At 40.5% G+C, this 288,358-nt stretch overlaps 1 protein-coding gene across 1 annotated transcript; it reads left to right on the top strand.

Annotated features, from left to right (window-relative positions):
* Positions 1-71,567: 71,567 nt before the first annotated feature.
* On the top strand, positions 71,568-272,431 carry xkr7b (XK, Kell blood group complex subunit-related family, member 7b). The gene is made up of 3 exons (XM_043710492.2): positions 71,568-72,223; positions 235,306-235,505; positions 263,451-272,431. The coding sequence occupies exons 1-3, from the start codon at positions 71,568-71,570 to the stop codon at positions 264,395-264,397; spliced, it is 1,803 nt and encodes a 600-aa protein (XP_043566427.2). The 3' UTR covers positions 264,398-272,431.
* The last annotated feature ends 15,927 nt before the right edge of the window (positions 272,432-288,358 follow it).

Genomic DNA, 288,358 nt, shown 5'->3' with positions numbered 1-288,358 from the left:
GCAATAGCAATGAAGTGATTTGTAATCTATACAGTCAATATTATAACATAATAATTGTGACAGCCGACTTGCAAACAGCAATCAGACCACAAAATTGTTTTTTCATGATTATTGTTGCAGAGGTAAATATTGAGCATGGCATTAGGAGAACTCCCTTAAGTTCACCTAAGAGAATAGACTTTGCCAAGGTATAATGCACCATCTGAAACTGATATTATCAACAGTCTGAAACATGTACTGCAAAGTCTGAAGTGGAACTTGTACACACGGCCTTCCAACTCAGAGGTGCTACTATACAGGTGCTACTACACCTGCTGTAGTATAGTCTGACATAAATGCAGAGTTATAACTGTAAAAATTTAACAAACCAATCGTCTAAAAGCTTTTTGTTGATCTTATATCTTAATGAACGATCTTATTCAGAAACTGTGAAATAGAGAATTCTCAAACTTTTACAGTAAATGAAATGCTGTGAAGAAATAGGTGCTTGCTGTATAATTTCAGTGCTGCTTTTTATTTTCTTTCTGTTCTCAGTGAATTGGCCCACTGTTGTGATGTGGACTGAGGTCCAGTGTATTGATTCATCTATGTAATTCTTCACATTATCCACCAGACAAATTCCTACAGAGGGTTGCACCATAATTTAGTGAGTAATGTGACTCTTTTTGATATATGTCAGAAACCTGAGTTTGTATATTGAAAGCATCAGTTCAAAGTTTGATGTTAGTATGAGGCTCAGAAATCATTTGGAGGATAAAAGAGACTCCAGGAGGACACAAGCACAACTAGTGAAATAGGGAGAGAATGGCAAAGAGGTTTATTAGAATGGTACAAGGGATGCGGGTCTTCAGATACGTGGACCTAAAAACAGAGAATATAAAAAAGAGACTTGATAAAAATGAACAAAATCAAGAACAATTTTCTTAGCATGAATAATTAAGGAATGTTTTCTATAACAGAAGGGTCAGTAAGTAGAAGTCACAGATTTAAATTGATTTAAACAAAAGCAAGTTATATGAGGAACCATTGGAAACAAATTCAGTGGTAACATTCATAGATCTGCAGAGGAGGATGTACAGCACTGCAACAGATATGCAACGCAGCAGAGGACAAAGTGTTACAGCACAGCAGAGGATATACAGCATAGGAAAAGCACAGTAGAAGGTAGACACCAGTGAAATAGCTTAGGGAAGAGCATACAGTGGTGTGACAGCACAGCAGAGGATATACAGTGCACAACCATGTGGCACAAACTGTCCATGCCAATGTTTATACTCCATTCAAACCTCCTTCCATCTTTCCTTATCTATACCTAGCATTGCAACATTTTCTGTCATATGATAATCTAATGTTCCCTTAAATATATTTATACTATTCAATTCAATTATGCTCTGTGATGGTGAGTTCTACCTTCTCACCACTCTTTAGATAAAGAAATTTCTTCTGAATTCCCGACTGGATTTTTGGCAATGATCTTTCATTGATGGTCTCTTGTTGCGGTCTTCCCCATAGGAGGAAATATTCTCTTTGTTTTCACTCTATGAAAACCTTTCATTGCTTGAAAATAAGTTATGCCTCTGCCCTATTTTAGGAACATAGGATCAGGAGTCGGTCATTCAGCTCCTCAAGCCTGTTCCACCATTCAATGAGATCATGGCTGATTATATATTGCCTTTGGCCCATGTGCCTTAATATTTTTGCTTAACAAAAAAAGCCTCAGATTTAAAATTAACAACTGATTTCCTCAAGCGTAAAGAGACCCAGACTGTCATTTCTTTCCTGATATGCTTACCTGCACATTTCTGATACAATTAGCACTGTATACTTTCCAGTGTTTCAATATCCTGTCTTATGATATGGTCACCAGAAAAATATCTAGTAAACTGAGTGTGGTCTAACCAATGTTTCAATAAGTGGCGTAATATAACTTCTTTTCAATTCTATCCCTCTAGAAATATAGCCGAGTGGGGCTTTGTTTGTTTTCTTTTAATGGCCGTGCTAACCTATGGTAAAACCATTAGTGTGTGATGTATTCGTACTTTGAGATTCCTTTGTACTAAATTCCCACCCAGATTTGCACCTTCCAAGTAATAAGTGACCTCCATGTTCTCTGTATTAACATGTGCTTCAACATATTTAGCTGTGTTGAACTTCATTTGCCAATTATTTGCCAATTCTGTAAACTTATTAATGCAAAAGAAATATGGATAAATACTAGAAATAAAATAACTTAAGGAGCTGGGAGGGGATGGCAAAAATTTAAATAGCTCAACTGAAGAGCCAGCAACACCACAATGGAGTGAATGGTCTCTTCCTATGTTGTATTTTTCTGTGAGTTAAATGACAGAACACAAATAAAGATATTGGTTTTTGTGAGTTTTTAAATTCTGAAAAGCTAAATTACCAGAAACTGGAAACTTCTAAAATGTTTGCTGTTAGTTTTCCTAAATTGTTTAAAAAATGCTTTGGCTAGAGTGATGTTCTTAAAAAAAACTGGTGCATCAACGTGAAAAATAACCTCCCACCTGTTTGTCAGGAAGAAGCAGAAATACAGGGAGACAAGCACAAATATAGTGCTTCCTAGCCTTGGGTCAAATCATTTCCATAACATTATCATTGCGTGAGGAAATGGTAATTGAGGTCTGTGGAGACTAGTCTCCAAGCCACACTTTTTTCCTTTCTAGGACGACATCATTTGCATTTCAATATTAGTTCAGCATTGACAGGTTTCCTCAAACAGAGTAAAAAACATTTGCCTGTACATTTTGCCTGTGCTTTGCACATTTGTAAATTTGAAAGGACCAAAGTTGCTCACTGAGCAGTAATGAGGGAAAGAATGGTTGCTACAGGAAAAGTAGGATACATTTAAACTGCTGTGAATATCTGCCATTCAGTGATTTCCTTCGGTTAAAACTGAACATTAAAGTAAATAAGGCTTCTTTTATTGAAAATAAATTTGGAGTGTGGAGTAAGAGTGGGAGGGATTTCTGTTCAGGGGTTGGACTGGTGTGCCACATGATTATACATCTCACCTCATTGCAGATGTGTGGATATAATGCCAAATTTTATGAGCAACAAATTCTGAAACTTTGTGGTTCCAATAATAGGGTAAAATATTTAAATAGGACTAAATACCACATCATTCTCTGCAGCACAGGAGCAACTCCGCTCATCACCCCACCTACTGCAGAGATATCAGAGCTCAGGCAAAATAAAATGTATCATGCTTCAGGAATATCTCCCCAGAGGTTTTCCTGAGGTTGTCCAGGAGAGAAGGAATGTTCTTTTTTCTGATGGAAGGCAACAACAGGCCATCCCAGCTGACAAAGATAGCCTGGACAGAAATGGATGCAGAGGTCAGTGTTCATTACAGTTCAGAAAAACCTGATTGCAGTGCTGCAAGAGGATGAAAGGTCTGCTGCACCCTGCTAGGATGTGGGCCACAACTTGTACAATGCTTCATGCCCCTATGAGTGTGAGGTAGCATTGTAATGTTGCTGGTGCAAAGGATTGTCATATAGGAAGTTGGGTGCCAGGAATCTCCATCAGACACCTCCTGTGCAAGTGATGCCTATCACTTCATTGCAACTACCATTGTTACATTACTTGCAAATAGGTACTGTCTCTCACACATTTGCCAGGGTTCACAATTAAAAGATAAAAGGAGCCACAACGCTAAGCAGCTTATACACCATCAGGTCACTGACCTTTCATTACAAGTAGGAGAACATGCATACCTGATAGTTTTTCACCAAAGGCTTGCACGGTACAAGGACAAAAGATGGCGCTTTAAGTTACACCTCACTTGACTGTCTTGGTCAGGTATGTTGGTGAGAGCCAGGGTGCCTTGCTTGGGACGGCTTTTTAAGCGCAAAGAAATTAATGATTTTATGAAGGAGCCAAGTAACCAAAGAAGTTTGTACTTGCTGAACCTTAGAGAAAGAAGTCTATCCCACCAGGTACATGCCTCATATAAACAGTCAGGTTGTGAAATTGTGTTTCCAATTTCTGACTAGCAAGTAGGAATCATGTCCATAATTTGAGGAGGCTAGGGTGCTCATAACTATTTGGGACATTCTAATGAATGCAAAACAGGAGGAAATAGGAAAGACGATACATCTGAAAGGTTTTGAGAACTTAATATCAAAATCTTAACTTGCCGTCAGAAACCGAGTTTTTCGTTTCCTGCCCAATTAGCACTCCCTCCATCCTCAGCCTTCGAAAAGCTCCAGGTAGGTACAGAAAATTCCCATGGGTTGGCATTCCCTGATACTCTGACAAGATTTACTATTTAGTGGAAACTTGCTGCTAACATGGCAAAGCCTCATTGTTGTGAAAAATGCCCCTTAAAACAATGGGAAACTGAAAACCTTAACCATTAAGTACAAAAGTTCATACAGTTTAGGTGAAAATAGGATTGTGAATTTACAATTGTAAAAAGAAACAGTTCTTTTTTGAAACTGGATTCTATGATTTAAGTACAGCAACTGATTGTCAGTATTACCATTTATGCATTTGGAGGCACAATTGTGATATTTAACTGGCAGTGTCACTTGCCCCTTCATAATCACTGCTCAAGTACTACCTGTGGAGAAGTGTTCTAAATCGACCCAATGGCCAATTATGTGCTAATTATTGTTGTTGGAAGTTTCCATGTATTGGCAGCTGCTTGCCTCTTGCAGTCATCTCAATGACCTTTCCAACCTATTTCAAAGCCAAAACAAAATTGTAGCAGGTAATCATATTTCATTCACAGTATTGTGCTGAAAATAATTCCTCACATTTGTATAATATTCATCTCATCGACAGATGGTTATTTCTCTGCTTCACAGGACTAGGAACAATGACTGGAGACTAAACCGAGTGAAGAAAGAGAAAGAATGTGTTAGTATGTCAAAGCGTCAGTAAAACAGAAATGGTTTTAGGAGGCTTTGGAAAACAGAGGGAGGCAACAAGCTAGAGAGTGGGGTTCCAGAGGCTAGGGTAATGAGTGCTCAGAGGTACTAGAATACAAACAAATAGAAAGGCATATAAGAGACATATGGCTAGACCCGAATGGAAGAAACAATGGAGTTTGACAAGACTATAAGGCCATAAGACCATAAAAGCAGAAATTAGGCCATTTGGCCCATCGAAGCTGCTCTGCCATTTGATCATAGCTGATAGGTTTTTCAACCCCATTTTCCTGCTTTCTCCCTAAAACACCAGAAAATATGCCATTGAGGACACCAGATCATCTCATTCTAGATTAGTTACAGTTCAGAATGTGTTGCTGGAAAAGTGCAGTAGGTCAGGCAGCATCCAAGGAGCAGGAGAATCAACGTTTCGGGAGTGAGCCCTTCTTCAGGATTGAGGAAAGAATGCCAAGCAGGCTAAGATAAAAGGTAGGGAGGAGGGACTTGGGGAGGGGCATTGGAAATGCGATAGGTGGAAGGAGGTTAAGGTGAGGGTGATAGGCCGGAATGGGGGTGAGGGCGGAGAGGTCAAGAAGAAGATTGCAGGTTAGGAAGGTGGTGCTGAGTTCGAGGGTTGGGACTGAGACAAGGTGGGGGGAGGGGAAATGAGGAACCAGTTTCCTCATTTACCCTCCCCCACCTTGTCTCAGTCCCAACCCTCGAACTCAGCACCACCTTCCTAACCTGCAATCTTCTTCCTCACCTCTCCACCCCCACCCCCACTCCGGCCTATCACCCTCACCTTAACCTCCTTCCACATATCGCATTTCCAACGCCCCTCCCCAAGTCCCTCCTCCCTACCTTTTATCTTAGCCTGCTTGGCACACTTGCCTCATTCCTGAAGAAGGGCTCATGCCCGAAACATCGATTCTCCTGCTTCTTGGATGCTGCCTGACCTGCTGCACTTTTCCAGCAACACAATTTCAGCTCTGATCTCCAGTATCTGCAGTCCTCACTTTCTCCTAGTTACAGTTCATACAGGGTGAACCATAGATTCATCAAAGAGTAGATTGTATTCATGGCAGGAAATCAGCAGAGCTTCATATCCTTTTTATTTAAGTCAAGTAAAACATCACAGTGAAACCATCTCCACTGTCTCAATCTCAGATCAAAGCTCCATAACGATCATTCTTTTGAAAAGTATGCTCTTGAGATTTTGGTTCTTTCGCTCATCTGTGAAGAATAAAAATCTCCCAATGTGGCGGTGCATGCTAATATTTCCTCAATGTTGACAGAATTATGTTTTTTTTTGTAAGATACTAATCTAAGAGACTACCCATTTGTACACAGAGCAGGCATAATTTAAAAACATACATTATAGGTTTGCCGTAATATTAAAAATTCATATTCTTTCTAGGTGCACATGAAAATTAATGTAATTCTTTGTTTCTAACTTAAATTCTGTTGCTAATTAATTATTCATTAAATAATTTCAGACATGATCAAATGTTTCTTTAATGGTAATAATTAATTTCTTGTGTCAGTGAGACATTGCAAGCATCTAATAGGCCTACAATCAAAACAATCATATGAATCAATGTTGAATAAAGAGAAAATACATGACAATTTTTAAGCACTAAGATATGGACTTCTATGTGTACTTTTTTTCAAAAGCCCATTCAAAACAGTATAAAATTTTATCTCATAGAGATTTTGTTTAACAATTCAGACACAGGTGATGATTTGAAAAAGATAAAGGATGTGTATAAACTTTGGCTTTAAGTATCACACTTCAGCCATTTCACCAAGCTGACACACATAATGATCAAGCAATGACCTGGATTAAGACCCACAGATGGTGTGCATATTGACCACAGATGGGAAAGCATTGATGCAAACAGAGGTGACATCTCAGCAGGCTGCATGATATCATACACATAATCTCTTTAATTAGCCTCTGACCTGATTTTGTCCAGTTGGTGACATAAATATTGAAAACTAGAGGTGCAAATGGTTTGTAAATGGCTCATACTCTATGTTTACATATAGGTTAATGCCATGTTCCTGTTCACCTAAATGGTGAGCAGAGCTTGAAGAAAACACAAATCAGTGAAAAGGAATGGGAATGACCCAGTGGTAGCTGACTAAGTAGCTATTATTCATGAATCATCCCTGACACTGAGTGTTGGCATGTTACAGTTAATTTTAGTCCAGCACTTGCTCAATATCTAACACAATTTTGGTTGAGCTAGGTTTAGTGATCATTGTCAGAAAACATGCCATTGTTATTTTTCCCACTTTTCTAATCTAGGAGCATTGATGTCCAACAAAACAGTTTTGTTTTAGTCCATCAACTCCCCTTTTCTCAGCAGTGCGATAGGATAGACTGTAGCTACAAAATTCAGCACTGTCATGCCACTAGTCTCAATAATAGAGAAAACTGTGGCTCACAAAACGGTAGCTAGGTAGTTTTCAGCCAAATCCAGTGTAGCCTGCATTTGCTGTGCTAGGATACTCAAGTTGGTGCATCATACCTACTTTTGAAGCATGCAGAATGGGGAAATTGAATTGTCAAACAGCGTTACATGGGCATTTATCCTCTGATTTTGTACCATGCAGGAGGATAGATTGAGGAAGTTGGTCTCTTCTATTTGGGGAGAAGAAGGCTAAGAGGAGATCTGATAAAGGTTTTCCCACTTGTGAAAGCAAGAGGACATAGTTTTAAAATGATCTGCAAAAGAAAAAAAAGAATGATGTGAGGAAAAACCTTTTCATAAGTGAGTAGTTAGGGAGTGCAGGTGTGGTGAAGGCAAGATCAATTGAGGAATTCAAGAAAGCATTGGATGATTATTTGAATGGAAATGGTATGAGGAAAAAGCAGAATTTTAGTACGGAGTGGTGCTAATTGGTGCTCATTTAATGACCCTATGCAGACATGATGGGCTGTGCACTGTAACATTTCTGTGATTCTGTGAGTTGGACCTTTCTTAAACACATCCAATAAAATTGCATTCAATTGCACAAGGGACTGTGTTCCTATCCTCAATCACCTACTATTCCAATTTAATCCAAATGATTGGATTTGTTCTCGCTGGAGTTCTGAAAAATGGCTGGGGGTGGTGTTGGAATCTGACTGAGTTACACTAAATGCTAAAGGGGATTGTTTGAGATGGAAATTGAACAGATGCTCCCCCTTGTGGGACAGTAACAAACAAGAGGTGATGGATATAGTGAGAGGAGGTAGGTTCAAAACTGAGAAATGGAGAAACAACTTCTATTAGAGGGTTGTGCAATGGAGGCAGAATCAATCAATACATTCAAAAAAGAAATAGACATGTTTCAGATGAAAAGCAGGGTAAAAGGCTATGGGCAGCAGGCAGGAAAGTGGACCAGGGTAAGATCTGCCATGCTGAAAATGTTATGCCCGAAACCTCGATTCTCCTGTTCCCTGGATGCTGCCTGACCTGCTGCGCTTTTCCAGCAACACATTTTCAGCTCTGATCTCAAGCATCTGCAGACCTCACTTTCCCCTCTAAGATCTGCCATGATCATGTTAAATGGCAGAGTGAGCTGAAAGGGCTGAATTGCCTAGTCCCACTCTTAATTACTATCTTCCTAATTTAATCAATAATGAACTTTTAGGTGAGGTGTATTTGACTTACTTTTGTTCCTGCAGAGTGAGTGAAAGTAGCATCTTGGAACTATGGAGGAGGTTGGAAATGTTTGTGTAATTTGTAAATGATTTCAGAGGTGTTAAAGACTTATCAGAAAGGCTGTTTCCTTTAATGACAGCTATGGTTCCAGTTTTCCTGGATCCTGCATGACAGTGAGATTGAGCAGAAGCAGCTGACAGGGAAAATGGTGTGCATTGGGGAGAGGAGGAAGAGTGCTTTGACTCTCAATCTGTATCCACGAAGAATCCGCAGGGATCACGTCTCCTGACTCCACTCCAACTAGCAGCTTTAGGCAGCTACATTCCAAGGAAGGGACCATTGAACTGCCACCTCTTCCATCTAGATCCAGAACCTCACAATAGGATGAAAACAGTGCTTTCAATGTACCTCAGATAGAAGAAGGGAATGAGGAAAGACAGGAGGAGGAAGGCTAGTGATAACAGGAAGCTCTTTCTTTCAGACAGACTGCCCTTAACTGGCTACCCAGACTTCAGTTCTCATAAAATCTCCTTCTCACATCATACTGCTCCATAATTTCACACAATTCACTCGCTCTCCAATGGGCCATTATTGTCTTTTATTTTAAATAAAAGAAGCAACGACAAGCCATTCCACAGTAACTTAATCCATCAAACATTTGAGAATGCATACAAAACTGATATATTCATCTTTCTGCAAATGGGTAGTGCCTGTCTTGCTGGTTCTTTTGCCTGGCTTTATACCTCTGAATCATGTTACACCAGTAGCTGCAGCATTACTGCTGGAAAGCTGCTTACTTTCACTGGGGAGAGGTGGCAGATGGCTCTGTAGGATAAACTCAAGTAGCTGTGGGTCTTGAGGGCCAGCTTTGGACTGCATCATCTTGAAAAAGGCTGCAGCATTCTGGGCTGACTGGCAGAGAGGAAATAGTTGGGGTACTGGTGGATTACCATGCAGGCTAACACTCAGAGAGATGACACCAGGGCCGTGCATACTGTGGAGCCACCACCCCTCTGTCAGGGTCACAACAATTCTAGTAATGAGCCGCAACACACATTGCTGCACTGCTGTGACAACCTGCAATCCCATTTAGTATCTGAAGGCAGTCTGAGTCTTATGGAATCAAACTGGTCTTGGATGGCATGGCCAACTCAGACTAGTCGTATTATTGGATTCATCAGCAGAAGTGACGTCACAGAAAGCTGGCAGTGTGGCACTTCTAAGGAAGTGAGAGACAAATGGTCCACCCAGAATTTAAGGACTGGAAGGAAACAGGAAAGCAAATTAAAAAGTACTGCAAAAACATGCAGGTGCAGTTAAAATAAGTACCTGGACATAGCCCACATCATTCTTAACTACAAGCTTGTCTGTTTCATGATAAAAATAAACATATGTTTTTCAGGTTATTCCTTTGTTTTGCATACAGATGTGGCCAGGGATTAAGGAGCTTTGTACAAAACCGAATTACAAACTAGATTGCAGCAACAATGAAAGACATCATTGAACCACATTAAAAGCATCCACAACCATTAAACATTCCAAAAGCCTGATCAATAATGGTTACAGCAATGCAAACTACCTTATAATCACCATTTCTTTCATCCTTATTACTCATTATTGCATTCAGCCATGTTCACTCACTGGTTATGTGTCCCTGATCAATTCCTATCAGAAAAGCTTAGGAACACTGCGTGTACATCTACAGACACTCGACACTTGTTTATTGCTGGTAAAAGATTCTGAAGTTAAATAGGCTGATAAACCACATTTGGACTTCGATGTTTTACAGCCTGTTAAGAGGTGAAATCTATTCTTTTTAGAGGGACTGTTGAACAGTGGTGTCAAGTGTGACCCAAGAAACTGGAGCTGAAAGCTGCATGTCAGCCTCCAGTGAAATTGAAACTCCACCAATCCCCTCAGTGCCCACCAAAGTCAAGGTCAAAGTCCTGGCTTTTTCTTTCAGTCTAATATTAAAATTTGGATGTCATTGTGCCAGATCAATCTTTGTCTCCAAAGTATGGATTATTGCAATTGGTTTGCAAAAAATATTGTCTTAAATTTTACCGGATTGCTTTCTTTGGCCACCAGGAGATTAACACCAATTGTAGTCAACTCCCAGACATCCAGGGAGGGTTGAAAACACTAACCATATCAACTAATTTTTAATTTGCACAGCAAATTGGATGGTTTCTACCTGTGTTTAGTCAAAGCTGAGACATGGGTCTTCAAACTATACTGGGGTCATACCTGCCACCATGGCATTTCCATGGTAGAAAATATGAGCACCAAGGTTTTAACCTGGATCACGTTGGATTCACAATCCTCCAATCTCCTTGACAGTGAGAATAAGCCATTGAATATGACTGACATCCATGTATGATAACCATCAGTATTTATTCGCCTAAAATCATTTTCTGAGTCCTCTGCAGTGGAACTTGTCTGCAGTCTCATTCTCAAATACGTTTGCACATATGCCATCCTTTCCCCTATGCCTGGCTGCAGAGAACTCATGCCCAGTGACTCACTAAATGTTGCTCATGACTCTAAGTCTGGAGTGTTACAATTCACTAGAGGAAGTCATGTTGCTGTAGTAAAATGTACCTGAATATTTAAGCTGTAGTTTGGAGCTTTGCATGGTGATTGCGAAGGCTCCAATTATCTTTCCATCACACTTCTGAGCAGAAATGCCTCCAGTTCTTATCATCTGCCATTGGAGTATTTGAAAAGATTTACAAGTAGATACTAAATCTTTTTGGTTGCACAATGAAGTCAATTTCCTTGGCTATTATGTCCTGGGGTACAACTTGAACCCCAAGCTTATTATTCAAAGGCAGGGACACTACCCACTACACCATAAGACCTCAATAACTCTGTCCTACATCTAAAATATAGGCTGTGCTCACATATAAGTGGATGTCAGATAATGTGATAATGTCTCTTCACCAAACATCTGCTCCTCTTGGCACTCTTCACTGTGAGGCAGTACCAGCTAGTGAAGTAGCAGATCTTAAGAATCAGATATCATAAATGGGCGGCACGGTGGCACAGTGGTTAGCACTGCTGCCTCACAGCGCCAGAGATCCGGGTTCAATTCCCGACTCAGGCGACTGACTGTGTGGAGTTTGCACATTCTCCCCGTGTCTGCGTGGGTTTCCTCCGGGTGCTCCGGTTTCCTCCCACAGTCCAAAGATGTGCAGGTCAGGTGAATTGGCCCTGCCAAATTGCCCGTAGTGTTAGGTAAGGGGTAAATGTAGGGGTATGGGTGGGTTGCGCTTCGGCGGGGCGGTGTGGACTTGTTGGGCCGAAGGGCCTGTTTCCACACTGTAACTAATCTAATCAAAAAAAATATAGAAGGTGAGGACTAGGATGATGGGAGGGAATTAGGGAAGAAATAAAAATGTCCGTTGTCATAGCACCTACAGCTTCCTCTTCATACTCAATAACAGGATGAGGATGAAGTGGGTATTGAAAAGGTGCATAAGCCAGGAAGGTACAATCGTTCCTGAATGTTCTCAGCAAGACCAGCAGCAACTGTTGGTTACTGCTGGTCTTACAATGTGGAGGTCTGTTTCAGGGACCAAGAAATGCAGGCTTGCAGTGGTTGTTCTTCAACTGTGCTCTCTTATATAGTGTAGAATCTTGTTGTTTAAAAGACAGACAAGAATGTTTGAATTGTAGGATATTTTTGCATGATGCATATTCATTAGTGAAATAGCTGGAAGTATGTGGAAGTTCGAAGATGAACTGTGAGTCAGCCAATATTGGCTATGTGTTTGAGAGTGAGTTGGAGTGCTCGAGCGTCAGGAGTGAATTCTGATTAGTTATTGACAGGACTTTGGTACATTGAGCAGGATGAGAAGTTGGTGATATTCCGGGAAGGCAATATCCTTTGAAGATGTATTGTCTGAACTTGAGCTCTTTTGTAGGCCAGTGAGCTATTTTCAGCACTGTAGCTCTGTCCTTGAGGCCAGACTCCACGGACTTACCTCTGTGGTCCCTACAGTCATTCCTTTTGCATGGAGGGCCCCTCTGCTCCCTATGGGATCATAATATCTTTCTTCCCGTCAGTGCCTGGATGAAGACCTGAGATCCTTTCCTCTGGTATACTTCTCTATCATTTGAAGATGCTGAGAAACAGTTCTAGCATCCACTGCAATCTGAATATGTTTTGCCCTTCTCTCTCTAACTTTAAGGTGAGAAACAGGCTGCCTTTCATAATTGCAGCCTATCTTAGCTGTATGTCACGTCACCCAAGTATGCAGCTCAGCTCTTGCTGAATGTGCCATCAGTCAGAAACACATTTCATGCTGGGCTGCATGATACAATCATTGAGTTGAACAGGCAGCATGAAATTTGACTGGCTGTGGGGTAATCTGCCAATATGATCCCCAGGCCCAATAATAGAATAATTATTATTTAGCCCTGTCCTGTATATTCTTCTGGTTCTGAAATGCACAGAACTTTCAGCAGCTACGAGTGCCCAAAGCATTCTAAATTGATTTAGTTGTTATTTCCTTCTCTTAATATCTGAGGAACCAGTTCAATATGGTTTTATCTTCACTAAAAACCAAGAAGATAAAAAGATTTGTGCTTGTAACTCAACATTCAGCTAGATCATAATAAAATACATTGGATGAGAAGCACATTATGCCGACTAATCCTTAATAGTGGTTATTTAAGTCCAGTCACTTGACCGTTACAAGTCATTCTTCAAGAAAATAGTATTCTCAAGCCCATTAAAAAAATCAGAAATGGCTTTGGCATCCCATTGGAAAAAACAAAAATGCTGGAAATGCTTCCCTTAGCTGAAGGAATGTGGTGATACAGTGATAATTTACCAAACTAGTAATCCAGAGACTCAAGCTAATGATCCGGAGACATGGGTTCAACCCCACCACGGCAAAGTTTGAAATTTTAATTCAATAAAAATCTGGAATTACAAATATAAAGCTGGCTTAATGGCAACCATGTAAGTACGGTTGATTGTCATCAACTGGTTCAATGATGTCCTTGACAGAAGGAAGTCGACCATCCTTATTTGGTCTGGCCTACACGTGAATCCAGACTCACAGCAATGCAGTTGACTCTTAGGGATAAACAATGAATGCTCACTGAGCCTGCGAAGCCCATGGCAAATGTATCGATTAAGAAAAAAACATGAGTCAGCAACTGTGGAAAGAAAAACAGTTTTTGGCCAGGAATTTACTCAAAGGCAACAAAAACAGAAATTGCTGGAAAAGCTCAGCAGGTCTGGCAGCATTTGTGGAGAGAAACCCAAGTTATCATTTCAGATCAAGTGACCCTTCATTAGAATCTTACTTGAAGGCTATGATTTCACTCCAAGGCTGAAAGGTTGGGGGACAATATTTTCTTTTGAGTAAAGGCTGCCCATAAAGGGAGCCCACCCATCATTCAAGCTCATAACGAAAATCTGGGTTTTATCTGGCAGTCTTGCCATATAACATGGATAGCCCCTGGCTGCTGTTAAATATCAGATGTGATGCGCCTAGGTATTGACTTCAGGGTTTCAGTTGGACCAAGGATGGGCAGCCTGTCATGCCACCTGATTTCACGTTGCATCCCACCACCTCCCCTCCTTTGGACAAAGGGACGTAATATTCCAGCTTATGTTTCAAGTCAATAACCTTCATCAGAACTGGGAAAGATGAGAAATGTCATAGTTTTATTTCGATGGAAGACAGAAGACATTCAAGGACAAAATATTTAATGGTGTAGAACCAAGAAGAGTGTTAACGGGTCAGATTAATAAACTAAATATGTCTACAGGAGTGAATAGCAGAATGATCAATTATGTCCAAAATCAAAACAAGAATAAAGACAGAGTAAAACAAGAGTAAAACTGAAATATGCAACAAAAAGAAAATAAAATAGAGCAGAGATTATGCTCTTCAATTGTTGAGTTCAATTTTGAGTCCTAAGGGATGAAAACACCTGTTTCTTCGGTGTATGTTGAGCTTTGTTGGAACACTACAGAGGCTAAGGAAGGAAAGCTGATGGCCTAGCAGTATTATCACTGTTAATACATGTAATGTTCTGAGACTTGGGCTCGAATCCCATTAGGGCAGGTAATGGAATTTGAATTAAATAAAAATCACTAGAAATAAGTCTATCGGTGACCATGTGTTGATTGTCACCGGGGAAAGAAACAAACTCCATCTGATTCACTAATGCACTTTATGGAAGGAAACTGCCAGCCTTACATGGTCTGGTCTGCATATGAGTGCAGCCCCATGGCAATATGGTTGATTCTTAACTCCCTCCATGGGCAATAACTGCTGGCTTAGCCAGTGACACCCTCATCCTGGAAATACATTTTAAAAGAGATATCAGTTTTAGAGCAAGTTGAAGAAAATTGAAGAAAATGGCAAGCTTCTGGAAGTTCATGGTTATGCTTTTGATTTGAACAGTGGTATTCCACAAGGTGTTCTTAGCTAATCTGTGTCTGATCTCTCCAGTGTAGAACAGGCTGTTTGTGAGCAATGCATACAGTACACTAAATTGAAAGCAGTGCAAAAAAAATCACTGTTTCAGCTATAAGATATGTTTGGAGCTGGTGAGAAGGCAGGAGGTAAAAGAGAATTATTGCATTTTCTGCAGTTGTATGGATATGTGGCATGGCAACTGGACAAGTTATTGGCAAGGCTAGGGAGAGGGGATTGCAAAAGATGCATTACACTGGAACTGATGATCTCAGGGGCTATTGGATTCACTGTCAGAAAGACAGGAATAACTGGCTGAGTAGCCTGTCAACTTGATGATCTATGTGCTATGTTTACTGGTTCGGACACTGCCAGAACAACAGCAATCATTGGCTGAAGAGGATGCATCAGATTCCCTCCCTTATCCCTCATGTGAGGGAAGTTATGTTTGTGAGGTCTTGGCTGTTAGTGGCAGTGTGTGCTTTCTTCATACCTGGAACACAATGTTGTCAAAATAAAGTGCCTGCCTCTGCATTACATGAATGGATTCTTAATCTCTCAACCTGCCTCACAGTTTCCTGAGGCAATTTGCAGCTCCACAGTGACAATACCCCAGTACCACATTATTACCAAAGTCTCTGTGCAAAGGATTCGGGAGTGGGATGTTGAGCAGACAAATATTGTAAAGCTCAACAGTCATTGAGCAAGAAGATATTGGGAAGGCACACTATCAAGTGGGATAGTCAGGAAGGACTGCCCTCCAGAGAGTGAAGGTTGACAAATGGCAGTGCTGAGAAGAAGGAGGTTGGGCAAAAAGTGCAATTGAATGGAAGGTGGTTGGGTAGGCTAAGATTTCAGTTCTGGAATCCATCCAGGTGATTAATGCATCCATGTGTTTCTTTGTCTCTCCGCAAGAAACTAGAATGGAGCATCGATTTTCTTTCTCCTACTTCCTGAATTCCAGAATTCCTGATGAAGGGCTCTTGCCCTAAACGTTGATTCTCCTGCTCCTTGGATGTTGCCTGACCTGCTGTGCTTTTCCAGCATCCCACTCTCGACTCTGATCTCCAGGATCTACAATCCTCACTTTCTCCATAGATTTTCTTTAACAGGCCAGTTAGTCATAAATTACCCCAGATCACTGACTGAAAAACTGTGCTGTAAATATTCCAGAGGATTCTACATGCTAAATATTACCAGTCATAATAGAAGATTCACATCTGAGGCAAAAGTCTGTGGATACCGTGAGCCTCACTTTGTACTGTCATAGATTAATGTAATCTATGGCAACAGTGGGCAATAATTTAAGCTGCTCAAGTCAGGCACTCTGTTTTGATTTAAATCAAAGTCAACTGGTCCAGTTTGTAGTTGAAATAATTGTTGATGCAACCATATGTCAACTGGCTCCACTTAATTGAGGGGAAGATGAAAGTGAGGGCAGTAGATAAGGGACTTAGAAATCAGAGAAGCACCAGGTACCTGATTTCCTTGCTTGGCTTTTAGTGTTGGTGGGTAATTAGGGACTGATCCAGGATGTCACAAAGGAACAATTCCTTCAGATTGCTGAAAGTAAAGGGGAAAGGAAAGGAGATGTGTATGATAATGGCATCATCCTCAAGGAGGCATCTCTAGATGAGATGTGAATGACAAAGTGATGAACAACTACCATCCAAAAGAAAAGAAGAGAGAAATCCCATAGTTTACATCCTGACTCTTGATTTATCAAATTATTCATTGAAGAACTAATTATCTATTTTTTGAATTATATGTAATTGCTGCAACATAGAATAGTAATTAGTGGTTCATGTTGTCAAAACAATGCCAAGGAATGGAGACAACACTTGCCTTTGAACATAGACAATTAACATTTCAAAAAAGCTCTGTTTGTGTTATTTACCAGACTTCTATAGTTAACTTGTCTGAATATTGCATTTTTGACTTTTGTCAGCATGATTTGTAGTCCCTTGTCAAAGGAAATGGGAAAGAAACAAAATAGAGACTCTGAAAAAATGTGTTTATTCCGTCAGTTCTGTTACAGGCAAAAATACATTTCCAGAAATATTGAACCCTTCAGTTGACTGTCAGTCAACATCCTGTGATCTCCAATAACATTATTTTGTAAATGAAATAAATGGCAAAAATTTCAGCTTTGCTATTGTTAACTCGATTATCAAATTCAACAATATTATCAGATATATGAGTCTGAAAATTATTGTCAGAAATTACACTTCAAATTTGATTGAATTAGGGTATGTAGAGGTCTGGGGATTATAATTGGCCACACATTAGGCTGTGTTGGGATTCTTAGGTTCCTGCAGCATCTCACAGAGATAGCTAATTCCTGCTCTGGTAAAGTACAGTTCACACTTGCACAGAGCCTCCAAGAACCGCACCTATGATATACCTTCTTTGTTTATTGTTAGGTAAGGAATGGTAGTGAATTCATTGCAGTCTCCGTCAATGGCATCTTAAAAAAAAATGTTGGAGAAACTCAGCAGGTCTGGCAGCAATTGTGGAGAGAAAGCAGAGTTAATGTTCAGGTACAGTGACCCTTCTTCAAAACCTGTCTTACATGTAGTACCGGTTGTCTCTCTCTCTTGTCTACTTCATCCATGGTGAAGCAGAAATGTTGTTTCGATTCTTTAAATATACTTAGTTGAGTAGGGTCCTAAACATTTTGCCTTCTGACATCTGCAACTCTGATTGGCAACATGCAAAGAACTAGCAAGTTAACAGCAACAGAAAAGCAGTGAAAATATTCCAAGAGATCAATTCCAGATGACAATATTACAGCTTCACATGTCTAATGGTGCTCCAAGCTGAAAAATCTTGTTAGAGGCATAATCACACCTATCACACCTATACTTGATGTCAAAAAGTTTCACGCACATCATTATTTCTGAATCTATGTGGTTGCAGTAAGAAAACTAGTCTAAATGCAGTAAAGTCATCATTGTAATTTAATTGAATGGGGATTGGAACTTTAATAATCAACTTTCCTATTTTTTGTAAATGCATCAGTACAGTGTGATTAATGGCATAAGTCATTCTTACTAGAATTGCTCTGTCTTTTAAGGTTCTAATGGAACCCAAAACTGAGGACCACTTTTATAATGGTGTACATCATGATACAAATCTTGGCCAACCATATAATGTAAGCACGAGTATTGCCATTAATCTATATCCACCCATATTCTGTATGCCATAATGCTTGACATTTATTCAAGCAATATACCAACAGTATGTACTAGCTTGCTTTTTAACAGTTCTGTTATTATCAATAAGCAGACAAGAAATGTCTCCATCACCTTCCAGCTACAATTTACTAACACCTTCAAAACAGACAATATTGCCCAACAGACTGCAAAGAATTGGCCTTCTTCTCTCCCACACTGTAACAAAGAAAAAAAAAATTATTAAGCACATTCATTGTCACTAGATCATTAAGATAAACCTTAACTTTTAATACAATGGGCCCAGCCATAAGCTGCAAGTATGATGGTGGGAGAATGGTCAGTTTGGCATTAACCATGCATGCATGAAAAGTTGTTTTGGCTAAGAAAGTTGATGACGCAGTGCCTGTCTTATATTGGGTACCAATGCATTCAACATGATGGACAACAGATACGTATACATTCTGATCTGAGCCATAAGTGCAAAGATCCCATATTGGTAAAAGCATCAACAGAGACAATTACAGCCCAGTTCAGACATTAAACTATTCACAACAGGCATACTTTATGTTTAGTAGTGCCTTTTTCATGCCGTGAACATATTGAGCATCAGCCTTATTGTTTTCAGAAAAAACCCCCAGCTATAAGGGACCTCTAGAGACAACAGCTATCATGGTAAATTCAGAAAATAACCTATCCCATTGTGGAGGCAGAGGTACAGAAGTCTTCCTGCCAACTTCACTTTGCTTGTCCTCCTCCAAATCACTGCCATAATCCAACCCTCCTTCCCAAATCATTGCCTCAATCTGCCTCCCACTTAGCCCATTCCCTCTCTCAATTGCTCTTTCATTCTTGCAAGACCAACATAAAAACTATTTCAGGTGTTGTAGTGGCCTATGGGCTGTGCAGAATTGCTCATGGTTCTGATGTATATGAACCCACAGACCCAATATCAGACCTACTCATTCCGATACAGAGATTGCTCCCTGAGTCCAGTTTACAGTCACAAACTAGCGCTAACATGAATTAACTTCTCTCTGGCAATTTTGGACATATGGAAAAGCAATCACATATTCAGATAATACATCATACTCCTTTAGACTAAATTAACCAAACTGTGTCATTTGTATCACTTTCAGTCTGTGGCAATATGAATGACTTGTGTTGTGTTTATTAAAGCAGGAAATGAATTTAGAGCAACCTTTAAAAACTGAACCAATAAAGAGTTCCATTTTGGTTTTTCAGCGGCAGCTGCAGCTCAAAGGGCGGGAGCTTGGACCAGGGCCCTGCTGGGAGTGGCGAGTCACTGATTTGAGCTTTTATATTTGAAATCCGAGAGCAGAGGTTTCTGTGAAAGGAGGGACTTCTTTTTATTTCCGTCCAGCAATATAAGTCAGTGTTTTCTAAACCCAAGACCCTATCTTTGTAGGGCCTCCCACCAAACCACCTCTTCTAACCTTAAAGACCAGGGACACATCAGGTAAGCGTCTCTTCTTTTTTACTTTGTGGTAACGGGACTAGCAGGGATGGCAGTGCAGGGAGAGCAATATTTCTCCTGCATGATGTTTGAGGTGAGGGACGACATTGGTGTCCCATCCAAATGCATCTGCAGGAAGTGCACTCAACTCTAACTCCTCCAAGACCGTGTTAGAGAACCGGAGCGGGAGCTGAAAGAACTTCGGATCATTCAGGAGGCAGAGGCTGTGATAAGAGTAACAGAGAAGTAGTTACTCCTAGGCACGAAGAGAGCTAGGTGACTGTTCGAAGGGGGAGAAAACAGTCAGTGGCGGGATCCCCTGTGGCCATTTCCCTGAAAAACATGTATACCGTTTTGGATACTTTTGAGAGGGATGACTTATCAGGGGTATGCAGTGGGGTCCAGGTCTCTGGCACAGAACCTGTCCCTATTGCACAGAAGGGAAGGAGGGAAAGGAGGAGAGTGTTAGTCATTGGGGACTCAATAGTTAGAAGGTCAGATAGATAGTTTGTTGGGAACAAATGAGACTCATGGTTGGTGTGTTGTCTCCCAGGTGCCAGGGTCCATGATGTCTCGGATTGTATCTTTGGGGTCCTGAAGGGAGAGGGTGACCAGCCTCAGGTCATGTTCCATGTCAGTACCAATGACATAGGTAGAAAGAGGGATTGGGATGTAAGGCAGGGTTTCAGGGAGCTAGGGTGGAAACTGAGAGCTGGAACAAACAGAGTTGTTATCTCTGGTTTGTTACCCGTGCCACGTGATAGTGAGGCAAGAAATAGGGAGAGATACCAGCTAAACACGTGGCTGTAAGGATGGTGTAGGAGGGAGGGTTTCACGTCCTTGGATAATTGGGGCTCATTCTGGGGAAGGTGGGACCTCTACAAACAGGACAGTCTTCACTTGAACCAGAGGGGTACTAAAATCCTGGGTGGTTAATTGGTTGGTGCTATTTGGGTGGGTTTAAATCTACTCAGCAGAGGGATGGGAACCTGTGGTGTAGTTGCAGTGCAGAGGAGGATGAAAGTAGGGAGGACAGTGACAGGATTTCAGGGTCACAGGAATGTGTTGGCAGACAGCAAGCTGGTTTGAAGTGTATCTACCTCAATGCCAGAAGTATCTGAAATGAGCATGGATAGGTACCTGGAACTTCGATGTTGTGGCCATTTTGGAGACATGGATAGAGCAGGGTGAGGAATAGATGTTGCAGGTTCTAGGGTTTAGATCTTTCATTAAGAACAGGCAAGACAGTAAAAGAGGGGAGATGTGGCCTTATTACTCAAGGTTAGTATAACGGTGGCTGAAAGAACTTTTGACGAGGACTCATCTACTGAGGTAGTGTGGGCTGAGATTAGAAACAGGAGAGGAGAGGTCACACTGCTTGGAGTTTTTTGTAGGCCTCCGCAGAGTTCCAGGGAGGTGGAAGAGAGGATTGGCAAAATTATTCTGGGTAGGACTGAAAGGAACAGGGTGGTCATTAAGGGGGACTTTAACTTCCCCAACATTGACTGGAAATGCTGTAACTCTAATACGTCGGATAGATCAGTTTTTGTCCAATGTGTACAGGAAGGTTTCCTGACACAGTATGTCGAAGGGCCGAGAAGAAGGGAGGCCACACTGGATCTGGTGCTTGGTAATGAACCAGGCCAGGCGTTCGATTTAGTTGTAGGTGAGTACTTTTGAGAGAGTGGCCATAATTCAGTTACGTTTAGTTTAGCGATGGAAAGGGATAGGTACAAGCCACTGGTCAAGAGTTATCGGTGGGACAAGGACAATTATAAACCGATTAGGCAAGAATCAGGATGCAGAGAATGGGGTAACAAATGCGGGGGATGCAGACAATAGAAATGTGGAGCTGGTTTAAGGAACAGATATTGCGTGTCCTTGATAGGTATGCCCCTGTCAGGCAGAGAGAAAGCGATATGTAAGGGAACCGTGGTTTACTACAGAAATTGCATCTCTTGTTAAGCAGAAGAAGGAGGCTGAAAGCAAATTACTGCGGATGCTGGAATCTGAAACCAAAAGAGAAAATGCTGGAAAATCTCAGCAGGTCTGGCAGCATCTGTAAGGAGAGAAAAGAGCTGACATTTCAAGTCTAACTGACCCTTTGTCAAAGCTTTTCTCTTTTGGTTTCAGAAGAAGGAGGCTTATGTGTTGATGAGGCAAGATGGTTCAGATGAGGCGTTGGAGAGTTACAGATCAGCTAGGAAGGCTTTAAAGAGAGAGTTAAGAAGAGCAAAGAGAGGACACAAGCAGTCTTTAGCAAATAGAATAAAGGAGAACCCTAAAGCTTTCTATAGGTATGTGAGGAATAAAAGGATGACTAGGGTAGGAAATGGGCCAGTCAAAGACAGAAGTGAGAAGTTGAAGGTGGACCCTGTGGAGATCGGAGAGGTACTAAACAAACATTTCTCATCGGTTTTCATTCAGAAAAAGGAGAATATTGTTGAGGAGAAGAATGAGGTACGAGATATTAGACTAGAAAGGATCGAGGTTAGTTACAAACAGGTGTTATCAATTCCAGAAGGAATGAAAGTAGACAGGTCCTCTGGGCGGGGTGTATCTATCTGAGGATTCTCTGGGAAGCGAGGGAGGAGATAGCAGAGCTTTTGGCTTTGATATTTGAGTCGTCATTGTCTACAGGTTTAGTACCAGAGGACTGGAGGATTGCAAATGTCATCTCTACTGCCCTTGTTCAAAAAGGGCAGTAGAGATGAACCAGGTAATTAAAGACCAGTGAGCCTTACTTCTGTTGTAGGAAAGATTTTTGAAAGGATTATAAGAGATGAGATTTATAATCATCTAGCAAGCAAGAATTTGATTTCAGATAGCCAACATGGTTTCGTCAAGGGCAGATTGTGTCTCACAAACCTCATTGAGATTTTGAGAAGGTGACCGAGCATGTAGATGAGGGTAGGGCAGTTGACATGGTATACATGGTAAAGCCTTTGATAAGGTTCCACATGATAGGCTTTGGAGAAAATGCAGAGGCATGGGATTGAGGGTAATTTAGCAGTTTGGATTAGAAACAGCTTTCTGAAAGAAAGCAGTGAGTGGTGGTTGATGGAAAATATTTAGCCTGGAGTCCAGTTACTAGTGGTGTGCCACAAGGATCTGTTTTGGGACCACTACTGTTTGTCAATTTTATAAATGACGTAGACGCAGGCATTGGTGGATGGATTCGTAAATTTGCAGATGACACTAAAGTCGGTGGAGTAGTGGACAATTTGGAAGAATGTTACAGATTGCAGGGGGACTTAGATAAACTGCAGAATTGGGCTGAGAGGTGGCAGATGGAATACAATGCAGCTAAATGTGAGGTACTGTACTTTGGGAAGAATAACAGGAAGGCAAAGTACTGGGTCAATGGAAAGATTCTTGGTAGTGTGGATGTGCAGAGGGATCTTGGAGTCCATGTACGTAGATCCCTGAAAGTTGCCACCAGGTTGATAGTGCTGTTAAGAAGGCATACAGTGTGTTTGCTTTCATTTGTAGAGGGATTGAGTTCCGGAGCCGAAATATTATGCCGTAACTATACAAAACGCTACTGCAGCCACACCTGGAATATTGTGTACAGTTCTGGTCACCATATTTCGGGAAGGACATGTAAGCATTGGAAAAGGTGCAGAAGAGATTTACCAGGATGGTTACTGGTCTGGAGGGAAGGTCTTGTGAGGAAAGGCTGAGATTCTTGGGTCTGTTCTCATTGCAAAGAAGAAGGCTAAGAGGGGATTTGAATTAGACATACAAGATGATCAGAGGATTAGATAGAGTCATAGAGTCATAGAGATGTACAGCATGGAAACAGACTCTTCGGTCCAATCCGTCCATGCCGATGAGATATCCCAACCCAAACTGCCAGCACCCGGCCCATAACCCTCCAAACCCTTCCTATTCATATACCCATCCAAATGCTTCTTAAATGTTGCAATTGTACCAGCCTCCACCACATCCTCTGGCAGCTCATTTCATACATGTACCACCCTCTGCGTGAAAACGGTATCCCTTAGGTCTCTTTTATATCTTTCCCTTCTCACCCTAAACCTATGCCCTCTAGTTCTGGACTCCCCGACCCCAGGAAAAAGACTTTGCCTATTTACCCTATCCGTGCCCCTCATAATTTTGTAAACCTCTATAAGGTCACCCCTCAGCCTCCGACGCTCCAGGGAAAACAGCCCCAGCTGTTCAGCCTCTCCCTATCGCTCAAATCCTCCAACCCTGGCAACATCCTTATAAATCTTTTCTGAACCCTTTCAAGTTTCACAACATCTTTCTGATAGGAAGGAGACCAGAATTGCACGCAATATTCCAATCGTGGCCTAACCAATGTTCTGTACAGCCGCAACATGACCTCCCAACTCCTGTACTCAGTACTCTGACCAATAAAGGAGAGCATACCAAACACCTCCTTCACTATCCTATCAACCTGTGACTCCACTTTCAAAGAGTTATGAACCTGCACTCCAAGGTCACTTTGTTCACCTTACCATTAAGTGTATAAGTCCTGCTAAGATTTGCTTTCCCAAAATGTAACACCTCACATTTATCTGAATTAAACTCCATCTGCCGCTTCTCAGCCCAGTGGCCCATTTGGTTCAGATCCTGTTATAATCTGAGGTAACCCTCTTCGCTGTCCACTACACCTCCAATTTTGGTGCCATCTGCAAACTTACTAACTGTACCTCTTATGCTCGCATCCAAATCATTTATGTAAATGACAAAAAAGTACAGGACCCAGCACCGATCCTTGTGGCACTCCACTGGTCACAGGCCTCCAGTCTGAAAAACAACCCCCTACCACCACCCTCTGTCTTCTACCTTTGAGCCAGTTCTGTATCCAAATGGCTAGTTCCCCCTGTACCCTGTGAGATCTAGCCTTGCTAATCAGTCTCTCATGGGGAACCATGTCGAATGCCTTACTGAAGTCCATATGAATCACATCTACTGCTCTGCCCTCATCAATCCTCTTTGTTACTTCTTTAAAAACCTCAATCAAGTTTGTGAAACATGATTTCCCACGCACAAAGCCATGTTGACTATCCCTAATCAGTGCTTGCCTTTCCAAATACATGTACATCCTGTCCCTCAGGATTCCCTCCAACAACATACCCACCACCAACGTCAGGCTCACTGGTCTATAGTTCCATGGCTTGTCCTTACTGCCCTTCTTAAACAGTGGTACCACGTTTGCCAATCTCCCGTCTTCCGGTACCTCACCTGTGACTATCGATGATAAAAGTATCTCAGCAAGAGGCCCAGCAATCACTTCTCTACCTTCCCACAGAGTTCTTGGGTACACCTGATCAGGTCCTGGGGATTTATCCACCTTTTCCTGTTTCAATACATCCAGCACTTTCTCCTCTGTAATCTGGACATTTTGCAAGGTGTCACCATCTATTTCCCTCCAGTCTATATCTTCCCATATCCTTTTCCACAGTAAATACTGATGCAAAATATTCATTTAGTATCTCCCCAATTTTCTGCGGCTCCACACAAAGGCCGCCTTGCAGATCTTTGAAAGACCCTATTCTCTCCCTAGTTACCTTTTTGTCCTTAATATATTTGTAAAAACCATTTGGATTCTCCTTAATTCTATTTGCCAAAGCTATCTCATGTTCCCGTTTTGCCCTCCTGATTTCCCTCTTAAGTATATCCTACTTCCTTTATACTCTTCTAAGGATTCACTCGATCTATCCTGTCTATACCTGAGATATGCTTCCTTCTTTTTCTTAACCAAACCCTCAATTTCTTTAGTCATCCAGCATTCCCTATACCTACCAGCCTTTTCTTTCACCCTGACAGGGATATACTTTCTCTGGATTCTTGTTATCTCATTTCTGAAGTCTGCCCATTTTCCAGCCATCCCTTTACCTGCGAACATCTGCCTCCAATCCTCTTTCGAATGTTCTTGCCTAATACCGTCAAAATTGGCCTTTCTCCAATTTAGAACTTCAACTTTTAGATTTGGTCTATCCTTTTCCAGCACTATTTTCAAACACATAGAACTATGGTTGCTGGCCCCAAAGTGTTCCCCCACTGACACCTCAGTCACCTGCCCTGCCTTATTTCCCAAAAGTAGGTCAAGTTTTGCACTTTCTCTAGTAGGTACATCCACATACTGAATCAGAAAATTGTCTTGTACACACTTGAGAAATTCCTCTCCATTAAAACCTTTAACACTATGGCAGTCCCAGTCGATGTTTGGAAAGATAAAGTCTCCTACCATAACTACCCTATTATTCTTACAGATAGCTGAGATCTCCTTACCAGTTTGTTTCTCAATTTCCCTCTGACTATTAGGAGGTCTATAATACAATCCCAATAAGGTGATCATCTCTTTCTTATTTCTCAGTTCCACCCAAATAACACCCCTGGATGTATTTCTGGGAATATCCTCCCTCAGCACAGCTCTAATGCTATCCCTTCTCAAAAATGCCACTCCCCCTCCTCTCCTACCTCCCTTTCTATCCTCCCTGTAGCATTTGTATCCTGGAACATTAAGCTGCCAGTCCTGCCCATCCCTGAGCCATGTTTCTGTAATTGCTATGATATCCCAATCCCATGTTCCTAACCATGCCCTAAGTTCATCTGCCTTCCCTGTTCGGCCCCTTGCATTGAAATAAATGCAGTTTAATTTATTAGTCCTACCTTGTCCCTGCCTGCCCTGACTGTTTGACTCACTTCTGTTCTCATTTGTACCCGTCTCAGATCGATCTCTTTCCTCACTATCTCCCTGGGTCCCATCCCCCCACCTTACTAGTTTAAATCCTCCCAAGCAGTTCTAGCAAATTTCCCTGCCAGTATATTAGTCCCCTTCCAATTTATGTGCAATCAGTCCTTCTTGTATAGGTCACTTCTACCCCAAAAGAGATTCTAATGATCCAAAAATGTGAATCCTTCTCCCATACACCAGCTCCTCAGCCATGCATTCATCTGCTCTATCCTTCTATTCCTGCCCTCACTAGCTCGTAGCAGCGGGAGTAATCCAGCTATTACTACTCTTGAGGACCTCCTTTTTAGATTCCTGCCTAACTCTCTGTAATCTCCCTTCAGAACCTCAACCTTTTCCCTTCCTATATCGTTGGTTCCAATGTGGACAATGAATTCTTGCTGGCCCCTCTCGCCAGTGAGAACATTCTGCACCCTCTGAGACATCCTTGATCCTGGCACCAGGGAAACAACACACCATTCTGCTTTTTCCTCTGCTGGCTACAGAAACGTCTGTCTGTATCTCGGACTACAGAATCCCCGAACACAATTGATCTCTTGGAAACCGACTTACCCCTCGTTGCATTAGAGCCAGTCTCAATACCAGAAACTTGGCTGTTTGTGCTACGTTCCCCTGAGAATCCATCACCCCCTACATTTTCCAAAGCAGCATACCTGTTTGAAATGGGTATATCCACAAAAGACTCCTGCCCTAGGTGCCGACCTCTCTTACCCTGCCTGGAGTTAACCCATCTATATGACTGTAACTGAGACTTTCCCCCCTTCCTATAACTGCCATCCATCACATACTGTTGCTGTTGCAAATTCCTCATCACTTCTAACTGTCTCTCCAACCGATCCATTCGATCTGATAAGCTTCACATCCAACAGCATTTATGGCAGATATAATCCACAGTAACCCTTAAACACTCTTTAAAATCCCACATCTGACAAGAAGTACATATCATTGCAAAGGCCATTTTTGTTCCTTCACAATCTACAGACCCAGAAAATAACACCGTCTTATTCCTCTACAAAACACTGCACCAGATTAAATTAATAGTTATGGCTTATATTTTAAGTTTAATCAAGAGATTTATCTCCAAAAACATATAATCAAGAAAGAACCCACTGTACTCACTACTGCAGCCTTTCTATTGGACAGACTTAAAACAATTAACTTATCTGATTCTGTGTTGTGAACTTCGCCCAAACAGGTTCCTCCAAGATTAGTTGTGAAATTCACTGTTTGTTAATTTTCCCAGATGCACTCTGATGTCCAGCGATACATGAATTCAAAACAGCAAAGGCAGTAACTGTGCAGGTTCTCTCTTTAAGTCTTTTTCCTCAGATGATGACATCAGCTTGTACGAGGGGGCATAACTACAAATTGAGGGGTGATAGATTTAAGACAAATGTCAAAGGCAGGTTCTTTACTCAGAGAGTGGTAAGAGCATGGAATGCCCTACCTGCAAATGTAGTTAACTCAGACACATTAGGGAGATTTAAACAATCCTTAGATAAGCACGTGGATGATGGTGGAATAGCGTAGGGGGACGAGCTGAGAATAGCTCACGGGTCGGTGCAACATCGAGGGCCGAAGGGCCTGTTCTGCGCTGTATTATTCTATGTTCTATGTTCTATGACTTGAATTTGCTAAAACTACATTCGTCTGACCTTCTTCCTTTTCAGCTTTGCCCATATTACATGGCATCACCACAATGCTTTGGTGAACATCGTTCACATCAACCAAAATCTTTGTTTTGGACTTCGCAAATTGTTTCACACTTCCACATACTGTTTCCCATGTATCCAGGCTAGGGCCTTGGCTGATGTACATTGTCCTGTCTGCACCACTGTCAGGGATCTTTTATGGAAACCAAGTTCTGGAATATGGGAGTTGAGCCCTGGCCCTCTTGCTCAGAACACTACCCATTGAGCAACTCCAACTCCCTATTATTTTGGCTGAATAGCGGTAAATAATTACATTAATAATTGAAAAGTTGGCACAACTAGGAGGTTTACATTCTGTCAACTTCTGTAAAGTTGCCGAATGTAAAGTGAATTAGCTTCAGCCAATCAACCATTTTCAATCTTCAGCATTAATGCCATCATCAATTTGCTTCCATGGGTTTGACCTCAACCATTTGTAATATACTGTCTAACTTAATTAAATGCGTTGGGCATTTGTTCCAAATAGTGACACTTCTTGCTATAAAATGCAATAAATAAAGCTGTTGTATAGTGCTAGTAATTACTGATTTGATTATTTGATTTCTTACTCAAATCCAAAGCAGGATCCCACCCTTGAATCTCAGTGTAGCACCCACGCTAGTATTGGAAATCTTGAAAGAACATTAGCAGGAAAAATATCATCAGTGTAAAGTGCATAGGATGCTCACCTTGTGTCAAAGTGGTGAGTTTCAACAAGATTCTTAAAGGACAGAGGGTGGTAAAAAAAATCAGGGCAATTTATGAGGAAATTCTGACTATGGGACCTAGATAACCAAAAGCGTGGCTGCTGATGTGTTTGTTAGTGTTGTGGCATTGGGGAGCTCAAAAGGTGTGGGAAATGCACAGAAATGTTATAGAATATTATTCAAGAATTGAAGGAACTCAGGATTTTCAGAGGCTTGCACACTCAAAGGGTTTTTTTTTAACAGCAATAAGCTGGGGTGATGGTGTAAAATTACTTCAACATAAGGATGAGAATATTATATGTGAGGCTTTGCAAGATGAGGTTAGGTTTAGATCAACAAACAGGATAGTGCAGGACAGATACAGGTTGCAGATGTTTTGGAGATATGTGTTGGAATACTGTGTACAGTTCTGGCTGCCCTGCTATGGGAAGGATATTATTACTTTGGACAGGATTCAGAAAAGATTTACCAGGATATTGCTGGGACTGGAGCGTTTGAGTTAGAAGGAGGGACTGGATAGTCTGGGACCATTTTCACTGGAGCTTAGGACATTGAGGGGTGACCTTATGGAGGTTTAAAAAGTCATGAGGGGCATAGATCAGGTAAATAGCAAAGGTCTTTTCCCTAAGGTGGGGGAGTTCATGGGTCGGTCACATTTTTAAGGTCAGAGGAAAAAGATTTAAAAGCAACATGAGGGGCAAAATTTTCACACAGAGGGTGGTTTGTTTGTGGAATGCACTGCCAGAAGAAGTGGTAGTTGTAGGTACAGGTACAACATGTAAAAGATATTTGGACAGATACAGGAATAGGAAAGGTTTAGAGGAATATGGATCAAATGCAGGCAAAAGGGACTAATTCAGTTTGGGAAACTTGGTCAGCATGGACGAGTTGGGCTGAAGGGTCTGTTTCCATGCTGTATGACCCTATGACTCTATGTGAATGATAATGGCCAGTTAGAATTGGAATAATTGATTTTAGGGTGTAACAATGGTAGGGATGAGGCTTTTAACAATAATGGGCTCAGATAAGGCCAGAGATTTTTTTTAAAATTAAATTAGGCACTTTCTATGATGGAGAGGGTTAGGCAAGGAACTGCACCTGCTGGGAACATAAAGAAATCATATCTTCCTGGAAATTAATGGCTAAATCACAGGCTAGGGATGTATAATTCTCCAATTTTTATCCATGAAAGATCAGTTACATATCCTGAGGATTTATCTGTTAACATCACCAAGTAATTTCCAGCCTTATGAAAACACCTAAATTAGTTCAATAAATCTCAGATGCTATAGGAAGCTGATACTTTGAATAATTAAGTTTAATTCTAAGTTTTATTTTGTGAGCCAGCAGTTATAGAAATTCAAAGATATGATGTCCATTTATAGAGGGCTGCTGAGCTCAACTGGCCAGAGTGTGGTTCAAATAATGTCAGCAGCGTGGGATTTATTCCTATGTCAAACGCAAAAGACCCAGGACCTGCTTCCTCATCCTGCCTTTGAGCATGGGAGCTAATGGCAAACCACCACTGAGAAAAACTCCCAAGAGAAAGAACTCAATGTGAAACATTGCAGACAAAAAGCCATGGATCTGCCTTTGGGCACATTGGCTCATGTTGCGAGCAACGGAATAATCTTGTACTTTTATCATCTTTTCCCTTTTTGACAGCTGAGATAACAAGCCCATTTACAGCATATTGCTGCATAAATTGTAGCAGCAAAAGGGTATTTTAAATCACATCAATGGAAAAGAAAATAGATCCAATAAATATAGCATTGAACCCAACTGAAGGATGAGAAAAAAAATTCTGAAAGGAATTTGGCATCTATCAAAATATTCTGTATTTGCACCTCATATAAAACAGCATGCAAAAAAAACAAGTTTTGCCATTTTTCTCTTTTTGCATTTTTACAATTCTAATAGGACTGACAAAATATTTCACATTGAAAGTCTTGATTGTGAAGAAAGAAATAAGTCATTTAATTTTACAGCATATAAAACAGCTTTTCAGTTGATTGAGCTTGGGTTAGCTCTTTGAAACATTGATTTTCATTTAGTCTCATTTCCCTGCACTTTGTTCATAACTTTTTGTTGTTTTCTTTTCAAGTATATATCCGTTTTCTATTTAAAAAGCACTATTGGCACAATTTCTCCAATTGTTCCTGATAGGGGATTTTATGTCCCAACAGCTGTCTGCATTTGAAATAAAATTTCCCTAATCTCACTCATCACTCTTTCAATATGATCTTAAAGTTATCAATAATAGTCAGTGGGAATGCATTTTCTTGATTTATCATATAAAAACCGACCAGAATTTTGTACATCTCAGGATGATTCCTGACAGCACAAACAGTTTATTTGCAATGAACTGGGCACAATCGAATAATATTTATGCTGCTCTTGCAGTTTTTAAAATTCTACATTATTTTAAACAGCAAACAATCACAGAAGGCAGACCAGCCATGCTGAAACATCTGTTAATATGAGGAGTTGCCATTTTTTGGCATTTATTCTGTGTAGAGTGTTAGCAAGGCTAACTTTGGAAGTGTGATGCCACCACCCAGCAAGTATGCCAATTAATTATTATCCTTCACACATTGACTCACACATTAATCATCACAGCAGCAGCTGATTTTACTCAGCAGATGCTTAATGCATAATTTTGTTTTATCTTACCTCTCTTTGAACTTACCATCTTAAGATATATTGTAGTTTTACCTTTTCTCTTCCTTTTTCTTTTTTTCAATGTGATGTAGACTACATGACTGGCATGATGGATCTTGCAGTTTACACCAAGCATTCTACCTGACTGAAGCACAGTAATTAGCACCTCGGAATTTTGAGAAGAAAAAACTGAACGATGCATAATAGAACCTGGAGATGATATGAGAAGAAAAGTAGGATACCGTGGCCATTTCTTGGCCATCCACAGAGATCCTCCAACTAGTATGGAAACCAACAAAAAACAGTCATGATTCGGAGATGCCAGTGTTGGGGTGTACAAAGTTAAAAATCAAACAACACCAGGTTATAGTCCATCAGGATTAATTGGAAGCACAGTAGCTTTCGGAGTGCTGCTCCTTCACAACCACCTGATGAAGGAACGGCGCTCCGAAGGTTAGTGTGCTTCCAATTAAACCTGTTGGACTATAACCTGGTGTTGTGATTTTTAACAAAAAACAGTATTCTCTAACAGGCGCTCTAATTGACACCAAATTTGAGTGATTAGAAAATAGGCAGCCAAGAAAGATTTATGATGCAGAAAGAAGCCATTCAGCATTGTGTCCATGCTGACTGTAAAAGGATTATCCAGCCTGAACTCACCTTCCAGTTCTTGGTCTACAGCTCCAGGGATTGCAAGCACATCAAGTACATATCCAAATGCTTTTTAAAATGTAATGTGAGTTTTATTTTCTTTCTCTCACCCTTTCAGGCAGAAAGTTTCAGATGCCACCACGTTTGAGGTGGAATTAGTCCTCAACTTCCCTCTAAACCTTCCATCAATTGCTTAAAATCTATCTCCTTCAGTATTTAACCAAATCCTTTTTGAAAGTTAATATTGAATCTGCTTCTGTGACCCTATCAGGCAGGGAATTCCAGATAACAACTCAATGGGTTGAATTTTCTCAGCCCCTGAATGATATGGGCAGTGATAGATCTGTTGAGAAAATATAACGGGATCAGAAAAATTAGTTTCTGAAGAGAAAATAGTCTGATTTTGCATCCAAAGTTTGAATGGTAAGTTGTGAGTCTTATAGTGAGTGGAGACAGTCCAATTTGAATACATTTCATAACCTTAATCTAATCCCATTTATATGCAATTTCTTATTCTCACATGCACTGAAGAGAAACTAGATGGCGTCCATTCCCAGCATGAAAGACTGAGATGGTACCAGCTCACCACTTGATTGCCTGGGCCTCCATCCCTGGTCAGCCATCCTCCAAAATTAGGGGCATTCTTCATGAGTAGCGACGGCTTGCACCTTCACCCAAGGAGATGGGAAACAGACGCATACCCTCCTCGCTGCATCATCCTGGCACATCTCCCTCTCACATAGAGCACAGTTCTTCATTTCAATGCAGTAGTTTGGAGCACACCAACACCGTTTATGGTAAAAATACTTCGGCAAGCCACAACAGTCAAGAAAAGGTCCCGAACTGAATCCTTGGTTGTACTGTTGGGATATTCTCACTCCTCATGGTTACTCACATCATACCTAGGGCGGCACGGTGGCACAGTGGTTAGCACTGCTGCCTCACAGCGCCAGAGACCTGAGTTCAATTCCTGCCTCAGGCGACAGCGACTGTGTGGAATTTGCACGTTCTCCCCGTGTCTGCGTGGGTTTCCTCCGGGTGCTCTGGTTTCCTCCCACAGTCCAAAAATGTGCAGGTTAGGTGAATTGGCCATGCTAAATTGCCCGTAGTGTTAGGTGAAGGGATAAACGTAGGGGAATGGGTCTGGGTGGGTTGCGCTTCGGCGGTTTGGTGTGGACTTGTTGGGCCGAAGTGCCTGTTTCCACACTGTAAGTAATCTAATCTACTTTGATGTTCACAGTATCTCTACCCAGCATCACCTTTTTGCATTTTCCTATCTCATTTAGAAATTAAAAGCTCACAGTGTTTCTGTCTTGCCTTACCATTTAGTGTAGACACAAAGCCAGGAGGCTTGTCGTGGTTATCAGCAGTGATCAGTGTCCAGCACTATATTACATCAGTGTCACACCTACGGCATGTACCAGCAGTTTACACAACAATTACACTGCATGTGATTTAACCAAATGGTCATGTCACAAACTCTAAGGGAAATAGTCTTCAAGCAAGGCAGGGTAGAGTGCTGCCTTCAGTCGGAAGGTCCCACCACAGTCAAGGTAGTGACTGATCTCCAGAAACTTGAAAACAGTCAGTCACTGCTTGGGATGGTCTGAGACAAGAGTTCCACTTCATTACAGTCTTGGGAATAGACCACAGTCAGTCCAGCAGCAATCTTCAGCAGCTGTCAAATACCCTCCAGAGCTGAAAGTCTCCTCAGGATGCCAAGACTGTTGCAGGAGGCCCAGAGTCTATCATCCTTGATGACATTTTATTCAGGTGAGAAAGCTGCTTTGCTGTCGCAGAGAGCGGATATGTAGACAACACTGTTACTGATCTCTGCCATTGACTGGAGTGGAACTGTAACCTGAAGGGGTGAGCAGTCAACCTGGCTTGTCATCAAGGTGACAGCCCTAATGAAATTTTATGCAACTGGCTGCTACAAAGGATCCACTGGGATCCTATGTGGGATCTCTCAATCCTCAACCCATAAACGTATCAAGGCTAGTAACAACACAATTTGTGCCAGATCCCATTGATTCATCTCCATTCCCTGTGACAACATCAGTGCTATAGCCCAGGTATTGGCTTTGCCAATATTGGTGGAATCCTTTCACAATGGAATGCAATAGACTGTACACATTGAGCTAAGAACAGCAAACTTCAACAATAGAAAAGTGTTCCATTCCATTCATGTATAAAACATTTATTACCATCAGTACAACATCTTGGAACCTTCCTTATCAGCTCTAACCTTGAAAACTCAGATGTTCTTGCCTCATTTCAAAGGCTGGATGCCTCACAAGTGATGGTTGCTGGAGGATCAGGGCTACCCTCTGTAGTTACAACTGTTACACAACTGTCCTGACTTAGCCCGAGCATAGATACAATGAAGAGTATTCTTCAAACAGACCATGTTGGAGCAGATGATTAGCCTCCTGAAGACAACATTCTAATGCTTGAATCAGCCTGGATAGGGCCGCACACTACATTCCAGACAGAGTGTGATGCCTAATGTTAGCATGCTGTGCTCTGTAGGCAAAGGCAGGAGGTGTGATGAACGCTGATGAGCTAGGACAATGGCAGTAATGTTCTGTTGAGGAAGACAAGGACTTTGAGCAGGAGAAATGTCACCTTCAGCATGACCGTGCAATACAGTGTCAGGCATAGCAAGGCAGACAGGACTTAATTGACATCCAGCTCCAACAGATGTGAGCTCAGTGCAGTGATCACTCATTAACTGACTGTACATTTATTGTTGCTCAAAAGTGAAGCAGTCATTGACTGTTCGCAGAAGCAAAGTTTTTTTTAAACTTTTGGTGTAGTTTATAAAAGCTAAAGTTTTCAACTCAGGCTCTCTAACATGTGACATTCTAGCATTAAACAATGAGAAGATGTTATGCTGTGTTCAGCATTTAAAAAATTCCCTCAGACAGGATTCTAATGTGGCATGGTGCTGAGGATGGGTAGAGTGTGTGGTTTGCCTCTTGACACTGCAGTTACAATGACTTACTTTTGATCAGACATGTATTAATGTAGAATGTTATGTCATGGGGTAAACCCTCCTGCTTAATTTAAACTAACAACATAGAAAAGACTTATCCTGTGCAGTAATCTGTGAAAATTCAAGAGGTCAAGAACTATTTAAAGTAAAAATTAACAACTCTATTTCTTAAAGTATAACAGAGAGTAATTAACTAAAACTATTTACAACTCCTTCCTCTAACCTATCTTTTACTTTCCCCTCTATAATACTGGTCCAATAAAAATCCCGATTAAGATTTACAAAACAAATCTTCTTATCTCAAAACCAGGCAGCTTTCGGTTCTTCTCTGTCTTCCTGTCTTCTTCTTCTTGGGGATTCTTCTTCACAGGTTACTCATCAATCAAGGTACCTTTAAGAGAGCTTTTTTTAGGCAGTCTTTACATGCTGCCGGCTTGGCAGTTCTCCTCCGAACTGTTCGATTTTTCCCAGTCCTATACCCCACAAAGCATTGGATTGCGCTATTGGCTTTTAAGATTGTCAATATACTAAATTCAAACTTGATTGGAATTTGGTATGTTTTTGAGTATAATTTAAACTGATTGGCCTAATTCAAATCTGTTTTTGTCTCCAGACAACTCAGCTAAACCAGCTTTCGACAATGTGTTACATTGTTACTTTATTGAGAACATTTGGTCCTGCAAATCGGTTTGCTAGCTTTTACCTCTCTTGAACGTACACTACAGCCACATCTTCATAACAAGAAGAACAATATATTTATGAGTATGAGCTTCTACTTGCATTAAAGAGGCACCCATGTGCCTTCAAAATTGTTTCTTTTTTTCCGCTGCTTATCCTTCCCTTATTCTGGATACTGTGGAGGGTAGTTCCTGGTTGCCAGCACTTGAGCTGGGGCACAACTGGTTTCTAAATATGGTGCTGGTGCCAGAAATCCATGAAGGTCCCAGCAATAGTGAATATTTCCACTGCTGGTAGGTACACAATAGCATGAGTGCAGTGCTAAAGTGTCCTGATAGATACATCATGAGTGGAGCAGTATAAAATTGCATAAGAAAAGTTGCTTGAGCTCTTGGAGAGCAACACTCCATGAGACTCCCCAAAATTGACATATTGCCAAATTTTGGTCAAATTCAGCTCATCATATTAAAAAGCTGTTCTTGTTGTCTTCTTTTGTTTATTAAGCATCTTGTATATGTGTCATCTAGTTACAAAGTTGTCTGGCACCAAAAAATAATTTCTCTTTATTTAGTCAATGTTGCTTTTAGCAATGTTGCTAATGATATTGAACATCCATTACATTTGTTGGTAACCTTCTCTGTTATCAGTTGTTCCATTCCTCTGTTGAAATATCTTCCAATGTGTTTTCCGTTTTTCATCTTTCTTTTGGCTTCCCTCCTCTTCCCTCTCCCAACGGATTTTTCCCCTCCCTTTCTCTCTTGATACTATCTCTCCGTGTACCTCATCCCTTTGCTACACATAATCTTTCCTTCGCCTTTAATTCTTTCTTCCTCACTCTCCACTAGCCACCACCCCTCTTTTTTTCCACCTCCTTGCTTGCTCTGGTGCAATGGGCCAGAACTTGAGGTGTGAGTCAATTGTGAAGGGCTTCAGGGGTCCAATATGGTGGAGAAGAAGCATTTGTTGAGTGTGAGTCAAGTGTATCAGTGTTAAATATGTTCTAAATTCTGGAAAGATTCATTGCTGGCAGAAGATGTGACAGGCCCTAAGTAAGACATCAGTGTAAAGACAAGAGATATATATATATATATATACATATATATATATAAAGGCTTTCTTATTGTAGGATGTCTAATGGTTCCAAAAAGCCAATTAAAGTTTTTTTTGGTGCAGTCACTGTCATAATGTGAGGAAATGTGGCTGACAATTTGCAATCAGTAAGGTCTCCAAAGCAACAATGCAATCATTGACTAGATAATTTGTTCTTCAGTGATGGTTGAGGAAAAAAAATTAGTCAGGACACTAGGCAAAGTGTTCTACTTATTTTAATGTTAATTCAAGGGATGTAGGTATCGATGGTAGGCCAAATTTATTGCCCATTATCATTAAGGAGATAGAGATCTGTTGCACTTCAAGTGATATAAGTACATCCACAGTGCTCATAGGATGGGAGTTGACCCAACGATAGTGAAGGAACAGCAATACACTTCCAAGTAGGATGACATGGCTTAGAGGCAAACTTGCAGTGGTGATGGTCTCATGTATCTGCTGCCTTTGTCCTTCATGATGATAAAGGTTGCAAGTTCGGAAGGTGCTGTCGAAGAAGTGTTGGTGAGATGTTACAGTGCGTCTTGTAGATGGTAAACATTGCCATCACTGTATATTGCTGTTGAGAGAGTGACTGTTGAAAATATGAGATGGAGTGCCAATGAAGTAGGCTGCTTTATCCTGGATGGTGTCAAGTTTCTCAAGTGTTGGTGGAGCTGCACTCAGCCAAGCAAATGGAGAGTGTTCCTTCACGTCCTGAATTGTGTCCTATAGATGGTGGACAGGTTTGGGGCAATCAGGAGCTGAGTGGCCCACTGCAAGATTCCTAGCTTCTAATCTACTCTTGTAGCCACAGTACTTATATGACCAGTTCAGTTCAGTTTCTGGTCATTGGTAACCACTAGGAGGTGGATTGTAGAATATGCAATGATAGCGATGCCAGCGATCAAGGGCAATTGCCTGACACTTTTGTGGCACAAATGATAATTGGCACTTGTCAGCACAAACTTGGATATTGTTCAGGTTTTACTGCATTTGAACATGGGCTGTCTCAGTGTCCCACCACCACAGATATATTTCTCTCCCCACACCTATCAGCGTTCTGAGAAGACCATTCCCTCTGTGACTTCCTCGTCAGGTCCGCACCCCCCACCAGCCTACACCCCACTCCTGGCATCTTACCCTGTCACCGCAGGAAGTTCAAATCCTGCGCGCACACCACTCCCCTCACCTCTGTCCAAGGGATCCTTCCACATCCATCAGAAATTCACTTGTACCTCTATCAATGTCATCTACTGCATCCGTTGTACCCCGTATGGTCTCCTCTACATTGGAGAGACAGGACGCCTTCTTGCGGATCATTTCAGAGAACATCTCTGGGACGCCCTCACTCACCAACCCCATCGTCCCATGGCTGAACACCAACTTCCCCTCCCACTATGTCATGGACATGCAGGTTTTCGGCCTCCTCCACTGCCAAACCATTACCACCGACGCCTGGAGGAGGAACGCCTCATATTCCGCCTTGGGACCCTGCAACCACATGGGATAAGGGTGGATTTCAACAGCTTCCTCATTTCCCCCCCCTCACATTATCTCAGTCTCAAACCTCGAACTTGGCACCGCCATCCAGACCTGTCCATCACTGCCCTCTCTGACCTATCACCTTCTCCCTCACCGTCACCAATGTATTATTTTCCCAGCTACTTCACCCCAAACCCAAGCCATCCCATTTATCTCTCAGCCCCAATCCACAAGCCTCATTCCTGATGAAGGACTTATGCCTGAAACGTCGATTCTCATGCTTCTCGGATGCTGCCTGACCTGCTGTGTTTTTCCAGCGCCACACTCTCGACTCTGTCTCAGTATCTGAGGAGTTGCAAATGGTGATGAACATTATGCAGTCATCAGTGAACATCCCCACTTCTGTCTTTATGATGGAGGGAGGATCTTTGAAGCAGCTGAAGACAGTTGTGCAAAGGACAATATCCTGAGGAACCCCAGCAGACATGTTCTGGAGCTGATTATGACTGACCTAGTGGCTTGGACCAGAAGTGTGAAACAACATCATTTTGGCCATCGCTGGAACCTGGGTTAGTATTATCACTAAGAAATGTGTGTCATAGGACCTGATTTCCCTCACAAAGACCTGCCATGAGAAAGCAAATCTTAGCAGGATTTATACACTTAATGGTAAGGTCCTAGGGAGTGTTGCTGAACAAAGAAACCTTGAAGTGCAGGTTCATAAGCTCCTTGAAAGTGGAGTCACAGGTAGATAGGATAGTGAAGAAGGTGTTTGGTATGCTTTCCTTTATTAGTCAGAGTATTGAGTACAGGAGTTGGGAGGTCATGTTGCGGATGTACAGGATATTGGTTAGGCCACTATTGGAATATTGCATGCAATTCTAGTTTCCTTTCTATCGGAAAGATATTGTGAAATTTGAAAGCGTTCAGAAAAGATTTACGAGGATTTTGCCAGGGTTGGGGGATTTGAGCTGTAGTGAGAGGTTGAATAGCTAGGGCTGTTTTCCCTGGAGTGTTGGAGGCTGAGGGGTGACCTTATAGAGGTTTACAAAATTATGAGGAGCATGGATAGGGTAAATAGACAAGGCCTTTTCCCTGGGGTGAGGGAGTCCAGAACTAGAGAGAGTAGGTTTAGGGTGAGAGGAAAAAGGTATAAAAGAGACCTAAGGGGCAACCTTTTCACGCAGAGGGTGGTGCGTGTGTGGAATGGGCTGCCAGAGGAAGTGGTGGAGGCTAGTACAATTGCAATATTTAACAGGCATCTGGATGGGTATATGAATAGGAAGGGTTTGGAGTGGTATGGGCCGGGTGCTGGAAGGTGGGACTAGATTGGGTTGGGATATCTGGTCGGCATGGATGGGTTGGACTGAAGGGTCTGTTTCCATGCTGTACATCTCTGTGACTCTATGACTCTATGTTCAACTGAATATCTTGGGATGAATTAAAAACCCACCACCAGAGCTGATATCCATTTAAGCACATTGATTTGCCCTCAAGGACTGGTAGCTCCGCAACCTCCTTAGCACTACCATGGCTAGCCATGATCATTGAGGCTAAAACAGTAGTCAAAGGGGGCCTCAAAAACCAGGAACATCTAAAGAAAGGTAAGTGGGGCTGAGGAACATTGGGGCCAGTTCGGCAGGCCTCAATGAAAGTTGTGCAGTGTTGTTGCCATGAAGGTTGCCATTATCAATTTGGAGCCCCTCTGTGAACCATGAGGAGGACACTCTAACCTCTACCAATGCCTTCCCTCCCCAGAACTTGCTAGGAAGCTACCATATTTCATCCTGGTATCTCCACCTAACCTGAACAATATGCCATGGCATGGGAATTTACCTTTAATTAGCCACTTAAGGGACTCTATTGATGTCCCAGCTAGCATCTGAGCGACCAGGATTCCTGCCAAAACATCCATGCTGACAAGATTTCAGACAACCACCTGATGCCTTCCTGTGCCAAGTTGCCAAACATCCTATCTTCCAAACCATGCCTAATGGACCCAGAAAGTTCTGACTTTAGTGTGTTGGCCAGGTGAAAAGTAACAGTTATGAATGAAGAAATAACGTAACAAAGAAAGGTCAAGGTGAGCAGATAATTACGCTGTTCTGATGAGATGGTCATTCCTTTCCTTGTACAGTAAAGAAGTCCTAGGGATGAAGAGAAAATTCATTAGTCTGCCATATCTCTCAACTATGTTGTAAATATCTTGGAATATTTTTCTGCACAGAAAATGCTGCATAAATGGACATTGTTACTCCTGTTTGCTTCTTTCATCAGACATTACCAATTTAATAGTTAACTTGTTGAAATTTTAGTTTGGTTGGTATTGGGCTATTTATCCCTCAGTATTGTATACATTAGCTGTACGATAAGTTTAGATTTACAATTGAATTAAAGTAAAATTTGATAGTTTTGTCTTTCACATTTAATTCAGATTAATTCACATTCATCAGAAATCCACAAGTTAGAGATTGAAATGAAGAATTCTCTCAGAGGTTAGAGAAACATTTGAAGGTTTATGGGAAAGAGAACTGATATGGGAATAATTGGATCATCTATTCAAAATTTCACCACAGACATAACTGCCCTGTCTACAGTAAAGTTGTATCTTTTTATTTTTCTTTGTTTTTGATAATGGACTGAAATGGGAAAAGTTGGAGAAAGTGAGAACTGCAAATGCTGGAGATCAGAGTCGAGAGTGTATTGCTGGAAAAGCAATTTGGTGTGGACTTCATGGGCCAAAGAGCCTGTTTCCACACTGTAGGGATTCTATAAAATACGGAAAACAGACAACTTCTGCTTCACCCTTTCCAGATCTGATTTAGCAGAATAAACCTAGTTTTTTAAATGTTCTCAATGCTTACGGGTATTGCGGGCAAGGAAAGATTGCACTGGAGAAGGTAGTTGTGAACTGCCTTAATGAACTGGTGTAGTTCATCTGGTCCAGGTACACCTCTAATGCTGTTAGGAAGGACATTTAGAACTTCTTGCATTTTCTCTTCCTTTGACACCTTACTATTTCATAATCTAATGATATCTCTTCCGATTCTTTCTATTCCATTTCTCCCCCTCGAACTTTACCTGCTGGATTCCTCTCTTTCCAAATCAGTTTAACCCCTCCCCAGTATGACTAGTAAATAGTTCCAATTCTGTATAGGTGTAATCTTCCTGACCTGTCCATAGTTCATTTCACATCTACCCTCCTTCTCAGCTGATCCCAATGTCACAGGGGCTTATAGCCCTCCCTCCACATCTTCAGCCACATTTGAGCTTAGTCTTTAATGTTACAGCATGTTTTACAAAAAAAGATTTCCTGTAGCTGAATAGGAATGATTGCTTCTTCTAATTGCACCTTTTTTAAGCAATCAATGCTCTCACAGAAATAAAGTGCTTGATGACTGGAGGCCCTAGTCTATTTCATTGATTCATGGCATTTGTTGTACTTCTGATCATGGGCTGCACAATTGCAATTATCACTTAAACTTTCAATATAACTGGGCTGTAATTTCAGATCCATTAAGTGTGTGCTTACAATACTTCAGAGTTGCTGCACAGCAGATTCTAACTTTTACTGAAACTAGACTGTAATGTAAATCTAGAGTCAATATATGACCTATGCAAGGTTAAATCGAAGGAACAATCCACACATTTCTGGTTTCAAATGGAATGTACATGTAAGCTAGGTGACAATCTGTATACAAGATGTCAAGAGATCTCGTAGAACTGTGGCTAAATTTTCAACCTACTCAGAATTAGTTTTTTTTAAACACAATGGACCATTGCACTATACAAACATTTAACTTCTGTAAGATACACAAACAGAAATTGCTGGAAAAAAGCAGTAGGTCTGGCAGCAACTGATAACAAGCTCTGGTGTGTGGGGTTGAGGTAAGGACATGAGCGAAGTTACTCAGGCCCTAAGATTATTGAAAGTGATATTAAATCCTGAAGGGAAAATGAGATGCTGTTCTTCCAGCTTGTGTTGAGCTTTACAGATACACAAGAGCAAGCCTGAGGCGGTGATGTTGTCCAGGGAACACAGTGGTGTGTTGAAGGGGCAGGCAAGAGGAAGCTCAGAGTCATTTTTGCAGACAGAATGTAGGCATTCTGTAAAGTGGTCGTCCAGTGTGAATTTCATCTCCCAAATATAGAGTAGACCACAATGTGAGCGAATACAATAGACTCGATTGTGTGAAGAGCAGGTAAATTGCTGTTTCACCTGGAAGGTGTGGCTGAGGCCTTGGATAGTGAGGAAGGAGGAAGTAAATGGGCAAGTGCATGGAAGGTAATTCTGTAATTGCATGGAAGGTGCCATGAGGACGTGTGGAGGTGTTGGAGTGGAGGAGGAGTGAACCAAAGTGTCTCAGAGGGAACGGTCCCTCTAAGCTTCTGTAAGCATGCACATGGAACTCTCTCGTGTCCTAGTAAGTTGTAGTTTCGGTCAAACAGGCCAGGGCCTGGCTGAAGCCAAACCTAAATGAAGTTTTAAGTGTGTGCTAAATGAATAGCATATCAGAGTTAATTTTTTTCACCACAAATAGTTTCACTCTGCTTAAGTCCAGCTAACTTGACACTGTTACTGAAGGGAAGCTTGCATGTCAGGAAGATGTGTTGGCATGATTTAGGAATGAGGGAGAAAAAAGCCAAAACTGGGACATAAGCTATACTGCTAATAAAGGAACAATAGGAAGAAAACTATATATTTGAAACCGTTTATGAAAGGGTATAGGACTTGAGAAAGTTGCAGAAACAATGTGAATCAAGGCAATACATAGATTAAGATGAGAACTGAAGATTTTGAAATTAATATATGAGATAATTGTATAGATCTGTGCTGGTGACTAGGATTTATTATGTTACATTGTATGTGTGGCAGAGTGTTGGACAAATCAACGTTTATGGATAGAGGAATATTAGAGACCAGCAAAAAGAAAATTACTCTATTCTGGTGGGAATAAAGGCATGTGTATTTTTCAGTGGTGAAGGAGCTGAAGTGGAACAGAGGCAGACAGTATTGCAGAGGTGGAAGTAATCAGTCTAGATGATGGATATCATGTGAGGTGTAGAGCGGAGTTAAGAGTCGAAGCTTGATAAAGTGAGTGTCAACTAGTGGTTTAACGTGTTGAAGAAGCAAACCTTTTTCTGCGTTGGGATCTACAATGTCCTTTTCAAATGTGTTATAAATGACTGTCTGCAAATGCAAGTGGCACTACCTAATGCTGGAAAACTGTGAAATGCTGCAAAGTGGTTTGAGAATTCCTGAGAGCCTGCAGGTGCTATATGAATGGAAGTTCTTTTATTTCTCTCTTCTAGCTGCAAAAGGATGAAGTATTCACTGAAGATAAAAAATAGAAATTTTTGGAAAAACTCAGCAGGTCTGGTGGCATTTGTGAAGAGAAAACTGTAAAGTTAATGTTTCGAGTTCATTACTGGCTCCGTATAATAGTCTAACTATTTTTAAAAGCAAATAGAAAGTTAGGCGATCAAACTAGTATTAATCCTATCACACTGGCTTTTTTTGGCGCAACGTGATGGTCAATAATTGACATCACTATGAACTTCCATCGAATGCTCCTTTCCTGTAAAGCTACACTGTCCATGAATAGCAATGCATAAAATGTGTGCATACTTTAATTTAATATAGCATTGGCCAATTACAAAGAAATAAGCCCTCTTACACTTTGCTAATATAAAGCTTCCTCTTTATATCTGCCCATGCCTGTCTAACATTCTAACACCAATTCTGGTGTTCCTTTCAAATGATTCCTGAGGATCAGAAGTATGGGAGATATTTGGCTTGTCTTGTTATACAGAAAGGTAATGAGAATATAATAGTCATTATTTCAAGGCAGCTGGCACCTGGAACAGTTAATAACTACATCTCTGGATGGTATTCCTGAGCAAACTGTTCCAACCTTACATGTTCCGCTGGCATGGCAGCAACAGGAACATAGCTAGAGGCCTGGCATAACTTGCTTTCTTGGGAGATGCCCAAATGACTTATTCCCCATGAATCTCTTCAACAGCATAATTATCATCTTCCTTCATCCTATGTCATATGCGGTTATGGTCACTTTGCAGAAAAGGATAGTAGCCAAGAATGAATAAGCCTCACACCTTTCGGATTAAGGAGATAGAGAAGGGGGTGAAAGTTTGGAGCTGTCTAATGCTTCACACTGATGTCTGGGACCCTGCAGTTGCTGTGTCAATGAACCAGATATGTTCTCCTTAATAATGCCTAGTGAAAATCTGAACACCTCCCACCAGTTCTTTGACTTTGCCCTTCAAAGAGCTGAAAGACTGAAACTTACATTTTTTTGGCTAAGTGTCAGTTTTGTCAAATTCCATGGAAGGTTTCTTGTCACAAGATCTAATAAGGTCTTTCAACAGACCTTACCAGATGTGCCTCATTAACTATTTATTCCACTCCTATGGCACCCTTCTTGTCCAGTTCTAGCCCCCATTCTATTTGGAACAACTCGCCACTGCTCGGATTTCCAAGAATGGATCAGCATGCAAGGCCTTGGTACCATCTTAAAAAAGTTGTTCATCAATTAGACAGTGCAGAGCTGCCCTGTACAGCTCCTAACATTTGGCTTGATGTGGCAGAATAGGGAAGATTGGTGTCTCACTTTCCACTTGCAGGTACTGGTGAACAGGATAGTGCAGAGACAGGACATCCTCTCTCTTCAGGACCAGCAGAGGAAGCCATGGCACCAGACCCAGTCAAAGTTGCTATCTTGGCAGGTGTAATCTCAGCTATTTGGAAGAATGCATAGAAATGTAGAGAAAAGGTTAATGATCTTCTCTACTACACAGCTTAAGTGCCACCATTTTCTCTCTGATACTTTGCACTCACTCCCTCTCTGCCAATGTACCCATCTTCCATCGGGGCTCATATTCTACCACTTTCACCATTGCCTGCAAACTCTTCTCACACTCACATTCACCCACCTCAACCCCTGACCCACTAACTTTGCATGCCCATGCACTGCCTAGTCACTCACTCAGGACACCTGCCCATCTGCACTCAGAATAATAGCTCTGCCACCAACTTTCATCCCCTTTGATACTGGTCTGTCTTTCATTTGAGAAGGAAAAGAGTACCCAGACAGGCACAAAGAGGTAAAGTGGGTGGCTGGTTGCCTCGCATTTGGCTCCTCACCACTTATGAATGAAGGATCCTTGTTTTGACCATTGGCAATGTATGAGGCCCTGGATTGGTAAAGGAAGCTGCCCGTAATTTACTGTGCCAGGATCCCCTGACCAAATGCTATCTCGGTTGACTTGACTGAGGACTGCTGACAACAATGACAAGCTTCCTGGTTATGTGTCTGCACCAAAAGGCAGGACAATACATCAGTATTATGAGTCTGGTATTTCTAGATCAGGGAAAAAGGGCAAATCTAGGCAAGGCAAGGATTTTGTGAGTGAGAATGAAGAGAGAAAGTGAACAGCCTAGGGATGCAGCCAGGTCTGTCCATGAGCTGGGTGGGCATGTTGCTGAGCGCAGTGTCCTTGCTAAAAACATTACAATCATCATCGCTGTTGCCTCCTGACATACAGCATTAAAGTGCAGAAGTGGACTGGAGATGTGCCATGAAGGTTCTTAGAGGCTGGCATATGTTGGGTGGCAATGTCTGTGGACATTAGTGCATTTTGCCTATTTCCATGGAGCTGCCTTGATCTGCTGTTGAGTGGTAGCCAACATGGATGCTCTTCACAGCCAGCAACAAGCTGAAGTTGCCAGGTACCCGCCCTGACTTCTATGCTCATGGCAGATGGTGAGTTAGAAAGCTGCATTTAATGAAGTGAGATCTGTGTTAATAACGTTGTTAATAAGAAACAATCTCCCTTAATAGATAACTTGCTGCTGCCTGGCAGGAATGCCACCAGGATACCGGGAGCTTCATTAAAAGACAGATAAGTTAAGGGTTTGGATTGACACATGGAATTGTTATGTCATTGCCTTCACAGAGATATGGTTGAGGGAAGGATGAGACCAACACCTGAAAATTCCAGGATATAGGATCTTCAGGCAGCACGGGGAAGGGTGAAAAGGTGGAGATGGTGTCACATTATTAGTTAGCAAATCAGTTACTGCAGGGATGGTATCTCAGGATGGTCATCAAATGAGGCTTTGTGGTTAGAATTTAGGAATAAAAATGGGGCAATCACACTGTTAGGAGTGTATTATAAGTCCCCAAACAGTCAGTGGACAATTGACAAGCAGATATAGTTAATTCAAGGCATGTAAAAATAATAATAGAGTAACTATCCAAAGGGATTTCAACTACCCCAATGCTATTTGAGATAATTATAGTATAACAGGTTTAGATGGGGCAGAACTCTTGAAACATATACTTAATATGTCAACATGTAGGTGGTCCTACAAGAGACTGTAAAATGTGGACCTAGGTCTGGGGAATGAAGCCAAATAGGTACCTGAGGTGAAAATGGAGAACATTTTAGTGATAGCGACCACAAAACCATACTTTTTAAGTTTGTTTTGGAAAAGGAGAAAGATGGTCTGCAAAAAAGGGTTTTGGATTGGGGTAAGACAAATGTTATTAAAAATAGGGCAGAATCTGGCTAAAATAGACTGGGAACAGCTCCTTAACTCTATAGCAGCATACGCGGAGTCATTCAAAAAGCACTTGAGGAAGTACAGGCCCGACATGTTCCAATCAGGGTGAAATGGAGCAACAAGCCCAGAGAACCTGCCATGTCTCAAAATATTCAGGACTGGATAAAAAGGAAAAGAGAGACATAAACAGGTACAAAGGGAGCAAAACAACAGGGGCCTAGAGGAGTATAGAAAGGGCAGGGAGCAACTCAAAAGCAATTTGGAAGGCAAAGAGGTGGTATGAGACAATGCTGGTGGGAGAATCCTAAAATAATCTACAAGTATATCAAGGGTGAAAATGTGTTGCTGTCAAAGCGCAGCAGGTCAGGCAGCATCCAAGGAGCAGGAGAATCGACGTTTTGGGCATGAACCCTTTTTCAGGAAGAAGGGCTCATGCCCGAAACATCGATTCTCCTCCTCCTTGGATGCTGCCTGACTTGCTGCGCTTTTCCAGCAACATATTTTCAGCTCTGATCTCCAGCATCTGCAGTCCTCACTTTCTCCAAGTGTATCAAGGGGAAAAGAATAACAGGGAAAGAGTAGGGTCTGTTAGGGACCAAAGAGGGCAATGTATTTGTGAAGCTGGATGACATTGATGGAGTTTTAAATGAGGATGTCACATCTGTCTTTACTTGGGAGAGGAGGATGCAAGTATAGAATTTGAGAGGATGGTCTTAAGCAAATTGATAGTTCATAAGTTCATAAGATATAGGAGCAAATTGAGGTATTCAAGATGATAAAAGGCATGGATAAAATAGACATGGAGCAGATGTTTCCTCTTGTTGGGCATTCTAGGATGAGAGGTCATAAAGGGTAGCAAATTTAAAACAGAGTTGAGGAGAAACTGCTTCACCTCAGGTACCTATTTGGCTTCATTCCCCAGACCTAGGTCCACATTTTACTGTCTCTTGTAGGACCACCTACATGTTGACATATTAAGTATATGTTTCAAGAGTTTGCCCCATCTAAACCTGTTATACTATAATTATCTCAAATAGCATTGGGGTAGTTGAAATCCCTTTGGATAGTTACTCTATTATTATTTTTACAGGCCTTGAATTAACTATATCTGCTTGTCAATTGTCCACTGACTGTTTGGGGACTTATAATTAGGCCATTCGGCCCATCGAGTCTGCTCCACCATTCAATCATGGCTGATATACTCCTCAGCTCCATTTTCCTGCCTTCTCTCCATATCCCTTCAACACCTTAGCAATTAAAAATCTGTCTAACCCCTCTTTAAATTTACTGACTATCCCAGCATCCACCCCACCTTGGAGTAGCGAATTCCACAGATTCACAACTCTATGGGAGAAGCAGTTTCTCCTCAACTCTATTTTAAATTTGCTACCCTTTATGACCTCTCATCCTAGAATGCCCAACAAGAGGAAATATCTGCTCCATGTCTATTTTATCCATGCCTTTTATCATCTTAAATACCTCAATTTGATCTTCTCTGTTCTTTTAAATTCCAGAGAGTATCAGCCCAAACTATTCAATCCCTCTTCATATGACAAACCCCTCATCTCTGGGATCAATCTAGTGAACCTCCTTTGATCTGCCTCCAATGCCACTGCACCTTTTCTCAAATAAGGGGACCAAAACTGTGCACAATTCTCCAGGTGCAGTCTTACCAATGCCTTGTATTGTTGCAACAATACTTCATTATCTTCGTATTCTATTCCTTTAGCTATAAAAGCCAACATTCCATTCACTTTCTTTATTATCTGCTGTACCTGCATGCTAATTTTCTGTGTCTCCTGAACGAGGATACCCAGATCTCTCTGCACCATAGCATCCTGAAGTCTCACCCCATTTAGATAAGTCGCCTTCCCATTTTTTCGACCAAAGCGCATGATCCCACACTTTTCAAAGTTTGGCATGGACAAATCCTTGGGTTTGGATGAATTGGATCCCAGCTGCTATGGAGGAAATTATTGGAGCCCTGACCCACATTTCTAAATCATCTCTAGCCACTGGGGAGGTGCCAGAGGACAGGAGGATAGGTAAAGTGGCTCCACTTTTTAAGATGGGTGGTAAAGATAGACCAGGAAACCTTAGGCCGGTGAATCCAAAATCTTGATAAACAAACAGTTGAAGAAAATAGTGAAGGACAAAATTAATCTCCACTTATAGAAGCAACATTTGATTAGGGGTAATTAGTATGGCTTTGTCAGAGAGACTTCATGCCTAACAAATCTGGTCGGATTTTACAAGCAGGTGACCAAGTTGGATGAGGTTAGGGCAGTTGATGTAGTTTATATGGATTTCAGCCAACCTTTAACAAGGTTCCATATATGAAACTGACAAAGAATGTAAAAGCTCATGGAATTAAGGCTACCTTGGCAAGTTGAACCCAAAATGTGCATAGTGACAGAAAACAGAGGATGGTGGAAAGCTGTTTGGCTAATTGGAGCCTGGTGTGCAGTGACCTAACACAGGGATCTTGCTTTTGCTTTTGCCCAAAACATCAATTTTCCTGCTCCTCGGATGCTGCCTGAACTGCTGTGCTTTTCCAGCACCACTCTAATCTAGAAGGACATGATTACCCTGGAAGGAGTGCAAAGAAGATTCACCAGGATGATGCCTGAGATGGAGCATTTTAGCAATGCTGAGAAACTATTTGAGCTTGGGTTATTTTCTTTGGAGCAGAAGAGAATGAGGGAGACCTGATAGAGATGTATAAGATTATGAGAGCATGGACAGAGAGTTGCCATTCCTCTTAGCCGAGAGCTCAATTACTAGGGGCATTATTTTAAAAGTGAAAGGCAGGAGGTTTAGAGAGGACTTGTGGAAAATCTTTTACATCCAGAGGGTGGTGGGGATCCATGAAGATTGAACAAGTTTAGAAGTAAATGTGTTGTGAATGCCAAGGTGAGCAAGGCATAAAATAGAGAAGTGTTGCATTGCCTGTTCTGTGGGTGTGACAAATTTATTTCAACACTAGACTAGTTCTAGGGATGATGGCAGTCCATGTGAGTATCAACTACAATAGAGAGTGCAATTCATTGATTTTCTTTTTTCACTTGGTGAGACCCACGGCCAGGAATCTGTTTACTGTGCCTTCAATGCTCTCCAGGTCAGTTTAAAGGTCTGAATGTTTTTTGTGTTTTTCTGCTCTGGCATCATGCCATACCTTGCTGCCTTCTAGGCGGAGATGCCAGTTGAGTATTTATAATCCTGCTCAACTGTAATAAAAATATTGGCAAGGTACGCAATGAAGTAATTTGAGAGAGAAATGAAAGAGCCAAGCCTGTCCTAATTGTTAAACTTCCTTCAAATGTGTAACAGCAAGGTAAATGTCATTAGAGAAATTCAGAGCCTGTGGTCTTACAATTTTTTTAATGCTGAGGATAAGGAAAGAATAATATATTTTCTTCAGTAAAACTTAATAACCTGATTTTTAAACTCGTGTTAATGCTTTTGGCAAAAAAAAATTCACGTGAACATATTCTTAATCAGTATTAAAGACTACATTTGTGCTAGTAATTTTCTGTATTTATTTATGCAAGCAATGAGACCATAAAATATAATTTATTGGCAGAAGTGTAAATAAAAATCTTTATTTCATAATTTAAACTTATTTATATTCAGTTATATTTTTTGGCAATTTATGACTTTGCATTTAAAGATGTTGCAATTAGGGTGAAATCATACTTTCTCTTTTCTAGAGTAGTTGTTTACTGAAGTACTCTTATTACTAGGAGTCAGGTCTATCATTCTATATTTGATCTAAACAAGGTAAATACATAAATGCTACTATGGAAAGACATACTTACCTACTACTCCATTCTTTCTCCTTCATGTTAAACAGATTCCATTTTCACCTTTTCTATATCAGACCCTCAGAGTTTGAGAGTTTTCTTTAACAACCATACATTTCTGTTAATAATGAACTGCAATTTCCTGTGAGACATTTAATACATGACAGGTTACTTTATCAAACACTTAACATTGCAACTGTATGTTGACAGTACCTATTCCATATGGCATTTGTCAGCAAGCATTAGCTTAAACTCTAAAAGTTGTTCAAAATAAACCAATGAAACAAAAACAGAGTTTAACTATCTAAATGTTTTAACCAAGAAGGCTAATTGTTCCTAATGAACACTAAATCTCAGAAATAAAAGCAAAGTGCTGGAGAAACTCAGTAGATCTGGCAGCATCAGTGGAGAGAGAAAGTGGATTTTTTATTATTACTATTTATTTGTGGGATATGAGCATCACTGGCTGACCAGCATTTATTGCCCATCCTAATTGCTCTGAGAAGGTGGGGGAGCCTTCTTGAACCGCTCCAGTCCACCTGCTGTGAGTTGACTCACAATGCCATAAGGAGAGAATTGCAGGATTTTGATCCAACGACAGTGAAGGAATGGCAATGTATTTCCAAGTCAGGATGGTGAGAAACTCCAGGCTTGGAGAGAACTTGAAGGTAGTGGTGTTCCCATGTATTTCCTGCCTTTGTCCTTCTAGATGGAAGTGGTCATGGGTTTGGAAGCAGTTGTCTGAGAATCTTTGGTGAATTTCTGCAGTGCATTTAGTAGATAGTACACACTGCTGCTCCTCTAAGTCCCGTAGGTATTGGGGAGAAAGTTGGGGAAAACTCACAAGCTAACCAAAGATGAGCTCTTGACATTGAAAGCAAAAAGTCATATTTTCCAACCAAGTATTGAATGGTGAGGCAAGATTCTTGCTACAGAGTGGCAAAAGGCCTATTTGCATACATTTCTTCATCTCACCTTATTACTATGCAGATTTCCATTCACTAACCTTCTGGTTAGAAACTAGATGATGACCTTTCTCAATATGAATGAACGGCTACCTAGTAACTCAAGGATATTACTATCTGAAGCATATCAGGCTCACTGCATCATCACAGCACATCTCCAGTCCTCTGACACTATGGTTCTACACTTCAAAGCAGCACCTTAGAGTGTCTGGCACTTTTCATGATAATGTTCTGCAAAGACATTTAGTGCACAGATTAGGGCACCCAGCACATGGATTGGACCAGGGCTCATTTCTCACTTTCTTAGCACTCATTCATTTTGTGAGTTTGTCAAGGTTCACAGCATCCCTTCTTTGGTTTTTTTGCAATTTGCCTCCTCAGCCAGAGCTTAACGGTTCACAATACTTTTGTCTTCCCTTGATACCTGGTGCAGACAACAAACCCAGGAAGCTTATCATGGTTGTCAGCAGTAATCCATCAAGGGAGTGGACATATTGCCAAACAGCACCTCTGCACATGCTATATCAATCTCAACCATGTATATTATGTGCTACCAGCCTACGCTGGAAACACACTGAATGTGCTTCTGCCAACTGGCTATTTCTCAAAGTCTAAGGGAAGTAGTCCTCAGTCAATCAAGGGGGTCTGGATCAAATCAGGGAGTCACAGTATAGTCAATCAAGGTTATCATCTAACCTCAGTCCAGGAGCATGGATACAATGAGTTGCCCATTTGTGGTGGTTATGGTCAAGGAGTCCTTATCACTGCATTTTAGGGAATGGGTCATGGTCAATGCTGAAGATCCAGTGTAAACAGCCAAGGCATTAACAATAAGTAATTTGGGGAGTTGCACAGAGATAAGTCAGGAATTTGGCAAGTCATCAGTTGGGGCTGTACATCGGAGTTGGTCAGGGTACTGGGTCATGGTCCATCCTGGGAATTGGCATAATGAAAGTCAAAGAGGTTTATCAGCAGAGATTGCTGTGTTAGGGAAACTGAGAAACCCTTAATTCCGGGATTGAAGGCAGCAAACTGGGACTCAGAGGGGTTAACAACTGTGAGTCGGATATTCAACATATAAGAGGGAATGATAGTGCATTGGAAGACATGAGATACTTTGGATGTAAAATGATAAAGCACTAGCCTCCTAAGGCAGGGATTGTAGGTTTGTGTCCCCATTTAGGGGGAAACGTTCAGTCGAGACCATGGGATTGGAACTGAGGAACTGTAAACAATCTAAAACTCTTATAGATGTTGTGTACAGACCCCTGGTAGTGATTCTGAAGTGCTAATTATATATACGTACAAAATAGGCATATGTGTAGCAAAACCAGTGTAGCACTAATGGGGAATTTTAACTTTAACATAGATTGAGAGAGGCAGACCTACAGCTGTTAGAAAGATTGGATTTCTGGACTGTGTCGGGGATGCAACCAGAGGACAAGCAACAATGGATTTAGTAAGGAGCTGCTAGCCAGATTTAGTCCACATTTGCTGTAGACACAAAGTTATGTGAAATCGTAGACAGTGTAGATGATAGCATAAATTTATGAATAGATATTGATTGACTAAATAAATGGGCAAAACTGTGACAGACGCAGTTCAATGTTAACAGGTGTAAGGTTATCTGTTTTGGATCGGAAAAGAATCTATCCTTTTGTGGTAACAAGTAGGAAAGGAAAAGGGGAATCAGTGGATGTGATATATTTGGAATTTTCAGAAGACATTTGATAAGGTAACAACTATTAGACTACTTATTAATTTAAGACCCCATGATGTTGAAGATAATATATTAGCATAGATAGAGCATTGGATAACTCATAGAAGATTGGGGCATTTTCAGGATAACAACCCGAAACTAATGGGGTACCATGGGTTTCTGTACTGGGGCCACAATTATTTATTAATGACTTGGGTGAGGAAAATGAATGTACTATTGCTAAGTTTGCAGGTGTGAAGTTGGGAAAGCAATTGCTGAGGATGACACAAAGAAATTGCAGAGGGATATAAACAGGTTAAGCAAATTTGCAAAAAACCTGTCAGATGGAATATAATATGGAAAAATGTAAGGTCTTGCACTTTGACAGGATTAGAGAAGCTGAATATTATTTCAGTTGGGAATGACTGTAGAGAGCTACTGAAGAGAATGATTTGGGAGTCCTCATCAATGAATTGCAAATGCTATCATCTAAGTTCAGCAGATAATAGGGAAGGCAAATGGAATGCTGAGTTTTATTGTAAAGGAAGGTTTTACACCCTAGTCAGACCACAGCTGGAATACTGTGAAACGTTTTAGGCCCCCTCATCTAAGGAAAGATATATATGCATTAGAGGCAGACAGCGAAGGTTCACTAGATTGATAGCAGGTTTGAAGGGATGTCTTATAAGGAGAGGTTAAGGAGATTGGGCATATATTTATTGGAATATAAAAGAATGAGAGGTGATCTGATTGAAACATACAACATTCCTTGAAGACTTGACAAAGGAGGTGCAGAACAGTTGTTTCCCCTTATGGAGCAGTCTAGGATCAGAGGATGTAATCTCAGAACAAGGAGTCACCTATGTAAGACAGAGGAGTTCTTCCCTGAGGGCAGTAAACTGTGGACTCTAGTAAATAGTCAACTCTGTTGCTGAAGGTTGTTGATGCTGGGTCATTAAGAATATTCACAGCTGAAATAGGATTTTCATCTTTGAGGGAATCTAGGCTTTTGAGGAAAATGCAGGAAAGTAGAGTGAGGATTATCAGATCAGCCATGATCTCATTGAATGGCAGAGCAGACTTGTTGGGATGAGTAGCCTACTTCTGCTCCTATGTTTTATGGTCTTAAGTCATCTGTGATCATCAGCAGTGCACTTTAGAAATTTGCACCAGGTAAGCTGGGATTTGTCATGATGCCTACATTCTTCAAAACTCTGATATTTCAAAGATCTTACAAGGGTGAATTACTGGGAGTCAAGGTCTCCCTCTGTGACAATGGCTAATCATTCCATTATGCAACTCCCCATAGATACAGTGCTGCCTCTTCTTTCACCAGGGCAGTCATGGAGCAGATGATAGTTCTGCTGAAGCTGAAGTTCCAATGCTTGGATTGGTCTGGTGGGGAGTGGGAGGGTCTTGTAGTACACTCCAGGCAAAGCTTGCCACATAATTCTGACGTGCTGTGCTCTGCACAACTGGAGCAAGCAAAGAGAAGATATGGTTTACTTAACAGCTTGGAGGGCTGTAGAAATCTTCTGTGGAGTTAGATGAGGACATTGAGCAGGACAAACGTCACCTTCTGCATAAGAGATCAAGCAGCATCAAGCACAGTGAACCAGACAGGAATTCATTGTCATTCAGTTCCAGTAGATGCCAGTTGAATGTTGTGATCACCCATTGACTCTAAACTTGTACAAGCAGTCCATTTCTGCTCCAAGAAGTGAATGCAGCTACTTTTTGTTTGTTGGCCTCCCCTTTGGCTGAATGAAAGTGGATATTTTGAATCATTTGAAGGCTTTCCTCCACATGATTGTTCCACATTGTACAATGAGAAAAAAATTGGGCTGGACTGGGTTTTGAAGGAAGGAGGGGGATACATAAATGGTGTAGTAAGATGGCAGTAAGATGGAATGAGGCTAAGGGTGAATAAGCTGTGTGGTTTGGTTCATAAACAGTAATAGATGTAGGGATGTGTACTTGAATATGTAATGAAGTGTCAGCTGCGCCACCTATATGCCTTGAGAAGCATTAGCTTGTGGTTGCACTCCCATCATGTGCACAGAGAAGGGCAACTCCAGAATGCTCATGCTTGACCAGGCTCACAGCTGAGCTTTAAAGATGGCAATACCACCAGGCATCCTGGGATATCCTGGCAGTGGCAAGTACTTCACCGAGAGTGAGTGGGAGAATAGCATGAGTGGAGTGCTGTTGGGGCATGGGGCACAGATAATGAAGCAAGTTTGACAAGATCGTCTGAGCAAACCTGTTAAACCTTCCAGAGAAAACCCTGTATGGATCTCACTGAGATTGATGCTTATCCAATTTCTGATCAAATTCATCCCAGAGTTACCATTTCACATCACTATCAGTCTTCTTCAAAACACATTCTCAGACCTCATAATTGCACATCACCCGTGCCTTCGTTACTTTGAGATTCGAATGTACTCCAGGTCATCCTTTCATATTCTACCCTCAGTAAATATAAAAGTAACTCTAAATTCTGAGCAACCTGTATATCCTCTGTACCTTATTCCCATTAAATTCAGTTCACCCCACAAACCTCTATCTTTACAGATATCCATTGGATGCCATTCAAGCAATGCCTTGATTTAAAAATTCTCATCCATGTTTTCAAATCTATTCTTGGCTTATTCCTCCATATCGCTGTCACCTTCCCCAATCAGGCACAACCTTCTGAGATATCTGCCCTCATCTAACTAGACACTTTGAGCACCATCAACTTTATGTATTCCACAAATGATCTAGAGCCCTAAGTCCTGGAATTACCTCTGTAAACCTCTCTGTGTCTTTTTCTCTCCTTGATGCTCATTAAATGCAAATTCTTTTACTAAGAATTTGACCATCTGCCCCAATATTGTCTTATGTGGCATGTTGTCAAGTTCTGTGTTACAACACTCCAAGAAATGTATTGTGATATAAAGTCAGCATAGTCCCGGAGGACCACAGGGCTGCTATCTCATTAGACAGGGATATCACTGATATATTATTACATTAATGGTGCAAAATAAAACCGTCTATAGTTGTTGTTGTCTAACAAGCACTGAAGGCTCCTATGTACTTATAGAAGTCAAAATGGTCATGAATGAAAGATCTAGAAGTATCAAATGTATTTCACTTGCTAACGCTGAACCATTCTATCAGTTAGTTGCCTGGAATGCTGATGTTCACAGAATCACAGAAATGTTATGGTACAGAAGGAGGCCGTTCAGCCCATCATGCCTACACTGACTTAGAACAGAGAACATAGAACAATACAGTGCAGAACAGGCCCTTCAGCCCTCAATGTTGCGCTGACCTGTGAACTTATCTAAGCTCATCCCCCTACACTATCCCATCATCATCCATGCGCTTATCCAAGGATTATTTAAATCTCCCTAATGTGGCTGAGTTAACTACATTGGCAGGTAGGGCATTCCACGGCATTACCACCCTCTGAATAAAAAACCTGCCTCTCACATCTATCTGAAATTTATCACCCGTCAATTTGTAGTTATGCCCCTTCGTATGAGCTGACGACATCATCCTAGGAAAAATACTTTCACTGTGTACCCTATCTAATCCTTTGATCACCTTGTATGTCTCTAGCAAATCCCCTCTTAGCCTTCTTCTTTCCAATGAGAACAGACCCAAATTTCTCAGCCTTTCCTCATAAGACCTTCCCTCCAGATCAGGCAACATCCTGGTAAATCTCCTCTGTACCTTTTCCAATGCTTCCACATCCTTCCTGTAATGGGGCGACCAGAACTGTACATGAGCGCTCCAAGTGTGGCCAAACTAATGTTTTGTGTAGTTGCACCTTGATGTTACGGCTCCAGAACTCAATCCCTTGACCAATAAAACCTAACACATCACATGCCTTCTTAACAGCACTATCAACCCGGTGGCAACTTTCAGGGATCTACATACATGGACTCCAAAATCCCTCTGCACATCCACACTACCAAGAATCTTTCCATTGACCCAGTACTCTGCCTTCCTGTTATTCTTCCCAAAGTGCATCACCACACATTTAGCTGCATTAAACTCCATTTGCCACCTCTCAGCCCAATTCTGCAGTTTATCCAAGTCCCCCTGCAACCTGCAACATTCTTCCACACTGTCCACTTCTCCACCGACTTTAGTGTCATCTGCAAATTTACCAACCCATCCACCAATGCCTGCGTCTAAGTCATTTATAAAATTGACAAACAGCAGTGGTCCCAAAACAGATCCTTGTGGCACACCACTAGTAACCGGATTTCAGGCTGAATATTTTCCATCAACCACCACTTGCTGCCTGCTTTCAGTTTCTAATCCAAATTGCTAAATCACCCTCAATCCCATGCCTCTGCATTTTCTCCAGCAGCCTACCATGTGGAACCTTATCAAAGGCTTTACTGAAGTCCATGTACACCACATCAACTGCCCTACCCTCATCTACGTGCTTGGTCACTTTCTCAAAACACTCAATGAGGTTTGTGAGATATGACCTACCCTTGACAAAACCATGTTGACTATCTGAAATCAAATTGTTGCCTGCTAGATGATTATAAATCCTGTCTCTTATAATTCTTTCCAAAACATTTCCTACAACAGATGTAAGGCTAACTGGTCAATAATTACCTGGGTCATCTCTGCTGCCCTTCTTGAACAAGGGCACATTTGCAATCCTCCAGTCCTCTGGTACTAAACCTGTCGACAATGAGGACTCAAAGATCAAGGCCAAAGGCTCTGTCATCTCCTCCCCAGCTTTCCAGAGAATCTTCTGATAAATCTCATCCGTCTAAGGGGACTTGTCTACTTTCACTCCTTCTAGAATTGATAACACCTCTTCCTTATTAACCTCGATCCTTTCTAGTCTCATATCGCATATCTCATTTGTCTCCTCTTCAATATTATCCTTTTCCTGAGTGAAAACCGTTGGGAAATATTTGTTTAGCACCTCTTCGATCTCTGCAGGGTTCACACACAACTTCCCACTTCTGTCTTTGACTGGCCCTATTGCTATCCTAATTATTCTCGTATTCCTCACACACCTATAGAAAGCTTTAGGGTTCTCCTTTATTCTACCTGCTAAAGACTGCTCATGTCCTGTCTTTGCTCTTCTTAACTCTCTCTTTAAATCCTTCCTAGCTAATCAGTAACTCTCCATCACCTCATCTGAATGATCTCATCTCATTGTCACATAAGCCTCCTTCTTCCACTTAATAGGAGATGCAATTTCTGTAGTAAACCACGGTTCCCTAACCTTATCGCTTCCTCCCTGCCTGACAGGGACATACCTATCAAGGACACGCAATATCTGTTCCATAAACCAGCTCCACATTTCAACTGTCCCCATCCCCTGCATTTTGCTACCCCATTCTATGCATCCAAAGTCTTGCCTAATCATATTATAATTACCCTTTCACCATTGATAACTCTTGCCCTGTGGAATGTACCTATCCCTTTCCATTGCTAAACTAAACGTAACTGAATTATGGTCACTGTCTCCAAAGTGCTCACCTACCACTAAATCAAACACCTGCCCTGGTTCATTAGCAAGCACCAGATCCAGTGTGGCCTCCCCTCTTGTCGGCCCTTCAACATATTGTGTCAGAAAATCCTCCTGCACACATTGGACAAAAGCCGATCCATCTGACATACTAGAGTTATAGCATTTCAAGTCATTGTTGGGGAAGTTAAAGTCCCCCATAGTGACCCTGTTCCTTTCACTCCTACCCAGAATCGTTTGCCAATCCTCTCCCCCACCTCCCTGGAACTCTGTGGAGGCCTATAAAAAATTCCCAGCAGTGTGACTTCTCCTCTCCTGTTTCTAACCTCAGCCCGTACTACCTCAGTAGACAAGTCCTCGTCAAAAGTTCTTTCAACCACCGTTATACTATCCTTGACTAACAAAGCCACACCTCCCCCTCTTTTACTGCCTTACCTATTCTTAATGAAAGATCTAAACGCTGGAACTTGCGACATCCATTCCTGACCTTGCTATATCCATGTCTCTGAAAGGCTACAACATCGAAGTCCTAGGCACCTACTAGCACTGGATCCACTTGCCCCATCTCTTTCCCAAGGACCAAGTCTAATACTACATACTCTCTTAGGCTGGACACATACTCCTGCAGTAACCTCTCCTCCATGTAATCCAGGAACACTCGCCCCTCATGACCCTCCATCACCAGTAACCCAGTTGACATATGGATAAATTAAGTTTCTCTATATAATTACTCTGCAGTATTGTCATCGCTCTCAATTACCCCTGCATATTTATTCTCTCCATCCTTTCCAATGGCTGTTGGCCTACAGACTCTACCTCACAGTTCAATTGTACGCTTTTTGTTCTGTAGCTCCAGCCAAATTCATTCTGTCCTTGGACAGATCCTCTTTCTCTTGGGCTCCTTAACTAACACTAATCTAAACCAATATTTCTACCCTTCATCCTTTTCCTTCCCTTCTATCATTTTGAAAGACATTGTACCCAGTAATATTCAACACTCAGTCCTGCCATTCCTTGAGCCAGCTCTCGGTGATCAGTACATTAGATTTCCACACACCAATCTGTATCTGTAACTTCCCAGACTCTGAGTATTCATGTCCATGCAGAATACCTCTGATTTCGACTTCCTCTCTTATTCCATCTTTCACTGTTTGACTTGTTGCTGTAAATTAGTAACAGCTGCATCTCCCAGTATTTTGTGAATCCTGGTAGTCTCCTCTACTATTCCTTTTTGGATCCCATACACATGCGAAGTTATTTTCAATCTGCCCCACACACCTCACAAGGAGTTCTGTCCCAACTCTGTCACTTGTTACACTAACTAGATTGTGCTGTTGCTGCCTTCCCCAGAACTGTCCCAATATCCCAGGAATCTGAAGCCTTTCTGCTGCACCATCATTCCAGTCACACTCTCATCTACCTAAAACTCCAAGTTCTGTTCTCACTTGTACACGGCGCTAGGAACATTCCAGGGATTCCTACATTTGGATCACTTCACCCTTCCTACCTATGTCATTCCTACCAACATGGACATGACCTTTGACTACTCACTGGGCCCCAGACGAATGTCCTATAGACACAAAGACAGTCTAGATGCCAATATCCTGGAATTACATTGACAGTCACAGAAACACTGACATCTTCTTCAATTGACTGAATCCCCTGTGACTATTGCGCCTCCTTCCTTCTTCCTCCCCTCCTGTACAGTCAGGCTACTTGTTGTGCCAAAGACATGGCTCTGACTGCTCTCCCCTGAGCAGCCAGCATCTTCATCAGCTTTCAAACTGGAACACTGAATTGGGTGGGAGACATCAGGCTATTCCCTGACTGTTTCTCTTCGATTGAGTGGTCGCCCATTACCTTCCTTCTTCCAGGCCGCCACGTCTGCAGGGTGATCCTCTCTCAAATGAGCATCATTACCTGGTGCAATTGCCTCAGTTTTCCTCATACCCTTGCACATTATTTTTATCTAAATAATCGTTCAATGCTCTTTTGAATGTCTCAGTTGAACCTGCCTCCACCACATTTCCAGGCAGTACATTCCATCCTCTAACCATTGGCTGACTGTTAAAGTTTTTCCTTACTTCGCTCTTGCTTCTTTTGCAGATTACTTTAACTCTATGCCCTCTTGTTCTTGTTCCTTGGAGATTTTACAAGTGGGAACACTTTTTCCCTATCTACTTTATTCAGACTGCTCATGATTTTGAAAATCTCCACTACTGTGCCTTTTAGCCTTTTTCTCTCCAATGAGAACAATCCCAACTTCTTCAATCTGTTCACGTAACTGAAGTTCCTCATCCCTGGAACCATTTTTGTAGATTGTTTCTGCATTCTCTCCAGTGCATTCACATCTTTCCTATAATGTGATGCCTGGAACGGTGCACAATATTCCAGCTGAGGTGTAACAAGTATTCTATACAAGCTCACTATCACCTCTTGAGCTCTTTGGGCCTAGGCGATCCCATTTGCTTTATTTACTGCTTGCACTACCTGTCCTGTCACTTGCATTGACCTGTGCATACTTACATGCAAATTCCCTTGTTTCCATGCCTCCTGAGAATTGTACTTCCTAATTTAGTTTGTCTTTCGATGTTCTTTAATGGGGCTTTGTAGGCTTACAAAAATTGCACTTCTCTTTCCCTCACTGCTCTCTGACTTGTGTTTTGCTACAATTTTCCAGACAGAGTAAAATGCCAATGCGTCACTTTAACTGGTGTGTTCACAGACAGATTGATTCAGCTATGACCTAATGTCAATAAAATCAAAAACAGAGATTGCTTGAGAAACACAGCAAGTCACAGAAGTTTCTAATGAAGGGTCACTGGAGTCAAAACTTTGCTTTTCTTCTCAACCAATGCTGTCAGACCTATAATGTTTCTCCAGCACACTATTTTTGTTTCAGATTTCCCTCAACCGCACTGTGTTTATCAATAAAGTCAGCTTTGACTCTTATTGACTGATGAATTACATAGGTTAGCTGTCCATTCTGATGGTAAAGAAGCCCCTATAATTTTGCCTGTGCGCTATTAGCGGTCCAACAAATGTCCCAGTGCAGATTGAGCCCTTCAGATCTGAAATGGGCAGTTATCAGCAATGCCATTTCTGGGATTGAGAGTTTGTGATTGCTGAGTATGATCCTCTCAGGGGATCAGTGATTTATGATTTTTTTGTAGGGGACTTAAGGAACACGTCTGCTTCTCTGGGTCCACAAAAGAAAATCTAGCAGTTAATTTTGCTGGGCCTCTTCTGTCCCATTGTCTATTGAATTGATTGGAGTCTGCATTTCACTTAAGATCGTATTTATGTCGGAAGATGCAAATTTTCAAATCAAAAAGTTTGTATCATCTCAAAAAAGTGGATCTTGTAGAAATCCAGTGATAGACCTCTTCAATAATTGTTTGATTACTGGGAAGGGTGGGAAAGGAGGTTTTAAGCCTCCTGACCCATTTTGAGGGCATTATCTCTCCTTTTACATTATATAAGGACAGTGAAAATTAATATGAACTTTCTAGTAGCCTCACTTCATAGCAGTTAAAACCAAAAACTCTGAATTTTTGAAAACTCTTGTGAAGTGCTGAAATGAATTACAGTTCCCCCTAGTTTTCCATTACTGAAATTAATTAAAACCTACACTATTTAGTGATCAAAATGGGGTGTTTCCCTGGATAATGCCACTCCTGCCTTACTGGATGGTATAAATATTTGTTATTATTATGAGAGTAATTAACCATTGTGTAATCATATAATCATGATACTCATATCTAAAAAAAGCATTATTTTTCATCATTTACATCAAAATAATATCACAGGATACTGCAATCAATTCAGATCAGTTGATATCTTTGGACATAAGATATTAGACTTGTAGACAGAAGAAACTATGGGAAGAATTCTTCCAGCAACTTAGAGCCATCAGTTCAATGTTGATGAAATGGATAATAGCAGTGTGGATTACAGATAAATAATAATAGGGAAATGTAAATTATACAAAATACTCCCATATGAGAATGTAAATGCAGTGGACAGTACATTTTGAACAAACGTCAACAATCTCAATATTTGAGGCCAATTTGCATGTGTTCACATTTTGATTTACATTATCACTCCAAGTTGTAAACTCAGCTTTCATTTATTTATTTATAGTTCAAAACACTGATATTTTCTGTGCAACCTCGGAACCAAAATATGTCAGAACAGAGACAAATATTGAGTATGTGCAAAACATTTTAATGGAGAGGTTTACATTATGGGCGCACCTGGAAACAAAATAAATGAGGTGAAATTTTAACCTTGAGATAGAAAAAAACAGAAGGCAGAAGTTGAATTGTAACTTGCTGTATTCTTGACAGCCCCATCTTGTCATTCAGTGTCAGTAGTGAGAATGTTGATTAATTTAAATTTTAATAAAACTCCAATACTTTTCACTCTGCATTTCAAACTCACAATTGACTTTTAGGCAGGTTCAACAATCCTAAACAGAAATATGTTCCTAACTCTAGGCCTCCAAATTGTGTAAGGCAATCTCTTGACTCTGCTGTGCCACAGACACCATTTTAAGACATGCATAATTAATTATCCAGGTTGTTTGTCTGAAACTAATATGCACCTAATAATTATATGGAAATAAGAGTCTGACACCTTCCATAGTCTATTCAACTGATTCTGAAACCAATCCACAAATTCTGTTTGGGATCAACCTGGAAGGAAGTTGAAGTTGAATATTTAAAAGAAGCCTCAGCTGAGGTTACACAAGCATACAAATAACTGTTTTGTACTGATAATTCATATTTATGGCTATTTTGGCTGCTCCAGAAATTGTGACATTCAATTTTGGAAGCCAATCTCTGTCCAGAAGGTTGGGTTTCAAATTCTTCCAGCAACATGTGCAAAGCAGTAGAATGCGACAGAGAAGGAGGTACAACTATCTTCCTTCCAAAGGATTTAAAAGATTAGAATATTATACACAAATTTAAGGGTGTAGCGGTATAACTGTTATCTCTGCTTAACTGGGAAGTTGTTACAGAACTATGTCACCTTTACAACACCAAATACAGCCCAGCTCCAGGTCCTTCACACTTCACCGCCTGTGGTTCAGATTGTATCCATGATCCTGAATGTTTATGCTTCAGGATCATTCCTGGCTACAGCAGATGACATTCCTCCCCAAATCATATGACTTAATTTGTTTTTCCCATGAAGGCAGCAAAGACAGTGATCTGCACTTTGCCAGGATCAATGGCTGTCAATAGTTATTGAGCATAATTGCCTGCATCCACATGGCCCTGTGCACTCCAAATCAAGACCTCTAATTATATGTGAACAGGAAAGGCATTTTAGTGTGTATCTGTTAAAAAAAAAACATTTGTTAGTTATTTTGTATAAGAAATGTAGAAGTGATCTCTGTTGAGATAATACTAAAAATCCTGTGTGGCCTATGGCTATTTTCATTTTAAAAATGAATGCAATATGAACTGAAGGAAAAGAGTCTAGTAACATTCATAGACACCATAGAATTAAAGAAGAGTTGCAGGACAGAAGTAGCCCATTGAGCCCATCATGCTCATGTCAGCACTCTGCAAGAGCAACTCACCTAATCTCATTCCTTTGTACCTTGTCCTATTTTCTGCTTTTTTTTCTCTTTCTAGATGATCCAGTTCTCTCTAGACAGGCTTGATCGAGCAATCACAGGGAGTGTATTTCAGGTCCTAATGCAATAACAATTTTCCTCATGTTGTTGTTGCTTCTTTTGCTGATCACTTTAATTATTTATCTTATGGTTCTTGATTATTCCACAAACCAAAACAGTTTTTTTCTTATTCACTTTGTCCAGATCTCTCAAACGTTTGAGTACTTCTATCACTTTTCCTGTTGATCCCTCCTCCATGGAGAACAACTTCATGTCACTGAAGCTCTTCATTCCCTTTAACCATTCTTGTGATTTTTTTTGTGTCCACTCTCATACTAATACATCCTTTTTAATGTTTTGTGCCAAGATCTGGACACAATACTGCAGCTGAAGCTGAATCACTATTTTTAAACAGGTTGCTCATAAATTCCTTAACCAGCCAACAAATATTAATTTTAATATCATAACTTATGGGATTAGGGATCACAATCATTTTTAATTGTCAATGAAACATTTCCAGTCCTATCATTTTCTGTTTCTTTACTGTTAATCTTTCTTCAATGAGATGAGAAACATGAACAAAAGACACAAAGTCTGCCTGTTGCCTTAGTCTTGCTTCCAGCAGCAAATCTATGGTAAAATAATTAAATGTAGTAATGGTCCATTACCTTTTCTCTCCATCCTTCTGCGAAACTTACATTGCTTGATAAAGCTCACTTGTTACTTCAATGATGCATGGTATATTTCCTTTGCAAAACAAAACATATTCATTTAGAATATCATTACCGACTTCATGCTTCTGCGTGTAAGCTTTTCTTTGTCCAATTGGTTTCATGGGATAGACACTTCTTTTCACCAGTAGAAAATGGTGGAAGAGCAAATGAAATTTGCTTTTAAACTACATCTTTACTTTTCACACTTATACATGTCTTTGAGAAAATATGATTCTCCGACTAGCTTTTTCTAGTTGATACATTAACCTGAATTTATTTGAGCCCTTGTTCCATTAGTATAATTTGTGATAACTAGTTTCATTACTAGGTAATAATTTAGCATATGAAAGATAACAAATATTTATTTAAGTTTAGCAGTGCCTACTTATCAGTAATAGATAGTTCTCCAGAAAAATTAGAATGCTACATAATTATCTCATTAGTCAGTGATTGTTACATTAGCACCACAGTGGGAAACAACTGAAATTCTCAAAACTAGTGATGGTGTCTACAAGAAATGGATGCCCATGTGGAGTTAAGTGCCTCAATTAGTCAGTGGTGTTCACTTGAAACCGATATGTTTTAGAAAGAAATAATCATTGATGAACAGATGTCTGAAAAAACCAGCATTTATAGAGCATCCCTAGTTGTCCTGATAAGGATGAGTGACATGCTGGACCACTTTCAGAGGGCAGTTCAGATTAAATCACATTGGTGTAGGACTAGAAACAATCATAAATCAGGCAGCTTATCAGACCACAGATCTTTCTTCCCTCAAGCATGTTAATAAACAAGTGGTATTTCCACTTCAACCTGACAAATACATACAGGTGCTCTGAGAAAGGGTTACTGGACCTGAAACATTAACTCTGATTTCTCTCCACAGATGCTGCTGGACCTGCTGAACGTTTCCAGCAATTTCTGTTTTTGTTTCTGACAGATACATGTTTTCAAATAGAATACAAATAATGGCCACAGGCAATCTTGTCATTGGTCATTACAAGTTGATCATTACTTCTGCTTAATAGAAATCACAGACATTCTTAGAACTGCTACCCGTGGGCCACAATTCACAAAGACAATTCAGAGGCTGCACAAGGCTATGGTGCAACAAAGACACATGGAATAAAGGAGGAACAGATGCATCAACAAGCGTAGAACTCGCAGCAACCTCCAATGGCTGCCAAACAGCCTTCTCATGAAAGAGTCACAACTAAAGGTTTCCTCGTGATATGGATAAGGCAGAGGAGGCCCAGAACCTATTGTTCTTGATTCCATTTCTTCCAAGCAAGTTAAGGAGCAGAGCCTAAGAACATCCCAGGACACCGTCCCATCCACTGGAGCAGAACTTGAAAACTGAAGTGTGGGAGTGGTCATCACATCCCAGTGGCTGTCAAGGTGGCAGGTGTACTAGTTTGTTTATGTGCCTGGCTGTTTCCAAGGATCCACTGGGGTCTTATGTGGTATCTCTCATTCCTCAAACCACAGAAGGCTGTTACCAATACTATTTGTGCAGATGAGACTGCTTTATGTTGTTTCAATGTGAAAAAGTCAGTGCTGCAATCTAGGCAGTAGCTTTGGCATCTTTACTGGCTTCTCCAAGTGCAGGATACTGAACACCGTATTGACAGGCACATTGACAGCACAATATCAAAGAGTAGCAGACTTCGTCAATAGAACAAGCTTCTAGTTCGTAAATGTTATGTGATCGTCGCTACTAAATCTTTGAGGTCTATACCAGATAATCTTGAAGCTAGCATGTTGCCTATATATTAAATTAACTACAGTGTGGAAGCAGGCCCTTCAGCCCAACCAGTCCACACCGACCCTCTGAAGAGTAACCCACCCAGACCCGTTATTTCCATCTGACTAATGCACCTAAAACTATGGGCAATTCACTGGACTGTGGGAGGAAACCAGAGCATCTGGAGAAAACCCACACAGACATGGGGAGAATGTATAAGCTCCACACAGACAGTCGCCCGAGGCAGGAATTGAACCTGGGACCCTGGTGCTGTGAGGCAACAGTGTAAGGATAACATCTAGGTGACAAGGCCTTCATGCTGCAACTACAGCATCTGATTCATTTGCGTAACATCTGATTGAGTTCGAGTGTACATACAACACAGCCCATTCTTTATCGGAGCCATTATGGAGCAGATTTCAGGTATCTCGAAGATGATATTCTCTTGTGTGGATTGGCTTGGGGGTGCCTTGCTGTACAGTCAGAACAACGTGTGCCACATAATCTTAGCATCTTGTGCTCTGCAAAGCTGGAGCCAGCAAAGAGGAGATGTGATGCCAAAGAACTGAGAGAGTGGCAGCAGTTTTTTGAGGATGAATACAGAGGCACTGAGCAGCAGGAACACCACTTCAGCATGTTAGAGCAGTGCAGCATCAGGTGAATAAAGATAGTCAGGCTTTAATTGACATCAAGTTCAATAAATGTGGTCTGGGTGAGGTAATTATTCATTGATTGCAAATTTGTTGTTATTCAAATAGCAAGCAACCTCTATTTATTTCCAGAAGCAAATGCAATACTTTTTGGGTTTTTTTTTTTGTTTTTCTTAGTGTCCAATAAAAGCTAACGTTATCAATTGCTTGAAGGCTTTCAAACAATTGATGCTCTTTGATTGAATAATGACAAGCTGTGATGCCAAGCTGGGTATTGGGAATTGACTGGCACTTCTTCAGACAGGGTTCTAACATAAAATAGTGCTTACAACAGGTAGCCTCATTGTTGCAGCTGCAGTTACTATAACAGTCTGCCAGACAGATTATTATGTGAAGAGGCAATACATTGATATTTTGACATTCTGTTTCACAAGACTTGTCACCCATGCCACCACAGATGATTTTCTTCTTAATTTCCCACCCACTTCGTGTGCTGTCAAAGACTATTCCTGGATTGCAGTGTTTGATCTTGTGCACAGTTGAACTTTAAATTTGGCACCAGTGGTACAAATCCCAGAAGATCCCAGCAGCGAGTACTTGCATTGCTGGTAAGCACAGGTTAGTGTGAGTACAAAGTCATAAGAGCATTGTACACACATAATGAGGTGAGCAGTGGAGAATTGCACAAGAGCTTACTATAGCACATTGAGACAAAGCCTCAGCAAAGCTCCCTGAAAATTACTCCTAGCCTATTTTGGTACAATTCAGCCCAATGATTTTACTGCATGGGCCATTTTAGAAGAGCCCTGAAGTGTAAGCAAAGTGAGTGTTCAAATCCATGCTGGCCTGATGTATGCTGTTCAGACTCACTACAATGAAGTGACATTCCTTCGTACCAACTCTCTGATGAGCAAATAATGAGTCAGGAAAGCAGGAGGAGGAGGAAGAAGAGGACGAGGAAGTGACAAGCGAACAAACTTCTTTCTGCATGAACACCCTGAAGAAGCATGGTGAAGAACTTCATCCAAGTGCAGTACACCAAAATGTAATCCCAATTTGACACTGACCAACAGTCTTGCAGATTATGTTCCATCCATCACTGAACATTAAAATGTTTTGATTGGTCACAATGAAACGAAAAGGTCAATGAAAAATAAACATTCCAAACCAAATTCTTAAATAAAATTATGCCAAATTGCAAACAAAGGCCAGCTAATCATAATTGTGCATTCTGTTAGTGCTTGCCTTTCATTTGCCTTTGCCTTTCTTAGTTTTCACATAATGTGTTACCCTCAGAGCTGCAGCATGGCAGGTAGGATAACCATCAGTGGTGCAGACTGAAGATGGCTTTGGGGAATGACCTCAAATTGCTCTGAGAGTGGGGTTTGACCAGCTGATAGGCAACAGAAAGAGCATGTTGGTTTGACAGGGAAGGACAATGACTTTTGTTTTCCTTAGACAGAACATCAGAATCATGTTCGGTGGAGTCATTGTCCCATTGCCAAGACAGTGCATTGACAAAGCTACACATGTGTTTGAGGACAGATTTCTAGGTGACTGTGATTCCTTGCAAGTTTAATTGCAAACTGTAATCCACAGCATGATGACAGAGGTCTGAGTTGGTATGGCAACAAGCTGATGTTTACATGCCTTCAGTCTGAGCTTCGGGCTGCAGAACTTAGATTTCAGGTGGTTGCTGCTTGTGCTGCAGTGAAAATTCCAGCATTGGTGACCAAAGACTGTAAGATGGATGGATCCACAGGTATGTTCATAGAGTTGGCTATTACTTCCATTCTGGAAAGAATGAGGTTTAAGCTTTGCACAATGCATTGTCAAGTGTGGTACCACTTGATATTTACTGCAGACATTCTGGCCAGCATCTCAACACACCATGCTTTTTTTTGTTGCACATACCTATCAGTACTCTTCTGTAGGTCATCCCATTAAAATCGCCATCTGTAGAATCCATGTACTCCTCATTCCTCAGCTAACTGGCATATGTGGTTTTCTTGTTCCCAGCTCTAGCAACATTCCATTCATGCCTGTTGTAATATCACATGGAAAATTCAGCTTTAATCTACCCTTTGAGATGCACTTTGTCAGTGTCTGAACTGGTAGCTTTGAGTATGATGTATGAGGGTACATTGCCTTTCCATCTTTGACTTTTTGGCATTCTTCCCACTGCCTGGACTGGTTTCAATTCTTAAGTGTCTAAAAGGAAAACTGGCACAAGGATAAGGATGTCATGCAGAAAAGGTAAGGACTGGGTGGAATTGGTGGGTGCAAGTAGCATGAGCATTCTTGCACCATCTGCAGATTACAAATCAGAAGGAAGTTGAGAAGGGGGGAAATGGGAGTTGAAAAAAACAATGAGGTATAAAATTATGAGTGAAACAGGTGAACAGAATAGAGATTGGAAGAACACTGCCTCAGTGGTTTTAATGGTCATCAGAGGAATGGCCATTCCCAATCATGGCTAGCACTCTCTCCTCTGGGAGTGCATCAAGATCATTGGGGCTTGACTCCTTGTATTAATCTCCACAGTTAGTTGCACCCTCTACCTCTTGCCCATATATCTAGAGCACCTTTGTATTTGCTGTATTTATAGAAAAACCTCTAATTTTCCATTACGTCAACTAAGACCTCTGGTGTAACTTCCAATGCACCACTCCTCATTCTTACCCAGGACAAATTCTCTTGAACTCCCCCAGGCTAGCGTCAGACACTGGTAAAGGAGATTTTGTTTTGCAGTGACAGCATCCCTACCTCAGGGCAAGAAGCTCTGAGTTCAAGTCTCATGCCAGGGCTTGTTGGCGATGGAAGGTTGATTGTCAGCCCAATCTTTCCATTACACCTGATGGCTGGTGGGAAGCATGGGAGTTTCTGAGTTGGCCGCCCTTCAGAAAGCAATTGCAGCCACTGCAACGCTTTTCTCACGAGCATTGACCAATCCAATGGAGGTCCATGATCCATACCTGGAAACGAGAACAGGAGAATACGGGAACGCATCTGGATATTCGTCCAAATGCTTATGAACCAAAGCCATGAATAGTTGAGTTAGCATTAGAGTAGTGGAATGGACAGGGATATTATACAAATGAGATTCAGCTTAGAGTCTCCCGGAATCATTATCGCCACACCCATTTTCATGGGTTACACATTAGGCTGCCCATACGAATATTTATTGAAATCGTGATCCCACCTCGAAATAAATAACTTCCCTTAACTAACAGGCTTTGATATTGAGCCATGTCCAGGACCACGAAGCTAACTGCGAGAGACAGTGAAAACGATGAACTCCAACCCCAAGCAACGTTTGAGTGTTGGAGCGATAGAATTAAACTCAAGATATTTTAGTAGTTTTACGGCCACTGTAATAAATATCGGAGTTAACGTCTCCCGAAATCCTGGTTAAGATTATCCCAGTGCGAGCAAAGTGTTTTATTGAAAAGAGAAACATGCTGTCATGGTTATATCGGACGTGCAGGTGTGAGAAGGCGAAAACGTGTGTGGGGCTGGAGTCAGCCCGGGCTCTGATGGTGTTCAGTTCACAGCGCACAGTCAGCAGGGCTCGGTTTGGGGGAAGGGGGTGCGGGGGCTGCCTGTTGAATCCCTGCCTTGGGTCTCTCTGTGAAACAAAAGGGTGAAGCGCCTGTGCAGACTCGGTGATGTAGCCACGTTAATCGAGCTGGGCTCCAGTGGGAGGGTCAGATCCAGTGGCTGTGCAGCCAGAGCAGGGGGAGGAGCGGGACTGGCAGCTTGATTCTCTCTCTCTCTCTCTCTCTGCACAGCTCAGCCCCACCCGCAGTCGCCGGAAGTTTTATTTTCCCCTCCCTCTAGCAGGAGGGTTTTTTTTACTCTTAAAAAAAGGCTCGGCATCTGCGGAAGTGAGTGCTAGTCTTTTTGTGTGTGTGTGTGTGTGTGAGTGAGAGAGAGGGGGGTGGGGGGAGGGTGCTTGTTCAACATGGCTGCAAAGTCGGACGGCATGGGAGGGACAGCGTCCGTCTCGTTGCAGAATTTAGGTCAACGCCCAGCGGAGAGTGAGTGCGGGGAGAGGGGCTTGTCATCCTCGTCCGCCGGGGCCCTCGCCCTCGCCCCCGCCGCCGCCGCCGGCGCCTCGTCCTCCTCCTCCCATTGTTGTGAGCCGGGCTCCGGCTGCTGTCACAGCTCCTGTGTCAACTCGGTGCCTCGCCAGCGGGAAGAGTACTCCTTGGCGGACTGCTGCTGGATCCTGGGCGCCTTGCTGGTCTTCTTCTCGGATGGAGCGACCGACGTGTGGCTGGCCGTGGACTATTACTTCCAAGGCGACTACTGGTGGTTCGGGCTGACGCTCATGTTCGTGGTGGTGCCGTCCCTGGTGGTGCAGGTACTGAGTTTCAGGTGGTTCGTCTACGACTACACCAACAGTAGCGGTGGGAGCAGCGCCCGAGCCCGGGCTGCAGCGGCGGCGGCGGCGGCGGCAGGAGGAGGAACTGGCCCTGATGAAGCAGCCGATCATTTCAGCACCAAGGAGAGCGAAGCGGGGCAGCGCCGGGCTACCCGCACTTCGACCTGCTGCCGCTTGTGCATGTGGTTCCTGCAGTCTCTCATCCACATCCTGCAGCTCGGGCAGGTCTGGAGGTAAATCTGCAACATTCAACTGTATGTTCGTTGCTTACAATCTCAAACAGTTAAGCACCCCATCCCCTCCTGTTTTATTAAAAAAAACTGGGTTCCTTCTGCTGTGTATGTGAATCTAAATACTGTGAGGGTATTTTATGTAATCAGAGACAATTGAAGAGTAACATAAAGCTATCCATTGCAACGCCCCTTTTTAGAAGTAAAATTGGACCTCCAATCTGTGGGACATGAACTTGTTCAGTTTGCTGTTTTGAATCCAAATTTGATGGCTTTTTAAATCCACAAAACAGATTAATAATCGGAATAAAGCCTTTAAGTAAATCGTAATTACAGTAAACCAGCTTCAGTAGGAGGAATAAGAATTGTAAATCAGTTTGATTTTACAAGCAAAATAGACCAGTACTAAGGAGGAAGCTTTGTTCTGGCCAATTATAGTCTTGAATTCATTTTGACTGTCTTCAAAATTGATAGTATTTGCCCTTTTGACGAGTGTTCGCTCTCCCCATCCAGCGCAAGCAATTTCCAAAGTTTGACTGAACATCGGGAACAATGCAAACTTGTCCTTTTATTAACCTACGTCTGGGATGGCCAATAGAGAAACGGAATGATAGACTTAAGAAATAGTTTTAATTTTCCAGTATGATTGCTGGTTCAACACATTGTTAGTTATTGTTGACTTTGAACATGCATTTCTGCTTTAAACATGGCACAAGGAGCATTTTATAAACACAAAATTGAGAGCAGGAAAGGACCAGTAGGCTGAAGACCAGAAGATCCATTACGTTTCCTCCACTTGATTTTTGTTTTAAAAAACTTGTGCGCCACATGTGACTGACTTTTCTTTGTGTAATTTAAAAAAAATCTAACTTCCCTCCCCATAGCCAAAAACTGGGGGTTTACATGACTGCAGTAAATCAGGAACTCGTGGAGAACTGTGATACATTATAACTTAGACTTTTCCTTCGTTGACTACTCTTTTATGGATAAAAGTTAACAGGAAGCTGTATGATAGAGATGCTTACTCATAACCAGAATGGATACTATGCTTGGAAGTTAATGTAAAAGTGATACTATTCACATATATGCTGTAATCAAAGTAATATAACTTGATTTCATTAGCCAGTTTCCAGTAATATTTGTTGGAAGCCACTTAGTTTACAGCTGAGGTAACCAAGTGACAAAACTTGACAGGAACCAATTATACCATTTACATGAACTTTTACCTTATTCTCATTCTGGACTCTAAAATAATGGATTCGGTAATTATGGATCTCATTAATTCTTTATAGTTTGAGACCTCGATAAATAATTCTGTGGCAGATACTTAACTTCTTTGACTAGCTGGGGACAACAAAACTTCGACTAATACTGGCTGTTACTAACACCATCAAAAGTAATACATGGAACAAAAAAGTACAATGTAATTTTCCTTCACATTGAAAATAAGGAAACTCCACCCCACCCCAACTCCATTATGATTCACAGCCACTGTTCATTCTTAATATCTTGCTCAAAAACAATTGGATTCCTCATTAACAAGTGTAAAAGAGGCAACTTCTTTATATTTATGTTTGTGAAACAAAATCACCTTGTAAATTCTGTGCATGATAATGACAATAAAGAAGTTGGCAACGGTTGAAAATTACATGACTGAACTGTTTACACTGATCCATTCTGCTTTTCTGAGCAAAAGGCCGATGTCAGCAGCAGTGAAAATCGGAGACCTGGCTTTGTTTCCCCTCTCCTCACCCATATAGTTGTCATTTTTTTCGCTGTTAATGTCAGATGCAGGACAGTAATGAACAGCAAGAGAACTACCAGGACCCCGAAAACTAAATCCCCAATAATAATCACCGCCCACGACAAACTTATTATGGCATTTAAATTTTAAATATTATAAATAATGAAAAATAACTTTTTTAAAAAAAAAAGTACCATTACAACAGCAGCGTGCTGCCCCTTTAGGAGGCGTTACATAAGCTGATAACAGCAGAAGTGCCGTGGCCTCGCCGCACCTTATGGTTGCTGGTCTTTGTGTGGATCTCGAGTCAATATATACCCTGCTGCAGAAGTCTGACTCGAAGGGCGAATAAAGCTTTTATTCGCCTTCATTGGCGATGCCCTGACTGGAAGATCCGAGTATATGTTTCCTTGAGCTATTAATTTGCTTAGTTTTAGAATAGATAGAACGGTTTTGTGTAATTTGATACTTAAGGCAGTATCAGGTTGGTACAAGGATGTGATTATAATCTTTCACGCGCGTACTAACCATCTCAATCATTTTAAATATTGAACTGATTGATAAAATCAGTTTTCGTTACAATAATAACAAGAGGCACTTTTCTGGTGATGAGCTGAGCACCATATACAAATAAAAAAAAACAAGTCGTTCAGGAACGTGCTGTACCTAACCAGTCAATGATACCTCAGTCTTAAAATTCAAGTTTTATTGTGGCTGAATATGCAGGCCAGTTGTATGTTTAGGAAACTTTAGTGTATCCACATGACCCTATTGTGTTTGGAATTTAATAAATGCCTCAAAGCGCAATGTGCCCATTTGACAGTTGAATGGTATGCTGAAGCATGATTTAAGACTGGTGCATTGTGTTATTATACTTTTCTCCCCCAATTAATATGTGGTGTAGATTGACTGACTGAAGGATAAAAGGAATTTGGATAGTCTGTCTCAGATGCTAGTGAGTGTGGATTCATAGTGGTAGTGGGCAGCCTCACTGAGGGAGTTTGTAGAACTGCATGATGAGGGAATGGGCGATTCACACCAATATTACGCAATGTTCAGCTAAAGCTGATATAATGACAGGGCGTAAAGCAGAGATCAAGCCATCCTTAGAATCAAGTTATGCTATACAGTACACAGGGTTGAAATGTGCTAAATTACCAACATTAAAGTTGAAAAATCTACTTAATTTAGAGGATATCCCGATGGCAGAATGTTGATTAAATTGGAAAGTGTTATAGTCTTTAAGGAACCCTAATTTGTAACTAAAATCTCCTTCAATTTGCCAGCAGTGTTGGGGAATTAATTTCCTACCAAGAAATCCTTTTGGAAGATTTAAAGTCCAAACAATGGTGTATTTGTTCTTTTAATAGATGAACCGGATTGAATAGGAATTTGATAACATGCTGATTAAAGATTCTGACTTAGGATTTTGGTGGTCTTAAAATTCATCTTGCCTATCATTAATTCCCTTGATAGAACATTTTAGCTTAATTCAGTTGCAGTTTTACCAAGTTAGAAGTCCTGCGTGGGCATTAGATTATGATAGCTACAACTTGCAATTACTTAGTATAATAGGTATCTCAATTTGTTTCAGAGGTGAAGATGGAAGCTGAGTACAATTGCCATGTCCCATTTGAAACAATGCACTGGTACTGAAGTCCAGTTACTTCCAGGGTTGTCAGAAAAGTTGAAGATTTCATCAAATTAATAAAAGTCTCCAATGTACCTGTCTGATGAACGCAGGTTAACAGAACACTGGATTTCTGTACTTAACATGAACTACTTTAACAAATCAATTCTCAACTAGCTGATATTCTAATCCCTTAAACACTTCTACACATATGCAACAGACAACAGTCAGACAAACATAGGTGTTATAGGTGGAAAGAAAACTATTGGGGAAACATGGTTCAAGGGCAGCAGTTCGCAGATTTTGATGAGGTGACTCCTGCTTCTTCTGAGTCCTTCTGATCTTCTTTCCAATCTGTTCAGTTCTTTACAGAATCCCTAGATTTGTTGACACATTAATTCAACCTTTCAGTCACTAGTTTGAGGCAATGGTTTCTGGCAAATGGTGGGGGAAGTTAATTGTCTTTAAGTTCTTGGTTACTTCACTGCAGAAAAAGAAGAGAGAGAGAGATGCTGTCTCCTGCAGCTTTGAGACCTTCTGCCTCAGTCATGTTCACATAAATACTGCCCATCAACCAGAGAGTTGTTATGCTGATGACTCCTGGCCTCAACAATTGGTCTTAATTGGAAAAGCAAGTCAGTGGTTTGACTCTGTGCAAAGTTTGCTTTGAATACCCACCCACCCACAGTGCCATTGAATCTTAAACATCTTCCCTGCTTCTTGAACAGTGTGAACTCAAGTCATAATGTGCTCCAGTAACTTGTTTTTAAAAGTGCACTTACTCCTTTCACAATCCTTGGTTTAAAGCAGCCATTTCCACATTTTTGTTTGCAATTCAAAACAAAGAAAAATAAAAATTGTGTGCTGTTTACACAGGAAAAGACTCTGAGGAGATATCTAAAAAAGTAATTTTTTTTTTTCAAAAGTGCTTCAAGATCATCTTGTAGCTAATGTTATCTATTAACAGCATTATCCATAGTAAGTGCTTTTAAAAAGTGGTTCACACTATGATTAAGTTTTCAAAAGGAAAAAGATTTAACCACTTCTGAAATTGTTGTTGTCACTGTTAATTGGGCTAAAATATCAAATAGCTTTTAGAAAGTCAGTCAATGAGCTACAGCATTTAAAATGTATTTCTGTTAATCTGTTTTATAGATAATGGAACACTTATAAGGAAATCCTTGTGCTTCAGTCTAACCTGTGTTACGGAATGTGTTTCATCTTAGTGTGTGATTATGCAATTAAGGAACCAAGAGGGTAGCAAATATGGGACTTTAGCACCTGTAGTAAGGGAACATCTGGAAAGGAGCTTCCACTGAGGAAGACTTCAAGTTGAAGGAGGAACTGGCTATTGATTTGTGTTTTTCAAGTAAGATTTTGATTAAATATCATTTTAATACTACATTCTATTTCATCATTCTAATTTCAGAGGTACAGGGAGATGGTAGTTTGACTGTCACCTACCAAATGTGTGGGTGACTTAAACTAGGGCTACTCAAAAATAGTTCTGTTAGATGTTATTATTAGCTTGAATTACCATACTTGGGTTGTAATTATTCTACACAATCAACACAAAATGCAACTGTACTTTTAAAGAAAACATTAATTTGCAATGCACATGCAATCTAAACTAACTGAGTTAATAGGAATGGAAAATGGACAATTATCCAACCCTACAATAAGGCACTGTTTTTAAAAAAAACAAAAGCCGTGTTTCAATTAAAAACAAAAACAGTGTTATTTAAGAATTTGTAGAACACTGGGAATGAGGAAGAAGTGAAGATTTCAACTCATCCTGTATACTTAAAGGAGATAAAGTTGAACCTTAATGAATGGCAGTGGCAGATAATGACACATTGCGATGTATGTTCCACCACTATTTCCAATTGCTCCAGGATACTGATATTTTTTCCAGGACTGTTGCATGACTTTTTATTTTGACAAGAGCAAGATAATTGCTTTCCATTCTTTGAAAGTAATGTTTTTTTATCTTGTGAATGGCTCGGCTAAGGATTTGCTTTTGACAATGTCAATTCTATCACTGGAAGAGCAATCACTAGTCACTTCCCAACAAGGAAGCTATTTCTTGCTCCCCTTAGAGGTAACTTATTGTTGGAAAGTAATAGTTTGTGCATCTCTGTGACAGGAATTAGGTCAGGTAGCAATAGGGCAAAGACTTTTAGTAAGACCTGAAAAAAACAACTGAAGTGTTGTCATTGCAAATATATTGCAAATTCTGCTGAATCAGTTTTGAGAGATGAAAATTACTTTGAATTTTTTTTTATTAATTCTTCCATGGAATGTAGATACAGCTGGCTATTTATGGGTGAAGAGGCAATGGGCACATTTGCCTATTCCTAATTTCTCTTGAGTGTACTTTTAATGCAATAGTTTTCCAACTAATAACATGCAGTCCAAAATAAAGGAGCATCAAATGAGTATATATTCCCTTAAACCCATGGCTGATAAAATATTTTTTATCCAGTGTTGGAGCTGTATTAAGTCAACAAGAAAGGGAAAAAAAAATTACCAACTGCTGTATCTGCAATCTTTGACTGTAAGTGAAGAAGTTGCCTTCTAAATTTTTATTTGGCTGATTATGGATATACCACAGGACTATATTAATTACAGATCTGGAGCACTGAAAGAATTTTACTTACAACTCAATTAAATTGAGCAACCTTTTCCTATCAGGATTCAGAATGTGTAGTTGAAGCTTTGGATTTGTACTCAGATTTATAATGACAGTTTTCATTTCCATTCTCCTTTTTTGCAGACACTGCATGTCATTTTCAATCACAAATGGAAAAAGTGGAATAGTTGACATTCAACTCCAACAAATGAACTCAAAACGCAGTTCAATAAATTGGCATGTTATTTAAAATGCAGAATGTTGATTCTGGCTATTTATTTTGCAGATGAATGTAATATCAGCATCTGCTTGTTTTGAAGTGATACATATCGTATTTGGTTGATTTTAAAAGCATACAGAATCTTTGCATGCTCCCATTTTTGGCCTGGTATTTGTGATTAGCAGTGGACAAATGGTACCACCTTTCTGTACACTTCCAGTTGTCTATAGATAAATATAGGCTTATAGACTGGGATTTAGAGTTATTAAAAATCCAAACATACAGGTCAACACTCGCATATTATTTATGTTACAAGATAGTTGGTGTATTAATGTTTTGACTTATAACAATCATAAATTAAATTGTTCTAATAAAAGTTGTTCAGTAACTGCAGATGAAATGCTCACTCCATAAATTACAAATGCTTATTTTTTCAATCAGGACGCATCTTACCTTTTCCACATTTTTTTTTCATCCACCTCGTAAAATATTGGAGTTTCACATTTGAAAGAATAGCATGTGTCCAGTTCAATTCATTGTGTCCTCTTGGTTAATCCCAGAGTTACATTGCTGAATATTTAGATAATTGAACTGAATTGAATTTATTGTCACATGTACCAAGCACCGTGTAAAGTTCTATCTTGTGAGCAATGCAGGCAGATTACAGAGTTAAGTAGCATAGATAAGTAAATAATAGGTAAACAGCGGCAAAAACAAAAACACATGTACAGGCGAATGTTAGGAGTTTTAATCCATTCAGTAGGATAAAAACTCTTTCAAAACTGGCAGGTGCATGTGTTCAGGCTTCTTTACCTTCTCCCCGATGGTAGAGGTTGTAGAAGAACATTGCCAGTTTGGGGTGGATCATTGAGAATGCTGGCAGACTTTCCTTGACAGCAGGCCTCAAAGATTTATTCCATAGATGGGAGGTTGACCTTTGTGATTTCTTCATTGTGATAGCAATGTGATATTTCATTGTTAGGCCACATCCCTGAAAGTAAATTGATCTGCAAGTCTGCTTGACCCGAGAGAATATCTAAGATATTAACCAATCTTGTAAAAGTGAGACTTCATTGTTGTATTTGTCCAGAATAACTTAGAGTCATAGAGATGTACAGCACGGAAACAGACCCTTCAGTCCAACTTGTCCATGCTGACCTGATATCCCAACCCAATGTAGTCCTACCTGCCAACACCTGGCCCATGTCCCTCAAAACCTTCCTATTCATAAACCCATTTAGATGCCTTTTAAATGTTGTAATTGTACTAGCCTCCATCACTTCCTCTGGCAACTCATTCCATACACATATCACCCTCTGTGTGAAAAAGTTGCCACCTAGGTCCCTTTTATGTCTTTCCCCTCTCAACCTAAACCTATGCTGAGTTCTGGACTCCCCTATCCCAGGGAAGAGACTTCATCTATTTATCCTATCCATGCCCCTCATAATTTTGTAAACCTTTCTAAGGTCACCCCTCAGCATCTGAAGCTCCAGGGAAAACAGCCCTAGCCTATTCAGCCTCTCCCTATAGCTCAAATCCTCCAACCCTGGCAACATCCTTGTAAATCTTTTCTGAATCCTTTCAAGTTTTACAACATCTTTCCAGTAGGAAGGAACCCAGAATTGCACACAGTATTCCAACAGTGGCCAGACCAATATCCTGTACAGCCACAACATGACCTCCCAACTCAGTACTCTGACCAATAAAAGAAAGCATACCAAACGCCTTCTTCACTATCCTATCTACCTGTGACTCTACTTTCAAGGAGCTATGAACCTGTACTCCAAGGTCATTTTGTTCAGCAACACTCCCTAGGACCTTACCATTAAGTGTATAAGGCCTGCTAAGATTTGCTTTCCCAAAATGCAGCACCTCGCATTTATCTAAATTAATCTCCATCTGCCACTCCTCAGCCCATTGGCCCACCTCATCAAGATCCTGTTGTACTCTGAGGTAATGTTCGCTGTCCACTACATCTCCAATTTTGATGTCATCTGCAAACTTATTAACTATACCTCTTATGCTTACATCCAAATCATTTCTATAAATGACAAAAAGTAGTGGACCCAGCACCGATCCTTGTGGCACTCCACTGGTCACAGGCCTCCAGTCAGAAAAACAATTCTCCACTACCACCTTCGTCTTCTACCTTTGAGCCAGTTCTGTATCCAAATGGCTAATTCTCCCTATATACCATGAGACCTAACCTTGCTAACCAGTCTCCCATGGGGCACTTTGTTGAACACCTTACTGAAGTGATTCAGATGTCATCCACTGCTCTGTCCTCATCAATCCTCTTTGTTACTTCTTCAAAAAATTCAATCAAGTTTGTGAGACATGATTTCTCACGCACAAAGCCATGCTGACTGTCCCTAATCAGTCCTTGCCTTTCCAAATGCATGTGCATCCTGTCCCCCAGGATTCCCTTCAACAACTTGCCCACCAACCTCAGGCTCACTGGTCTGTAGTTCCCTGGCTTGTCCTTACTACCCTTCTTAAACAGTGGCATCACGATAGCCAACCTCCAGTCTTCTGGCACCTCACCTGTGACTTTCAATGGGGACCAGCGATCACTTCCCTAGCTTCTCACAGAGTTCTAGCATGCACCTGATCATGTCCTGGGGATTTATCAACTTTCATGCATTTCAAGACATCTAGCACTTCCTCCTCTGTAATATAGATATTTTTCAAGATGTCACCATCTGTTTCCCTACATTCTATATCTTCCATGTCCTTTTCCACAGTAAACATTGATGCAAAACACTTATTTATTATCTTGCAATGAGGTTCTAAACAAAAATAGTACACTCGATGGCTATCTGTGAAAGTAGCTTTGATATTGATTTCCAAAGAAGCTGACGTAATTGTGTTCCAGCACCTTGAGCATCAATTGTATGTGTTGCTTGATGTAAAATAAGGGATTTATTTTAGTAGAATCGTATTTACATCTTACAAAAAAAGCCCATTTAACCTATGAAATATTTTGCACGATATCAAGCAATCTGAAAAACCTAAGCATTGCTAATGCAGGTGACTCATTTGGAATTGACCACAAACATTATCATAAAAATAGTAAAATTATTAACACAGCAAAGAAAAAGAAAAGTGCTATGTTACTTGGTGCAGTGGGAAGTTTAATTGTACCAGATACAAATAGTAACATCATTGAACTTTTGCAGAATAATGTTTGATTTGTTCTGTTACTTCAGAGATGGTGCCTTTTAAAATTTAGTCTTTTTAAGTATCATCAAGGAAGATATGCCTGGCAGCAGTTGACTCAGTTTTCTTTGACTGCAATGTACATAGTGACATGTCAGAACCGGTCCTTTTTAAAAGGGCAAGAGTTGATGTTGAATCCTAGGATAGCAACCAAGAACAAATAGCATGAGACAGATAAGCAGCATTATTAGTTTGTAAATGTTTCAAGAGAAAATGTGTGTGCATTAGGGGTGGCTCAGTGGTTAGTACTGCTGCCTCACAATGCCAGGGACCCAGATTCAATTGCACCCTTAACCATAGAGTTTGTGCATTCTCCCTCTGTATGTGTGGGTTTTCTCTAGGTGCTCTGGTTTCCTCCCCACAGTCCAAAGATATGCAGGTTAGGTGGATAGGCCATACTAAATTGCTCACAGTACACAGGGATATATAGGTTAGGTTGATTAACTATGTGAGATGCAGGATTACAGGGAACAAGGATTGGGGTCTGGGTCTGGGTGGGATGCTCTTTGGAGGGTCGGTGCAGACGCTATGGGCTGAATGGACTGCTTCCACACTGTAGAGGTTCTATGATTCTGTGATCGCATTAATCAGATTACATTTTTAACAGTGAATTAAAATGGCTGTGCATTTTACTATTTATCACACCCTAATTGATTTTGAATTTTAAAAAGTACATTTCTGGAAAATATTTTGATTCAATTCTATTTTGCAATGGTCAAGATTATTGACAGTAAGAGATTAAAAAGAGAAAAATACTTCATTCAGTCTAAATCTTGCGCCACATTCCCTCTGAAATTAAGCCTAGGGCTGACCCAAGTGTGCGCATTCATTGAAGGTGATACGAGAGGGAAGTGGGCTGTGTTTCTAGAGTGAAATTAGGTAGTCTGATGGTGTCCTGCTTATCCCTGAGCTAAGCTTCAATCACTTATTTTCATTCTAAGGTTTAGCACAGTTGGATTCAATTAAATGAGAGGTCAAGGAAAGAAATGAAATCCAGGTGAATGTATAAGATTCTTGGCCACAACTAAATAGAATGGCTTGTACAGCTGGAGGAGGTCCCAGTTTGATGTATGATATAATTGAACGTTCAGCACTTTCATCCAGAGCAACTTCAACAGTAAGAACATAGTGACCCAAACCACAGTTTTAAAAAAAAGACTGTCCACAATTGTGGCACTTTGTTTCTGTTTATCTTTACCCAGTGCCAAATTTACATATTACCAGCAAACAGGTATAAATCTGCTATAAATGTACAGTGGTGCGAGTAGATTGATAACAGTTTAACCTTTCTCCTTTAAAAGCATTGCCTACCTCAGCTATTGTAGTTCGATGTCTTATTTACAAACGTACTTTATTTTGAAATTATGGAGATCTAGCTGTCCCTAATATGATTTGACCTCAGGATGTACCCTTTCACGTGAGTTGCACTCTGTGATTTTAAAGAGGCTGTCATCTTAAATTCAAATCCATGGTGGCAAAAAGATCTTATCCATAGAAGACGGTACAACCAAACAACCTTACATGAGTAATGTACAGAATTTAAATATAAATTATGACACTTTTTTTTACGCAGAGAGTGGTAAGGGCGTGGAATACCCTACCTGCTAATGTAGTCAATTCAGCCACATTAGGGAGATTTAAACAATCCTTAGATAAGCACACGGATGATTTTGGGATAGTGTAGGGGGATGAGCTGAGAATAGTTCACAGGTCGGCGCAACATCGAGGGCCGAAGGGCCTGTTCTGCGCTGTATTGTTTTATGTTCTATGTACTAATTTGCATCAAAAAGCAAAATTACAGATTTTCTCTAGAATGTCTTTGTCTTCAGCATTCACTGATGAGGATATGCATCTCACTATATACAACTTCTGTGTTTAACTCAAGATTTTGAAAAATATGCAATATCAACAACAGTTTTTAATCCTTCAGCATGATAAATAGTATATTTTTTTCCAACAGCGAGTAAGGTTACTGAAGTAATTGTTTCTTTTTTAATAGAATTGTTGATGTGATTTGTCCCTGCAACTTGAAACTAGAATCACAAAAAGAACAACTGTTTTGAGGAGTGTAATCCCAAGGTGGTTTCATATATCATTTTTGGTTTGTATCTTGCATGACATGTGATCTTGAGGGCCAATGCCTGCCAGATACTGCGAAGGAATTGTTCTTCACATCCCCCGATATTGACTTTTTGAGTGAACTGAAATGGCTGCCTCTGTTTCATTCATAATTTCTGAGATAAACGAGGAGGCAGCAAGTCTAGCACAGCAGTACTTAGAAGGCCATTTGCTTAATGTGTAACATGAATCAAATCATGTGGTGAAATTTTGGGTGAACTAGCTGGGAAACCTAAAAGCTTATATATCAGGCACTATTTCCTAGAATTGAACTTTAGATGTTCCCTCTTGTCAAATTGTGTGAACATTTCTGCCTTCTAATCCAATTCAAAATAAACATGTGGTATTATGCATGTTATTGTGAAACTTATTGATGGTCATATGATATTTTTAAATAGCTTAAGTAAGAGCTGGTATTTATAAAAGTACAAATTATAATTTAGCTATTTAAAGTATTAACAATGGTTCGTATTTTAAGAGAAGACTTGGTTCTATATTTTGAATGTAATCTGAGCAAACCTTAAAGGAAAATCAAATTTTATTTTTATAAAATATTGATGTTTTATTCACTTAAATTTATTTGTAAAAATCATTACAATGCAGTATGAAAGCTCTGCTAGGGATTGTGAGGAGATCAATTACAAATCCTGTTTCTTCAGCACGGTCAGCCATCTCCCAGTAATGCTTGATGGACCCCTAAACATGTCTTCACCTTATGCAATTATCCTGCCAATCCATGTCCCCTAAGATCATCTATGCCACCTTTAGTTTCTCATGTATCCTGTGCCCCCATGTCATCTCTGTGCTCCCAACATATTTACCACAGCTGCTAACCTAGTATGCGCTGCACAGTCCTCAGAATACATTCAAAGTCAATGACAAAACTTCAGATATATTGAAGCAAAAGTAAACGAATAAAAGCCTCAATATCATTGATTAGGAGAAGAAACTCTGCCATGTGAAAGAAAATCTATGCAATATTAGTAATCCTCTTTTATCAATAGACCAGCAACCTCATAAATGAGGCAAGAAATTATAAACTCATTCATTCTTATACCTCCTGTGTAGGAATCCATTACCACATGAAACAAAATGAAACACTGACAATGACCACAGTTGTCCAAGCAATAAAGCACTCTGAGAAGGAAAGAATAGAAGGTATCCAATTCAATTCCAAAGTAAATTAGGTATAATTATGTCTGATAATCAATGTAAAGGAGCAGGTGATTAGATTTGTTATCAAATGTCAAAATCAGTTTTTTTTTTAATCATCAAGAGATGAAGACATAACCCGGAAAGATATTTAATACATTTTTCACTGCATTGTGGACATTTCTTCATTAAGCAAATACTATAATATAGGTGAATAAGTAAACAGGTCAGTATGTTGAATCACGGTTCTAAAGTCACATCTACATTACGATACAGCAACTAATAGTGACAGCTAAAAACATGAAAATTCTTTGCATTTGCTCTTCACAATATTCCAGACTTCTCAGCCGGGTTTGTATCTTTTACATGAACTGTCAAAGCTGGCACACTTCAATCAGCTTCCAAAACCTTGCATCACCAAAGGAAAAGAGTGTGATGAAAAAAGTGATTTTCTTCCATTTTGCAGTAGTGGATCCACCCTCCGTGGGGCTGTTACGTGTGTTGCACCCTAGTTAGTGCAACCCCACACCAATGAGGAAGTTGGGAATGCAGAGGAAAAACAGATGTATCAAGAAGTTCTCAGTATTGACTATTCACAGACTTGTATGAGTCTCTCCCCCAAACTGAAAATTCAGCCCAATATGTGTTGCAAAATAAATTGAACCAATATTTTCCTCTGAGATTCAAAGAACAATATTGCTGCATTGCCTTTGACAATTTCCTTGATTTTTATCTTGCATAGAAATTAATTTTACCTAAAACTCAAAGTGGTTGTCATTTTTAACAAAAACATGCAAACCTTGTGTCAATTGATCTGTCTGAATTTATAGCTTCTCATTTTATTGGTATTTCTTGACACTTCATTTTAACATTCATGGAGAATGCTGGGCCAAATTTAATATCTTACCTACTGCATTTAAATAGTCTACTAATCTTATCTTCATAATTAGCATTTACTCTTCCAAATTAGCAACTTATAAAAGCAGATTTTCATTCACTTTATTTTTTTCTTTCTCAAAATGAAATTGTGCCAAGTGCTTGAGGTGAATTGATTGCTGATTAAAACATGTCCCAAGGGATTATGGTTAAAGTAGCAATGGCTTTTATTTCAATGAAGCACATCATGCACCATTTCCCCTTCATAATTCACTTTGCTTGCTGTGTTAATGACTTTTATCTGAATGATTTGATACTGGAGAGCTGATTCTTTTGAAAATAGATGGGTACAGCAGAAGGAAAGAAGCACCTTTTGATAATTCTGACATTCATTAAATGGGTGTAATTGAATGTGCAGTGTAGCTTTGTAAAATCAATTAAGAGGAGCATTTCGTAAATGGTCAAAATGATAGGTTGCTGGTGCCATATTCTATTTGTAGTTGGCAACTTTTCAGATTATATTTTGCATGATTTGAATGATGTGGCTACATTTATATTACTTATTGTTGAGTTCCAGTGCTGAAACTGATGCTTAACTGATTTCAACAAAAAAATCAAATTAAATAATTGACACTACCTGACCATCAACCTCCTTTTTCAACTTGTATTTCAAGACCAATACACATTTATTTCCTATAACCTGTTTTACTCTATGTGATACTTAATTTACTTTAATATTTGTTGTCTGCTCTGCATTAGTAAATGGATAATTCGCCATTAGAGCATTGAGATTGCACTTATTTGGCATTAAACATATCCAAAAATACCAAGTGCAGCATGGAAATAGTCAATTTAGCTCATCTGGTCTATCCTGAACTGTAAGCTCCACAGAATGTATGCAATTTGAAGTCTATTGAAAATTGTCTCCTCACCAGCCAATCAAAAATATATTTATTTATTTTTGACAAACAATGAAGTAAGGTTTGATGAGGATGAAATATTAAAAGTGATGTACCACATCATAAATTTGCCAACAAAATTAAAGTCCATAATAGTACAGGGGGAGTAGCAATATGACTCCAAGATTGGCTAAAGGATAGACACAGAGTGGAGATAAACAGCTGTGTCTCCAGTAATTGGCATTTGTATCAAGCAACTCAGGACTAGCCATTCTTGAGGCACTATGGGCCATCAGTAGCAGCATTGTACTCCAACACAATCTGCAACTTCATAGCCCAGCATATCCCCCACTTTACCACTACCATCAAACCAGCTCAATGAAGAATTTCAGGGAATGTGCCAGGAGCAGCACCAGATATATCTAAAATGCATTGTCAAGATGGTGAACCTACAGAACAGAACTACCTGTGTGCCAAGCAGTATAAAACAGCAACTAATAGAGCTAAGCAATCCAACAACATATGGATCAGATCTAAGCTGTGCAATCCTGTCACATCCAGTGATGAATGGTGGTGGACAATCAAATGACTCACTGAAAGAGGCAGCTCCACTAATATCCCCATCATAAATGGTAGGAGAGCTCAGCATAATCGTGCAATTGATGAGGTTGAAGAATTTGCAAGAACCTTCAGCCAGAAATGCTAAATGGATGATCCATCTCGGCATCTTTCAAAGGTCACCATCATCACAGACGCCCATCTTCAACCAATTAGATTCCCTCTATGTGATCACTGGAAATGATGGAGACACTCGATACTGAAAGTCTATGTGCTTTGACAACATTCTGGCAACAGTATCGAAGATTGATGCTGGAGAACAACCAAGCTGTTCCAATACAGTTATAACACTGGGATCTAATGTGGAAGGTTGTCCAGATATGACCTGTATATAAAAAGCAGGACAAATACAACCCAGCCAATTACTGCCCCATCACTCTACTCTTGATCATCAGTTAAATGATGGAAGGTATCATCAACCGTGCTACCAAGCAGTACCTGCTCAGTAATAGCCTGCTCAGTGAAGCCCAGTTTGGGTTCCACCAGGGCCACTCAGCTCATTACCTCCTTACAGCCTTGATTCAAACATTGACAAAAGAGCTGAATTCCAGAGGTGAGGCAAGAGTGACAACCCATGAAATCAAGGCTGCAATCAACTCAGTGTGGCATCAAGGAGACCTTGTAAAACTGGAATTAATGGGAATTGGGACAAACCCTCCAATGATCTAAGTCATACCTGGCACATAGGAAGATGATTGTAGTTGTTGGAGGCCAGTAATCTCAGCTCCAGAATGTCTCAGCAGGAGTTCCTCAGGTTACTGTCCTCAGTCGAACCATCTTCAACTGCTTCATCAGTGACCACTCCTCCGTAAGGTAATTGGGCATGATTGCACAATGTTCAACATCATTCAGTACTCCTCAGAAATGGAAGCAGTTGATGTTCAAATGAAACAAGATTTGGAACAATATCCCGACATGGCTGACAAGTGACAAGTAACATTCATGACATACAAATGGCAGGCAATGACCAACTCCAATAAGAGACAATCTAGCCACAACTTCAAGACATTCAATGGTGTTGCCATCACTGAATCTACCACTATTAGTGCCCAAGGATGTTACTGTTGATCAGAAACTGAACTGGACTCACCATATAAATTCAATGACTATGAAAGTAGGTCAGAGGCTCAGAATACTGCAGTGAATAATTGATCTTCTGACTCCCCAAAGCCTGTCCACCATCTATGAGGTATTATACAGGAGTGATAGAATACTAGCCACTTGCCTGGATGGGTGCAACTCCAACAATACTCAAAGCTTGACATCGTCCAGGACAAAGTCTGTCACCACATCCACAAAAATGTATTCCCTCCATCACTAATACTCAGCAGTGTGTATTATCTGCAAGATGCGCTGTAAACATTCACCAAGGCTTCTGATACACACTTTTCAAACTAATACCTCTTCCACTTATAAGGAGAGGGCAGCAGATACATTAAAACACCATTATCCACAAGTTCCCCTCCTAAGTCACTCTCCATTTGAACGTATATCACTATTCTTCAGTGTCACTGGGTCAAACTCCTGAAATGCCCTTCCTAATGGCATTGCCAGTCAACCTTCAGCACATGAACTGCAACGGTTCAGGAAGGCAGCTCACCACCACCTTCTCAAGGGCAACTAGGGACGGGGAATAAGTGCTGGTCAGCCAGTGATGCCTACATCGAATGAGTGAAGTAAAAATATGTGGTAATAGAAATAAATACTGAAAGTATTTCACTCATCCAGCATAGCACATCATGTATATTTCTGTGTTAGGAAGTTTTAAAAACATGACTAATTTTCACTTGGTAGTGCAGAACTAGAATATTACTGAAAAAAATGCTGTCAAAGCTTTTTGTCTTGCACTTATCAGGACAGACATAAGAATGTCAAATTTCAGAAAGAGCAGCAATTTATACTGGATAGAAAAGAGACAATTTTGTTATGCAGTCTAAATTTTTACTCACTTTGCAATTTGTCTTGCATCATCTTTCTAGCAGCCCGGCCCGAATCCTCCTTTCGCTGCCATTAACCAAATCACCCAGTCTTATTGTTGGATAGAATTTTGAACAGTTCACATTCTCCATTCTCTTCATTCTCTATTTTGCCTTGACTCGAAGAGAAAGTCCCAAGGCATATAATACAGTGTTTGTAGGACTAATAATGATTAGAACTCTGGTACTTCTCATTTTAATTGTTTCCTGACCTCTGTTCCCTCTTTCCCCAGTTTAAAAAATGTCTGTTACTCTTTAAGTCTATTTCCTATCCATCTCCAAATTCCATTTTTATTTTAATACTGCTTCAGGGTTAAACAGTGGCCTTTATTGAGGAATTTTGTCAAAAGCTCCTTGAAATAGGATATTCTATTTCCACTAGTTGGTATGTCAATAAATATAGGTCATAATTTCAAGAGAACTAGCTGTGAGTTTAGGAGAAATATCTTTACTCGGTTATAAAGATTTGAAAAGTGCTGCCTGGGAAAGTGATGGAGGTCGATACCATACAAGGCTTTAAGAGAGCTGGATATATATTTGAAAGTGATGAATTTGAAGACTAAGGGGGTAGGGCTGGAGAATGGGACAAGCTGGGTAGCTCTTCAAGAGCTAGTACAGACGCCATTGGTAAATGGCCTCCTTCTGTACTGTACATTTGTGATTCTATGCAATACAGATGTCTCATTGCTGTTTACCATGTGGTTTAGAATTCACTTGACTGGAGTGAAGTAGGAAGAGAAATGTCACCATTATTAATCCCAATACAAGTCATAGACCACAAATAGAAATAAAATAGAGATCTGCTAACTGTTCAGGATGATCAACAGACACAAGCAATCACTCATTCGCTGATTACTGGCCATCTGCAGATAAACTGAAATCAAAGTTATGTATGTGGTCAAAATAGAGAATTTTCTTTAGAATATATCTAGGATAAATTCCTGGATCAGTATGTTTCAATCTAGCAGGGTCACTACTAGGCTATAGGCTGTCTTGCCATGCCAAAGAGCCCAGGTATATCCTGGGGTTATGGGTCTCCACAAGGAGGGTTGAGGAGCTTGGTTCGAGAGATTGGGCAGAATGTTTAAAGACCATAAGATAAAGGAGTAAAATTAAGCCATTCAACCCATTGAGTCCACTCTGCCATTTGATCATGGTTGATATGTTTCTCAATCTCATTCTTCATGTCCCCATAACCTTAGATCCCCTTATTAATCAAACCTATCTATCTCCGTCTTAATTATACTCAGTGACGTGGCCTCCACAGCTTTCCACAGCAATGAGTTCCACAGATACATCACCTGTATTCCTGATGAAAGGCTTTTGCCCGAAACGTCAATTTTACTGCTCCTCGGATGCTGCCTGAACTGCTGTGCTTTTCCAGCACCACTAATCCACCCTCTGAAAAAACCCATACTCATAAAGGAGTAGATTGTCTTGTTGAAGCCTAACTCCAGTAAGTCCAAGAAATCTGGGAAGATGTTTCTCCCCAAACCTCTTTCCCTCACAATGAGTTCTGCAGCTAAATCTGCCAAGCTTTCCGTGTAGACCTCCCACGCCACAGGTAGTGTACCAGCTGAGATAGGATGAGGCTGTTAATTGACCACTTAAAGTCTTTAAAAGACTGTCTTGTAGATGGCTACCTTCCCCTCACCTATTGCTCAAAATTTCAGACTGGTCAGTATAGGTGCTGGGTGGGATGACTGGAGGCAGCCACACTGTATCTCCAAGTCTGCTGGCAGGGGGATGGAAAAGCAGGCATTGATTTGTTGAAAGAACAGATCAAAGACAATGGAAAAAGGTGATAAATTTGGCCTGTACGTTAAAGGCATGAGTTGCGATCCTGGAGTCACAAGTTGTCTCCATTTCCTTGTATCAATTACAATGAACAGCATAATTCAAACAAGTCCAGTTAATTAGGGAGTTCACAATAAGTGATGTTGATAGTTGTGAGACCCCTGGAGAAACCCACTTGTGGCTCTGAGCTATTAAGTTCAGTTTTTATGGCATCATTTTAAGGGAACAGATGTGCCTTTTCTCATTTAATGAATGAAGCTGCTGGATATATCTCCACATTACTGGATGATTATTGGTGTAATCTGCACAAAGAAAGGAGCCTGGAAGACTGGGGGGGGGGGGAGGGGTCTGATTGTGGATGTTGTGGCCAGTATTATCAGCTAATGATTAAATTACAGTAGCTTTGGATACCATCTGATTTTAATTCATCTCTCATTGTGACAGATAGTGATGAGTCAGCCTTGTTCAATCTAATTTGTGGGATTGATGTGAGGTTGGTGGGGAGATGTGGGGAAGTTGAGGAAAGGGAGAAGTACTGACAAAATTACTGTTTTTTAATAAAGAAAATGCACAGATAACAGCTGTTTATTTTAGCTGTCACTGATGAGTTATATGCATGTTTTGTTCTGCTTGTAGTGGTGGTGTCTGGACTATAGACACATGCCCCTTGTCAATGTACGAACATTGCATAAGTGGCAGTTCTTAAACTATCACATTTTCTCATTTCTAATTGCTGACTCTCTTTAGAATTGGCAACAATAATGGAAGCGTATTGGCAACTCATGTTGTTATTATTCCCCTGCACTCTAATGGTGGCCATTCCCTCTATTCTGAGTTATAATTAGGTAGAAATCTCTTACTGACAATTGTTCCTGAGTTTTCATTGTTAATTGTGAGAATGTAATTGATGGCTATGTGAAGTGAGGCTCTGTGCCTTTGAGAATTATTGAATAACATTCACCGTCAAGTCTATCTTTTGAGAAAAGCACTTCCAATTTAAAAGATAATCTCTTCATTTCTGAGGAGTGATTTGATTTTTTTTTAGTCATCCTAATTTAGTTGGTGATGAAAAATTGAGATGGTGGCAATAAAAATGGGCGTAATAACCACAGTGATGATGTCGGTGAGGGCACAAACTAAATTAATGGCTTTTGTCCCATTGATTGACTAGTGAGCTGCCAGTTCTATCTGAGCTGTTTTCTTGGCAGCCTTCAAGGGTGAAACAGTGGGACGCCCATGGTTTCATTTAAAAACGATCTGCTTCTCTTAAAAGGTGATCTGCCGTTTTTGTGTATTAAATCCTTGAAGAATTCCCTTTTTAGTGAAGACAGAAATTGTGGATGAACCACGATTTGTGATCATACTGAATTATTAACTCTAATTTAGAATAAGAAAATTTCAGTGTTGGAGCTGTCTTTTGGGGTGATGGTAAACTTGAGGCTTGCATGTGCTCTCAGGTAGTTACAAAAAAAATTCAACTTTTTAAAGAAGGAAAAGGTAGTTGTTCCTTGGCCTGATCACTATTTATCTCTTAGCAAAGCAACTCAATAGAATTATTGAACTGATCATTTCAGCCGTGAATGCTTTTTGCGTCTTGCTGTTCACAAATGACACCACACTACACCAACAACACTGCTTTCCTGTTTACAAAATGTCGCTGCTAACTTATTTAAACTGCTGCATAAATGCTGTCTTAATCTTTCTAAGTGCAGGATAGCACTTTCTTCCTTTGTTATTGCTAGGACTGTGTAATTAGAATTCAGAAATGAGCGTGCTCTTCTGTCAATTGACCAGTTAAATTTATATTGTGATCAATAAGCGATCAGTACCTTCCTACTTTGCAAAGATGGGATCGTGGCTGGCTGGTTACCTGACTGAGGGCATAGGAGTTTTACTAGGCTTTACCAGTCAGTTTCTAAGTTCCTGTTGGCAGGGAGGGGTGGTCATTTTCCCCACAATGAGTGTGCACTTCAGTAGCCAGAGGCTACTTAGTGGAGGGGCCAGTCCTCCCACTCTCCCTGTGGTGGCCTGACTGCAAAAGTCATTTGTTTTAAATGAAAGAAAGATGGAGGGAAAGTGCCTTCACCTTGAAGTGCATGTTTGTTTACTGACCTGCCTGCTGCTTCTCTCACATGGTCCCTGGCCCATTTGCTGTGATAGTCTCCCCACTGTCATTAGTTGGCCAGTGGAGATAAGTTCACTATCCAATGTACATAGTGTCCTTTTGACAATCAGTGACTGATTCTCCTCCAAGAGCTGGGAATGGGTTCCGAATATATCTCCTGACCTGTGATTCCAACCCTAGGCGGAAAAGTCCAGTCTTCTGACATTGTCAGACATTTTTCGATACTTCATTACATTTTTTTTGATTTGAAACTTCACACTGTTGATGGTTTGAAACTACGGAGGTCATTTGTAGTTGTTTCAAAATGATGGGACAAATTCATTGATCTGGTGTTGCCAGCAGGGAAGCTCACTAATGAAGAAGCCGGTTGGAAAATCCGACGCATCTTCTCGGCTGGAGATATAAGGTTTGTTTTATTTATCCATACCAGTGGACTGAGAAAGTGTAGTGCTGACGTTGTACTTGTTACTAATCTGGCGCGATCGCACTGGAGTGTGAGCTGCAGCTGCCAAGATCTGAGTCATGCCGCATACTGACTCTCCTTGTGTTTGCCAGATGAGCTCTCCTTGTCTCTTCATATTATAGAGTCTGACTGTCTTTTAATGTTGGGAGAGTCGAGATCCTAAGTTTTTTCCTTTCTCATAACAGTGAGAAAGAAGTCTGAGTAGAGTGGCCAGATTTTTAAACCGATTGCACAGTAGGTTGAAATTGCATTCTATCTGCTGCCATGTGAAGTAAATGGGAGATGGCCTCTTAGAGGAGTGGCTCATATCTATTTCCTTTAATGTTATTTTGTCTCAGTACATATCTGATAATTCTTTGTACAACTACTGATGCATGTAGTATATCCCCTCTTAATCATTTTGTGAAACACTTAAATATGTGGGCTGCAGAAACAGTGAAACATAATGTTCAGTTAAGTATAAGATTCATTGCATAATTTAAATTTACATAGGTTAAAGTTGATTAAACTCCATTCAAACTTTGAGATAGAGCAACAGTATTCTGATGATTGAAGTGGTCATAGAAACCCCACAGTGTGGAAACAGGCCATTCAGCACAACAAATCCATATCTACCCTTCAAAGAGCATTCCACCCAGGTTCGCCCCACCATTCTATCCCGATAACCCTGCATTTTCCATGGCTAGTCCACCTAACCTACACATGCCTGGACACAGTGGGCAATTTAGTTTGGGCAATCCACCTAACATGCACATCTTTTGGACTTTGCAACAAAATTCATCAACTCTGCCTTAACTTGAATAAACTTAACAGCATTCTGCAGTCAATTGGATTTGTCTTTAACTTCTCACATCTTTCATTTCATACAATTACTAAGAAATTAGGAACAGGAATAAACTATTCAAACATTTGAACTTATTTCATTCCATTATTTTATGACTGCTTTGTCATAGTTCCATATTTCACAGTAATAGAAGCAGGAGTAGGCCATTTGGCCCATTGAGCCTACTCTACCATTCATTTAGGTCATGGCTGATCTATCCATTGTCTCAGCTCATTCTACCAGCATTATCCCCATAACCCTTCATTCCCCTGTCATGCAAAAACCCATCCAACTGTGTCTTGAATATATTTAATGAAGTTGCCTCTACTGCTTCCTTGGGCAGAGAATTCCATAGATTCCCTACTCTCTGAGAAAAGCAGTTCCTCCTCAGCTCTGTCCTAAATCTACTCCCCTCTAATCTTGAGGCCATGTCCTCCAGTCCTAGTCTCACCCACCAGCGAAACTATTTGCCTGCCTCTATTTAATCTATCGTTTCTCATAATTTTATGTTTCTATAAAAACCCATTTCATTCTTCTAAATTCTAGCAAATACAATCCCAGGTGGCTCAACCTCTCCTCATTGGGTAAACCCCTCATCTCTGGAATCAATCTGGTGAACTTTCTCTGCACTATCCCCAAAGCCACGATATCCTTCCTCAAGGAGACCAGTGCTGCGCACAATACTCCAAGTGTGGCCTTACCAACACCCTGTACAATTGCAGCAGAACTCCTCCCTCTTAAATTCAATCCCTGTAGCAATGAAAGCCAATATTCTGTTTGCCTTCCTGATCAGTTGTTGTGCCTGCAAATCAACTTCTAATGATTCATGTACGAGCACTCTTAAGTCCCTCTGCGGAACAGCATGCTGCAATCTTTCACCATTTAAGTGATACTCTGACCTACTATTTTTACTTTCAAAGTGGATAACCTCCACTCCACTAACTCGATTTACTTGCCTTTGATTCCTGTCCCTTGATGCACTTTTCTAATAAAAGTATTGTTGATCTTCGTCTTAAATTTCAATTGACCTAGGACAGAATTCCAAATCTGGGTTCTATCACATTAGCAATTTTTATGACTTGACATTTGAGTTTTTACTGCTCAGAAACTGCACGTCTTCCAGAAGTGATCTATAGTTTACAGCCATAGCATTATTTTGTATTTTGTTCTGAAGAAGCATCACTGGACCTGAAATGTTAACTCTGCTTTCCCTCCAAAGATATTGCCAGAACTGCTGAGTTTCTCCACCGATTTATATTTTTGTTTCTGATTTCCAGCATCCACAGTTCTTTACTTTTCTCATTTTGTCAAGCTGGTTATTGTTTATGCTTGAGACTTGTTAAGCCTTTTTTTGTATTAACTTATCACATGTTTATAACTCTTAAACTGAAAGCATTCTGTTGCTGTTCTCTGATAATGTGTCTATCTCCTAGGATTTTTGATTCTTCCTGGGATTCCTCCTTCCACCACAATCTGGCTTATTTCAAAGTCAGATTCTCTTTGAATAGTAATAAATCATCAATAATCATTACATTCATTAATAATTCCAATAAAAATTCTGTCCATGTTTCTGATTTCAATGCTCCAGAATCTCAGTTTCTCGCTCATCTGAAGAAGCCATTGTCTGCAGATTCCACTGGATGCTGAACTGTTCTGTTAAATCTTGTCCTTTCAAGAATTTGTGAACAGATTAAAATAATTCTAAGAGCTTGTAGAATTTCTGACTTTCCTGTGCCATCTCTTATGGTTTAGTGACTTACAACATCATCTTAAGTCCAAATGAATACAAAAAGGTATTTACTTGATCAGCTTGTGATTTAGTATTTAATTTTGAAGCAGTTCTATATCTTAGGAACTGTTTTCTTCAAAATGTTCAACACTTTTACATTTAGCTAATCGCTGATACTAAATCTAGCAGGGTGTGTTATTTCTATTGCCATGTCTTCGTAATGTGATATTTGTTCTTAGTGCTGGTTTTAAAGACTTTAATGTTCATGAATGCTGCTCTATTATTTTTCCCTTGAAGATTTTACTTTAGTAAATAGCAATGCTGTTTTAGTTCCCTGGTCTTAAAGCTTTTAAGCTGTTCAGTATAGCAATTCTATATTCATTTTGCTATCTAACAGAATTGAACTTTTAAAAAGAACAATGATATCTGTATTGTATCTGTAATGCAAGGTATTTCCAGCATTTTTGTGATCAAAATGGAGTTTCAGTGTCTTTAGGCAAGATGGAGGTTTTCTGCTTTTCGTTGTAGGCTAAATTGATGATTTTCTGCATTTTGATATCTAATGCACAACGTGTATTCCTTTCCATGATTTTCTAAATAGGTACTTTAAAATGTTTTCCCTCTACCAATAGGGATTTTTATCTTTACTTAGAGATCTGATGCTTTCAGTTTGTAGCTAAATCTTGAACAAGGAGTGCTTCTACAGATGAAAGCAAAATACTGCAGGTGCTGGAAATCTAAACCATAGAGTACTGGAGAAACTCAGCAGGTCTGGCAGCTTTGGAGAGAGGAGCAGAGTTAACGTTTCAAGTCTTGAATGACTTCTTCAGAACTCCTCTTTTCTTCTGAAGAATAGTCAGACTGGACTCAAATCTTTAACTCTGCTTCTCAAAGCATAAACAAATGTGCCAAAGCTTCTCCATCATTTCCTGTGCTTCTATAACCCTTCAGATCCTTGCTCCCTCATGGATTCTCCAACTCACAGGTGGAATTAGTACTTTCAGTTAACCCACATTGCTGCTTCTGCTCTGACCAGGCATGAAATCACGATGTCCTGTGAAGTGCTGTTACTCCTTGTGGTCTTTCCATGAGATGTTGTTGACCTCTTATTTGTTTAAGCACTTGCAGCTATGGTATGCCTGTGTGGGTAGCCCTTAAAATGGCAGATAAGCTCTTGTGCAGTGGTAGTGTCCCTACCTCTGGGTGAGAAGGCCAAACCCCATTTATCCCAGACCTGTTTCATAACATTTCTGAAAAGATTGATTGAAAATGTATGTGAGGAGACCTGTGGATATGCCTGCACTGCATGAGATCCTGAATGTCCTGTTATCCCCACCTAAGCTAATCAGACATAATCAAATTGGGTGGACCTTAATGCAGCCTCCAACAATGGCCTTTTCAGAGCCATTATGTTATTCAACAGTATCCTTTACAATCCAAGTATACTTGCATCCACATTTGTTTTGTGATCTGAACAGCCTGGATATACTCTGTTGTGTACCATTAGCTTTCGGCATTGAGCATAGCTTTCTTTTGAAGTAGACTAAATTGGGACCTGTGCTCCATTCTGAATTGAATCATATTTCAGCCTGTTCAATATTAGGTCTAATAGGTTTGCCATCAACTTTTCATAAGGAGCGTGTATGTGTGGTGGCTTCAGTTGCAGCTGTCACTAGTTGCCATTTAGTCTGTCTCTTTTTTCAATTTGGTCAGTCTCCAGGATTTGCTAAGTAAAACTCTTGTCTGCAGGTGTGGAGCAAAACTGGAATGATTAATATCCCTTGGATGAATGACATGTGAAAATCTCACCTCTTGGATATCTTGATAAATCCACTATGCATCTGAGAACATCCTGTTAGTGGAGTTAATCAACCCAAGGGAGAATTCTGTGCATTCTGCTGCTTCCCTTTCCACACTTAATTTTTGGGATCATCTCTCTTTGACTAAATCTTAAATTGGTTTTAAATTTAAATTGTAATGTGGATTGCTCTTGCATTCATTAGCACTGGTTGGATTGGATAATGTTGTTGCTAAACCTGTTATAAATGTTGAACACTCTGCATATCAATGAGCTGTTTTTGATTTACAGATGCAAATTATATTTAAAATGATCATCATGCCACTCGCACATGATCAAATTGTCATAAAACATTACTTCTCCCTCTCTGAACGAAGATGTTTTCTAAAAAAAAGATGCTAGGGTGTTAAGTGTACCATTTAAGATTTTAAAGTGTTTACTTATGTGCTGAAAATCCTGATTTTGTTTTCAGACTGATTTTCCCATGAACACCACCTCTATCTGCTGCAAAGGGCAGAAAGAAAACTGACGTCATTAAGTGACGGGAAGGTGTTGCCTGTCTAAGGATGGTGCTGCAGGATATAAAATCAGAGAATCGGCACAACAGAATAACAAAAAATCCTTTCCTTCTTTCTTAATAGCCCCTATCTTGCCCCTGCTGCTACCTCTCAACTTTTCCCCAGTGTTCCTATCACTTTCCTTGCACTGCTGCTAGTGCAGGCACTTCTCCAACCTGCCTCCACCATTCCCCCCCCCTCCCCCTCCAGGAATGGGTGGGGAGGGAACATGCAGGGGATGCAGTGATGTCATTGCTGTGTGTGCAGACTCTTCCTGTGACCTACCTGTCACCGTTACATGACGTCACTGGCTGTGGTAGCCATACACGTGGTAGCCATACTCTATTATGGCTAATTGTTTTGGTTTGTTTGATATCATAAACTTATCACCCAAAGGATAAATGATGCACCAGCCAAGCAAATAAGGGCCCAAAATGGATGCTGCATTACAGATCCACGTTCCCCCATCATTTAAGAATAGAGAAAGAAAATGGAGGCCTGTTAACCTGACATCAGTAGCAAGGAAAATTCTAGAATTTATTTTAAACAATTGAATTATTGTATGTTTTGGAACTTGCTTGGGCAGAGAGTCCACATGGACTTACGAAGGAAAATACCTATTTGACAAACTTGATAGGTATTTTTGAGGATCTAACTCAGAGTTTGATAAGCGGGAACCAGTGGATGCAGTGTATTTTGATTTTCAGAAGGCTTTTGATGAATGCCACACAGAAAATTATTAAATACAATTAATGCATGAGGGATGGAGGAGAAATATACCAGCATGAATGGAGGATTGGTCAGCACACAGAAAGCAAAGCATGGAAGTGAATAGGTCACTCTCAGATTATCAAGTCATGTGTGTACCACAAGGATAAATACTTGGGCTCTAGCTTTTCACAATCTGTAGCAATGATTTAGATGTAGTGGCCAATTGTTGATATCTTCAAATTTGAAAATCTTACAAACTTGGTAAGAGTACAAATTGAGACGAGGCTGCAAAGAGTCTCCAACGTGATCTAGGCAGGCAGACTGAGTGGGCAAAACCTGGCAGATGGAAAACAATGTGGATGAATGTGAGTTATCCAGTTCAATAGGACGAATGAAGGTGAAATGTCTTTCTTAAATGGTGACAGATCGGAAAGTGTGACGTCTGAAGAGAGCAAAGTGCCATTGTTCATATGTCACTCAAAACTAGCATGCAGGCACAGCAAGTAGTTTGTAGGATTGCATAGCAGACAGTATGCTAGCATTTATCACAGGAAGATTTGAGTACAGAAGCAAATAAATCTTGTTTCAGTGTATCAAATACTGGTGAGACCACACCACACCTTGAATATTGCATGCAATTCTGGTTCCCTTGCCTCAGGAGGGAGATGCTTGCCAAAGTAAGAGTGCTGCACAGGTTCACCTGACTGCTTCTGGGGATGACAAGAATGTCCTACGAGGGGAGACTGAGCAACCCTGGCTTGTAATCCTGGAGTTTGGAAGGATGAAGGTGGTCTGATTGAAACTTGTAAACTTCTTTAAAGGAAAGACAGAAAAGATGCAGAACAGATGTTTCTTCAGGCTGTGGGATCACCCTGGTGACAGTGTGTCTCAGAATAAGGTGACATTCAAGATTGACAGGAAGAATTTCTTCAGTCAGATGGTGATGAATCTTTGGAATTCCCTACACCAGAGGCTGTGGAAGATAAGTTATTTTAATAACTGCAAGATAGACATTAATTGACCTCTAATTATTGATGACATTAATTATTAAATAATTTGCCAGAATATTCTCATAGCTATACCATCATTGGTTTAAAGAGGTATTAAGGAACAGACTAGTTGTAAAATAGTGCTAACCCCTTTATGAAAATAGGATCATTAGTTGATCGGTTTCTAAAGATATTTGTCAATCTTCCACCTTGCTAATTTGGGATCCTTATACACAAGGCAGTCTTCCATATGATTCTGAAACTGAGACTACATTTAGACACCACCTCAAGGCCTTGAGATCTACAATCGATGCTGTTTGAGACAGATTCTCTGCATCAGTTGGGAGGACAGACGTACTAATATCAGCACCCTTGAAGAAGCCAATAGTTCTAGCATAGAGGCTGCAATCATCCAAAACCCACTCTGCTGGGCCAGTCATATGCTTATGATGCCTGAGTTCCAACTGCCAAAGCAAATCATCTTCACCCAGCTCAGATTAGACACTTTGTATGGAAGGAGAGCAAAAGAAGTGTTTCAAAGTCTCTCTGAAGGCCTTTCTCAAAGTCTGGGAGACCGTCACTGGGAAGAAACTGACTTGGAGGAACCTCTTGTATGGAGGGACACAGTTCTTTTGAGAATACCCATCAGCAAGTGGAAATAAGGCAAAAGAAGGAATGCTAACAAATTGAAGCCAAGGGCAAATTTCATAACGTGTGTGGTCAGAGACATGGCTCTAGGATCAAGCACATCAGCCACACAAGGACCCACAGAATCCATGACCAGTGACATGTAATTTCCTGGCTAGTTAATCTCTTAGTGATTACTGATGATGATGATGAATATAGGTTTGAAAATGACTTTGTAACCTTGACCAGAATCTTTCGGTCTGTAGTGGAGGTTCAGGAGCAAAGCTTGTTAATTTATCTGTGGGGTGACCACTCTCATGTGGCCAGCTAATTAATCAATCACATGTGAGGAGCTCAGCAAATCTTGTGGTGTGGGAAGGTAAGAAGTTGATGCCGCACCTAGGCATAGTAACAGCCAAAGAGAGATTGAGCAATTGTAGGGGAATAAAGCAGCACTTGTGTCTAATTGCTGTGTATTTGAAACTCACTGCTAACTGTCTAATGTCACTTGGTCATGTAAGTTGCATTTCAGCTTTACTAGTTACCACAGTGCTTGCTTTAATTTAAGAGAGCATGCCTTTTGTTTGCCACTGGTCACAGATGTTGGAAGACTATGGATATACCATAATGCTCAGAAGTCCACTCTGAGAATACTGATATGTAGGATTAATGTTATTATTTGTAAAGTTGCAGCTTTGGAATGTATCTGTTAGCCCAGTAGGTAGTGTTCATCTAATTATTATCCCTCTGAGGTTGGTGTCTGAGCAGCATCTGCAGCCGAGTCTTTCTGATGTGTGTGTGAGTTATTTGCAAGATATATTTGGAGAATATGTCAGTGGGGCCTGAGTTTATCAATGACAAATTTAAGATTGCACAATGTAGCATGTATAAGAGCTTGCTTGTACCAAGGGCAGCATTTTTCCTTCCAGGTGCCAGAGGTCACAGGAACACACAGTGCTGCACTCCCTCTCTCTGCACTAACACTGTAATGTTCTTTGAGCAGTACGATTTGTACAAGTCAAATGTATTTATTCTCATTGGCCCATTGGAAGTATTTCAAAATCCAGCAATTTGTGTGAAAGGCAACCACCAAAACATGAGAGCAATGAAATTAAACAAAAGTTACCAAACCCACACACGAATGCCAGCCTCCCAGCCAACACCATTATAATCCAGAGTGTTTATGGATGTGTCAGTTCTCCGGATGGCCTGATGTCATGATTCTGTCTGCTGTTGCTCTGGCTTTTGCTGCACCTGCATTATCCACTCTTTCATTAGTGGCAGCATCTCTACCCCTTCCTCCTCATTGGAGGTGACCATTGGCTCCTCCAGCTTCTCCTGTGTAAAATTATCTCCCTTTTTCTGAACAAGGTTGTACAATAAATCACATTGATCCTGGATACTCTTTCTGGTGAATATTGACCAGAGCTGAGTTCCATTGTTCGCTATATTGTTCCATTGCTGAGGCATGGATGGTTTTCTATCTCTCCTCAGTACTTGGCATTAGTCTGTCCTGTCACCAATGAGCTAGCCCTACAGACTGTGAAAAGGAGTAAACATATTGTGCCTTCTGCAGCTGGGTGAAGATGTAGACGTCATGAGAGCTCCCTGGGTAATGTGTACACACCAGAAGGACTTGTTTTTCTGCGATTGCGTACCAGTTGTACATTCAGAAAGTGAAACTCCTTCCTGTTACTGAATGCTGCTGACATATTCCAGGGAGCTCTTCACATAATATGTGCATTCAGTTGACCCTTCACTTGTGAAAATCCTGCCAAGGCAGCAAGTCCTATAGTTCTTGACTGCCTGGCTCTCTGTCTCAGCATTGTGTTTCACAACATCATTTTGCCCTTCTGAAGGTGCATCTGTCACCTCCTGAGTGCACTTCTGTGTCACAGACTTGCATATTCCATATATGGTCCCAGTGGAACCCTGCAGAAGAGCCACTGGGGAAGAAGTTCAATGTTGCCGTTAATTGTAACACCACTGATCTTGGGTTACCGTCCAGCCCTAGTGGACGTAGCTCTTCCTGGAAATAACTTCCAGCATTGACTCTGACATGTCTGCAGATAGCTAGACCACCTGCAATATATATTCATTTTATGCCAGTCTCACTGGCTCCTGGTCACCAGCATCATGTGCTACTTGTCTCCCAGAAGCCTCTCCTTGTTGATGTTCTGGCTGCTGCTCTACCTGTCCCTGAACCACCTCTGGCATTTCTCCACAGCCACAAATGTTCACTCCCTCCAAACTAACCCTCAGTTGTGGCAGCGTACTACCAGTTCTGAGGACGGGTCACTTGACCCAAAACATTAACTCTGATTTCTCCCCACAGATTCTGTCAGACCTATTGAGCTTTTCCAGCAATTTCTGGTTTTGGTACAGATAATAAGTGCTGGCTCAACAGTAATGCCTACATTCCATGAGTGAATTAAAAAAAAAATGCTGAAACATTGCTTTAGACATCATGATTAATTTGTCCTAGAATAGGCATTCTAGGAAATTTAAACTTATGCAAACTTAATAGCGCAGTTTCATCCAGCTGCCAAGAAAATGATGTTTGGCCTCCCTGGTCAATTAAGTGCCTTTGCCTTGCCTCCCATTCCAGAGAACAGCCCAAGATTCCCCTCCTCTGCTCTATAATAGTAGTCAAACTGATTCCCCTGTTAGCAGTACTGTTGGTGTTAAATATTACTGGAAGAAATCCTTTTATGTCCCGCTAAGCTGCTGTTATTTGTCTGAGTCACTCCAGTTATATCCACAGTTGAATATGAAAAATGGTAAAACTGGAGATTGCAACCTGTAATAAGTCTACCGAAGTTGTTGCAGTACTTGGTGTAAAGACATTGCAAATAAGCGCAATGAGAACTAAATTTTGAAGCAAAAGTAAAATATAAGGATGACTTTTTCAAATTAAACTGCAAATGTAAGGGAACATGGGTTACAGACTATTTTGGTGAACTTCAAAACTATTTTGGTCAAGAAGGCAGCTCACCACCACCTTTTTGAGAGCAATTTGGGGTCAACAGTAAATGCTGGCCTAGCCAACGCTGCTCATATCCCATTAACAAATAGAAGAAAAAAACCCAAAACTTGAGGTGGTAATTTACCTACCACAGGTGTCCCATGCATCTACAGGCATAAGACATTGAAAGGCAAAGAACAAAATCCGAACATCAGATTTCTGCTGAGGACCAAATGCAATTTTAATTATTTTATTATTCCTAAAGGGCAAAATGGTCATAAATTTAAAAGTAATTAATCTCTCTTTTAAAATTGCCTACCGAATAAAGTAAATGTTCTTGGCCTTTCAGAAGGGATAATAACCGGTGTATGCTGAGTCCAGAAGAATAAATGGGTGAGGTACCATGATAGTTGGAGGACTATCTCAGACATGTTCCCAGAACTCATTGGGCATAGGAGGACTGTCCCAAGACCAATGTTATATGGCCTAGATTGAACAGTGCGTAACTGGATGTAAGTGTGCTTGCTGAGCTGGAAGGTTCATTTTCAGACGTTTGTCACCATAATAGGTAACATCAGTGAGCCTCCAATGAAACATTGGTGTTAGGTACCTGCCTGTTGAAGGAGCAGCACTCTGAAAGCTAGTGCTTCCAATTAAACCTGTTGGACTATAACCTGGTGTTGTGTGATTTTTAACAATATCCTCCTGTTTCTTCTAGTCTCTCACTGTGAGAATTTGATACTACTTATGAATGGTCTATGACTCAATTTAGAAAGAGCATCTATAGTAAGTGTTTCAGAGATTGAAGATGGATATGTATTATAACCCTGGCAAAGTTATATTTGTGTCACCAGTCATCGAATCGTGTGTTACATCCTTGAGGTCAATTTTAACATCTTCATGTACATATTGCAATTTTTATAATATTTATCAGTTAGCTTTGGGTCAAATGTTTATGTTAATTGGTCATTAAGTATGGGTTGCAATGCAGTTTCCATCTAGCATCAATAAACATTTACATTGGGTGTCAAAACCTGACCATCCTAATATTGTGTTGTATGAAGCAAAGAGCTCAATGTTAGAAGAATTGGGGGCAAGATTATGATGCCAGTAGTGTAAAATGACCATTTCATAACAAAATGAGCAGCTATGTAGAATTCCATAATGTTCACCCTTGACAGGCAATGCCTGCTAGGAACACTCAGTTGAAAAACTAACTGAATGGATCTAGTCCTTTACTTACTTTGTGCTTTTGTATGCACAAGTGATCTCCAGAGGGAGAAAGGTAACTAACACTAGAAAACCTTCAGGAAAGCCTCCAGTACACCTGGGATTTCTCCAATTTGTATAGGCAATGGAACAGTACTACAATGACATGTCAACAATCTGCTGCTAGATGAGTAGCTTGATCCCCAGCAGTGTATAAAGCATTATCTATTAGTACAATTTGTTTAAGAATAGAACATTTATACATATTACTTTCTAGAGACTTTTCAATTGGTAAATGTACTTGTAGTTGAAAAAGTATTTTACTAATCCATATCAGTTAAGGCTGTTTACTATTGCAAATTAAATAATTAACTTGCTATGATTTATTTTCTCTTAAGGTCTTTTCCTCTAAAAAGCTAGTTATATTTTTGAGAGCCATAATTTGAATCTATAATTGGAAATTATCCTTCTGTTTACTTCTCCTAAACACTATTCAGTGCAACAAATTGACATTCCTAAAATATTTTGGAACCTGGGTTCACAACATTGCAGAACATTCTGGAAGCTACTTTGCCAATCTTTGGATAAGATTGCTTTTTGTTTAAAAGCAAAACAATTTATTGTATATCTTTAGAGTTTGGGATATGAGTTGATGTTAACCTTTTGTTTCTCTTAATTTCAAAAAAACTTTATTCTTGGTTGGCCAGATGGTTAGAGCTTACTGGAGGTCATTGAGTAAATCTTGTCATTTAGGAATCCTGCATGTTCTTGTAGTTATCAAAAATGTAAGAAGTGTTATTTTTGTCTCTATTGTAATTGCATTTGTGATAGTCAGTCAATCCAGAAGTGAGGGTTCTACAAGATTGCCTTGAAGAGAACTTGATTGAGATCTGGTGAGAGTGTGTAACAGTTCACTTGAGGGGTTTATGGCTCAGTGAAGCCAGCTCTGTGGATGAATTGGGCTGTATAGCTAAGAGTCAAGTTCTTACTCCTTGCGCTTGGTGAATGTTTGATGCTTTTCTCATATGTTGTCATGAACTTTAATTATTACTCTGTTGTGCAAATGTTTTTTTCTCATTATTAATAAATGAAATGAACAAATTTGCTACAATTTTGTTACTGTATTTCACTTACTAGCCAGAGTGAACTCCTGTTATAATGAATATTATGTACTTGAATCTGAAAGGAGTTGATTCATTTACTAGAGATTTATTTTCATCAAATTATGAAATTTCTAGTTCCATTATTTTGCAAATGCTGTTAAAGTGTAATCACATTCAGACAGACAAATGCACAGTAAAGCACATGTTATTGGCTATGATTTAGAGTTATCCATTCAAATATTTCAGAATTAATGTTGGTCTAAAAATGGAGCTTGGCATTCACCTACTTTCAAATTTTTCATAAAATAATTTTTTAAGTAATGTTACTTTCTATCACCTGCTATAAAATTTAAACTATGTAATATTCTTTCTCTTGAGAAATGGATACATTTTCACTTAAGACTTTCCAGATATGCTCAAAGGGAATATTGTGATTATCATTCTGAGGTAAGTTAAACTGCTTTGGCAGATACTGTACGTTTGAGAGAATATGCAACATGATAGAGAATTGTTTATAAAGATCTACTACTTTTTGCATTACTTGTCTATATTTATAATTCATAACTGTAGATAGCTTTAGATTCAGAAAACTTATTAACGTTCTTTCAAAGTAACTGCTTTTAATAAAGTTTGCTTGCTATGAGACCACTTCACCATACATATTTCTAAAATTACATTGAACTTTCATTGTAAGCAAGAGGTTAGCTTGTTAAATAGATCTATCAGTGTAGCATTTCTGTGTAATAACAGGCTGTCATTTGCAGTTCCTATTAGATATGCTGTATTTGATTATACTAATAAATGATGAAAAATGCTATCGTGCTTTCCTTTTAATATGGGGTATGAATGCATGAGGTATGATGTATTTATCTCAGTCTTACTATTTTATATCATATTTCAAAATCATACTCTGTTGTAACAATCCATTATGGTACAAGAACTCTGGTGAAGGAAGCATTGTCAATCCATGTTCATTCCATTTGGGACAAGGTTTGACTGTTACTTTCCAGTCTGATCATATTTTGAGCACTTTGCACTATCCTGCCTTATCACCCTTCCATCAAGCTTCCTTTCTGCCATCATCCTTGTCATTTCTGCCAGTAACATGTATGCCAACATCTTTTGCATCAAGGAAATCTTCACTGCCACTGGCCTCTTCCAGCACCTGCACTCACCCAGTTTTCTCACTTCAGTTCTCAGTCTATATTAGACCTTGTGCAACACATTTAACTCTGTCATTCAACTCCTATTTGTCAACAAACACTTGAAGGCATATTAACCAGATCATCATTTCTGTCTCTTTCTGCCCACTTTGCTATCTATAGCCTCTTCTCCTTTTGTTCTGCCCTTGGTATACTGAGTGCTGTGTTTCTTTTGCTGATTATGGTACAGGAAAAACCTTTGCGAATTCACATTCCAGGTGATGGTTTGAGGCCTTCAATGATCAATGTTGGCTGGTTCTCTGCTCTCTTTTGTTCTTTCCTTCTCTTACTTGCCTCGTTTCTATTCCCTTATTTACACTCTACACTTTATTATTTCCTCTTCAACTAACCAGTTCCATTGCATCCTCTGCCCTCATCTCTGGCACCCTAAGCAGAGATATCATGGACTTTCTTTTAAAGGATGAATCTATTCGCTTGACTGTTCAGTCCTCATTAATGCTCATTTAACAACATTTTCATTTTCCACATCGCCAATCCATCTGTAAATAATTAGGTTTTGATGGAGTTAAAATTTCTAAAATTTCTCCACATATGTATTTCTTTAAATAGCATCAATCATCTTTATTCTCACAGTGGCTCAGTGGTTTGCACTGCTGCCTCACAGTGCCAGGATCCCAGGTTCGATTCCAGCCTCGGGGGACTCTGTGTGGAGTTTTCACATTCTCCCCGTGTCTGTGTGGGTTTCCTCCGGGTGCTCCGGTTTCCTTCCACAGTCCAAAGATGTGCAGGTCAGGTGAATTGGCCATGCTAAATTGCCCATTGGCTAGGTGTATTAGTCAGAGGGAAATGGGTCTGGGTGGGTTACTCTTCGGAGGGTCGGTGTGGACTTGTTGGGCCGAAGGGCCTGTTTCCACATTGTAGGAAATCTAATCTTAAAAAAAATCAAATATATCCAGTTACTAAGAACTAGGTCAATGCTTGCCTAACATCTCACTTGTTATTTCCTCCACTTCTCCTTCTTAAGTTTGTTCTTGTCATTTTTGTTATAACAGCACCCAGTTTTGCTTTCTCCAGAGTCTTCAAATGTTTGATTTTGACCAACCCTCCCACCATTCCAGTGTACATTTTGTTCACCGTTGCCTTAAACACAATCAAAAGTCCCAAAGTGCTTTACAGAGATGTTATAAAACTATTTCAAAAATTGGTTTTAAGAAATGTCTTAAAGGAGGAGAACATGATAAAGCAGTTTGGGGAGGGAATTCTAAAGATAGGTCAGGAAGCTAAAGATATGGTCCTTACTGTTGAAATATTAAAATTGGATGCATATCAAAGGCCAAAATTCCAAGTACCAGGCTGGTATTTTTGATGTTTAGGTATTGCTTACCTGTGCTAACTCCAGATAAAACAAAGGATGTGAATTTGGACATGGGTTAGTAGTTGGATGATCTTCAGTTCACAGAAAATAGAACATGGAGATGTGACCAGGAATGCATTAGAACCATCTAGTCTAGAGACAAGGCATCACCTACTCTGGATTCCATGATTATTGCTGTTTTGGCAACCTGACAATCAATTGATTAGAACTTATTTCATCTCAGCATCTGCAATAGTAAAAACATTTTGTTTGAGGCCACTACCTTTGCATCTCCAAGTTGTGATTTCATTTCCTTACCCAGCTGTTTGATTCTTACAGAATCAGACCACACAACCCTGCAGTACACACCCAGATGAATTCCTAGTTCTACTTTAGCTCTACAATTGGTGAAATTTTCAGTTGTGCCTTTGCTATTTCCAGCCTAATACTCTGACTATTCTTTTCTGCAGTTGAAGTTTTTATAACAACAAATTAGTCTAGAATTCTGAAATAGCCATGCTTCGTATACAACATAATTCTTGTCCTCACATATCACTTTGTGTCTTGGAAAGTTATTTTAATCCTAGTCCTCAGAAATTCCAAAGAACTGAAAATGGACTAATTGGCATTGACCTTGGCACTAAGAATGACAAGATAGTTGTCTCAAAACAAAAACAGAACCTGATGGAAAAACTCAGCAGTTGGAGAGCATCTTGGAGAGAAAGCAAAGTTAACATTTTAGGTCCAATGATCCTTCAGAAGTTATTGCAGCTGGGGAAAAAAAGGTTGGAGGTATGGTGCTGGATGGGGGAGGAAGGAGTGGTGGAGGTGGAGCCCAGAGAGAGTAAGACAGTTAGGCAGCCAAAGAAATTGGTAAAAGTCAGTCTGGAAGAAAAAAAGCTGATAAAGAAGAAAATCAGTGGCTCAAAATAGGTTGTTTGTGGTAGCAATCCATGTGATGATAAGGTCTGATGTGTGGGGATCCAAGTGCTTTTGACACTGCAAAGATCTCTTTCCTAATATCTGAGGACATGTGCCAAAGTTGGGAGACCTGTCTCTAGTCAAGCAACAGCCTGGAATCATACCTTATAGACAATGTGTCAGAAACCACCATCACTATCCTTGAGTATGTTTTGTCTCACTGGTCAGACAGATCCAGCAGAGGTAGGAGCACGGTGGTATCCAGTTAAGAGGGAGTTGCCCACAAAACCTTCAATGTTAAAGTCTCATGGCGTCTGGTCAAATATGGGCAAGGAAACCTCCTGTTGGTTACCAATGACCACAGCCCCCTCAGCTGATGAATCGGTCCTTGTGGAGAGTGGCAATTGAAGGTAGTTAGGATGATTAAGGTGAATGACTAAAGTAGCACGTGACAGAAAATATGATCAGGTTAACATGGATATAACAAGGGGCACATGACAGCAAATACTGTCAGGCCTGTGTCAGTCATGCTAATTGTGCAAGAAAGATAGAATAAGTAAATACTCTGTATAAAGAGTCAGGTTTACTCACAGTAAGTTAAACTTAAGCTTGAAGATGTGCTAAGTGTTTTCAATGAAGGAAGCCTTTAAGACTCCTGCCTGGTCTGTCTCGTTCCTGTTTGCCAGTCTGGGAAGGAACCCGTCAGCCATCCTCCACATTGAATACCATTTGGAGGAAGCACTGAGGGTGGGGGATTTCAATGCCCATCACCAAGAGTGGCTTGGCAGTACTACTGACAGAGCTGGTTGAGTCCAAAAGGATGTAGCTGTTTGGGTTTGTGGCAGGTGGTGAGGGAGTAAAGAAGAGGGAAAACATAGTCTATCTTACCCCCACAAATTTGCCTGCTGCAGATGCATCTGTCCATGACAATATCAGTAAGGATGACCACTGCACTATCTTATGAAGGCAATGTTCCATCTTCACGTTGAGGTGTGACAGTTGTGCTATGGATAAATTTTGAACAGATCTATCAATTAAAGATCAGAAATTAATTAGGCTTTTTTGGCTATCAATGGGACCGGAATTGTACTTGAACACAATCTGAAAACTCAGGGCCAGGTATATATACCCCTCCCCACTTCACCATGACCATCAAGCCAGGGGATCAACTCAGGTTCAGCAAAGTGTACAAAAGGGCATGCCAGGCATACCTAAAAAAATGAAGTATCAACAAGTGAAATTAAAACACTTCAGGACCACTTGCATGCCAAGCAACAAGACCAGTGCATGATTCAACAACCACCAAATCAGACCTAAGCTGTGCATTCCTGCCACATCCAGGTGGTGGGCAATTAAAGAACTCTCTGGAGGAAGTCCAATAAATATCCCCATACTCATTGAGAAGCCCAGCACATTCATGCAAAAGATAAAGCTGAAGCATTTGCAACCATCTTCAGCCAGAAGTGCCAAGTGGACAATCTACTTTTGCTTCTTCTGGAGGTTCCTAACATCACAGATGCCAATTACTTCACCCTGTGTGATATCCAGAAATGGCTGTAAGCTTTGGATACTGCAAAGGATATGGTCTCTGACAATCTTCTGGCAATAATACTGAAGAGTTGTGGTCCAACATTTCTCATGCCCCGAGCAAAGCTATTCCAGTACAGCTACCACATTGGCTTGGCAACGACTTGGTAAAGTAAAGTACATAGAAAGCAAGTCAAGTCCAACACAGCCAATTGCCACTTTTGCAGTCTACTCTTGATCGCTAGTAAAGTGATAGAAGGTGTTATCAAGCAGCACTTGCTCATTGATACTCTGTTTGGGCTCTGGTGGTAATGCAGCGCCTAATCTAGTCAATGGTGGCCTAATCTAGTCAATGGTGGCCACATCATGTGGAAAAAAAAATCTACCATAGTGCTATGATATAAAGCTGAAGTATTACCAAAATCCTTTCTTTGTTTCACCATTTTTGGCAACTTGCAGTGTGCTAAGTAGTCCTGGATCTCCTGGCCCAAATCTTTTCAGATAGCTTTTTTAAAATATATATTATTACACCTGTACCAGAGAAGAAAGGGCTTTGTTTTCTTCTTTGTTTGGCTGTAGATATGATGGCAAGGCCAGCATCTGTTGTCTATTCCTAATTGAACTGAATGGTGTACTTGACAATTTGAGAAGGCAGTGAACCACATTCACCCATGTAGGCCAGAGTGAACCAGTTTACGACCATCAATAGTGTTTTGGTATCATTACTAGATAGCTGTCAAATAGTGACATTATTAATTAATAAATAATTATTCATTGCTGCCATTACACAATTTGAACCCAAGGTATCAGATACTGGTAATGGGCACTGTTGCTTTCTATCTGATGTATGTGCACAGCACTAAAGAAAAACAGATGAAGGCAAGCTGTTAAATGTCATTCATGGATATTTCATGATACTGAAGTCACATCCATTTTGTGTCACATTTAGAGAGTATTCGAGCAGAAAGTTGATCAATGCTTCCAACTCCTTTTTATATTTGAAACATAAATTTTCATGGTGCTAGATGTACTGTAAAGTTAATTTGAAAATAATATTTTGGGTCGGATCTCTAGTTACACAAAACCAGCTCATTCCAAATAAGCAAAAATTGAGTGTATTTTAAGGATGAAAAATCATACAGTTGACTAAATTTTTTTTTCATTCTATTTTTTGAGTATACCCAGAAGAACGTAATTATGACCATCATTCTGCATCAAGCTAATAGCCTGAGGAATAGCAGTCTGGATACACACTTTGCTCCATTACAACCAGGCTTGGCTCCTGGTGTGTCATCTGTTGCAAGAGTTATTGTTGCTCTACTTCATTCTAGCCCAGCTGCTGGCCCTGCAGCATCTTTAACTCCTTTCCTATTTTCTTTTGGATGGAGGCTGTCTTCCTAAAGACTGCAAAAATGTTCCAACAGCTAGGACACACGCTTAACAGTTAACTTCCCCCCCACCTCACAGATGTGATGGTTGCAGGATTACTGAGGAGGACAGGAAAGTGACCAAAGAATTTAAATTTCAAATCCATGTGTAGAATTGCATTCTGATTGTATTTTAGCTCATGTAAGTGTTTCACCAGTTGGCAGGCTTGATAATGGGTAGGGTTCCTCTCTAGTAATACCATGTGCTGGAACCTGTTGAGGAAAAGAATTCATGGGTTGGAATACAGGATCGGAGGATGATGCAAAATTGAGGTGATGTAACATTACTGTAGGGTTTAGAATTGAAGGAATATTTTAGAATGAATATGCTGGCCAAATGGTGAGTTAGCAAGATGTAACTTGATATATCCATTGCAGGGGAGTTGCCATTGCCTGGGAAACCAGAGGGGATAAATGAAGCAGGTTAGAGAGAACTCATCTGCTAAGCATTGTTGGTTTGTTTAGTTGAAAATAACTGCATATTGAGACAGCACTGTCTTGTCAAAAGTGTTTTAATTTGGATATAAGCTTCATCTCATTTGTTTTTAGGTGTTTGAGAAATCATTAAAGTAACACAACTCATTTTTCATTTTATGCTTACCCCAGCTGAGGCCAGCCCAGACCTAGGACTTTACATGAAATCTTCATGGTAGGTAGAGCAGGCTTTTCCCACGTCAACTTATTGATCTGCCAAATGATTCCCATATGAACTTCATTGGTTATATGCAGAAATTCCTTTGCTACTAAGTATACTGTCTGTGTATCTTTCTAATGTTGAGTCAGCTTTGTACATTGTGAGCTTGTTTAATTGACCTGGCAGCAATTTCTATTGCTTGGAACACATCAGCAGTAAACTTGCCAGCTTGCTGGGGGTAGGAACCTGTAGCTTATTGGCCTTCAATTCCAAATTCCATTTGGTGAGGAATGCTATTATCTTTTTAAGGCAGCTGTCATCCTCTGTGATTATTTTGATTTGGAGCCATACAAAGTCTCAGTTGATCTATGATTTCAAAATGCTGCATGTTCTGCTAACTAATAAGTCTTTTTCTTATTACACTACTTGTTTCGTACAGTATTTACCTAAAACATTCAGTAAACAAAATTGTTATATCCACTGAAAACCTCATCACATTCATAAACCCTCCTAGTTTAAATTGGAAAAACTTCAAGGATTGCTGTAGTTAAAGCAGGCAATGACTGCAGTTGATTGAAATAGCTTACAATCGGTTGTTGTTGAAGAGACAATAAATTATTTCCAGCTGCAAACACTTGTGGCCATAATTTATTGTAGTGAAATTAAGGGAGCAGGATCTCACTGTACTAGAAACAAAGTGTTAGAAGGTAGATTTCCCTCTCTTGTTGTTCTGACAGGTGCAGTTGATAAAGGGAGAGATGGCCTTGGATTTCCTGGCCTGAGCCATTCCTGAGAATAGAGAGACTGAAACAGGAGAACTGCAGCCTAGTGGTTTGGGGCCAGAAGGACACCATACCAATAACCAGCTTTTTCTCTGACCTGTCTGCCCTTGGGCTTTTGTATTTCAGGTCTCCTGACTCAAGGCCTAATGACAGCTTTTATTTTGGATGCCACTCTGCTTGGGTCAAAATGGAGGAAACAGGTTTCAATCCTTTCATGATTATGATTGTATGGGACCTGTGCCAACTCCTCTAGGTACAGTAATAATAGCATAAGTTTGTAGAAGCATAGAAAACCTCTAGCAACACTGTGGTAATGGAGATCTGACAATTAAGGGTTCTATCATTATTTTATCTTTGCACCTAAGAGCTATGAATTCTAATTAGAATTAGATTCCAGGCCTTGGAAGCCCAGCGTGGACCCCTGGCCTTGAGGAAGCCTTGTGCTGATTTCTGGGCTGGAGGTGAAGCCCAGTGTGGACTCAGTTGCTTTAGAAAGACTGCAGTGCTGACCTCTACCCTTTTATTTCTTTACTTTTCTAATTAAGATTTCATACTTCTTATCTTTGTATGTAAGATAGCACCAGAACTGGTGCCTTTGTACACTGTAGCCCTGTACTTGAGTACATGGGATAATAAACCTAATTCTGAAAAAAACACATGTATCCCAAATTGGTTTAAGAGAGAAATTTGCTGACCTTGTCTGGTATGATCACATGACCCTAACCCCATAGTGACTCTTAACTACCATCTGAAATCATCCCAAGGGCAATTAGGGATGGACAACAAATGCTAACCTTAGCAGCAGCACCCACACCCCATGAAAGAATGAAAAAAGTCTGAAAGATAGGTTTCAGTGTCTGGATTGTTCCATTGATGTCTGTTAAGCTCCTTTAAATGCTAGTTCTAGATAGTTAAAAATCTCAACACCAGGTTATATTCCAACAGGTTTGATTGGAACACTGCTCCTTCATCAGGTGGTTGAGAGACTATAACCTGGTGTTGTGTGATTTTTAACTTTGTACACCCCAGTCCAACATCAGCACCTCCAAATCATGATTTCCAAATAGCACTGATGTTTTCTGTCATATCTACTGATGGCATTATTTGCCAATGGCAAACTTTTATAACATTTCCTCTGGAAAGCAGCTGAAAGCAAGAAAGCCCTGAACCTGAGGGATATTTTGGGATTCGCACAATACTTCCAGCCAATTTTGCCTGAGCACAAGTATCATTCATGAAGAGAAAAGGCAATCATTCCATTCCAGAAGAAGCAGAGGACTGCAATTGCTGGAGAGTCAGAATTGACAAGTTTAGTGCTAGAAAACCACAGCAGGTCAGGCAGCATCTGAGGAACCTCCTCAGATGCTACCTTACCTGCTGTGCTTTTCCAGTGCCACATTTTTCAAGTCATTCCATTCCATTCCATTCAATTAAGATGGCCTGTGGTCACTGAAAGGGAATCAAGTTTGTACATGCTTTCTCGAAAATTCTCATTAATGATTCATCATCCAAGAGTTGAAGAAGTGTCAACTATATATTTCAAAGGCCAGCACCTACAGAAATAGCTATAGAAAATTCAATCTTATGCCTCATGCCCATGGCATCTGACACCATTACATGATCCCTAAGAACAAGAGCTCAGGAGAACAATATCCTACGTGGTATCGTTTATACATATTAGAGCTATTTGTGGAATTCAACTTCTGTCCAAACAACAGAATCAATATGCAAATTGGAAGCCATTTTACAGTAGAGCCTCAAAAAAATTGTTTGCTGCAATCTCTCAATCTTTCACACTTTCAAGGAGCATTATAATGGAACTGTTAAGCAAAGAAATTCAGCAAGAGACTGAAGGTTGTGACTAGAGAAGTGAGCTACTTCACAGTTCTGCCATCTTCATCAGACCAGATCTTATTTACTGATGATCTTTGTATCATCAATGTCAAATGTCTGAACTTGAAATTTTGTTCCAAGAGTATACCATGTCAGAGGATCCTGGAATAGCCGCATTCTCCCAGACTACAGTCAAACAGCAGTACATAGAGTCTTGGGCTGGAAACTCCACCTGAATGGGCATTTTGAGTTACAGTAGTCTCAAAACAATCATTGCAATGTTCTTGAGTGGATTCTTGCACTTTGGCAGTTACCAAGAAGACTAGTTGTTTTATATTTAGATCGATGTTGTCTTGTAAGCAATGTTACTCCACATCTTGATTTGCGGATTTGATGCAATTCTTATGAAGTTGCAGCTGGGAGAACTGCGAGAAAACACTGGCTTTTTATTGTGCTTTCCTGTCCTGTGAAGACTTCATTGCTGTCTTCAAGCATTTAAAATTGAATGATTAATGCCAGAGACTTCTCCATTTGGATCTGTTCAGATTGGTTTCGTGTTTATCCCTCAGCGTAACATGGTGCAGCTTACAGGCTCTGAGTCTGTCTATCTGTCTGTCTTTATGACCAGGTTTGTCATATAATATGGTGCAAGTTCTCATGCTCATCTAGTTGTAGAACAGCACCTTTGCAGAAATCCTCTATGAAAATGAAACATTGACCAGAAAAGCTGAGCTGTGATAGGTATACTGTTGGTGCCCGGTAAGCTTGCAAGAACCCGGTGTTAGGATTTTGTCTCACCTCTTGATGTTACATATAAATCACTGAGGAACACCTCAATTTTTTCATGATAAATTCTGACTAATTTTCTCTGTAGAACAGTTATTTACTTTGCTAGCTTACTTTGTATATATCTACAGAAACTCTCACTGTTTCAATATTTATAGCTAGCTATCTCTCTCCTCCAATTTTCTTTCTTTAATACTGGTTTGGCTTTTTTTATATTCTGCTCAGTGGTTTGACTTGCAATCCACCAAAGTTTGTGAGAAGATTTGTAGCTTGGGCGCTCGTTGTTGTGGTTCTGTTCGCCGAGCTGGGAATTTGTGTTGCAGACGTTTCGTCCCCTGTCTAGGTGACACCCTCAGTGCTTGGGAGCCTCCTGTGAAGCGCTTCGGTGATCTTTCCTCCGGCATTTGTAGTGGTTTGAATCTACTGCTTCCGGTTATCAGTTCCAGCTGTCTGTTGCAGTGGTCGGTATATTGGGTCCAGGTCAATGTGCTTATTGATTGAATCTGTGGATGAGTGCCATGCCTCTAGGAATTCCCTGGCTGTTCTCTGTTTGGCTTGTCCTATAATAGTAGTGTTGTCTCAGTCGAATTCATGTTGCTTGTCATCTGCGTGTGTGGCTACGAAGGATAGCTGGTTGTATCGTTTCATGGCTAGTTGGTGTTCATGGATGCGGATTGTTAGCTGTCTTCCTGTTTGTCCTATATAGTGTTTTGTGCAGTCCTTGCATGGGATTTTGCAACCCACCTTTGTGCAATTATAAACTTTCTTCTTTAAATTTGATCTTTATCTTTAACTGTTTAAGTTAATCATGGATGGTAGACTCTTGCCTTAGAATTTTTCATGGTTGGAATGTATCTATCTAGTGTATCCTGAAATATCCCATTAAATGTTTTTGACCCATACTTTAACCTAATTTTAGAGTTCACTTTAGCCACCTCTGCTTTCATGCCTCATTATTGCTGTTGTTTCAGTATAATAGTCTTTGACCCATGCTTAATGCTCTCAAACTGAATGAATCATTGGTTAAATTTAACAATCATATTTATTGTCTTTATCTTTTAAAACCCACAATTTTGATTGCTGTCATTACACCAAATACTAAAAGCCTTCACGACAAATAGGTGTGAAAAGGACATGGATTGAAAAGAGAATTGTCAGAAGGATGATATCGCTCATTGAGTGTATAATGCTGTATAGGTGCTGGAAATCTTTGGTATAGTTCTAGTGGATCACAAACTACACAGGGGAGTGACAATGAAGTAAACTAAGAATCTGACCTTGCATTATGTTGAAAATTTAGCCTGTCTAGTTGGAGGCTTTTAAGCAATATTGGTCCCATTAATACTTCATTACAATTGCTGTCATTACACTATTATTTGAAAGATGTTTCCTGCCATTCTAACCAGACAGTCTATCATATTAAATTACCTTTAAGCTTCATTATTAGCTTAATCAGGTACTTTTGATATGTCTATAGTGGTTTGCCAAAATCTTATGGTTAGGCATGTTGTGCGGCTCTGATAGGTTTAGTAATGAGAGATTTCCCACTTCGAGAATCACTGAAACAATAGACAAGAACATCAAACTCCTGAATTTCAGTTTTGTTTCATTCATAAAATGTGGGGAAAGCCAAGATTTATTGTCCATCTGCTAACTCCCTTGTGAAAGTGGTTGTGAGCCACATGAACATCATTGGCTGTGTAGTAAAGGTTGTTGGGTGTGGAGATGCCCAGGGCTGATGGGAGTCTACAAATTTTAATGTAGCTTTGCCAATCTGTGGCTGGTTCTCCCAACATTAACAATGACATAATATACTAATTTTAGCAAATACCATTTTGGCACATGCTCAGACTCAGAATCATTTCAATATTGTGGGGAAGAAGTAAATAACTGAGTAGTTAATGGTGAACCAATTGATGAAGCAGTATTTGGATTTTCCACAGTCATTCAAATAAGTCCCATAATCTTAATATGCAAGATGAGGGCTCATGAAGTTGGGAGTAAAATGTTTGTGTGGATTGAGGATTGTTCAATGGACAGAAAATATAGATCATTCTTGGTTAATACGTTTTGATTACACAGTTTATTTTCTACCCCCACCCCTCTTGAAATTGCATAGGTTTTCTGTCAGCCATTTTCTGCTATTAACACCTACTCTTAATTTATGTCACTCCTCTACTACTATTAGCACGCCCTTTGTATTTTCCTCTGGGCACCTTTCACAGTTGTTCCACTTATTCTTTCTCTCACTTTTCCAACAGCATAAAATTCATCACTTTTCCAAACTCTCTTCCAAAGAATAAGCGTATTGCACCTGGAAATATTGAAACGGATTTTCTCTCTCCACAGATGCTACTGGACCTGCTGAGTTACTCCAGTAATGTGCTTTATTTCAGCAAGTTTTTTTGGAATTCTTTACTTAAGGGGATGGTGAATACTCAGCCAGTATGTTCAAGACTGAGACCAATTGAGATTGGCTGGATTAAATTGCCAGGATAGGGCAGTAAAATGGATGTGAGATAAAAGGTCAGCCAGATCGAAAACTGGCAAAGCAGGCTCAAAGATTATACAAACTCCACCTGCTTCTATTTCGAATCTCCTGAAGTATGGTCTGGCAAGCATTCAGAAATGAATGACACATGCCAATCTGATATTTGAAATGTTCAAATTTAAAAGATTTGGCAAAGCATGGAGTCTTTTCACAACGTGAAGCATTTCAAATTCTCGTCACTTGTGCAGAATGCTGAGCAGCACACTGCAGATTACAAAAAAAGTGGATAATAGCATTGTGGGAATGGGATTAAATTATGATCAAAACTCAAGTCATGAAAATCAGTGATATAGTGGCTATTTTCTACACTCTAAAGATCCTGTCATGACGCACAAGGGTTGCATGCTTATTGAGTTGGAGATACACAATTTGAAGATCAAGAATAGTATGCAGAACACATACCTGAAAGAGATCCTTTACGTTTCCTAAAGATAAAAGGTCTGAGATCTGTTGAGGCCAACCCTCCCCCATTGGTGCCTTAGGGACCACAACCAAAAAGATAAATATTTTAAAATATGCTTAACTGACTGGAGTGAGGAGCATTTCATCACTGCCTGATCCCTCATTGAAAGAAAGCATTCTGTTACTTATCGATGCCACAGTGTAACAATCAAAGAATTATATTTGTGGATGAAGTAGAGTATCTTTCTTCCTCAATTCACTGTCCAGCTTCCAAAATAATAAAGCCTCAGGTGTTGGCTAAGACTGGTAGGTTGTAATAAAGAGTTCCAGATCAATATTGTTCAAAGCTGTGGTTTGAACAAGGACTGAAATACTAATGTTCCATGAATAATACTACTGAGCAGCTGTATCAATTTAATTTAAAATAGAACCTGTATGGATGAAGAAAAAATCTGTCCATTCATCCAAACACTTTGTAGTTGAGCTTTCCCATTTTTTAAAAAAAGATGTTGCTATCCAATTGTAACATGATGAGAAAAGTGACGTTAGAGGTATAAATTGGATTTTCAGTGTGTCTCCAATTGAAGCTTAGCTCATAGCCCTTCAGTATCTACAATTCTTAATCTATTTAATAAAATGTAAATGTGTTTCGATCCCAATTTTCAGCAGCAGTGACAAATCTTACCTTTAACTACATAGGAAAAATACTAATTTAACTTGTCATTAAATGGCAAATGAGTGCAAGGAAGCATGAAGTTTTAAAAAAATGTTTGTAGAACTATTTCTGGAAAAAAGATCATTTGTGAAAGAGGTTACTGGCGGTATGAATATTTTTACATAATAAGGAATGAGTGAAGGCCAATTAGTGCAACATTGGTAGCTCCTTGCAAATTCCTCACCACTGTGGACTTGCCTCTATTTATTTAGTTTCCTGAAGGCAATTTCTACATTAACATTGCCTCATCTGTAAATTTAATTATCAAAGCATAGCATTTTTAATTGCTTCCATCAATGACTCTTGTCCTACCACCCACTTCAAAATAACTTGCCCCTGCAGCTTGTATTGTGTGGAATATTACATATTACATAATAATTGTAATTTCCTGCCCCGTGCCCAAATAGATATTTTGGGCATTTCCAGTTGGAAGGAAATAATGTAATATCAGCTAATTTAACTGATTCTGTTCCACGTGCAGTGTACAAAGTGTTTGTGGTGGCCTGAAGTGTACTGGAGAAAGAAAGCCGAGGCCTGAGAACCCACTTTAACTGGTAATCCTCATTTTAATCTTTTCACATTTCCCACCAGTTTGCTGGGAATAGTGTCCAGGCGAGTTGGCTGGCACAGAATTATGAAGCTGGAGCTTAAAATAAGTCCCAAACATAAAACAATGCTGTATAGTAGTAACTGCTACAGAGTTGCAGACTTGGTCTCCCTTTGTGTAAGGTTTCTCTATTTACAGTTCAGAATTTGTCAATTTATCCTTGTACAAAGGGCCATCTATAAGACTAAATGCTTTGTAACATAATTATACAAAATAAATATTCTACAAAATCATTGCCAATTTACAGTGAGTCTCCTCTTTGAGTCCAGAAGTCCATGAACCAAGCATGTGCTTTTGTGTATTGTAATCATGTTTAATAAAAATATATTTATTTGCAAATACATTTTAGCTTGAAGATGTAACATTTCAAACAGGTGTATCTGGAAATAAATACAGCAATTATTATATTTGTCATTGTGTACCATGCATTTTTGAATGATCTGAAATATCTATTAAACTAGGTGATTTTACTATAAAAAGTAACCATTGTACTAGTACACGGAGATTAGTAAAATAAATCAGTAAGTTAGACAAATAAGGGAAACATTAATAGATTGAAAATATTACAAATTCCCAATGTTGACTTTTTAAAACAAAACTCAAATGGTTTGAGGCATTCTTTATAAAAATTTAAAATAATATGCTCTATTATGTTTGTCGAGATGCCTTTCCACATGAAATTGACCTGAAAGGCCAGTTGATTTTTTTAAAAAATGGGCAGGATTAACATACGATCTTTCGAGTCCGCTGCTGATTCAGTATAATCATGACTGATATTCTGCCTCAATTCCACTTAACAGACTGTTCCCCATATCCCTTAATTCCTAGAGAGATTAAAAATCTATTATTTTTTGCCTTGATGGCACATCCACAGTGTTTTGTTGCAGAGAGTTCCAAAGATTTGCAACTCTGAAGAGATTTTCCCAAATATCAGTCCTGAACAATCATTTTCTTTTTATTCTGAAGCTGTGCCAGGTGTTATGGACACCACTGGGAAAGTGGTATATCCTGCCAAGTGCCTTCAGGATCTTGTTTATCAATGAAGTTATTTCCCATTCTTCTAATTCGAGAAAATATAGGCCCGATTTATTCAGCCTGTCATCATTGGACAACCTTCTAAAATGTTGTTTCTTTAAACATTTCTAACAGTTTATTTGCCACCATTTTTAGTCAATTTACCGATTCAACCTTAGCCAACTCTCACCATAAGTCTGTGTAATTAGCTTTGTTAACTTTAAAATTCTTCTTTTGCACTTAGATATGTTATATGCAAAGATGATATGGAATTCAATTCTTAATGTTCACTATAGCCCCACCCCTTCACCCCCCACCCCCGGTCTCCCCACAGGTCTTTAGCTGTGAGATAACTAATTATCTCTTTAACCGTTACATGACAATAAATCTGAAATAGCTTTGCCCCCTAGTCACAATATTTTTATGATACTTCTGTGAAGCTAACAGAGATTGAGAAGGTGAGTTTGTAATTGAAATAGCCTAGACTTCGGGAAAATTAAGACCTCCCCGATCCCAACCCCACCCCACCTTGCCATAATTATTGCATTACCTTTGTTACAAACAACAAATATTCACTTACTGCTTTATCCAACAGTGTTACGAGTGGACGGATAAACTACTTGTGCCGGTGTATTTTGATCTACATTATTAATCTCATCCCATATAGTCTACCTCTTGACCTTTTGAAAGAACATCCTTTCTTTCTTCTGTCCTTATGTCGTCCTTTATTATCCCTGATCTTCTCCTGTTCTTCAATTTTCTGTAGAATATCAGCTTTATCATCTATTACTGAACTCCAAATAACCAACTTCTATTTATTTGTTCATTGGATGTGAACACTGCCTTCGTAATTCTTACTCTCTTACCTTACTACTTATTCCTTGGTACGCAGAGACCCAACAGTAGGAAGGGAGATCCAGGAATTTGATCTAACAACTGCAAAGGATCCTCAATAAAACTCTAAGTCAGGACGGTGTGTGATTTGAAGGGGAAAATACAGGTTGTAATGTTCCCATATCTGCTGCCGTTATATTTCTTGGTAAAAGAGGTTGTAGATTTGAAAGGTGCTGTCAGAGGAATTTTGCTGAGTTATAGCATCATATCTTTTAAATGGTTCACAAATTGCCACTGTGGCTCACTGGTGAAGGGAGTGAATGTTGAAATTGATGGATTCCATGCCAATCAAGCAGGCCGCTTCATCCTGGATGATGTCATACTGCTTGAGTGTTGTGGGAATTGCACTTGTCCAGGCAAGTGGAGAGTATTCCATCGCCCTCCTAGCTTGGGACTGCAGAGAAACATGAGTTGATCGTAACTTAAACATATGGTAAAAGTAACATTTTAAGAAGACAAATTTGCAATTACACCATGTAACCTTTAGCTCTGAAACGATCAGTTACCTCAGAACGATCAGAGTTCCTCAGAAGAATTGATTAGTCTCAGTGTCAGACAACATGCTGGGCCCACCAACTGGAAAAATGAATAGAACAGGTGAAAGAAACGCTAATATATATTGGAGGATGGCAGGGCGCAGGGGCTTCTGATATGCAGTGATACTGTCCCTACCTCTGAACTGGGAGGGCTGGGTTAAGTCCCACCTGCTTCAGAAGAAGTAATAACAGCCCTAGGAAGGCTGATTCAAAAATACTGAGGACCCAGCTTCCCTCACCATTCTTGTCATTGCACTTTCCATGATGGACTTTGCAGGTAAATTGATTAATTGCAAGCATCAGATGATTTAGTGGTGCGAAGGGAAGACATTTTTTTTAAAAAAAAGGAAATATGGATGTCAGTGCTCTTTTGGTATGGTGGCAGTGTTCCCTACCTCAGGACCAGAAGGCCTGGGGTCAAGTCCCACGTTTTCCAGGGGTGTGTAATCACATGATTGAAAATATCAACTAATGGCTGTTTGGAATATATGCAGGATTTTATTGATGAGTCCTTTTACCTCTCTCACAGAACTGACCATGCTGTAGTTTCTGACCAGCGGAAAGTGAGGACTGCAGATGCTGAAGATCAGAGTCGAGAGTGTGGTGCTAGAAAAGCACAGCAGGTCAGGCAGCATCCGAGGAGCAGGAGAATCAATGCTTTTCCAGCACAATACTCTTGACTGTAATTTCTGTAAGTCTGGCTGTGTCTTCCTTTTAGTGGTCATCAGGAAAAATAACAGCCTTCCTTTCTGCTACCCCCAGAACCTCCAGGTCCCTCTCCCAGAGGCAAAGAGAAAGCTTTCTTTTCCTCTGCACATATTTTGTGCTGAGTGCTGCAGCGAGGTGCAGTTCTGGGCGTGCAGTGTCTGAAATGGTCCATAATTGGGCTTTAAGTATGGTACCAGCAACATGAACTTGAGTAGGTCCTGATGGTGACAAGCACTTCTTCTCTGCCTTCCCCAAAAAACATGCCCAACCTCTCAGTTACTTCACTAATCAGATGAAAAGCAGAAAATCACATGAGAAAAATCATTCTGGGCTGTGGCAGCTCAGGCACATGAAACCCACTTGCCACCGCACTTTGGACTAATTTTCCCCACTGCACTTCATGAGTCAGGTGGAGTTCAATACATGTACATACAGGGAATGATTAATATTTATTCATTTAAAGTGATTGAGTACTATTAGTACAACAGTGCCTGTTTCTGTACTAAATTTACTAATATGGGATGTCTGCTGTGGCTCCACTGGTAACACTCATGTCTGTGGTTAGAACATTGAGCAACCTAGGCTGAGACTTCAGCTACTCAAGAAAGGATTTCGGCAGGGTGGCTCATTTTCCAGCTGGTGCAGGTATGATGGGCAGAGTGGTATTCTCTAGTGCTGTACATTTTTTCTAAGTTTTCTGAATATTCTAAATGTTTGGACAGGAGGGATCTGGCAGAGAGCCAGGGAGGGAGCAGTGCGTCAATAACTTATTTTGGGAGCAAGCTTGGAGACCATGGGTTGAATGGCCTTCTTTGTTGCTGACGTAATTCTACGAATCCAGCCAGAGATGTCATCTGTCAGATGATAAGTATAAACTGAGGTCCATCTGTCCTCTTAAGCCCTTGTAATAAATGCTACGGCACTGTTTTGGAGAAAAGCGCAGGAACAATTCTGCTGTCTAGGCTAATGTCAATATTTTAGTGGGTATCAAATTGTAATGAGTATCTGGTCTTTGCTGCATTTCCTGCATTACAATAATGACTTCAACCAATGAAGTGTGTTTTGAATAGTGAAGCACTTTGTAATGTAAATGATCTTAATAGGAGTGTACATTCTTATTTTTATTTAAACTGTAATATAACTGAATTCTTAAATTAATTGTTTGCACATTGTATTTACGCAGCTACAGCAGTTGAAATGTAATTACAGAGGAATACACTTGCTAACAACAAAAATATGCCTGAGGTGTTTGAACTCCTGGGATTCCATAAAGTCTGTTAGACTGGTCTTGTATCTAATTAGTTGCTCAATGGGAAACTTGCCCAGTGTTTTTTCAAGTGCAGTCTTTGAGCCCTCCAAAGGTCTACTTAAAGCAGAATTCAACTCTGTAGGGATGATATATTTCATCTTTCCTGGTTCTTGCTAGCAACTGCATGAAAATAGGGCAAGAGCAATGAGATGTCAGCAAGACCTCCAGACTCCAAATCCTCTCAGCAATGTCATTTGCTACAGATTGATCTTACAAGAATGGCAAGGGAGAGCCAAACTCTGTATTTCACAGGGCTTGAAACCATAAGGCAAAGACCCTCCTCTCCCGTAAGTTGATCCATCTGAGATGACCTACTCGCTGAGCTGTAAAATAGATGTGGGTGACATTCCCCACGGGCAGTGTGAATGAGACAAAAGTGTAAACGTTAAGGACAATGGTTAGTACCTTTAGCAGCTTGTGCCAAATTGCAGAACCTGGGTCCTCCTTGACCAGGAGCCACTGTAACAGCCTGCCTGGTGAAGTTCAGCCTCCTTTCCAGTTCAGAGATCTGTGCAGGAAACTGGCAACCTACACAGCCTGAGAGTTGGGTTGGGCCTTCAGCTGTGTTTTAACAGTTCTGCCAGCTGCTCATTCTAGCCTTGAAGAAGCAGCTGCTCTTCCTCTTCCTCTTCCGCACTGTTCCACCTTCCAAAGCAATGACACAAAAGCGACATCCATGAATAGCAGAGAATGTTTAATCAGGGTGAATGCAATAAAACCAGATCAGAAACAAACAGCATACAATCTGTCAAATTCTTTGTGCATTGATTAGACATAACAGACAGGTCCTCATGAGCTGAGTGCCTGCAGCTGAGTGCTCTTGTAATCACTGGAAGGACTATTTTAGATCAGAGTTCTGCAGAAGAGATAATCAAGCATTAACTTTGTTTCTGTCTCTGGTACTGGCAAACCTGTAGAGTTTCTCCACTTTCTTTCTTTTATTTCAGATCTCTAGTATCTGCTGTACTTTGTTTTTATTTTAGATCAGTTGTGAAAGCAAATTTATGAAGGTGAGCTCAACGAGTCACTCTGGAAAGAATTTCTTACTACCCTAGTTAAAATTCTGTCTTAATCTAAGTTATGGCATAGGACTTTAATTATGCTTTTACCATAAATGTTAGCTTTCAAGTTCAAATAGTGGCAAGGCATTTCATGTGGAAATGGGGCAATAAGACTATTTTTGATGCTTCCATGGCCTATCGTCCCTTTCTTACCTGTTGAGTTGGCATAAAAGTGCTCCAATTTTGTTTGAAGTTGGGATTTCTAAAACAACACCAAATAATGAGCTATATTATGCAGTTTGAATCTTCTTTCAGATATGAGATGTATTTTAGTGCTTCATCAGCGTTCCTGTAACTGCTGTCCAAAGGCTTTCACTGAGCACTTATCCACCGATTCGCATAATTATGGACACCATCTATTTATATTATTCTGCCAAATGTGCCATGTTGAGATTCATGTTTTATTCCTTAACCATCTGTTTCACTTTTGCATAAAAGATTTTTCTGAATGTTATGAAAATCGATGTGAAGAATTCTTTCACTGTCTACCACTGAGCAGTATTTCTATCCAAATTGCATTTTTAAATTACTTGTTCTGGTCTTCAGCATTCCATTCACTTCCCATATAGCTTCAATTTTCATTGGATTTGTTTTCTTCTGGCCGTGTACTGCCTTTTTTTTGCCTTTTCCTTCAATTCTTTAGTTCAGTTAAAGTCATGAGATTTTTATAATACTGCTGCTCTCTCAGCTATTCATTACATATGATCATTCTTACAATTCTGTTTTGCATTTTAGTGTATTTTTAATAACATTGTTCTTTCTTACCTATTGCAGATTTACTGTTGTTTCTTTTCTCCTCTTTCTTCAGTCTATATTCAGATGTTCTCCTTGATGTATTCTTCAATAAAATACATGCTAATGTTTCTGGTACCTCCTTAGTGTTCTTGGAACCCTTTTCAAAGACTTTAAAAGTTGACTTTTTTTCCACAAAGCGACCAGTAGGCTAGTTAACTGTAATACAGTGGCAAGAGCATATATGGATTTTCAGAAGGTATTTGAATATATTTCAAGAGGATAGTAAAGCTATTTAGATAAATGGTAGGAGAAATATAACAGCATGAATGGAATATTGGTTGAGAGACAAGAAATAAAGATTATTGCTGAAGAAAAGTGCATTTTGTTGAAGCTTTTCTCCATGTAGGACAATTCACATGAAATACCAATGCAAGAAGAAAATGTAAATATGATTTAATAAATTTAAATGTAAAGACAAACCTTCAATAAAATGTAGCACAGAACATGAATATTCAAACAATGAAATAAAGTTTAGGTTAGTTAGGCATTACATGGGCTTATGAATGTTGGAGTGGGTATCCCAGAGGCTAGTGGTTCTCCAATTTTTGTTATGTACATAAATGACTTTAACTTGATTGAATGGAATACAAATTTTCAAATGTTCAGATGAGACAAAAGTAGAAGTTTTGAAAAATAGTGAAAAGGGTTATAAATCTTCAGGAAGATGAGTTTGAATTGGGAATGCAACATAATGTCTCATTTATCCATATTATGCTTTTTATGAGCCAAATATTAATTTCTTAATTTAATGGTTGCTGGAACATGGAAATAGTTGAAATATAAGCTATCATGTTTTTTTTTAGAAAAATCCTCATCCTGCCTTAAAGGGGGAGCATATAGAAAACCAGAGAGAACACAACATTAGAATTAGTTTTGGATTGCTCTAAGAAGAGCACTAGATGCACGAGATCCTTCCTGCCACAATTTATTACATGCATCTTGTCTGAAGTATACCATCTAAAATTTCATCTGTAGCTTTAAATATTATAATGTTACAATTCATAAATAGATATTGTGAAAACTCAAGCATTTACTTGCTTCCAGTAGTAGTTTCTAATGACTTACTAATTATCATAACTTTGTCAAATAATCTAATTCTCTTGTTCTATTTGTTTTTCATGTATTAATTATATGTACATACCCTATTCTTCAATTGACCTTGTTCTGTTTACTTTCAGTGACTTAGGAAAATGAACACCGAGAATCAATGGAAATACATTTTTCAATGGTTACAGTATTAGTTGAATGATTAGAACCCAGACAGTACTGGTACAGAAGTCATCACTTGCTTGGGAGAATATTACCAGTGAGATTTCAGTCTCTTGCTCTTGGGCCTTGTTTAGTCATTCACTTTATTTTAAGTGATACGGAGCAAGGAATCATAAATGTTGTGGCTAAATTTACGAATGAGAAGGAGGCTGCTTGATATAATTAGTCAACAGCTCTATTATTATTTTATCTTGTGATTAGCAGGAATGCAGAATGTGATTTAGATAGATGATAGCTTAATTTTGTCAAGCAATTCTTTTAGTTCAGGTGTGATTCCGTTGGTCATGTTGATTTCCACTGAAACGGCTAAACAGCATATCTGTTCCTTTGGCAGAAGTGAGGACTGCAGATGCTGGAAACCAGAGTTTAGATTACGGTGGTGCTGGAAAAGCACAGCAGGTCAGGCAGCATCCGAGGAGCAGGAAAGTCGACGTTTCAGGCAAAAGCCCTTCATCAGGAACGGAGGCAGGGAGCCTCCAGGGTGGAGAGATGATTGGGGGGGGGAGAAGGGGTATGGAGAAGGTAGCAAAGAGTACAATAGGTGAATGGGGGTGGGGATGAAGGTGATAGGTCAGAGAGGAGGGTGGAGTGGATAGGTGGGAAGGGAGATTGGCAGGTAGGACAGGTCATGGGGTCAGTGCTGAGCTGGAAGGTTGGAACTGTGGTAAGGTGGTGGGAGGGGAAATGAGGAAACTGGTGAAGTCCACATTGATGCCCTGGGGTTGCGAGGGGGAAGATGAGGCATTCTTCCTCCAGGCGTCGGGTGGTGAGGGAGCGGTGGTGGAGGCGGCCCAGGACCTGCATGTCCTCAGCAAAGCGGGAGGGGGAGTTGAAATGTAGGGCCACAGGGCGATGGGGATGATTGGTGCTGGTGTCCCAGAGGTGTTCCCTAAAGCGCTCTGCTAGGAGGCTTCCAGTTTCCCCAATGTAGAGAAGACTGCATCAGGAGCAACAGATACAATAAATGATATTGGTGGATGTACAGGTAAAACTTTGGATGTGGAAGGCTCCTTTGGGGCCTTGGATGGAGGTGAGGGAGGAGGTGTGGGCACAGGTTTTGCAATTCCTGCGGTGGCAGGGGAAGGTGCCAGAATGGGAGGGTGGGTTGTTGGGGGGCATGGACCTGACCAGGTAGTCACGGAGGGAACGGTCTTTGCGGAAAGTGTGAAGGGGTTGGGAGGGAAATATATCTCTGTGGTGGGGTCAGTTTGGAATGGCGGAAATGTTGGCGGATGATGCGGTTTATGCGAAGGTTGGTAGGTGGAAGGTGAGGACCAGGGGGGTTCTGTTCTTGTTACGGTTGGAGGGGTGGGGTTTGAGGGCGGAGGTGCAGGATGTGGACGAGATACGTTGGAGAGCATCTTTAACCATGTGGGAAGGGAAATTACGGCCTCTAAAGAAGGAGGCCATCTGGTGTGTTCTGTGGTGGAACTGGTCCTCCTGGGAGCAGATACGACGGAGGCGGAGGCGGAGGAATTGGGAATACGGGATGGCATTTTTTCAGGAGATAGGGTGAGAAAAGGTGTAATCCAGGCAGCTGTGGGAGTTGGTGGTTTTGTAAAAAATGTCAGTGTCAAGTCAGCCATCATTAATGGAGATGGAAAGGTCCAGGAAGGGGAGGGAGGTGTCAGAGATGGTCAGGTAAATTTAAGGTCATGGTGGAATGTGTTGGTGAAGTTGATGAACTGCTCAACCTCCTCACGGGAGCACGAGGTGGCATCGATGCAGTCATCAATGTAGCGGAGGACAAGGTGGGGAGTGGTGCCGGTGTAACTGCAGAAGGTGGACTGTTCTACATAGCTGACAAAGAGAAAGGCATGGCTGGGGCCCATACGGGTGCCCATGGCTACCCCTTTGGTCTGGAGCAGGAGAGTGGAAAGGTGCCCTTAGTGAGCGAGTAGGAAGTGTAGAGTGCAAAAATAGTGGGGGGATTTGAAGGAGAAATCGTTAAGGGTGAGGACCAGTTCAGACAAACGAATGAGAGCGTCAGTGGAAGGGTACGTCGGGAGATGAAGAAACTGAGGGCTTGGAGGCCCTGGTCATAGCAGATGGAGGTGTAGAGGGATTGGATATCCATGGTGAAGATGAGGCATTGGGGGCCAGGGAAACTGAAGTCTTGGAGGAGGAGGAGGGCGTGGATGGTGTCTCGAACGTATGTGGGGAGTTCCTGGACTGGGGGGATAGGACAGTGTCAAGGTAAGTAGAGATGAGTTCAGTCGGGCAAGAGCATGCTGAAACAATGAGTCGGCCGCGGTGGTCAGGCTTGTGGATCTTGGGAAGGAGGTAGAATCGGGCGGTACGGGTTTCCTGGACTACGAGGTTGGAAGCTGTGGGTGAGGGATCTCCTGAGGTTCTGTATGGTCTGGGAGATCATGGTTTGGTGATGGGGTGTGGGGTCATGGTCGAGGTTGTGGTGGGAGGAGGTGTCTACGAGTTGGCATCTGGCTTCAGCAGTGTAGAGGTCAGTGCGCCAAACTACCACTGCACACCCTTTATCTGCTGGTTTGACAGTGAGGTTGGGAGCAGAGGGAGTGGAGGGCTGTGCGTTGTGAGGGTGAGAGGGTGGAGTGGGAGAGGGGGCATAGACAGTTGGACCCAGTTAATGTCTTGGCGGCAGTTGGAAATGAAGAGATCAAGGGCGGGTAATAGGTCAGCGCGGGGTGTCCAGGTGGATGGAGTGTGTTGGGAGCGTGCGAAGGGGTCCTCGGAAGGTGGGCGGGAGTCCTGATTGTAAAAGTAAGCTCGGAGGCAGAGGCGGCAGAAGTGTTCGACGTCACGGCATGTATTAAATTCATTGATGGGTGGGCGGAGAGGGATAAAGGTAAGGCCTTTGCTGAGGACTAATAGTTCATCCTCAGCGAGAGGGAGGTCTGGGGGGATGGTGAAAACTCGGCAGGGCTGGGAGCTAGGACCTGGTGTGGGTGTGGAGCTGGGAGTGGGTGCGGAGCCTGTAACTGGAGTGTGTGTGGTGGTAGGAGGTATGGGAGTGGAGTCATCAGCAGGGGTGATGTTCCCTTCAGGGTTCTGGGGTGGGGATGGTGACAGTGGGACCAGTGGAGGGATGTGTCAGCAGAATGTAGGTGAGTGGCATTGGTGGGGTGGAAGTGGTGGTGAACACGGAAGTGGGGGGGGGCAGAAGTCACTGGGCATGTGACATCAGCAATAACATGAGGGGGTGGAAGTGATGTCACGTGAGGTGCATGAGGAATCGTGAGGGGTGGAAGTTGCCATGATGGGGGCAGACGTGACATCATCAATCACTGCGGGGATGGTAGCTGTACTAGCCACATGGCTAATGGCGTCTGAGCAGTTTTTATATGAGCTAGCAGTTGATAACTGATTACGATTAAAATTCATTTCCATCCACTTTTCCTCTGCTTTCTCCAATTCTGCAACTATTTTCAAACATTTGCTGCTATACCATCCTTTTACCAATAATGACACTCAGAATCCACATTGGTTTATCTTTTAAAATTGCCATGTAGTCTTTACTCAGTTCTCTCAAGCAGTTCAGTCTTAGTATTTTGCTGTGTTGACCCACCTATGTATTTGCTTTTATATGAAGTCTCTGTCAGAACAAAATAGCATGGGGCGTATGTTGAAAATGGGTTGATTTCCTAACACAACATCATTAGGTTCTGAGAAATGCCCATGTGGATGAACAGGCTAAGAAGCAAAGGATAAATGAAAAAGTGAATTACTTTGGGGTTGGGTCAGCATATGGATTCCACATGTCAATTCAGAAAATAGATAATTGGTGGGTTTGTCTACCTCCCTGGTCACACATCTGCACAAGATGGCATCAAAGACACACGTTTGACCAGGGAGGTAGATGGGCCCATGTGCTCACCACATCAGATGCTGCAACTCAGGAGTTGCCCCTTGCACTGTGGTAGACCTTCATTATCTCTACAGGCACGCTCCCAAAAGCAAAGCCTACTCCACAAATTGGGAGCTGGGAAGTGCTGGTAGATGGGATGGTGAAGAGGAGGGCAATTCTTCTCTGAAGACTGCCAAATGAGGCCATGCCACCAAACACTGTCAGCCTGGACCCAGACACTACCTGAGTCAGTGTTGCTGCATGATTAAGAGGAACATACAGCAGTGCAGTGGCAAAGTCTATGCTCTTCTGTGCTCTGAAAGGACCTCTTTTCTCTGCTATCTTACTCTAACTCTGCCACTACACACATCTCATCAGGGCTCATGGATGAAAACACACACAACTGTGTGTATCATGTCCATTGTACAGCTCTCACCCACCTCATCCTTCCAAGCTGCTAAATCTATTTTTGCACTCTACACTTCCTACTCGCTCACTAAGGGCACCATTCCACTCTCCTGCTCCTGCAGTATGCCTAATATCACGTTCATCCACTTCCACCCACTCAATCCCTTGCTTTATTGTCAGAACAATTGTCCCACTCCCAGTCAGATGTGTCCTCAGCACCTTGACTGATAGACCTGTAAACCCTGGACTGGTTGCACTTGACCTTCAGGATTGACTGCAAGAATACAAATTTCTGGAAATTTCTCGGCTGAAGCTCCTGTCTGACCATAGCCAACTCCCTGGACTGGAATTGGAGGAGCTTTTTAACTGACTGAGGTGTCATCCCCTGACTGACTCTGGTTTTCAGTGGTCCTAATAAGGACTGGTCTCCTTTTGATATTCAGACCAGGCTATTTGCTTGAAGCACATGCCGTCTGTTTGCCACACCAGCTGCTGGCACTTGCTGCAGATGTTGTTGCTGAAGCCCAGTGCCCTATACTGAATGTTCACCACATCAACTGCAAAATGCTCCCACCATGACAAGCTGCCTGACTTTCTTCATGATTTTTAAAAAAACAGGCCATAGAGGTTGACAGCCTCCAATAAGTACAAAGTGGGTGAGTACTGAGCAAGTTAGCTAAGAGCCATGAGATTCTGGCGGTGATGTGTTGTTGAGCGCCAAATCGTAGGTATCCCCAAGCTCCAAATAGAGTGCAGAAGGTTTGTGAATTGATCTGTGAGCAGGCATGATGATGTAGTAAGACTGGTGCTTTGCCAGTACAGATTTGTATGGTTGAAGCGTTGAGGAAGGTGATGGCCATGGAGCAGGCAGGAACATTGTGGTGAAGCAGCAGTTGAGAGAAGGCTGGGACAAGTATTCAGCAAGGCTACAGCCATCACGTTACTGGTCTGACTTGTAGATTCATAATTTGCACCATCTAGTTTCTCTGGAAAGGAGAGGGGAATTGGAAGTGGTGTATAAGTAAGGTCAGCTGGGTTAGTAATGGGATGCAATTTCATAATAATAAGATAGTTGCCTTTCAGTAGTGAGGTTCCAGTCCCCACTTAAAACTTATGGGTAAAAACAGAACATATTTTCTCAATGTCGAGACACTGATTTTTTTTTTCAATCGTGCTGTATTTTATCACCATTCCTGCCATTGCCCATGCCAAACTAGGGAAGGAAACATGCTATGTCTGTGGACTTTGCATAAAGTACAGCTGCTGATGAATACAACTTGAGTACCAGAATGATTGGATGTGAAATGATAAACTCTACAGAATGGAGAAAAAGTTAGAAAGACTGAGATTGCCTGTAGCGTCACATTTGTGTGGGAAGTAGTGTGAGTGTTTCCAAATACATGAGGTGTATCATTCTCTCGAATATTATTATGATTGTTGTGAAAATTAACAATGAATATTCCATTTTCATCACTTGATTTTAATAGCTGTGATCTTTATGGGCTAAAAATGGGTTTAAAAATGGCTGCTGTGATCAGCTGTCATGCCTTGGCATCCCACATGGACTATATAAAACCGATTTGGTTTGGTCATACCGTTCTAATCAAGGGCTATTGAAACTTGATGAGATGTCAAGAAATTTGTATCCCATGGATAACTCGTTCTTGTATAACTACATATTGAGAGATAAAATGTTACCTATAGCTATCCAAATTGAAAAGAAACAATGATGCGTATACCAGAATCCCCTTCCCCCTCCCCCTCCCTCCCTTTCTCTATATATATTTCTCTCTCTCTCAGCAATGTGGAAAATATTGCAGTTCACTGAGAACTCAAGATTTTGTTTGAATTCATTCATGGGGTTTGAGTTTGCTGGCTGGATCTGCGTTTATTGCCCATCCATAATCACCACCCTTAAAGTGTGAATTTTGCACTGCTGAAAAAAAGGACAATGGTAAACTATAGAATTCAAGTCTTTTCATTCTCTCAACCCAAAGGACACTTAAGATCTGAAATAATATTTACCTGTACCTTCCTGTCTGTACTAGACCTCCCTCTCCATGCTTGGTAAGTTCATCACTTGAATTTGTGTGTGTTTGTTGTCATGTTTTTCTTTGGGTGGGACAGTAAGTGAAAAAACGTCCATTCTGTCACTTGAGAAAACTTTGGAATTGGCAGTTGTTAATTTTGATCTTTGTAATTAAGTGAAATTGAAGTGTGATAGCAGCGTGCTAAACAGAAATGAATTTAAAATAAGCTGTTGCAACTGACTGGGCAGAGATTAGGGGAGTTGTGACCACCCTCCTCACTAGGCCATAACACTGTTCAAATTGAAATTTACCTTTGAATTGAAAAAGGCATTAACTGTTAATGTTTGAATTTTGTTGATTTTTGTTGGTTTATTACAGTAAAAGCTTCAAATGAAATGTTGTCCAGCAGTTTTCTTTCTGCTGGTATCATAGGAATTCCTTTGAGAGAAGTTATCAATCTCCAAAGAGATCATGACTCATACACACATTCTCCATTTTTGCTCAAAAATAAACAATAGTCAATTTTTTGGCTTGAAACAGCAGTTGGATTACTGGACCTAGGTGTTCTGAATTAACTTCAGTTTTTTTTTTTCTGTTGCCAATCTGTAGTTGTCAATGTTTTTTTTAAATCATAGCTGTAACAACAATGTAGGCGTAGAATTTTCTGGAATGAGACACGTTGTATGCCATGTTGGATTTTCGTTTCATTGGAGATTTCTTTTTCTGTTGCCCTTCAGCATCAATTGCTTTTGTTTGGCACCTGAGGTCTTAGTTGACCAATGGAATTAATTAAATTTATACATAAGAATGCAAGAGCAAATGACAGATTTAAAAATACAATGATTTTGAGCCAAGCTAGCTTTAGAAAGATTAGATTGAGAAGAGACAATGGAAAAATACAAAACATCTAGATTTTAAAAAATATCTTGCAGCAATTTGCTACATGTAGTATTGAAACTCTGCTGTTTAAAGCATTCTATTTCTGTACTTTCAAGAGTGGATGTCAGGAATTTGATTCACCAATGACAAATGATCCATATGCCATAAAATAGCAGTGCTAATTTTTGAAATTTAATTCAGCAATTCTTTAATTTGTGGAGTGAGATCCTATTTTTTTCAAAGGAATGTGAATTGGAGTTTTTACACACTAAAATAATCCCACTCACATTTAATGCCCTGTTATCTTTCTGAGCAAACTCTATGCCATTTTTACATCTGTTGTAAACTTGATGTACTATTAATATTTTCCTTGCCATGTCTGAATAGAATGGAAATTTATGATTACTTGTAATTTTCACAAAAAAATCTATGAAAGTGTTTGTTGCAATACCATGGCACCTATATTAATAACTGAAGTCATAGACAAAAACAAAATTAAATTAAACAATTCACAGCTCTTGGGGAAAGAGAGTACCACTTTGTCCAATGCAGAATGCCACTGCCAAAGAAGACCACCACTACAGGCTGCTAAAATACCGGTTGCAATAATCGTTGGGCTAGAAAGTTCTTTCATTCAGCAATTAAAGATATGCAGAAGTTATGTTTGTTAGGATTTGATAATAAAGACACAAAGCATTTAGGTAACTGTCTTCTTTCTGCTATTTCGGTGTTAACCCACTTAAAGTGAATAACTTCTTTATTAGAATATCAGACAAATGAATGTTATACAAACGCAAGAGCTGTTTGTTTACTAACATCAAAAACAGTAATTCTTTGGATGACCCTCAACATCACAATCTTACTCCCATCCAAATCTTCTAACTTAGAGGCAGATATGCTCCCCATTGCAACACAAGACCGCAATAGTAATTCTAGCCTTGTATTTATACGCTGTCGTTGTTTTCAAGAAACTCCTGAAGACCATAATGGTTAGTAAGAATTTGGTTTAAGGAACCTCCTGCTTTTAGTAGCAAAACCAAACTGTTATTTTTCTTCTTCCAAACTATAGAAATAAAGCAGATAAATCTCATGTATCGCTCTGCATGTAGGTGCTACTGTTGTAAATTACATTTAACCAAGTGTTTATTGGAAGCAGAAGACAGGAATGGAATCTCTGTTGTTATTTAGCCCCAAGCTATCAGCAGAGGAAAAAAGCTGAAATGTTGGAAGGTTAGCTTGCTGTGTGTGGGATGAAATGCTGCTGGTAATGCATTCAATGCTTCAGAAAAATGGGTTGCAATCTGATAAACATAAATGTTGAAATTGTCACTGAATTTCTATGTAGGACAGCTATGAAAGCAGCCTGACTGATTTCACTCAAGTCAAGCACTTGATCTACATACTATGATTTATTTTGTTGCTGTGCAAAAGTTTTCAAATAAATCAAGCAAAACAGATTAAAGATACAGATGTTATAAATGATCATGGTTTGTCAATACCAATTGTGGAGTTTATGAAAAAACAAGAGGGGCATTAGGCCCATGGTGCCAGTGTAAACTCACCAATCTGTAAGATTTGCTTGCAATAGTTCAAATGTGACCTTTTAGACATTGGAATTAGAGAATCACATGCAGAGATGCATAATAACTTATTTAGAACATGCTATAGTGGCACAGCAGGTTGGAGTGTCACAGTAATAAGATATTTGTTTGTGTTCCTGATCCTTTGAATCATTGTTTCCTCATTGACGCTACATTGCTTGGGAAACCGGGTAAGAAGTTTACTAGCACCTGTGTACCTTAAACAGAAATATTTGTAAAATATGATGTATCAGCATGTTGGATGCATAATTTATAACTTGTAGAATACCACAATAAACTATTAAAACAAATGCAAAGTATTTAGGATGCTGGAAATCTGAAGTGAAAATGGACTATGATTTTTTTTAAAAAAGTCAGCAAGTCAGTCAGCATGAATGGTTCTCTTGAAATGTTGAGTTGCTCCTGATCTGCTGAGCATTTTCTCTGTTTTCTATTTCTTTTATTGGAATAAGCACTGAGTTTCACCAGTGCAATGTTCACACTCATTATCGTCTGACCAGGAAAGATTCACAAATTAACCACATCACTAGATTCAATCAGGGCACTTTTCGGTGGTTAGCACTGTTGCCTCACAGCGCCAGGGACTGGGTTCGATTCCCACCTCTGGTGACTGTTTGTACATTGTCTCCGTGTTTGCGTGGGTTTCCTCCAGGTTTACCAGTTTCCTCCCAAATCCAAAGATGTGCAATTCAGGTGAATTGGCCATGCTAAGTTGCCCGTAGTGTTAGGTGCATTAGTCAGGGGTAAATATAGGGTAGGGGAATTGATCTGGGTGGGTTACTCTTTGGATGGTCAGTGTGGACTTGTTGGGCCAAATGGCCTGTTTCTAGACTGTAGGGAATCTAATCTGATTTAATCTAAACTTTTGGGTGCCCAAGTTAAAATCCCTCCGTCAATATAGAATGTCAGCTTTGTTTTGTCACTTGTGACATGCCAATACAATTCTCACAATGAATATCACTGAGATATGTAGCCACTTCATTCAAGTACAATTTCATTTTACATTAATTGCAAAAGACAACAAGAAATCTTACATTTACTATTAAAAGATAAATTGCACCTCTCCACTTGTTTTGTGATGGCGTAACCAAAGGGGTTTTAAAGTGCAAATTTGCTTTTGACATTGAATTGTAGTAAAATCCATATTTATTTTATATTGTGAAATGCCTTGAGGGAAAAGTCAGATCGCTGGGAGGGTAACAGATTGGAGGAGGGGGGTGATTTTAAGAAGGGGCACAAACAGAAAAACATGTAAACAGAGAAGTGAACATTTTGGACTATGGGTAGAAGTGATTATGAAAAATAATTGATAGTCTGAAAAAAGAACTTAGCACAGAGAGGAAGACTGTGGAAAGTGAGTAAAATGAGATTGGGTGGATATCTAGAGGAATAGAAGAGAAGCACATCAGGATTCTCTCGAACATGAGAGAAATTGACAATGTTGTCTCCCATATTGGAAGGAAGTATATTATTGTCAGGAACATTTATGGAAGTGTCGAGTTTGAAGATGTGGATTAGCCTCTTAGATCAGCTGTGGTTTAACTGCATCCTCCGTAGTCATCTGTTGGTACTCTGTTAGGTTTGAACTTGTACAGTACAGAGCATATTGCTCTGCAGCCTTACCAACAGGTGCAGTCTGTTAATAAACATGACGTAAACATAGTTCAACAGTCGTATGAAGATCCAGTATTCTGGGAAAGAAAGCTTGCCTGTGGTAGGATAATAAGACCTGGGAATGACAATGTTTGAACTCTTTCACTTCCCATCCAGCGATTGAAGTGCATGTTAACCTTCTGATAAACCAAAAGTCAGATTTGTGTGTTGGCTGTTTTAACAGTACTGGCACAGTTCTTAGATATAATTAAGGCTCAAGCCACAGTTTAGCAGAGGTTTGAATAGTAGAAATGCCATGCAAGATCTGAAAACTGTAATATCATCAACAGTGATATCCCAGTTCAGTACTGATGGCGTGTCAAAGTGTCATCTTTCAGAGAAGATGTTAAACTAAGGCCCATCCACCTGCACAACAGGATGCAAAAGAGTCCACAGCACTATTGCAAAGAAAGAGGAGCCAATAAATTATCCCTCATTCAACATCACATCCAGATGGATTATCTGGTTATTGTCACATTGTTTCTTGTGAGATTTTGCTGAGTGCTGTTTAGTTGCTGCCTTTTCTATGTTACAACAGTGACTGCACTTCAAAACAAAATTGACTATAAAGCATTTCTTGAAGAGTCTGTGTGAAAAATATAAATGTGAGTCTGTCTTGCTTGCTTTTCTGCATAGCTTATACTTCCCGTACATGTCACCTCTATTTCCATCCCACTGTTAATTACACTTCAACAAATATAGTACTCAGACTTTAAACAAAGGTATTGGAGATCTGCTAGTAAATACATAATATGCAAAGATCGTTTCAGTTGCCTTTTTTTCACACCCAAGTTGCTGTTCAGGATTTTGTACAGCTGTTGACTATTATATTGCCCTTTGCCATCTGATAATTGAAGCCCAGCAACGTTCATTGAAAATGTGCACAATAAGCAGTCTCGTGTGTACCATAATTGTACCACTTTCATGCTATTAAGTGTTCAGAAAGACTTGAGTTATTTAGATCTTCAATCAAGATTTATCAAGGGAATTTTATAGTAAAATGAACTATTTCTCTGGATTGATTGAATAATTGTAATTATTAAGAATAATTTGGTTTGAACCGGAAAGCTAAGGAAATTTGCTAAGTTTAGTAACAATGTGTATAGTGATGCTGTATATTGTATAATAAGAGAATCAAGATAGACTTGCTAGATAGAACACAGTGTGCAGTTTTGAGTGCCACATTATTGGAAAGATATGGAAGAAATGGAAATGGCAATGAGTTTCAAAATCAATTTTTACTCAGTGTGAATAGACTGAGAGTTCTGTGCTACTAATTGATAAAGTGGTGTCCATGAAATATTTTGAAAAGAGGTTAGATGGTAGTTTAAGCAAGGTCAGTAAAAGACATGTGGTGCAAGGAGGAAAATAGGATTAGAATTGAGACTCTTATGGAGAAAACCACAAGCATACATAGACTGGGTCAAATTGTCTCATCCTGTGCTGTGACATTTATGATTAAAGATTCATTCATCTGACTTTGCTTTCACTGATATTGATCTGAAAGATGTGAAGACCTAATCATTGGTATATATACATTTATATGTGTATTGCGTACAGTTTCAGTTGATGACAAATGGCCACCGTCCAGTTTATTGTATTAACTTATCGGAGGGAATGCTGTATTGGAATTATATTAAGGTGGCCAGGCAACAATTTCATAAAGTAATTTCATAAAGCACTGTAGCGTTTCATTAAACAAGAAAAGAAAATAAGACACAACATAAAAATTGAACTTATGCCATCTGGACACCTCTGCCATTGAAATATTTATCGGGTATTGTAACTGTTGTAGGCAAAAATAGTAAGCGACCAATTTTCTGCAACATAGGTCCTACAAATAGTAAATGAGAGAACAAAGCAATTAATCTTTTTTGTGATTAGCCATAACACTGATAAAATTCTCTGCTTATTTGAATTTTTAACTTACCATCTGGAAAAAGCTATTCTAATGTTTGCAGCCACAAAAATGTCTATCTGGATGATGTGGTGAAGCCTTGCAAATAAATTTGAACCAATATCATCTTAAGCAAGAGGTGAATGCGCTAGCAGCTTAAGCCAGACTGAGACAAATTAAGGTTTTATGGCTGCAACATTTCTCTGAAAGGTTGGGTAATCACAGTTCACAGGATGTAAAGAAGAATAGCATATAGTAAAACTCCTAATGAAGGGTGTCTGGGAAAAAAAATCTTCTTAATTGCAACTGGAAACTTAAAATATAAAAATAAATTCAGTGAAGTTGATTGAGGGTTTGTCATAACTGAGTAGAGGTATGGAAGGATTTGTGTTAACAAAGAACGCTCCAGATGACAAAATCAAGACTACAGCTTGACATTTGAGATAAAATGTGCATAAGACCCAGCAGGAGGGGAATATATATTTGGAAATTATTGCTGGTTAAGGAAGCTGTGAGATATCATGAGGGAGAGAAGGAAATCATCAGTCCACTGCATGATTGCAGTAAAAGGAAGTTAAATGAGTTATTGAATTGCATCAGCAGAGGCTTAATAAAGTATAGAAAATAGAAGTAACTGATAGTCCTTCAACTGTGTGCTAATGCCATCACAATATAGAACATAGAACTGTACAGCAGAGCAACGGGCCGTTCAGCCCACAATGTTGTGCTAAACATGATACCAAATTAAATGAATCCCTTCTGCCTACTCTTGATCCATACTCCTCCATTCCTTGCAAATTCATGTGCTTATCTAAAGGTCTCTTAAATGCCACTATCATATTTTCCACCATCACCTTTGGGAGTGCGTTTCACACTCCTACCACTCTCTGTTTAAAAACCTGCCCCTCACATCTCCTTTGAACTTTCCCCTTCTCACCTTAGATGCATATCTTGTAATCTTAGACATTTCAACTCTGGGGAAAAAGATTCTGAATGCCAACCCTAATCCATGCATCTCCTAATTTTATAGACTTCTATCAAGCCTTTCCTCAGTCTCTGCCACTCCAGAGAAAACAACCCAAGTTTTCTAACCTCTTCTTATAGTTCATATTGTCTAATCCAGGCAGCATCCTGATAAATCTCTTCTGCACCCTCACCAAAGCCTCTATATCCATCCTGTAAGGTGGTGACCAGAACTGAATGCAGTACTCTAAGTACAGCCTAACCAAAGTCTTAGAAAGCTGCAACATGATATCCTGACTCTTGTACTCAATTCACTGACCAATAAAGGCAAGCATGCCATATACCTTATTTACCCACCCTATCTACTTGCGTGGCCACTTTCAGGGAGCAATGGATTTGACTCCCAAGATCCCTCGGTGCATCAAAGCTATTCACAATCCTGCCATTAACTGTACACTTTTCCTTAACATTTGATCTCCCAAAGTGCAACACCTCACATTTACACTGATTAGACTCCATCTGCCATTTCTCTGCCCATATCTGCAACTGATCTATATCCTGCTGTATGCTTTGACAATCTTCTACATTATCCACAACTCCACTCTCTAAGTCTGCAAACTTATTAATCTCATCCAAGTCACGTCTATATATCACAAACAGCAGAGGTTCCAGTCATGATCCCTGTGGAATGCCACTAGTCATGGATCTCCAGCCTGATAAAATCACCATTATCCTCTGCCTCCTATGGGCAAGCCAATTCTGAATACACATGACTAAGTCACTATGGATCCCCATGTATCTTAATCTTCTGGATAAGTGTACCATCAGGGACCTTGTCAAAAGCCTTCCTAAAATCTACCTAAATGACATCCATTGCTCTACCCTTATTGATCACCTTCATCACCACCTTGAATAATTCAGTCAAGTTAGTAAGACATGGCCTGCCCTGCACAAAGCCATGCTGATGGTCACTAGTTAGGCCATATTTTTCCAAATCTACATGATCCTATCACTAGGAATTCTCTCCAATAGCTTCCCAACCACTGTTGTGAGACTCACCGGTTTATAGTTACCTGAATGATGACTATTTGACTCCCAAGATCCCTCAGTGCTTCAAAGCTATTCACAATCCTGCCATTAACTGTACACTTTTCCTTAACATTTGATCTCCCAAAGTGCAGCACCTCACATTTACACTGATTAGACTTCATCTGCCATTTCTCTGCCCATATTTGCAACTGATCTATATCCTGCTGTATCTTTTGACAACCTTCTACATTATCCACAACTTTGAACAGAGGAACAACATTAGCTACTCACCAGTCCTCTGGGACCTTTCTGGTGGCTAGCGAGGACACAAAGTTTGGTCAAGGCCTGAGAAATCTCCTCTCTTGTTTCTCTTGATAACCTGGGGTACATACCATTGGGCACTGGGGACATATCCACCTTAATGGTCTTCAAGATACCCCATACCATTCTTTCTTGATCTCAAGATGCTATATTTATGCTCCACATAAATCTCATTATTGTCTATTTCCTTCTCCTGAGTGAATACTGATGCAAAGTACTTATAAGAATCTCACCCACATCCTCTGCCTTCAAGCACAATTTCCCTCCTTTATCCTTAAGTGGTCCTACCTTCTCCCTAGTTATCTTTTGTTTTTAATGTATGTATAGAATGCCTTAGGATTCTCTTTAACCCTACTTGTTAAGGCCATTTCATGGTCCTTTCCTGCTCTCCGAATTCCCTGCTTGAGTTCCTTCCTGCTTTCTTTACATTCCTCATGGGCCCTGTCTGATTTTAGCTTCCTAAACATTGTTCATGTTTTTTTTTCCTTTTGACTAAATTCATAACCTCCTTTATTATCCAAGGGTTCTGTAACTCGCCATCTTTGTCCTTCCTCCTTACTGGAATGCCCTGAATTTTCATCAGCAAGTCTTTAAATATGGTGCAACATAGGGCAAATTAAGGTGACACTAATGTCTTGCGAACTATAAATAATGAGACAAACATTAAGGTAGGTAGTTGTTTTACGTAGAATTATGTAGGATGTATAACACAGACAAGCTATTCAGTTGAACCTCCCTCTGCTGGCATTGATGCTCCACTTAAGTTTTCTGTAATGTGAATGCACTGGAGAGAATGCAGAAGTGATTTTCCAGAATGGTTCCAGTATGAAGCTAAATTGAAGCAGTTGGGACAGTTCTCTCTGGAAAGAAAGCTGAGAGGAGATCTGATAGAGGTTTTCAAAATCATGAGCGGGGGCTATACAGAGTAGACAAGGTGAAGCTGTTTCTCCTTGTATAAGAAACAAGAAAGAAAGGGCAGAGAATTAAAGGGATGTGCAAACAAAGCAAGGGTGATGTTAAAAACCAACCTTCTTCACTCAGCAGTTTGTTAGGTCGGTAATGCACTGCCTGGAAATGTGATGGAGGCAGTTTCAACTGAGGCATTCAAGAGGGCATCGAATGGCTACTTGGAAATAAAGGGAAAAGGCTGGAGATCAGCACTAGATAGAAGAGCTGGGCTTGATAATCGAGCTGGTGCAGGCACAATTGGCCAAATGGCTACCTTTTGCATCATAATTGTGTAATTCTATGAATTTTCCCTTGTTTGAATCCAGCAACTTAACCATCTATCCTTTCTCCCACATATGCTTGTGTAGTTTCCCCTTAGATGGATTAAAACTATAGGCTTCAACCACTCTTCAATGATAGAGACTTCCACCTTCATGCTGCTCTGTATAATCATATTTCTTCTAAATTTCCTGCTGGACTACTTGATTATTTATTCTGATGATATCTAAAGATGCTCCTCACCTGAAGAGGAAATATTTTTCTGTGAATCCACTCTATTGAAAAATACCTTTTACCATTTTAAAGACCACTGTTAGGTTATCCGAAGCTTGTGTTTTAAGAGAATCGAGATCCAGTTTGTATGTCTTATCTACATTACTAATATCACTCTTGTAAGTCTTCTTTTAGTACTCTCTTCTCTGCCTTTGTATTGAAATCATCATGATGCTGTAATATTGTAGTTCAAGAAGAATTGCTTTAAAAATCTACACACCAGAAGTAAATTAAATGTCTTTTTAACATGGAGGCTTCAGTAGACCATTTTTGTTGCATCGGAGTGTTAAACATCTTTTGAAACTGTTATGTCAGCCTCAAATTATAAACGGCAAATAATTGGGATTCACCTGAGCTAGGGGAATACAATAGATTCTTCTCGGGTACAAATAACTCCCCATGTATCAACTGATATCAAAGTGGGAGCTGTTCAAAATGATTGACTAAGGTATTTAAAAAGCTGATTTTTTTTCAGTTGAAAGTCTTTTTGAATTAGAATATCATAAGAATGGTCCATTTTTGGTTTACAGGAATTTCAATAATCACATCAATTGCTAAGCATTAAATGTAAAACAAAATAATAAATTCTGTTAGATTTTTAAAACTAATTCATGGGATGTGGGCATCACTGACTAGGGCAGCATGTAGTTTGGAGTCACATGTAGGGCTGACAATATCCTTTAAAGAAGAAACTGATGAACAAGATGGGTTTTTCCTAACAATTGTTTCATGGTCATCATTAGATGCTTAATTTGAGATTTTTACTGAATTTAAATTCCACCGTCTGCCTGGCAAGATTTGAATCCTGGTCTCCCAGAAAATTATCTGGGTCTCTGGATTAATCATCTAGTATTAATACCACGAGGCCATTGGCTCCCCAGTGATATTAACATCCTAATATTAGTAGTAATCTTAATGTACTAATGTTTATTGAAATCCCAATTTATCATTATTTTTACTCAACAACTTGGTCAGTCAAGACAAGGTACCATTGTATTGACTTTTTTTCACTATTCTCTTGAAACCTGAATTGTGTTCTCTTGTGCTAGTCTAAAATTAACTTGCCAGTCTGAATAGGTCTGTGGTTTGACTTTTACATGCAGAGGAATAGAGAAAGAGATTGCACGGATAAATGGAACTCGGTGCAGAAGTCACATGAAGGGCAGTGACCCTGACCGTTGGATCAATCTATGAAATCATTGTATTCCCAAACATTCGCTGTTTTGGAATTAGCTTCTATCTGTCATCTTCGTGTAGTTCAATAACTTCCAGCTCAGAAGCTGCATCGTCACTAGCAATGACCAGTTTAAAACTTGCAAGGTCAGCCTGTTCAAGCAGTGCTTTTCCCATTCTCCAAGATTAAACAATCCAGCAAAAAAACTTCCCAACTATCACTCTGGAATAGAAGTTATAAAATGAAAGTTTTTTTTACTATTGAGCTTAATTTATGATATTTTGAATTACCTTAATGGATGTATGGATTTCAATGTAGCCAAGTTTCCAAAAAATCTTTATGCCTTACAATAAAGTTCAGCTACTTTGATTGTGACAGCTAATGATACTTCATGAAATATTCAGAATTTATGAATGCCATTCCAAACAAAGGCATTCCTGTGTAGATGAGTTCTTTTTTAACAAAAGAAGCTCAGCCAGGCTTATTTAGTGCGTTAATTGAATGTAATTTCTGGATTTTCGATATTGTATTTGCTTTCAATGAATTAATTCAGAAAATCCTTGTAAATGATTAGTGTTGAAGATACTCTGAAAAATGTACAGTTCAGCTTTCTGATGTTCATCTTGGTGCTAGATTTTACTAAGTCATCTTTTTGATTTTGTTCTTCATGGTATGATCATTGAAATAACTGCATAGAGGTCAGTATCCTGTCACCAAGTCACCCTTTATTTACAATAGTCAGGAGACTCTGAATCCCCTGTAATATCTGACAGCCAGGGCTCCTTGATTGGGGTTGTCAACCTGAGGCAATCAAGGATCTTGTTGTCAGTAAGGTGCACCTGGTTCCAATCACTACAATTGTTTAAGTATAATAGTGATTCTGATTCCAGTATAAAGGCCAATTACATGAAGTAGGAACAGGTGGAGATCACTTCGCTGTTCAAACCTGCTCTCCCATTCCATAAGATCATGGCTGATTTTTGTGTTTAAATTCCACATTCCCAGCTACAGCTGATCAGCTTTGATTTTCATACCTAACACAAATCTATGCAACTCTGGCTTAAAAATATTTAGAGATCTCTACCATCTCCTGAGGCGGAGTGGTCCAAAGTCTCACAGCCTGAGACAATAAATTTATGCTAATCTGTCTTGAAAGGGTGATCCCTACTTTTAAGACAGTGATCCTATATCTGACTAATCTGAGAGGCATTCCTTTTGCAAGAATAGTTTGCATTTTCATTCTTCCTACCAAAGTGATCACCTTCACATTTTTCAATATCGTACTCTATCTGCCAGGTCTTTGCTCACTCACTTAGCATATTGATTTCTGCATGTAACCTGCTTAAGTTGTCTTACATACTTTCCTGCCTATCTTTTTGTCACCTGGGGGTTTAGCTAACGTTTCTTCACCCACCTCCGCTAAGTAACTAATGCAAATTGTGTAAGGTTGATGCCCCAGTACAGATGTCTGCAGGACTCTACTCATTGCATCTTGCCAATTAGACAAGGACCTATTTCTATATTCTCCCTGTTATGTGCCAGCTAGCCCATCTGCCATTGTAATGTGTTACCCCTTCAGCATGAGTATCGATTTTTCTCAATAAACATTGATCAGCACCTTAACGAATGCCTTTTGGAAATCCAAGTATCTATAGGCTCTCCTACTGTCTGCTGGGATATCCATGTCCATCCATATGTGAAGGTAAAATTACCATAGTCCCAGAGGAAAATAGGGAGACAACTGATGGCGGTTTAACCACGCCTCAAGCAAGGGGAGAGTTTGAGAAGGCAGTGACCTCAGCCAATGGGGAATAGAATCCACATTGTCGGCATCACCCTGCATCGCAAACCAGCCACCCAACCAACTGAATAACCAACCCCCAGTCATGGAGTTCCCTTGCCCACTTTTATTAGCGTCATGACCAACACCCAATCTTCCCAGGAGGCAGCTTGCTAATAGGTCACCTCCGTGCTCCTCATCTCTGTGATGGCACCTGGGCTCCTCAGGATGCCAGATCATGTAACCAGAAGACTGGCAGCTCTGGAGTCTCGGCAGCAAAATTGAGAGAGCTGAATGTTACTGTGGCAGTTGAAAAACAGGAGTCGAGGTGCTGTCATTTGTCTATGCGTGGAAAACAGAAATTGAAAACACTTGAAGCTGATAGAACCATCAGAGCATGAAGGAAATCTCTCTGTGCGATTACTTTTAGCTGCATTTGAAGCTTTTCATCTACTGAGCTCCATCGTTGGTGCATGGAATCTCTGCTTTTGGCTCCTTACCTGCTGCTGGGAGACTGATCCATTAAGCTGACAGCCTGCTCACTGAGGAGAAAGTGAGGACTGCAGATGCTGGAGATCAGAGCTGAAAATGTGCTGCTGGAAAAGCGCAGCAGGTCAGGCAGCATCCAAGGAGCAGGAGAATCGACGTTTCGGGCATGAGCCCTTCTTCAGGAAGGGCTTCCTGAAGAAGGGCTCATGCCCGAAATGTCGATTCTCCTGCTCCTTGGATGCTGCCAGACCTGCTGTGCTTTTCCAGCAACACATTTTCAGCCAGCTCACTGAACAAGGAGCTGCTCTGTCTGAATGGAATGTACTGATGATATTGTAAAATGCCCTGTCCCCACTCTATTACAGGCCCTTTATTATCTTAATTGGCTTCATTATTCTGTGGAGTTGGCAGCCAAACCAGCTTCTGATCTGCCAATGGGAAACTCTCCCAGGGTAGTTGGAGGGGGAGATGGGATGTGGAGTGTGTTTGGTCCCAATATAGTTTTGACAACCTCCCCCAATATCACATCAATCTGTATGAGTCTCTGTATCCATCCCAAAGGAAACATTTAAATTGCATGTACAAACCTAAGCCCGGTATTTACGCCAGCTATAGCCATGCTGCACAATGTTTACACAGCATGACACAAAGTTGATTTTTGTTGTTCAGTAGATTGTTTGCAGAAATATGCTTACAAACAAGAGGAATTGTTCTCCAGTTTAACTAGTTGATGGAGGAAATGTGCCAAGTGACATTAACGCACCCACAATGCTCATTATGTTTTAAACTTGGCCTGGCATTGGATGGGAATTCTACTCCAGATGGTTTGAAAACAACTTGGTTTATGATTCCCAGTTGATAGTTCCTTGTAACACGTCTTTCTGCAGTCCGGTCGGATCCCAATTCCAGATTTCAGTGCTACACAGTTAATACTCCAAAAGAATTTAAATTTGATTGTGGCATTGTAGTTGGTACTGTACCTTTTTGGTATTACAGCAAAAGATTCATATAATTGGAAAGTTAGACAATCGGAAATCTGTGGCAATCCTAATGCAAATAGCAATGAAGCCAAAAGCCACAGTGCTGTATTGCCATAATCCTTCAAGTACAGGAATAATCCCCACTTGCCTGAATGGATGCAGCTCCAACAACACTCAAGAAGCTTAACACTATCCAGGACAAAGCAGCACACTTGATTGGCACCACAACCATAAATATCCACCCACCCTCTCTACCACTACTGTAGCAGGTTCATGTTCAGTTCTTTGCTTTGTATAAGTTCTATTCTATGTTCAGTAGTTTTCTCTCTAGACAAGAAGGCTTGACTCAAACAGTCTAAAGTGCAATTTAAATTGATCCGAGAGAAAACTGTGTTTATTTCAAAGTAAAATATAATTGGCACAGCTTGACTAAAAGATGAATGCCAATGTTGAAGAAATTTACATTTTGGCTTAACATCTGTCTCAAAGCATTGATTTAAAGTCTGCTCCATGATTCAGCTGCACCTTAAGTTTGTGAAATCCTTCTAGATTCAAGTGGGATTATGGCAGGTAGCAGATCTAATGAGTTATCTCTGGTTTTTGCATGCTGTGTAGGTTTGAACTGCAAGACCAAGAGAAGTAGCTTTTCATTTAAATTGGAATTTATAAGACCGGAAACTACAGGAATGTTCTCCTATCATATTTCTCCCTCTGGAATTTTAATTGAGTCATTAACCTATTAAACCAAATGGATTAACTCTTCTGTTGGGTTAGTGGGAAGAGGAATTTGAGAGAGGCAGGTTAAGCCTTCGTAAAGTACCAGGTTAAACCATCATACAGTAACATTGCTTACAGCAATCACTTGGTTTAAAAGTAATTTAATCATCCATTTACAGTTTGGTTTAAAGCACTACAAAAAAACAATAGTTTATACACTCTTTTATCAGAAATATACCAAGTGTGACCAGCTTTTTTATGATAGAAATTTCAATGAACAAAGTTCAAGTTTGAGTGCTGAATAATATCCTACTATATTTAAAATGTTAAGGCTTTATTTAAAAGTAGACCTGCATGGATGTCATAAGAGTATGCACAAGTACATAGCTGTGCAGTTCTGTCTGCTGAAAAGAGGCAGCGCACCTGGAATTATTTAAATCGAACATGTAAATTCTAAGAGCTATATGTCACAAGGGCCATGTAGCTTCAAAGGGTTTGCTGCAGAAGCACAATTGTAGTTTAATGGAAGAAGTTGGTAAAGGAATTGGATTGGATTAGTCTTCAGTGGATTTGCACTGTTAGCAATCTGAGATTGGTCGCTGCGATTTAAGTTGTACCCACAATGCTGAGTTCAAGCAGACTCCTTTTTGGCTGGTGTGTTGACCTTAACCCACATTTTGAAGAAGTAAGCTTAAACATTTTTGAAAGGTGGATCATGTATAACTGTTACAATCTGAAGCTTTTTGAAAAAATGCCTTGCTCTTTTAAAGTGTGGATGGGGAAAAGAAACAGCTGTCAGAGCTGCAAAATCATTCTACTGGAGACTTGTCAGATGTTGATTAGAAAAAAAGTAGCATCCGGTAGAGCAGTTTTAACAGAGCTGTTTGGGATGCTTGCCCAAGGCCTATCATTTTGTCATTATGAATGCTTGGCTGAATTTGAAAATGTACAATTATCTCAACAGGGAGTTCTGTGTTTACAATTTAATCATTTAAAGATGCTATTGAATGACTGAATGTCTTTGTGGACACTGAATAGATGTTTGTTTTTATGTGAGACTATCTCTTGAGATTTAAAAACTTTAGATGGATTTATGATTGGCAGTTTTCTTTCCTATCAAGTGTGTAGCAGTCAGAGTTGTATAAGACCATAGAGTCATAAAGAGGTACAGCACAAAAACAGATCCTTTGGTCCAACTAGTCTATGCCGACCAGATATCCCAACCTAATCTAGTCTCACTTGCCAGCATCTGGGCCATATCCCTCCAAACCCTTCCTATTCATATACCCACCCAGATGCCTTTTAAATGTTGCAATTGTACTAAGTCTCCACCACTTCCTCTGGCAGCTCATTCCATACACATACCACCCTTTGCGTGAAAATGTTGTCCCTTTTATATCTTTCCCCTCTCACCCTAAACCTATGCCCTCTAGTTCTGGACTATCCCAGCCCAGGGAAAAGACTTTGTCTTTTTATCCTCTCCATGTCCCTCACTATTTTGTAAACCTCTATAAGGTCACCCCTCAGCCTCCGACGCTCCAGGGAAAACAGCCCCAGTCTATTCAGCCTCTCTCCATACTTGAAATCCTCCAACCCATGCAACATCTTTGTAGATCTTTATGACTCTCTGTTTCACAACATCCTTCCGATAGGAAGGAGACTAAAATTGCATGTGGTATTCCAAAAGTGGCCTAACCAATGTCCTGTACAGCTGCAACATGACCTCCCAACTGGTATACTCAATGCTCTGACCAATAAAGGAAAGCATACCAAATGCCGCCTTCACTATTCTCTCTAGCTGCGACTCCACTTTCAAGGAGCTACGAATCTGCACTCCAAGGTCTTTTTGTTCAGTAACACTCCTTAGAACCTTACCGTTAAGTGTATAAGACCTGCTAAGATTTGCTTTCCCAAAATGCAGCACCTCACATTTATCTAAATTAAACTCCATCTGCCGCTCCTTAGCCATTGGCCCATCTGATCAAGATCCCATTGTAATCTGAGGTAACCTCCTTCGCTATCCACTACAGCTCCAATTTTGGTGTCATCTGCAAACTTACTAACTATACCTGTTATGCTCACATCCAAATTATTTATATAAATGATGAAAAGTAGTGAAGCTAGCACCACTCCTTGTGGCACTCCAGTGATCACAGACCTCCAGTCTGAAAAGCAACCTTCCACCATTACCCTAAGATGATTATAAGTTTATTTTTTCTCATACACATGTGGTTCCTGATGTTGGCCCCTGATGGATACTGGGTGTCTGCCTATGGAGGTGGAATGAGGGCATAAGCTGGCATGGGCGATGAGGGATGGGTAAGAAATGGGCTCTGGATGCGCTCAGACTTTTTTAAATTACTGGAACAATGTCTCTGTGCCATCTATGCTGTGTTCAAGATTTGGACAGGGTATCTGCCGCCATCACCCCACTTGCCAACCTGATGTGAAAATCTTATGTTCCAACATCATTTTTACCCAAGTCTGAAATTTCCCAAATTGAGCTTCCTGGCTTGGAAACCAAAATCTGTCTGTTTGAGATGAAGTTGGAGAGAATCTCTTCTCCCAGAACATTTTACTTTAAAGTTATGTTAATTTGTAAAGTAGACTAAAATTTGCTTTGCCAATTGCAATTCATAGACCATACAGTGCCATTCCAAACACCTCCAAGTGAGACCCTAATTACAGGTTTAGTTAAAATGAAAAGCAAATTAAAAGTTGGCCTTTATTTCAAAGGGAATGGCATGTGGAGATCAAGAGGGAGGTCTTGCTAAAAGCGTGCAAGGCACTAGTCTGACCTCAGCTGGAAATACTGTGAACAGTTTTGTCCCTGTTACCCAAAGAAAGATATACTCTCATTGGAGGCAGTCCAAAGAAGGTTCACTCGAGTGATACTGCTGGATTGAAGGGATAGTCTTATGAAAAGAGATTGAGTAGGTTGGGGCTGTACCTGTTGGAGTTTAGATGAATGAGAGGTAACCTTGTTAAAAAATATAAGATTCTTAGGGGACTTGACGGGCTGATGGGAGAAGATTATTTTCCTCTTGTGGGAGAGTCTAGGACAAGAGACTATATCTGCATAAGAGGTTACCTAGATCAGGGGAATTTTTTCTCTAAAGGAATTGAATCTGTGGAATTCTTTACCGCAGAAGACTGCAGAGGGCTGGATTCAAGGCTCAAGTATATTCAAGGCTCAGAAAGACAGAATTTTAATCATTAACTTTAGGAAGGATGTTGTGAAACCTGGAAAGGGTTCAGAAAAGATTTACAAGGATGTTGCCAGGGTTGGAGGGTCTGAGCTATAGGGAGAGGCTGAAGAGGCTGGGTCTGTTTTACCTGGAATGTTGGAGGCTGAGTGGTGACCGTATGGAGGTTTATAAAATCGTGAGGGGTGTGGATAGGAAAAGTTTCAAATTTTAAATTTTGGCATCTAGGAGCCAATATTGGTGAACGAGATATCAAACCCGACCAGGTATGTCTGCAGAATAGTACAAGAACTTGAAGTTTGTATTGCTAATTTCAAAATTTTTAGTTTCTTTGTGTGTTCCAACTTAAAAGTAACCAACAGCAAAACTTTAGCCTTCAATAGGATTGAATGTTAGTAACTTTCAGCAATAGTTGTATGATAAACTAAATAAAGTGTTAGTTGTTCGTCAACATACAGATACAAAAATTAAAATTAAATGCGATGAAATATGCTTCTAACGATGGAATGTAGATCAGTCTGTTGTCCTTGCAGGCCTGGTTTGCTCAAGGATTTCTTGCTTGTCGAAAAGTGGTAAAAGCTTTTAAGATGGAGGTCAGTTGTGATGGCTTCTGAAGTTGAACAGGCAGACGAAGCAGAAGAGATTCTGGGTAAGAGAGAAGGCTTCCTTTTGGTTTCATTTTGGGCTATGGCCCTTAGTAACTTCACTCAGGACAGCAGCTCTTTGGTTGGTTAGCCTTCCTCTGGTTCCACGATGAGAACACTTTCTCTCTAAAGGCGCCTCGAAGTTGTTCTACCAGATGGTGTCTCACAGCCTGTCTTATACAGATCAAACCTTAAGATGACTGCTGTGTTAACTTTGATGCTTTGCATGGTCAGGAAGAAGAGAGCACAACCTGACTGAGACACAGCCCGTGAGTATATTGTTTGAGAACTTGGAACTTGCAAGGGGGAAGTGATACTTGTTGCTTTCATTTTTTTTTTAGCTCATAGTTTGTGAATGTTTTGAATAGGATAACCTGAAGCCCAATACAAGAGTGACATCACAGGTAAGTCGTAAATGAATTGTTTGGTGATGGCTACTAATTTGATTATCTGTTATGGATTACTTCCGTAATTACATTCAATCTGGGAACTATTTACAGGTTACAAACTAACAGACCAGAAGGAAATGTTAAAAATCAAATTAAGAACTAAATAATTAAAATAGAGATGCTGAGCCAAGCAATGGGTTGTAACTGCATGGTGTGGGCACTGGTGGACCCCATTGTGGCTCATAGTGACCACATCTGTAGCAAGTGTTGGTTGCTTGAGGAACTCTGACGCAGAGTTGATGAGCTGGAGTCTGAACTCTAAGCTCTGTTGCTCATCAGGGAGGGGGAGGGTCACCTGGACACTGTTTCAGGAGGCAGTCATGCTCCTTAGATGAACTACCTTGAATTTGGTTGGAGGTCCGTAACAGGAGGGTGTGCTGAAGGAGCCTCATCCTTGAGTTTGTCTAACAGGTTCGAGATTCTTGCTGTCTGTGTGGATGAGAGTGTGTGGATTGGCGGGAGGATGAGCAAACTGTTCATAGCACCATGGTACAGGGAGCATTTCAAGAGTGGGGATAAAAGAGAAATGTAGTTGTAATCAGAGATAGTATAATGGTGGAAATATATACTGTTCTGTGGCCAGGATTGAGACTCCTGTGCTGCCTGTCTGGTGCCTGGGTTCAGGATATCTCCTCTGGTCTGCAGAGAAACTCGGAATGGTACAAAAACGTAATCTTTAAATCGCTAACTGAGCCATGAGCTAATTGACACAGAATGAACAAGGTTAATGAGGTAAACATGTGAGTTAAAGATTGATATGGGAAAAATGGGCTTGAATTCTAGGGACATTGACACCAAAACTGGGGAAGAGGAAACTCTTTCGATGGGACGGAGTCCACTTGAATTATGCTCCTAATTGCACAAGAGAACAAACTATTCTGGATCTGCTGATGTATAACGAGGCAGAATTGTTTAGGGAGCTTAAGGTGAAGGACCCCACTCGGGGGCAGTGACCATAATATAATAGAATTCACCCTGCAGTTTGAGAGGGAGAAGGTGGAATCAGATGTAAAAGTATTATAACTGAGTAAAGGTAACTGCAGCACGAGAGAGCAGTTGACCAGAGTCCTGACTTATCACCCTAACTCAAGCTCTGGATAGGGCTCTTAATGGAATAGTATGGAAAGGTGGGAGTGTTCAGTTGCATGGGAAAAGTTAAAGATGGAGGTGGGCTCAGCAGCAGTTATAAAAGCTTCTAGAACAAGTAACAGGGCAGAGAGTATGGAAAGAGTCAAGAATCTAACTTCAGGCACAGAGGTGAGGGGACAATCTATGAGAAGGGGGTAACCAGTGCATGACTGAGGGTCTTGTACATAAATGCACATAATGTACGAGAGAAGGAAAATGAGCTTGTAGTGCAGATTGAAATTGGCAGGTATGATGTGGATATCACAGAGACATGGCTTCAAGAGGATTGGGGGTGGGAACTAAATATCCAAGGATGTGCATCCTATCAAAAGTACAAGCAGATAGACAGGGGGTTGGGGTTGCCTTGTTCATAAGAATTTAAATTAACTGATAGCAAGAAGTGATATGGAGTCAGAAGATGTAGAATCTATGTGGGTAGAGTTGAGGAACTGCAAAGGCAAACAGACGCTAATGGGAGTTGTGTAGGGGCCTGCTCGCAGTAGTCAGGATGTGCAGAAGAAAATAATCAAGAGATAGAAAAGGCATGTAAGAAAAGCAGTATTACAGTAATCATGAGGGACTTCAATATGCAGATGGATTGGGAAAAGTTGGTTGGTAGTGGATCTCATGTAAAGGAATTTGTGGAATGTCTACGAGATGGTGTTTTATTTTGAAGCAGTTTGTGATACAGCTCACTTGGGAATAGGCGATTCTGGATTTGGTGATGTGGAATGAGGCAGATTTGTTTTAGGGCGCTTAAGGTGAAGGAACCCCTAGTGGGCAGTGATAATAAGATGATAGAATTCACCCTACAGTTTGAGAGGGAGAAGGTTGAATCAGATGTAACAGTATTACTATTGAGCAAAGGTAACTACAAAGACATGAGGAAGGAGCTGGCCAGAGTTGATTGGAAGGAGAGCCTAGCAGGAAAGACTATGAAGCAGCAATAAGAGTTTCTGGGGGTAATTTGGGAGGCACAGCATGAATTCATCCCAAGAATAAAGGAACATACTAAGGGGAGGATGAAGCAACCATGACTGATAAGAGAAATCAAGGACAGCATAACAGCAAAAGAAAAAGCATAGAATATGGTGAAGATTAATGGGAAGTTAGATGATTGGGAAGCCTTTAAACACCAGCAGAGGATAACTAAAAAGATAAGGGAGGGGAGAAGATGAAATATGAGAGCAAGCTAGCTTATAATGTAAAAGAAGATTGCAAGAGTTTTTTTTTAAGATATCTGAAATGTCAAAGAGGGGCAAGAGTGGACATTGGACCACTGGAAAATGAAGTTGCAAAAGTAGTAATTTTTGAACAAAAAATGGTGGAGGAACTGAATAGGTACTTCACATCAGATTTCTCAGTGGAAGACACCAAAACTTCAAGAGAATCAGGGGATAGAGGTGAGTGTAATGGCAGTTATCAAGAAGAAGCTGCTGGGGAAGCTGAAAGGTGTGATGTGGATATATCGCTCTGACCAGATGGACCATACCCCAGAGTTTTGAAGAAGATAGCTGAGGAGATTGTGGAGGTATTGGTGATGATCTTTCAGGAATCACTGGATTCAGGGATCAATCCAGAGGACTGGAAAATGGCTGATGGAAGGAGGGAGGCAGAAGACCGGAAACTATAGGCTGGTTAACCTAACCTTAGTCATTGGTAGGATTTGTAAAGAGCCTATTATTAAGGATGAGATTGCAGATACTGCGAAGTGTGTGGTAAAATAGGGCTGAGTGAGCATGGCTTCATCAATGGGAGGTCATGCCTGACAGATCAATTAGAATTCTTTGAGGAGGTAATGACAAAGTCAGACAATGGAGTGCCAGTGCATGCGGTCTGTTTGGATTTCCAGAAGGCCTTTGACAAGATGCTGCACAGGAGGCTGCTTAATAAATTAAGAGCCCATGCTGTTATGGGGCAAGTTACTGGCATGAGAGAGGATTGGCTGACAGGTAGAAGTTGGAGTATGAATAAAGGGACTTTTCCAGGTTGGCAGCTGATGACTAGTGGAGTTTCACAGGGGTCCGTGTTGGGACCACAATAATTCATGTTATACATGAACAATCTGGAGGAAGGAATGTTGAGTTTGGAGATGACACCCAAAGATAGCTAGATGGATAGGTAGTGTTGAGGAAGCAGGGAGGCTGCAGAAGGACTTAGGCAGGCTAGGAGAGTGGGAAAAGAAGTAGTATTCCCTACAATGTGGAAAAGTGTGAGCTTACGCATAGAGCATAGGCTATTTTCTAAGTGGGAAAAGGCTACGGCAGTCTGAAGCACAAAGGAATTAATCACGATTCTCTTAAGCTTAACATGCAGGTTCAGCTGGCAATTAGGAAGGCAAATGCAATGTTAGCATTCATTTCAAGAGAGCTGGAAAAAAGAGCAGGGATGTAGTGCTGAGGCTGTATCAAGCTCTGGTCAGACCACATTTGGAATATTGTGAGCAGTTATGGGCCCCATATCTGACAAAGGATTTTCTAGCTTTGGAGGGGGTCTAGAGGAGGTTCACAGGAATAATCCTGGGGATGAAGCACTTGCCATATGAGGAGTGATTGAGGACTCTGGATTTTAGAAGGATGAGGGGGGAATCCAATTTAAAATATTGAGGGGCCTGGATAGTGGATGTGCAGATGATGTTTCCGCTAGTAGGGAAGACAAAACCATGAGGGCAAAGCCTCAGAATAAAGGGATGATTCTTTAGAACTGAGATGAGGAGGAATTTCTTCAGCCAAAGGTTGATGAATCTGTGGAACTCATTGCTGCAGAGATCTGTGGAGGCCAAGTCATTGAGTGCGCTTAAGACTGATAGAGGTTCTTGGCTGGTTAAGGGATCAAGTGTTACAGGGAGAAGATAGGGGAATGGATTTGGGAAACATATGATCCATGATTGAATGATGGAGCAGACTTGATGGACTGAATAGCCCAATTCTGCTCTTATTTCTTATTGTCTTATGATGCGTCACAGTTCAACAAAGGAAAGTTGATTATGTTGGAATTGTCTGTCGGTTGTTTTTGTTACCTTCCAGTCTGAAGCTTTCTGAGAAGATTTGATTGCTTACAACTTTAGAAGGGCACAATGTGTTATCCAAGCATGAACTGAATTCAAAATCTCTCCCTTTGTGATTGCTGAAATAACAAATCCATCTGTCTGCTATTTATGTTTGTCGTGAATCAACAAGAACAGTCATGTGGCTTTTGGGAGACATCTTGTAAGATCTGCAAGCGTTTTAAAGACAGATTAGCCTTCTTTACAAAATACGTAACAATCGCACAGGTGAGTGGGTCTTGATGCAGGGTGAGAAATGGGCAACAGCATTTGGGCTGAGCTTAAGCTAAAGCTAAACTGAAGATTGAGTATGTTTACAGTGCATGAGTCGAAGTAAGCCATTCTGAAAAGGCAGAGGTAGATAGTAGTTTTGATGGAGATTATGGTTGGAGGCTTAAGTCTGTTAAAACACAAGGGTCAAATTGGAAAATGCCAAGTTCAGCTCAATGTAATGGGAAATCGGAACTTTTGAAAAAATAGAGGTTGAGAATGGGACAATGATGGTTTCACTTTTTCCCACTGGAAAGTTGTCTGGTTTGTCCAAGTCTGGAGTTCTTTGATCAACAAAGAATCATAAAGTAATAATTGTATCTAACTACAGGAGAATGAAATTAATCAGGAGTAAATCTGACTCTGAAGTCATACAATTCAATGTAGAAAGAAGTGAGCATGCCAGCATTTCAACAGGTAATGGAACCTTCTTCCTTTTGTATAGCTTAGAGCATGAGTGTGGTTTACAGATTACAGATTACAGATTACATTACAGTGTGGAAACAGGCCCTTCGGCCCAACAAGTCCACACCGACCCGCCGAAGCGAACCCACCCATACCCCTACATTTACCCCTTACCTAACACTACGGGCAATTTAGCATGGCCAATTCACCTGACCCTGCACATCTTTGGACTGTGGGAGGAAACCGGAGCACCCGGAGGAAACCCACGCAGACACAGAGAGAACGTGCAAACTCCACACAGTCAGTCGCCTGAGGCGGGAATTGAACCCGGGTCTCTGGCGCTGTGAGGCAACAGTGCTAACTGTGCCACCATGCCGCCCACGGTGTGTTGATGAAACCTCCTTCAAACTATTTATTCTAGAAGGAATTGTAATTCTTTGTCTCCATGTTAATTTATGAAAAGACAAACTTGCTTTTAAGTAACTGTATATAATGTTTTCTCACTGACTTTGGACAGCTTAGAATGCTACATTGAGCGACTGCACTTCAAAAGCAATGCACAATATACTTGTATACATCCAGGTCTTTCAAAAATTATGTGAGAAAATTATGCAGTTAATGATTATTTTTGGATCTAATGGACATTTTGGTTGGAGATGGAATACTGATCAGGACAGCAGGAAGACTCACTGCTCTGTGTGTGTGATCATGAATTGGTCGAACTAATCAATCCATCATCAGAAAAGAACACCAAATACCAAACTTCCATACTATTGGACCATAATGTCTAGATTCATTACTAGTCAGCTAAATGAGGCATCATTCAAAGGTAAAATTGCAACCAACCTGAAGCAATCTCCGGAGCAAAGAAAATACTGCAATGATTGCTATCTGCTGTGTCCCATAAGTCTGTTCTCCAGATTTATTGTCAAATGTCAAGATTATGCCTGCAGCAATATACAAATAAAATGTAATTTGATTTATAAGGTATCATAACATTATATGTGTAAATGCATCTCAAATACTGCTTTGTTTTAGTACATTTATCAGTATATTTCCTATGGCATTGCTTTGAAATAGAGGGGAGTGTATTTGTGGTGCTTAACTTAGCCTGACTCTCATGTTAACACCAATTTTCTAAAAGCTGATAAGCTCACTCAAAGGATTGCTCTAAATTTAGAGTTCCAGGTCATAGAGTCATAGAGGTGAACAGCACGGAAACACAGACCCTTTGGTCCAACTCGTCCATGCTGACCAGATACCTTAACCTAATCTAGTCCCATTTGCCAGTACTTAGCCCATGTCCATCTAAATCCTTTCTATTCATAGACCCATCCAGATGCCTGTTAAATGCTGTAATTGTACCAGCCTCCACCACTTCCTCTGGCAGCTCATCCCATACATGCACCACCCTCTGCATGAAAAAGCTGCCCCTTAGGTCCCTTTTTAAATTTAAAGCCCAGCCATTCCTCTCCCACCAAATATGCAACCCTCCAAAATTGGTTTCTTATGTATTTTCCCCTTCTTTTTCTAATAACAGGGATTATGTCCTGTCCCATCCAGGCCCCTCTCACCCTAGACCTATGCCCTCCACTTCTGGACTCCCCCACATCAGGGAAAAGACTTTGTCTATTTATCCTATCCATACCCCTCACTATTTTGTAAACCTTTATAAGGTCACCCCTCAGCCTCCGCTCCAAGGAAAACGGCTCTAGCCTGTTCAATCTCTCCCTATAGCTCAAATCTTCCAACCCTGGCAACATCCTTGTAACTCTTTTCTGAACCCTTTCAAATTTCACAATATCCTTCCAATAGGAGGGAGACCAGAATTGCATGTAATATTTCAAAAATGGCCTTACCAATGCCCTGTACAGCTGCAACTTGACCTCACAATTCCTATACTCAATGCTCTGACCAATAAAGGAAAGCATAAAAAGTGTCGTCTTCACTATCCTATCTACATGCAACTCTACTTTCAAGGAACAGTGATTCTGCACTCCAAGGTCTCTTTCAATGACATTCTTTGCTATTCTCTATTTCATTTTCATCCAATAGTGTATAATAGGTGTACAGTGGACACAAAAGACCTGGATATTCGATGGCCAGATAGTTATTAGATTAGAACAAATTGGAGATGTGTGTCCAAAACATGTGGAATTCCATATGCCGCTGACTCAATGGGAATTGACTGGGAAATTGAAGGTTCTGATGAGCAGTTCCCCTGTCTTAGGAGCCTTCCAAAAGAAACCATTAAAGTCAGGAGTAAACATAGGATAATAGGGTAGGGGAATGGATCTGGGTGGGTTACTCTTCGGAAGGTCAGTATGGATTCTTTAGGCAGAGGGGCCTGCTTCCACATTGTAGGGACTTTATGATGCAGAATTTGTAGGGTTGCGTAGGAAAAGATTAGATGACTATAAACTAGACTACCTTCTCAATTGGTGTTGACACAACTGCCGCTACCTTAAATCTACCTTAAGCACTCACTCACTTACCTGGCACAATATCCACCTGGCACCCTAACTCCTTGAACAATTGCCATCCTAACCACACACTTACCATACATACATGACCTTTCCTAGCAGCTGTACCACTGAACATTTAAATCCCAGAACATGACACCCTGCTTCACCAAGGGGTTGGGAGTTGTTAGTTTGACTCTTCTGACTGATCTGCATTACAGGGGATCTGTGCAAATTTCAGGTACAACTCCACATTTCTGTAGGTGATTGTGTCAAAATTCTCATCTGGAATTGTAGAGTTCAATATCAAGACCAGAGTGGTAATTTGACTGTGATTGCCCTTTCTCAGAAGGCTAGTTGATATAATATGACTGCATATATAGCCCTCTCTCACTTTCTGTTTCAAGCTCATTCATAATTCTTATGTTCTTTCTTGTCTCTAGTCCAATTCTTAATTTGTTAAGCTTTAACAAAATTATTACAATGAAGGGGGTATTTTTTTTACAGTCTAATTAGTGGTCGCTAGGAAACAGGAAAATGTTTTGGAATCAATTCTGCATTTTTGGATGGCAGGTTATAGGCAGGTGAAACTTTGTAGCCCACTCCTACCCAGTACCTCAGGAGGGATCTGCACTGATCAGACAGACTTGCTTTTTCGTACTTGCTAAATTCTGTCATAAAGAATTCTGTACAAATCTGACACCGTACAATTCAGTGTTTCGTTGGAATTCACAGCATGCATTTTTAATGGTTGAATTGCATTACACCTTCCAGAAGTTCTGTTATTTTTATGCCATCTGCATTGTGCACACGCTATGACATTGTTCAGCAAATGTTGAAAAGTCATTGGATGCTCTCAGGTAACAAGCTACATTCTAACATATGCCTGATTTCCCCTTCCAAGTAACTGTGCACATGATAACCAGGATTGTATAAAGGAGGTCATTCATTGGCATATTCAATAGGATTTATGTCTGACTATTCCACCTTGAAACTCCAGATTACCTTATTAAATCTTCATGTTGATATGAAGACTGCCCTATAATAGTACTGCAGTAGTCACTAAATGATCTTGGGAACTAAATCTATATTTTGCCTGCCAATCTCAAATTGTCCCTGAATATATCCTGAGAAGCATGCAAATTGAAAGACATCAGGCAAGAGGGCTTTGTGATGTGACGATATTTAATTCCCATTAAGTTGACTCAGAAATGTACACCTTAGTTATCAACTTATCAACCATCTATTATAAAGAGAGAACATATCAATGCTAACAGACATGGTACTTTTATCTGGGTGTGACATTTAAGTAGGCCATAATTTAGATCTTCAGCTGGAACTTGAAAACATCTTTTTAAAGATAGGATCAAATAACTGAAATTCAACTATGATTTATGTTAGCTTCTTGTGGCTTTGTGGATTAATACTGTCTCAAGATAATATTCCATCAATTGGGACCCATTTTACATTCGCAGAATGCGGATGATCCATATAACAGTGGGAATAAGAGTTAATTCTTCATCCATTTATCTTCTACATGCTATAAATGGGTCAATCATGGGGAAAAATAACACTTGGATGATGCTGTTTGAAAGCTTGCTGAGTTCTGAAATATGTCAGATAATGCTATCATTTTGTTACAGTTCTACTTTAGAAGAGGCTTGTGGCTTTTTCTTGCTTATTGCATCAATTGTCAAAACAACTAGTTAAATTGATTTAATCTTTACATTTCAAAATGGATTTCACAGAACGTTTTTTCTTGTATTGCTTTTCAAGTTAATGTTACAAGTGTTTTCTGCTTCTTGAATTGTATTGAAATGCTGTTAAAAACCCTTTCCTTTCTGCTATGATTGTCATCAGTCATCTTCACATCCAAAACAACATTAAAGAATATGACACCTTTAAGTTTATTTTTAAATCATTCACATGATGTGGGTGTCCTGGCTAGGTCAGCATTTATTGCTCTTCTCCAATGCTGTGGGTCTGGAGTCACATGTAGACCAGACTAGGGAAGGACAGTAGATTTCCTTCCCTAAAGCATATTAGTGAACCAGATGGGTTTTTACAAAATTGACAATGGCTATATGAGTGCCATTAGGTGAACATTTCCATATTTAATCAATTCAAATGGGGTGGAGGGGAGGGGAATTTGAACCCTAGTCTGCATAACAGTAGCCTGCAGTTCTGATTACCATTAACCACCGCTTCCTCTTGTATGGCCAGATTGTGAGGAAAAGGGTTAAGCAGTATGAGGTTACCCTGAATTAAAAAACAAAAATCCATAGTAGACGTTAGATGGCTGAAGGTCTGGCTTTTTGCCAGGAGAATGCTGATTTTAGTCAGAATAACAAATGAATAAGTTTATCCAGTAACCTTCATCGATACACCTGTAATCCTTAATATTCCTCAAGTTTTGACTCTGCCAGTCTGCACCTGATTTGGCTGGACTTGACCAGGTTCAGGCATGAATGAATTGTGTGTGTCATTGCTGAGCCAAGTTAGATTATTAAATGCTTCTGTATATTAATTGTTTGTAGGTGGTGCATATTAATTGGGCATCACTTGAGGTTTCTATAAATAGTCACAGAGAGGGCCTTGTGTCACAGTGGTAGCATCCCTCAATCTGGGCAAGCAGATCTGATCTCATTTCTCACCTCCTCCAGAGGTGTGTCATAATGTGCCTGAACAGTTTAATTTAGAAACATCTGAATATTCACATACTTAAAACTCTTGGGTTAGAAGGTGAATGTTAATACGTAATGCTAAATACTTAGTGTGTAAAAGTTGCTCTAGCTCTACCCTCCCCAGTTGGCTTTCTGGGTTAGTATATTAAATATATATCAAATACACATCAATAAGCCATTTGGTTTTTGACTAAAGAAAATTAATGCAATTAAATCTAGAACACTTACATTTTTATACATACTCTAATTTACCTCCTACTTGACTTGTTATTGTGAATAATGTTTCAAATGAATTGAAACAGTCTCAGACCAGCAATAAACCATTTGTTTTTGCTATTTATCAATAGATATCCTTTGCATGCATCAGTTACCAAAGAGTTTTGATAAGTAAATGTTTTGACATGAATGTAATCTGTTCATGCATTCCTTTTAGTACATATCTACAGTGCATGAATGATGTATCTAGGGCAAATGCCCATTTGTACAATTTGCAGAATGCCTTTGGCAGATCATTAAATGATACGCACTTTACCTACAACGTCACTAGCTTCAGTGCCTGTAAAGTGCTTTGGGCGTTCTGAGGTGGTGAAAGCCTCTAAGATCCAAGTCTGTCTGTCTTCATTTTTAATTCACATTTCAAAGATTCTGAGAGCTCTTTGAACCAGTTGTAAACTGATATCATTAGCATTATAGATTGAAAGAAAGTTACAACTGTCTTAGCATGCCAACTGATTATTTAACACTGAAGTGCTTAAATAACTGGTATTGTATGATTCTGTAGCATTTATTTAATTTTTGTATTGCTTACAAAGACTAAATTACATTGCGGTTTACTTTTTCTTCTGTATATCATTGGGGATGGATTTTCTTTGCTGCCGTGGAGCTGCAGCCTCCTTCAGATTTCAGTAGTGTGAAGGATGAGTTCCCTGCATGCAACTCCAAGATACAAGTGACTTTGTGGACGAGAAATTAGGTCTCAAAAAACCTGTAGCTTAGTCTTAGACCAAGTGGAAGATCATTCGTCCTTGCAGTCAGGGGCATCAAAGGAATTGAAGGAGCAATAAGAAGAGCCCAAAGGTTTTTGGGATGTTTGCCTGGATGCTAGAAGAACCTGAGAGATGTGGTCTCAGGAGGACTGATGTGTTGAGAACAGAAGGGTCAGGACTCACTGGTTATTGTAAAATCACTGGCAGCGTTGACCACAAACATCAACTCAGACATCCACTCTCTCAGAAAATGATTGCAAGTTAGAAAGTCATTTTGAAAGGTGAGAAAGGTGAGAGAAATCACCGGACTCATGAACCCAACCTTTTAAAAATAGCAGCCCATGATCCTCATTTTCAGTCTGGAGAAGTTGATGGGTTGGGGGAGGGGGGTGGCGGGGGCGGGGGGGAGCGATATGGTTGATTGGAAGTCAGGCCGCATGGAAGGGTTGAGGAAATCCTGCTTTGACACTTCAACATCATGGCCAAAAGTTATAACAAAAGAATAAAATGTAAAACATTCCTCCAGCCCTCAACCCACCTCACTTCGCCTCACCTCCACATACTTGCCATGCCACTCTATATTCCTCTGTCTGTCATTCTGGCTCCTCATACATCTATGCCAACTTAGTGCCTACTTCCACCCACAAGCCCTTCCCCCATCAATACCATGCCAAATCACCTCATATCTGTGACAGAAGGAAAAAAAAACTTTATTCCACTGAGAAAATCAAGAGCACATCTGAAAGCTTGTTTCGATGCTGTAGATATAAAGTAGAGTAAAAGAGAAGACATTTGCTTACCTTTTCAATTTCTTTTAGTTATTTTTTTCCATAATTGCCAACTTTTGATTTGTAATTTGTTAAAGACAATCAATGGTATTGCCAGCAATAATACTATTTTTTGTTCTTTGATTTGATTTATCATTGTCACATGTACTGAGATACAGTGAAAAGTATGGTTTTGCGTGCTATCCAGGCAAATCATACCTTACATAAATACAACAGAGTAATAGAACAGAATGCAAAATATAATGTTACAGTTACAGAGAAGGTGCAGTGAAAGATCAACTTTTGTACATGAGAGGTCCGTTCAAAATTCTTGAAGTTTGTTTGCAAACTTTTGTATCTTCTGACTGATGGAAGAGGGTGGGAGAGAGTTTAACAGGGATGGGAGAGGCCTTGATTATTTTGGCTGCTTTCTTGAGGCTGTCGGAAGTGTAGACAGAGTCAGTGGAAAGAAGGCTGGTTTGTGTGTTGAACTGAGATGTCTTCACAACTCTAATTTCACCGTAGGCAGAGCAGTTGCCATACCAAGCTGTGATGTGACCAGATAGGATGCTTTCAATGGTGCAACTATAAACATAGGTAAACATCATTGTGGACATGACAAATTTCTTTAGCCTTCTCAGGAATTGTAGGTGTTGGTATGCTTCCTTAACCATTATGTCAACATGGATGGACCAGGACACCAACTAACCAGCTATCTTTAGTAGCCACACACGCAGATGTTGGTGCTATTTACTTATAGGAACTTGAAGTTCTCGATCATCTCCACCTCAGCACCATTGATGCAACAGGGGTGTGTCCTCCACTCCTTTTCTGAAATTAAAGACCAGCTCCTTCATTTTGCTGACATTGAGAGTGAGATTATGTACACCATGCCGCTAAGCTCTCTATCTCTCCTGTTCTCTGCCTCATGATTTAAGATCTGACCCAATATGGTAGTGTCATCAGCAAACCTGTAAATGAAGCTCGAGCTGAATTTGGCCACACAGTTGAGTGTATAAACAATGTGGTAAGGGGCTAAGTATGGACCCTTGCGAGGCATCAGTGTTGAGGATCATTGTGGAGGAGTTATTATCATGTATTCTTACTGATTATAGTCTGTGGGTAAGGAAATTGAGGATCCAGTTATCGGGGAGCAGAGTTCTAGGTCTCGGAGTTTGCAGATGGGTTTTGTTGGAATGAAAGTATTGAAGGCATAGCTAAAGTCAATAAGTAGGATTCTGATGAAGGTGGTCTTATTATCCGGATGTTCCAGGGTTGAGTGTAGGACCAGGGAGATGGTGTCTGCCGTAGACCTGTTGCGACAGTAGGCAAATTATAGTGGATCAAGGCAGTCTGGGAGGCTGAAGTTGACGTGTGGCATTACTAACCTGTGTTGTGGTTCTGTTCGCTGAGCTGGGAATTTGTGTTGCAGACGTTTCGTCCCCTGTCTAGGTGACATCCTCAGTGCTTGGGAGCCTCCTGTGAAGCGCTTCTGTGATGTTTCCTCCGGCTTGTCTCTGCCGCTTCCGGTTGTCAGTTCCAGCTGTCCGCTGCAGTGGCCGGTATATTGGGTTCAGGTCGATGTGTTTGTTGATAGAATCTGTGGATGAGTGCCATGCCTCTAGGAATTCCCTGGCTGTTCTCTGTTTGGCTTTCTATAATAGTAGTGTTGTCCCAGTCAAACTCATGTTGCTTGTCACCTGCTTGTGTGGCTACTAAGGATAGCTGGTCGTGTCGTTTCGTGGCTAGTTGATGTTCATGGATACGGATCGTTAGCTGTCTTCCTGTTTGTGGGCTTTTGCCCGAAACGTCGATTTTGCTGCTCGTCGGATGCTGCCTGAATTGCAGTGCTCTTCCAGCACCACTGATCCAGAATCTGGTTTCCAACATCTGCAGTCATTGTTTTTACCTCTGTCCTTTGTAGTGTTTTGTGCAGTCCTTGCATGGGATTTTGTACACTACGTTGGTTTTGCTCATACTGGGAATCACAACAACGAGCACCCGAGCTACAAATCTTCTCACAAACTTTGAATTACTAACCTGTCAAAGCACTTCATGATGATGGACATCAGAACCACAGGGCGGTAGTAATTAAGGCATGCTGCCTGATTTTTCTTGGTAGTGGGATGGTAGTGATCTTCCTGAAGCAGGTGGGAACCTCAGATTGGAATAAGGAGAGGTTAAAGATGTCTGTGAATACTCCCATCAGACTGCCCTTGCAAGGTTGGGAAACTCAATTTGGACCAGTTGCTTTTCTTATGTTCATTCTCAAGAAGGCTGATCTGTGGTGATTAGATTAGATTAGATTACATTACAGTGTGGAAACAGGCCCTTCGGCCCAACAAGTCCACACTGACCCGCCAAAGAGCAACCCACCCAGACCCCTACATTTACCCCTTACCTAACACTACGTACAATTTAGCATGGCCAATTCACCTGGCATGCACATCTTTGGACTGTGGGAGGAAACCGGAGCACCCGGAGGAAACCCACGCAGACACGGGGAGAATGTGCATACTCCACACAGTCAGTCGCCTGAGGCGGGAATTGAACCCGGGTCTCTGGCGCTGTGAGGCAGCAGTGCTAACCACTGTGCCACCGTGCCGTGATGATTGTGTTCTTTTAAAAGTCATCTGATTTTAGCTGTTATCCAGGCTCAAGTTCAGCCAAATCTAGTGTGTGGTGCTGGAAAAGTACAGTAGGTAGGCAGCGTCTGAGGAGCAGGAGAATCAATGTTTCGGGCATAAGCCAAGGAAGCTTAGCGACAGCCATTGAATCCAATGACTGAAATGGCAAGTTTGTTTTGTTCGCTGTCACCGAATTTGGATATGCAGTCCACAGCCACATTAGGGAAACTGCAATAATGTCCTACCGGATTATGTTATTTGGGTATAACATAATGTTTACAGCATTTTTAGAAACCTCTTTGTGGAAAATGGGCGAAATTATGGAATACATTCTCTAAAGTACTATAAAAATCTTCAAACTTTTAAAATACTGAGGGATATTAGGAATTCCATGAAAAGAAGTAGCAGATAATTTTACGAGTGATCCCAGCCCAGTACCTCATTAATCTTTACTGGAATCAGTAAAAAAACATATGAACAAGAAAGAGGAGTAAGCAACTTGGCCCTTCAAGCCAGTTCTGCCACTTAGGAAGATCTTTTTTTTAAGATTATTAGATTCCCTACAGTGCAGAAACAGGCCTTTCGCCCAACCAGTCCACACCAACCCTCCAACGAGTAACCCATCCAGACCCTTTTCCCTCTGACTAATGCACCTAAGACTGTGGGCAATTTAGCATGGCCAATTCACCTAACCTGCACATCTTTGGACTGTGGGAGGAAACCGGAGCACCCGGAGGAAACCCACACAGACACTGGGAGAATGTGCAAACTCCACACAGACAGTCACCCGAGGCTGGAATCAAACCTAGGATCCTGGTGCTGTGAGGCAGCAGTGCTAACCATTGAGCCACTGTGCCTGATGTAATTTTAATCTCAACTCTACATTCCTGCAAATCTCTAATAACCTTTCATTCCCCTTTGTAATTTAGCAATTTGAGATTTAGTAGCCTCTTCATTGGCATCCACCAGTAGTGCTAACTTGTAAAATTGACATTAGTCAGTATTTGGTGGGTATTTTATGCCTCCATTGCCCTGTGCTGAAAACAATTAGATGCCATAATTTTAATAGCACCACCCCGATTACAATCAATGGAGAAGTTGGACATTTAAGACCATCTATATGATATAGCTTAGATTTTAAAACAGCATTGGATTTCCAGCAGTGCAGTTATTTCTGGATTTATTTCCAAGGAAACTGATATCTTTACTTCCCAGGTGTTGTGTGTTTTTAAGTAAATATATCCATATAAAATGGCCGATATTTTATCCCCCCCATCAACACTGAAATGATGGCCTCGTCTTTTATCACTTTGTTTCTGTTTGCAGATTGGTGAACACATGCTGTGAAGTCCTTCAGGGAATCATGAAAGGTGGCAAATAAATGCACGTTCTTTCTGGATTAGCTTTTTCAAAGTAGAGAACAATCAATTGACGTTTACGTATGTGTGAACATTCATAAGCACAGTGTTAGTGCATTATTGAAAGTGCTACCAAATCAGGAAATGCTGGAGCCAGCAAAAGCAGTTGTTGGCACACATTCTGCACAATAAGATGTTTATTCGTACTTAGCAAAGTGTCTGGCCCAGTGCAACTGCGAAGCCAGCATTCATTGACAATATTATCACTTGCCGTATATAATCTGCTATTATGGAGACATTTATAACTAAGTCAATTTTCATTTTTCAGCATAGGTAAGGCATTGATAGGTTATGAGCAATGATGTACAAGACCTGTCTGTTGAGGTAGATGCTACAGATTTTAGAAGAGGGGCTGGTGTGCCAGAAGAATTCCTCCCTAACATTCTCTCTTGACTACTACCATCAAAAATAGATTGACTGGACTTCAGTCACATTGCTGTTTGTGCAATCTTGCTGCGTATAAATTGGTTGCGGTTTTTTTTAACATGAATAATTTTGAACTGCGGTCACTTATTTGATTTGCACTGCTTTGGAATGGCTTCAGAAGATGTAATAAGGCATTTATATAAATGTCAATTATTTTTTCAATTTCTTTCCTAAATAAGATGACCATTCCTTGAAATATTTTTCAGCTTTTCAGCTCATGGAGATGATGGGAGTGCAGAATGGCTTTTTAAAGGGTGAGCTCACAATAAGGTCCCTGCGACTGAAGTAATTTATACATCATTAAGTCCCATTTAAAATGAATACTTACAATTGCTCCTCAAACATGTTCTAAAAGCCCGATGAGTAGCTTTGAAATATGAATTCTGTTACTCATGATGTTGTCCAGATTTTAGCTCTTATCTGTTCCCAAGCTATGAATCCTAATCCCTTATGACACTTCAGTTTTTCAGATTTCTAGTCAGTGAAAGTTCAATTTGTGTAATTTTTAGGTGTGCCCCATTTTATTTGTTAATGCACAGATTGTGGGCATCATGGCAGGATCAAGCATTTGTTGCCATCTCAGGTTCTCATGTAAAGCTGATTGGGAGCAACCACCATGAGCCCCCTGAGGCTTACATGTAAAAAGTACAGCCACAGTGCTATGAAGAGCAGTTCTGGAATTGAACTGAGTGGCCATGAAGGAACTGTGATGTATTTCCAAGTCAGGTTTGAGGGGAATGTAGAGTGGAGCTTGGAGGTGGCACCTCCTACATCTGCCCTGTTAAGAAGTAACAGTCACAAAATTAATAACAAACAGTGCTGTCAAAGAAGCTTTGGTGAATTGTTCCAGGGACTTTTCTAAATGGTGTACACTGCAACCACATTGTGAGACAGTGAATGTTTAAATTAGTTGATGGGTGCAGATCAAGTGGATTGCCTTGTATGGATGATGCTGGAATTGTGCTTAACTCAACAAGTAAAGAGCATTCTATCTTACTACTTACTTGAGGCTTGTAGTTCGTGAAATTGATGAGTTCAAAGATGAGTCACTCACCATAGGAGACCCCAGCTGTTGATCAGTTGTTTTACACAGTATTTTCAAGACTGGTCCAATTAAGGTTCTAATCTTTGCGACCTTAGCCAACCCCTGCAGAAGTTGAGGATTCAGTGATGTCAGTCTTAGCTAATGACTTTGAATATTGAGCGGTAGTGGTATGAAACACACACGTGCACACTCACATCCTTCTCACACATGTGCACACTTCTGAGACACACATATACACACACCTGCATACCACCGACAAACCTTAGGTACATTTCACACACACGCACCCACACATGTGCCTCAGGCAACCCTGGGAGGCTGCCTCCATTTACCCAATGGCCTCCTCCAGTCACAGCAATCAACTTGTTGCTGGGGAAATGCCAACAGCAGCACAAATGGCCATAATAAAATTTTTACAAATGTAAATTAGTGTCCACCTCCTTGAGGCAGTCTAATTCCAGACCTGCCAGAGGAAAACTTCCCCTAGTGGCAACACATGATTGTGGATGATGTTATGTGATTCCCAAAATTTACCAACGTTTTTCTCCTCTGGGGACCAGTAATGTTCAATCTGTGGTCATTTGAACAACTAAGAGATCTTTAAAATTATGCTCTGTATGGATAGAAAATCAGGCACAAACAGTTTCCGGTAGCTGAAGGATCGGCATCCAGAGAGCAAAGTTGAGGTGATCGGGAAGTACAAAGTTAAAAATCACACAACACCAGGTTATAGTCCAGCAGGTTTAATTGGAAGTACTAGCTTTCGGAGCTCCGCTACTTCATCAGGTGGTTGTGATGAAGGAGCAGCGCTCTGAAAGCTAGTGCTTCCAATTAAACCTGTTGTTGTGTGATTTTTAACTTTGTACAGCCCAGCCCAATATCGGCATCTCCAAATCGTGATTGGGAAGATAATCAAAGTCAACATGAAGGCATTTTTTTATGCAGTGTACTCTGAGGATGCTTGAAAGGTCAAAGGAAAGGAGATCCAAAGAAAGGAATTCAATAAATACTTAAAGAATTTCCAGTAATGAAAGAGTGCTGGAAAATCCAGCAGGTCCGAAAGCACCTGTGGAAAGGGTTAATATGGATTAGATTAAATTACATACAGTGTGGAAACAGGCCCTTCGGCCCAACAAGTCCACACCGACCCGCCAAAGAGCAACCCACCCAGACACATTCCCCTACATTTACCCCTTCCCCTAACACTATGGGCAATTTAGCATAGCCAATTCACCTGACCTGCACATTTTTGGACTGTGGGAGGAAACCGGAACACCCGGAGGAAACCCACGCAAACACGGGGAGAATGTGCAAACTCCACACAGTCAGTCGCTTGAGGCAGGAATTGAACCCGGGTCTCTGGCGCTGTGAGGCAGCAGTGCGAACGACTGTGCCACCGTGCGCTATTTTGAGTCAGAACAGATTCTTCTTCAGAACTACCTCCACAGATGCTGCAAAATCTACTGAATTTCTCGAGCATTTCTGATTTTTATTTTGGATTTCCAGCATCCACAATATTGTTTTTTGCTTTAGTTTTAAAGTATTTACAGTGTTGTGCAGCAAGGCCAGGATCTGGGACTAAATAAACACCTTTTTCAAACATCTAACATACACACGATTGTTGGACTTACCGTTCAACAATAATCCAAACTAGTTATGGAATGGAAATTGGGAAGTTGGCTCAGTTAAATTGGTCCAGATTTTTCTCTCTGATTTGCTCTCAAGATAAACGTGTGTTGGGAGAGGACTGAATTGTAATGCTGGCAAAGCATTATTATTGCAATTAAATGTACAATGGCATCATCATCATAGAAACTATTTTGCTACCCTTTCCATTTGCTTGTAAAGACAATATGGCAAAATACATGGCATCAAGATTAATCATTGTGACCTTACAAGCAAGGAATACAATCTGTGACACACATCTCTTAATCATTAAAATAAAGTTGTCATGAACGTGGTGTTCCTTTAAGTTCAGGAATATTTATTAGCACAATGAATTCCTTGACAGGTTTGGGGATGGGGTGGGAATGTAACTAGTTTCGGGGGGAAGCTAGTTCAAGATTTATTTATGGATCAAACGATCATCTTAATTTGTATTAGATATAGCAAATAAAACCATCTCCTTGAGGAGAGGTGACCAAAAAGATAGTTCAATGTGAAATGGCAATAGGCCGCATGACATGGACGTAAAAATAACCCTCCTGTTTCCACAGGCAAGTGATGCAGCATAACTAGTGATGTTCCAAATATATTAACGTCTCCAACTAACTATTCAGTTGCAACGTCCTTTCTACATGAGTATTTTTAAGAGAGGGACCATCCACTTGATGGACATGAAATTCTGGTAACTAGTATAAGATGAAATATGCTGTCACTCATTGTTTCAACTTTACTCAGGCTGCAGTATTTTTGGTTGCTTGCTTCATGTTTAGATAAAAGGCCAATTCTAGTGTATATTGCCATAATAACCCTTTGCACTTGCCCCATTCTTTATATTGTCATTTTCTGTGTGTAATTTCTAATTTTCATCAGAAGACAAAAAAAACTTATGGTCATGAATAGGCAGTTGATTTTGCACCTCAACAATTGGTATTACCCCTTTGAAATTGTAAACTCTTCTAGGGCTTTTCATGGGAGCATTGTCACACAAAAATCATCCAAATTAATTTGCTGTTGCTCATTTGCCTTTCCAGTAATAACATTAAAATGCTTCTAGGTAAAAACAATGACTGCAGATGCTGGAAACCAGATTCTGGATTAGTGGTGCTGGAAGAGCACAGCAGTTCAGGCAGCATCCGAGGAGCAGTAAAATCGACGTTTCGGGCAAAAGCCCTTCATCAGGAATAAAGGCAGAGAGCCTGAAGGGTGGAGAGATAAGCTAGAGGAGGGTGGGGGTGGGGAGAAAGTAGCATGGAGTACAATAGGTGAGTGGGGGAGGAGATGAAGGTGATAGGTCAGGGAGGAGGGTGGAGTAGATAGGTGGAAAAGAAGATAGGCAGGTAGGACAAGTCATGGGGACAGTACTGAGCTGGAAGTTTGGAACTAGGGTGAGGTAGGGGGAGGGGAAATGAGGAAACTATTGAAGTCCACATTGATGCCCTGGGGTTGAAGTGTTCCGAAGCGGAAAATGAGGTGTTCTTCCTCCAGGCGTCTGGTGGTGAGGGAGCGGCGGTGAAGGAGGTCCAGGACCTCCATGTCCTCGGCAGAGTGGGAGGGGGAGTTGAAATGTTGGGCCACAGGGCGCTGTGGTTAATTGGTGCGGGTGTCCTGGAGATGTTCCCTAAAGTGCTCTGCTAGGTAGCATCCAGTCTCCCCAATGTAGAGGAGACCGCATCGGGAGCAACGGATACAATAAATGATATTAGTGGATGTGCAGGTAAAACTTTGGATGTGGAAGGCTCCTTTAGGGCCTTGGATGGAGGTGAGGGAGGAGGTGTGGGCGCAGGTTTTGCAATTCCTGCGGTGGCAGGGGAAGGTGCCAGGACGGGAGGGTGGGTTGTAGGGGAGGCGTGGACCTGACCAGGTAGTCACGGAGGGAACGGTCTTTGCGGAAGGCGGAAAGGGGTGGGGAGGGAAATATATCCCTGGTGGTGGGGTCTTTTTGGAGCTGGCGGAAATGTCGGCGGATGATTCGGTTTATGCGAAGGTTGGTAGGGTGGAAGGTAAGTACCGGGGCATTCTGTCCTTGTTACGGTTGGAGGGGTGGGGTCTGAGGTCTATCTCCCTCTCCCTCTCTCTCTCTCAAACACATTTTTTTCAAATTCAAAACACACCAATCCTCCTCTTGTTCTGACAGACTAGTTACTGCCTGCCTGAACCTTGAACCAATTAGGAGTTCTGTAGCTGCATGTGGTAAAACATGTCAATCCATAGATCAATAAGGTTGTTCATATTCCCAATGGAAGTAAATTAATTCCGTAAAGTTATTTTTCAGAATGTAATGATATTTGAAGTAAATTGAACCCTTCTTAGGCAAGTCTGCCCTTCAAGTTGAAAATATACTGGTGTACACAGTACAAGGACAAAAAAAATCACTGTCTGGAGGGAGTTTAAATTTCTAACCTTCAGTGTTGGCATATGCTTTGAAAAACTAGTAAGTATATGTATTGTTACTCTACCTCTTCAGCGTGCCCCACCACTGACCCAACTTCATGTTACCCCTCATGATAGCTGTTACTTTGGATTGGTATTCACGCTTGACTAATTAAAAAACATCTTGTGATTCTTTTCTGCATTAAAGCCAGTATTTGGTGCAAGTTGACAGTTGATAATTTGGTGTTTTTTGCCGAGTGATTTAAAGGATTAGAGTGATGAATGTATATAAATTGTGATGAGCCAGATGCAATTAAATGGTGTAACTTAGTTTTCACATATTACCAGCCCCTTTTTTTTAAATGTTTGAGTTATCAATATTTTTGGCCCTGAATCAACTTAATTAACAATATTGGCCAGCTTCTGTTAATTCATCTTGGGTGAAGTCGGCAGGGAATGGTGTGGAGAAGGTGAGGAGCTTCCTTTCTTCTCTGAGAAGGGATTGATAATTTGGGAAAAAGTCATAGTGATAAGCAAATCATACTGTAAATTTGCAACAGATTAGGTACTGATAATATTTTACTGTGGTTATAAAGTGAATTGCAAATAATTCAAGGAGTGCACTTTAGTGACACAAAATTGCAGGAAAACGTAATCAATGTATGTAACAAATATTTGTACTGAAATATAAAACACAAGGCATTCAGTGTACCTCACATAGATGTCTTGGACCAGAATTCAGCCTTTGCATCCCTTTATATTTCTAGTTTAAAATTGGCCAACACATTGGGCATTTATGAAAGGCACTAGATTTCAGTTGATCATGCCATAAAGTGTTTGCATTTTGTTGCTAATCATAGAACTCTGCAATGTAAGAGGGGGCTGTTAAGCATAATGCACCTAGCTTTCTGGAAAGTACACTAAGTCCAATCTCTTCCTTAGCTGTTCAATAATATTAATTATATAAGTCAGCATAATGCCTCACTCTTTGTATTGAGGATACTGAATAATTTCAATATGATTATTATTGAAAAAAATCCCAAATATTTCTCATGCTAATGTCAGGTTGAATTTTTTAGTCTAATTTAAATATCTATAACTAAATCCAGACCAGTTCGACTTGAATAATTTTCCAAAAAAATCTGAATCTGAAACTACCCTAACGAGTTTGAGTTCTACCACCCTTTGTGTACTAATCATTCTCTACCAGTAAAAACATAATGCATAGTATTAATTACAGTGTGTTTGGAAGCAATTCAAGGAAGTTTTTTTTATTGAAGCATAAAAATGCTAACTCACTTTTTAAAAGCTTCTAAACTATTTGTTGTTTTTAAACAAGTTATTACATTTCAAGATATTATAGATGAAGATTCTAATCAAACATTTTCCATTATGTTTGTTTTAAATGTCTTCGTAAAGTGGTCAGAATGTGACTACATCCTGCCAACAGAAGAAGTCCTGCAGTGCCAGGACAGTAAGAGAAATAACGGCAGTATGACATTCACACGTCATTTCCATTTCAGTGTAGGGATAGCAGTTTTTAATGGAAATGATGACAGCATAAGCTTAAGATTTTTCAAGTATGGTGGTGAATCAATTGTGTTATTGAATATGTCAGGGACTTTTTTTTTATTTCACTTGATGTTGCAGGGGTGGTAATGTTATCGAAGCAAGCTTTGCAACCTTGTGTCCACTTCACATGATGGAGCCGTTCCATTTTGGTGCCAATCAAGTATTTCACAAAACTAAGGTGCACTGTTCGACTAAAATTAGGAAATAATCACTTCGTTATATTCTACATCATGCCTTAATTCTTCATTGATTTGTGCATCCTAATTCTGTCACCACAATCATCCACATAAATGTCCCTACTGCACCCTAGCCCCTCAAATCACCCTTCCACCATCTCTGGTGTGTTTGTGAAGTAGACCTTCCCTAAACCTTGGCTGCTGAGCTGTAAATCATCCAGGACCATCTTCTTGAATTTTCTCCACAATCCTTTCCACTTTTCTCTTATTTTTTAAAAACGGTTTAAAATCCATCACATTGACTAAGTTCGTGGGCATCTCACCTAAAATTATCTTGGCTTGCTGTACATGTCTGACATTCTAAATGTGAATTGCATTGGGATTTTTTTCCTTGTTAAAAATTCTGTGTAAATCTAAGGCGATGGCAGTTCTTGTTCTGTTGTTCCTTGTGCTTTGGTTATAGTACGATGATTTTCAAAGGGCTCACCATGACAGCAGATGGTAGTGGAATTCTTGGCTGCTCCATACAACTCTCAGTGGTGAAGGATTAGAAAACATGCACTGGTTGATGTGCCTTTGTGTTTTCTATCTGATGCTCATCAGTGATACCTCTCTTGAAGGATCAACATCACCTGTGTAACAGATGGACAAACAAGACTTGACCCTTTTATTTAGCTCCCTAACATCTAACATGCTGATGTTATGTATAAATCTGGGGGACCTCCTTGTTTGTAATTGCTTGTTTTCTCATAAGAACCTTTAACACAAACTGTGCACTCTATGTTTTAGTAGGATCTTGAACTGGTGGACTTGTTTGCTTCAAATAAGAATAAACTCCTGCTAAGATTTTTGTAGCCCCTATTAATGACAATAATTTTTCCTATCTTCAAAGGATGCCCAGTTGCAAGTGGCTAGACTGCAGCATCACCTGTTTCTGGTTTGCAGACATAAAGACCCAGTAAACAGCCACCTTTTGTAAAGTAACTAATCAGAATTACTTCATGCTGCAATCTGCACTATTTAGAGTCATACAGTCATAAGCATAGATATACAGGTCCTATGGCCCACCATGTCTATCCTGACCAATAAAGACCAAATTACAATAATCCCATTCATCTGCACTTAGTCCAGAGCCTATGACGCCCTGGCACTTTGTGCTCATCCAGATGCTTCTTAAATTTTTGTTTTCACCCAGAGATTGGTAAGCAATGTGCTACCTCCAGCATCCTCTCAGGCAGCACATTGCTTATCAATCTCTGACTGAAAAAAAATGATAAAAAGCATAGGTGCAAGATTAGCAATCCAATGGAGGATTCGACTCAAAGACATTCATTCTTAGGCACAAGTACAAAGGTTAAAAAGAGACAGTATAAAAAGAAGATGAAAAAATATATGGTTTGAAATATTTGGAGTATCCTTGAGATGTGTGCTTTCACCTGAAACCATGGAAGTTTAATTGATGTCTTGCATTCTAAATATTAGCAATCATTGCAGATCTATCTTCAAGTTCTCAGTGTCAAGGTGTTTCTGTCCAATTTTTGTTGTGCCTGAGTGTTCTGTCCTTTGAGATGCATAATGAGAGTTTCCTCTCGTTCTACATTCACAAATTCAACTTACTTGCCTCTATTATATTCAACTTAAACAAGAGCTGGTTTGTGTACTTCAATGCCTGAGTTGTTGTTTCCAAGCTTGATCACTTCTGGTGATGTTTTTCATCTACGAGGTGAGAAATGTATTATGTAGGTATAAATGAAGATAGAAGATGAGTCTTTCTTCATGATTGACTGGATGGACGAGCTTGTGTGTTCTGATAAAATGCCACTCTCATTTCAAATGGTTCTGTTTTTTCTGTGTGGCTGTCTTGGTTGTTGTGGCCATTGTAAGTTAATGTTTTTCCTTTTTGCATCCATTTCAATCCATGCAAGTCCTTGTTTAATAAAGTCAAATGATTGAATTTGAAAATTGATAGTTCATATTTTACCATTATCGTGACAACAATTGGAATATTAAATTGCAGTGTTTAATTCTATCTCAATTCTATGTATCTTGAAATTGTTATAATACAGTAACGTTGTAATGTAGGATATGTTCCACAACAAATTTAAAAATTCAAGCAATGAAGAAATTAACGGGAATACTGTCATACATAAAGACTTCTTTTGGCAACAGTTATGTCTCATATGTTCACATTTTTAGAAGTTTTTGTAAAAGCATGAGATGCCAACTGATATGTCTGTATTATTGCTGCTCTGACACACTAATTGGTTAAATAGAAAGTTAAATGATGGCTTACAATTAAAGGTTGAATTGCGGAGCATCGCATAGGGTCAGAATTAAATGTAGGAGCGGTGGGACTTTTTGACCAGATGTATTAAAGGACATGATTTTGAATCATCTGTTCATCATCGCCAGATGTGTACAGTGCAAAGGATTTTCTGTTGGAGTGTGTCCTAAAAAGAGAATGTATTTCTCTATTTATTCATGGAATATGAGTGTTTCTGGCTAAGCCAGCATTTATTGCTCATTTCAAACTGTCCAGGAGGAGGCTGTGGTGAGCTGTCTCCTTGAACGATTGCAGTGTTATTAGGAAGGGAGTTCCAGGCTCCCAGCAATATAATGTCACAGTCAGAGTATAGTGTACCTTGGAGGGGATCTTTCATGAATAGTGTTCCCATGTCCCTTTCCCTCTGTTATGGAGCTTGTTGGTTTGGAAGATGATGTTAAAGGAGCCTTGGTGAGTTGCTGCCTTGCATTTATAGATGGTATACACTGTTGTCATTGTGCATCAGGAGTGAAGTGAATGGCAACCAAGTAAGATGCTTTGTTCTGGATGATATTGAGATTCTTGACTGTAATTGGAATTGTACTTATCCAGGAAAATGGAGAACATTCCACCACATTCCTGACTTGTGACTTTTAGATGGTGGACTGAAACAGGAAGGCATGGCTTCTGACCTACTCTTGTAGCCATATCATTTTATGGCTAGTCCAGTTCAGTTTATTTTAAATTATACTCCTCAATCAGCAATTATAATGCCATTGAACATGAAGAGAAGGTTAGATTCTCTTCTGGAGATGATCGTTGCCTGCTACATGTGTGGCGTGCATATTACTTTCCACTCTATCAGCCCAAAACTGGCTGTTGTCCAGGTTTTGCTACAGATGAACATGGAAGCTCAATATCTGAGGAGTTGTGAATGGTGCCGGACATTGTGCATGCGCATTGTGACCTTTATTATAGAGGAAAGGTTGTTGCTGAAGCAGTGAAGATGCTTGAGTCTAGGACACTACCTTAGGTTTTGCTGCAGTGAGTCATAGGAGTGAGATGATTGAGCTTCAAATACCACAATAGTTTTCATTCATGCCAGGTATGACTCCAACCTGCAGAGAGACCTCCACTACAATTTCCATTGACTTCAGTTTTGCTGAAGTTCCTTGATGCCACATGGTCAAATGCTGCCTTGATGTCAACAGCAGTTGCTCTTCCCTCATACGAGTTTCAAAGGCACTGGAGGAGTCCCAATCATAGGAGTTGCTACACCAATCAGATGATAGACCTTGAGGGAATAATGTGTCTGAGCATTGCAGATGAGTACTACATGAGAGGCTTGTTCTGGCCAGGAAATCTGACTAACATCTACCAACTGGTCAATATCAGATTGCACAATACTTTGCCACATCCAAGTAGCTGTCAAACTTACTATCACCCGAAACTTTTAATGCTGCACAGACCTTCAAGACACTTGCAATGGCTTTCTCTAGATCATGTACTGAGGCTACGTTTCAACATAACTGTACAGCACAGAACACCTGTAATAGCAATCACCCTTTTTATTTACTGTTTGGAATAGAAAATCATTTGGTTTCTGTAATCTGTGCTTGCCTTGCAATGTTAGTTTAATACTAACAGCTGAAAATCAGCCCATTCTTTAGCTATTGGATAGTCAGTACACTATTTCCTATCCACTGAGAATGATAGACTGCCAGCTAGATTAAAAGTGAGTTAATTTTATTCAATTGTCATTCCAATGATACACATGTACTGTGTATTTGGCTGCCATGTTTGCCATTTGCGTTTCATTATCTTATCTGTTTTGATTTGTGGATACGACTTAACATCTGTCCTCTGTTGGTTGAGAGAGTAACACTGAGTTGCTAACTCTCCAACTGGCAGATTAGGGAAACAGAAGGGCTGTTACTTATATCTGTGATTAATATTGACAATTAATCTGCAACAGTATTTGGGCTCTTTATTATTATTTCACACAATACACAGCAAGTCCTAATAATGTATGGCTGGTAGATTACATAACCTCTCTTTTCATAATTTTATACATTAATTGCCAAAGCCTTACAAATATGTCCATCACCATGTCCTGTTTTTTGGATGTATCTTTTAAGTGCTACAATTTTCATAACCATCATTATGTGGATCCTGCATTCTTGCTTTTAGTAATATGCATGCCTTTTTTTTGCTCATGTATACAGCTTATTCCAGATCTTGTGTAGCATCATATGACACATTAATCAGGATTTTGTTATGTGCTATTCCTACTTTTTGCTATTTCCCACGTGATAGAATTAAATTTCTAAGTGGCAGCGGTGTGTACCGAACATGTGATCACGTGGCAGGGGAAGCTTTTCATTGCTGAAGTCCACCATCAGTTGCCAATGTAAAAGGAAGGGCTGGCTAATAAAAGAGCTTCCATGTCAGACAGAGACTTGGCATCATGGCGAACTCTACTGTCAAACTTGATTGCTCTTAACGTGATCTTTTCAGAGCACGAAGTGGCATGAGTGTTTTTCAAAGTTAAAATTTCACTTGTAAATATATCTCATTACACTCTTTTCACATTCTTCATGTCTGTAACATAATTATTTGTGAGATCAGCTTAGGCAGAGAGTAAAATTTAACTGACATATCTCATGATTGATACACATTAATTACAGGGTAGTTGGGTATGTTTCCTTTACTGTGAAAGAAAACATGTGTTTTGTTCACTTTTTATTAAATATCCGCATTAATGTCCAGTGTTCATATACAGTCATAGAGATGTACAGCACAGAAACAGATACTTCAGTCCAACTCATTCATGCTGATTAGATATCTGAATCTAATCCAGTCCTATTTGACAACACTTGGTCCATATCCCTCTAAACCCTTCCAATTCATATACCCATCCTGATGCCTTTTAAATGTTGTAATTGTACCAGCCTCTACCATTTCCTCTGGCAGCTCATTCTATACACTAACCACCCTCTGCATGAAAACGTTACCCCTTAGGTCCCTTTTAAATCTTTCCCCTCTCACCTTAAGCTTATAACCTCTAGTTCTGGACACCCCCACCCCAGGGAAAATACTTTGTCTATTTATCCTATCCATGCCCCTCATGATTTTGTAAATCTCTATAAGGTCACCCCTCAGCCTCAAACACTCAGGGAAAACAGCCCCAGTCTATTTAGCCTCTCCCTATAGCTCAAACCTTCCAACCCTAGTAACATCCTTGTGAATCTTTTCTGAACCCTTTGAAGTTTCACAACATCCTTCCTATAGCAGGGAGACCAGAATTACACGCAATATCTCAAAAGTGGCCTAACCAATGTTCTGTACAGCTGCAATATGACACCGCAATTCCGATACTGAATGCACTGACCAATAAAGGCAAGCATACCAAACACCTCCTTCACTATTCTACATTTATATAAATGATGAAAAGCAATGGACTCAGCACCAATCCTTGTGGCACACTGCTGGTCACAGGCCTTCAGTCTGAAAAGCAACCCTCCTCCACCACCTTCTGTCTTCTGCCTTTGAACTCGTAATGTATTCAAATAGCTAGTTCTCCCTGTATTCCATGTGATCTAATCTTGCTAACTAATCATTCTTTTTACTGCCTAGTGTTTTACTTACACTCTGTGGAACAGATGGAATTTGCAGGCTCAACTGTCTCCCTTCAATGCATTGCGAAGGACATTGTGCAGAGCACTCCCAATAGGGAGCACTGAAATGTTGCAACCCTGTAGGAACACTGCCAGCCATTACCCTGAAATGGACATATTTTTGGATAGGGCTGGAAATGTGTTGCTGGAAAAGCGCAGCAGGTCAGGCAGCATCCAGGGAACAGGAGAATTGACGTTTCGGGCATAAGCTCTTCTTCAGGACTTATGCCCGAAACGTCGATTCTCCTGTTCCCTGGATGCTGCCTGACCTGCTGCGCTTTTCCAGCAACACATTTCCAGCTCTGATCTCCAGCATCTGCAGACCTCACTTTCTCCTCATATTTTTGGATAGTACTGACAATGCCATTTTGACCCCTGATTTTCTTATCTTGACTGACTAACTCCACCTTCTATCAACCCTGGATCATTCTTCGGTCCCTTCTATATCTCCCTCTGCAACCGCCATCATGGCTGACTTTCTTGCCAGTCCCTAGCATCCATTTATCTCCCTACTCCCCTCCCTTATACCTTGAGTTAAACAAGGTATCTTCCAGTAACAGAAAGCTTACCAGTGCACTCCAGCTTTTAAACAATTGTGAACAGTGTGCCAGGAAATTCCCATGTGTGTTGATTTTATATTTAAGGCAGGATTTTATGGAAAACTATCCTGCCAATGAGTATTCATGACACACAATCATATTGTAAAGGTGATACAATGCTTGATGTGCTGCTGACTGTATCTTTGCATCTCAACCTGCTGTCAGGAAGCCCACATTATGCATCCCCCCAAAGTCACCCCACACATCATGTTTTCTAGGCCGTGGGGTCGATAAAATCCCATCTCTCCCCAAACCTCTGCAATTATATCCTTTTCAAACATGTATCTAAATGTTAACAGCAATTGATTAATGTAGAAATCAGGGCTAACTCCGCCAACTGCTTTTTGCCACAAAGCTCTGTAGATTACTTCCACTAACTGCAAGCCAGATCAATTTAAATATTCTTCCTGAAAAATGTACACTGAGGTAAAGTTCACCTTCACCCCGCACATGGTTGGCGAACAAGTTGATACTTAAGCCTGCAGTTCAAGCAGAGAAAATACCAGCTATTGCCTTTCTCAATCTGGTGCAATGCAGCCTTCACCAAAGCAAAGCTACAGCTACCTTTTGTCTGTTGTCTAAATTGTCCTGCTTGCAGGCTTTTGGAAGTTAAGAAACACGTAGAGTCCAACACAGCACTTTGCATCTTCACAGGCTATCTCTATGATAATAGAGGTATAGCTTTAGGACAGTCACAAGCAGAGATACCAACAAACAATTTTGCATGCTATTTGAAGCTTTTCACCCTGATCTCTTGAGAACAAAATGACAACATTCCACAGTATACCTCATTTTAGCCCTGCTAAAGATCAGTACTACCAAATGATTATTTGAATTATTTTTGATTCTGTAACCCATGTGAGTAATTATTGAAAATGATTTACACTTTCTCCAGCATTTCTACCTCTATCGGTGATATTTCTTGTTTACTACTAGCTTTCAATTACTTTCATTATATGTTATGCCCCAGTTTCTGCAATTTTCACCCATTAAATAAAATCAGATATTTTAATTACAGCCTTCATTTTAATGCAAGTTACTACATTTTAGAATATATTCATAGTGTGAAGACTTGTATCTTTCTGACCTGCTAATACAGTGCTTCACAAATATTTTCTGTATACATCCCCATTTTGAGGCTTGAAAACTGTCATGACCAGTCCATAAGAGCTGGGAGAGAGGGAGTCAGGGCTGAGGAAAGAACTGAGAATGGCGACCTGTTAAAAGGAGACCACAGCTGTGATAATTTGATCAGAGCTCCATGGTAGCCATTGCTGCCTCAGCTCAAGACTTCAATATTTCAACTGAGAAACCGCTTAGAATCCAACTCTCACTTTAGGAAGGGCTGCAGTAGGACATTTGTTATATTAACTTCATTTCTTAATCATCTCCGTAATTTGCCTTATCTCCGTGGTTGTCTCTTATCTCATTGTACCTAACTCCTTTCATCACAGGTATCTCCCTTATGATTTGTTGCTACATTTCTAAGGTTAGTTTTCCAATTAGATTTGAGCAGCATTCTATACAATGATAGTAATATATCCTTGGGCTTGTGTTCTAAACCTCTTGCTCTGAAGCTTGGCTGGCCTCTATTTTCTTTTTGTTGATCAGTGTTTCTGGTAATACCTTTCTGGTAATCTGTGTTTCATATCAGAACAAAAACATGCTTTCCTTTTTGAAATCATTTTGATTGTTTGGTGCTTGGATATCTTAATCCTTTTCATAAAAGTAAAAGAACGCTCATGTCTTTGCTAAAGGCAGTTCAGGTGATGTGCTGTTTTAAGAGCTTTTATGCTGTGTAATATAGAATTTGTCATTCTGCTAAGATAGAGCTATCTTCCTGTCAGGTAGCGAAGATTGAATTGATGCTTAAACAGAGGTTCGGATTTCACTGTGCCAGGAGATTTTGGAAATCCCTGCTCAATCACAGAATCCATACAATGTGAAAGCAGGCCATTCTACCATTAACTGCATACCAACCCTCCAAAGAGCATCCCACCCATCTTCCTCTCCTCCCCTTCCCCAACCCCCCTGCAAAAATTCTGTTACCCTGCATTTATTTTGCATGGCCATTCCATCTAGCCTACATATCACTGGACACTATGAGCAATTTAGCACCCAGAGGAAAACCCAGACAAAGGGAGAATGCAAACTCCACACAGTCAGTCCTCTAAGGGTGGATCAAACCTGGCTCCCAGGTGCTGTGAGGCAGCAGCAGTACTGACCACTGAGCCACAGGGCTGCCCCAACAGAAAATGCCTGAAGAATGAAGCACTATCTCTCAGAGATTTTGTTCGCTGCACAGATGGGGGTGACTTTTCTCTGGTTGTTTCCATGATGGAATTTTGGAATGTTTTGAGGACTTCCAAAGTAAATTTGCCAATTACCTTTGTGTATTTTGAATGCTGTGAGGGACTCTGTGGGAGGTGATCTCATGCCTTTGTTTTGGAGTGAGGAGGGATCAGGTACACTTTTCAGGAATTACTCAGGTGTTCAGTCAACCACTACTTTTATCCATACAATGTTGCAAGAACATCAAATTCCTGAAGAAGGGCCTGTGCCCGAAACGTCGAATCTCCTGTTCCCTGGATGCTGCCTGACCTGCTGTGCTGTTCCAGCAATAAAGTTTCAACAAGAACATCAAACCCTTAAGACATTGCAAAAGCTGAGACACCTTCCCGCATCTGCTTCTTTTTACCCACTCCACTTGTAGTCACACCTTCCTGAGCCTGGGCCTCATTTTATTGTCTGCCCCAGTTGTGGTACTTTTCTTTCAGTTTGCTCTTGCTCTTGTCTTCCAGATAAGTCAAAACAATAATACCCAGCGTGGGGCACTTAAAGCATTTTTTAAAACTTATTTAACTGTCACCAAAGGGTTAATTGCTTCCGGTCAGTGGATAGTTGGTATGAAACAGCCACACTTTCTTATGGAAGCATCAGAATAATCTTTTGAACTTGGCTTTCAAGAAAGGTTCTCTTATATAGATCATGGTTCATGATAACTCTGTGCCATGCCCTTTAAAAACCTAGCCTGACTCCCTTGAAATAGTACAGGAGCAGACCATGCCTATATTTTTATTGGAACTAGGCAAGTGAGGAGTGCCCAGTGTAGACGTACCATCTGAACCAGCCTAAGCTGGTAAAAAGCATTTCCAAAAACCACAATGCTCAAGAAAGGAGTTGAAAATCTTATCATTGCAACCCAGCCACTATTTTTAAAGGATTCCTGTTTCAATCTGATTTGCTGAAAATCTGGCCCCATGTAGTAGTGGGGAGAGTTCTTAGGTTAGAGTATCATCATATCATAAGGTTTAGTTGAGTAACATGTATGGAATAATCTGAAATACATTGTCCAAGATGAATGAGGTTTAATTTTAATGGGATAAGAAGGGATCTATCCAAGATAACCTGGAGCCAATGTCAAATAGGAAACATTGTGATGAGAAAATGGGTTATCTTTTAAGGAGATGTTTCAGATACAGACCAGTTACTCTGAGTAAGGATGAATGCTAGGAGGACCAAAACAGGGCTCCCTGTTTCATGAGAAATAGAAAGCATATGATGAAACAAAGAAAAAGGTGGATGATATGTCAGCTAAATTCAAGTCAGAACAAGGGCAACTAAAATAGGTTTAGAGAGGAAGAGAAGACAAATATAAATTCTGCTAAGAAAATACAGAAGCAAATAAGTAATTAATATAAAAGGTCTTCTTTCCCTCCATCTCCCACCAGCAAGTAATATGGGCTGGGTCCTGTTAACGATTTAAGAGTGTGATATATGTTTAAACTGGCAGAGCAAGGCTACAATACTTGATTGTCCTGAATTTTCACTAATCAGCTGATGAAAACTGAGTTTTTAGTATTGTTTTGAGTGACACAAGAAGAGACCTGCCTCAGTTGTTAGATTAATTAAAACTCTGGACCGTACAGGCAAGTTGAACATCTTTACACTGTTGGCATTCTCTAACTTACATTCCAATCTTCCTTCATACACAGCAAATAAAACAAGCACCCTTTCTATCATAGGTTAACGTGTTATGGTCTCCTTCACACAGCCAGGGTGTAAAGAATCAATCTCGCTCTGGATGTTGCTGTCTCTTCCTTTTATTAGTGTCTGTGCTACAGTGTCTCCTCCCAAGACCTTCTTAGAATGTTTTCATTAACATTATCTCCTGCTAAACATGTGCCTACAGAGATTGTACTGACACTGGCCTCTCAGTTGCTTACAATGTGAATGTATCCTTTATCTCTTATAGTGTAAAATCTAAATTCCTCTCTAACAGGTTATTGAATATCCTGCAACAACTTTATTAACAAAGTATTGGTAGAAGCAGAAATTGTAATGGATGGCATGAAAATTGAGTGGAAAAAGACTCTGGAAAGGCCAGCTGTGTTTTGAATGGATCAGTCACTTTGTGCAGATGGCTTGCATCCCAGGTTATAAGAGGAAATTGGAATGGAGATAATGAAAGGCCAGAGATTAATCTGCCTGTATCTAGGGAAGAGCAGATAAATGCTACAGGATGGGGAGTGGCAAGTGGGAAACCTCTAAGACTACATACCATAATTAGACCATTCAGCCCATCAAGTATGCTCCAAAATTTGATCGTGGATGATATATTTCTCAACGCCATAAGGAGTGTGAGGACAGCCCTTAAAGTTATAGAGCAGATTATTTACATCAATGGTAGATAAAAGGTGTTGAAAACAATAATCAGGGAAATGAAGTCATCAGGTAATTGGAACCTTTTGAGTTAGTTAAGGATAACCAGCAAGAATTTGTACAAAGTGCTTAACTACTGTACTTGAAAATTTTGATAAAGTAACATTGAAGATTGATGAAGGGAATGTAATAAATGTTGTCCCATATGGATTTTAAGAATGTGTTTGTTGAAATGCCACCTAAAACATAGGTTAACAAAATTCAAGCTCATGGCATAGGTTGATCAATACCAACTTGGATTTTTAAAAAACTGGCTTAAGGAAAGCAAATAACAAGTTATAATAAGTAGTTAACTTTTAAACTTGAAGATCAGTGCTAGGACGTTATAACTTGGATCTCATAATACAGGATAAAATTTCCAAATGTAAACTTGGATGAGTGACAATAAGGATGATACTAATTGACAGTAACAGTTATAAGCTAGCAGAACAGATAGACAAGTGACAGATGGAATTTAATACAGAAAAAAGTGATTGGTATATCTGGCAGCAATATTTGGGAGAGGCAATGTAGATTTGATGGTACTGTTCTGAAAAGTGTATAAGGAAAGGTTAAGAATATATGTGCATGGATCTTGTAAAACAGCAGGACATATTGAAAGTTTTTTTGTGTCATAGTGGTGCATTTGGTGAAGCCAGCCTTTGTTACCCATCCCTAATCATTCTTAAATAGGTAATAGCCTGCCTCTGCACTCCATCTGATGCTCTTCCAACCATAGTGCTGCTCCAAAGGATATTCAGTCACTTTGGTCCAATGACTGTGAAGGACCAGCAGTATAGTGCAATGTCAGGAAGGTGTGCCTTGGTGTGGAATTTGGGCCGGGTGTACTCGAATATCTGGTATGCTCCACCTCCTCGGTTATACAGGTCAAAGAGTTGCCACTGTCATTTGTAGATGGTACACACTCCTGCCACCATCTTATTTGTGGAGGAAAGTGAATGTTTTCAGTGTTGGATGGGATGTCAATCAAGTGGCTGCTTTGCCCGAGGCAATGTCAAACTGCTCATGTTATTGAGTTGCACTTACCAAGGCAAATGGGAAGTATTCCATTTCTTCTGATTTGCCTTGCAAATCTGGAATTAAATTGCTCACCTCAGAAGTCCCAGTATCTGACCAATCCTTGCAGTCATTATATTTAAATGACTTCTGCAGTTCAGTTTATGGTTACTGGGAACACCCCAGGTTTGTTAGTGGGGGATTCAGCAATAATAATGCCAATTACATGTGAGATTAACTCTTGATGGAGATGGTCACTGTCTGGACTAGTGTGGCACAAATACTACTTACCGCATAATGTTGTCCCAGTCTTGCTTCATGTTGACATAAACTCAATATCCCAGGTGTTGGAAATAGAACTGACCACTGCAACAAACCTCTCCACTCCTGATCTTATGATGGGAGAAAGGTTATTGATGAAGCATCTAAAGAGGTTAGGCCTAGAACATTACCCTGAGGAAGTCCTGTGTAAATTTTCGCAGATTCAGATGATTGATCTCCAATAACAATGATTCCCATTGACACTCATTTTGCTAAAATTCTTTGACACGTGCTCCGTCACAAGCAGCCTTAATATCACACTTACCTTACCTTTGCAGTTCATCTTAAAAGCTTATTTTAGATTAGATTACTTACAGTGTGGAAACAGGCCCTTCGGCCCAACAAGTCCACACCGACCCGCCGAAGCGCAACCCACCCATACATTTACCCCTTACCTAACACTATGGGCAATTTAGCATGGCCAATTCACCTGACCTGCACATCTTTGGACTGTGGGAGGAAACCGGAGCACCCGGAGGAAACCCACGCAGACACGGGGAGAACGTGCAAACTCCACACAGTCAGTCACCTGAGGCGGGAATTGAACCCGGGTCTCTGGCGCTGTTAGGCAGCAGTGCTAACCACTGTGCCACCGTGTCACCTATGTTTGGACCAAACCTGTACTGAGGAGATGTGTGCCTAGACAAACCCCAAAATTTGTGCCAGTGAGTAGGTCTTTTCTGTGCAAATGTCATTTGATAGCAATATTGTTGTCACCTTTCATCGTTTTGTTATTGATCAGATTCGTTATGATCTAATTGAATGGTGAAGCAGGGTTGTGCAGCTGATTGTCTTTTTGTCTCAGAATTTTTGTCTCAGAATTTTTCTCAGAAATACTTTGGCACGTACATGGTGGTATAGAAATGCAAGTCTTGCAAATATAAGTGGCGTGTACTAGTTCCCTCTCTTCATACTGATGTATTGCTGGAAAGGATTACAGGATACACAGGCAAAAGATCAATTTCATATTGATGACAATACAGTAAACACTGGTTGACAATATATTTGTGCCAATTGGCAGAAACAGGATTCAGCTGTCATGCTTGCCTTTTTCTTACTGTCCAGGTTTACTTGTGAAATATAGCTTTATATTTATTCAGAAATTATGTTTACACATCCCTTCAATATGTCATTACTTAATGGTTGATCTGCATATTTGTGGCAACTAATTTGTTCCAACGAAACATCAAATTGTGTTTAGCTCATTTAAGGGTTCAAAGACAGCATTTTTAAAAAAATATGTTCACAGGATGTTCACGTCATTAATTGGCCAACATTTATTGGCAGAAGACGGACTTCTGTGATGCTGGGTACCTCTGGAGCAGTACTCACTGGGCACTTCTGGCTGAAAATTGTTATGAATGCTTCAGGATGCAGATATTTGTGGATAAAGGCAAAATACTATGCATACTGGAAATCTGAAACAAGTACTGAATGCTGGAGAAATTCAGCAGGTTGGCACAATCTGCAGAGAGAGAAACACTGTTCATGTTTCAAGTGCAATTTAAGTCTGTTCAGAAGAATTCTTACAGGACTCATAATTGTAAGTCTGTTTCTCTCTCCACATATGTTGCGAGACCTGAGGATTCATGTGAAGACTCCTCCTCCAATGTTTAATTGTCCACCACCATTCATGACCAGATGTGGCAGGAGTGAAGAGCTTAGATTTGATTTATTGTTATTGGAATTACTTATCTCTGCTTGTCACTTGCTGCTTCTACTATTTGGCATGAGAGTAGTCCTGTGTGATAGACTCACAAGGTTAACATCTCATTCTTTAAGTATACCAAGTGCTGCTTCTGTACTCATCATTGAACAAGAGTTGATTTCCTGGCTTGATGGTAATGATTGAATGGGAAATATGCTGGGCGTAGAGGTTGCAGAATGTGTTGGAGTACAATTCTACTGCATTGATGGCCCACTCACCTTGGTAATCCTTATGCTGGTCAGAACATTGTATCTCAGTTGCCTCCCCAGATCCTACCATTGGTTTGCAAGAGACAAAGGTTGCCTGATTCACTTATGAAAGGCCTTGGTAAGAGTCACAATTTATAAAAACTGCTGAAGGAAAGGTAATCTATTTTTCTTCAGCTTTAAAGTGAGTGTTAATTGCAGAGAATAGAGAGACCGCACCTGAGCTTGAAAATCAAAATATGTCTCTTTCTGGCTTGTTTTCACCCCCAGGCCATTCAGTTACCTGAGAACGAATTAAATGGCTATTGATAAGCAAAACAGTTTTGTCTTAATGACTGGCCACTAGACCATAAATCAGTCATCTATTTGTTCTCACCTAGTTGCATCTTTATATACAACCCCTTGGCTCTAGTTCATCTGCAAGTAAAACCACAATTGCTGCTTGTTCAAAGTGCTATTCGTACAATGGTTGCCATGAATATCAGGTTATTGCCATTCAAGACATGCAGGAATCCTTTACGGCACTGATTTTAAAACTGTTCTTTCTCATTTTAGTCTGCAATTTAAAAAAAACACAGATGGAAAGACATAGTCTTTACACAAAAGAGAGCAAAGATAATACAGCTGTTGGTTAAACTGTGATGTCTAATGAATAAAAATGACAGTGGGACCACTGTGAGATTTACAGTGGAATGAAGAATGATACTCATTCGATTGGTAGGACATGGATGTCTGGACATCATTGCAGGAATGGCGCCTGTCTTCTCCTGCTAGAGCTAGGATGCTCTTCTTGTAGAGGGTGAGGAGCTTAGTGTCAGACACCGCTCTATCGTATGGGTACTCTCTGCTTTGTTATGGACATCTTCACCTGTAATGGGAGGAAGGGAGGAACTGAGTGAGACAAAAGTGGGTGGTGCAGATTTTAGGTCTGATGCAAATGGATAGAAGGTGGTGATGCCAGGTGGGCATGCAGTGTTAGTGGTATGGGAGTTTGGATAGGATGGTGATTTGAGAGCAGGTGAGAGACTATGTTGCAGACAACAGTGAAAGTGGTAGGACATGAGAGAAGAGAGAGAATGATGTGATGCAGCAAAGAGTGTGGCACTTACCCTCATACTGCAGACAAGATTATTGACCTTCTTAGAACACTATTGGCCATTCCTCTGCACCATGGAAACAGTACTAATCCATATCTTGACCTTGGACCAGGTTTCCAGAGTCTAGTTGAAACGGCCTCCGCTGTCGATTCTCTGGAAAGAGGACGCCACTCCTATTTGTGACCCTTTAATGATGACCTCCAAGTCTCTGTTGGAGAATTGAGATGTCATCTTGTACTTCAACATTTTCTGGAAATGTCTTTGGTTCAGCAGGGCAGCTTGGGAATACCAATGCCCATCTGGGTGCCCAGTGGCCTTTTAGAAATGGCATGAGATTCAAGAGTTGTCAGTTTTCTGTTCGAAATCTCCTTGTGGGGAGTTGTTGTGGGACTGGCATGTGGTAAAATGAGGCTTGAATCAAAACGAAGGATGGCATGAGGCAGGTTAGGTAATTAATAAGGTGAGTTTGGTAAGACAAGGTGGGAAAGCCTCGTGGTGAAAAACTCAACAAAAAAATCTTGATGCATGTCACAGTTGGCCAAAAATGTTATGTTTCTGCCCAATTTAAATAACAATGGCCTCAGTAGTGATCCTGTGGCACTCCACTAGTTAACGGTGCCATCTTGAAAATGTCTCCCTTTCCCTCAAATGTTTAGTAGTTAGGAGTTTTAACTTTTAGTAGTTAGCTAATCCTGTATCCATGCCAATATATTACTCCCAACATCATGGACTCTTACATTACTAATTAGCCATATGTGCAGTATCTTAATCAAATGTTGGGTCTGTTGTTATGAAGGTGTAAGGCTTACTGTATCTTTGACAGTTGAAGGACTTAACAAGCACAGAGTGCTGGAGAATTTACAAGGTAACAATGTAACATTTGGTCAAACAGCTGGATTATCTGGGTTGCCTGGAGACAAAAAAAAATTAAATTCAGCCAATCAGCTTACATTATGCCCCAAAATACCAAACTCCATTCAAGTCTGAATTTAGTTTGACAATATTAACACCAATAAAACGATCCAATGCTTTGGAGTATAAAATAAAAAAAAATTGAACAGTTGGAGGAGAACTGCCAAGCCACCAACATCAGCAGATTGCCCATAGATTGGCTCTCTTAAAGGTACCTTTATCAACGACCTGTGAAACAGAATTCCCTAAGAAGAAGAAAAGAACACAGGAAGACGCAAAGAGAAGATTCGACAACTGGGCTGGCTTTGAAATTTGAATTTTTTCTAAATCTTAATCGGGGGCTTTATCAGGCTAATATTGTAGAGGGAGAAGTAAAAGATAGGTTAGAAAAAGGAGTTGTAAATAATTGTTAATTAATTATTCTCTGTTCGACTTTAAAAAATAAAGTTGTTAATTTTTACTTTTAAATAGTGACTTTTGGGAATATTTCCTTGCCCCTTGAATTTCATAGATTATAGCACAGGGTGAATCTTTTCTGTCTGTCAGGCTTAAATTGGCAGGGGGGGTTTACCCCATGTCGTTTCATTGTCTTCACTCTAGAGGATAAAATAAACCAGAAATAATTGTGCATACAGAACTAGAAGAGCTGGAGGAACTAAAAATAATTACAGCCACCCAGGAAACGGAGTAAGAAAATAATTAGAACAGAAAGCTGACCAGTCCCCACATCCTGATGGACGTCATCCCAGGGTGCTAAAAGAAATATCGATTAATGTGAAACTTCAAAGAAGGCGCAAGAATATTTTTAAACATAGTGAAAAGTTTTGAAAGAATCACTCTACCAACACACAACTGTTGTTAGAGGTCTTCTTATTTCTAAATAATTTAAAGTGGGTGAATGGGCATGGAATTGCCATACTTTGACATGGGGGATGAGGGACACTAAGGGTTATTTGGGGTGCATAAGGGTACATGAAAGGCTACGTTTGGGGAGTAAACCTTGGCTTGGGGTCTTGACTGGCCTTGAGTGTTGTCTGGAGAGTATGAGGTATATGAGCTGCAGGATATTGCTGGTTTTCATTGTAGCTGGGTCAAAGGGTCACAGCATCAACAAGGCCTTTTGGAAATTGCCTAACTCCACAGCCACCAGCTCCTGTTGCTGCCTTTGCATTCCTTCTTGGATTGGCTGGCTCAATTCCAGCCAGCATTTGCCTTCCAACCTCATTCCACCTTCCACATTGTACCTCCAAGTTAATGTTTCCAGAATAGGTTCATGAAGCTAGGAATTTTCCTCACTCCCATTATCTGTTCTCCTGAATAAATTTCAAAAATTCTTCTCCTTGCTTACCCTCTGCTGTAACATTTTCACAATCGATACTTGAATAATTAAACGGCAAACCCACCAGTTTTTGCACATCTGATAGCCCGATGGATTTGCTTCTGTTTTTCTCTCTGTCACTTAACTGTTAACCTTAGAATCACTTTGTGTTACTACTTCAAAACATTTAGTGTGGTTGATCAAGCATGACCTTCCCTTTTAAAATATGTGCTAGTTACCCTTTGTTTTGAAGTCTTTTTTTTGTCTGTGTAAGCATTCCACTACCTTTCCTTTGACCAACTTTAATCTAATTGGTCTATCTTATCCTGCACTTGTTTTTATTAATGGACTGACTGCCTTCCTGAAAGAGTGCCACACGGTGAACAGCAGAATCAGTCCTGGTGAAAGAAAATAAACTGCTTGTGAATTTTGAGTTTTTAGTTGCAACTGAGATATTTTAGTCACTACATTTTAAACACCTACTTGAAATTCTTAATTTTGATTTATACTAAAACCCACTCTGGTCTTGTGAAGTCGAATACATGTGCTCTTGCCCTTGAGTAGGATTTGGGAACAAGTGCTACAGGTTGGGTCAGGCATACACCTCTGTGTAGTAATGAGAGGTTGTTGCTTTGCCAGAGCATTGTTGAGGAAGAGCTTTCTTGCCATAAATAAATCCCTTTGGAAGAAATATTAAATTATGGTTCTCTCAAGTTCAGGTGGGATATGATGATATTCTAAGGAGTACACAGTCTTGTGCCCTTGTCATCTTCCTATTCTCAAACTGATGCCACAAACAGGTAACTAATTTAGATTAGATTAGATTAGAGGGTGGCACGGTGGCACAGTGGTTAGCACTGCTGCCTCACAGCACCTGAGACCCGGGTTCAATTCCCGCCTCAGGCGACTGACTGTGTGGAGTTTGCACATTCTCCCCGTGTCTGCGTGGGTTTCCTCCGGGTCCTCCGGTTTCCTCCCACAGTCCAAAGATGTGCAGGTCAGGTGAATTGGCCATGCTAAATTACACCGTAGTGTTAGGTAAGGGGTAAATGTAGGGGTATGGGTGGGTTGCGCTTTGGCGGGTTGGTGTGGACTTGTTGGGCCGAAGGGCCTGTTTTCACACTGTAATGTAATGTAATCTAATCTGATGCCACAAACAGGTAACTAATTATTCATGCCATTACTGTTGACCTCACGCTGTGTGCACTACCCTCTCATTCTATCCCCATTCTTCCTTAGAATCATCAATGTATAGCAGTCTTGAGATGTTGTGGCTGTCAACGCAGCAGAATTGTACTTCAGCAATCTGTAACCTCATGGCCCAACATATATACCCTCCCCCAACAAAACCATTACCGTCAAGCCAGGGGATCAACCCTAGTTCAATGAAGAATGCAGGAGGGTATGCCAGGAGTAGCATCAGGCATAACTAAAAATGAGGTATCAACCTGATGAAGTGATCAAATAGGACTACTTACATGCCAAACAGCATTAGCAGCAAGTGATAGACTGAGCTAAGCAATCCCACAGCTATCAGATCAGATTCAAACTCTGTAGTCCTACCCCATCCAGTCATGAATAATGTTAGAAAACTAAACAGCTCACTGGAGGAGGCGGTGCAACAAATATCTCCATCGATGATGGAAGAGCCAAGCACATCAGTGCAAGAGATATCACTGAAGCTTTCGCAGTAATGTTCAGCCAGAAATATCAAATGGATGATCCATCTCAGCCTCTTTCAATAGTTCCCAACATTACAGATACCAGTCTTCAGCCAGTTCAATTCACTCCATGTGACATCAAGAAACAGTTAGAGGCACTGGATAATTCAAAGGCTTTGGGCCCTGGCTACATTCACTATAATTGTATTGAAGTCTTGCACTATAGAACTTGCTATTCCCCTAGCCAAGTTTTTTTTCCAATTCAGTTGCAACACTGGCATCTTCCTGACAATTTAGAAAATTGCCTGGGTAGAAGGTAGGACAAATCTAATCCAGCCAATTACTGCCCATCAGCCTACTCTCGATCATCAGTAAAGTGATGGAAGGTGTCATTAACAGTACTATCAAGCAACACCTCCTCAGCAATAACCTGCTCAGTGATACTCAGTTTGGGTTCTGCCAGGGTCACTCAGCTCCTGACATCATTCCAGTCTTGATTCAACGTGGACAAAGCAGCTGAATTTCAGAGTTTGAGATGAGAGTGGTGGACCTGGACTGTATTCGACAGAGTGTGGCATCGAGGAGCCCAAGCAAAGCTGGAATCAATGGAGGAGGGAGGTTTTTGGGTAAGCTAGGGAAAGGAAGGGAAGTCTAAAAGCAGTTGATTAGATGGCCTGAATCTTAGTGATAATGAATTGCTTGAGCTTCTGTTAATTGTTGATGGTGAGGCTGGAGGGAAAGGGTTTTCAGAAAGCAATTTTCAGTTGGGGAAAGAAGCCAGGCTCATCTTTGCATCCCAGGATGAGCAGCTTTGGCAGGTGGATGTGGGGCCAATGATGTTTTGGTCCTCCATCCATCTGCCAATGATGTTAAATTTGGTCCAACCAGATCTGGAAGATGAAATGAATTTCCCACCACATCAGTAAATCTGGGATATGTCACACATCTTAGCCTGGCGATCACTTCACCTTTCTTCACAAAATTCACCTTCCCATGCTGTATATGCAAAGTGGAATTTTGTACTGTTCAGTTAACGACTGCACGAAACAGCAACGCCTTATCTCATCAATACACGATAAGCCTTTTTGACAGGATCAGCATGGAATATTGTTTCAGTGTTTGAATTGCACAAGAAACCGGAAGAGAGAGGGGCAATTTGAAACAAAAGCAGAAAATCAGAAACCCCTTTTCTGAAGAAGGGTCACCGGAGCCGAAGCATTAGCTCTGCTTTCTTTCCATGGATGCTGCCAAACTTAGAGTTTCTCTGGCAATTTCTGTTTTTGTTTCAGATTTTTAGCAAGGCCTTTCTTTCTATTTTAAGGACAGCTTAATATCAGTGTTATACTTTAATTATTTTGCACATCCTCACATTCAGTTCATAAAAAAAAAGAGCTGAGTGATCATGGTCCAACCCAAACTGAATATAACTCAATGCCTTATTCTTTTAAAACTGCCACTGGAGCACTGCTAACGATCCTTTTGCTTTGCTAATTGAGAGTAGGCTCTTAAGGTGGTAATTGGTCAGATTAAAGTCCTGCCTTTTGTGGGCGGCACGGTGGCACAGTGGTTAGCACTGCTGCCTCACAGCGCCAGAGACCCGGGTTCAATTCCCGCCTCAGGCGACTGACTGTGTGGAGTTTGCACGTTCTCCCCGTGTCTGCGTGGGTTTCCTCCGGGTGCTCTGGTTTCCTCCCACAGTCCAAAGATGTGCAGGTCAGGTGAATTGGCCATGCTAAATTGCCCGGAGTGTTAGATAAGGGGTAAATGTAGGGGTATGGGTGGGTTGCGCTTCGGCGGGGCGGTGTGGACTTGTTGGGCCGAAGGGCCTGTTTCCACACTGTAAGTAATCTAATCTAATCTAATACAAGGGCAATTTTCTACATTGTTGGATTGATATTCATGCTTTTGCTGAACTGAAACAGCTTAGCTTGGGGGCAGTTAGGTCTGGAGCACAGGTTTTCAATACTGCTGCCAGATTGTCATCAGGATCCATCACCTTTCCACTATACGGTGGCTTCAGCTCATTCTTGATAATGCATGGAGTGAATCAGATAGGCTGAAGCATGGCCCGTTTGATGGCAGCTTCAGGAGGGGGCTGAAATGGCTCATCCGCTGCCTTTGTCTCTAGTGCCTCGGTCTATGCTGAATTCTTGGCCACTTTCATTCCTTATTTTAGAATTTGTCACAGTTTTGATACAACTGGGTGGCTTGATAGGTCATTTCAGGGAGCAGCTGAGTTCACCACATTGCTGTGGGTCTGGAACCGCTAGGAGGTCAGACCAGTTACGTGTGGCAGATTTCCTTTTCATGCAGGACATTAGTGAACCGGTTGGATTTTACAACAACCATTACATGGTTACCAGATGTGTTTATTGAATTCTGATTTCACCATCTGCTGTGGTCAAATTTGAATGCTTGTCACATGAGCTTCAGCCTAATGCTCTGGGTTATTAGCTCAGCAATACTACTACATCGCCCCTGCTTGCAGGGAGACTGACTCTTGCTATCAATGAAATTCTGGTCTCATGCTGCCAAAATTGACATTGTTGCTCACTTCAGCTTTTGCCTGTTCAGGTTACAATTATAGTGTTGTATAGTTCCTTGCATTTCACAATGAAACAAATAATTAATCTCTAAATCTTGTGATAAAAGCTAAATGTTCACCAACAAGCTTATTGCTAAGTTCATACAAGCTTTCCACCTGCAGTCTGCCAGCCATTTCATTAACCATGGAATCATTCTGGCATCATGGACAAGCATTCTGTCACTTACATTTCCTGGCTGCCACGCATTATGCCAATGAATCTCTAACTGTGTTTCCATGTAAAAATATGCCATCCTCAGCTGTGACATTCAAGGCGATGTGTTGTGTAGCTACAGCTGTTATGCAATTTAAAAATCATTGCCTACAATTGGCAAATTTCAAAAATGTAAATATCCATGCTGTTCATGTGGCACTGGTCCATCAACTATGAATAAAATGTTAACCATTTGGGTCCTATGCAAAACAAGGAAAACTTCAAAAACATATTTTTAAAAGAAAACTACCAGTGCAGGAAATTAAAACTAAAATCATAGTGCACAGCAAGCCCATGATCCGAATGATATTTAATGTTAAAAGCTCAATATTTATTTACTTTTGTGGGAAGAACATTGGTTGATAAATCCAGAATTAAGGATTTCCAGAAACAATAGAATTAAATTGTAGCAGCTATTTTAATAACTTTACCAGGTTTCTCGACATGGCCTGATTGATAGGCTCCCTGACAAACAAGAAAGTCACAGCCAAGAAGTAGTGAATAGGTAGAGAGGGAGGGAAAGATAAAGGGGATGATGGTCAGTCAGTGCAGATCATTGTCACAAGAAGGGGGAAGATATGGTGTGGGGTTAGTGACTGCAACAGTGTGTACCATCTGCGATAGTCAGTTGGTTGGAAAAAGGAAAAACTGGTTTCTCCTCTTAACCTAAAGACAATACAGTCAAATGCAACTTAATCTACAGTCAAGGTTTCCTCGTCTCCTTTTACCTGAGAGGTTTTCTGAGGCCCAAGAAACTGGATTATATGGATTAAAAATAAGAAGTATGTAGAAATGGAAGCCCACAGGTTTCAAGAAGAATTTGTTTTACTAACTGATCCATTTCCTTATTGGCGACCTGCCTTGCTGCCATTAAAACCAATAGTAGAAGGATGTGATCAGTTTAACATACTTTAGATTTTATCTCCTCTTCTGACCCAACACACCTGTTCTCAGGGTTTAAATTTTCCTCTGTATACTACCACTCTACAGGATGTGAAACTGTCATTCATCTTTGTCTACCCCAGGCTGACCCACTGTTCATTTCTCCCAAATGGAATTTCTTTCTTGTTTTGTTGTAGGAATTGCATATTTGTACACATTGCATTAGTAAAAGCACTGGATTGTGTAAATGTTCTAAGGCAAGGAAGGGAGATATTTCCCATTCACTGTTTGACTAATGCCCTTGACCTCTACTTGTGGAAGCCTTGTTAGCCTTTTCAAACCACTTTCGATGTGCCGCTCATGCACATTTTTGTTCTTTTCATTTGTTACCTTCAGCAATGCTGCTTTCAGTTTGATACACCACTACTTTGCTTTTACAATTAAATACATGTTCAGTTGTGACCACCAACAATATCTGCCAGACACCACTAAACACTTGCATTTCTACCATCACTTCTCAATCTGACATCACTAGCTCATTTTTCAATATTCCTGCCTTAGCTTTAGACCTGAACATGCAGACTCACCCTCGGACAGTTTGAACAGAAAGCTTTTCTTGAAGGACAAGATGGTCTGTTTTTTTTTGCAGCACTTGGTTTGGTGTGAGACTCAACAGCATCTTGTATCGATATGTCACCTTTAATATGAAATGTCCCAAGATGCATCACAGAAGCATTACTAAACAGGATTTGACACGAAATCACCGAAGGAGATATCAGTGAAGATGAAAGCTCAATCAGATGGATATTGTTTTAAGGATATACTGCCCACATATATTTCCATCTGCGACCCCATCTTGAGACTTGCAAAGTGCTGTGATCCCAAAGGGGCCATAACAGAGGACAGGGTGGTTGCAGGGTGAGAGAGACTTGAGAGGGTAGGGGAAGTTGGGTAGAATTAAAGTGTAAGAGTTTGGTGAAGAGCACATGGGTGGATAAAGAGTTGTGAGAACAAAGGGGAGGGATGTTTAGATTGAGAGATTTTTATGTAAAAATTTTCCTCTGTATACTACCACCGGTTTGTTAGGGACAGGAATCAGGGGTCTCAGATTCATCATTTAGATCACACCCACTATTAAAGTAAAGTTGGTGGCACTCGGCCAGGCCTCTGGTTGATTGGAACCAACAAGGCTCAGGGCTACTTCAGATTTGGTGATATGTAATGAGGCAGGTTTAACAAAAATATTGCAGTAAAAGATTCCGTAGGAAGCAATGGTCATAGCATGGCAGGATCTAGCACTCCGTTTGAAAGGAAGGAATGTGAACTGGAAACAATTGTACCAAGCTTGAATAAGGATATTTACAAAGGAATGAAGGCAGAGCTGGCTGGAATGGTAATCTTCCAGGAATCCTTGTATTCTGGAAAAGTTCCAGAGGATTAGGAAACTGCCAGTGTAAAACCTTTGAGTAAAAGGTGGAGACAAGAAACAGGTAACTGTATACCAGTTAGCTTAATGTCTGCAATTGGGAAAATGTTACAGTCTATTACAAAGGATGTAATAGTAGAGCATTTTGAAGTACATAACTCTCTGGAAAGCCAGGGAGGGGACTGCAGAGCCTTTGTCTTTGACCTTTATGTCATTATTGTTGACAGGAGTAGTGCCAGAAGACTGGAGGATTGCAAACGTTGTGTCCTTATTTGAGAGGGGAGTCAAGACAACCCTGGTAATTATAGGCCAGTGGGCTTTACTTCGGTTGTGGGTAAGGTGTTGGGAACAGGTTATAAGAGAGAGGATTTATAATAATCTGGAAAGGAATAATTTGATTAGAGATAGTCAACACGGTTTTGTGAAGGGTAGGTCGTGCCTAACTAACCTTTAGTTCTTCGAAAAGGTGACAAAACAGATGGATGAAGGTAAAGCAGTTGATGTAGTGCATATGGATCTTCAGTAAGGCATTTGATAAGGTTCCACATGGTAGGCTATCGCACAAAATACGGAGTTTTGGGATTAAAGGTGATTTAGCAGTTTGGATCAGAATCTGGCTAGCTGAAAGAAGACAGAGGGTGATGGTTGATGGGAAATGTTCATCCTGCAGCTCAGTTACCAATGGTGTGCCACAAGGATCTGTTTTGGGGCAGAGAGATCTGTGAATGAACAGAGAGATCTGTGTCCAAGTGCATAAATCCCTGAAAGTTGCCACCTAGGTTGATAAGGTTGTTAAGAAGGCATATGGTGTGTTGGCGTTTATTGGCAGGGGATTGAGTTTTGGAGCCACGATGTCATGCTTCAGCTGTACAAGACACTGGTAAGGCCGCACCTGGAGTATTGCATACAGTTCTGGTCACCGCATTATAGGAAGGATGTGGGAGCTTTGGAAAGGGTTCAGAGGAGATTTACTAGGATGTTGCCTTGTATGGAAGGAAGGTCTTATGAGGAAAGTCTGAGGGAACGGAGGCTGTTTTCCTTGGAGAGAAGGAGTTGAGAGGTGATTTAATTGAGACATATAAGATAATCACAGGGATAGATAGGGTGGATAGATAGGGTGGACAGTAAGAGCCTTTTTCCTCAGATGGTGAAGACTAACATGAGGGGACATCGCTTTAAACTGAGGGGTGATAGATTGAGGACAGATATCGGGGTAGTTTCTTTACTCCGTAGTAGGGGCATGGAACAGCCTGCCTGCAACAGTAGCAGACTTGCCAATGTTAAGGGCATTTAAATGGGCATTGGACATATATATGGATAGTAATGGAACGGTGTAGGTTAGATGGGCATCAGATTAATTTCACAGGTCAGCGCAACATCGAGGGCTGAAGGGCCTGTACTGCGCTATAATGTTCTATGTTCTATAATATGATCAAGCAAAGTCAGCATGGTTTCACAAAAGGGAAACTATGCCTGACAAATTTACCGGCATTCTGAGATGTTAACAAAATAGATAAAGAGGAATCAATAGATGTATTATATTTGGATTTTCAGAAGCCATTTGATAAGGTACCGCACATTAGGCTACTTAATAAGATAAAGCCCATGGTTCAGAGGTTGTATATTATCATGGAACGAGGACTGACCGAATAATAGAAAACAGTTGAGATTAAGAGGTTGTTTTCAGGATAGCAATCTGAAACTAGTGGAGTGCCACAGGCATCAGTGCTGGGGCCATAATTATTTACAACGTATGTTAATGACTTGGATGAGAAATGTGAATGTACTATTGCCAAATTTGTGGATGACACAAAAGTATGTTGGAAGGCAAGTGATGAGGATGACACAGAGTCTACTGAGAGATAAAGACAGATTAAATGAATAGACAGAACATTAGCAGATGGAGCATAATGTGGGGAAATTTGAGGTTATGCACTTCAGCAGGAAGAATAGAGGAGCTGAATATTATTTAAGTGGAGAGTGTTCACAGAAAGGTACAATGCAGAGGTATATGCATAATTCACACAGCGTTAGTGTCTGAAGTTCAGCAGAAATAGGGAAGGTCAATGGAATGTTAGCCTTTATCTCAAAGGAAATTAAGTATAAATTTATAAATAAAGATTTTGCTAAAACCTTACAGCTATTAGTCAGATCACAGTTGGAATACTTTAAACAGTTTTGTGCCTTTTATCTATGGAAAAGATATATTGGCTTTGGAGGCAGTCCAACCAAGATTCAGAAGGCTGATCCTGGGAATGGAGGGACCGTCTTCTGCGGAGAGGTTGAGTAGATTGGCTTTGTACTGATTGACAGTTTAGAAAAATGAGAGGCAATCTTATCGAAACATGAAAGATTCTGAGGGAACTTGACAGAATGGACGTGGAAAGGTTGTTTCCTCTGTGGGATAATCTAGGACCAGAGGGCATAATCTTCTCTGAGGGTAATAAACGGTGGAACTCTTCACTGCAGAAGACTGGTGAAGCTGAGTCATTTAGTGTATTCAAGGCTGAGAAAGATATTTATTCAGTAAGGGAATCAATGGTTATGGGGAAAAGATAGGAAAGTGGAATTAAGGATGATGAACTCAGCAATGATCTCACTGATGGAGCAAATTTGATGGGCTGAATGACCTATACTTGCTGCTATGTCTTATGATCTACAAGGCTGAAATTAGAAAAGCAGCTATCTCAAAGGTTGAAGGTATGGAGGAGATAGAGAGGTAGAGAGATAGATAGAGAGAGAGATATTATAGCAAATGTCAGGAGCAGAGAAACCAAAGAGGAGGTAATGGTTATTATCACTAGATTATTAATCCATACCCCCACATAATGTTCTGGGGGCCACATTTAAAAATAATCTGGAAATAAGGACCTACAGATGAGCATTAAACCATTGTCTAATGTAGGAAAGTTTTATCTCATTCACTAATGTCCTTTACAGAAGGAAACTGTCATTCTTACCCAGTCTGGCCTATGTGCAACTCCAGACTCTCAACAATGCGGTGGAATTTGAACTGCCATCTGGGCTGATAGGGATGGGCAGTAAATGCTGGCCTGGCCAGCAACACCCACATCCTATGAATGAATTAAACAAAATGGTCGGTATCATGCTGACAGTGTTGGTCAGAGACCAAACTGATGGCTTCAGGTGGAAGTGGATGAAAAGAACCATTGGAGTTGGGAGGGGTGAAGAAAACAGTCCTCGTTAAAAAAATGAGCACAAAGGAAAGGGAAACAGAAAAAGAGGTCAACTTTGTGCCAAGCTAGATTAATTAAGTCAGGGCATAACGGGACAAGGTTAAATTCTTTATGACTCTGCCCATCATATGTCTTTTTTGCCTCTTTCAGTCTGTACAGCTGTTTCACTTCTTACCCTCAAATTTTACTTTCAGCTTTGCCAATTGGTTTACCCTTGATGCTTTCTTGGTGCACCTCAGTTTCATATATCCCGCCTTAACCCTTTTTGAACTGCTAATATAAAAAGTCTTGTAATCTATCTTCTCTTCAGGCTGTTTTTTATCCAGACAGAGAAGTCTAAAAATCAGTTTTATTCCACCTTTAGTGATATTTCAAAAAATCAACATTTTTAATAAAATAGCAGGAAGAAAGACTTCAGACAAAATCTCAAATTTCAAATGCTCAGTCTAAATTTTTTTGCCTTCGCTCAATGATAGCACTCTCGCCTCTCAGCCCATAGATGTTCTGGAGTTCAAGTCACTGCAGAGAATTAGCACATAATCAAAGATGATACTTCAGCCTGGTATTGAAGTGAGAACCACATCATTGGAGATGCTGATTGTCAGGGTGAGACGTTCAACCAAGTCTGCACTCTCCAGTCAATGTAAACAATCTCACAGTATTATTTGAAGAACAGCAGAAGAATTCTCCATTTTTTTCTGGCTAATGGGCAGCTCTAGAGAGAGGGAGAGTAACAACAGTGAGTTTAAGCTAAAGGTAACCACACCTCACATGAGGTTGCGAAAGCAGGGTCTTCATGGTGAAAGGAATGGTCAGAATGACCTCAGCCAGTGCAGGAATTGAACCCACACTGTTGGCCTCGCTGCATCACAAATCAGCTGTCCAGATAACTGAGCTAACCAACCCTTAGTAGTTATCCTCCAACCAACATCACCTTAAATTCAAATCATGCCTGTCTTTGAACCACAAGTGTACCGATATTCCCCACAGAGTTTCTCCCCTACCTTCGTCTCAACCTATCAACATTTTTTCTCTCCACCTTATACTGATCTAGCTTTCCATACAGTATACCTTTACTAGTAGCCTCGGCCATTCCATGTCATAGCACGTTTCACATTCTCACCAACCTCGGAGTCAAAAATAACTTCTGCTGAGATCCTTACTGGAATTATTAGTAACTATCTTATATTTATGACATCTAATTTTGGGCCACCCACAACTTTGTTGAAACCACTTATCTGGTTAATTAACATAAGATTTTCTGTTCATTATATTCTTGCTCTTTATGGAACTTGCTGTGCACAAATTTGTTGCTGTTTCCTACATTGCAGCAGTGGCTAAACTTCACAAACCCTTCATTACCTCTGATATAGCTTGGGATGTCCCAGGGCTGTGAAAAGGGAAAATATAAATGCATGATCTTTGTTGTTTCGTATGCCATGGTTTAATTTGAAATCATCTGTGTGCTTAGTTGTTCACACCTGTGAGTTGTTTTTTTTATATTGTAGTCCATACTTTATATTTCTGCATTGAATTGTGTATCATTTGTAAAGTTAATAAGTATGGATCTATAAATTTTAATGTGTTTCTATAGCTGGAGTGTGAACTTTGTCATAACACCAAGGAGAAAAATGGTCACCTGTACCACATTAGAAGTATCAAAGACACTCCCATTTTATAGTAATGGAGAGCTACTGTTTTGATTAAAAGTTCTTGGTGTTCAGTACTGCTGTGAGATGTGTGATTGTCCAATAAAACACTCAAATGTGTTGCTTTATGTCACTCAATAAGATAGATGCTTGTTTTATAATTGTGGTGAAAATAGTCTCTATGTTGCTCAGAGACATAGTATAATCTGTTTCATGAAGGCAGAGGTCAATACATCCCATAAATTCATTTGAAGTGATAATTGTGGAGCCTTAAGTACTATTAATGTTGCCCTAGACCATCCTTGGTGACTTCTTGCACACATCATGCACAGCTCAAAATTGACCAAGAACAGAATAGATTATCTGTACTTCACAGTTGTGTTCATACATTGAAAAATGTAGTTCTTATGTAATTGTGCAGCCTCTCCAATGGTGCTGAATTTTGTCCACTGTGAATGTTTTAATTCAGTGCAAAATCAGTGAACCAAGTCAATAGCCAAAGCATTGCTAAGTGAGCATTTGGCTATTAGAACAGGGCCCTGATGCACTGGCTGAAAGGTGTGAAAAGGATAGCCGATTTGTTGAATTTGACAGCTACCAATTTTACTCGACAGAGAGGGCATAGAGCCATTATATTTCCTCTTGTGCATCATTAGCATGCACTCTGTGTCGTTGCCTTAATGGATTAGCTGGTGAATGCTGTGATGCTGCTCTGTGCATTCAGACACAAAAATTGCTTGCTTCTGCAAAAAAAAATGCTTTGCAAAAGTCTATCACTTGTGCAGATTTTTTTTGTAATTCAAGGCAAAAAATTTTCTCCACAATATGTTGCTCTTTCAAAATGAAAACAATGCAGAGATTCCAATTAATACCTACTGAAGAAAAGAATAACATTTCAGGTTGAAATTAATTGTGATTGCTACCTTTTGAAATGCTGACTGACTCACTTCACACATTTTTAAGTGTGGCTTTTGTGGTATTTTCCAGACAACCACTATGGCACCTTGTGGTATTTGTAACCTCTAGGAGAATATAATACTGAGTAAGAAGTACCTGAGGTAGTTTGCTGCCACCAATCCTCCTTTATTTTTGTTTAGTCTTGGATCCAGCTAATGATAAGTCAGAGGGGATACATCATTACTGTAGAGGATACACCATTGTGGAACATGTATAGGAAGGAGTTTATTGTGTGATACCAAATTAGAAATCTGTATTGGTAAAATATAATTATTAGGAAGTCAGGGGACTGTGTACAAATATATTTATCCCTCCAAAATCTAGTGTAGAACTCCAAAACCATCTGACTGAGACATCAGTAAACTGAGACATCAGCAGACTTCCTAGCAGCACTAGAAGGCACACTCAGGAACAATGGACTGACAGAAGAGACACAACAAACAGTGAGACAAGGTATCGTACCTCTGATAACAAGGAAAAGACAAACACATAATCTCAACACCAAGGAGAGGGAAGCACTAAAATCACTAAGAAACGATAAGAACATAATCATACTACCAGCAGACAAAGGCAGAATGACAGTCATCCTGGACAAAGCAGACTACATCCAAAAAGCACAACAACTACTTGCAGATACCAACACTTACCAAAAGAGGGAGTTTGGCCCCACCCCACAGCTCACCAATACGACAAACAACACACTGAGGAACCTACAAAAAAACGGACAGATAACCAGGTCGGACCTACAAAGAATGAAACCTGAAAGCAACAACACCCCCAGATTCTATGGACTACCTAAAGTGCACAAACCAGGCATCCCACTCAGACCCATAGTATCACTACCAGGGACACCATCACACAAACTGGCGAAAGAACTACAGCAGAAACTGAAACACTTGATCAGCGGATCCAGACACTCTATACAATAAACACAGGAATTCTTGGACATCATCAGAAATATACACATAGACAAGGAAGAAACCATGGTCTCATTCGACGTAACGGCACTGTTCACGTCTATTGACAAAGCCCTAGCCAGAGAAACAATAGCCAACCTGCCCCCCCCCCCCAACAGCACATCAATAAAGCCAAAATAGGTGAAACCAAGATCTTGACTCTTTCCTCCCCAGTAGATTACGTAGAAACATTTCCACGTTCCCTTGCAAATTGTACACCATTCTGACTTGGAAGAACAGCATCCAGCCATTCTGGCATTCTGAGAATGTCAAATTGTGAATGAAATTAGCCACCTTTTTAAAGCATTCTATGATTCTGCTTCAGTTCACGACCGAAGATTGGTCAAACCCAGTGCAGAAGGCAGGTGCTACTTCACCCCAGAGAAAACAAGGATTCATACTGTTGGCACTTACACACACACATTCTGTTCAACAACTAAAGCAAACAGCTCCCCTAACTGCCACACTGTCTTCCAACCTCTCCCCCCACCCCCACCCACCAATCCCCCTTGAATCTGAATTGCTGTGGAAACATCTGCATGTAACTTGATAAGCGGCTTCAATTTATTTGTATCACATGGCTGACTAGGCCACTGGTGTGTGTTGAATGCACTTACAAGGTGATACTCAGCCTGTTTGGCCACAATATGAACATATCTTCCTTGGCCTTATCCTCTCCTTGAGACCTGGAGTGGGAATTAGACCTGAAGCGTCTCTCCCAGTGTCAGGGATTCTACCCACTCCACAAAACCTCCTGTAAAGCATTCAAATCACTGTTTTAAAACAAAGCTAATGCTTAATCAAAATTCAGATTCCTGATTCAACGTCTAACTATAAAAACACCAAATGGTATTTTGAAGAAATTAATTATTCGATCTTATTATTTGAAACTCTGACTTCTGAAATGCTCAAAGCGACATTATTCCAGCACATCATTATTTTACATTATGCATTCTGGCTATACTGGCCAGTAAATACTCTACTAAAGCTATGTCTGAACAGAATCATTAAATCAGCACAAAAGCTCTGATGTTCTACCTCTGCACAGACATCCTTTATCTTAAATATTTAAATTAAAAACTTACTCAGGTGCATATTTACGATAATTTATGGATTAAATTGATTAAATCGAAACACTCACCCATTACACTTCTGCACTTCAGAAATATTTTCATCGTACCTCCATAATTACATGGGAATATGTTCTTGCACGACACAACTTAACCATACAGCAAGCAACTAGCCTGGCTCTGCGAACATGGAAAATAACAGTGCATTTTAAAGCTATGGTTTGTGCTAAAATGTAAGGGCTACTTGTAATAATCTGTGATGTAAACCTGAATTTGATCATGACACTTTTAAATCAGCAGCAATAATCCCATTGCTCATTCCTAAACCTATGTACTGCAACATAATTAGCAATTGTAATAGTATTTAAAATTAATATCAATGCAAAAGACCAAGACAATTTAGTCTGACAGTGAACCAGTGGAAGAGAGAATGGTTCACTGAAGCCATGAACACATTCCAGTAACAATACATTTGCTGCATTGCTCAAATAATGTAGGAATTATCTTCTGCAGTGACTTCACCAATTGCTAACAAGTACTTGTTAGATAATAGAATGCAGTAAATATATAACTTGGTATTTGAAAATAGACTTACTACTATTTGATAATAGACTTATTGCCACTTATTACTGTTCACTATGATTACAGGCACTGCGTGGAACTGTAGATTTGACTTTGTGAATTATTGTAAAAGACTTATTTGTGCTCTGAATAACCTTGAAGGGGTTAAATCAACCTTTCAGCTGTAACAGTCCCTTCAATTTGTTCTGATTTTGCAGTATTTTACCATCCATTCACTTGTTCAGAAAATTAGATTCCAACTAAAATCTTTTAGGCAATATTAATAAAAGTGATTACACATAAAAAGAAACCTTTGCTTTGATCTTATGCTCACTCACCTAGTCTTGTTCATCCACCACACCTCTCTGATCTGTATTAGTTTCCAGTGTCTAAATCCTTTCAATTCAAAATTCCCTATTTTAGTTAATTTCATGTCTCTGCCTCTCCCAACTTTTAACTCCTTTTTAACTAGAACTCCAAACACTGCATTCCTCTCGATGGTACATATCACCAACCTTCTATGCACTATTGGCAACCTTAATGTATTCGCCTAGACCTTGCATTCTGGAATTCCATCTTTGAAGCATGGGTCAACCCACCTTGTCTACGAATGTGCAAATTAGCAACAGCCATTCAGCCACTCAAGCCTGCTTCACTCTCTAATAAGTTAATGTTGATCTGATTGTAACCTCAAATCCACGTTCCTGCCTGCACTGTAACTTTTCATGCTTTCGTGGGATGTGGGCACTTGCTAGCTAGCAGCATTTATTACCCATCCATAATTGTCCAGTGAGCAGTTAAGAGTCTAGAGTAACATGGAGGGGACAAACTAGGTAAGGATGGCAGATTTGCTTCCCTAATGAGCATTAGTGAAACAGATGGGGTTTTTAATCACAATCGACAATGGTTACACAGTTACCCTTTAATTCCTGATTTTTATTGAATTCACATTTCAGCAACTGCTGCGGTGGGATTTGAACCTCCATTCCAAAATCAATAACCTCGAATTCTAGATTACTGGTCCAGTAGTAGTCCACCACACGATTGTCTCCCTTATTAAATGTACTTTACAATTGCAAATCTTTGTAAATATACCACTGTATAAGATAAATGGTGAGGCTATAACATGCAAAAGCACTACCAAATACCGTTATATTAATAGGTATTTCTGATTCTAAAATTGACAATGCTATGAATAAACGTGTTATCATCTTCACTCCAATGCACAGCAGACATCAAACAGAATTATGAACACTTCACATGCTCTTCTCAAACTGCCAGTTAACCATCTGCTGCAAATTGCATCCTTAATGCAATACATGAAAGTTACTTCACCGTGCTTGACAGGAGAATCATCTGTGAACTTCCTTGAGTGCAGAAGTCTAAAAATGGTTTTGCAACTTTAAGCCTGTTAACATAGATATAACACAGTATCTTTCTTTTTGTACAATGTGCTGCAAAATCACTTTCTGGTTAACTTGTCCCAGATTTTCTATTGTAATAATGTACCCTTCAAATATTTCAAAATGCTAACATTTTAAACAGCATCTTGCATGTTGATTAATTTTCCCATAAGACTAATTGTCTTGCATAAGAGACATTTTGCTAGATTCCTCAGACGGTGCAGTCCAAGTCACTCGTGTTCTTACAATAGCAGTTAGGCCAAGGATTTTTAAAACGTTATTTTAAACTGTATTCATATAACAGACTTATTTCATCTATAAATATGTTCAACTTAAATTATGAATGATAAGTGCTTGCAGCCATCCTATTTCAACTTCAGTTGCTGTGAATGTTTCATAAGGTATTTTAGCATATTGATGTATAAGTAATTTTTTTACAATGAAACAGCAACGAATGGTGTACTAAGTTCATAAGTGGTGAAACATGCAAAACATAAGCCCAGTGTTTAACTCTAAATTGAAATCAGAAACATGGACCAAAGTGGCAGAAGGTCCTCACCTCAGTAACATGAGAGCCCAGAGATTTTGAAGCCCAAGATGTCACCTGGTATACCTCAATCAGTTTTCTGCTCAAGAACCATTAGAAAGTAACAGATGGCAATTGTGAATAAGTGCAACAGGGGAGGTTGCTACCGGGGAATATAGGAACAGAAGTAGGTTACTCGCTCCTCAAGCCTGTCTTGCTATTCAATGAGATCATAACTAATCTGTATCATCCAACTGTCTTGGTTCCATGTCCTTTTCTACTCTTTCATAGCAAACTTGTCAATCTTCCTGATGCAAAATAAATTGCAATAGTGTCTACTGCTATTTTGGAAGAGAGGGTGATCCACATTTCTTCCAGCTTTTGCATCAAAAAATAGTTTCTGGCATCTCTCCTGAAAGGCCTGGTTCTAACTTTAAGATTGTACACTCTTGTCTTAAATCTCTCATCACCAGAAATGTCTCTCTCTCTCTCTGTCTATCTCAGTGTGACAATTCCTTTTCAAAATCCTAAAGCCCTAACCAAATTATCAAATGACCAGATGATTTCAGGAAATCCAAACATAGTTTACATCAACTTGGAGTCCTGGAAATATTCCAGTGCAGGACAGATTCATATCCATGCTGTGATTGAATGTCCAGAACTGCAGACAGCACACCAGATGTGCCCTACATAGGATGTTGTCTCACAATAACAAAACTTCCTTCCCTTCATATTCAAGCCTCAGTTTCAGAATTCAACTATGTTTTGTAACTTTCTTTCTTCCTCTACTAACTTTTAATGATCTCTGTACATGCATCTATAAATTTCTTCAGACGTTCTCTGTTGTGAATTTTTCATCATATAAACTATACTCTGGTTTTAAACATTGCTGAAAAGAGACTATGAGTTGATGCTTTTTGTCTGCATTCATCAGAACTAGAACACAAAAGCCACTCTTAAAATCAGAGGCATCATTTTATAAAGAATGATGCTGGTAGGTTGCACCATAATTGGCAAGGAGATGTCGCAAGTACAGTTAACCATTGGTTTTCATTCTCAGGCCAGGGCAGTTCAATTCTGATTGGTCAGGGCTTCTCTATTAGGATGCAGCAGACCTTGGCTGTCACCATGACCCAATACTTTTTGAGAAAGGTGCAATGTTTGGACTTTTCCTGTTTCTACATTTACACATGCTTGAAGCTGCATACATAAACACTCCGGATCCTGTTTTATGTATTACACTGTGGGGAATCTGATGATTTTAAATTGGTTTTGAGTGTAACTCTTTGCATAATTGGGATTATTTAATCAGTGATTTGCAATAAGAGAATCACATCTAATGGTGGATATAATTCTCTGAGGCTTGTAAAGACTGGTTGAGTTAGGAATAGCAAGCTGGCAGCTCTAAACAGTCAAATGGAATATGTTGTTTAATATAGTCCGCCAGTCAATAGGACATACAGCCTACGTACCTGATATACACCAACAGTGGAACACTTATCACATTATTCATTTGGATGGTAGGCCAATTGTATATTTGGCTTGGCAGCAGCATCCTGTTATTGGGGAAAACCACTCATAAGTTTACTCCATAGTAGCAATGTGAGACAGCTGCATTACCTGTTGTTCAGATTTGTGACTATCTTCCAAGGTAATCTGAGGTAGACAGTGCACCACTCAGGCTCAAAAGCTACATCAGAAAGACATGAGTCCTTTCAAATGTTTTAGCAATTAATGGTGAGTAATGATTTGATCAGGGTATCCATTATCTCCCATGATATGCCTAGTCTCAGCATCAAACTGGTACAGTGATGAGATGACTAATTTTCCTTTTCATGAGGTTGTCAGTTAGAAAGATCTTGTTGATAATGTGGTACATTGGACTGTAGGAATCCTAATGTGGATATTGACTGGTGAATGTAGACTTTCTGTAGACTGTTAATTGTTCTAGTTCCATCATGTCAATTTATGGCCTAACATACCGCTACTCTTGTCATTCCATACAAAAGTGTTTATGATTTCAAGTCTGGTTCTCACATGCTAGTTCTGGTGAGTGCAAGACAAAAGAAATTCACCTTTTAATCTCCTCCTATTAGTGTTTATGTTCTGTACTACAATGCATTTATGTAGAGATTGTAATGAGGTCAGCCAAGACCTCATAGAGTATGCCTGACTGGGGTTGTTAACCGGATCCAATCAGGAAACCCTGGCTGCCAGATATAAACAGGAGTGTCAGAGGTTCTGATCACTCTGAGAAAGCTGGGTCAGTGTCAAGTTAATAAAGGGTGACTTGGTGACAGGATACTGGCCTCTGTGGAATTATTTCAGTGGTGATGAGGGAAAGCATGTTTCTGAAGAAATTCACTCATAACTGTCATCTTTGAGTTGGGGTAAGCAATTCTGCAACATGCTATTATTTGGGAAATTTGGCCCGTTCGATCCTGCCATCGAAGACTGGGCCCAGGATGTGGAAAGAAAGTGTCATTTTTTTCCAGGCAAATGAGCTTGGGGGCAGATGAAAAGCAATAAGTAATTCTCCTGACAGCTTGTGGAACTGCAGCATTTTCAGTTATTAGGAGTGTAACTTTCCCTGAAACACCAGACACTAAAACCTTTCAAGAGTTGACAGATTTACTTAAGGAATGTTAGGACCCTAAGCCACCTCTGATTCTGAGATGCTATCAGTTTTACTCAGCAATTTGAGAACCATAGGAGTCCATACCAGGATTTTTGTTGAGATTAAGTTGAGTGGCAGAGGCAGGTGACTTTGGTTTAACCCTTAAAGAGATGCTGACAGTTTGGAATGTGGGATTAATGATGTAACCATGCAAAAGCAGCTATTAGCTGAAGCCCAACTGGACTTCAAACCAGCACTACAACTGACTTTATCATTGGAAACTGCAGCACTCGGAGCATGTGAGTGGCAAGGTATTTCAATAGAAGTGGACACGGTCACCAGTCTGACTGAGCTTGGTGAACACCACTTGAGTGAAGGCAATTGTTTGGCCTCACTCAGGACATATCCTGAACAGAGGAACTCTGGCCCAGTCCACAGCAAAACCCCAAGATAAAGCCAAGCCTCAGCCAAATGGTCAAAATTTTCTTTAGGCTCTGGGCAGCAAGCCAGTGTAGTTGCTACTGGTATGCGGACTCAAGACTAGACCTAAAGAGTCTCAGTAGACCTAAATTCAATAAGGCAACTCACAGGCCAGTATCCAGGAGAGTGCACACCTTGGAAAGTCCATTTCCATCTGGTTTGGAACAGTTAAATTGCTTAGGAATATTAAATTCAGAACCAATCAAAATAAACATTTGGTTAAATGATCACCTGGTTCTAATGGAGGTCAATACTGGTGAGGCTGCTTCACTAATCACAGAGACAGCCTTTAAGAAGTTTCGCTCTGGACGCCAACCCTGAAGTTTGCATAAGATCTCAGCTAGACAGAGAACCTTTACCAGGGAACCTTTACAGATTAAAGCTGCAACTTCATTTCCGGTCTCTCTTGAGAGGCAGCTGATTGTATTAAATATGCTTGGGCCCGATCTTGATAGGGTGAAATTGGTTGAGAAAGATTCATTAAGATTGTCTCAACATTTTTGATTAGAAAATGGTTGCCTGAGTGAAGTCCTAATTAAATATCTGGAGTTTCTCAGGAAGGTCTAAAGGCAATCAAAGGAGCCAAGGCCACCTTGCATGTTAACCAGGAATCTATTCCATGATTCTGCAAAGCCAGCCTAGTGCCATTTGCCTTCCAGGCAAAAGTAGAGGCAGAAATCAGAAGACTGGAAAGTGAAGGAATCATCAAACCAGTCTAGTTTGTGGACTGAGCAGCATCAGACATGTTAATTGTGAAGCCTGATAAGTCAGTTGACTTTGAGAATTTTAAATAAATGGGAAACCATTTTTCCCAGTTGGATTAATACCCAATCCCTCGCATACAAGATTTGTATACAAACTTGGCAGGGGACAGTCCTTCATGAAGCTGGACAACAGCCATGTGTACTTACAATTGCAGTTAGATGAGGATTCCCAGAAGTATGTTACAGCTAATACCCATAAGGGTTTGTCCCAATATACAAGACTGCCATTTGGGGTATCATTAGCCTGTGCAATTTTTCAGTCAATGATGAAGAACATTTTAAATTCAGAACCAATCAAAATAAACACTTGGTTAAATGATCACCTGGTCCTAATGGAGGTCAATACTGGTGAGGCTGCTTCAGTAATCACAGAGACAGTCTTTAAGAAATTTTGGTGTTTATAGGTATAGGTTCTCCATCTAGCTGAGATCTTATGCAAACTTCAGGGTTGGCGTCCAGAGTGAAATTTCTTAAAGACTGTCTCTGTGATTACTGAAGCAGCCTCCCTAGTATTGACCTCCATTAGAACAAGGTGATAAGGTAGCTAGTTGATGTATTAATAACAGGGAAGACCAATAGGGAGCATTTTAGGTGGGTATGCATCTTAGAAGGGACAAATGTGTGTTGTAGGCACACCAAGTGACCAACTTGGGCTACAGAGTCACCAGGATTAGGTTATACATGCTGGAAGGTAAAGTGAGGGAAATCAAAAGTCCTCCAGCTTCCATGTCTGGACTAGAGCTTAGGTCTTTCCTTGGGCTGGTAAACTACAATGAAAAATTCATACATAACCTTGCCTCCATCTTGTCATATTTGCATTAATTCTTAAAGAAGGATCAGCCTTGAAAATGGCTGTGTAGCCAAGCCTTGAAGCAAGTTGAGAAACAGCTATCATCCTCTAAGGTGTTGGTACACTGTGATCAAAAGAAATCTGGTATTGACTTGTGATGCCTCCCGTACAGCATTGGTTAATATTAGCTCATAAGTGGCCCAATGGAGAGGAACATAGCATTCCAATAGCATTCAGGAATTTGGCTAAGTATACCCCGATAGAGGGGGAAGGTTTGGCAGTCGTATTTGGAGTCAGGAAGTTCCACCAATACCTTTTAAGGATATAAATTTGTAATAATAATTGACCAAAACCCCTGATAGGTTTATTTCGAGGACAAGGCTGAATTCAGTGGTGAGCTGCCCTACTAATTGCGTTTAATTACAAGTTGGAACATTGTCTAGGAGGCCAAATAGCAAGTACGAATGCATTAAGCTATCTCCCACTGGCAGATATACCACCAGTGGTACCACCACTGGAAGAAATTTGTAATGGCTTTACATTTTCTAGACAATACCAGACTTTGGATGCAGAAAGACCTAGTCCTGGCAAAACTGAAACCGCTTTGATGATGGGGAACACCAAACTGCCATTATAACCAGAATTGGGAACCTTTTGGAAGTTCAGATCACAGTAGAGGGTGGTATATTATGTGGAGCAAGAGTGATTGTCCCGAGCAAAGTTTGCCCCCAGAAACTGACTGAGCTCCATCAGGCGTATCCAAATTAAAGATGTTGGTGAGACAACAAAGTTGGAAATTGCCACCAGCAGCTTCCCCCAAATTCTTGGAGAGGGCTGGATACACCCTGGACTTAGTTGCACATTAACTACGCAGGCCCTTTCATGGGCTCAATGTCCTTGGTCATTGTGGACACCCACTCAATGGCTGGACATATGTTGAGTTCATTTGTCAGACACAGGGATGATAGAAAAGCCGCAATCATCTTCTGCACTACAGAGTCCCAGAAGTGTTGGTCACAGATAACAAGCCATGCTTTACACGCAGGGAATTTGAGTATTTCCTAAAGTTGAATGGTGTTTGCCATATAAGGATAGCTCCATACCATAAATTATCCGATGGTCTGGCAGAAAGAGCAGTCCAAAGTTTGAAGGCAGACTTAAGGAACAGCCTACATCTTCACTAGATATCAAACTATCACAGTTCCTAAAAACAACAAATGCTGGAGATCAGGCAGCGTCCATGAAGGGACAGCGAACTAATGTTTGGAGCTGAGATGACTTTTCCTCAGAGCTGAAGAGTCATCCAAACTCAATGTTAGCTTGCACTGACTCCATGTATTCTGTAAGTTTCACTCAGATTCTCCACATATCCAGAGTCTTCAACTACTCCTCAAGTAACAAAACTTTCATTCCCAAGATCATTCTTGGAAACCTCCTCAGGTCTCCCTCCAAGGCAAGCACATCCCTCCTAGATACAGTGCCCAAAACTGTTCACAGTATTTCAAATGGGGTCTGACCAGAGCTTCATACAGCCTGAGAAGTACATCTCTGCTCTGGTATTCTAACCCTCTTGAAATGAATACTAATATTACATTTGCCTTGTCAACTAAACCTGCATGTTAACCTTAAGAGAATCCTGAACTAGGACTCCCAAATCCCTTTGTGTTTCAGATATTTGAAGCCTTTCCCTGTTTAGAAAATAGTCTATACTTCCAAATTTCCTACCAAAATGCATAACTTCAAAATTTCAAACACTGTATTCTGTCTGCCATTTTTGTCCACTGTCCTAGCCTTCCCGCTTGCTCAACACAACTTGGCCCTCCACCTGACTTTGTGTCATCTGCAAATTTAGCAACAATGTCTTCAGTTCCTTCATCCAGATCGTTAATATGTAACATGAATAGTTTTGGTCCCAAAACTAACACCTGCAGAACTCCACTAGTCACAGGTTTCCATCCTGAAAAAGATCCCTTTATCCCTACTCTCTGCCTTCTGCAGTCAGCTATCCGTGCCAACACCTTACCCCCTAACAGCATGGGCTCTTGACTTATTTAGTAGGCTCCTGTGTAGACCTTGTCAAAGGCCTTCTGGAAATCCAAATAGATCACATACACTGGCTCCCCTTTGTCTAACTTGCTCATTACATCCTCAAAGAATTCTAACAGATTTGTCAGATTTGATCTCCCCTTGATGAAGTCGAAAGGTGTGGTGCTGGAAAAGCACAACAGGTCAGGCAGTGTCCGAGGAGCAGGAGGGTCAATGTTTTGAGCATAAGCCCTTCATCAGCAATTCCTGATGAAGGGCTTATGCCTGAAACGTCAACTCTCCTGCTCCTTGGACACTGCCTGGGCTGCTGTGCTTTTCCAGCACCACACCTTTCGACTTTGGCTCTCCACGTCTGCAGTCCCCGCTTTCTCCTCCTCCCCTTGAAGCCGTGCTGACTCAGCCTTATTTTACCATGTGCTTACAAGTACTCTGTAAAGTCATCCTTAATAATGAACTGTGAAATTTACCAACAACTGACCGGCCGAGAGTTTCCTGTCTTCTACCTCCATGCTGAAACAGGGACGCAACATTAGACATTTTCTAGTTCTCTGGGACCCTTACTGACTCCAGTGATTTCTGAAAGATCACCAACAATGCCTCTATAATTTCCTCAGCTATCTTCTTCAGAACTCTGCAATTAGTCCATCTGATCTGAGTGATGTATCCACCTTCAGATATTTCAGCTTCCCCAGAACCTTCTCCTTAGTAATGGCCACTACACTATCCTTTACCATTTGATTTTCTTGAAGTTTTACATGTTACTGACTACTTATCAGATCAGGAATGATTGCTCCATTGAACATTACAGTCATCAATGAATGACTTTGACTTCAGTCCTTGATGGGGAAATGTCTCATTGATGGTGCTGAACATTCTTATGCCTTAGGACACTACTCTAAAAAAACACCTGCAGTGATGTCCCAAACTTGAGATGATTGGCTTCCAGGAACCACAGCCGTCATGCTTTGAGATTGGTGTGACTGTAACCAGTGGAATGTTTTCCCCCAATATCCATTGACTTCAATTTTGAACTGTTTCTTTTGTCCAGATTGAGATCAGGTTTGAACAAGACCTTGGGCATGCTGAACTCCAAACTAAACACGATGGGCAGCTTATTACGAACTGAATGTCATTTGGTATCACTGTTGACGAGCATCTTCTATCATTTGCTGGTATTCGAGGGTATACTGACAGGGGAAAAATGGCCAGTTTTGTCCTGTTTTCTGTGCTCAGTATATACTTGGGCAACAGTACGAAAGCCTTATGCTCCAGAACTAACTGTTCCAGTACAACTATATACCATCATTGGCTAGCATTATAACTAGTGCAAAGGATGGACAATGAGCATTAAATGTCAGCCATGCAAATGATTTTCTTTAAAGTTTGCCTTATTGGACAGATTCCAGCATTATAGTTGTACTGGAATCGCTCATCTAGGGGATGGCTAGTTCTACAGCCAACCTCTTCAGTATTATTGCTGTATTTAGATATCATCTGAAGGAATTAAACAGGTCAAAGACTTATATCTATGATGGTGAGGATCTCAAAGAATTTAAGATTGGTCAACCATTTGGCACTTTTGACTGAATATGTTCCAAACGTGTCGGCCTTGTCATTTGCACTGACCTCCAGGCTTTACAAAAGCTGAGGATGTTTGCAGAGCCTCTCTCTCAGCTTTGTTGTTTAATTGAGGAGAAAGTGAGGTCTGCAGATGCTGGAGATCAGAGCTGAAAATGTGTTGCTGGAAAAGCGCAGCAGGTCAGGCAGCATCCAGGGAACAGGAGAATCGACGTTTCGGGCATAAGCCCTTCTTCAGGAATGAGGAAAGTTTGTCCAGCAGGCGAAGATAAAAGGTAGGGAGGAGGGACTTGGGGGAGGGGCGTCGGAAATGTGATAGGTGGGAAGAGGTCAAGGTGAGGGTGATAGGTCAGACTGGGGTGGGGGCAGAGAGGTCAGGAAGAAGATTGCAGGTTAGGAAGGCGGTGCTGAATTCGATGGATTTGACTGAGACAAGGTGGGGGGAGGGCAAATGAGGAAACTGGTGAAATCCGAGTTCATCCCTTGTGGTTGGAGGGTTCCTAGGCGGAAGATGAGGCGCTCTTCCTCCAACTGTCGTTTTGTTGTGGTCTGGTGATGGAGGAGTCCAAAGACCTGCATATCCTTGGTGGAGTGGGAGGGGGAGTTGAAATGTTGAGCCACAGGGTGGTTGGGTTGGTTGGTCCGGGTGTCCCAGAGGTGTTCTCTGAAACGCTCCGCAAGTAGCCGGCCTGTCTCCCCAATATAGAGGAGGCCACATCGGGTGCAGAGGATGCAATAGATGATGTGTGTGGAGGTGCAGGTGAATCTGTGGCGGATATGGAAGTTTCCTTTGGGGCCTTGGAGGGAGGTGAGGGGGGAGGTGTGGGCGCAAGTCTTGCACCTCCTGCGGTTGCAGGGGAAGGTGCCGGGAGTGGAGGTTGGGTTGGTGGGGGGTGTGGATCTGACGAGGGAGTCACGGAGGGAGTGGTCTTTACGGAATGCTGATAGGGGAGGGGAGGGAAATATATCCTTGGTGGTGGGGTCCGTTTGGGGGTGGCGGAAATGACGGCGGATGATGCGCTGTACATGGAGATTGGTGGGGTGGTAGGTGAGGACCAGTGGGGTTCTGTCCTGGTGGCGGTTGGAGGGGCGGGGCTCAAGGGCAGAGGAGCGGGAAGTGGAAGAGATGCAGTGGAGGGCATCGTTGACCACGTCGGGGGGGAAATTGCGGTCCTTGAAGAAGGAGGCCATCTGGGTTGTGCGTTTTTGGAACTGGTCCTCCTGGGAGCAGATGTGGCGGAGTCGAAGGAATTGGGAGAATGGGATGGCGTTTTTGCAGGGGGCAGGATGGGAAGAGGTGTAGTCCAGGTAGCTGTGGGAGTCGGTCGGTTTGTATCCAGGTAGCTGTGGGAGTCGGTCAGTTTGTATCCAGGTAGCTGTGGGAGTCCACCTGCTCCATGATTTTCGCTTCCCCGGTCCCCAACGCCTTATTTTCACCATGGACATCCAGACCCTGTACACCTCCATCCCTCATCACAAAGGACTCAAAGCCCTCCGCTTCTTTCTTTCCCGCCGTACCGACCAGTACCCTTCCACTGACACCCTCCTTCGACTGACTGAACTGGTCCTCACCCTGAACAATTTCTCTTTCCAATCCTCCCACTTCCTCCAAATGAAAGGAGTAGCCATGGGCACCCACATGGGCCCCAGCTATGCCTGCCTCTTCGTAGATATGCGGAACAGTCCATCTTCCGCAACTACACTGGCCCCACCCCACACCTTTTCCTCCGCTACATCGATGACTGTATCGGCGCCCCCTCGTGCTCCCACGAGGAGGTTGAACAGTTCATCCACTTCACCAACACCTTCCACCCCGACCTCAAATTCACCTGGACAGTCTCAGATTCCTCCCTCCCCTTCCTCGACCTTTCTATTTCTATCTTGGGCGACCAAATCAACACGGACATCTACTACAAACCGACCGACTCCCACAGCTACCTGGACTACACCTCCTCCCATCCTGCCCCCTGCAAAAACGCCATCCCATTCTCCCAATTCCTTCGACTCCGCCACATCTGCTTCCAGGAGGACCAGTTCCAAAAACGCACAACCCAGATGGCCTCCTTCTTCAAGGACCGCAATTTCCCCCCCGACATGGTCGACGATGCCCTCCACCGCATCTCTTCCACTTCCCGCTCCTCCGCCCTTGAGCCCCGCCTCTCCAACCGCCACCAGGACAGAACCCCACTGGTCCTCACCTACCACCCCACCAATCTCCATGTACAGCGCATCATCCGCCGTCATTTCCGCCACCTCCAAACGGACCCCACCACCAAGGATATATTTCCCTCCCCTCCCCTATCAGCATTCCGTAAAGACCACTCCCTCCGTGACTCCCTCGTCAGATCCACACCCCCCACCAACCCAACCTCCACTCCCGGCACCTTCCCCTGCAACCGCAGGAGGTGCAAGACTTGCGCCCACACCTCCCCCCTCACCTCCCTCCAAGGCCCCAAAGGAAACTTCCATATCCGCCACAGATTCACCTGCACCTCCACACACAAGATCTATTGCATCCTCTGCACCCGATGTGGCCTCCTCTATATTGGGGAGACAGGCCGGCTACTTGCGGAGCGTTTCAGAGAACACCTCTGGGACACCCGGACCAACCAACCCAACCACCCTGTGGCTCAACATTTCAACTCCCCCTCCCACTCCACCAAGGATATGCAGGTCTTTGGACTCCTCCATCGCCAGACCACAACAAAACGACAGTTGGAGGAAGAGCGCCTCATCTTCCGCCTAGGAACCCTCCAACCACAAGGGATGAACTCGGATTTCACCAGTTTCCTCATTTGCCCTCCCCCACCTTGTCTCAGTCAAATCCATCGAATTCAGCACCGCCTTCCTAACCTGCAATCTTCTTCCTGACCTCTCCGCCCCCACCCCAGTCTGACCTATCACCCTCACCTTGACCTCTTTCCACCTATCACATTTCCGACGCCCCTCCCCCAAGTCCCTCCTCCCTACCTTTTATCTTCGCCTGCTGGGCACACTTTCCTCATTCCTGAAGAAGGGCTTATGCCCGAAACGTCGATTCTCCTGTTTGTTGTTTAATTATCTGCTACTGTTCACAATTCTATGTGGCAGAACCAAAGACTTTTGATCTGACCCACCAGTCATGGGATCATGTAACTCTGGGTTCTAAATTAGTAACTTCCTGAAATAATTCAGTTAAGTTTCTTTGGCATAATATGACCTTTACAGATCTGTGGCTCCTGAATGAGGTCAAATTTCCTTGTTAAAAACCAACTGTGCTTAAGGAACCAAAGGCACTGCGTAGGCACTTGAATTAGTCATTGCAGAGAGATGTCCGGGAAAAGATAGGCTTGAATGTTCCCTGTGGGACCTGGAGGTGTATATGCATTTAAAGAACTAGTCCAGCAGATGTCCTTGCCTGCTTAGGAGAGTGGACTTGAATTACAGACTGCAAAAGTGATGGATAAAATGTACAATGAATCCCATGGGTAATCATAACTTTGTCCTGATGATGAGTGTTAAAATTCCCATTATAATATGGAAAATCTCTTCTATTGCAGCAAAGCAACCATTGTTTAAAAGTCCCGTTTGCTAAAAGTAGTGTTCTGTTGAAGGAACATTTTAGAAGTAGAGAAAGTAATAAAGCTTTAAATGGTTTGAAAGTTCTGTTATCTTCAGAAGTTCAGCAATTTCTAGACCCATTATTTGTATCTGGAGGAAGGCTGTCAAGTAAAATGTCCAAAAGGCAAAGTTGGAGCAGAGTGGACTCAAGATGAATTTGCCTCAGGCTGCAGATGAATCATGTTGCAGGTTGTGGCGCAAGAGCAGTTCAGATTCTGTCTCACTTGTCCACATGCGCCTCTGAGCTTCATTAGGTCCAGCTTCTCACATTCTTTGACCCCCCTTTCCAGTGAACTGTTGACCTGAAGAAAGCAGTTATGCAACAAAATGAATGCATCACATTTGAGTTCAGAAGGTTTTTTGGCAGTGCAGTTTTAAAATTATTTAATTTGAGTTTATCTCTCATGTACAGAAATCCTGAAAATGTTGTGTCTGAGTTGGCTTGAATCCAGGATATAATAGATGCAGCCCTTACAAATTGGTTGAGTTTCTGGATTTCATGACCATGTACAAATAATGAAATGGGAATATGAACTCTTGAAAATTTAAACCCAGCTCAATTATTCAACAGACTTATTGAAAACAAGACTTATCTATATACTACCTTGCTGCATCACTATTCGTGCTGCTTTTGTTAAATCTTTGTTGCTTCTTAAGCCCAGAATTTACTTTCTTGCCTTAAAAACTTTTTTCCTTCTCTCTGTTGAGTTTCTACACTGACTGAAAATTCGTCCTTGGTGATTACAACCTTTACCTCAACAGTCCCCTGCACCCTATACTCTGATTAAATTCTCTTGTCATTCCTCAATCTGTTCCTTTTTTGATTTTTCTTTTCCCCAGCCATACACTTAGCTCCCTCAATCTCAACAGCACTTGAAGTTTCCCTCAATAAAGGTTTTATCATTAATCAATCACACCATTGTTTCAATCAACACATATCTGATATATCCTGGCATATGTACCGCACTTTACATACCAGTCAAAGGAACCTGCTAGTCTTGGATCTGTCCAGCAGATAAGAATATTTAATGCTGTTTTTGTGTATCTACCTTCTTCCTTACATTTAGCTCAGTATGAACTATATCTCCCCTCTAATACCAATATGGAAGTTCATGTATTTTTCTGTCTTTGAGATAAAGACCATTTGCATAGCTGCCTATAATGTTTCTTCTCTCTCTTCCTGCTATCAGCCAATCTAGTTTGGATCACCATCCCTTTGCAACTTTTCTCCAAGCACATCTTGCTCATTAAATCTATTTCCTCCTACTTCAATTTCATGCCCACGCTTGCTTCCCTTACACCATGGTTAGTTGTTCTCTTGGGTATTGTCCCTCTCCTTTTCAATGTCACCACCATCCTTCATCTCCACACTTTGACATGGCCTTCTATCCACCCTCTGTTCCATTGCTCTGTAGTATATATGTGCCCACTTCCCAATTCCATTCTCATGTCTCCTCCACAAGCTGCTCAAGGGATGTTAGGATTATTGCCAGACAAGGGGAAAATTGTGTGGGTACTAGAATAAAGATGCTAGTGAAACTGTGTTAACCTGTGTTATATTCTCCTAATAATACATCATTCCTTTAACAGAAACAATGTGCAACTTGCCCACAATTCATTAGTTGGGGAATCCAGAGATGGCACACAAATGCCATGGCTCAGTTAAAGAGCCATAGCACTTCCTATCCTTCACTTCCTGCCCAGCTAATAGTCCTGCCTTTAGCCTGTATCGAAGTTGGAACATTCTATTCAATTAGTCTGGTTTTCAACCTATCAATTCAATTAAAGTCATAAATGTTATTCTCCGTGACAGCGGCTGACCAGGTATATTATCAATCTTTTATCAAGTTGATCATGCCATCCTCCTCAACAATCAACCTTTGTCTTGCAACTCAAAAGAACTATGCAAGAACAGCTTTATACTTGCATGTTCCTAATTTCCACAACAGATCTTCCATCTTAATTTCTAACAACAAGACGGAAGAGTTCATAAGATTATTTCACGTTAAAAGCAAGATGATCAGTTATCTTTGTCGCTTCTGAACCTCTGCTTATCATGAAAATGAATCTCCCTGAAATTCTCTCTTGCCTTCATGATGATCTTGCATTTCTGTCCAGTTTCTTTCTTTCTTTTCCCTTTTGAGTTCACCTTTTATCGAGTTCCACAAATCTACTGACCACCAACTTCCTAGTGCCATCCCAATGGTACCTGACATTGTAAATGACTCCCTTTCACTAGTTATTGTCCCCATTACTTTCTAAATCACCTTTCTTCTGCAAATTACTGATTCAAACTTTTATTTTCCTAACCCATGGCTGTCTCTCCTACAACTTCATATTTACATGTTTCCATCCCAGGCATAACACTGACATGGTTCTAATTAAACTCCCAAATGTCATATTCTGTGACTAACTGTGGCAGTGCATTTTTGTGCCTTGTTCTCCTCATCCTCACTACAACTGTCGGTATGGGAATTGCTAGTCAACAACACTGTGGGTATACCTACACCACATGGACGCAACAACTCAAAATGTTAGCCCATAACCAGCACCTTGAGGGCAATTAGGGATGAACAATAAATGTGCCCGGACCTAGTCACAAATGTTCATTTCTATGAAAGAATAAGGAAGAATGAACATACTATCTTGCTGCAATGCCATTCCTTCACTGTCCAGTTTGAGGCTGCCCTGCCATAAATTCAAACTGCGTGCTTCTAATCACAATACTTTACTCCCTTTCCAGTTACCATCAGTCTTCAGCCTCTTCCTATTCCTATATTCCCACTCCTCTTCAATCAAAAAGTGGAGGTTTCCATACATGCATCTTCCCCAACAAAGGATGACCTGCTTACACTTCTGTAACATTGTCTATCTACTCTAATTCACTTCCCTGCTTTGTAGCCTCCATATTCAATTATTTCAATGTTCTCCTAACTAGTGTCTTGTTCTCCCCAATCAATAAACTCCAGTTTAAAAACTCTGCTCTCTATTTCTTATCCTTCATCCAATTCCACTTTATTATCACTCCTGTCTTTATTGACCACGTTGACTCTGAAAGTCTCAAACCTAACTTCTCATCCTCACACTAGTTCCTCTTTCTCTAACATTTTCTTGCCCTTCAATTCTCCTCGCCTGCTTCATTTCTCTGATACTGACTTATCTGTTTCACCGTTCTCTTTACTCCTTGATTTTTCTTCGACTCCATACTCTAAAATACCTTTTCCAAGCCTCTCACCTTTCTCCATTCCTCTTCTCCCTCCTTAAAACCCACCTCCCTAGTCACATCTCCCTACAATTAGCATCTGTTCTTGTCTAACTGCACCACAGAAGGTGTTTTTCAATATTAAAAATGCTACGTAAATGTCAGTTGTTTGATTACCTCCAAGAAATGGTATTAAAAAGATGCAGCTCACCAAATTCATAATTGTAGGTTAAAAAATGAAAACATTCACAGTTCATGTCGAATGGTATGTTGCAAAAAGATTTGAGAGTGTCAGCCCTTGGATGATAGCATTGTGATGTCAGATGAAATAGAGCAAATCAGTCATCTTACTGTTGGAAGTGTCTTTCTATTGTTATTTCCTCAGTTACATTCCCATTACAGAAACAATTCATGAAGATTGACACATGATCCGAATTGAATAGGCAGCTATGTACCATGTTTGAGAGAGCACTGTGATCTATACAAGAACACATGCTTAGTAATAATTATATATTGTCAAACAAAAATGGATAATGATCAAAATGTTATCTAAGATATTAAAGACTTTCTTTTAAACCTACTGTCAGGCTCCCTTTCCAGAGTGCATTATGCATTTCTACATCAAACTGCTACAAATACTGGCACATCCCTGCAGCAGAAAGCAGAACAGGTAGCAATGCATAAAACTGTACTAATTTGACTGAACTACTAAGGACTTGTTTGGAATCAATCACAGCTTGAGGGCTGTTGACGTTTTGAACATGCAGTAAGTTGCTACAAAATGTTGAAAAATGTATAATCTGCTGATCACAGTTTATTTGTCTCCACTTTAAATATTTTCTTACCTTTTGGCTTCAACTCATCAATTCAACAGAAAGGAACTGACTGCCACTTCCTGCATCTCATATGTGGGAGAGCACTGCAACTTGCTGTTTCCCTATAATTTCTCCACATTTAACAATGATAACTGTTCATTTGAAATCTCCTTTCAATGGTTGTCCAGGAGTCTGAAGTTTGCATTCTAAGGAATTCTGGTGTCAGACTCATGAGTCTGTAAATAATCTTTGGTATGGTCACCACCACAACTTGGTATTGATACCAGAATTTATTCGTTTCATTTCAATTTCTTAAGCAATATTTTTGGTTTTGATTGAGAGTTTCGGCCAATTTCCCATTTTAGGAAAGTGTGAATGAGCTGCATCACCCAAGGATGTAATTTACAAAAATTTATAAAATTTTCACTATTTTCCACAGTGAAATTCTGTGGATGTTCTACAAACCCCATGGCATAACACTAGCAGGTGATTGTCAGTTTCCACAGAGAAATGGTGTCAACAGTAGAATTTCAGGGTCAGCATGTTTGACACTTTTCAACCACCTTTTCTTCACTGTTTGAAAAGTGTCAAGGGCTAATCATTAATATCTAGAAGAGTCTGCAGTGCTCTTGACATCTCTGGCACTCACTAGCTAAATGTAACTTCAGTCATCACCTAAGCACTAAAAAGCTTCAAATCATAGGCATTTCTTGTTCTGTGCTGCTGTCATTATTCCTATTATGCCCTGACTGCTGACGCTCTGACTTTTGTGCTCTATTCACAAAGGACAAGACAGCCCCATTAAGCGAATGATTACCTACAGCCTAATTTCAAACTTTTAGTGCTGCACAAAATGGAAATTTTAAAACTTAGAAATAGCAAAGCAGTCGATGGGAAGCTCCAGCTGCAACCTCAATTTAACACTTGGGGTTCTGTGAATTCAAGGTCACCTCAGTCTGAAGATATTACACACACAGTCATGTAATACACACCAGATTTAATAGCTTATGTGTCACGGGCAATGCTCACTGTCAATAGATATCTTCAATTTAGAGTGGAAGTGAGATAATGGCAACATATTCCCTCATATTTATGTTGTGAAGTAATTTAGGAGTAGAAATGCGCATTAATGTATGAAGATAGCCCAATTGATGTGCAAGATAGGCTTTATACATCATTTGTTAGTATGTATTGCTGAGCTTGAGTATTGCTGGGATTTCCTTGGAGACACCTCTTTGGAGGGTAAAGTGAATTAATCTTGGTTCAATGGTATCACAATTGCCTCTAAATCCAAAGGTTGTAATTTCAAGCACCATCCTTGTCCTCCTGAACCCACAATCATTCTGATACTAGTGTGCAGCCTTGAAGGAGTGCTGTACTGTCAGAGGGTCTGTCTTTCAATTGACATAAGCGAATATTTATCTTTCCTCTAGGGTGGACATTAATGATCATGTGACACTTATAGAAGGAGGACAAAGTAAATGCAAATGAGATAGTTTAATGGACTCTTAATCCAACAGCTGGATTTGGAAAATTGCTGTCCACAAGTGGACCCTTCATATCCTTACATAACAACAGTGGCTCCACTTCAAAAATATTTTGTAGGCTAGAGAGTGCTTTGGGATCTCTTGAGTGCATGAAAAGCACTATATTCAATGCATAAATGCAAGAATAAATTCATCATTCCTGTCCATTTCACTTTGTGTCTTAATTTAAGGTACATTAAGACATATTTCTGCTCCCATTCCTTGAATTCACACTGGCACAATCCAAAACCTAGATCAAATACTGAATTTCTTTTCCAGCAGCAAACAATGACATAACTGCCTTCTAAAGAGCAGCTGCTAGTGTTACAAGTCGTGATAGGTTTTCACATATTAGAACACTACATCATATTATATAATGTTATGCTGCTAATATGTGTAATTTGTCTTTATCCCTTTAAAATTATATTTTAATTACTATAAATAGGAACATTCTAAGATGGCTAGTCACTACCTGCAAACTGGTTAGACTAGAAAACACAGCAGAGAATAATTGTCTTTAACATTTGGTAATTTTCTGAATATAATGTGCACCTAAAAGTCTGTCTAGAGGTTAGGGTGCATATGCACAAAATCAAAATGGGATTTTTTTGTGGCTGGTCAGCTACTTCTCTTTAGTACACTAAATAATAATGCATTTCTATTAACAATGTTGCATTTGAAATTCTTTCAGTTTCTAAGGCACAAATAAAACCTGTAATGAAACACTCTTAGAAATGTTTAGAAATTCAAAAAATTACTGCTACAATTATTATTAAGTGTAGTGTTTGTCTCATTTAATATTGATTTCCTGTGCTACTGCTGTGTTACAATGGATTTCAGCAACTCCTATCGCCTTATGTTTGAAGGCTGTCATCTAACATATTCTCTTCTCTGCCATAGAGCCAGTTAGTAATTTTCAACTCAAAACATTAATATGAAAGATCTCTGCTTATTGCTGTGAGAAATTTGCCTGCACATCACACCCTGTATACTGTAAATCGATAAACACTGTCAGCTCATTCCCTGTTCTTGAGTATCACGCACTGTGCATGAGCATGAGGATCAGCCGCCTGACAAACTAGGATGGGAACATATCCTTTAACTTAGTCAAGTTTACTCACTACTTGTACCAAAGTGCAAATTTGATTGCAGTATTTCAGAAGCTTAAGTACGTGATTATATGTGGTGGGAAGGCAAATGATTTGGTTGTGGGTTATTCAGAAAATTATGGTAATCAATATTATTTCCAGTAGACAGTTGGCTCCAATTTACTGGATTTCTGAAATTGATTCAAAGAATCAACAAACCACAGAAGATGCTACATCCTGTGTTGTTTAGGATTGTGACTCACCGAAAGTGAATGCAGTTTAAAAAAATAACTCTAATTGTATGCATTTCCAGAAATTGAACAGGGAAATATGTTTCTTATTAAGAATAGAAGAGAGAAACAAAATCCAAGCAGTTATTTTTAATCAAGACAGTGGAATTCATTAATTTAAAAGATTTATTTCTTTATTTTGTTTATTCAGTATGGTGGAAACCGAATAAAGATTTGTGCACTTTGTGTCTCTCACTGTGTCTCACACCTGCACACACACAACATGGATGCTGGGGAAAAGATAAGCACTACCGCAGTTAGGAGGTAGTGTGGGGGTTAAAAAAAAGAAAAAAAAATCACAAAAAATTTTTTAAAAAAAGGAAAATGGGCACATGGATTTCAATGGCACCTCATGATGTTCCTTAACATTCCCATAGAATATTAGGAGATGCTATTAATTACTTTGTAGTGATTGGCAGCCTTATTGTTCACAGCAAATCCTCTGAATTCCAATAAGGTTAATAACCATTTCTGTTATTAATACTTTTGCTGCAGGGTAAAACATCATTTCATATTTATGCTTGGGATGTTGACATATCTACATCAACTGAATATCCATTTGAATAGCCCAAGAAAGATGATGATGGTCCTTCTGTTTGAACCATTGCAATCTTTGCAGGGATGCTGCTCCTACAATAATATTCAGTAGAGATTTTTTAGATGATGGTCAAGAAGTACCAGTATGCCTCTATGCCATTATATCATGATATTGATATAATGATATTCCTGTACCTTTGCTTTTGCACTTCTTAGTGGAAGAGACCCCAGTGAATGAAAATACTGTTGCAGTGAGCTTGTGTATCGTTACAGTGCAATATGCATATTGATGTGCCTCAAAACTACTGTAACCTTAGCACCATAATGGCATGGTGGAAACCGATTTAAGCATCACAGATCATATACAATCTTTGTCCTGAACGGTGTAAAAATTCTTCCTGTCAAACAAATAATGTTAATTCCATCATTCATCTGAATTGAGAAATGTTAGTGATTGTTAGGGTTTGGGGATCAGGTAAGCCAGAGTATCCAACCTCTCTCCTGCTCAATATTAACCACAATGTTGATATGACTGGACCAATTCAAGTTCTGGTCAATGGTGGGCATCAAGATGATGTTAGCAGTGTTGAATATTTTGCCTTTGCTTATTATCTAGCTTGAGGTCCAGTCAAAATAGCCATTCTCCTTTGAATAATGACAATGAATACGTGAAGAAACAAGAACATTTTGAGGCAAACTTGATCTGTAAGAGAATGCAATGAATTTTCTTTTTTTTCTTTGTCAGTTAACTATTCTAATTCACTCGTGACATCATGATTTATATTTTAAAGTTGACGGTTTCATGTCTCAATTTAAATAGTAACATAGTGCAGGTTAGTGGAAGGAATGACCACCAGTAGCTAAAGGATAATGACAGGCATTCAATCAGTTTTTTGTTTTAAAATGTTAGTGGTCATTCAAATTCTGATATTATTTCAATTCAAACTACCAGATGATTTAAAATAAGCAATTTTGATTTAAGAGTGTATCTTGAACAGTTAAAGGTAGGTGATAGTATTCTCAGTGGTTGAATACTGTTTTAGTATTTAGATATTTGTTGTTGTCAACTAACCCTTTTAAAATATGTCTATCATCAGTTTTACAGACTTGTCATTTTTAAAGTCTCATAATTCAATATTTCAAATGCAAGTGATTTTGCAGTAATTGGAGGTTAAACTTAACTACTAAACAACTTTACTGAAAGACTTAAAGCAACTTAAAGGCCCATACCCATACTTCAGGCCTGAATCAATATTCATTCTGCCAGACTGAACCACTGTTACAAGAAGTTAAATAAAAGGTTAACTAGATCAGGCTGAATTGGTTAATTGACAGTTCGCATGTTTAATAGTCTGAATGTTGTGATAAACAGAAGGAAAGATGTTCCAGGAGAAGCACAGATTCATTTGCATACTTCCACTAAGTGAAAACACTGAAGAAGCAAACATTGTGAGTGCACAGTTTGGATTCATATCAAATTGTGATGGTTGTATTAAAGTTGTTATGCATTGATCTTGAAAATTTTGAATGACCTACAGAATGTAAGAAATTTCCAGACTATAGAGTATTTGAGAGTGACTCAGATGTCACTGGCATCTAGTAATGAGTTGAACTCTATATCTCATTCTTCAGGCCTTTGCTGATTAATTTGTTCCCACAGATGCTACAGTCCTCCAGGGTTTCCATGATGGGCATCTTATATCTTGCCACTTTGTGCAGTGTGCAGCATGAGATTAAGCTTGCAGTTCCAATGAAGTAACTCTTTTGGAGATTGTGAATAGTGCAAAGACGGAATTGCCTCTTTTAGTAGGGAAGACACTCTCCATGTAGGAAATCTAAGAGATTATGTACCTCTAGTTTAAAAGGATTGACAAACTTCAGACTTTCAGGAAGGGAATTAAAAAGAATTGACTTCCACCCAGCAACTACCAGTCTACCAAGTCTAGAAACAACACGTTCCGACAGAATTGTGAAACCACCAGTTTGCTTGAATTACAATATACAATATAAATAATGGGGATAAAAAGCTTGGGGGAGATGTTGTATATGGTTCTAAAATATCAAGATTGAATGCCTTAAAAACCACCTCTTGATGGTGTCATATGAACGTCTGAGTTTAACAGCATGGGATCTTGAGTTAATAAGCCCTAACATTTGGTGATCCTTAAGCTCTCTACAATAATATCCATCATATCAACATAATTTGTGTCAGCAGCAGCCCTGAGAAATCAAAGGTAATGCCTGTTAGGTTAGTTGAGTCTTCCGATAACAGAGGAGCCCAATCTTGGATCCAGGGTTTTTTTCTGTAGAGAGGTCAGATTGCTTTGTGGTGAAATCAAATTCACAGCTCCAGGTTGGCTGCCTTCTCCTTCCTCTGCAGCTGCGTTTCCACCTCCTGGCCAAGTCACTGAGCTTTGAAATGGCTTGTATTTTGATGGATGAGGAGATGCCATGCCAAGCATCAATAGATTTTCTTCTCCCAGTCAGCAGTGTCAATGACCTGATATGATTTTCTTCCACCACAAGCAGGCCCTCCACTTTGAACATTGTGGCAGCAGTTCATATGATGTAGTAAGCTGGTCTCCCCATACAACTCCGCGTTTTGGTTTTGAACAAATATACATTTGTTTTATTCTTTCATGGAATGCGGAGATGTGAAGGCATGGTCAGTATTTCTTGCCCCTCTGTAAATGCCCTTGAATTGAGTGGTTTGCTCGGCTATTTCAGGGGGCAGTTAAAAGTCAACCATATTGCTATAGAGCTCGAGTCTACGTAGGCCAGACCTGATAAGGGTGGTAGATTTCCTGCCCTAAAGGGCACTAATGAGCCCGATGAATTTTACAATATTCAATGATGGGTTCATGGTCACTAATACTATTCCATCTAATTTAAATTCCATCAGATGTCCTGGTGTGATTTGAGCCCATATCCCCAGTGTATTAATCTGGCCCTCTAGGTTACTAGGTGCAGTGACACAACTTTATGCCACCACCTTCCCATAACCAGGAAATCAGAACAGGCGCACCATAGCCGACAATGATGGAAAAGGTGCTCACAAATTTCAGTATATATTCTGGTGCCTAAAGCTTGTTCCTAGGTTTGGATTCACACACTTGGCTCTTACAACTTTACTGTGGTTTTGGGCTAACTCTAATGTTAAAATTACTTACTAAGTATGATACATAAATTGATACGCAATTATTATGTGTGTGTCAATCAACATCTGTGGCCCTGAAAATTAACTGTGACAGTGGTATAATTTCATTTCTTTGGGCTTTCATTATTTGAAATGATGGATGTTTTTCCTTTGCCTTTTCAATGCAATCTTCCTTTCACCTTCTGTTTCTTTAGTAGCACTGTTCATGTTTAATGTGCCCAGTTCTTGTGCAATTTACTTTGCTGTCCTTCGGTCTAACTAGTTAAGAAGTTATGCAGTTTACCTATACTGTGCATTCATTATACGGATCTCTTGCTTCCCCCCTCTACGATAATGTCAACTTGCAATTTCAGTAAATTGCCGGTCAAAAACTTTGGAACAAGTAAATATCCAATGCCAAGTCTAAAGAACGGTGAACACTGTTAGGTGTCCTGCCCAGACAATTTTCTGGTGTATTATCTTGGCTGATGACTAATCTTCCAAGTTTTTCATTAGCTTCAGATTCTTTGTAACAAAATGTATCAGCATCTTTAATTTAGTAACAATCAAAAGAGTAGAAATCCAAGGATAAATCTTTCACTCCTGTTTATATTTGAAATAATTATCTAATGCAGCTTTGGACTGGATACAACCCTGTCTGAGAATCAGTTTGGTAAAGCAGCCGCACTACACTAACTTCTAAACCAACCCTTTTATTTCGATACCATGTATAGAAATTTTCTTGAGGGCTGAGCACATCAGCTATGCACGGGACTGATCAGTGATTAATAGAGAGGATTCTGTGAATTTAGCAGCCAGTAAATTGTCTTCAACATGATTTCTGTGTTTTAAATAGGTATCTCAGAGCTATGTATCTTGGAATTCAAAGCCGTTGGCACAAAGAACATGAGCGTCGACACTTTTACTGGAGAATGATGTTTGAGAGTGCTGACGTAAACATGCTGCGTCTGTTGGAGACCTTTCTTAAAAGTGCACCGCAGCTTGTTCTGCAGCTCAGTATTATGGTGCAGAGAAGCCACATTGGCACCTTGCAAGGTAAGGCTCAATAATTTCTCATAATACAAAAACATACCAGAAGAACACAAGACATTTTAGAAATCGGCATAGACTAAGTTTAGCCCTTGTTTTTGTCACCTTCACCCACATATCACTTTCTTGCATAATAGATTCTCTTCTCTCTTGTCAGAAACTTAACAATTGGACCTTCAAATCATTTAGACTGTCACTAATTTGCTTTTGTTGTTTTCAAATCTTTACCCTTTTACCTTGAAGAACAGTGAAAGAAAATCCACAAGCTGATTACACTTGGAAGATCACAATTTTTAAAGGTTATGACCACCTTTACACCAGTCCTATTACTGAGCAGGATAATTAGCTCCATGTGGTGTGAGGATGTTATGGGTTCCAATATTCAAGAGCTCAAGTGTGGATTACCTACACTCACTGAATTAAATTATCCTGTTGGATGACAACACAGAATTCAGCAGGATTTTCAGTTGACACTCACCAAGACCATCCGGTCTGGAATTCAAACTCCCGCACCCACTCACCACCCCAGCCACTGAAGTGACGTTGCCAGCATTAATCCAAAGTTTATTTCCCTTTTTCTGGTAATGTTCCAAAATACTGCTATCATTACAGTGGGTGGGGGGGAATTGTTTGACATTCACTCTTTCTTTAGGTTATCTTCAATATTATGAATATAATAGCTAAGCATTGTAAAATTGTTCAAGGAAATTGGATATTATCCATTGGTTTCTATAGGAATATAAATCAGATGGGCTCAATGACCTCATTCATCTGTACTTTGATCTATTTTAAACATTTAAATTTATTCCGGTCATCTATCTTAATCTAACTTTGCCATTCATTTAACAAATATTATCTGAATATAATAAACATGAACAGTTTTAGGATTAGTTTCATAGAATCATACAAACCCGACAATGGAGAAAGAGGCCATTTGGCCCATCAAGTCTGCACCAACCCTCTGAAGAGCGTCCCACTCAGCCTCCTGTACTCCTCACCCTCACATTTACCATGACTAATCCACCTAACCTACACATCCCTGGACACCATAGAGCACTTTTGCATAACCGATGCACCTAGACTTTTGGATTGTGAGAGGAAACCAGTGCACCCAATGGAAACCCAAGCAGACATGGGGAGAATGTGCCAACTCCTCGGAGACAGGCACCCAATTGTACTTGGGTAACTGGCGCTGTGAGGCAACATTGTTAACCACTATGCTACCATTCCTGTTCAGGTAACATAATAATTATACTATTAGACCAATAATCCAGAAAATTGATCTAATTATCTGGAAATGCGACTGGGGCAGAATTTTAAAAAAATTAGAATTCATGTAAATTAAGTAAAAATGGAATAAAATATTAGTATCACTAATAGCAATCATAAAACCATAACATTGTAAAAACCCAACTGGATCATTCATGGCCTTTAGACAAGGTAAAATGCCATTCTTATCTGGTTTGGCCCACATGTGCCCCCAGACCTAGAGCTGTACAGTTGACTGTTAACTGCTCTCTGAAATATTCTTGTATGCCGTTCAGTTTGAACTATGACAGTAATTGCACTGAGAATGAAATGAGAGGACCCACTTGGTTTCAACATTGGCATCAATTTTTGATTTGACAAAGACATACCCAGTCCAGTCAACAGTGAAAACTCTTCAACACCTGCCTCTAGGAACATATGGCAAAGTCAGACAAATTAGCCCACTGATTAGTTAAATAATAGTCTGGCCTAACCAAATTCATTAAACCATAAATATCAGCCATTAGCAGCCCTGGGAATTCCATGTTCCATCAACAGGAAAGACCTACTAAAGGGATGTACAATGGGCGGGGGTAACCAGAGATGCTTCAACGTTGGCTTTGGTTCGTATGTTCATTATCAAAAGAGGCTCAATTCGCCACTACTGGCTGAATGCTGAAGGATATAGACACCAGATTCGGATTGTGACAGACTGTGTGAGAAACAAGAGGAAACCAGAGTTTGTCCTCACCTATTTGTGGAGAGTTGTTTTTCGGATTGGAGGCCTGTGACCAGCAGTGTGCCACAAGGATTGGGTTCACTGCTTGTCATCATTTATATAAACGATTTAAATGTGAATTTGTGTGACTACGGTTAGTAGTTTGCAGATAACACCAAAATTGGTGGTCTAGTGGACAGTGAAGAAGATTATCTTAGAGTACAATGGGACCTTGATTAATTGGCCAATTGGCCGAGGAGTGGCAGATGGAGTTTAATTTAGAGAAATGTGAGGTGTTGCATTTTGGTAAGGCAAACCAAGGCAGGACTTATACAACTAATATTAAGGCTATGGGGAGTGTTGACAAACAGACATCAAAGATGTCAAGCTGCACAACATCTTCAGCACCTCTGCAGGTGGAGCGCAGCGAAGAAAAACCTGGTCACGGGCAGACGGGTCTATCTGCTCAAGGATAGATTACCTGTTTGTGTCCCGAACATTCTCGGGTTAGATCCACCAACGTCAAGCCGGTGTTCTTCTCTGACCGCTGCCTCCTGCTGGCCGACTGTCACCTACAGGATGAGCAGCGGGCTGGTAAGGGAATGTGGAAACTGAACACAAAACTGTTGACCCCAGAAAACATTGAGGAGCTCAAGAGGGATTACGCAGGTTGGAGAACCGTGAAGCCCCTCTTTGAGTCCCCAGCGGACTGCTGAGAAATGGTAAAAGGGAACATCAAGAGGTTCTTCATCCTCAAAGGTGTTCAGTAGGTGACAGGGAGGCAGGGAAAACTGTCCCAGCTCCAGGAAAGTATGCAGAACCTGCTCTTGCTGCAGACAATGGGGTTGATGTCACGGAGGACCTCAAGGAGGTGAAGGCCCAGCAAGTCTCGCTCTTTGCCTCGGAGGCTTCCAAGATAATCTTCCAGTCCAGGGTCCGCTCCATGGAGCAGGACGAGACATGCTCACGTTTCTTCTTCCAGAAGGTGCACATAGAGAGCTCCGTGTTCAGCAGACTGAAGGAAGAAGATGGCTCGGTAACGTCATCTCAGGCTGACATCATGAGGATCAGAAATCCTTCTACGCCAGTCTGTATGACTCGAAGCCAACTGACAGCACGGCCTCCCAGTTGTTCCTGTCCTCTATCACGGAGGTCTTAGACGCCAGAACACGGGAGAGGCTGGACCAGCTGCTAACCCTGGACGAGCTGACCAAGGCTCTCGAGTCCTTCGAGAAGAGTAAAACACCCGGAAGCAACAGCTTACCGGTCGAGCTGTATTCTGCTCTGTGGGACTTGATTGGCCAGGACCCGCTGGGGGTGTATGTCAGTATGCTTCTGGCAGGTACCATGAGTGAATCCATGAGGAAAGGCATCATCACCCTCATCTACAAGCAGAAGGGGGAGAGAGAGGAAATCAGAAATTAGTGACCAATCTCACTGTTAAATGTAGATTAAAAAACCTTGTCAAAGGTCATCGCCAACCGGGTCAGGTCAGGTCTTATCTGGGGTTAGTGATTCACCCTGACCAAACCTGCACTGTACCAGGCAGAAAGAACGCTGAAAGTCTCGCACTCCTCAGGGATACGATCGCCTATATGCAGGACAGGGGGGTTGGACACCTGCCTCATCCTTCTGGACCAGGAGAAAACCTTTGACAGGATATCGCATACATATATGAGAGATGTTCTCTCCAAAATGGGCTTTGGGGAAGGAATCTGCAATTGGATCAGACTGCTCTACACCAACATTGTCAGTGCAGTCTTAATCAATGGGTGGGAATCAGATAGCTTCCCAGTCAGATCTGGAGTCAGGCAGGGCTGCCCTCTCTCTCCTGCCTTGTTTGTGTGCTGCATAGAGCCATTTGCCGAGTCCATCAGGAAGGATACGAGCTTGAGAGGGGTGACTATTCCTGGCAGTGGGAGCCTACAGGTTAAGGCCTCCCTGTGCATGGATGACGTCACTGTTTTCTGCCTAGATTCACTGTCCGTGCACAGGTTCATGTGCATATGTGACCAGTTCGAACGGGCGTCAGGGGCCAAGGTAAACCGAGGCAAGAGCGAGGCCATTCTCTTCGGGAGCTGGGCCAACCAATCCTCCATCCCCCTCACCGTCAGGACTGACCATCTGAAGGTGCTGGGTATTTGGTTCAGAGGGGCTGGGGCATGCCGCAAGACTTGGGAGGAGCAGATCAGTAAAGTGAGGCAGAAACTAGGCAGATGGGAGCAACGGTCGCTCTCCATCGCGGGAAAAAACCTGGTCATCAGGTGTGAGGTACTGTCAGTGTTGTTATATGTGGCATAGGTCTGGCCTATTCCCAGAATCTGTGCCGCTGCAGTCACCCAGGCCATCTTCCACTTCATGTGGAAATCAAAGATGGACCTGGTCCGAAGGGACTCGATGTATAAAGATCTGGGCAATGGGGGAAAACGCTGCCGCGGAATGCTCCAAGTAGTTGGACGATTCTGTACCACCTGTCCTTTGTGGAGAAATTAATGAAGAAAAACACCTTTGACCACAACTCCATCAGGAAGTGGTCAGCACGTAGTGTCCTTGAGACCTTTAGGGAAAAGGAGAGGGCAGATCCTATCAAGCAGTTCCCTGAGCAGACTGTCAAAGCCATTTGGCAGAATGCCTCATCACCAGAACTTTCCAACAAGCACCAAGGTATGGCTTGGCTGGTGGTGAGAAGGGCTCTGCCGGTGAGATCCTTTATGCACACCCAGACTCTCTGCCGCACTGCACGCTGCCCTCGAAGAGGCTGTGGAAGGGATGCGACTGTCACACACCTCCTTCTGGAATGTGCCTACGCAAAGGAAGTCTGGAGAGGAATGCAGTGGTGTTTGTCGAGGTTCATCCTGAGCAGCGCTGTGACGCAGGACTCCGTGCTCTACGGTCTGTTCCCCGGGTTGCACACCGAGACGAACATCAACTGTGCCTGGAGGATCATCAACTCTGTGAAAGACGCTCTTTGGTCTGCCCGAAACCTTCCAGCTAAAGGAGTTGACCCTGACTGAGTGTTGCAGACTGGCACACTCCAAAGTCCAGGACTACGTGTTGAGGGACGCGCTGAAGCTTGGGGCAGCTGTCGCCAAGGTACAGTGGGGAAAGGCCACCGTGTAAGATCTGCCTGCCTAAGAAGAACAGGGGGCCCACTCAGTCATTTGGGCTCCGCTGACGCCTCAGAAAATACCAGGATGGTCAACACACAGACTTGTATATACAAATGATTAATTCAAATCTTTGTATGCAAAGAAATGGAATGTATATGTATGTATGGCATCACCAGTTGTATAGATATCAGAATAATTTTATGGATAAAGTATATTTTTGAAATACAAAAAAAAGAGACCTAAGGGTGCATGCTCATACTTCCTTGAAAGTGGAGTCTGAGGTAGACAGGGTGATGAAGGAGATGTTTGGCACACTGGCCTTCATTGGTCAGAACATTGAATATCAGAGTGGGAACCTCATTATGGCTGTACAGGACATTGGTGAGGCCACTTTCAGAATACTGTGTACAATTCTGGTCGCCCTCCTATCAAAAGGATATTGTTAAACTGGAGAAGGCGCATAAAAGATTTACAAGAATGTTGCCAGGACTGTAGGGAGAGGCTGAATAGGCTCGGGCTTTCTTCCCTGGAGCATCAGAGCATGACGGGTGACCTTATTGTAGTCTATAAAATCATGAGGTGTGTGGATAGGGTGAATAGTCAAAGTCATTTCCCTAGAATGGGAGAGTCCAAAACCAGAGGACATAGGTTTAAGGTAAGAGGGGAAAGATTTAAAAAGGACCTGAGGGGTAACCTTTTCTGCAGAGGGTGGTGTGTGTCTGGAACAAGCTGCTGGAAGAAGTGGTGGAGATGGGCACTATTACAACATTTTAACAGGCATCCGGATGGGTATATGTATAGGAAGGGTTTAGTAGAATATGAACCAAATGCTGGCAAATGGGATTAGGTCAGATTGTGATGTCTGTTCAGCATGGATGAGTTGGACCGAAGGGTCTGTTTCCATGCTGTATGACTCTATGAGCTCCATGATCACATTTGTAGGAGCAACTGCTGCACAGACCTCATGGGAGTTAAAAGCCTTCTTCACACTAACGACATTGTCCACTCGAGGCGGCATGGTGGCACAGTGGTTAGCACTGCTGCCTCACAGCACCAGAGTCCCAGGTTCAATTCCAGCCTCAAGCGACTGTCTGTGTGGAGTTTGCACATTCTGCCCGTGTCTGCGTGGGTTTCCTCCGGGTGCTCTGGTTTCCTCCCACAGTCCAAAGGTGAGTAGGTCAGGTGAATTGGCCATGCTAAATTGCCCCTTAGTGTTAGGTGCATTAGTCAGAAAGAAATGGGTCTGGATGGGTTACTCTTCGGAGGGTTGGTGTGGACTTGTTGGGCCAAAGAGCCTGTTTCCACACTTTAGGGAATGTAATCTAATCTAATATTCCCTCCAGTATTTACTTCAGTCTGTGGACCTCCAAGGTCCATCCGCGCAGCAACTTCTGGACCCGATAGTCAGTGCACGTCCACAAACTTGGAGGAACATCAGAACAGCCACTCAGTATACAGGTAACACTATCCACCCTCCCCCACATCCCCTATGTTATGTGCCACTACCACATTGCTAAATGAGGTAACTCCTTCAGGTGTTGTACCCCATAAACTATTACCTCACTTGGCTGGACGCTGGTTTGTGGTGCAGAGAAATGCCAACTGCATATGTTCACTTCTTGTCCCAGCCAAGGTAACCAGAATGTCTTCTAGTGACCCTAAGGTTAAACTCAATGCAATTCATCTCTCTATCATGACAGAGAAATCCTCTGGGATTATGGCAACTTTAGTGTTGCTTTTCTCTTGATCATCAATAAACTGGGGTGTGCATTGTTACAATTCACTGCCTACAGTCAAAAATACAGAAAAATAAAAAGATATGGTGTCTACATGCCTCTGCCCTTCAAAAAAAAAGTATTTTGGAAAGGTGTTTCATTACAAAATGTGTTAATTTAAAAATAAAACACAGCATTTACATCCATTAATTTCTCCTACCCCTTAACACAACCTTATATGCTCTTAGCACTTCTTAAAGCTTTCACTTATTCCAACACTTTATGTTCTGGCCAGTGCACCTGAAATTACATCATCTTTTACAGCAATGTAAATAAATACATTAAATAGTTGCAACAAAAGTCTTGTATTCCAATGAAGGCCAGTAGATTATGATCTGTGTAAATTAATATTTCCCCTTTTATGTGTTATACATGGACTCCAAAGTGTTAAAGAGACAAAAATTATCCAAAAGCTTTTTTTTTCACTGTATAGTACTACTTATGTTACTGATTTTAGTTGCTTAGAGAAGTACTTCACTGGCTTCTCTATTCCCAACTCCTCATCCTTCAATAAGGTTGCATCTACCTGCAAGTCACCAGCATAGAGTGCCATTTGACAGTTGGAAAGTTCTGACACAATAACCACTGGTTTATTTATTACAATTGCTTTCAGTTTCTCAAAGGTTGCTTGGCATTCTGCTGCCCATACCATTTTTGCAAGTTTCTTTAACAAATTTGTTAAAGGTACAGCTATTATGTTGAAATTATGAACACATTCCTGGTAAAACCTATAAGTTCCTAAAAATCTCAGGATTTCTCATTTAGTTTTAGGAATAGGGAATTCCATTAGAGCCTTTTCCTCTTGGCAACGCTTGTCCTGTCTTACACTCTGCCCTGGGTAAATTACTCTTGATTTTCAACATTCACTTTTAGCTAAATTTATTACTAAACCAACCAAATATAATTGCTTAAACAGGTTTTCTGCTTGACTTACATGTTTTTATGATGTGTTACTATATAGCATAACATCCTCCAAATAAATTACACTGTTTTAAATGTCAACTACTATTTGGTTCATAAGCCTGTAGATTGTCACTGGGGTACTCATTCATCCATGCGGTATCACCCAACACCTCATTTGGTGTAACAAATGTGGATATTTATTTAGACCTTGATTTTAGTTGATCTTGTCAATATTCCTTCAATAGATTAATTTTAGAAAGGAATGAGACACTGCCAATGCAATTTCCCAATGTGGAATGGGTACAATCTTTGTGATCGCATTTATCTTTCCATAATCTCTACAGAGTCTAGTTGATCCATCTGACTTAGGAACAACACTATCGGTGAATTCCAGCAGAGTGGACTAAGTTAAATCAAGTGATCTTCCAACATGTATTCACTCTGTCTTCACCTGAGCTTGTTTTATTCTGTACTCAACCAATAAGGATGCTGTTTTGTTCATCCTTACTCTCCAACATCCATATCAAGTCGAGCTAATGTTGTATATCCAGACATATCTCTACACATCACTTAATACTTACTCAGTAGTCTTACGATATCCTCTTGTTTTCTTTATCTAAATATGAGAAGACAATTCTGTCTTCTAACTGTTCCAATATTTCTGTGTTAACTAGGAGGAGGCTCACTTTGAGAAACTTTCTACCTCCTTTTACTTTACTGCTATTGTCTCTGTCATCTTTCACCTCTGCTTACCACCTGACCAACTTGTTCCTCCTTATCCTTTTCCTTATGTTAATACCTTTTCAATGTGCTTATGTGATACAACTAATTCTTCTTTCTATGATCAGGAGTATTTCACTTTAATAACTTTCCTAATTACTTTGTATGGACCACTGCCACTTTTAAAGATTCACTTTGCAAAGGCAACAAAACTAATACTACATTTCCCACTTGAAATGTTCTACTTGCTGAATGTTTATCTGTCAATTCATTTTCATCTTTCAAATATTCTTGTGCTACTTCTATGCTCCTGTGGGTCTTCAAAAGTGAACATGTAATCCAACATTGAGGATTTGTCTTTGCTTCATGAATTTCTCCCTTATCAATTTTAAGGGACCGCAAGGAATTTCTAGCAGTAAATAGTAAGAATTCTAATCCTTTGACCTACTATTGTGGATATTCATGACAGTATGCCTTTATCGTGGGTTTGACAGTCCGATGGTACCTCTGTGTTTGTGAATGATATGCAGTTTCCTTCAATTATTTAATACCCAAGCTGCTAATGTTCTCCAGAAAACTTTAGGCACACAGCTAGAACCTTGACCAGACTGTATCTCATTCGGTAGTCCATAACAAATAAAACAAACCTTGTTAACTTTTCCACTATGGATCCTAGCTGTAACTGTCCTTAACGGAATAGCTTCTGTCAATCAGGTTGTCATATCCATCATTGTAAGGAACCACTGATAACCTGCTTTTATTTGTTTTCATTAATGGTTAGACATAATTTATTCATATTCACCTGAATAGTTCTTCAAAGACTCTTATGTGTATGGAAGGTACTAAGGGTAACTAGAGAGAGAACAGGGCCCCTCAAAGATCAGCAAGACAGCCTTTGTGTGGAGCCGCAGAAAATGGGGGAGATATTAAACAAGTATTTTGCATCAGTATTTACTGTGGAAAAGGACATGGAAGATATAGAATGTAGGGAAATAGATGGTGACATCTTGAAAAATGTCTATGTTACAGAGGAGGAAGTGCTGGATGCCTTGAAACGCATAAAGGTGGATAAATCCCCAGGACCTGATCAGGTGTACCCGAGAACTCTGTGGGAAGCTAAGAAAGGGATTGCTGGGCCTCTTACTGAGATATTTGTATCATCGAGAGTCACAGGTGACGTACCAGAAGACTGGAGGTTGGCTAACATGGTTCCACTGTTTAAGAAGGGTGGTAAGGATAAGCCAGGGAACTATAGACCAGTGAGCCTGACACTGGTGGTGAGCAAGATGTTGGAGGGAATCCTGAGGGACAGGATATACATGTATTTGGAAAGGCAAGGACTGATTAGGGATAGTCAACATGGCTTTGTGCATGGGAAATCATGTGTCACAAACTTGATTGAGTTTTTTGAAGAAGTTACAAAGAGGATTGATGTGGGCAGAGCTGTAGATGTGATCTTAATGGACTTCAGTAAGGCATTCGACAAGGTTCCCCATGGGAGACTGATTAGCAAGGTTAGATCTTATGGAATAAAGGGTGAACTAGCCATTTGGATACAGAACTGGCTCAAAGGTAGAAGACAGAGGGTGGTGGTGGTGGGTTGTTTTTCAGACTGGAGGCCTGTGACCAGTGGAGTGCCATGAGGATCGGTGCTGGGCCCTCTACTTTTTGTCATTTATATAAATGATTTGGATGTGAGCATAAGAGGTATAGTTAGTAAGTTTGCACATGACACCAAAATTGGAGGGGTAGTGGACAGCGAAGAAGGTACCTCAGATTACAACAGGATCTTGACCAGATGGGCCAATGGGCTGAGAAGTGGCAGATGGGAATTTAATTCAGATAAATGCAAGGTGCTGCATTTTGGGAAAGCAAATCTTAGCAGGACTTATACACTTAATTGTGAGGTCCCCGGGAGTGTTGCTGAACAAAGAGACCTTGGAGTGCAGTTCATAGCTCCTTGAAAGCGGAGTCGCAGGTAGATAGGATAGTGAAGAAGGCATTTGGTATGCTTTCCTTTATTGGTCAGAGTATTGAGTACAGGAGTTGGGAGGTCATGTTGTGGTTGTACAGGACATTGGTTAGGCCACTGTTGGAATCTTGTGTGCAATTCTGATCTCCTTACTATCGGAAAGATGTTGTGAAACTTGAAAGGGTTCAAAAAGATTTACAAGGATGTTGCCAAGGTTGGAGGATTTGAGAGTTATAGGGAGAGGCTGAACAGGCAGGGGCTGTTTTGCCTGGAGCGTCGAAGGCTAAGGGGTGACTTTATAGAGGTTTACAAAATTGAGGGGCATGGACAGGGTAAATAGACAAAGTGTATTCCCTGGGGTGGGGGAGTCCAGAACTAGAAGGCATAGGTTTAGGGTGAGAGGGGAAAGGTATAAAAGAGACCTGTGGGGGCAATCTTTTCATGCAGAGGGTGGTACGTGTATGGAATGAGCTGCCAGAGGAAGTGGTGGAGACTGGTACAATTGTAACATTTAAAGAGGCATTTGAATGGGTATATGAATAGGGAGGGATTGGAGGCATATGGGCCGGGTGCTGGCAGGTGGGACTAGATTGGGTTGGGATATTTCATCAGCATGGACGGGGGGTTGGACCGAAGGGTCTGTTTCCGTGCTGTACATCTCTGTGACTCTATGACCTGGCATGACGACATTTTTACAGGACCGTACTATATCTTTATGTAGTCCTGTAATTGTAAAATACCTGTTTATCAATCCTACATTTTCCATATTCCTATATGCCCTGCCATTGGAAACTCATGTGCTACTCACAGTGTCTCCTTACGACATCTGGGCAGTACCATTATTCGAAGAACAGCTATCCATTCTTCACCTGCAGGTCTGCAAGGATGTTTCCAACTCCTCATCAGAACTCTGTTTTGAGTATAATAACATTCTGAAGCTGAGGCTGGAGGCGGTCCAATATCAACTGCTTCTGTTAGCTTGCTTAACTCTGGATCTTCAGTTAACATAATCATGCCAAGCACTACTTTTGAATTATGCTCATTTGAAATAGCGTTTCAGCTACTGCATCATCTACTTGTAGTCTTACTGCCCTCTGGTGATGGACTTTATTTTGCCATTGGTCTGGGTTATGCAACGTGATAGAAAAATACCTGGAACTAGTTCTTGCAACTGTTCCAGTCTTTAGCTTCCAATGGACTTTGTGTAATCATCCACAAAACTTTAACTTTCACTCATGCTAAATCATTCCAAAGCAGTAAATCAGGATCATCCATAGCTAATTTCTTAACTACCCAACTACATAGTCTAGACCACAAGTTAAACCCCTCATTCTAACTGGACTTAATAAAAAGGAACCAAGATTTACTCTCCACCATTTATTAACATTTTTGTTTCCTTTGAACTGTCCGAGAAAATTAAATCCTAATCCAGCAAAAGAGTATGAGTAGCCCATGTATCCCTTGGAATAGTTGACACAAAAATGGGTTATCGTCCTTTAAAATCAAAATCCTTCATATTTCACATCTATCCTATGTACTTCTTTCACAGTCACAACAGTGTTTACCTCTAGTCTCTTTATTGCAGATCTAGTTGCAATCTGATCCATGGTCATTTCCTTTTGAGTCTCCTCATTGGGCTCATTCGTAGGAGTTCAATAGCTTTCCCAAGTACTATCAAGCATTGTGAATGAATGTGTCCCACCTTGTCACAATTGAAACATTTCAACTTCCAATTTTTACCCCAATCCTTAGAACTTTCCCTTCTGATCTGAGTGGGAGACATTGGGGCATTCCCAGTTATCCATTCTTTACCCTGGCTACATACCTTACTTCCACCCTCCCATACTTTCCCCTATTTGAATTTGAGGGAGATGAAGAAAGGGTTTAGTTATGTGGATTAATTCATAAACAGCAGCCAGTACTGCAACCCGTCTAGCAGTTGCAAACCTTTGGTCCTCAACATTAATTCTTACTACAGAAGTTGGTGGGTTTTTAAATTCCTCTAAGAGACTAGTCGCTCTCTAAAAGTTTCAGACTTGATTTCAACTTCCAATGCTTGTGTCCACCTGACAAAATTGCTTTGCTTTTCAAATTCAATGTAGTTTAGCCCAGATGTTTCCTTTAATTCTGTTACCTTTACTTACATACCTCAGGTGATAACTCATACACAACCAATATAGTTTTCTTTACAGCATCTTAGTCCTGAAAAGCTCCTCTGACAGTGAAATGTAAATGTCCTGTCCTTTACCTAGCAACTTTTTTGCATTATTGGAATCAAGTCATCTCTTGCCCAATTCATCTGCCCAATCATTTTCTAAAATGATGGGAAAAATGCCTCTCCATTCTTTCCCTTCAATTTTGATTGAGTTTGTACAAATGTAGACATTTCACTTCTGCGCATTACATTTTGACCAATATTCTCCCTATGAAGACCTGAATCAGCATTTGACGTCTTCTCCTTCAGCATCATTCTTTGATATTCATATTCCTTCACATGCTCTTTCTCTTGCAGCTTTCATTATTTTAAGTGCTATTTTCGTTTCCTTTCCTCCTCCTGTCATAGAATCATAGAATTCCATAGTATGGAAGCAGGTCATTCAGCCCATCGACTCAGCGTCTGGAGAGCATCCCACCTAGAGTCACTCACCTACCGTATCCCTGTAGCCTTGCATTTTCTGTAGCCAATCCACCTAATCTGCACATCTTTGGACAGTGGAGAGAATGTGCAAACTCCATACAGACAATTGCCTGATGGTGGAATCAAGCCTGTCTCCCTGGTGCTGTGAGGCAGCAGTGCTAACGATTGAGCCTGATTGTCATCTCTAGTTTTTCCATAATTTCCACATGCTCAGGCTGCATTAATGGTAGCTGAATCTTCCTGGATTTTTCACGACCCAGGGTATTTGGTCTCACTTTTAGTTATTCTAAACTCCAAGTGATGTGCTAGTACCTCAATTACCTCTGCCTTCATAGCTATCTTCAATTTACCTGTCCCGTCTATCACCCTGGGTTTTGCTTTGTTCCTTTAAGACTGCCAGGAGCAACTCTGGCACCAGTCGGAAATTCTTTGCCACTTCGAGTGCCATGTCTTAAAGGCAGTCCAGAACCTCATGATTTCCATTATCTGTGTTATTTAGTAATCCTACACCCAAATTCTCATTTCCTGTATTTCAAATCAAACCCAGATGAGCCCTAAAAGTTGTTATGCCTCACAAGGGTAGTGCCCCGGAAATCAGGCTCCACTATTTCCGGAGTGCTTACAAAAGTTAAAGATTTTCTTGAAAACTATGTAGAATTTCCCAATTTCCCTGTCCTCTCGAGGCAGACTGAAAGAAAGCACAGACCAGGTTTCTACACTTAACAAGAATGACCATTTATTGCAAATAAATAGATTCTAACTACAAGTAAATGATTGCTGCTGGTAAAAACTCCAACCCCTTTACAAAGCACTACCTTTTTTTCAGGTTGTTATTAGCAGCAACACCACCAATTAGTCCGTGAAGATTAAGCCACATGCACTATTGGGAAAAGAGGTAACTCTGCAAAACCATTGAGTTTAACAGCAGCCACTGCTGCCTCAAAGCTCACTGACTTCAAAATCTTGTCTTGCAATCCCACTGGTGTCTGTGTTTCACAGTTTGGAAAGAATTGTTTTAGAGTGTGCATAGACAAGGGAAGAAAACAAGACCTTGCATAGCATGTTATTTTTGTCATTAAGATGCTTCAACATGTTTCACAACTGATAAATTACTTTTTATACACAGTTACTGTTGTTGTATAGGGAAATGTAGCAGATAATTTGGCCCCAGCAGAGTCCCACAAACAGCAATTTAGACCAATAAGCAATTAATCTATTTTTGGTGGTTAGTGTGAAAGGAGAGAAAATTTTGTTTAATGCACAGCTGCTTGAATGGATTTGTATTATTCATAATTGTATTCTTTGTTTTGGGAAAGTTTGCATATTAATCCCAGCAGTAATTTATGATCATGTATCATGATACAGGCTTAATGGAGAAGCTTTTGAAGGAACAAAGTCTGATGTGCAAATTAATAATATAAGCAGGAAAATCATTTCTTGTGATTTTATTAGTCTCTTGATTATAGTGATCACATACTCCTATTCGCTGTAAAGGATTTTCAAACATTAAAAACGTTCAACAGCATTCTGATTGTAAAGAAAGAACTTGATTAACATGGGCCCTAATCCTACCAGGAGAGTGAATCCTGAATTAAGGGGCACACCCACAAGTGATACAAATGTTGAGGCTTGGTTGATTCAGCACTTAGCTTGATTTTAATAAGATCGTTAGGAAACCAGTATAGACTTCCAACAGGCTGCTCGCACAAAGGGCACAAAATGCACCGAATTCCCAGCTTGTTAAAACCTTATGGCACCTCTTAGTAAAAGGTAAGAAGAACAAAGGGATGGACTGATAGGAATTGCTGGAGGGATTGCATGAAACTTTGAAGAAGCTGTCAGAGGAAGTGGTGGAGGCTGGAACAATTGCAACATTTAAGAGGCATTTGGATAGATATATTAATAGGAAGGGTTTGGAGGTATATGGGCCGGGTGCTGGCAGGTGGGACTAGATTGGGTTGCGATATCTGGTCAGCATGGACGGGTTGGACCGAAGAGTCTGTTTCCATGCTGTACATCTCTATGATTCTATGCCTGATGAGATGGAAAGTGAGCCTGAGGTTCTCTGGCATCTTTGGAGTTAATGATGTTATCATGAGGGTAAGAAGGGATGCCCTTTTCCCCAGAAATAGTAAAAAGGAGACCAACACTTTGACCAAGAAAGCACAATTGGAATTGATACAAAAAGTGAGCGTCACCCTGTGGACAGAGATAAGTACATTGATCCATATAATGTATAAGGCATTTCTGCTCAAAGTTGTGCATGTGACTAAAGGGTTGTTGATCCACAACTGTTGAGTGAACAGTTTGCTTTGGATGACATTGGTAAATGTTATTCTTGAAACAAGTGTTTCTTTGTGACATGCTTCATGTAGTGACAAAGGGTTTGATAAGTTAGCTCAGAGTGAATTGTGTGTTGACCTTAGTAAGGTTTGAATAAATTGAACAGCAGGTGAAACAGTATTACTGTTTGTTATGAGACGGTAGAAGCCTAGGAGAAACTGTGGGTATGGTTGAAAGATGTGAAGGCAAGGAATAAAGATCATCTGAAACAATGGTAAGGGATAGAAAGAGGTGGTGGCTGGTATTTTCCAGTTTGTTGGAAACTTACATGATCAGTAAAGGCCAGTGATGAGTTTTCTGGAGTGATCATCCATTTTTTTAGCTCATCTCATATACAAGTGAGTTCTATGGAGATTTATATGGTGAATCGATAACCATTTTTTTAACCTGGTAAACAAGATTTATGATCTGCACCAGTGCCAAGAGTCAAAGATTCTGCCACCAAGTTTATAAGCCATATCTTTAAAGGTTATCCAAGCAGCCTTTCGCTCTCTGAAAGCCAGGAGTCCACAACATTGTGTGGTCATCAGTCTCACTCCCAGAGATATTGCCAAGAGGCCTGAAAAAAGATTCTGCATATACACAACCCTCACTGAACAGGCTGCCCAAGCCTGAAAGAAGCTCTTCCCTATTAAGAAACTCTGCTATCAGACCCAGACAGCCTGGGCTGCAGTCATTCAGGAGGTCAGTGACTCAAATGGAATCCAGTGCAGGAACAAGATCAACAATCTCCTGCATTCCACAAATGCAATTGCCACCATCTTCTCATTGCAACCTCTCACTCATATGGCCATCACTCTGTCTAACTGTGCTACTACACAGCTATGTCAGGTGGACCTGCCCATCTCACCATGACATGCATGATGTGAACTAAAGAATGACAGCATGAGGTGGGTGTGAGCCAGTCCTCTAATGCCTCCCGGGCATTGATCTTCTGGGAGGCATTGTCTGAGGAGGTCTTTCCTTCTTGCAGGGAAATGCATGCAGTTCATGTGCTCATGCATCCATTCCCATCGCGCACCCAACCCTCCTCTCACCTTCTCATTGCTTGTATGCAATAAAATAGAGGAGCCAGGCAGGCGGAGGGCTTACTGACTTCTGCATCTTCACCCTGTTTGAGAGTTGGCAGTCCTCCTCGGAGATGTCGACCAAGAAAGTCCTGCACCAATGGAAAGAGCAGAGGACATGGCAGTGCTAGCAGGCACCCACCGTCAGGAAGAACAACAGACAGGCACCCAAGAACCTAATCTCAGGACACTTGAGCAATGTCCTGACCCACTGCCAGTACCCCTATTGCCTGTGCCAGGCCAAGCTGAGGATGGTGCATCTGTACAGGAGATTCGCTCCAGCCAGGCTACTTTAGACCCTGAGCCCACAGAGGATGCCCAGCAAAATCTTTATGGTCATGAGGGCATACCCGTCTGCAGGCTTCCTCTATCCTCATTGCTGATGTTGGTCGTGCCCTTAGATATAATGGTAGGCAAAGACAGAAAAGAAATCCATCTACTCGTCAGTGGCATGAGTGTTTCATTACTGAACAGAAATCTTACTCAGGAGAATATATCTTCACTTTCTCTCCTGTAATATTTGCTGGAGTCTGTCTTCCCTACTTAGGTGCCTTTATGGCTGTCTGAAGTGAAAACAGTGCAACATTTTCTCTCATTACAAGATGATGGCACCCTTCCCTTGGATACCTCTGGATATCTCACTGGATCAGTGCTCCCCCTTGTGACTGCATTCTCCCTCCCCTGACATTTAATCCTCTTCTGCCACCCTTGTCTGTGTGTTACTGGTATCCAGCCTGGTTCTGGCCAGCTGGCATACTAGAATGTGCACTGTTTGTGTCAATTAGCCTGCGCCACCAGCATATCTCATGGATTGCGTTTGCCTCCCTTGCTGCAGTGCTTACTGCACATCTGAGTGATCATGAGGTGATAACCAGGTGCAAATATACTGTGACTCCATGAGTATAACAGGTCCCATTGGAATGAAATTACCTAAAAGCTGTTGGTTTGCTGGCAACGTAACAGGAATGTGAAGGAGTTCTGAACTCGATTGATCAGGAAGCCATTGGATGAACAACATTGAGGTCCCACAAGATGTGACTGTGTGCCCCCCCCCCCCAAATAAAAGAGGCATCCACTTCGAGTGCACTCATTTCCACTTTGGAGTGTTGCACAGTTACTTTGAGAGGCTTTCAGAATCATGAGATTCAGCTTGCTCCTTAGCCTATTCTGTACCAATGGCCTTCCGTAGGTTCATCATCTCCCTTGCCCTATCAGTTGAATTATCCCATCGTTAGTGCACTGGAAAATATTGTCACCATTGAGGTTAACAATATTCTCCCAGAGTCACTCAGCCTGCCTTGCTGTACATTACCCTTCCCTGATTGAAATCACCTGAACCCTGATGCTCCTTGACCCACACTACACATCGAAAACATACACTTGCCACCCCTGAGCTTCCACATAACCTGACTCTAATTTCCAACTGCCCTCCCCTATCCCTGTGACCATTTCCTTTGCTTCCCTCCCATTATGTGTTTGCCTCCATGCAAGTGATATTCTTGACAGATCCTTCACCCAGACTCGCTCTATGTCAACATCCTAAGACACACTGGAACCCAGCCACTCCCAAATCCTGGAGTGACTGGAGCTCATCACTGCCATTTACGCACATTTGTGCACATATACACACGTGTGAACATGAACACATACTTGTGAACACACACAAAACACAAGCTCACATACGTGCACATATGAGAGAGCACACGCACATGAGTGCATAGGAGCTCACTTAGAGGAACTACACGTGCATGATTGATGAAAATGCTTTGGGAGTGAAGGATAGCTGCTGGAGTAGATTTGGAGTGTGAGTGGGTTCCCAAACTCTGATAGTGAGAACAATCACCATTAACCTTGCTCTCCAGGTGGGTGAGACCCCATCACTTCGATTAAGCTCCTGCGTGCTGTATTTCAGGTGTGGTCTGGACAATTGAAGGAAGGCTTATTCAGTCCTGTACTCAAATTCCCTTGTCAGATTACTACTTACTGTCTTAATTGTAAGTATACTTGCATTTATGGGCTGAATCTTTCTTTTCCTTTCGCCAAGTCCAAGTTGTGTCATGTGTTTTGGATTTCCACTGTGAGAAATAATGAGGTTGCTTGCTGTATCTTATCAAACTGTATCATCAACTATCTACTGTGCTCCTATGGAGTCTGTCACAACCAATGCCAGCCCATCTCACCACACAGAATAATTCACCACCCAATGGCTATCCACCATTAAATCCTGGTATCTCGTGTGGAGCACCCTTGTCTCTGCCACCTTGTGCTCACACTAACTCTGCTACAGAACCCAGTTCCCACTAAAGCTCGTGCTCTACCACTCTTAATATTGCTGACAATGTCTTCCTTCACTTGTTAACTCTCACATGACTAAGGCAACATGCCCTTTGTGCTGTCTCCTTACTCGGTTGGAACATCACCTTGCAAACACCCGCACCAACACTAACAGCTGTGTCACCCACTATCACCTGACTTGATCCACCCCTTTCTCTCATTGCTGAAGAAAACTGCAGAAAGAGCCAGAAATGTGGAGAGATGCCAGGCATTCGGCTTCTCATTCCCTCATAGCAGAAGACTGGGACCAGTCCAGGGGGCTGCTGAATCATCTGTGTCCCACTAACCGAGTCATTCTCCATTTTACTGCAAATTGTACATTAACCTGACTGGCAGTGTCATTGAACATAATTTCTAACCAATGGCGACAATGCCTTCTCTATGGCTGTAGCTACTGCCAGAATCTCTGCCACTTCTGTGGTGGAGTAGCCAGCGTGACCTCACATCCAGATTATGGAATATCTCAGAGGAAGTATTGACATGACTATCCTCTATACCCTACCACCAGCTCAGATACTGACACCTCCGTGGGAATGTTGAGCTTAGAAAGTGTGGGAGTACAGTCTGGTGAGCACCTCACTGTGATACCTCCACAGCTGGCTGAGGAAGAAACAACCCAGACCACTGACACTCAGAGGACTGATGGAAACCTGGAACCTGCTCAGCCCTGGGTAGGGAATGACCCTGTGTTGTCAGCAATCAGGGAGTTCATCCACATGCACATGGAGTAAGCCAGAGTGGCAGACAGGAATGTGGGAAGCAATAACCCTCATTGCCCAGACATTGCAGCAGTGCAGCGAGTCATGTGACCACCTGGCTGCCTCCATGGATAGGTTGGCGGTTGCCAAGGAGAGCCAGGCCTACCAGCCTCAGGGTCTGTGGGGAGGGGCACACAGCTGCACTCCAGTGTCTCATGGCCAAAGACCCAACAGTAAATGGACAGAAGCCTGGCATGTACTCCATCTGCCCTTCCTCAAAAGGTGTAACCAGAACACACCCGTCTGGAGGTGAAACCATACTCAGGTCCCTTTTCTCAGGTCACTGGAGAGGGCTGGACTGTCCACTTCCACCATGCCTGCCTCACTGAGAACCTTGGACGTCCGTGCTGAGGAGGGTCAACTTGCACTGGCAAAAGACCCCTTTTCACATTTAGGCTATCCAGACACAATTGCCCCAGAATCACCCAACCAATTGCCCATGTCCAATGGTGCTCCACCGTTGAGTGGGTTCCCTCCAGCCCAGCTGTGAAACCAGGGAGAACATGAAGATGTGGTTGGAGAGTGAAGAAGGAAGAAAGTTGATTATGGGCACTTTGGACCAGGGAACAATGGATTACAATATATCTTAATATGCACTTTTTATAAATGTCACTATTTTCACCTTACATATGCCCCAAATATCTTGATTATAGCATTAGACATAACTTTGTGACTATACAAGATGTTCCATGGCTGGATGAAAGCCTGTTGTAGCATCTGGAAACAAGAGGATCAAGGTGAAGAGAGAACAATAAATACTTTGGAAACCTTTCATTTTCCACCTACAATATTTTTATTATTTTATGGCCGCTCTATCTAAAAGTGTTGCTGTGAATGAGTTGGTCAGCAATGTCCAGGGCAGGGATGTGTAACACAAACAGGAACCTGTTACATTAAGGATCCCACAAATCTGTGTCTTCTACAGTACATAGGTCTGTGTGTAATGTTCCCTCCCTTTAAAAGTTTCAACATCACTGGGTCCCGCAGCCCCCTCTCTCACATGCCCCATTCACTGAGTGTGGTTGCTGCCATTTTTCCCCATTACACTCTTTTTATTTCCTGCATGAAAGAAGGTGACAATGAACAGCCTGTGGCTTCTAGCCTGCACCTCCCCAGGTCCCTACCCACCCCACCTACATGAACCTGCACCTGGTCACCCTTCCCCACAGCCCCTGGCATATGAGGAGATAACCATGCCAAATGTAGTCATTCACTGTCTTGAAGCCAATGTGCTCCTGACTGTGGACAACCCAGATGGCCCCCCTTTTCCCTCCTTCACAATTCTGATGCCCCTCTCCTTTTTAGCCACCAGTCCTGCAGAATAACTTGTTGCTTTTGCTGACTGTGGCCCACTCCGATAAGTGACATAACCAGACAGACCTAAACGAGAAGTGCCTAGACTCCTGACTGGTGACTGCATATCTCCGTAACTGTCTTAGACCTAACCCTTGGACTGGCCGTTCCGGAGTCACAGGACTGACTATGACCCAGTCCCTGGACTGCATTGGCATGGCACCCAGACCGAGATCACTTTGCCTTACTGTGCTGGGATCCCCTGACTGTTGAGTGCCTCTGGAAATTTTGGTGAAGACTACTCCCCTAAAACACTGAGACATGGCCACTTGCTTGCTGCACATGCAATGTGTTTGCTGCATAAATTGTTGGCAAGTGGTGCAACTGTGAGATTGATGTAGCACACTACTGTACAGCATGATGTAAACCCTTTGATTGAGGACTGCTGACCAGCAAGGCAAGCTGCCTGCTTATGTGACTGCACTAAGTATCACAACAAAGCATGATAGGGATGATGTAAGTAGGTGCTGAGAGAACAAGTAAGTAGTAACAACTTGCAGTCTGGTCCAATCCATGAGTGAAGACCCTGTCCACTTTCAGAGTCCCTGCTGCAGCTTTTCAACCCCAGTTGTCTGTGTGTCCTGCAATGCAACCCTTTCAGAGCACTCTGCCAGTCTATTGAAGATGTGCCATGATGATTGTGAGGTATTGGCAAATACCCACTGCCAATGTCTCTGGATGAGATGTGTATGTTGCTGGTTTCTGTTAATCATGCCCTGCACTGATACAATTTGTTCATTCTTTGGGGTAATCTACCAGAAACGCACTCAGTTTTCCAAGTTAAGTTATCTCGATGTCTAGCCTGTTTAAGTTTGGTAAGAGTAAACTAAATATTAATGAGTTGTGCTGTTAATAAAGTAATAATCTCCCTTATTCAGCAGCTGTGAGTTACCAGTTGTGAAACTCTCCTCAGCGCCTGGGACCCGGGTGCTGTGAAGCAGCGGCGCCCCAATATTGTGATAACTCAGCATTGCATGACAGAATTGGATGAGAATTCTGGTCAGGCCCATCTTGACATTGGGAGCATCTTGCTCCATCTTTCCTGTTTTTGTCAGGCGCTGAGGAGAGTGATGCCTGACCTGTGAGTGATACTACCAGGGAAAACAAGTGAGATGAGAGAGAAGATATTTCTTTTTCGCACACTAATATTGATATAGGGGAGCATCATTGTGCCCAGACTTAATTGTCTTGGCTGATGTTATTTATTTTACATTCAATTACAAATATAAAGCATTGAAATCTTTCAGCGAGTCTGTGCCTGAAAACGTACTGACTGACATGCCTATCAGTGAAGCCATTCATAACCAAAATAGTGGATTTGTGATATAGGTGCTCTGTATTTATTTAAAATAGGTTTCTGTAAAGTCAATATTTTAATTTAAGTGGACAAATTTTCATCAGTTTTGTCCCCAAATATACATAATAGGGCAAATGAAAGAAAGCTAAATGATTCTAAAAACTAAAAGTGATTTAATTCCTTATCTTATTAATTACAGGAATAAGTAGTTGTGTTAATGTAATTTTAGTCAGGATATCTAATGTTGGGAATTCTAGTTTTGATGCTTGTTTGGTGTCTGAGTCTTAATGTGTTTCTTAGGTGACCAGTCTCTAGCCATTGCAAAAATCATTTTTACAATAAGGACAAGCAGCCTATTCCAATGAGGGATCGAGAGAGAGAGAGAGAGAGAGAGAGACGCGCATTGCATTGAAACCCAGTGATGAACCCTCTTTTTCAGATGAGCAAGTATTGAATTCCTGACGTTTGAGTAGAATAGCCAAGTCTGGCTCGACATATTCAGGGAGGCGCTGACGTCTACCACTGTCACTGTCACAGAAAGCCACTGATGTGGCACAAGTGCATCCTAAAGGAGCTTCAGAGGGAAACACATTTACTTATAAGCAACTCAGCAAGCTGAACCTATAGCGACGATTGAATAAAGTTTGGAGGAAACAAAAGATTTAGTCTCTCTTTAGACATCCAAAGTACAGTCAACATCATGTCTTCAAATGGAGATGAAAAGCTGCTCATACTGAGGAGGAAATATTGTTTTACTTTCTTCTTCACAACCCTGTCTTTTTAATGGTTTTAGTTTGAGACTTGAAATAGAAAGGCTGGTGCTGTGCTCAGTGCAATGGCAATGTCTACCTGTGATTAGTGAGCCAGCAGGCATTGAGGTCCAAATCCACTGAATGTCCACTGCTTGCAATAAACATGGTGCAGATGAAACAAACTGAGAGAAAACAAAACTCTGCCTTGACAAAGTCCGGTCGACACAGCCTCTGAGTCCCTACGCTGCGGAAGGAAGCCATTTGGCCCATTGACTCTGCACCAACCCTCCGAAGAACATTCCACCCAGACCTAGCCTTCTACCATATCCCCGTAAGCCTGAATTTACCATGGCCAATCTACCGAGCCCGTACATCTTCGTCATGTGGGAGGAAACCCATGCAGACATGGGGAAAACTCCACACGGACAGTCGCCCAACACAGGAATTGAACCCAGGTCCCTGGTGCTGTGAGAGCTAACAGATGAGCTAGCATGCCACCCCTCTCCTGCTTAAAACCTCCAGCATTGCTTTATTTGATCTCTAGGAGATTGACGTTGAGCCTTGTAGATTCCCAGTCATTCCATTGCTGACTTTATCCCAGCTTATTTCAAACTCAGAAAGCCAAGGATTTTTTTTCGTTTATTCATGTTTCCTGTACCCATTTCATATAATTTTAGAACAAATGTTGGTTTCTAATTTGTCAGTGTTTGAAACTCTGTAATATAAACTGTTATGAATGTTTTTCAAGCTTTTTTTCAATCTGTAGCCAACTATCTGGATAATTCCAACACGTTTCACCTTCAAAGACATAGAGAAGAGTACAACCAAATGAACCAAACTGACACATTGACAACTGAAAAAAGCAATCAGGAATAACTATGAAATATATCCCGTATCAGATTGTTCTCTCTCCACATAACGTACTGAGCATCCAGTTTACTCATAGTGATATAGTATTGATTCTGAGCTCTGTGACATATAAACAGCTACTGTCTTTCTGTACAATCTATGTACCACTCCCCCCTCCCAACACCCTTACCACTAATATGACGATTGTAACAACCTCTGCAATACATATGTTTTATTTATTCATGGAATGTGGATGATGTTGGCAAGCTAAGAATTTATTGCTCATCCTTAATGCCCCTTGAAACAGTTAAGCATCAATCACACTGATGACTAGAGTCACAGGCAAACTGAGTAAGATGACAAATTTCCTTCCCTAAAGGGCATTAGTGAACAGGGTGACAGTTTCATGATCACCATTACTGAGACTGGCCATCAATTCCATTTTTTTTTCAATTGAATTTAAATATCATAAGGTGCCACACGTTGGATTGTCCCCAGTATTGTGAGCTTGCCTTCAACGGGGTGTTTTATCTGATGTTACAATGCTTATCTTATGTCCCATAACATAAAATGGGTGAAGAAACATGTTGAGGAATTCAACAGGTATTTGTTATAATTAGCTATTACAGACAAATGCTTCATTCCTCAGGTACACGGTGTTTGAGCTAGTATTAAGCTATTAGTTTACAACAGAGGAGCATGCTTCCAGTTGAGTGTCGAATGATATGCGACAAGATGGAGTTTGAGGTGTTTTTACCCTTAGTTGGCCTGCTGTAATACAGTGATGATATCATGTGCATGTCTCTTAAAGGCACGCTCACTGTGAGACATAACACACTAAGGAGAAAGTGAGGTCTGCAGATGCTGGAGATCAGAGCTGGAAATGTGTTGCTGGAAAAGCGCAGCAGGACAGGCAGCATCCAGGGAACAGGAGAATCGACGTTTCGGGCATAAACCCTTCTTCAGAAACACACTAAGATCAATAATCAAGGCTTCTGGATTATGATTTGCTCCAAATAAGAATCAGAGTCAAGATTAGAATGGCACTGGCAAAGCACACTAGGTCAGGCAGCATCCGAGGAGCAGGAAAATCATGTTTCAGGCAAAAACCCTTCATCAGGAATCAGGATTCATCAGGATTCATCAGGATTCCTGATGAAGGGCTTTTGAATGAAACGTCAATTTTTCTGCTCCTCAGATGCTGCCTGGCCTGCTGTGCTTTTCCAGCACCACTCTAATTTTGACTCTGATCTCCAGCATCTGCAGTTCTCACTTTCGCCAAAGAAGAATCAGTCATTCCAGACTCAAAATATTAACTCTATATGCCAGACCTACTATGTTTCTCTAGCACTTTGTTTTTAATTCTTGATTGTCAATCTAGTAAAATTGTAAACATGCCTCCACCACTCACACCCCTCTAATATATTTCTCTATGAAAATGGTGAGATTTGCTGATGTAATCTTGTCAATACCATGACCTCTACAATTCATATTCAGTTCATATTCAGTAAAGTCCTTATTTTAATTCTGGGTGGATAGGGGAAAGGTGAGTAGCAAAGCTTCCTGTCCTTGGCCACGTGAAACATGGGTGTTTTTTAATTCTGAGTGGGCAGGGTGTGTGCATACATGCATACTCTCATTCAGTTGTCAGCTGGAAATCGGGAGGAAGCCAGTGGATGTTAGGGAGCAGCTGTAGCCAGGAACTGAATGAACAGACTGTGTGTGACGCGCTGTGATGGAATTTTCAGAAAAGACTCCACTGCTGAAGAGGGGAAACCTAGGGCAGGGAAGTTTAATCTTGTGTATTTAGAGCCAAATTCCAAGACCTGGTAAAAGAGGTTTTGTTTTATTTTTAATAGTTAAAATTTATCCTGTTTGGGCCTGTATTTTCTTCTATTTTAACCTGATATTTCCATGTTCAGGCCACTGGTTACAATAGCTGTCAAACTGCAAACAATATTGCAGTTGTGGCTCAGTCTGTAAGACAGGCGTTGTTCCCTCCGTTACAGAATTAGATTGAAGTTGGAAATGATGGAAAAGGAAGGGGATGTCAGCAAGTACATCTCTCCAGCAATTTTAACAAATGATTTTCATGGTTTTCACTGGTTGAGCATGACTTAAATCACCCCTTAAAAGTTATCGGATATGATGGGCAGGAATTTTTTTCCAGAGTCCTGACACGGGTATCAGGATGAATTACAGGCTGGGAACCCAGAAAATACCAAGGTTAGTATCCAGAAGGCAATTTTGGAGGAGGCAGCCAATAAAGTAACTCCATCCAATTAAAATGACAGCTCGCTCCCAAGGATAGAGAACCAATGGGAGGCTGTCCAGCGCTGGAGAATTAGGTAAGCACTACTGATGTAGTTGGAGGGCTGACTAGGGTGTTTCAAAATGGAGGCATTGATGATAGACCTTTCAATGTTTAGAAATAAAATGGAGCCACAGCAATTATACCAGAATGTTGTGACATGTCGTTATGGCTGTGGAGAAAGTGGTGGGGGAGGGGGGGGGGTGGGGGGTAACAGAGGAGATTTAAAGGAAACATCATTGGTAACCCCTCAGCCAACTTTCAGGAGGCACGTCTATCCATTGCCTAGGCATCAGTCTCAAGGAGGGGCCTGTCCCTCATCTAGAAAAATCCAGATGGTGGGTGACAGTTCCCTCAATTGGACTTTCATTGGACTAACTGACAACCTGCCACCGCTATTTATAGTAATATCATCCACTGATTGCAGATTGAAGACGAGAACCGACAGTGTTGTGCCTTTGCCAGCTTATTTCTGACAAACATAGGTGTTACGTTGTCCAAGCACACAAGCACACAATTTGCAAGTTTATTGCAAATCAGTTGTCACATTATAGATGAAAGATGAATAAAAAATAATTGGACAATCTTTACAACTAAAACAAAAGAAAGATCTTAGAAAGAAAGCTGGTCGTTTAAAACTGGATTTGTGATCTTCAGCCAAACTGATCTTTCACCAAGGAGAGAAATAAAGTGACTGACTTTCCAGAGAAGCCTCCAATGTCCAGGTTGGCATGGAAACCATACAACTATTTTCAAAACTCTGGCTATAGCAGAGAACTGTTGGTATTGATGATAGTCAATTACCTATTTACTGTTAAGAAACCCATACAATATTGCCTATGGAGAAATGTATTGCTGTACAGTGTTGTTCATTTATTTAAAAACTATAAGTCATCTTGCAGTAAGTTCATATATTTTGTGATCTTAGGCATTATGTGGAACATCAGAAATGATTTCTTGTCTTGTAGCCTGTGTTTTTATTTGAGAGGCTCAGTTGGTTCATTCAAAGGAAATGGTACTGGATCTCTATCAAAACAATAGGAACTGTGATAGCTCACAGTGCAATAAGTTCCATTGTGTCATCACCTTGTCAAGAAGCAAACAGGTTTAAACATGCTCCTCATGCTCTTCTCATGGAAGATATTCATTCAGTTCAAGGCACCCTGTTACACCTGAAATCTGAGAAAGCATTCTGGATAGTTAGAAACCATAATTGGAGGTTAAACGAGCACACACAAATGACAAACCTCTGTCCACCATTTAAACGGTCAGGTTAGCTATTTGAAATAATGTAGTGAAATACCTTGCAAACACATTAAAACTTCTCCCTGCCTGCCCCTCTTCCGCGGCTACGTTAGAGCCCGGGTGTCCTTGGAGAAGGAGCACGTGGTGTCGACCAACACCCTGGAGTTGTTCAGGGAGAGGTGGGCGCCGCAGGGAGTGGAGTGCATCATTTCTCCCTCCAACTCTATTTTGATTTAGTCCCTATCCTCCCCTTCACTGTTTTGATCACACAGCACTGTCCTTTGATGTGAAGGGCAGTGTTTGTCACTGGCCACCCGGGTGTTTTCCTATCTTCCTGGTGGTGGAAATTGAATAAAGATTGGTGCACTTTGTGTCTTTCATTGTGTCTCACACCTGCAAAAAAAAAAATTAAAACTTCTCCCACAACTATTGTCAACTTATATTTTCTAAGATGATATTTCTGCTTTTCTGTTGTTGGATATTGGTATTATGTTGGAAGTGCTAATTCATCATTGAATCAAGTCATTGTATCTTTTAACTATTTATTATTTTATCTAGGTCTATCCGCAGCAGCATCACTACTATCCCTTGCTTGGATGATTGCTTCCTACCAGAAGGTTCTGCGTGACTCCAGAGATGACAAAATGCCTATGTCCTACAAGGCTGCTATCACACAGATTCTTTGGCACCTCTTCACCATTGCTGCTCGAGTAATTGCGTTTTCCTTGTTTGCCTCCGTTTTCCAATTATATTTTGGAATCTTTATTGTCAGTCACTGGTGCATCATGACCTTCTGGATCATTCATGGGGAAACAGACTTCTGTATGTCCAAGTGGGAGGAGATCATTTATAATATGGTTGTTGGAATTATCTACATTTTTTGTTGGTTTAATGTAAAGGAAGGGAGAACTCGGTGTCGAATGCTCATCTACTACTTCATTACATTTTGTGAAAATGCTGCCTTGACTGTGCTGTGGTACTTGTACAGAGATTCCCGTACAACAGACTTTGAAGCCTTAATAATAGTTTGTGTAGTGTTCAGTAGTTTTGCTCTTGGAATATTCTTCATGTTTATATATTATGGTGCTTTGCACCCAAATGGACCAATGTTTGGGTCACAAGGAGGGTGCATTGATGGTGGAGACCAAGACACTGCAACACATATACCTGCACAGGTTATAACAGTTCCTCCCCGAGCAATGACCCAGTGTCGGACTACAGTTGGCGAACAAGCGCCAGCTGATCGAGACAGTTGTATTCCTGTTTTCCAGGTAAGGCCCAGTGTGCCCCCAACACCAGTGTCACGCACACTGCGAACAGAAGGGCCTGTTATCAGGATTGACTTGCCCAGAAAACGGTATCCTGCTTGGGACGCGCACTTTATTGACAGGCGGCTGCGTAAAACCATCCTGGCCTTGGAATACACCTCACCTGCCACTCCACGTCTCCAGTACAGAAATCTTAGCTTCACACATGAAGTACTGGAATATGAAACTACCGTGTAGTCGCATACAAGCAGAGCTAGGTGCATGGAATAAGTTTACCCTTCCAAAAGGGTTCAAGCCAATGTAGATTGATGGTGCAGTGCAGGGGTCACCCAACACTGATCTTGCTGCATCATAATAGTGTGCAGGAGGCCTGTATCCACAAATGTGTCTTCAAAGGAGTTGTAAAAGGTATTGATGCAACATTCCAACTCTGGTCGAGTGGGATGGTCAGGTTTTTTTTTTGTTCTTGCCTTTTATAGTAAATGGTCTAATGGTTATCAAAAAGAAGTGAAAATGGTGTGCTGAAGATGGCATCACTTGATCATGAACGGTTGCACGCTGGTAACTGAATGCTATCTTGAGTTTTTAAGTGGAAGTCCCAAACTTCTGTTTGTTGTCTGATTATTTGCAAAAAAAGAAGTATCATGGTTTGCATGTTATGGTTGAAGAATCATGTCCAAATTTTACTGCAGCTTATTCTCCTTAACTGAAAGTTTTCTTTTTAACCTTTAACAAACTATTTGCCAAGCAGTGACCAAATGTGAAATTAATAACAGTACAACTATGATACTATGTAGACGTTGGACAGCAGATGTTGTCTGAGCTTTCAATATCCATGTATCCCGTATGTATAATTTTGTTGGAAGCAGAATAGAACATTGACTTTAGTTTGAAGGTATGATGGTTCTGACAATGGAAGAATGTTATGCACTCTATTGAAAGAACTATTAAAAATAGCATAGACCATTACAGTAACTGGGTTATGTATTGTGACAGACATTGAAATGTAAGAAATGTAAAGCTGCAATATAGAATAGCAAGATATCATGACATTTTTAAGCATTTAGCAAAACATTTGACACTTTTTTATTCTTGTGTCACTTTTAATATTTTATTTAAAATTGTGCAAATACTACAGAGCAAATTCTCAGGAAATATGGCTTCAAATCATGTTTAAAATATAGTGAATTCTGAAATTTTTGTGTTGGAGTCTCTGAATAAATTTTATTTTCAATACTCACAAATTGTTATGAGCTGTATGCAGTACAATATTTTTATAGATGTATTCTGTTGAAATGTCAGATTTACTTTCTATATTATACTGCAGCTTTAAGCAGTGAATGGGTGAGCATCCCTGTAAAGTTACATTAATCAAAACAACCAGCCTGTCTTTTTGGGAATACTTGTGTCTGAATCAGAAAGTCCACTCCAGTAATGGGTTATCAACCTCTAAGTCTAACCCATGCTGTTTATACGTCAGTTTACCAAGCTACTTGGTCCTTGCATTCAAAGACGTGGCAAGGAAAAGACAGGCAGGGTTCGTTACTGCTACATCATATTGTGTTCTCTAATAAGGTGCATATCTACATGAGATGGTACAATGATTGGAGTCAGAATACTGTGCCAAATCAGAAGAGTGTTGCCTTTCACCTGTCTGTTAAGTAATTGCATGAAATTAAATATTTCCATGATATTGCTGAAGCAGACACAAGGTATATGTCCAGTCTGATTGCAAGGCAGTGAAACGGGTGCTAATTCACAGCTGTAGTGTATGAAGATTGAAGAATGAATGCTTTTTAGGAATAAACACATTTTACCAAGGGCTTTTTGTTCCATATGGAGGTTTAAATCAAGCACCAGTGCTGCCTGTAGTGTAGATATTCAGTGTCACTTAATGTTGTCTAAATATGAAAAGGCTAAGGTCGTAAACTATAGTGTATAGCTTGCAGTGCTTTACTGTTAAGATTCAGGAAAGAAGCTTTTAAACGTAGTTTGACAATATTCAAGTTGTTTCAGAATTATAAGGACTCCATCAGTATGAAATAAACCTCATTTTCTTTTCTCATGCAAATCCCTCTAATTGATAGACAACTTGCATTTACTTTGAAATTAGTTTATCAAAAGAATAAAAGAACAAAACCACTTTACTGTTGCCATATATCACATTTTTCACAATTAATTTTGGAAATTCTACCTGTGTAGAAATGTGCAACTTTGCAGTGAAGAAAATGACACAAATCAGCTTAGTAATTAAATCCATTCATGTCCTTAGAATTTGCCTCTCAGGAGCATTTTAAAAACTGACATTTAATTCTATATTTAAGCTGTGGTACTAACATAAAAGTTTTATAGCAGCACTGATTCATGGGAAATTAGATGTGGCATAGATATAAAGTAGGTTATCAACTATACTGTTGTAACTCTGCTGAGAGCCAACAGGATGTAACCGGGCCAATGAAGTAACACTGGTGCTTACCTTGAGATTTGTGCAATTAATTCACAAAAAACTTTGAAATGGAATGGAATAATCCTGCAATATATCATTAATGAACACTTTCTAATGGCACACACGATAATCATGCTGATCAATGGTAGAAAAGTAAAGTCTTGTTACTCTTAAAAGTAGAATGGTATTTTGATGATTAGAAAAAGATTTGAAACTCATAATGTAAAAGAAAGCAATAGGCAAACTGATATACTAATTAAAAATTAAACAGCAAAATGATAAGAAAAACACTTCTGATTTTTAGCCACAAGGAGAAATCACTGGAATAGGTGAAATACATGTGAAATTTATTGAAGAATTTCAGTTAAACTTTATTTTTTTGTAAAACACATAAGGATAAAACTATGGGTATATGTTCAAGATACTAATTATTAAAACATTTTTGTTCAATGTTTCTTTGTTAAACTATAATGAGTGAGATTATGATTAGAGGCACTGACAATAATGATACCTGTTGCCACAATTGCTGTATCTTAAAATGTTTGTTTAACTATATCACTAATTTGAAGCCTTACATTTACACACCACTATGAACCAGACTGTTGTTTATTGCCTGATGCAAAAACTAGTGAGAAGACGTTAACCAGTGCCTGCTTAGGGTCCTCATACAGTCTAATTAGTAAGGGCACTGCCCAGTGTAGCACTGATCCCAGTTGTGATTGCTAGTCTGTTTTTGTTTTCATGGGCCTCATCTGACGTGGATGTAGGAGGGCTAAATTTCACTTTAGTAACATCATGCTAGGCAATAGGGAAAATACACCCAAAGTTGTCACTCAGTTAGCTATAAATGACTTATGCTGGAAAATGCATTGTTTTGATGCCAGCTAAAGACAAGATTTGACTCATTCTGTTGTCCCCATTAATCAAGTAACTAATCAAGCTACTATTTTGATTCATACTTGCAGTGTGCAACAGGTTGAACTGACAGTGTACGTTGATGCCTGTGGAAGCACAACCCAGCAATTTCTGTGCTAGCCAACAGTTTGGGGGAGAACATTTGAGCAGGGAGAGTAATAGTGCCTGGGCACCAAAAGGAATGAGATTGATATTTTAGGTAGAACTGGCTAATTGATAATGATTGCAAGTGTCAGCTTACACTATTAGTAGCTTTTATTTGCAATGTTACTAATTAAGTATATTATTCAAACTGCTGTATGTGAATATTACAGCAAGGCACTATAATTGCGGGAGCCAATAGCCAATTTATTGCAAGTGCTAACATAAATTTAGTCTTTATACAGATCAAGTGTGCTAAAATAATATACATTGGGGACAATGAATCCAATTGGGAATGCTGATCAGCTAATGACACCAAATTGTGGAGTGAACAAAATGGCATTAAACAGATACAGGTACATGTTAGAGCTTTTTGGGAGATGTACTAATCACAGTGAAACTTCAATAGGGAAAGCAGATATAATATTGCATTGTTCAAACAGTGTGTTGATCAATTGTAGCCATGTTATAAAATTCATCTTTGTGTGGGGATAACACATGCAATTATTAGAAATCTATTTATTATGGGCATTAACATTTTTTCACACCTTGGAAAACCAATATAAAGGGACTAATAATAGAACACAGGTTTGATGTCTTCTGCTAATAAATAAAGCTGACTTCAGTAAGAGGACAGATTATAAACCATCTCCAAAGAAAGTCTATGTGGTGGCTATAATATATTTGTAACTGCATGAATGCAAAACTCAATGAGATTTATCAAAATTCTTTTAACTCTATTGCAATGTCATTGCTGTATGAGATTATTAGTTTTAAGACAATTTTAAGTTTGATCAATGGCATTAGCTTCAGAGTCAATGAGATTAACAAAGACTGTAATGAAAAATACAATGATTATTTATAAAATTATTTACAATTATAACTATACAAAATGTGCCATCTGAATGCTCATATCTTGTTCCATGACCTGATCGGCTGTTTTTATTTTTATTGGAATATCTACCTCAGATGTTTGTCATAAAATTTTCCCATGTTTCTGTTGTCCCTAAACCAAAAGAGAGAATTAATAATTATTGTACCATAATGTAGTGAAGCAGAGTAAAAACTATTTCCTGGATTGTACATTCATTTTTCTTTGTGCTATTTTGGGGTGATATTTGAGAAACTAATTCTGTGTTATGTTTACCTAACCAAGTAAAACAATGCTTCAGTTTGAGAAAGATGAAGTAGATGTGCCCATGCTGTGACTCATATTTTGACGTTGCTGTCGCCTACCTTCTCACCTCAGCAATGGCGCTTTGTGCACTTTGGTTATTCCATTTTAATAATTTTAAATCGTCTCTGTTGTCTGTAATTGAAACAAAAGCAATTTTGTTAACTGACTCTATTTTATGTTGCTACATGTTTTGTCAACACAAACAATGTAACTTAACATTAAATACAAAAATGCAGAGCATATCCATAGAAGAACTACACCAACTTTGCCTATTTCATTTTGAGAGAGCTTACAGCTTTTGTGAGCATCAGTGAAAATGGAAATTTTATAAGTATGGTATAGTTTGCAAGAACATAAGGTAACTATGTTTGAGGAAGATAATCTAGCCCATATTAATTTATCCACTTGGAAGAACCATGTAGCCCTTTCATCCAAGCTTTCCCCTATCTTGAGTATTTGGTTGTTTTATTAATGCAGTCAGAGTTTTCAATTCCCCAACTCTATTTAAAGTACTAATTGCTGACTCTGAGAAGAACAGTCTCTAATCAGTCAAAGTTGTATTTTTCTTAGTTTGAGTCTCTCATTACCAAAAGATATGTGACAGTGATACACAACAACTCTCCTGTCCTTTTCCTTTCTGGAAGTGACAAATTGTTCCAATTTCTCTGATAGCCATGATAGGAATGGCAGCTTGTCATATGGACAATTGTTTTGTGGCACAGCATGTTTGCTGCCAAAAGGTGTCTGAGGCATGAAGTATTTAAAAATTTAAAAGCATAAATTGTGAAAATATTATTTTAAATCAATAATCAGTCTCTAAACATCTATTTGCGTAAATAATTCAGTTAAATATGAGAAAAAATACTCAATTTTGATTTATTTTTTCTTGAGCCCTGAATATATAAAGCTCTAAATGAACCGATAGCATAATAAGATCAAAATACCAAACACAAGTGAATAAACAGTGATAATTTGAAGTGTATTTTAATTCTTAATATTTAATAAGAGTGACTCAGCTAAACCTCATACCCTTAAATAGTGCATCACAGCACTTAGTACATAGGCTCTAAATTCACTTTTTTGTGTTCTGATTTGAATTCCATTATAAAAAAAAATCCCCTTAAATGATTAGACTCAAGGGCTTGTACCAGAAAAATTAAATTGTCTTTAATTGACTTCTGTTAATGATGGCCAAAAGCAATTTTTAAATATATTAATTGAAGTTCAATTTTCGTCTGATTGTACTCCAACACCTGCATTTGCCACAGTGGCAGTGAGTGGAGAGGATGCTAGTAATAATGATGACAGGATATAAAAGTACTCAATTCATCACTCCTCTCACTTTTCATTACCTGCTTTGTTCCTCAGTGGTTGTTCTTTAGCATCAGCAGCACCATGACATTGAATCTCTGTGACAATGGCAGAGAGTAATTTATGGTTGCAGAAGGGTGAAGCAATACAGCACCAATAAAAAGAACACATTCAAATTTGCAGGCATTTTAGGATCAGTATATGCCTATATTGCTCGATATTTATTCTCTGTTTATTTTGCATTTTGATTAATGAAGTTGCCATCTGAAATGGGGTTTATTCCCAAATGAACCTTGGGGATTGGAAATAGTAACCTTGTAAATCATAACTAATTTAAGTTGAAATTAAGGTATCTACTGGTTATGCATTGTCCCATTGTCTTAACATTAAGAAAGTTATCTATGAATGAAAATATGAATGAAAATCTTTTGAGGTACAGCATACTGAATATTGATAACTTAAGACAGCACAGGCTACCAATGTATTATATCACCCTTTTCCAAAATGTTGAGCATATTCTATGTTTGGCTTCACTAATCATATTTGACTCGTGATAAGTTTTCCAGACAAACTTTTAATTGTTCATGAAAAAAAGTTAATGTTTATCACCCTAATAGAACAATTTTATAGAATACTTTCTGGATTTTAATACAAGTTATGACTTAGACTATGCAATTCTTTTTATTCCAGAAGAAGTTTTTAGAAGTAGACAACCTGTAGGATGTGAACAATATCAAAACTTTTATAATCTTACATTTCTGAAAATGAATATAGTTGAATTTTAACAAATTTATCATAGCAAACACCTCTTTTACAGATTGTAAACTGGGTATAGAAAAAAACCTTTCCACTATCAGTAAGCCTACTTTAAAACTTTGCCAGAGAATGTTATACTGGCATTGAGATAATATAATTCCATTTCTGCAACCACCTAATTTTTGATACTAATTATCATGTAACTATTATCATGAAAATAGAAATAATTAAGATCGATTCTAAATATGATACACATTTCATGCAGTCTGATTGTATTGATGCTAACTTACAATACAACAGTTCCCTCAGATTCTACAATGCGTCATTCTGGAATCTATTCTATCCTACCAGGTACCTATTATATTTGAATGGATTTTTTTTTTGCTTGGAGTATGCAGTGATTAAATCTGGTATAGTTTGAAGTGTATTATGCAAACAGTCTCCCATTTTATTATATAAATGCCTCCAATTTGCAACTGCAGCAATTATCCAACAAAGCTGGGTATTGGCACCTCATAATGCACTTTATAATTTGCAGAGACTGCTTTCATTGAAGTCACATGTAAAAATCTCTACATTCTACAATTCTAAATCATTCATTAATCACATTAATAATGCATGATGCCACCAAGGGGTGGGTGATATAATATATTGGAAGCAAATATTGCCATTTTCCATATTACAGTATCAGTACTGCTGTATTCAATGTATGATAGTTACATGGGTACCAAATGCCTTTTTCTCCAATGTGTAGAAAATATTAAAATACTTACTAAGAACCTTTTAAGCTGTATGTGCTTTTTATCTTAGTACCATAAAGAAGTCACATGCTTTATGAAAACAGTGAACGTTCATCCCATCCCCATATATATAAGTAATTAGCAGTACTGGTTTTATCCATACTGCTTCCTATATGTACTGTATATGAAAGACTGTATGTATAATTGAGGATGTAATCAATATCTTTTTTGGGTGTTGGCAGTTTGATTGGCTGCTACATAACAGCTAGTGATGATTGTGTATACTGCTTTATTTAGTGGAAATAAGCTGTGGGGTAAAATGTCTCCTCCTTGTGTTCCTGTAATCAGTTTTGTACTATGTGGCTCAATGTTGTTTAGCACACATGACTGACTGCTTGTTCACCTAAATGATTTGAAACTGTACATTCAACAGGTAGCTTAGCTGAAAAATGATTGTTAAAGTCATTATGATGTTGCTTGGTTTCAAATGTCATGTGTGCTAAAACAAAGGTTATTATATGACAGCTGCTGAATTTTTACCAACTTTCTACCACTCCTACTGTTTTCTCAGCTGACAGATAATAGCTTTTTTTTTATTAATTAAAAAAAGAGGATGGAATGAAATGTTTCATGATGTACATAGTTATATGGTGCCACCTTGTAATATTTTTTTCTTTCTGAATAATTCCGAAAAGTAATTGGGCCTGAAACTTTGTATATCACAATCTTTTGTACATTTTTATTTTGCTGCAACACTAAAAACAAAATCATTAAAATAAATTATGCCATAACCACTTTTGCTTGATAAGATTGAATTGTCTAACTCAACACAAAAGAATTTGGCAAAAAAAAGACATCAACTATCTTTTATCAACATCTTTCTATCAGTTTATGTGCAAGGATATTTGCACATCTGAAGCCTAAATAATGGAAAAGGAGTTCATAAATCTTAGATGACTATTATGCTTTGGGTGGCTCCAGCCAATCAAGTGTATACTCTTTGTGTGTAGTTATTGCATCACAGTGAAAGCTGACAATGCTGACACATTTTTGTATCTGGGATAGCATCATGTTTTGTACATGCAAGCTAATATTGGTCACTCACTTACTCTCATTTGCATTCACTCAATATCTTTTATTAATCTTGAAACAATAAGCATGAAAATGACAGCTTTCCCAGCTTTTTATTATCTTAGATGAAAGATCAAAAGCAAAACTAGCCTTTCATTGCATATCAACTGTCATGCTCAACAAGATTATACCTTGTTTCAGCTTGTAAAATAAACATGTGATTGGAGAGGATAATTTCCCTCTGCTCCTCCCTCCTCATATTCTGGACTGAACTTGTTTAAATACATTTAAATTAGGATCTCTTAATGCCAGCAGAGAGAGAATTTCATTAAAACGTTTCTCTAAGCAAAATCCAAACCCAGTTTCAGGATGTAATAGAACTATATTCAAGTGGTTTGCATACTAATTCTTTTTCAATTATGCTTTCTGCAAAATTATATTCATGTTTAATACAACATAATTTAAACTTTTATGGTTTTTTTCATGATTTGATGTTGCTGGCTATTTTTGACAAAAAGATTAGTTTGGAATTTGTGATTTTTATCAATTTTTTTAATACATTCTGTTGAAGTTGAATAAATTAACATTATATTGCCTACCATAATCAATTAATAGTAAATTCCTTAACAGCTTTAGTTGTATCCAGCATACCGCCTTCTAACTTATTGATTTTATTTTTTACTCCCAGCCTTTCTATAATTTAACTTCTTTTTAAACATTATCATCATGTTTTTCACATATAATGGCTATAGTTTAATACCTAGCATTTCCAAATTGAAGATTTGAGACTATGGAGGGCAAATAAGAGAGCAGAATTAGACAAGTAACTCAATTGGTTAACAGCCAAAGTTAGAATCAAATTGCAGCTGTCATGATGTAACATCTTAATGACTTTTAGAAACTGATGAAACATTTGGAACCCAATTGTTAGAAGTTTCATACTAACTATAGTTCAACGAAAGAATTGAAATGCAACTACAAGGGAAAGGATTTGCATTTAGATAGTACTGTTCTTGTTCTAAAGATGTCCAAAGTGCCTTACAATCAATTAAGTGCTTTGGAAGTGCGGTTACTGTTGCAACACAGGAAACAGAGTAGTAACTAATCTACACAGAACAAGATCCAATGAACAACAATGAAATACATGAGGAGATATTACGCATTATTGAAATTCTTTGAGGGAAATATATTGGTCAGAACACTGGGAGCACTAGTAGTCTGATTTCATCTCTTACATCCACTTGAAGAAGCAGACAGAATCTCAGATTAATCTCTGCTTTGAAGAAGGCATCTTCAAAACTGCAACAATCTTTCAATACTGAAATGTCAGCTTGAATTATTTGTTAAACACCTTTTCAACATCATAAAACATTCTAAGGTGTACCAGAAGAGCATGCTAAAACAAAATATGATTTCAAACTACATGAGGAAATAACATGTCAGATATTTAAAACTTTAGTCATAGAGTCTGAAGTGTGGAAAAAACTTCATTCCCTAGCTCTGAAGAAGAGTCATCCCTGACTTGAAATGCTAATTCATTTTTTCTCTCCACAAATGCTGCCAGATCTGTTTAGTTTCTCCAGCATTCTTGGTGTTTATTTGAAAAATATCATTTATTGTTATTTCACTCATCCACTGACACAGTCTGAGGGTTTCTATTATTGAATTAATGCATTTTTAAAATTAATTCATGAGATGAGGGTGTCAATGGCTTGGTCAGCATTTGTTGCCCATCCCTAATTGCTCAGACAGCAGCTAAGAGTCAACCACCAAGCTGTGGATCTGGAGTCACATGTAGGCCAGGCCAGGTAAGGATGGCAGTTTCCTTCCCTAAAGAACATTAGTAAGCTGCAAGACTGATAGATTAGTTTTAAATGATACCTTTAAACAGTAGGGTGCCAACTATTTTACAGGTTTTTTTGACAGCTACAAGTCATTATATGATATTTGAAGTGGAACTACAGATTCCATTTCTTGTTATAATAGGATTTATGAACAGAATATTTGTTACAAGGCATTACATAGTTGCAGAAATATGCACGAAATAAATGGGTTTGTGATTTTTGTTAAAATGGCGCAGACTGGAACGCACATTAAAAATAACGAATGGACTATTTTTCATTTCTGCTCAAGTTGGCAGGGTAGGAATGAGACCAACTTAGGTACAGTACCATCAATTGATGGGTGGGGATGAGGAATTGTGAGGTTTGGTTCAAGACATGAGGTTTTATGGACTAGAACAGATGGAGGTACTGGGAGCATGTTGAGGGGGCAAGGGGCGGAGGGGGTAGTGGGATGAGGGCTAGTAACATATTTCATTTTTATTCTTTATTCTTTCATGAATTTTGGTTACAACGCAGGAGCCCCAAGGCAAACCATTAAGCCAGCATGCCCTCGACACTTAGTAATCTCCTCACTATTTTCACAGCCCGAATTTAAACACACGCCCCCCCCCCCACCCCCACCCCAACCCTAACGAGGTAAAAGATAGGTTAGAAAAAGCAATTTAAGTAATGGTTAGTTAATTATTGTGTTATTTTTGAAAAAATAAAGTTGTAAATTTTTGCTTTAAGTAGTTCTCGGACACTCGATTTTTAAAGATTACTGTATGGGATAAATCTTTTCTGCATTGCTGGTTTTAAATTAAGCAGGAGAGTTTACCCGTGTTGTTTTTTTTTACAGTTAAGTTTGAGGAGCTAGGAGTTCCTCTGAAATTGTGTAGCTGACTGGTAGGCAAAATTTCAGGTCTTTGTTTTCAAGCATAACATAAAGGAAAAGTCATCATAGTCCCACTCTCTCATTACAGAGAGATGACTGATGGTGAGTTTAACTTGAGGTCAACATGCCTGAGGTGAGGAATGAAGTTGAGAAGACAGGACATCCATGATAACTCCAGTTGGTGCGGGAATTGAACCTGTGCTGCTGGTGTCACTCTGCATTGCAAACCATCTGACCATTCCACTCCCCCGCAACATTCGTGAGTGAAGTGTACAGTCGCATCATTCTCGCCAGACAAGTTGTTTTTAAATCAAGCATGCAGTTCCTATCCAATGTTTAATAGGATTTCACAACTTACTGGGGTTAGACCCCATGTAATACTGCAAATAGTGAGAAAATTCTGCTTTCATGATGGCTCTCATCACTTAACGCTCATGACTTTTTGAGTCAAATATATTTTATCTGTTAAACTAGTAACACCAACTGCCATTAAAATGTGCTAGAATGTTCATATGTTACCTTTGTTTATGAACATCCATAAAAACATTTGATAAAGAGTTTATTTAGTTAACCTGCGCCAATCAGTTGTATTGTAACATTTGGCAGTACTTACACTGTTAAATTGTACACAACGTTGGTTCAGCTGCATTTAGAATACAGTGTACAGTTCTGGTCACCACATTACCAAAAGGATGCGGACGCCTTGGAGAAGATGCAGTGAAGATTTACGAGGATGTTGCCTGGTATGGAAGGTGCTAGCTAGGAAGAGAGGTTGAGTAGGTTAGATTTGTTTTCATTAGAAAAAAGGAGATTGAGGGGGGGCCTGATTCAGGTCTACAAAATCATAAAGGGTCTAGACAGGGTAAATAGAGAAAAGCTTTTTCCCAAGATGAAGGATTCAATAACGAGAGGTCACACTTTCAAAGTGAGAGGTGAAAAGTTTAAGGTGGATACACGTGGCAAGTACTTTACAGAAAGGGTGGTAGGTTCCTGGAACGCATTGCCAGCAGAGGTGGTGGAGGCAGGCACAGTTAAGATTAATTTTTATAAAAGCCTTTGCTATTTGTTATAGTTCTAGCTGATAGCAATACTGGACAAGTCAGAGTGCAATCTGGCTTGAAAACCTATTAGTTTTATTTTTCTTTTTGTTTCTTATAGATGGCAGTCAATGGGACATACTCGCTAGAGGCTATCAATGTATTTTAACAAAAGAATGTAAATATTTATTACACAGAGGAAAACATTCAACTATATTGCACTGGGCAAAAGCTGTTAGACCAATCTCATTCCAAACATCAGAAAGAAAAATTCATTCCTTTTATCCTAGTAGTACCCTATGGTACTCAAGCATCTGGTTAGAGTCACCCATATCATCACTGTACAGCTCCTAACTCAGCTAACACTGCTACAACTGTTTTACATTTGAGAAATTCCTGCACATTCACTCGATACTATTTTCTTCAGAAACTCTGAAAATAAATGTTTTGTTTATGTTTTCACTTCATGGGATGTGGGCATCACTGACTGTGCCAGCATTTATTGCCCGTCCCTAGTTGCCCTTGAGAAGGTGGTGGTGAGTTGCCATCTTGAACCACTGCAGTCCATGTGCTGTAGGTTGACTCACAATGCCTTTATGGAAAGAATTCCAGAATTTTGAACCAGCAACAATGAAGGACTGCTGATATAGTTCCATGTGAGGATGGTGAGTGGCTTGAAGGGATATGTTCAGGTGGTGGTGTTCTGATGTGTCTACTGCCCTTGTCCGTCGAAATGGAATTGGTCATAGGTTTGCAAGGTGCTGTCTAAACATCTTTGGTGAATATTGTTATGAAGTTGAAGGAGTGTACTGTACCTTTAAGTGAGAGTGAAAGTTGTTTTGCACTGAGCTTGCAGGCACCTGTCATGTGACTGACTAGCAGTCTCAGAATTGAAGATATGTAACATTTGACTGTGAAACAAATACCTGAGTTTTGGTTGCTATTTTGACAACCATTTGAATTGAACCAATCATTTAAATTATGCCCCGGGATACTAAAAAACAATCTTTTTGAATTAATTGTTTTGCCATCATTGAACCAATGAGATGATCTGATGCTGGTGGGGTGGGGGGGGAGGGGGGATAAGAAGCAGATGTTTGACAGTTAGGCAGTGAGACCAACTGTCAACGACAGAGTAACTGCCAGCAAAACACACTCTATCAAAGATACTTTATACATATGAAACATCTTTGCAGGAAAAGACCCAGGGAAATCCTCAGCCAGAAGGAGACAGATACTGATGACAGCCACTGGGTGGTTTTGAGATTAAGTTGATGTAATTTTAATATGAGCTTTTATTGGAACAGTATATTATTGTAGAGTTGGAGGCAGATGACAAACGTTTAAGAGAAAGGAGGCTTGGAGTTGTAAATAGTGGTTATTTAATGTTCATAGAGTCATAGAGATGTACAGCATAGAAACAGACCCTTCGGTCCAACCTGTCCATGCCGACCAGATATCCCAACCCAATCTAGTCCCACCTGCCAGCACCCGGCCCATATCTCTCCAAACCCTTCCTATTCATATACCCATGCAAATGCCTTTTAAATGTTGCAACTGTACCAGCCTCCACCACATCCTCTGGCAGCTCATTCCATACACGTACCACCTTCTGCGTGAAAACGTTGCCCCTTAAGTCTCTTATATATCTTTCCCTTCTCACCCTAAGCCTGTGCCCTCTAGTTCTGGACTCCCCGACCCCAGGGAAAAGACTTTGCCTATTTACCCTATCCTTGCCCCACATAATTTTGTAAACCTCTATACGGTCACACCTCAGCCTCTGTTGCTCCAGGGAAAACAGCCCCAGCCTGTTGAGCCTCTCCCTGTAACTCAAATGCTCCAACCCTGGCAACATCCTTGTAAATCTTTTCTGAACCCTTTCAAGTTTCACAACATCTTTCCGATAGGAAGGAGACCAGAATTGCACGCAATATTCCAACAGTGGCCTAACCAATGTCTTGTACAGCTGCAAGATGACCTCCCAACTCCTGTACTCAATACTCTGACCAATAAAGGAAAGCATACTAAACGCCTTCTTAACTATCCTATCTACCTGTAACTCCACTTTCAAGGAGCTATGAACCTGCATTCCAAGGTCTCTTTTTTCAGCAACATTCCCGAGGACCTTACCATTAAGTGTATAAATCCTGCTAAGATTTGCTTTCCCAAAATGCAGCACCTTGCATTTATCTGAATTAAACTCCATCTGCCATTTCTCAGCCAATTGGCCCATCTGGTCCCGATCCTGTTGTAATCAGAGGTAACCGTCTTCGCTGTATACTACACCTCCAATTTTGGTGTCATCTGCAAAATTACTGACTGTACCTCTTATGCTCACATCCAAATCATTTATGTAAATGACAAAAAGTAGCGGACCTAGCACCGATCCTTGTGGCACTCCACTGGTCACAGGCCTTCAGTTTGAAAAACAACCCTCTGTCTTCTATCTTTGAGCCAGTTCTGTATCCAAGCGGCTAGTTCTCCCTGAATTCCATGAGATATAACCTTGCTAATCAGTCTCCCATGGGGAACCTTGTCGAACGCCTTACCTGAAGTCCATATAGATCACATCTACAACTCTGCCCTCATCAATCTTCTTTGTTACTTCTTCAAAAAACTCAATCAAGTTTGTGAGACATGATTTCCCATGCACAAAGTCATGTTGACTATCCCTAATCAGTCCTTGCCTTTCCAAATACATGTCCCTCAAGATTCTCTCCAACAACTTGCCCACCACCGAGGTCAGGCTCACCGGTCTATAGTTCCCTGGCTTGTCTTTACCACCCTTCTTAAACAGTGGCACCACGCTTGCCAATCTCCAGTCTTCTGGCACCTCACCCGTGACTATCGATGATACAAATATCTCAGCAAGAGGCCCAGCAATCACTTCTCTAGCTTCCCACAGAGTTCTCGGGTACACATGATCAGGTCCTGGGGATTTATCCACATTTAACCATTTCAAGGCATCCAGCACTTCCTCCTCTGTAATCTAAACATTTTGCAAGATGTCGCCATCTATTTCCCTACAGTCTATATCTTTCATATCCTTTTCCACAATAAATACTGATGCAAAATATTCATTTAGTATCTTCCCCATTTTCTGTGGCTCCACACAAAGACCACCTTGCTGATCTTTGAGGGGCCCTATTCTCTCCCTAGTTACCCTTTTGTCCTTAATATATTTGTAAAAACCCTTTGGATTCTCCTTAATTCTATTTGCCAGAGCTATCTCATGTCCCTTTTTTGCCCTCCTGATTTCCCTCTTAAGTATACTCCTGCTTCCTTTATACTCTTCTAAGGATTCACTCGATCTATCCTGTCTATACCTAACATATGCTTCCTTCTTTTTCTTAACCAAACCCTCAATTTCTTTAGTCATCCAGCATTCCCTATACCTACCAGCCTTCCCTTTCACCCTGACAGGAATATACTTCTCTGGATTCTTGTTATCTCATTTCTGAAGGCTTCCCATTTTCCAGCCATCCCTTTACCTGCGAACATCTGCCTCCAATCAAATACCGTCAAAATTGGCCTTTCTCCAATTTAGAATTTCAACTTTTAGATCTGGTCTATCCTTTTCCAGCACTATTTTAAAACTAATAGAATTATGGTCGCTGGCCCCAAAGTGCTCCCACACTGACACCTCAGTCACCTGCCCTGCCTTATTTCCCAAGAGTGGGTCAAGATTTGCACCTTCTCTGGTAGGTACATCCACATACTGAATCAGGAAATGGTCTTGTACGCACTTAAGAAATTCCTCTCCATCTAAACCTTTAACATGATGGCAGTCCCAGTCGATATTTGGAAAGTTAAAATCCCCTACCATAACCACCATATTATTTTTACAAATAGCCGAGATCTCCTTACAGGTTTGTTTCTCAATTTCCCTCTGACTATTGGGGTGTCTATAATACAATCCCAATAAGGTGATCACCCCTTTCTTATTTCTCAGTTCCACCCAAATAACTTCCCTGGATGTATTTCTTGGAATATCCTCCCTCAGCACAGCTCTAATGCTATCCCTTATCAAAAATGCCACTCCCCTTCCTCTCTTGCCTCCCTTTCTATCCTTCCTGTAGCATTTATATCCTGGAACATTAAGCTGCCAGTCCTGCCCATCCCTGAGCCATGTTTCTGTAATTTCTATGATATCCCAGTCCCATGTTCCTAACCATATCCTGAGTTAATCTGCTTTCCCTGTTTGGCCCCTTGCATTGAAATGAATGCAGTTTAATTTATTAGTCCTACCTTGTCCCTGTCTGCCCTGACTGTTTGACTCACTTCTGTTCTCAACTGTGTACCCATCTCAGATTGATCTCTTTCCTCACTATCTTCCTGGATCCCACCCCCACCTTACTAGTTTAAATCCTCCCCAGCAGTTCTAGCAAATTTCCCTGCCAGTATATTAGTCCCCTTCCAATTTAGGTGCAATCCGTCCTTCTTGTACAGGTCACTTCTACCCCAGAAGAGATTCCAATGATCCTTCCCCCTTCCACCAGCTCCTCAGCCATGCATTCATCTGCTCTATCCTATTATTCCTGCCCTCACTAGCTCGTAGCACTGGGAGTAATCCAGATATTACTACCCTTGAGGACTTCCTTTTTAAATTTCTGCCTAACTCTCTGTAATCTCCTTTCAGAATCTCAATCTTTTCCCTTCCAATGTCATTGGTTCCAATGTGGATAATACCTCCTGCTGGCCCCTCTCCCACGTGAGAATATTCTGCACCTTCTCTGAGACATCCTTGATCCTGGCACCAGGGAAACAACACACCATTCTGCTTTTTCTCTGCTGGCCACAGAAATGTCTGTCTGTACCTCTGACTACAGAATCCCCTAACACAATTGATCTCTTGGAAGCCGACGTACCCTCGTTGCATTAGAGCCAGTCTCAATACCAGAAACTTGCCTGTTTGTGCTACGTTCCCCTGAGAATCCATCACCCCCTACATTTTCCAAAACAGCATACCTGTTTGAAATGGGTATATCCACAAAAGACTCCTACCCTAGGTGCCTGCCTCTCTTACCCTTCCTGGAGTTAACCCATCTATGTGACTGTATCTGAGACTTTCCCCCCTTCCTATAACTGCCATCCATCACTTACTGTTGCTGTTGCAAATTCCTCATCGCTTCTATCTGTCTCTCCAACCGATCCACTGGATCTGATAAGATTCGCATCCAACAGCATTTATGGCAGATATAATCCGTAGTAACCCTTAAATTCTCTTTAAAATCCCACATCTTACAAGAAGTACATATCACTGCAAAGGCCATTTTTGCTCCTTCACAATCTACAGACCCAGAAAATAACACCGTCTTATTCCTCTACAAAACACTGCACCAGATTAAATTAATAATTATGGCTTATATTTTAAGTTTAATCAAGAGACTTATCTCCAAAAACATATAATCAGGAAAGAACCCACTGTACTCACTAATACAGCCTTTCTCTTGGACAGACTTAAAACAACGATTAACTTATCTGATTCTGTGCTGTGAACTTTGCCTAAACCGGTTCCTCCAAGATTAGTTGTAAAATTCACTGTTTGTTAATTTTCCCAGATGCACTCCAATGTCCAGCAACACATGAATTCAAACACCAAGGCGGTAACTGTGCAGGTTCTCTCTCTCTCTCTCTCTCTCTCTCCTGCACTGTCCTCACCATGTACTTCCTTTGTCTGCTCTTCTCCCTTTTAAAACTGCTGTTGTTTTGACTTTTTTTTTCCAAAGTTCCAAAACAATGCAACAGCATCTAAAACAGTAATTGCTGCTCCTGGAATTCAAGGAAATCACCTCCAGCACATAAAATACCTCAAAAAAAGGAGCAGCTCTCACAGCCAGAAATTTTTCCGTTCTCTTTTTGAGTTAAAGAATAAATTGATTTTTTTTTCTTTAAATAGTGGAAATTGGGAGTTCTTTTCGCTCATACTTTAATAGATTATGCGGTGAGGTGAGCTTTTCTTGGTATTAGCAAAAGGGTTTACTGCAGTGTTGTTACAATATCTGCAGTGCATCTTGTAGATAGTATACACTGCTGCTACTGAGTGTTGCAGGTGGAGGGAGTGGATGTTTGTGGTGCCACTCAAGCAGACTGCTTTCGCCTGGTCAGTATCAAGCTTCTTCCGAGCTGCACTTATCCAGGCAAGTGGGGAGTATTCTATCAAACTTTCAACGTGTGCCTTTTAGTTGATGGACAAGCTGTGGGAAGTCAGGAGGTGTGTTACTCGCTGCAGTACTCCTTACCTCTGACCTGCTCTTGTAGCCATGGTGATTATGTGGCGAGTCCAGTTGAGTTCTGGGTCAATTGTAACCCCAAGGAAATTGATAGTGGAGGATTCAGTGATGGTAACACCATTGAATGCCAAGGTGCGATGACCATATTATCTGACATTTATTGGCACAGATTAACTCAACTCTGTATTACCTAACGTGGATTCCGTAACTCATGTCTCCAGGAGTCTTATAGAATGTCTTCTTCTCTGACATTCCCACAGTCTTGAATGTTTTATTCTCACTGATGTCTATGTACCGCAGGCCTTTTCCCCAGCCTTGACTGCTTGGACACCACTAATAATAACGGTTTATCTCACTCTCACTCTCTTGCTCTTTCTCTCTCTCTCTCTTTCTCTCTCTGTCTTGTTCTCTCTCTCTCTCTCGCTCTCGCACTCTCACTCTCACTCTCGCTCTCTCTAGTGGTCATAAAACCCAAGCCAGCAAACACCTTAGTTACCATCACCCAGGTGGCTAGTTGGGCATTAAGTTGAAATTACAGGACAATTGTCAGTGCTGTTTTGAATTCAGTGTTCAAAGCGATTTTTTTTTAACCTTTTTTCCAACAAGGTCAAATCTTCACAGAACTAAAATTAATCTTTCCTTCACTTTAGAACTCAAGGTCTCAAACAATTGTCTACATCAAGCTGATTCATATAATGTGAAATTTATGAATTAACAAAATATAGAATTATTACCGTGAGATTTTCCTATTTCTTGGCAATATTCGTACCATGAAAATAATAATATTTTATGCCTTAATTTTTTCCTTGTTAAAGATGCCTTCACAATTCAAAAGTCAGGCATGAAAGCAATGCCTCTTTCCCTCTTGGTATTCCAGCCTAAAATGTACCCAAAACTGATGCACTCAGACTGAGAGAGCCAGGCAAAGGTCAACCTGTGACTCATGCTCCGGGTCCGTGTTCCAATCTTTAACTCTCTGAGTTGCTAATCAAAGCTATGAAAAATCTTGGAAGAAAAGCAACAATGGTTTTTGGCTAAACTTCCAGGAAATATAAAGATCATCCAGCAATTATAGGTACAAATTTCACTGAGTGTTCAATACTTTCCATGATCTCTCAACAAACATTGTGAATTCTCGCTTGACGGAAGATAATCTGATAACCCAATTAATGTTTTTCTGAGATAGCAAACAAAATAACATGTGTGTCTCTGGGAATTAATTATTTGTCAATGATTCTAACTTCAGAAAAAACATTATGAATAACTTGAGCAAAAGTACTTCCAGGCCAAATAAGTAAAAATCTCAAAATATTGCATGCTTTTAGGAATGTCTGTTCAATTACAGAGGAGGGAAAATGATCAAATGCAAGCAGAGAAAATAAATGTCTTTTTTCTGAAATTCAATTTTTTTTTGGGTACTCAAAGTGCTTTGTGCCTCAGAGCCCTGATTAATCATGCTGAAAAATTGGTGGAACTTCTTGTTACCGAGCAGCTTGAAGGCTGTATTTGCACGGCTACTTTGAAATTTACATCAAAGCAGTTGTAGTGATGGAACATAACTCTTGTCCTTGATATTGTTTGGACAATGGAGCTTCGTGACATGAAACACCTGGAGGAGGTAGGCTTGGTTTAGACATAGCATAGATGTTTCCTAACAAACCTGGTCAGAAGTGTTATCACGCACCTCTGGAGCAGGAGAATTGAACCCAAACCTCCTCACTCAGGGATAGGGACACTACCACTGTGCCACAAGAGCACTTAGACACAGCACAAAGTGTAGGATTTGTTTTATTATAGTCATGTGTACCTAGGTACAGTGTAAAGCTTTGTTGTGAACAGTACAAGTCTATCTTAGGGTACATACAGATTACACTGGAGGTACACAGAGTATGACCAACATTATTTGAAGTTAAACAGTCCATTCATCAGGAGGGCGAAAATGAGGACTGCAGATGCTGGAGATCAGAGTCTAGATTAGAGTGGTGCTGGAAAAGCACAGCAGGTCAGGCAGCATCCGAGGAATAGGAAAATCGACGTTTCAGGCAAAAGCTGTTCATCAGTCTAAAAATGGCATCTGCTTTTGCACCTGTTGGTGCATGTGTTCAAGCTTCTGTATCTTCTGCCTGATAGCAGAGGTTGTAGGCGACCATTACCGGATTGGATGTGTCTTTGATGATGTTGACAGCCTTTCTGTGGAACAAAAAGTGTAAATGGAGTCCATGGATGGGAGGGTGGCTTCCGTGATGGTCTGGGTTGTGCACAAACCTTCTGTAATTTCTTATGAGCTTGAGCAGAGCATAAAATCATAGAATCCTTAAAGTGTGGAAACAGGCCATTCTGCCCTACAAGTCCACAATGACCCTCCGAAGAGTAACCCACCCAGACCAGCTCCCCTATTACTCTACATATACCCCTAACTAATACACCTAACCTACACATTCCTGACCACTATGGACAATTTTACCATGGCCAATCCACCTGACCTGCACATCTTTGGATTGTGGGCGGAAACCTAAACAGCCGGAGGAAATCCATGCAGACGCGGGGAGAATGTGCAAACTCCACACAGACAGTTGCCAGAGGCTGAAATTGAACCCGGGTACCTGGCACTGTGAGGTAGCAGTGCTAACCACTGAGCTATCATGTCACCCTACCAAGCAGTTACCATACCAGGCCATTATGCACCCGATAGTATGCTTTCTATAGTGCACCTGTAAACATTGATGAGGATCCTTATGAACGTGCCCAATTTCTGAACCACCTGAGGAAGAAACAGCATTGTTGTGCCTTTTTGACCATCGCAGGACAAGTTGTTAGTTTCGTCACTCCTTGGAACTTGATGTTCTCCACCTTCTCAACCTCAGCTGCACTGATGTAAATCAGGGCATGTCACCTCATTTCTTTCTGAAGTCAATAATCAGTTCTTTAGTTTTGCCAACATTGAGAGAGAAGTTGTTATCATTACACCACAACACCAAACCCTCTACCTCCTTTTTGTCTTCTGACTCATTGTTATTTGACATCTATCACAATGGTGATGTCAGCAAACTTATAGATGGTGTTTGTTCAGAATTTGGTTAACCAGTCATCGGTGTATAGGGAGTACAGTAGGGGCCAAAACACATCCTTGGGGGGCTCCAATGTTGCAGGTTATCATGGAGGAGGTAGTGCTTAACATGGACATCCTGAAAACCTTTTACATTTATGTACATTTTAAATACATTGGGAATACAGTTAAACACGTTCAGTGAAAAATGCACAGGGATTGATCCAACTCAATCTCCTCCTGAGGTCCACAGCATCACAAATGTGGGTCAATTTAATTTGCTCTGTAAATGTCAAAAAAAAATAGCTAAAGGCATTGGACACTACAAAGGCTACAACCCCTGAAATAGTACTCACGAATTGGGGCCTAAAATACTCCCTACCTAAGCTGTTCCAGGATAGCTACAACTATTGGCATTCATCCAACCATGTGGAAAATTGTCCAAGTACACCTTCTCCACAGAAAGGACAAGCAAGACAAACCCAACCCATCCAATTACCACACTACCAGTTTCTTTTCCTATTCATTCATGGGATGTGTGTGTCACTGCCTGGCCATCGTTGATTGCTCATTCCAAATTGCCATGAAGAAAGCAGTGGTGGGCAGCCTTCTTCAATTGCTACAGTCTTTGGATGTAGGGATATTCACATAGGAAGAAAGTAGCAGGAATTTAACACAGTGTCAGCAAAGAAACAGCAATATAGTTCCAAGTCAGGATGATGGAAGACTTGGAGGGAAGCTTGCAAGTGGTTGTTTTCCAATGTATCTGCTTCCCTTGTTCTTTTAGATTGTAGAAGTTGAAGGAGCTATGGTGAGTTACTGCAGTAGATGGTACACACTGCTGGCCCTGTTAGTTGGTGGTGATGGTAGTGAGTGTTGAAGGTGGTGCATGAGTTTACAACATGTGGGCTGTTTAACCTTAACAATGTCAAATATTCTGAATCTTGTTAGAGTCATAGAGATGTACAGCATGGAAACAGACCCTTTGGTCCAACTCAATCTCGTCCCACCTGCCAGCACCCAGCCCATATCCCTCCAAACTCTTCCTATTCATATACCTATCCAGATGCCTTTTAAATGTTGCAATTGTACCAGCCTCCACCACTTCCTCTGGCAGCTCATTCGATACACGTACCACCCTCTGCGTGGAAAAGTTGCCCCTTAGGTCTCTTTATATCTTTCCCTTCTCACCCTAAACCTATGCCCTCTAGTTCTGGACTCCCCCACCCCAGGGAAAAGACTTTGTCTATTTAACCTATCCATGCCCCTCATGATTTTATAAATGTCTATAAAGTCACCTCTCAGCCTCTGACGCTCCAGGGAAAACAGCCTTAGCCTATTCAACATCTCCCCATAGCTCAAATCCTCCAATCCTGGCAATATCCTTGTAAATCTTTTCTGAACCCTTTCAAGCTTCACATCATCTTTCTGATAGAAAGGAGACCAGAAATGCACACAATATTCCAACAGAGGTCTAACCAATGCCCTGTACAACCACAACATGACTACCTAACTCCTGGAGTTATGAACCTGCACTCCAAGGTCTCTTTGTTCATCAACACTCCCTAGGACTTTACCATTAAGTATGCAAGTCCTGCTAAGATTTGCTTTCCCAAAATGCAGCGCCTCACATTTATCTGAATTAAACTCCATCTGCCACTCCTCAGCCTATTGGCCCATTTGATCTAGAACCTGTTGTAATCTGAGGTAACCTTCTTCACTGTCCATTACATCACCAATTTTGGTGTCATCAGCAAACTTACTAACTATACCTCTTATGCTCACATTCAAATCACTTACGTAATGATGAAATGTAGAGGACCCAGCACCGATCCTTGTGGCACTCCACTGGTCACAGGCCTCCAGTCTGAAAAACAACCCTCTCCCACCTCCTCTGTCTTCTACCTTTGAGCCAGTTCGATATCCAAATGTCAAATTCTCCTTGTAACCGTGCTAACCAGTCTCCCATGGAGAACCTTGTCAACTGCCTTACTGAAGTCCATATAGATCACATCTACTGCTCTGCCCTCATCAATCCTCTTTGTTACTTCTTCAAAAAACTCAATCAAGTTTTTCAAGAACTCATAATCAGTCATTGCCTTTCCAAATACATATACATCGTGTCCCTCAGGATTCCCTCCAACATCAGGCCCACCACTGACATCAGGCTCACTGGCCTACAGTTCCCTGGCTTGTCCTTACCACCTTTCTTAAACAGTGGCACCACATTAGCCAACGTCCAGTCTTCAGGCACCTCAACTGTGATTATTGATGAAACAAATATCTCAGTAAGAGGCCAAGCAATCAATTCCCTAGCTTCCCACAGAGTTCTCAATGACACTTAATCAGGTTCTGGGGATTTATCCACTTTTATGCATTTCAAGACATCCAGCACTTCCTCCTCTGTAAAATGGACATTTTTCAAGATGTCACCATCTATTTCCCTACAGTCTATACCTTCTATGTGCTTTTCCACAGTAAATACTGATGCAAAATACTCGTTTAGTATCTCCCCCATCTCCTGTGGCTCCACACAAAGGCTGCCTTGCTGATCTTTGAAGGGCCCTATTCTCTCCCTAGTTATCCTTTTGTCCTTAATGTATTTGT

Source organism: Chiloscyllium plagiosum, unplaced genomic scaffold (genome assembly GCF_037043375.1).
Source record: "Chiloscyllium plagiosum isolate Xiang-an unplaced genomic scaffold, Cpla_swu_hap1 HiC_scaffold_15, whole genome shotgun sequence".
NCBI lineage: Eukaryota > Metazoa > Chordata > Chondrichthyes > Orectolobiformes > Hemiscylliidae > Chiloscyllium > Chiloscyllium plagiosum.
Note: the sequence above shows the minus strand (reverse complement) of the source record. Positions and strands in the feature narration are given on the sequence as shown.

Coding starts and splice junctions, on each gene's coding strand:
- xkr7b (XM_043710492.2), top strand. CDS start 71,568: ATGGCTGCAAAGTCGGACGGCATGGGAGGGACAGCGTCCGTCTCGTTG. Junction 72,224..235,305: donor CAGCTCGGGCAGGTCTGGAG/GTAAATCTGCAA, acceptor TGTTTTAAATAG/GTATCTCAGAGCTATGTATC. Junction 235,506..263,450: donor CCACATTGGCACCTTGCAAG/GTAAGGCTCAAT, acceptor TATTTTATCTAG/GTCTATCCGCAGCAGCATCA.